General features: G+C 38.4%; 4 protein-coding genes across 5 annotated transcripts; 2 read left to right on the top strand and 2 right to left on the bottom strand.

Moving 5' to 3' along the window:
• The first annotated feature begins 370 nt into the window (after positions 1 to 370).
• Positions 371 to 25,081, top strand: OVCH2 (ovochymase 2). Its single transcript, XM_086472014.1, has 22 exons — positions 371 to 461; positions 2,963 to 3,045; positions 3,751 to 3,842; positions 5,006 to 5,178; positions 6,153 to 6,248; positions 6,640 to 6,791; positions 7,464 to 7,659; positions 9,172 to 9,195; positions 11,681 to 11,771; positions 11,875 to 12,008; positions 12,425 to 12,565; positions 13,545 to 13,675; positions 14,159 to 14,252; positions 15,089 to 15,220; positions 15,624 to 15,701; positions 16,343 to 16,529; positions 18,098 to 18,167; positions 18,740 to 18,935; positions 19,222 to 19,373; positions 19,704 to 19,872; positions 23,772 to 23,942; positions 24,999 to 25,081. Exons 1-22 carry the CDS (start codon positions 371 to 373, stop codon positions 25,079 to 25,081), a joined length of 2,736 nt encoding a protein of 911 aa, XP_086328140.1.
• Positions 25,082 to 25,523: 442 nt separating this feature from the next.
• On the top strand, positions 25,524 to 34,476 carry CYB5R2 (cytochrome b5 reductase 2). Its single transcript, XM_086472215.1, has 9 exons — positions 25,524 to 25,538; positions 25,639 to 25,788; positions 26,555 to 26,627; positions 28,383 to 28,489; positions 29,542 to 29,671; positions 31,119 to 31,202; positions 31,745 to 31,830; positions 32,677 to 32,776; positions 34,304 to 34,476. Exons 1-9 carry the CDS (start codon positions 25,524 to 25,526, stop codon positions 34,474 to 34,476), a joined length of 918 nt encoding a protein of 305 aa, XP_086328341.1.
• A 3,570-nt stretch (positions 34,477 to 38,046) lies between these two features.
• Positions 38,047 to 122,104, bottom strand: PPFIBP2 (PPFIB scaffold protein 2). 2 transcript variants are annotated; one of them, XM_086471929.1, is made up of 30 exons: positions 122,038 to 122,101; positions 107,607 to 107,821; positions 96,072 to 96,077; positions 86,856 to 86,939; positions 83,025 to 83,138; positions 73,386 to 73,517; positions 67,789 to 67,971; positions 65,735 to 65,827; positions 63,161 to 63,269; positions 61,597 to 61,629; positions 59,819 to 59,880; positions 57,421 to 57,496; positions 53,701 to 53,798; positions 53,442 to 53,506; positions 53,117 to 53,185; positions 52,626 to 52,686; positions 50,742 to 50,783; positions 48,631 to 48,772; positions 47,010 to 47,042; positions 46,307 to 46,445; positions 45,500 to 45,628; positions 44,777 to 44,927; positions 44,495 to 44,606; positions 43,904 to 43,992; positions 42,829 to 42,951; positions 42,024 to 42,149; positions 41,010 to 41,198; positions 40,436 to 40,606; positions 38,789 to 38,854; positions 38,047 to 38,118 (listed from the first exon to the last, which is right to left on the bottom strand). In XM_086471929.1, exons 1-30 carry the CDS (start codon positions 122,099 to 122,101, stop codon positions 38,047 to 38,049), a joined length of 3,048 nt encoding a protein of 1,015 aa, XP_086328055.1. The 2 variants fall into 2 exon arrangements, with proteins under 2 accessions (XP_086328055.1, XP_086328056.1); XM_086471930.1 differs by lacking the exons at positions 38,047 to 38,118; positions 38,789 to 38,854; positions 47,010 to 47,042; positions 67,789 to 67,971 and having other exon boundaries at positions 40,418 to 40,606; positions 122,038 to 122,104.
• A 32,726-nt stretch (positions 122,105 to 154,830) lies between these two features.
• OLFML1 (olfactomedin like 1) lies at positions 154,831 to 160,949 on the bottom strand. Its single transcript, XM_009959885.1, has 3 exons — positions 160,824 to 160,949; positions 158,514 to 158,802; positions 154,831 to 155,609 (listed from the first exon to the last, which is right to left on the bottom strand). Exons 1-3 carry the CDS (start codon positions 160,947 to 160,949, stop codon positions 154,831 to 154,833), a joined length of 1,194 nt encoding a protein of 397 aa, XP_009958187.1.
• Positions 160,950 to 236,736: the final 75,787 nt, after the last annotated feature.

Genomic DNA, 236,736 nt, shown 5'->3' with positions numbered 1-236,736 from the left:
CTGTAGAAATCGTAGGGGCAGCCAGCAATTGACATTGTTCGTGTGTGTTCTACTTCGATGTGTAGATCAGCTGGGTAAGTGTTGCTGGCAAAGCATGTGATGATAACTTTGTTTTGTCGTTTTGCCTGACAAAGCTACTTTTAGGAAGGATTTTAGCTAGAATTTTACAGCAAAGACTTCATGATGGTGTATAAAAGAATCATGGTCTGTTAAATTTGGAAAACTTATTTGAGCAGGTAAGTGCTTTATGGCTGGATTAATGAGTAACTTCTACTTCAATTAGTTACTGTTCTCCTACAGTGTAGTATTTGGGTTTCTTTTTCCCTATAAAAACTCTCCTTGTTTTTACTCAGTCATTTGGCACCCCAAGATGCGTGTTGCCCCCAGTGAGCTGCAGTTACTCCTGATGGGAATGGTTTGTATTACAGAGTTTCATGCGGTACCATCTACTCTTCAGAAAGGTAGGGTGAAAATTTCACGTCTACCTTTAACAGTTTTTTAAGTACTAACACTTTTGTTCTTAGGCAGTGACAAGCATGGGTATCAGTGCTGAAATAAAGAAGCTGCACTAATTTCACGCTCTTAAGTGTTTGACCCTAAGAGCTCATAGACCTAGGCACAAGGTGTCATTAGACTAACTGGTGTAATTCTCATTCTTCGCTTTGTTCCAACCCACGTCTGTAACTGAGAGTTATCTTTTAATGAGTAATTCTTATGAAACTTTTTGTATGGTTCCTTGATGATTCAGAATGAATAACATCAACTAAATATGATTTATAATTAAATAAATAAAATTAAGTACTCTCAGATTTGCAGCAAGTTAACGAAAGTCATGGTTTAGCATGTTGCCCATGGGCTGCAAATAAAATATTGAGTTGTCTCTTCCATTGTCTTACATCTTAAAATCCAGAGTATTCTTTTTTTTGGAACAATTAATGATTGCAATTGTTCCTGTTTCCTTCATGAAGATTTACTGAGTTATAGCGAACTGGAATGGAAAACAGATCTTGGCTGTTTGCATAACCTTTTTGCTTCCATTTTAAATTTGCAGTAGTAAAAAAAGGGAAATTTACAGTTTGATTTCTGAAATACTGCAAATCAATTGTTTTCACTGTAAAAAACTCTATTTTGGCTGTCCAAACACATGTGGTATATAAATCATCATAATAAGTTGCTCGCTTAAGCAATCCAAAGCACAGTTTTCTGTAGAATAGTATTCACTGTCTTCAGCATCCTGCCTTTCAGATGGATGTGATGGAGTTTACATAGAAATCTCTCATCTGACCAGTGAGCAGTGTTTGTCCTGAAGCAGCCTGTAAAGCAGTCTGTAGTCTCCTGGGCTTACAAATGCCACGCCACAGAAGACTTTAGACTTTGTCAAAATATAGATAATAGAAGTTTGGTATGATATTAATATAAATATTATCTTGTAACATTTAAACTAATCTTGCATATGTTAGGAGAATAGACTTATTCCATGACGAAAGAAAAAAGGGAAGTCTTAGTTTGTGAATCTTATTTTAAAATTTTATTTATTTATTTTTGCCCATTTCCCCAGTACCAAATTCCTTTTGGTAAAACTTAAATCCTATTTTTAAAAATTTTGTCTCTGTTTCCTCTTTCCTCACTGTACCTTTGCACATGGGAAAAGTGTATGCAGTGAGAATTAGGAAAGAATGAAAAAAGTTATATAAATGAACTGGATTATTTCTACACAAAGCCTTTTTTATTCAGAAGCTGAGATAAGTAGTGTTGTGTCAGCATTATTGTGACACTGTAATCACTTGCATCAGCCATGCTAATCCTGAGGATGATTGCAAAACCCTTTTCGTAGGTGTTGCAAGCTGCATTTTGTAGTTTGGAAGATTCCACGTTTTCCAGACAGTGTATACAAGTATTGGTCCTCCATCCTTTGAATACAACCACCCATCTGCCAAAACAACAAAATGTTCCAAGTTTGTGAATGCTAAATTTTTCCCAATGTAGTGCTTAACAGAATTTGTAGTCAAATGTCTTAGAGATGTGTTTGGCTTCAATGAGTTTTCATACAGCTTTAAGGAAAAAAAATTGTAGCCACTGTGGGGTTTGGGAAGTGCACTACAAAGATTCCTCTGTTCCAATGCGCTGCTTGGCAGAATTGGCTGCTTTGCTTCTGTCTTTCTTAAAATACTACCAAATCTGTAGTTATCATGACAGATGGGTTTTTTTCTATAAATATACTCCTTTACAGACACACAAATATTGTCAGCTTCACTTAGCCATAGTAGATAATAACAGTAGTGAGTTAAGAAGAAATAAAGTATGCACAGTAATAGATGTTCTGGAGAAATGCAGCCACTGTTGTTGGTCGTCAGGGTCTGTGTGTTGTGTATTTTGACCCTGTTTGTCCAAAATATTTTAAGTACAAATGCTGGGTGTAAAGAGACTTCTGAAAGCAATAATGAAGCAGGGATTGAGCCCCAAAATCATTCCAAAACTTACTGAAAAAGAATGTCGATATTCAAAAAGTTCCAGTAAGCATGGTCCTAATGAGAATATTAAAAAAAATATGTATGTGACCTCTTCTTTACAGACTGGATCCAGCCACACTCTGGGAGGGAGTTTAGAAAGCAAGGGGATCCAGTCTGAACCTCGCGACTCAGCGGAGGGTCTTCCCAGACTCTTCTGTAACAATATACATGTACACATTTTCTTATGGAAGGCAAAATGTAATATTTGTAATACAACTGAACCTAAAAGTGCTAATTTGGAGAACTTCTGCAAAATAAAGTACGTTGCCTTTGTTCTGAGCCAAATTTAGCCTCAGTCTGGGCATTAAGAATTTTAAGATTTGGTTCCTGTCATGGCAGAGACTGCACTGACCTCTATGCCAGCCATGCCTTCCAATTCTGTGTTACCAAAAAAGTAGAAAAACTTAAGTCCAAACTGAATCCTTCCTTCTTTTCCCCCTTTTACTCCTCAGATCCGAAGTGTGGGCAGAAAGTTCAAGAGGCAAAACCATGGAGTTACCTTAACCTTTTCACTCGGATTGTTGGGGGAAACCAGGTGAAACAAGGCTCACACCCATGGCAGGTTTGCACAAGCAAATGTGGTTTTATTTTAAGAACAAATCCTGACTTTTCATAGAAATGATAAAAGAAGAAAACAGGTATACTTTGTGCTTACTGACACTTATGGTGTATTGTTGAGCTCCACCCTGCATTTACAAAAAGCAGTGAAGCAGGTAGAGAGGACATGGAACCTGTCCTGCTCCCTGATAAACCTTTACTCATAATTTTTTATTTTGTTTATCATAATTTCTGAAAGAGCATCTGTAGATTAGTCTCTTGTAAAGAGGCATGGGTGGGGTGAAACTGCTCAAAAATAAGGCACCGAAGGACCCCAGGCCCCGGCTATTGTCAGGCATCATGGATTTACAGTGCTCCCAGTGACCTGCAAAGGAAAAATTCTCAACCAACTAATGACCTTTATAGTGTGCCAGGTACCTTAGTGACTTGGCATTTATTATATGTGTGTTGCTTTTATCCAAGCACCAAGTCACAGCTGAGGGGAGAACAGTGAGGTTTAGGATCTCTTAGATTCAAGGACTGTAAGAATGCCATGGAAGTGTGTTTGCTTGAAATGCAGTGTGTACTTTAGCGATGTGAATCTTCAGGGACTACCTGCATGTAGTGTCTCTTCCTCAAATGCAACCAAGAGACCAGATATAGAGATTTTCTTTATTTGGCATGCCTTCTTTATATGATGCAGGTTTCCTTGAAACGAAGGCAGAAGCATTTCTGTGGAGGCACCATTGTTTCTGCTCAGTGGGTGGTCACGGCAGCTCACTGCATCTTAGACAGGTATGTATGTGATATTTCAGAAGAAGGCTGCAGGTGCAGAAAAACTTTGATTGTAAAAGTGTGTGTGTGTGCTGTAGCATCTTTTTGTGGTGATTACTTACAGGTGCTACCCTTTTATTTGTAACCAATATTTTCCATGTTTTAACAGAAGGGGAGAAACAAACCTTTGAACATTTCAAGAATAATCAAAATAAACTTACAGGGACTGGCAGGGACTGATTTATTTTGGAAGTGTAGCTAAAAATCTGTACCTAACTAAAATTATCATGTGACCGCAATGGTTTTTTTAGCGGTAGCAACTGGCAGAGTATATGCAATTGAATGGTGAAAGGATATAGTACTGACCTCTTGCATTATGATGATTTTCAGCCTTAGTCCTGAAAAAGAAAAAAACAAACCAAAAAAAACAAACAAAAAAACACCACCGAAAAACAAAGCCAAAATGTTGTATGGAAGGCTTCAGTTCTGATTCTGTGGTGGCTTCACTGAGGTTCTCATTCCTTTATAATTAATACTGAATCTTACTGCTAATGGATCACCTGGAATTATAACTTTATTCTGTATCTGGCATTGTATGTGATTGATCACATCTTGAACAAATTAGCCAGTAACTGCAGAGTTTATATTAACTACAGAAGGACAGGCAATATCTAAATCAGCATAAAGCCTAATTCTTCAAGTCTAATGAATAAATCTGAAGTGGAACAAAAAGTTTGATGGTTGCTTCTGTGTTTCCTTGCTGCACATTTGATCTGGTACTAGGAGCCCTAAAGCAGGATTCCCTATGTTTTCAAGGTATAAACAGAATGCTAGAGAAGTGGTCTGATTTTTTTCTGTGCTTTCCTATGTCCAAAACTTCCCTACTTCAAAAAGCAGTGTGACTGAACATTTTTAAACACGGTAAGAGGACCTGGTTCCTTAGTGGACCACAAAACCACAGTCAGGAATGTAGCTAAATGATTTTTCTTAGTCCTTTTCATCTCCCAGTTTCTGCTGTGGGGCATACTCAGCTCTTGATGACTGTACATATTAAGTGCTCTAAAATCTGAAGATGAAAGTTATTAGATATCAGTAGTAATAACTTCTGTGTTTAAAAGCAACTATATTTTTTCCTGTAATTTTGAAGATTTCTGTAGCTGAATTTTTATTTTTGTGTTCTACAGGAACCTACTCCAGTACTTGAATGTCACTGCAGGAGAGCATGATTTGAGGATCAGGGAGAATGGCGAGCAGACCCTCCCTGTTAAATATGTCATTAAGCATCCAAAATTTGACCCCAGAAGGCCGATGAACTATGACATTGCCCTTCTGAAGCTGGATGGAGCCTTCAGCTTCAGTAAGGCCATAGTTATCTGTGATCTTTTTCAGCGGGGAAAGTAAGGTCTTTGATTCTCCCAGATGTTGTGAAAAGTCTTGAAACTCAGTTTAAACCCATTTCGTAGCTGTCAGATTATACTACTAAATTCTCCAGAGTCTTTTGCAACTGCAGTATTTAAAATACCAGAGGTAAGTCAGAAAAAATGTATCAGTTCAATCAAATGGTCTTCTTGAGACTTAATATTCCCTTGACAAAAAAGGTATTGTTCTTAGTATGCAGATTAAAATTTGACCAAATAGAGGTGTGTACGTTTTTTTATCTAAGGTGTAGGTGTAGATTTCTGCCTCTGGTGAACAGTAAAGGCAGACCAGAGCTCAGAGTATACTGCAGGACTGTCTGTACCTTACTCACATCCCCTCTGCTCTTTGCCCTCTTTTCCCTTCCTGCAGACCGCCGCAAGGAGCATGGGATTATCTTCAGGACTGGCAGGGGGCTGGAAGGGGAAGGGGAGGGGAGGACAACTGTTGCTTCCCTGTCACTCAGCCTGTGAGCCAGCCATTTCTCAGCTCTACGCTAGCTTTGCCTTATGGTCAGGTTTTCTGGAAGGCTACTTTACATCAGTTTTACATAATACTGAGGTGTATAGGAGAGTCCACCCGACACTTTGCTCTTCTAAAGACTCTGTCTCACATCATTAGGTTGCTCTTTCTTTATGACAAAGGTGCGCGACTACTTTTTCTAATGGAAGTTTGGATCATGGATAGCAGCTAATTTTAAGGCCTGAGCTGGAGCTTGTGGTGCTCCTGGCTTTCTTTTTCTATTCCAAAACACTATGAAATAGAGGCACAGGTAAATTGTCAAATGACAGGTTAGTTTTTCAGATGCCACAAAAATAACAGTACTTTTTAGTTTTAAAAACACTAACTGAGAAAGGAAGCTTTTTGTTGTTCTTTCAAATTCTTATTAATAAAATTCATGTCCATCTTTGGCAGGTTCATCAGTTTTGCCAGCATGTCTTCCTGATCCAGATGAAAAGTTTGAAGCAGGATATATCTGCACTGCTTGTGGTTGGGGCCGTTTAAATGAGAGTAAGCCACTCAAATTATTCTTTGACATTCAGGTTTCTCAGGTGATTATTTCTGAAGCGAAGAGCTTGATTGCATAGATCGCAGACGGACCAGAAAAAAAACATCAACTGACCATAAGAACTGTAATCTCAAAATGGGATCTTTGCTAGCTTCTGTGCCTACCTGTGAATTGTCTCAAAATGGATCACGTATATTACAATATATAGACTTGTATTTCAATTTTGAAGCATTTTGAAGTTTATTCTAATAAAACTGCTTATGTACACAAACCTGGATGTTTATGTAACCATAAAATGGCTTGGAACAGGTTTAGAATTCCTTTTTGTGTATTAGCAGTGACATTAAGTTCACCTTTTAGCATTTCTTATGAACATGGTTTTTTGTATTTCAGATGGACTACTCCCTCAGGTCTTGTATGAAGTCAATCTACCAATCCTAAGCAGTAAGGAGTGTTCAAGAGCATTATCAACTTTAAAGAAACCCATCCAAGGTGACACTATAATGTGTGCTGGATTTCCAGATGGAGGAAAAGATGCCTGCCAGGTCAGCTGAACAGGGGGCCTTGTGTACTTACAAGTGTTTCTCAGGAGCTCAAGGCTCTGTGTGCCTAAGTGAATAAATACACTGTAAACTGCGGTATTTGGAGTGTATTGATTTTGATATATGAATTCTTTCCAAGATTCGGCATGGGGCAATGCACTCAATTCAATTACATGATTCCATTTTAATTACTGTATGAGTTGTATGACAGGTTCCTGAAAGCAATTTTCCTATGTGTCTTGGTGAAATAATGCTTAGGGCTTTCTAACTTCAGAACTCTTGATAAATTAATTAGTTAATGTTGCTGAGATCCTAAGGAGGAAATTAGAAAGTATTGCTGTGGATTACAGGAAGGAGAGGCAGTGAGATAAAGGTTCAGTGATTGTTCCTTGTCATGGGGTTAAAAAAAAAAAAGCCTCTCACTCCTTTTTACATGCTAAAACACAACAGATGTGCACCCGTGAGGGAATTAGTTTGTCTCTCGCCCTCTTGACAATCCTGACTAAACACAAGAAGTCTGTGTCTTCACATTTTTTTTTAAATTACTGTTCCCTGCGTTGCAGGTCTGTTAGTATGGCACAAAAGAGAACTCAATAAACTCTTTAAGGCTTGCTCAGTGGTATGCACGTACTTTTGTAAGCTGTGCGTTGTGGGCTTTTACTTTTTTTTTTACAGGGAGACTCGGGAGGCCCTCTTTTGTGTCGAAGTAAGCATGGTGCCTGGACTCTCGCTGGTGTGATCTCCTGGGGGATGGGATGTGCTCGTGGCTGGATAAGTAATGAGAAGAAGAAACATTACAACAGAGGATCTCCGGGAATATTCACAGACCTCAGCGTGGTGCTTTCCTGGATGCAAGAGAACATGAGTGCTGGTATTAAGTCTCCACAGTAATGTGTTCCTCACTTGTGACAACTCTTCTGTCTTATAATCATATTTAATTTAATTTTGTCTTTTTCGACACATAGGACTTATATTTTTCCCATTTTTCCTGGCAAATCACTATAATATTTCATGATGCCTTTAAGATTACGGTACTGATTGGTAGCTGCCGAAACCAAATTGAGACAGTTGTAAATGTTTGTTTCTCTTCCACTTTGCCTCGTACTTGGACTGTATGTGTGTGTGTATATATATAATTTTATTTTTTAATTTGAAGAATGGTCCTTTTCTCCAGCTAGCCAGTTAGCCTGGTATTTTTGTTTTTAAGTAGAAATTCACCAGTTGAAATTGAAGATATATGTATGGAATTTCAGACAAAGTCACTTGTCATTTTTCTCAGGTGAAACATGTTGGATCAGAGATTTGACTACATGGGGAAAAGTCACCCTCTCAGAATGGCTTTTGCTTGCTCTGCCCAAAAGGCTACATATGCCCTCTGTGCAGGGGAACAGCATGAAAATTATCTGTCACTTGCAAAATGGTGGAGCTGGAGATGAAAGTGACGGTCTGTCTAGGGATGATCTTCACTCACAACATTAAGAAACTGAACTAAAATTTTCTTCCCGTTTGGGGTGTTTTCATTAAAAGGTATTGGAGAATGCGTTAAAAAATTATGCAGAGAACAGAAAAACTGAGGAGGGGTGTTTAAGAGGATTTGCTAGTTACTGAAGAAAAAAAATTGTAAAGGAAAAAACCCCCAGCTTTCCCATTAGAAACCAGCTTCAACTGGTGACTGAAAAAAGAAATCCTCATAATGTTGGAGAAAAATGAAAGGGGTTTCGCTTCTGCAAAATATTTTGGTTTTCAACATAAAAAAATGAAGAGGGAGACACAGGGTCTTTTTATTAAACGTATATTCTTTGGCCCAATAAATTATCAGGAAAAAATAATATGATTAGCTATTGTGGTAATTAAAGTGTGTTGGATCCAGTGAACAGAAAAAGCAATTTGGTAGGTAAAGTGAAAACACAACTTTCAATTGCATGGCACTAGGTTTTGTTTTCTCACTCTTTTATACTGTCACTGGTGCAGAAGATCTTAACTGTAATTGCTATCAGGCTTAATGTCCCTGATGTGATGCTAGCAGTTGGATTCTGCTACCCTTACTTGAAATGTATAGTATTTACTCAACAAGTACATAGAAAGAGCGTACTGTGCTGCTCAGATTGAGCAGTGGCCTGTCAATGTATGGTTAATTCTAGAAGTGGCTACTCCAGAATTGTTTATTCCAAAGTCAGCATTGCCTGAACCTGCAGTTTTGTTCTAATTCTAAGCCTAGTTTATTGTAGGCACTATGTCCCTAAGAAGCATTTGAATTTGCCTCAGTGCTAGCTGTGTGAAACTACCATTTCACACAGATGAAAATAAAGCCTACATTATGAATATGAAACTACAGTAATTTCTTCTTCTTTTTCCACCGCCTTCCCCATCCCTCCCTTATTAGATCTGAAAATGAAAAGCTCCACAGGTGAGTACAGTATTTTTTTCACACTATCTGTGTTAAAGCATAAAAAGACCCCAAAAATAGCCTTAAATATAATTATGAAGGAAGAAATGTGAAGAAACTTGACTCATCAAAGCACTTTTAAATGTATGCTTTAAATATATCCTTTTTTCCTCCTGGTCTGTAAAAAAAAAAAAAAAATAAAAAAAAAAATTATGTAGGGTTGTACTTATGTACTGGAGACTTCAAAAAGGAATTTTCCTGAAGACAGCTACATATATAAAGCCATATTTTTATTGATATGTAAATAAAATTAATGGGGAAAATGTAGAACAGAGCCTCAAGCAATGCACGAAATCTAGTTAGTGAAGTTGATTTTGTATAAAAATACAGATTCTAAATAGAAAGTGTGAGGTAAATTAATACTTTCGTGCAGTCTGTGCTGAATCTATCTGCTTGTCTGGTGTCTATTTATATGAATAAAATGCAAAAAAAAAAACCCCACAAAACCCAACCCTAAATGTAACATGTTTTAAAATTTAAGTCTGTCTTTGATGCTGCCATGTTTATGTTCTTGTGGGACCATCTGTTCATCTAGGTGCAAGTTCCCAGAAAGACATTGGAAACAACTCTTGTGTGGACTAGATCTTAATTTTAATTTTAGTAATCTGGAGTGAGATTTCTCAGAAGAGAAACAAGCTTGGACACACAGTCAGTTTGTATAGACTTGCTGTGGCCAGTGAGAATTGGGTATTTAAGTGCTATTTGTGTCATTTTGAAATTTTTTATTTGCCTTCCTAGGACACTGCAGGTAAGATAATCTTATAAGAATGTGACTCAAACATTATTGGCTGGAAGGTTGCACTCAAAGAATTGCAATCAATGGCTCAATGTCCGAGTGGAGACCAGTGACAAGCAGTGTTCCTCCGGGATCGGTACTGGGACCGGTGATGTTTAACATCTTTGTTGGCAACGTGAACGGTGTCATTGAGTGCACCCTCAGCAAGTTTGCCAACACCACCAAGTTGTGTGGTGAGGTCGACACGCTGGAGGGAAGGGATGCCCTCCAGAGGGACCTTGACAGGCTGGAGAGGTGGGCCCAGGCCAACTTCATGAAGTTTAACAAGGCCAAGTGTAAGGTCCTGCACCTGGGCCGAGACAATCCCAAGCACAGATACAGGCTGGGCAATGAGTGGGTTGAGGTCACCCCTGGGGAGGAGGACTTGGGAGTCCTGGTGGATGATAGGATGAACCTGAGCCAACAGTGTGTGCCTGCAGCCCAAAAAGCCAACCGTATCCCGGGCTGCGTGAAAAGAAGAGCGGCCAGCAGGTCGGGGGAGGTGATTCTGCCCCTCTACTCTGCCCTTGTGAGACCCCACCTGGAACACTGCGTCCAGCTCCGGAGCCCCCCACACAAGAAAGACATGGAGCTGCTGGAGCGAGTCCAGAGGAGGGCTACCAAGATGGTCAGAGGGTTGGAACACCTTTCCTATGAGGACAGGCTGAGAAAGTTGGGCTTGTTCAGCCTGGAGAAGAGAAGGCTCCAGGGAGACCTTATAGAGGCCTTCCAGTACCTGAAGAGGGCCTGCAAGAAGGCTGGGGAGGGACTTTTTTTACAAGGGCCTGCAGTGATAGGAGGAGGGGTAATGGTTGGAAGCTGGGAGAGGGCAGGTATAGCCTAGATAAAAGGAAGAAGTTCTTCACCCTGAGGGTGGTGAGGCACTGCAACAGGTTGCCTAAGGAAGTTGTGGATGCTCCATCCCTGGAAGTGTTCAAGGCCAGGTTGGATGGAGCCTTGAGCAATGTGATCTAGTGGAAGGTGTCCCTGCCATGGCAGGGGGGGGTTGGAACTAGATGATCTTTGAGGTCCCTTCCAACCCAAGCCACTTTATGATTTTATGATTCTGTGAGTCCTTAAATTTGTTTTCATATATGTAGTTGTTGATAAATGTCTTACCGGTTTACCTTGCAAGGAGAAGGAAAGGCAAGAGGAGGTAATTTTTGCGAGTATTTGTGTTTCTGGTGACACTGCAGAGGAAAGCTTCTAGTTCTACTACTTCTCTTAAAGTGTCTTTGATACTATATTTTTCTGTTGCAAAAGTCTCCTGCTGTAATATCGCTAAGCACATTATTACAAATGGGCTGCAATGAATGCTTTTCTTATGTCCCAAGGTATGCATTTTTCCTCTCCGTAAAGTATTTATACTGTAATCCTCATTTAACAGGTAGTTTCTTTAAGGTAAAAAGCAAGCACTGCCATTTTTACAATAAAATATGATATTGTGTTGGCAGTGCTTCATTTTGCTCCCAAATTATGTTTTTTAAAACTGACTTACCATATTTCCAAATAAAAGAGAGAAGATCCAGCATCAGTCTGCTAGCAGATTCAAGGTGCAGCCGAGCAATGTTGTCTCACAGTATTCTCTAGACGTTTGAGCTTTTGGTGGAGCAGGTGATTGTATCTGTGTCAAACCCGATTCCTTTATTTTGTTTTAACTCTACAATACAGCATTCTGTAGCATTCAGGATGGCAAACTCCCTGACAGTGAAGGAGAATTACATTTTCCTGGAAGTCCCAAACAGTTCTATCAAAACCACCAGTAAGTAGACAAAACAGTCTTTCCCCATAAACTATTCCCTGTACCAGTGTAGTTGGGGTTTTTTGTTGCAGTTTTGTGAATGGGAACTAATTTCTTGTTCCAGATTGTGTGTATGGACCCTGTTTGTACCAGAAGGGAAGTACATATTGCTTCGTTTTTCCCACTTTGATATAGAGCCAGAAACGTTTTGTGACTATGATTCTTTATCAATCTATTCAAAAGATGACAGACTTGTTGGTGAGTTGCTGGCCCCTTATTCTTTGAAATAATCTGCCAGTGTACTCTTTCATTCTAACAGCAAGTGCGCCCAATGAGGACATTGCAGCTGATTATGTTTTACTTGTATTTTCATGATGACTACGTTGTAACATACGGTCTAAAATAAAAGACCAGGAGTGTGGGAGGAGAAAAGAATGGAAAATGCCTGGTAGGGAACTGTGTCAGCATACGACTTTCTGGCGTCAAGGATTTTCAATTTTTAATAGTGTGTATCTATTCGCGCTAATGGATTAATAGGCAATGTAGAGGAATGAATAGGCAATTTCCTTTTCATCCTAAAATTTTTATAGCTAAATACTAAAATTGGTACATGCAAGTTTTCTCAAGTGATTAAAGACTTTAAACATTGATTATTCTCTAATATTATATTTCAGGGAAATTCTGTGGAGGAGATACTCCATTACCTATTTTGATTGGCTCTAATAGTATAAGGCTGAAATTTGTTTCTGATAATAAGGATTATGGAACTGGTTTTTCCATGAGCTACAAAGCCCTTACACCAGATATTCTTCCTGGTAAGTCTTAAGTCTGTTAATATACCTGTCTGCACTCTTGGGTGGTGACCTGAAAAAAATTTCCAGGAGAAAATAAATCAAAGGAACCTCCCATGATATTTCTATGTGGATGATGTTATGAACAAGGTAAGTGTGGTTAGGCTGCCCTGTGCCATTGTGGAGAAACTGGGATGCCAGAAAGAGGTAGGATAGGTGCTATTGAGAGACGCCCTCCTTTAAGTTTGCCTCTTCTCCATCCACTTTATACAAGATCTCATTTCCTTCCCTACTTCCAGAATGTTTAAAACGCAGTTAATAAGATTAGTTAAATGAGCAGAATTTCCAGATGAAAGCTGCTCTGCTAGTCCCAGGCATGCTTTCATGGAGGGGCCCTGAGGGAAGCATCTAAGGCTAAGACATATGTCATGAAGAACTGCTTTCGGTTTTGCAGTGCAGAGCGGTTCACCATCACTAGGGAGCAGGCCCCAGGGCCATCTGCTGAGACTGGACAATCCAGTTAGACAGACACCCGTTGTTCCTGTTTCTGCGGCCTTTCCAACTAGTTTCTTTCTTTTCAGAGTGTAAGGGCAGAGTGTAGGGAGGAATCCCCTCTGAGGGGCCTTGCCACTGCATAGCCTATCAGGAAGACACGTCCTCTCGTTGTGTTTTATGTCTCTGCTTTCTAAAGAAAGTTGGCAATGTTCCTCTGACATGCCTGTGTACTGCTCTTCTATCACCCTGCACCGGCACCTGTGCCTGCAGTGCACTGCCTGTAGCTACAGGGGAATGCTATAGTCATGGGTTGAATTGCTCTTCTGCCTGGGAACAGATTGAAAATTTCCTTTGCGTCTTTTTCAGACAGAAGGATTTGGCTTGCTGCTCTTGCCCTGTTCACTTTCTCAGCTGTGTGAAAGCACCAGAAGAGTTTTTCTGGATTCTTTTTGTTATTGATTTAATAGTAAATCACAATGCCTTAATTTTTGTTTTCCTGGATTTCCAGATTCTGGCTGTGAGTCCTTAGCTGTCCTTTTTGAAGAAGGAGTGTTACAAAGTATGCACTATCCAGAGCACTACAGCAACACAGCAGACTGTCAATGGATTATTTGTGCGCCAGAGGACCATGTAATCAAGGTATAATATGAGCCCTTGTGTCTACAGAATGGAAATGGGCACCATTGAGTTAACAAGAAATTGTGCAGCTAAGGACAAGCAAGATCAAGCAATGTAATCTTGAATAATGCTGCTGGATGCAGTTAAAAGAAGTCACTTTCCATCCTAAAAGCCAGATAGGTTTTGATTTCTCCTTTAGGGTATAGTAAAATAGGATTTCCTGGTTTAAATTTTACCATGACAGATTTGGGTGATCTACTGTAGGTGGTCCTGCTCTGGCAGGGGGGTTGGACTAGATGATCTTTCGAAGTCCCTTCCAACCTCTAACATTCTGTGATTCTAGCAAATGTAATATGCTATGTTACCACCTGTGAGAGGTCTGAATGTCATAGAAATCAAACCCCAAAGGAACCACTGAGAATACTAAAGACCTACTCTAGATCTTTGATTTTTTTTTTTCTGTATGAATTCAACAAAGTTCACTTTATCATTTTTTATTTAAAGCTTACATACCAGTCTTTTGAAGTAGAAGAGAGTGAAGATTGCTCTTATGATGCCGTGACTGTGTATGAAGATATGGGAAAAGAGGAGGAAATTGGTTCGACTTTTAATTTTTGACATATTTTGGGGATGACCTATTTCTTTATGCCTTTCACTAGCTCTGTTCTACAGTCTAAAATCAAGTTCGCCTCTGGAGAGTCTCAGGTGATGTTATAGGTACTAGTTTCAGTACTGTGAAAAATACTTGCAGGTATTGCTGCTTCTGTTCCACTTAGAGGCAAAACCACATTGAACAGAACAGTTTTCTGTATTTAAATTCTGTATGAAATGCAGTTCTGAATCCATTTAAATGAAGAAAAGGGCATAACACAATAGTTTGTTTTTTTAGTAAGGATCAGACACAGAAATCACCCAAGAGTTCATTTTCAGAGTCCAGTTGTTGTTCACTCCAGGTGAGCATTCATATAATTCTTGCCACCTTGCTGGAGAGTCCCCTGGCTTACATTGAATGAGAGGAAGACCTGTCCCAGTAAACTGATTTCAGCACTTGCTTGATGCTGGTGCATAGATTAGCACTAGTGCTTAAATTAGCTCTAGCAGATGCTAGTGCTGAAACACTAACAAGGGGAAATCCAGTTTCCAGTGTGTTTTATATGTAATGGCGACATATGAGCATGAGTACTGTAATAGACTCTTGTGAAATAATGCAAAAGTCTCCGTGTTCTTATAATTACTGAACAAGGGCAGACTGTCGGAAATAATAGAACAGTCCTTCAGCCTCACTCCACTTCTCTACTCTCTTGTGCATAGTTATTTTTTACCCTCCTGTGTGAGAGCTGGAATACACAGAATATTTGGTACCCACTGTTAAGAGAGATAAGGATGAAAAAGTACATGTTAATCTGCAGTGAACATTTGCTTTCTCATGTTTAGCTAAGTCTTGTGGATTTGCTCTACCTGCACCTGTTCTAAGCTCCTCTGCTATGATGCTGGTTGTCTTTCACTCTGATGAAACAGAGACCTTTGGAGGATTCAGAGCTACAATCTCTTTTGTTCATGTACAAGGTAATAGAAGTAACTTGGGAAACTGCCTCTATGGGGCAGCACGAAGGGCTTTTCAGCAATTCTGGCTATTCAGAATTATTTTGCTCTAGGAGATTGTCATCTAACAAATTGTTTCAGTGAAAAAACTGTATTGTGAACCCAATGAGGCATTAAACAAAGGGCCTATTAAGTGGGTGAAAAGAAACACCGAATCTACCCAATACACCACTTTTATTTTGTGTAAAAGTATTTTGGTGCATTTTAAATAGCACTTTATTACCATCTGGAGATGTAATAGCATGGATCCCTACTGTAGAAATCTATTCCTTTTACAAAAATTATAATAAAGGAAATAAAAGTGATTTTGTAATAAAAATGTCACTCAAGACAGCCTGCTAACACATTTGCTGTTTTCATTTGCTAGATTTAGATACTTTGGATTCAACTAGTGAAGAATTTGAAGATACAGATATGACTGAAGAAGAAACACAAGTGACAACAGGTAAGCCAACTCAAGTTACATTTTCTTCATGGGAATAGGGAGTACCTTTTTGACTATAATTTAAATGATGTTTTCTCCAAATATTTAGTGGATGCAGTTGTCCCAGATTTTTTCATTACGATATTTCGAGGAAAGAAAAAGATGAATAATAACACTTCTGTGCTTTGGCTTTAGAATAGCAGAAACTGATTTTTCTTGTTTCCTTCATCTTGTTAAGTGAGAGCAATGCAATGACATTATTTCAGCTTGTATGTAAGTTTACACCTACTTGCTTTGGTGAAAATAATTGCAAAGAGTACAGGGTAGTTGAAAATAGTAACCAGTGTTTTAGAACTTCCCTTTTTCCCTCCAGTACTTTATAGAGAACAGGATGAGTTCATATTCATTGTAGGTTTGAGGCTAAAACTTTTGAAGGTAATCAGCTGCCTTGATCTTGGTGAAGCTCTGTTTTTGCTAAGATCATCTCCTTATGCTCTCTTAAAATTTTGGACCCTTTGTAATGAGGAAGGTTGAAAGATTCAGCAAAAAGGGGAGGGGGGAAGCTTGAGAAGCTGCGGGGTAGCTCTTAAATGGACTGTTCTTCAGTTCTTCAAATCTTGACCTCTAAAGACTTCTTGAAACATCAGTGCTTTCTGTTTCAGGTGATATTTGTGGACTGCCTTCAAATCAGCCCAGGTTCATCTTCAGTAGGATAATTGGAGGTGAAGAAGCTGTACCATACTCATGGCCTTGGCAGGTCAGTGTACAAATTTCAGATGAGCATATCTGTGGAGGAGCAGTTCTTGCCAAAGAATGGGTTGTCACAGCTGCTCACTGCTTTAATTCTAAGTAAGTACACTGGGATGAACCCTTCCCTGGGAACGTCTGTAATTGCAGCATGGTGGTTCTGCCCAGGTTGGCTGGCACAGTTTTGGTTACCACATACTTACAGGTCACATTGGCACTGGATCCTTTTGCTCCACGCCTATGTACTAGGATCATAATGGCTACTGTAGCCTAATTCAGTAGGCTTGGTTTTCTCTCAGATCAGTTTTCAGAAGAGGTGACAAGATACGAAGTCCCTTGTCATCCATCACTTACTTCTGGGTAACCTTTTTGTGTTTGGGTCATTTACAGACCATGTTTTCATCTGGGTAGAATCAACCTATCCAAAAATTTAAAAATTGCTGAATTTGTGTAGATTTTGGAAGACATACAGAAGGCTTTTGTGCACAGGATTGATGCCATTCCATTATTAAGAACCTATCAGTCTGTTAAATCAGATTATGTGGAAATTTTTCTGTCTTTATTGAGAGGAGAAAAAAGGATAGTCTGTGTGACTTTCAGACTCTTTAAAATACTTTCTAAACTGCAATTTGTTTATTCATCTCTTAGGCTGAACACTACCTGTTTTGAAGTTCAAATTAATCACAAGTATATTAATTTAAAATTCACATACATTGGGTCATTAAAATATTTTTTTAAATCCTCCCAGGATTGATGATAATTAGGTATTCTGGCCTTTTTTCAAATAAAGTTGCAATTACTTGAAAATGAGGGTAAGCTTTCAAAAGCCCTGAATGCCAAAGATGCCTCAGCATCTATATTCTCCATTTCTTTGATTCTCTTCCCCACCCCTACAAAACTGGGCATCTGAAATGCAAGTGCTGGTTTGCATTTTGGACTTTGGCTTCTAAGTTTATAAATACTAGTTTGCAAAATTTTGTCAGGAGCATTGTTGCGCTGTGGTGAAGGTACTGCTTTAAGAGCTGTTTTGAGGAGGGATTCTTTGTTGCACGTTGCCATCACATCAGAATTTGTATATTTGGCTTAATGATTCTACACAACTGATTTCATGAGGGAGTTAAGACACGTTTTCAGGCAGTGAGAGGGTTTGGTTAAGAAACTGAAGGGTGAAATGAAATGTTTCTCTTGCATTTCTTTATATCATTTGATAGGTAGTAATGTTTTAGAGGTCACCCATTTTTACATCGAGAAGGTAGGGACCAGCCCTGTCACTGAGTGGTGTGGACCATGCAGGCTTTGTATTCTGCATCAGGCACCCTCAGTCCTTATAAAAGGGACCTTTCTCTCCATTCGCTATGTGTTTGAGTGATCCTACTGCCTCATCACGGGAATATGTCATGCTCCCTAGAAGTCAGTGGGAAGATTTCCATAGATTGTATGGGAGTATGGGCCTCAGGAGTTGTTGTAGTACGTTGGAATTTGTAGTAGGGCCCTGGTATCTGTTTTAGGTGGGGGAGATTTTAAGATTCACAGGTTTCAGGAATGTTGTTATACCAGCCTGACAATGTACTTATATTTCGTTTTGTTGTTGTTGTTTGGGTTTTTTTGTAGTTGTGTTGTTGTTATTGGTTGTTTGGTTTTTTTTTGTTTTGGTTTGGTTTTTTTTTTAGGGAACAATACAGAGACTTATGGATGGTGGTGACAGGACTTCATGATCTTACAGAGCAAGAATACAGACAGGTATGATTAAGTTCTGCTTAATAATAAAATAGAAATCAGTCTTGCAAAATAGTTTTTAATCTATGTGCACCTCCCAAGTTGTTCATGATGTAGCAATCCAACAGCCTGCATGCTGACCTTGATCTGCATTTACACGAAAACATTTGTGTGACTGTCAGAGGAATTGTATCCACACAGATCTGTGCCTTTGTCAGTAATGAACTCCAAAGCTCAGTATCCTGGAAGATGTGAGAGTGAGGAGTGTATTGTCTGTAAATTCCCTGGTGACTGTTACCAAGACAGAAGTAATTGGGGCACGACTTTCCACTTTGCTCAGACTGGACAGATGTTTTTCTGTGACCCTCTTCCTGCAGTTCCTGGGTGGGAGTTTCCTGCATGTTCCCTGATCCATGTCCAAGAGGCATAATCTTTTCTGCTTAATATAAGAAAGCTGGTGGCTTCAGCAGCTGTTTTTACATGTGCCTTCCTCTTAAGGCATCTTGCTTATGGCCTGAAAATTTATAAAACCAAAGTTACTTAAAGACTCAAATTCCCAAGTAATTCAGAAAATGTCAATGTCCTTGCTTTCCTAGAAAAGGTCAGTAAAGCAGTATATCATACATCCGAGTTTTAACAAGACCACTATGGACTCTGATATTGCCTTGCTGCAACTGGCCGAGCCCTTAAAATTCAACCACTATGTGCGCCCAGTGTGCCTCCCTGCCAAGGAGGAGGAGGTTCAGCCCTCGAGGGTGTGTGTTGTCACAGGATGGGGTGCACATGAAGAAGGTATGCAGCCTTGGCTATTTCGGAGGTTTAGCATCCTGCGCTGTGTTTTAAATATGATGTTCTGTGTTGTAACGATCATTTTCTGTCTGTGCGTTAGTTTCTGGAGAACAGATGTGTTAAAAGGTTTTCACTTGTGTAAGCTCAGCTAAACATGCTGGGGAGTGGGTGGGAGGAAAGAAATCGGATCGTTTAGATTGACACCATTTGAAAAGGGGAAGAGTAAATCTTCTTTCTGGAATCGCTAATTCATGCCTTTACTGGTTTCTGAGATGTCTTTTACTTCAAGACAGAGAAAAGGGGAAAAAACTTTATCAACTGGAAGTCCCCATCCTGGTGCTTGACACATGTCAGAGCTACTACATAAATCTTCCCAGTAAAGTGACCCAGAGTATGATCTGTGCTGGATTCCCTCTGGAGGAAGGCAAGGACTCATGCACAGTAAGTTGTGCACATCACCTTTACCTTCCGACACTTGGGGTATGGCCAGATGGGTTCTGAAAAGGGGAGTGTTAAAACCTCACTAACAGCTGTTTTCCTGCAAACAGGCTGTAGGTGATTTACAGGGAAAGACTCCTTAATAGTAGGATTGTAATTACTCATGTTGCCAAAAAAGGTACTTCCCTTGAACAAAGGTTATTTCTTTCTCTGCCTTTTAGAATAGAGACCCCCAAACACATGAGCAGCTGGGACCTGTTGTAGCTGAACTGATATTTTGAAAAGATAAGGAGTGATCTTAGCTCATAACAAGATTCTTTTGTCCTTCTGCAGGGTGATTCTGGTGGCCCATTAGTTTGTGCTTCAGAAGATGACTCGGGATTTTACACCCTTCATGGAATCACTAGCTGGGGCTTGGGATGTGGAAGGAAGAACTACCCAGGAGTATACACAAATGTTGGTGTTTTTGTTGACTGGATCAAGCAGAGTGTTAATAGTAGTGGTACGTATGGAAAAAAAAAAACAATTAAATTCATCCTTTTGCTATTGCTAGATGCTTAATTCAAGGTCTTTTTGGTGCCATTTTTATAGTTGAGTGTCCAGCACTTTCTGAAATTTTGGCCATTTAAAATACCCCTAGCTGAATGCCAAGGAACAGGTCAATCTAAATCAGTAGTCACTTCTGAAAATTGTTTTTCTTCTGGATGTGTTATTATTCCCCCTCTATTGTATTTTTCGTGTTGATGAATTTGTTTTCCTTACTGCTGCTTTGCTGCTCAGGGTTGGGAGGAGGTAGGGAGGCATGAACTGGCACATGTTGACAGCTGAGTCCGCTTCAACAAGTTTACAGCCTGCCTTTGTTGGTGGCCTTTGTGAAGTTTACCCTGTTTCATTTTTCTCCTTTTTCTAGATCTTCCCATTTTCACGGTGTGACCATCAAAAGAGCAGTTCTGATGGACCACATTGTAAAACACTTCCAAAGCACAAATGTCACTGAAAGCAAAATTTGGTGAGAGTGTGTTAGTTCATGATTGGTGAACAGATTCCAAAGTAGGTGATCCTACCCTGATGAATTTACTGCTGATTTACCTGAATTGAGACTTTGGCTTTACATGCATGTGCTTCGGGCAGATATGAGTTACTTGCAGGCTTCTGACACTGTTAATCTATTTTAGAAGGAAATAGAGGGAAAATAAGCCACTGTATACCATGTACCAAGCATGTCCTTGAATGTAGTACTGGAGAGCATAAAAATACTGAAGAAATGAGATGAAGTATGTGCCTGTGTAAAACAACTGAAGGGCTCTGAGAGGACCTAGGCAGTGGCAGCAGTGGTGCACCACCGAGGAGCAGAGCAGCATTGTCTAGTCATTAGTGATGTGACTCCATCAAATAGGTGGGAAAAGGATATTTTTAATCCAGTTCCCGTTTTAACAAATTGCGTGTTGTTTAAACAGGTAGAAGTGTTTGAAAAGACAGATGTTACAGGCCAAGGGCCTTTGGCACTGTGCAAGAACTGACAGCTCTGCTAATTAATCTATACATGTAATTAAAAAGGTACTGTGTAATCCACATGCTGCAAACTGAACACATTGACTTGTAAATAGTAGTTTACTGCCCAAATGGCTGCTTACACAAGAAATTGTGATGACAGGCTCCGCTTAGCTTTGCAGACTGTTCTGTGCACAGTCTTAGTGTTCAGAAACGAGATCAGTATGACAGTAAAATAGGTAACACAAATATAACCCTTCTTTGACTCAGTGGTCCAGAAAATAACTAGAAAGTAAGAAAGATATTTTGTTTCTGTTTTATTAATGGAAAAAATCTTTAGAGATGCATTTCCCATGCATGCATTTGATGCCTGTAACCCTGCTTTTTTGATGATGTTAGTGTAGAACTTTGATTTTTTTAAAGAAAATAATTTTATTCTGTAGCTGGGGAAAAAAAAAAATCTCTCTACCTTTAATCCCAAATGAATACAGTAAACATTTTTAAACAGTTTCTTCACTGTAAAGTTTAGGCAAAAGCCCACAAAATAATCTGGAGCATGAGCTTCCTGTGAAGCTATGGAACTACATGGTGGAAGGACTTCTGGACAAATTCAGGTTAAGTGGAAGGCACAGCTGTATTACATTATTGGTGGAATATGCTCGTTCTATCTTTGATAAGCTCTCTGAGGAGGTCCACAGAGAGCAATGAAGGGAAAATATCCTTTGTAATTTTTCGTTACAGCAGTCTGTTGATGTTCAGTTATGGTGGAAGCTGCTATTAGCTGACTATATCAGTTTAACTATGCTGGGAGCAGATGTGGCTAGTCACCTGATGGCTATTCCATCTTGCTTAACAGGATGACTTAAAATACCTGTAAAGTTTTTATCTGCTTATTAATTTAATACAAGGATATCAAGTGGGTGTGTTCAGAAAAATAAAAAGATGGAGGGAGAACTACAGGTGGTATCAGCTGTGCGAGCCCTATTGAATGCAGTAGTTATGCTGATAAACTGACATCCTTTAGAAATATTCCTTTCATATGTTTGGAATGCTATCATAAATTATTTATATTTGATTTGTTTGTTAGGGTATTTAACGTTTTGCTTTACTGCATGATGTTGGCCCTTTGTGTTTCCCCTAGTGTGATTTTTACGAGAACTCTAGTTTTACCTTTGTTTGCTGTATGTTTTTAGTCTATTGTAAGCTGCCAGTATCTTTTAACAATGATGTGAACTGCTTTGTGATGCAAATAAATCTGATTTTAAAAAATAAAAAAATACTTTCAATGGACTTAATGTAATGGAGTTATATTTTAGTTTTTACAAAATTTATATAAATCCCACTTTAATTCTTGACAGTTATATGAGGCTTTCTTGAACCCTAAAGGTGGGATAGTAGTAGCCTACCTGACTCCTGAGGTAGGCTCAGGTTCCCTGTGTGCTTGCAATCTGGATATAAACTTTCTTCTGTTGGCATGTAAGTAAAAACATCTTCTTTATAGCATTATATGGAAGCAAATGAATGCTCATTGCATTATTTATTGGCACTGTGCTAAATATTTAGAATAAAAGTTGATGTCCAAAAATACCTTGCTCTGACCTTTGGTTAACATGAGCATCTGTGACCATAAGTCTTCCTGCTGGGCTCTGAAATGGTGGTCCTGCTCTGCCTGTGTGCTTGGGCGTGCACGCTGGGAGTCCAGCTGTGTTGCCAGTGATACACCTAGATAGCCTTTGCAGGGGCGGTAATAATGTTTTTGTAACTTTTGTTGGAAAGGGAAGATCTTCATCAGGAAATAGAAGGTGCGTGTCCATTGTTCAAGCCTGTCTGGCAGTAGTACAGAAGAGGAAGCCGTTGTCTGAAACCTGGGTTCCGGCTATATGGGTACAAAAGATGTTAAACACGTTGCTGTTCTCTGACTCTGTGGCATTACCTCTATGAATTCTTGGTTCATAATTCTTCTACCTTGCCATCTCCTCCTTTTCCAGGCTAGGGCAGCATAGCGGCTTACTGCGGCTTACTGTTCTCGGTTGCTCTCGCTCCTGTGACCTCCCCAGTGAAGCACAGCAGCATCGTACCCTTCCTGAGATGTGTTCTGCCTGGAGGTATGCATGCCACGGGTTTCCTGGCTCTGTTCTTCCCCAATGGGTCTGCCCGGAAGGATCTGACAATCACAGTATTTAGGTGTAGCATAGAACTATATTCTCATGTGCTCTTCCCAGTTTTCTTCTCTTGTCCCCTAGCCTTTTTTCCTTTGTACTTTTTGAGGGCAAGTGGCACAAGGGCAGTTTTTTTCTCATTTAGGAATCCATTTACTGTCATGTATTGGACGCACAGACTGGTATTTCTTCATCTGAAGTGACTAGACTTGGTTCTTTGCATGCTTTCAAAAGAGTGAATTTAACAGTGACACCAGAGGAACTGCGGATGTTATGTCTATGTGAGATGGGTTAACAAGAAGAAAGAATTAGGTTTGGTACTTTGAAGAAAAAAAACCCCAAGTTTTATATAGACCAAGACCTTGCCTTTGGCACAAAACAAAAGAAAATAATTAGCAAAAATTGAAGGAGCATTAGGAATAGTTAATACAGAAAACAAGAAATACCTTTAGATTTTTCTCAAGCTCTACAAACCCCCTTAATTGCCTTTCTCGTACTGAAGACAAGAGTCCTGTTCTTGAGGGAAGGTTAATGCTTCCTATCAGTAGTGCAATTCAGAGAACCACTGGTAATTGCATAGCTGTGCAATTATTAGTCATTGTAAAGCAGACACAAAGTCCTGTCTTGAAAATCAAAAAAAAAAAAAAAAAAGATGAATTCCTATTATATTTGTTCCTATTTATCCTTCAGGATAAATTCTGACTGAGAAATCTGAATGTTTCTTGTCTCTGTTATTTTTGTTTTGCTTTAGTCTGCTTGAGTTTTGAGCCTTTTGCCACATGGATATATGGTAGATCATTGATGAAAGCAAAATACGTGCAAGCCATGCTGTTACCATATTGTCAGAAGACAAGAAGTCAGAGTGCCTCGGTGGGAGAATCTAGCTGCTTTAATCGTGGAGAATGGGTCACTCAGCCTGGAGGTGCTGAGCTCAGTTATAATACTCAGGGGACAATGTCTGTGTGGGACACTGATACAAGGAGTTAATTTACTTGGGGAACAGAGCAGCACTGTGTAGCATTTTGATACTCCTTCCCTTGCTTTTGAACTCAGGTGAGAAAAGCTGGTATTAACAAAAACATTGAAAAAGAGTGTGGTGAGGTATTAATACTCTGGTCTTCTACTTCAGTAGCCCAGGAGACTGAATGCCTTTTTCTTTCTGTCTTTTTCTCATAAAATACAAGCATTTCAGAATAAATCAGATTTATTGTCTTGTCCTTGTATCACCATCTACAGCTTGGCATACCGTGGCATTGCTCCTGGCATTCCTTCCTTCCCCACAGGTTTGATCAATTTGTTTTCTTCCCTCTGAGAAAGATGTGTCTGTGTGATATGGGCATGCTTGTATTTTAGATAAACTATTTTGAACCTTGTGGCATGGGCTTGGACTTCAAAGACTTCTGTTTTGTTTTAATTGACTTTTGTGGCTGTCCCAAACTGTGCGCTCATGTCCTACCCTCTGTAGAAGGAATAACAATACTTGATGTCTTTTGTGTGGTTGGTTCATTTGTTTGTTTAAAGCAACTTGAAGTCCATAGGTCCCAAACACTTTGTTAGTGCTGCTTGTCACAATGTAAAATGTTGTCCCAGGGAATAGGGAAGAAATTAGGAAATAATTTCTGTTCCCCCAGTCGCACTAGCTGAAGTTCAACTCTCTTGCCCTCTCTTAGTTAATTGGTTATTTCCCAGTAGTTTGCCACACAGGCTGTGGACCGCACATGCTGTCTGCAGAGAAAGTCACAAATGCCAAGCCAAGCGATCAGCCGTGTCTCCTGCTGGGTGCTCTGCGCTGTAATGCAGTCTTTACCTGTGATGTTGGTGCAGCTTTAGTGGCCTTTTCATTAGGATTGTACCTACTGCAAACTTGAGGGAGGATGTTTGTGTATGGAAATGAAAGAAGCCTGTGAACCTTGTATCATTAGGTTATAGGGTTGCATGCTGTTTCTGCCCGGAGGACTTGAACTTTGCTGTTTTACAGGACAGACTGGGGCGAACCGGGACTGGGCCAGAACTCCTGCATCGCTGGTTTCTGTTGCTGAACATGAGGGCGATGAGAATTGAGGTAGGAAAATGCAGGGGAGGAAAACGGGTTGTAGCTCGTGGGTGTCCAGCCCGGGTAACTGGATTTTGTGGCGTTTTCTGTTGCACCGTGCTGTGCAAGGTGGCTCCGGCTGCTTGCGGGTGTACGCGGTGTGCCCCATCCCGGGGAGTGGGGCCTGTTGTCCAAAACGGCGCCGCGACATGTGGACGGACCACCGGGCGTTCCGAAGCAGGCCTTGGATAACCCGTGTCAGCCCGGGTTGCCAGAGGAGCGGGGTTCCGAGCAGGCCGCCGCCCTGGCCGCCTGGGCACCGGGCGGGGAACCCCGGGGAGCCGCTGCCCTCGGCGGGGCCGGGCGGGGCCGCCCGCCGGCGGGGGCGGCGCGGGGCGGGCTGTGGCGGGCGGGCGGGCGGAGGGCGCAGGTGGCGCGGTGCTGCTCGCCGGGGAGCTGCGGGCGGCCGCCATGGAGGCGTTTGCGGTGAGGGGCCGGGAGGGGGGCGGCCCGGGGCAGCCCCGGCGTGGGGCCGGGCGCGGGGGTGGCGGGCCGTTGCGCTGACCGCCCGCTCCTCTCCTCGCAGGCTGCGCCCGTGGCGGTCGCCGTGGCCGCGGCGGTTGCGTCTGCCCTGGTGCTGCTGCTGCTGCTCAGAGGGACGGGGCGGAGGGCGAGCGGCCGCGTCACCTTGCAGGACCCCCTCGCCAAATACCCGCTGCGGCTGGTGGACAAAGAGGTGACCGAGCGCCCGGGGCGGCCTCCCGCGCGTCTGAACCCCCGCCCTCGTCCCGGCTCTGCGGGGCGTCGTGTCGGCCCCTTTGCTGCCCGTCGGCCGGCGGCGGGGGGATGTGAGGGGGCGGGAGGGTCCGTCGGCCGGGGGGCTGTGAGGGGCGGTGAGTCTGAGCCGCCCCAGGCTTCGGGGCCAGGGGAGTGCGCCGAGCCCTCGATCAAGGGGCGGCGGTGCCTCCCGCGGCCGCGGTGCCACGCTTCCCTCGGGTAGAGCAGGGTTCTTAAAAGCTTCTATGCCCGCGCTGCGGTGTGACGGTTGTTCCAAGGGGAAGGTAGACTCATGTCTCTGTGTGTTCAAGCCCTAGTTCAGAGTGGTGTTTCTGCCTTGATCTCTGCCGGTGCGCGTCGGGGCAAGCCGCCCCAGCAGGCTCTGCTTCTGCACGTTGTGTCTTGCCTGATCTTTGGCCGCAGATGTTGAAATGTGCGCACTGGCCTTGGGCAATAGAGGGTTTCCAGATTTTCTTTATTTAAAGGGATTGTGCAGGCAGGCAAAAGTCACTCCTTGTGGAATTAAGGAGGAAAAGGCTGCTTCTAAAACTTCTCATCTACTTAAACTTTATTTTTCAATGCCATTTCTGCTTCCCTTCCTAGCATTTGGCTTGCATGCTAACAAAGAACAGGCTTACTAAAGCACAGCATGTAGAGTAGAGTTTGGAATTCAAAGCAGTGGTGATGTTGACCTCATTCTGGTTTTGTTTGTATGTTTTTTTTAGGAAATCAGTCATGATACTAAGAAATTCCGATTTGGGTTGCCTTCACCAGATCATATATTAGGATTACCCGTAGGTAAGTATTGAAAACACTTCATTACATACACTTCTGTTTTCAGGATTTACAACTGTACTTAACAGCTCTTGGACTTCTGACTATTTGGGAATTTAAGGCTTGGCAAAGCAATGATTTAAAAGCTGCACCTGGATGCTGCTGTGTCAGAAATGTCCTGTTTCCCAAAGGGCTGTATTTCTGATCTTTTGTGTGTGCTTTATTCTCCTTGTGTTAAATTGTGTGCTGTGGTTTATAACAAGAACACTGAAACTGAACTGAGTCTGATGGAATTCATCACCAGTCAGGATATAAGCAAGAATGGTATCTGTCAAAGCTTTGTCACTTCTGTTTGCATTCTACTTCTGTCTGGTGCCCTTGGTTTCTTGTCAACTGCCCTCCTGCTTTTGGCAATACAGTCGCACTTGTGAAAGAAAGAGAACAACTCTTCTGCCTGGGAAGCTTGTAATTGTTCTGTGCAGAACAAAGGGGAAAATACAACTGAATATAGAAGATGCTGAAATATTCAGTCTTGTCTGTTCAGGCACTTACCATTGATTTACATACATATGCGTGCAACTTTGTCTTGCTTTCTGTAGCATGAAGTTCGTTTCGGACTAGGATTGGCACATTCCTTCCTGTACCCTGCAAGACTGATGGCATTGAACCTTGGACCTTGAATTAGTGGCAATCTATGCAGGGGAAAGTCTCCCTTTCTGATCTGCAGACGTGGCAGATGTAGCCCTGTTTGTTTGCACTGTGCTTCGCAGTTTGCTGTGCTGTATGGCAAGTGTCAGGGTCTTTCCCATTCCCTGCTGTAAGCATGTCCTTGCATCCTGCCTGTCAAGGGCAGCAGTCTTTCTCCAAATTCTCTTTCTGGCTTTTATGGGGAAGTGTCATTGAATTGTCCACATTAACTAGACAAATGATAAACAAGTTGAGATGTGCTTGTGTTTATCCAGACTTTATTCTTAAGAATTTAGGAGTAAGATCCTGAAACTGTACGGGCCAGATTACGTCCTGGGAGATTCCTGCCCTCTGTTTTTTACCAGGATCATTTTGTCAAAAATAAAAACGTTTTCTACCAGTGCTGTTCCTGCTTTCCCCTTTTCCATACAAACCTCTGGATTAGTGCTGTTTGGCTGAGGAGACTACTCTTGGCAAGGAGTTTCAGTTCTTTTAATCGGCAGAAAGAAAAAGATGCCTTTTAGAGTCTGCTCTTTGGAGCATTAGGTCAGGCAAAGGGCAATCTGTGGACAGCAGTGTCCAGCGCCGTGGAAGCTGCAACGTTACAGAGGCAGGAGTTACGGAGAAGTAGTATGGCCCAAGGCTTTGTTCTTGATGCAGAATCTCTGGGAAGTTTGCTCTGAGAGATAGCTATTAAACCTTAATACTTCCTTCTTTCTTTGTCTGGGTGAACTGTTGTATCCTTGCTTTCCCTTCATTAATGAATATGAGAACGGTAGAACTCAAAATACAGAGAGCACTTGAAAATGAGCAATACTCTTTCTGTATCGCTATTTTACTATGCATTTCCTACTTTTCTAGCATCTTATCCTTGATTCTGTATTGTACTGGCTCTCCTCAGTTACCCCGTGCTCCAGAAAAAAGAGACTTGATATTTTATACAGCATTTGTCTGGTAAAGGTTTTCTCCATCATTGCTTGCATTTAACGGGTTACAATAACAACTTTTCCTCTCTTGTCCTCCAGGCCTGAGAAAAGCTTGAACCTGGGGATGAAAAAAAAAAATAATCATATTGTAATTCTTTCTCCTCAGGCCAACATGTTTACCTTTCTGCAAAAATCGACGGTAATCTGGTGATTCGAGCCTATACCCCAGTTTCCAGTGATGAGACAAAAGGTTATGTTGATTTAATTATAAAGGTAAATTTTTGTTTCCTTTAATATAGATAAATTGGTAACTGGAAGGAAGGAAAGTACTTTGTTTTAGTGAAACATAGAGCTTATTTTGACTGATGTTCTTTTGAATAGGATGACTGTGTGGCAAACAACTCGTTTCACATTATCATTGAGTAGTGAGTTGTGTCCTGAGTATCTGCTGTGTGTCACGAAGAGAGAGCAGCGGTGGGGTAGAGGGAGAAGGCAATCACTTCCTTGGCAGTCCTGCAGGAACTTCCCTGGTATTTTTTTGTTGTTGGCAATGCGCAAATAGCGATCACTCTCCCTCAAGCTGCTTATGCTGCTGCTAGTACTTAACTGCTAATAGCTGTGAGTAGAAAACAAGTCAATAGGAACTGCTATCTTTGGTGACCCTACAGAGACTGCAGTTATACATCTGTAGGCATCAGAAGTTGTGCTAATGGGTTTATTGATGAAGAAAATGGGGAAATGGAAACAAGGGAAATCCTTTAAGCTGGGGAATGTAGGACAGTTTGATCCCAGGACTTCCGTATCTTCTAATCCTTTTCTACAATAGAATTTGTCCTTAGACAAAAATCTGGGCTTTTTTTTGCGTGCTATGTTCTTCATGTTACAAGTATGGTGAATTGCTATGAACTCCTTACTAGGTGCTTTGAAAGGTGAAAAAGCGATCATGGGGCTGAAGTCTCTGGGAAAGTCTTAAAAAGAAAAGATGCAGCAATGCCATTTTCAGAAGGAGTGATTACAAAACTGGGGTACATAAGGTTCTTGCTGGAGCGATAGTGAAATGAGGGCGCCAGTATGTAATCTGCCCACCACCTATTCCTGTTAGCCCGGCTGTCTGCAGAGAGCATAGGAACATGTGCATGATGGAGCATTTTACTTATTTTGGCTGCTTCCTCTTGCAAGGCACAACAGATAACTGAGAGCAAAGAATTGTCTTAATTTCTTTCTTAGATGCCAAATTTCAGACCCGCAGTGTTGTGTTGTACAGTTTGTAGTACTGTCTGCAGGACAGCTAGTGGCTGATGGCGTACAAATTATTGTTTTGACAGGTCTACCACAAAAATGTGAATCCCAAGTTTCCAGAAGGTGGGAAGATGTCCCAGTACCTAGATGACATGAAGGTTGGAGATATTATTGACTTCAGAGGGCCAAATGGGCTCCTTGTCTACAAGGGGGCAGGTACTGTGACACGAAGGTGGGACAGCAAAATGGAGCAACTTGCATTGGTTATTTTCAGAGGTGTTTTACAAAACTTCACAGAAGTGGAAAAGAGAAAATCCACCTTTCCTGGTCTTGACCAAGGCCCCATCAGAGTTGATATGATGGGGAAGAGTACTTGGTGTTTACTTGATGCGAGGAATAGCTGGTTGTCTCACTCCTGGGACCATATAATTAAACATGAAAAAAAATCACTATCACATTGTATTACTGAGAAGGGTGCACTGGAAATAGTACCTTAGCTATACATATGGAGAGAGATGTTCCAGGTGCTTCTTCAGCAAGGGAGGTTGTGGCCTAAAATGCCCTCTGAGAATCTCAGCGTTGTTGCTGAACAAGCCTCTGACAGAGAGCCAGCTCCATTTCATGGTTATACCAGGTCTGAGTTGACTGGGGGGAAATAAAAGTTCAGAGAAGTAATCCTCTCTCAAGATGCAAGTGAAAGATTTTGCTTTGGTCTTGACTGAGAGGGGCTGTGCACTTAACTCCTATTTCAGGTAGTAAGAGCTCAGTGTTGCTCTGGATCGTGATCTTTTATGATGAGTAACATCCTGATGAATACATTGTATCTCAGAGGAAACAAGTGATGCCTGTTTTACAAACGCTCCTTTCTGCTCTGCTTTGGTTGCTATAGAGAGTAGTAGCTAGGAAAGCCTGTTACTAGTTCCAGATCTCTCAAAAGATGGTTGGAATATGTCAAGTGCTTTTCATATAAGGTGCTTTTCGTGGGGTTTTCACTTGGCTTGGTGCTTGTAGATAAATTCAGTTACAAACTGTCTGGTTTTGTGACCATTCTGAAGCAATGGCAGCAATCAGCAAGGTCTTCTCATCACAGGATGCGAGAAGGTGGTCACCTAGCTGACTGCGAGTGTCAGGGGATCTCATTGACTGGCAATGAGTTATGGTAATAAAGTACTTGATAGCAGTGTGCAAGGCTCAACGTGCCCAATTCTAGTCTTTGCAGGGGTTCTTGCTTGGCGCTGGTTTAATTACAGCTCCATTGAATGTGGACACACAAACAGCTAGATCCGTGGTGCAAGCGAGGATGAGGGACATGGCCTAAGGAACCTGTTTCTCTGTAGCAGGGGCTATGGTTACCCTCAGCTAAGGCTCACATTCACAGCTGCAGAGTTGTGTTCTAGGCAGTGATGTGGGAATCCTTGAGTCCATTATAAATGATGTTGGGTGGCCGGGAAGGAGTAAATCAGTTGTTCAAAACTGAGATTGGAGTTAACGGAGACAAAGAGGTTTCTGCTCTTTGTGCTCAATGCTGTGTTCAGTCCATTTATCATTTCCAGAAGATCTGTCCTAATTAATCGGTAGGCTGGAGTAGCTTATTCCCATGGAATTTGTAGCCGTGTTTGTCTGGGAGTTGACGTACCTATAGGTTTTTGAATATTTCTTCTAGGTACCTTTCTTATCAAGCCTCATAAGAGGTCCGAAGCAGAGAAAAAGTTTGCAAAGCATCTTGGGATGATAGCTGGAGGAACAGGTAAAACTATTTTCATCATAGGGAATGTCTAGAGAACAAAGACGTTTTTATGGAAGTGTGTGGGGAGTATCAAACACTGTACTTCAGTAGCCGAGCACTTACACCTGTGTTTCTTTTCGTGAGTGTTTGGCAACACTGAGGCTTTCCAGTGGCTTCAGCGCAGTCCTGGGAGTGAGCAGCTTCACAGTTTTGATCTTGATGTACCGTGTGACCTCAGAGAAGTCACTTCATCTATCTGAGCTTCATTGTCAATGACAAAAAATATTTTGGGCCAATGTCTTGAGGGTAAAATTTCTATATGTGATAGAGCGCGCTGACAAGGAAAGCCTCAGATACAAGTATTGTGGTTTTGGTTTTGTTTTGAAAGGATTTGTAGTAAGAGAAACCCCCAACCTCTGCTTTTGGCATGGATTAGGAATTCAGAGATATGTAGCCCTGTGCAAAGTAAGCTCCCAGTGAAGAAAAGCAGCATTAATATTGAAACTGCAGCTGTAGAAAGAAATACCCATTATTTTTTTCTTAACCACTTTGTTTTTTAACAGGAATAACTCCTATGTTGCAGCTGATTCGTTGTATCACAAATGATCCTAAGGACTCCACAAAATGTTATCTTCTTTTTGCTAATCAGGTGAGCATATGAACTCGTCTGTTTGTCCTTCTTTAATAGCCTACATTTTTTGGTGGATTCTGAGCTTTTTAAACTGATGGGACGTTGACCTCTGGAGAGGAGAAAATACTGCTCTGCATGCTTCATACTCTTCCAGTGTCTTTGGGTTTGGATTTTTTCACCCAACCATTTATGAGAAAGTAATATCTGAGATGATAGCACATTTAAAAATGATCAGTATGGGGAGAAGCAGGAAATGGTTATTGTGTAAGCTCTTAATATATTGTCTTGGGTCGAAACAATTTAAGAAGGAGAAACTGAATTAAAAAAATTGCCCATAAGGCCCTTTATAAATACTTGCATGGTGCTGTCATAGTTCCCATGATCTGTTTTGTGTATGGCTCCTCAGAGGTTCACTTCTACTCCCTAATTCCTGTATTAGGGAATAAATAGTGTGAACAGATCCTGATCCCTCCTTTCACTCCATCGCTGATTTCAAGGAAACAGGATTTTTTTCCTTCAGTCTGTTTCTGCAGTGAACCTTCACCGTGCTGGTACAGGGCTGTATTTGCCAGGGTCAGAGACAAATCCAGCTAGTTGTGATTTTAGCCTGGATTAAAAAGTTGTTCAAATTGTTGTCTTTAAGACAGTGTTTAGGTGTCTATGAAGTCTTATGGTTTGTTGTTCTTAATCTGAATTTACAGAAGCCTGTAATGATAATAGCTATCATGGAAGGGGTGGGGTGGAGGAATCACTTTCTTGGTTTGAATGAGTTATCGTCGCATTTGTCTTGTTGAATGCCAGATGAGCTCACATTAGAGGGCATTTTGAGATGGTTTGGAGCTAAACAGTGGTCTCATTTTGCAGACAGAAAAAGATATATTACTGAGGGCTGAGCTGGAAGACATTGCTAAGAGGCATCCTGATCAGTTCAAGCTTTGGTATACACTGGACAGACCTCCACAAGGTAGGCTACGTGTATACAGTGGAAATGCCTTTGCTCATCGCTGTACAACAGCCAGAGTTTCTCTTGGTCAAGGGGCTGTTAGTATAATACCGAGTCTTCTTGTGTTACATGTTTAAACAACAAAAAGACACCCCCAACCCCTCAGGAGCAAGCCTTACCACAGCACCTGTTTTGAAAAGTGATCTAAACCAGGTGGGCCTTAGAAAGTGTGGACTAATAATTAATCCCTGTTGGGTCAGACATGTTACGCAGTGGATCTTCTGATGTGTTTCAGGATGTGCCAGTTTTGGGGACTCTTCATCAAAAGTTAGAGCTCTGTTTTGGGCTATATCTCCCACCTCAGGTTATGTTAGCATTTTGTTGGCTAAATCTCTTGATGCCTGTCAGCAGCACATGCACATCTTTGGTTTGTAGCAGCCCCAGGTTTGATTCGGGTAGAACGGAGCTGCCATGCATATAGATGAAGGCATTAACTGTAGGCTGGTGTAGCACCGAATGAGACATGGAGGGAGAGGCTGAATGTTACTGAATCTCGTGTGAAACTTGGGTATGCATGTTTGCTGATGTTGTAAGGGACCTCAGCTTTTGTTTAACAGCCACAGTGGGACAGATCAAAGTTCTGTACCTGTTGGCAGCAATAGCCAGGAGTAGGTGGCCCGAGTAATTAGCAGGCCTTGATAGTCTTCCAACCTTTAGTAGTTCTCAGTTCTGAGCCAAATGTGCCTCTACCGATACAGTAACCCTCGGTGGACCACTTCTGTAAGAGCTGAGTGTGTCTCCTTTGGAGCCCCTGTGAGCTTTTTGGCAGTCTGTTAGTGGTTCCATCAGATTAGCACTTTCGTGTGAAGAGTGCCTTCCTCTGGTTTACATTTGCCTTTTAATTCTTGTGTTGCAAAAGAGTGGGAATAGGTGCCTCCTGTCTTCATGTTACTAATTTTTCCAGACATCTATCACGTACCCCTGCTGCCCATGAAGATTGCTGGTCTTCCCCAGCTAGCAGTGATTATTTACCTTTACTCATCCTTGTTCTCTCAACCTTTCCAGCTCTGCTGTGACCCTTCCTGAGCTGAGCAGATCAGAACTGAACAGTAGTTAAGATGGAGGCAAACTGTATTTGTACTTCGATGTGGTGTTCCCTTTTCCTTTCCTGATACTTTTTAACATTCCATATGCTTTTTGACTGCTGCTGTTTTCATAACCCCGATATCTTGCTCCTGATACATGAGCTTAAAACATATTTTTATATCTGAAGGCAGGATTATTTTTCCTACTTGGCTCACTTTGAATGGCAGATGCATTCAATAGTATTACTGCTTGAAATAATTCAGCATTTCCTTCCTCTTTTTTAAATTTTTTCTCTTATCCCTTAACTACATGGCAGAACTTTTGTCATCATCAAACTTTGTCACCTCACCACTCTGCCAATTCTTCAGCTACTTTGTGAGCATAAACTGCATAAACATGCAGTTTAAAGAGGCTCCAAACTGTACAGAGATTCAAATTAATAGTTTAATTTCTTTGTTTCAGATTGGAAGTACAGTTCTGGCTTCGTCACTGCAGACATGATTAAAACCCACCTCCCTTCCCCCGGCAGTGAGACACTCATTCTCATGTGTGGGCCGCCACCTATGATTCAGTTTGCCTGTCAGCCCAACCTGGACACACTTGGCTATCCCAAGAGCAGTACATTTTCGTATTAACCCTGATGCCATCCGATACCTTTTCGTAAGTAATTATCGCCTATTTTCCTACAGGAACAACTGGTAGTAACTCTGCAGTATTTTTGTGTGTTTTTTAACGACTTAATGTAATTTCTGTGGTTTATAGCTTCCTACTTGCCTTTTTGTGTTTTAATACTAAGAAACTGAGAGGTCATCTTGAATTGTGTGGAAGTGACTTAGTGTAACCTCTGAAGTTACTATGAAATGTTAATTCTGAGGAAAAAAAAAAAAAAGTACAATCAGAGAGGTAGGACAGAGATAAAACCCCTTGTTGGTTAACATGGGTATGGAATTTGGGAGAGGGCTATAAAACTAGACTAGGATTATTTGACTGTGCTCTATAGGTAATTAATTTAGTGAATCCTGGGGGAAGGAGAGTACAAAGGACAGGTTTTGTTCTTTTTTTTTTGTAAGTGCTCTTTTACAGCCCTTTACCAGGGAATAAGAAAGAAGTCACAGTATGCTTTTGAAAAAGTGAACAGAATTTGGGTAATGTGCAAATTGCTTATTATTGTAACAGAAATTCTCATTGATGTGAACTTTATTTGGGAGGATTATGTAACTCACGCTGTCTTCTAACAAACAGCCTTAGCTAAACGATCACTGCCAACTCGATATGGAAGTTTTGGGCTGCATATACAGACGCAATTATCCAGCGACGTTACATCATTTGAATGCATACTGCTCGCTCTCTTGGCAGTTTCAGAAATTTCCTTTGCTTATGAGAAAACGTGGCGACTTACTTCCTATTGTAAGCTATGCTGAGTCAATCTTACACTCAGCTAATGCCTCATCTCGGTGTCTTTATCACAAACTCTGTCTTCAGTGCCGGAAGTACTGCATGTTCCCTTCCAGGAATTGGTTTATACTACATTTGTTTTAGGGTCTGACAAATCCCGGAGCCAGAAGGCTTGTTTCTTCAGAGCTAATGAATACATTTACTAAATACTTTTATTCATCTAAAGCAAAAGAAAAGGAATCTACTAGTTAAAAATTGGCATAGGGGTTTGTATTCATCAGTTATTTGTAGCAATAATGCAAGGAGAGACATAGGGATTCTGTGACTCTGTCCCTAATGAGAGATGAGTCACAAGTATTTGTTGGAATCATTCCACAGTCAGCAAGAGATGGAGGACAAATCAGAATTTATTCATAACTAACAGTCAAAAAATACGCATTTATGCCAGTGTTATGCTAATTAGGATTTCTTACTATATATATTAAAAACAAATCCAATACTTTTGTAGATTGATCACAGCAAAGCTAGCACAACAACACACTGAGTTATAAATATATCATCAAAAGAAATCTGAAAATCTGCTTGGAATATCCCAGTGATATTAAGGTGGCCTCTGTTGGAGCAGCTTATCCTATTCGTAGTGCTGTAAAAGTCTGCTGGCTAATTAACCTGACAAAGTGTTTCAAGTGCTGGTAGTATGTGACCTGGTCACTCGTGTGGATTGTATTGCCGGATTGAAGATGTACTTGACTGGTACATTTAATACCTTTTATTAAGCGCTTTTAATTTGCTGATGTAGACTGACTTCTCATTCCTTTGGATTTTTCATTATCATTTAATTGTTCAGTGACTGAAAAAAAATTGCCTTGGGTTTTACCATTTTGGACAATAAAAATCGTGTTTAGCTTCTAAAATCTGACCATACAGTGCAGGGTCTGTCATGAGTCCTCGTGGAGTAAGGGCTAGAATTGGGTAACCTTTAAGAAGTGCCACTGATAGCTCTCCAAGGGCCCTGCCTGCATACTCTGGACTTTACCGGAGATTTCCCCCTTTATTTGGGAGGGGTGTGGCTAGGAGTGACCTGCCCTCAGGCTGTATTTGTATGTAAACCAACACCCTGCAGCCAGCAGGGAGAGAGTAATGCAAACCATCCGTGTACCAAGTCTTCTCGTCACAACTGAGCAGATTTCTTTTCTGGCATTTCCCTCTTTACTAAGGTATCTTGTTAATGCTTCATGAATACATGGGAGGCACATGTTAACAGATGCCACAAGTAATTGCTGCTGTAAAGGAGACGCTTCCACCCTGGAACAGCCCCTCGTCAGTAGCGAGAGGCTGTATTTCCCTCTGTAACAGCGCTGGACTCGTACCTAGTTCAGAAGAATAGCAACAGATCTATTCTGTCAGGTGTTTTAAAGAAACAAATATTTGTTTTATTATGGTACTTGCCTGATGTTCCTTAGCCACATTTTACACATCACAGAGCAGTAATGTTTGTCTCCTACTGCTAAATAAAGCATTCTATGGAAATGTATCTATAGCTGGAATGAAAAGAGAATGGCCAGTGAAGGGCAATATTGTTTACAACATCACCTGTTCTCATGCAAACGTTACAAAAGGGTTCCTCCTGTAATGTCCAGTCCTCTGGGCTGTTTGCAGCCATGTGTTTAATTAGGTGTAACTAGGGAAAGAAAATAGGCTTATTACCACCCCTTTCTTCCTGAGAGCCAGTACTGTGCTTCAGACCAACCAGGTTTGGGGCTCAGAAAACTTTGCCTGAACCATTTTGACTGTTCAGAAGGCTTATGAGCATCCTGATGCTTGCACGTGGGTGTCAGTACTAGCCCTTTTAGACAAAATACCAGTGTACAGAAAGAGCCCATTCAGTAGTTCTAGTTAAAGAACTGTCATTAAAAACCAAACAATGGATCATGCTGGAAATTCTGTTGCGCTTACCCTACAGAGCAGTGAACACCATCCTTAGTTACATTTTACGTTAATTAAATCTTGCGATTTCTCCTTGATAGTGAACATCCTAGTGCACATGTAAAAAATAACACAATTAAAAAAAATCATTTCAAATGAAGCACCAGCTTTTGAGTCCATCAGTTTTTCTGATAGTCTCAAAGTTACATTTCCTGCTGTAGTTGTTCAGCATCTTTCCAAGTTAGGTGAAGATTTCTGAACATGCCCTCTTCTGGTAAAACCAAGGGCTTGACAGGCAGTATTATGTTCCGTTCTTCCCATTCTACACTGCACTTAAGAGAAAAAGAGGGCAGGACACATGCTAATGAAAGGGATGAGAGATTAAAATTATTTTATGGGAAACAGTCTCTGGCAAGACTGCAGCAGTAGTTAGTGAGCCATTACCGCTGCACCCACCAGCATCCATCTGAATTTCTAGGTGGCTCCGATGAGTCTGCATGGTACCACAGAGAATTAACGATTCCTGCATTACAAGTTAATTATACAAAAAAACTACAAAAGATCTTTCACATAACAGTACATAAACATACCATGTAAAAGACAACTGAAGAAAAGGGTAAAACACGTTGCCAGTCTTGGCTTTCCAGACTCTGGATGCAGGTGCCGCGTCTCTCGCAACACCCGTGTCCCAGGACGCGATGCAGACAACAGGGCGGAGGAGCGTTCCCTGTAACGTGTTGCTGCACTGACAAGGGTAAATGCTATGTGGCAGGTCTTGCTGGCAGAAAGGAGGTAAAGCTTTTCTGCACTGCAGCATCGGGCTGCTTCTGGCCCCCCCCGGACAGGCATGAGGTACTACTAGTGTTCTTGGTCACGTTGAAACATCATCTCCAGTCTTCAAAGGTAGGAGTTAAAAATCTGCTGTCATTCAGCATTTCATCTCGGCTTAACATCGTCTGAAAAAACAAGATGTGAACGAGTAAGTGTGTCCCGTTAGAGGCCTGAAGTTAAAGAAATCCAGCTGTAATGAGACCAGATTCACAACAGAGGGGGTTAGAGCCACATAGACTTCAAAGGAATTTCTTGAATGCAGCTTTAAACGAACTATTATTTGCTTGAGGAAGTTCTCACAGAGGTTTGTGTGGGACATGCGACTCAACTACGTTATGTAATTCTTCGTTATACCTTTCAGTCAACTTTTTTTTTTTTAAAAAAAAATCATTTGCTATGGAGTCAGGAATTAATAGTGAGTTATTGTTTTTGTTTTCCGTGGAGTTTTAGCTCATGTCAATTTTCAAGCCTGTACCTCTTTGCTAGACTTTGCTATGACTGAGGCATTTGATGGTGCTGAGTTGCAAAATCTTTGAAGAATGGTTTTCATTTAAGGAGATGAATATCTGTCATTGGGTCACAGAGATACAGTTTGTGAAAACTTAAAATAGGCCTAAACGAAACCATTTCTGGTGCGATTTAAAAGCAGGGTTTTTTGGACTGCAAAAGTGCAATGAGGATATTTAACAAGAATAGTGACCCTCTTACTCTTAACTACCACCAGCAATGACTGACTTTCACTGAATTCTAGCAGAATACATTTGTGATTAAAACAAGAGTGAAATCAGTACCTACCGTAAGATGGCTTATGCCTTGGGAAAGAGCCCCTATTTGCATTACTGTTCCTTCTGAATGTTCCATCTGTAAAAGTATTCAGGAACTAATTCAAATCAGACAGTAGGTGCAGTTTTATTCACTCTACATGCATCTTTGGGAGGTGTCTGTGCCTGGACAAACAAGGTTGTGACAAGTTTAAAAGCTCCGATTTCTGCACAGTAACAAAAATGCCTCCATGCTGTAAGGTACGTGAAAAGGCATTTAACGATAGGAAGAGTGAATCCTGATGAAGATTGATTGAGTCCATGAAACCTGAGCTGTAATTCACACAAGAAAAGAAAAAGCTTAACTGGAAGTATCAATGAAGAGTAGTATTTTCCAGATGCTGTAACACTTACTATACTTCTGGTAGTTTTCTTTTGCAGGCAAGAGGTAGGAGTCCTTCATGACAGTCCTACCCATTTTTCTATAAAAAAGTTATCAGTTCTAGGGCATTGGGACTTCACTGCATGACCACATGCTCAGAAGTCATGCTTAACTGAAAGACTATGCTGCTAGAGAGAAATCAGTATTGTTGTAATGCTTGCAGAACTGCCTGGCGTAAGCTCTTGGCTCAACGTCAATGCATTCACTGGCAGCTCTTAACCGCGCAAGTGGACATCCTCACTGAATTACCATCGGGATTTGGTATGGTGCCTCCTTGGGAACAGTTCTGTGTTCCACTAAGGTGTACACTGAAAAAGACAATGGTTAGGTAACGAACACAAATGAGATGTTAGATGCAGTAAACCATGCAAATGAAAAAATTCCTTTCGGTTAGTCTTTTTGATTTTGCGACCCTTCTCTTATCAAGCTTAAAATATTTTCCTCTCACTTAAGGTCACTGGAGATAGGACAGTTCACCCCAGCTGCCTCCGCCTCGCTCTTGTGTGTTGCCAGAGTTCACACAAGTCTCCAGGAGCTCCATTTTTCAGGGTTTACATCCCTTTACACAACAGCAAAGTTGAAAAAATTTGATGGTTTTTAGTCTTCATCATTTGTCTGTATGATGTCTAGGCAGTTTCATTCACAAGTTCACTACTGCATAACACAAGTGAATTATTTAAGTACTGGTTTATTAGTAATCTTGTTCATTGCTGTCACATATACCATCTAAGTGTAACTACTCCCCACTGTACAGCATGAAAGAAAAATTCAGTTGGATTCTTTGATCAATGTCTGTTAAAAATATACGATCCAGTTGTACTTTGACCTATAACTTGACAGCTTTGTACAAATTAGTCCAAATAAATTTATTACATTAAAAACCACCCATAAAGATAACGAAAGAAGTAGTGTGCCATACTGAGATTATGAAAGTTAGAAGTAAAAAAGTTTTGTATTTACTGTAACCACCACCTTAATTGTCAAAATACATCGATCTTCATAGTGTAAAGGTGTTAGATTCCTGAAAAAGGGCTTGAAGATGGATGAATTTATTATGATGTTGATTAAAAACAACTGACATTCTTAGTACAGAACTCGTTCTAGAGTTCGTAGCCAATCCTTCTCCATGAGTTCATGCGGATGGAGCAAACCCGTTGTTACATGCTAACACGTGGTTATGTGCAAGCTGTGGAATGCATGGGGAGGATGACATGAGTGGCGTCAGGCTGTCTGTCCCACCTGATCCAGTTCCCGGTCAGTGAATGGACTCAGTCCTTTGTATCCGCCGTAGTTCTTCTGAGTACCGTTCGTAGCAGCTGGATTTGCATCCATGGGACAGATGTAGTCTGTCGATTCATCAAATTTCTTTTTCCTTAAGTTTCCAAAATGTGAAAATCCAAGTTTCTTTGGCTAAAATAAGAAGACAACAAAACAGGTTTATAAGTAAGAAAAGTAAGGTTGTCCTTTAAACACTCAAAATCCTCTCCTTTTTGATTTACTGCTCTACCCTCGTCCTTCAAGTACATAGATTCTGAACTAAATTAATTGTTCTCAAATTAGGAGCTACAGTTGATGTTAAATACGGTCAGAGGGTGTTCCTTCTGAGACAAGGCAGAAGGGATTGCATGCTTATTTCAGAAGCTGATTTAAACAGCTACAAATTAAGTATTTTGGCATCTGGAGTTAAGGAAAATATAACGCTCCTTCTAGAACTGACCTCCTCCTGCCCATGTTTGTCCCTTACTGCCTTTATAAAACAGGGGAGGGGAAGTGTGAAATTCTGAAATACCTCCTTTTTGAAAGCAGAACTTACCCGAACTTTGGCAGTGGTGGTCAGAGGTGTGTATGCTGCTGACTCCATTATTTCTCTCTTTTCTTGTTGTGCCTCTGGTCCAATTAATACGTTAAAATTGGTTGTTAGGTGGCGCCGCAGTAGGGTCTTTTGAGGCGGAATATTCAGCAGTATTGCCAGCGTGTCACCATTGAAGCGAGGTTCGAGAATCTATTAAAAAATGGCAGAATATTTAGTTTAATATGGTTAAATATTTGCAATAGTAAACCATTACAGTGCTTATCAAGAATTCCTCATTCTTACTAAGCTATCTATCTACATTAGACTTGTGGCTAACTTACTCATGATACGGTACTCGCTAGAGTTTGAATGGAAAATAGATGAAAACAGGCACTAAGTGCAGAGCGTGATCAGGCAAATACGTATTTATATTTAGCATCAAGCCTTCTGTTTGGATTGAACAAGTTTGTTTTCAGAATTTTCGGCTCTACTTGGAGTATAAACTTAATCTTAGCACAATTTTTTCTATTTTATTTTGCAAAAATTCTACAGCACTAGAATCAGGTATTTCAGAACTCTGACTTTACTAAGCTGCAAATAGTTCTGAATGTTTTGAATTAAAAAAAAATCTCCTTCCTGACTGCTGGCAAGACTGCCGGGAGTTCACGACAGTTATTTACTGTGGCTTAGAATTCTATTAAAACCACTCAAAGAAACACTTTATGCCTTATCAATTTTTCCTACTTTTCCCCAGTACAGTTTGGTTTTGGGGGTTTTTATGTACTGCTGTTAAACACTCATGCATGGCTCAGCTTTGGTTATAAAAAATGTTTTAGCAGTTCCTTTTTTGTTTTCCTTTGTAAAATTAAGATGCTTGGATCAGATGAAGAGGCTCTTCAGAAGGCCTGATCATGCTGTCATACTGCAGCGGTATTTGTTTCCTCCTGCTTGACAAACAGCAGATCAAAGATGCTTTATATTACAGTCTGTCAGTTTTCAGTAGATACGCAGTAAGATGTTAAAACAAATTCTTACAATCAGGCCACCGTGCACTCCGCTTCCTCGAAGGTTTGGTGCGTATTCTGCCAGGTCAACCGACCTGAGCCATTCCATCACTCTGTGGTTGGACCACTGCACTACTTCAGAAGGCGAAACGTTGTTCTGTTGAAGTAACCAGAAAAGATGATGACGCTATAGCCTGCACTGTCACTGCATGGTCACAACAGGTATCCTCAGTCCAGATAAACACTCGTTCCTCTAATAGAGCAGTGTTTTCTCCCTGATTCTAAGATACCGTTTCTGCTGAAGGCCTTTTCAAGCATCCTCTGATGAGATGGCGCAGTCTAGTACAGACAAAACCCCACACATCACATCAGCAGTCTAACAGCAGAGGTTACAGATGCTAGGTGTAAAAAAGGGCGCGTTTTGAGAACAGTATTATTGTCAGTCTTTAATACTAAGAGAATAAGCTGTGCTGACCAGGTAAGGCAAAAACCTTACAGCCTTTGAGAGTTAAAAAGTTAGGACAGGCAAAGAAAAAACATTCCAAATTCTTCTCTTGGAAGCTGAATTAACTTCTTTAAGCTAAGCAAATAATTTCTAAAGGGAAGTGCATGAGATTCAACTAATAAGTGGTTCAGGCACTTAAGGACTGAGTAGATTTTTGTTATCAGCGAGTACATGTTACATTCCAGGGCTGGAAAGCAGCGTAACTACTGCTTTGGACACACCGCCCTGGTAGCAGTGAGTCTATTGTATCACGGTGCACTGCTGGCTTTGTCCCCTTTGGCTGGAATCTGGTAACTGGTGCTTAAATTAATTTATTTAAACGTACTTTTACCTCCTCAACTGGTCTCCTGCGTAGACAGTGGGGGTTAAAACTGTTGACATGCAGCACATGAATGGCACATTTAATACTCAGATGATGCAGCTGACTGGTGACTTTCAGAAAGAGGAGGTCATTCTGTAAAGGAGAGCGCCTTGTAAGTGGCACAGAATACACACCAAAACAGGTACTTTCCCCAAGAAGAAAGATTTTAAGCTTGCTGTGTAGTTTTATACAAACCACAGTAACTGTGGTTTAGGTAAAGTAAGTTTCTATTTTAAGGTTTTTAGGGTGGGGGTTTTTGTTGTTCTTCTTGTTTGTTTTTTGTTGTGTGGTGGTGGTGGTGGTTTTTTTTTTTTTTAGACATTGCACCATAGCAAGACCTGGCTAAAGAATGAAGGAGAGCTTGTAGCCAATTAAGTGAAATCCAGGCTCATGGATAGTTTTAAAATATTTGTACTGTTTCTGATCTGGCTGAGATCCTGTTGTGGGTGGGGCCAGTGCAGCTAGCAACACACCTGACCATGGAACGGCAGCGACCATGCTCCTGTAACAAAGGCTCCTCAAGCAGCATAGATAAGGCTGTACTTTTGATAACAGCTAAATTGGCATTTTTTTCATAGCACAGTTAACAAAAACAAATACTTAATTATCTGAACCTAGGCAGGGAAACTGCAAGAAAACACCATGGCTCTGTGTAGTGCATGGTTTGCTGCTAATGTGGTCAGAGCTGTACAAATTACTGGATTTGCTGCTTATCTTTAGTTTACTGAATATTGTTGCTAACTTGGTGTGGAGAACCACACACTCCAGAAGCTGCACGTAAAACAGCTCATTTTACCTTTAATTGTGGTGTGCTCCATGGTATTGAAAGGAAAGTCTGCAGAAGTTAGCTCTAACATACCCTGCAACTTATTTGATCTACCTTAGGAATAGTATCATGGACTAGACAACACGAATGAGTTACTACAGGCAATATTTGTCTTGCAAAAAATTCTTTAACTGCTCACATTCAGAGGAAAACTGTAAAAGTCTTTGCTCATTCTGAAGTTAAATTTGGTTAAACTGAGGAAAAAGGGGTTTAGCTTACCACAGTTAAGTACTGCAACATTCTCCCATCAACTCTGGACTCATGAAACTGGTCTTTGTACTGAGGCAAACCAATATCATCAAGCCATCCTGCAGATGCAAGAACAAGGGAGTGCCCAAATCCAGATCAGTGACAATGAAGCCCTTCACCCCTTCTTGTCTAGGCTGGCTGCTTCTGAGGCATTCAGGTAGCTCGTTCTACCCAGTCACCTTTCAAAGGACAGCCTCTTACCAGAAGCCTAAAAGCAATTCCCACCAAACAGCTTTGTCAGTGATACCCCTGGGATATTTTACTAACAGTGTGTGACTGAGCACATACCTTCTGCAGCGTAACGTAGCTCTGGCTAGCCTGAGCCCCCCACCCTTCCTTCCCTGCAACCTGAATGACAGAGTTCCCCATGGGAGATCATACCGTACAGCTGTGTATTGGGGTGTCAGGAAGAACACAGAAGTCCTCATTCTACTATATTGAAACTTAGTGCTCTTACAAAGACGTTTAGTAACTGCTTAAACGAACATGTATCAGGCAGCCCATCCATAGGGGTGGGGGAAATTCCTTTCCAAACAGTTCCATGACAGTTCAAGCACTTACGTGTCACCCAGATGTGATCAAGTTGTGCAGACTTCTCATCCTGTTTTGCATTTATTGATTTAATGGCCAAAACTAATTTCTTCCTGTGCAGTGGATGCTTTATTCCCATTTCCTGCAACAGCAACCATTAACAAACAGTTTACCTTGTCTCTGGCTCTTTTCACCTCGTTAGGTATCTACAAAAATTGGTACTGCATGTTTCAGAAAGATAGTCCTGCCAATTCCGCTGTACAGAATCAGCATAGGTATGGCTGCTTGAGAGAAACAGTTCCAGGTTATTACCTTTTCCATGTCCTGAGGTGTCGCAGTTAACAGCGTATGGCCTGAAGTCACCCACTGCCGTGCAAAAATGACGTACTGGCCGAGACCAAAGTCCTCAAGCCAGTTACAAACTCTTTCAGTGCTCCACTGAGCAAATGGAGCATTGTAGTCACTGAAAAGTACAAAAAATGTTTGAAAAATCTTAAAGGAAAGAATGATGGTTATTAGCAGAAAGCTCACTGTGTGCCAGAGGCAGTAACACAGTGTATGTGCTAGCGTGCTGTGTGCTGTGCGCAGTAAGAGCTGAGCGCCCTTCTCGCAGCGAGTGCTGTGGTACCAGGGGCCTGTCCAGTTGGCTGCCCAGCCTCAATGTGTGAGCAGCTGGGGGCAGGGGGGTGCCTAAGAATTTCCCATTTTCTATTTGAAAAGACGAAAACGGGACTTGCTTATCACTTTGCAGATATTCCTATAGGCGATGACGCTAAGTTTGCTTGTTCTTTACAAGGTGACATTTTTGACACTCCAGCGAGCAGCCAGTGCTGCAACCTGCAGCTGAAGGAGCGCAGGCAGGGGAGCTACTCGGGATGCATTTTCTACCAGAGAAATTCTTTCCACGTGTTGTAGAATTCCATGTGCAATGAAGCACATTGGGAAAAAAAGTATTTACAAGAGGAGGGTTTGGCTGTTCAGCACATTTAACAACACTGCACAATACGCTGTGCCACGTAAAGAAGGAACCGTTACCTTTTCTGGCCTTTGGTTTCCTTTGATCTGGATAACCGAGGGCCAGCTGTTGCACGGAGACCACCTCTTCGAAACTCTGCCAGACCCAGATCGTCTGCAGGGAAGTTACCTGACTGAGTTCTTCTTATTCTTTCAAGACAAGAGTGCCACGACAGTACTATTAGCTTGCAACAGAGAACATTTGTTTCGTATGGAAACTAGAGTGACAACTAGAAGCTGTATCAATCTTCCTGTAAACCACAAACATCTAATTCAAGGGGTAGCTGAAGAAGTTCCAGGCAAACGCTGTCTAGACCTAACTTCTGAGCAATGCAAAAAGCTCTGCCGAGTAGCCATAACCCTTCAATCCAAATAATAATCCGCACTGGAGACCAGACTTGTAAATACCTGCTGTCCTGAAGCAGATAAAGTGAACATGGTAAAACTCAGCCCCCTGTTTTTTGTTTCTTCTGTTTTCAGTCTTTTTTTTTTTTACCTGATCCCTTCTGTAATGAACAACTTACCATAATTTTTCATAGCTAATGAAACTGTTGGCATCCTAAATTATTAGCACTACGATGACAGGAGAGTGTCTTTATTTCTTCCAACAGCCTGATGCTGGGAACACTGCCACCCATTTCGCTACACCCCTGTGCAGAGAGACCCACCCATACAATCACAGAGCTGCTTTCTCTACTTTTCCTGGATTTTACTTTATTCTTGCTGTAGATAGTGTAGCTTTTGTGGAGAAGTGGATTAATTCTCAGCTGAAACGCTTTGACAGGGAAATAAAAAAAAAAAAATAAAAAAAATTAAAAAAGACCTTACTTTCCCCAGATTTTCTTGATCCCTTTTGGACTCTTTCTATTTTCTGGAGACAATGGAGATTGTGGACTTGAATCCGTTCCCGAGGAAAGAGGGGAAAGGTCATCTGAGATTGCTGTACCATCCATGTTCTCTGTTTCTCCTGGGTTAAGAACAGTAATACAGCCACATTTCACACTAGTGAGTAACAAAGTTGTTACCTGGGAGACTAATATTTAAATGCAGAACATAGTAAAAAAGTAAAGATACCTATAAAATTGTTCTTTTATAAAAAAACCCCACATGCCCAGAGGGTAAAAAAAAAATAATGTAGCTGTACATTTGATACAAAAAAGAAAATAGTAAAACATTGGGTAAAATAGTATTATTTCAGTCATTTGTATTGATTTTAATTAATTTAAGGACTTCAGACTCTTGCCTTGCCTATTCTTAACACCATAACTCCTCCATCAAATTCAGTGGGAATTTTTCTGTTGATTTCACTGCAAACAGAATGAAACCCGGAACAGGTATCTTAAAAAGAAATCCCGTCTGAATGCCATACAGCAAAGCTGTTGCTTCATTTCAGCATTGCACTTAAGGAATTCAGTCTGGATGGCCCACTTGGTATTAGTATTTCATAGAGAAAAAAGGGAGGGAAAAAGGAAAGGAAAAAAGTAAGCAGCAAAATTCATGTTAAAAGTTGCATCTTGATCGGATACAGTACCTAGCACGGGTGCACTGACACTCCTGATGCGATCTTCAGTCATCCCAAGAAGCAGAAAGCCAGATGAAAAAGCAAAGAAGATATAAAACACCAGCAACATAAAGTTACAGGAGAGCAAAGAAGTAAGCTAAGCAGTAAAAGCAGAAACCAAAAGAAAAGAAGCAGTTACGCTGGTCATGGGAGTGAATATGCATCGGTGTGCACAAGCCCCAAGAATTCTGTGCAGGTCATCTTAAAATAGACAGGGATGATCGTTTATTTTTTGTTTGGGGTTTTCTGTAAACTGTTCTTAGACAGTTTTAAACACATTAAGCGTATACTACAGAGCTCCACAAAGCCTGCAGAGTATGTGAAATGAAGCAATGTCTAAGATTACATCAAATACCTCTGAAATACAGAATTGGAGGTGTAGTGAGTTTACTGCACGTGCAAGGAACAACCCAACCTGCATAAAAATTTCTGCTAATTCAGTGTATTTAAGGAATCATTGCTTGTTTCTAGAAAAAGAACATTTTCCTTTACAAGATCACCCAACCTTGGATAATCCTCCAGTTAAAGATGTAACAGCATGGCTCATGCATTGCCTACAATGTCACAATCACACAAAAACTTTAAAAAACCCTGAATGACCCACAACCTATTGAAATCTTGAGACCCTACAGCAGCTTTTCTGACCACAAGGCCTTAAAACAAATAAAAGCCCGTCAAACAAAACCACCCCACCATAACTTTTAAAGGCCAGGAGCACGTCAAAATCACAAGGGTATCCCGTGCCTGAGCTCCCATGGTCTTCAGGCAGATACCTGGTTCTGTGCCTCACCATAATACTTTTTGTCATTAAATCCGTGCTTAAGGCGTCACTGAAAAGAAATTAATATGAGCTTCCACACATGGCTCTGGTTGTGGAATAACAATATACTTGTATTTTCAGAATCCACTGATGTTTTTCTCCACCTGGCAAGTCAATTTTTCACTTGTGGGTCCCCACAAGCTACAGCAACCAACAGTGCTGATACTAGGATTTTTGCCTGAAACGTGCGCATTAGTGCTAGTTATGCTGTGAAGTTTCACACACTGAAAGGCAGTGGGATGGCCAGGGAGGGGTGGTTTGTGTCATTTAATGCGCTAATCTGGTGTACGTTTTTTAAAAGCATTGGCGATGTATTTGGCTGTGCGTTTTTTAAGAAAAGAGATCAGCAAGCTCAGGGGAGGAATGGAAGTGTGTCTGGAAAAAATACTGCCTATTCACATTGTCAGTATGTTTGCATGTCTGACAGTTCCAGTTTTCAGTTACGGATTTGTTGACTTTCAGAATGCTTTCCCCACAATCTCCAAAACAGTGCCTCTTCATTACTTACACTATCAATGATGTCAGCAAATTGCACCATCAAATGCAAGAGAAAAGAACGCTCGAACTTAAAGCCATCCTTTACTCTCCAGTGAGCGAATGTGGAATATTTTCTGTACATTGTTTAAAGAAAGGAACCTTCCCTAACTGAATCATGTGAACGTCACAGTCCCTTGTTCTGGCAGAGCAGCTGACATACCATGCTATGTCCCAGTCCCTCAGTTTGCCTTTTCCCCTCCTACGCAACCCTCTCAAAGAGGCGTGGATACGCACTTAGGCCCAGGACGCCGCTGTCCTCGTCGTTCATGCCACCCCCGTCTGGCGAATTGTGTGTTCCCTGCTCTCCGTTCTGTACGGGCCGAGGCAGCTTCCCCGGCAAGGTTTGATACTTGCTGCCTTTCACAAGTGGCTTACTCTGGTTATTTTAAAGAGGGAAAAAGAAAAGAAGTAAATGCAAAATCAAATCACCCATAGCATTTGCAATCCAGCACACAGTATTTTAAAAGTTGAGAAAAAGTATTTGAAGATTGTGGTCCAAGAGGACACCACCACCTCCATGTTCCTTCTTACAGATAATTCCATTTAAATCCAACAGTCACTGACAAAAGTTTTCTAGCTAAGACACAGCCTTCTCTTCCCTCATCTTCCCCACCCACTTCAGCCAGGCTGTGTATTACATTAAAATATATGTTGAGTATTATCTGGTTTGTCATAAGAATTTTTCTAGCTGTCTCCCTTTTCTCTAGGACCCTGGCACTAAGTAATAATTTGGTCCTTCCAAGGTCAGTTGTGACAGTGCCAGAAATGCATTTACTTACTCCTCAGCCCATTCTTTGCTCTGTCAATGTTTTCCCCTATTTTTCACCAGACTGTCTATGTTTCTGCCTCACAATTGTATCTTGCTGGAATTTAAGCCAAAAGTATTTGTATAACTCAAATTTTGTCAAGCATATCTGCCAACCACCATTAATAACAGTAAAAGAATCAACAACCAAGTTAGGGCACAGAAATTTAGCTTTTGTAAGAATTAAGATCCCTTTGTATAGGTAACATTACAAATGCGAGATTTTAGAAAAATAACTATAGCTAAACAGATAGATGCCAAATACACAGCTAACTATGGAATTGCCAATTCTATAATGGAACCTAAGACCCAGGTATGCTTCTGATATATGCTGGGGAAAAAAAAGCAGACACTGAGCTGTGTTTTAGGGCGAGTCTGAAGGGCTGCTGACTCTACAATTGTTGTCCCCATCAAGCTAAAATCAGAGCCTAACGTACGTTTGCCTGCAGCTATGGCAGACGTAGCATCAGTGAGGTTACTCACGCTGGAAGGACCTTCCTCCAGCAGCAAAGCCCACAGGCGGTGCTCCTCAGAGTCTCAGTGTGTTGTATTGAAAGGGAACAGGGGCGTAGGCTTTGCTAAAAATAGCATATCGCTTAATTTTCCTTGCATTTGGTTTTTCAGTGATCAGCTACTTGGGGATCTTGCCCCTTGTACAAGGGCAGATTAGAACTTGCATATAAATTTGACAGACTTGAGCCTGACAAGATACTTTTCCAGCCAAAGGATGTGTTTCAGAGAGGTACTTGTTACTGTTTTGGAAACGGCATGTTGAGACTTCTTCAATATCGAATCCAAATGCAAAGGTGCAGGAGCCATTGCTCTGGGCAAACACGTATATCCCACAGCTGTCAGAACTAGGGGTATAGAGGCTTTTCCAGAGAAGCAATGAACCTGCAACTCCAGTTGACATTAGTGGGAGTGGTGTACATGCAATGTGTGTTGGGAATAAGCTCATATTGGTAAACATTTCCGTATCAGAAAGGAGGTTGTGTAGGACAAGTCTGTACTGAAAATACAGGAAGCATGTCTAGTGCACAGAAACACACCCTACGCTCCTGTTTAGCAACCCCCTTCTAACAAAATCCTTTTAAAACATTGAAAACATTGTCTGTGACAGGATGATACATGACATACTTAATGAGATAACCACTGCTTTATCTAGTCTTATTTCAAGGCCTAGAGGGATCTTTGTTACACTATTACCGCAGTTCAGGTTCCTCAGTTCTCAACCCCTGCTCCTGTTTTGCCAACTGCAGGAGTCCATCCGGACTTGTACCAACAATTACATGAGTAGAGAAATTGCTTATTCCATTAGCACTGTATTTGCTAAAATTGACTGACTTCAGCTTCTAACCTCACGTAAAACCTTTCGGATAAAAAAACCCCAAGGATTTCCCTCTCAAATCCCTGTTCTCAGAGTTTGTCAGTACTGGAACTACGCAAACATTTTAAAAAGAAAATGAAGACAAAATGAAAACACGGGCACATCACAGCACATCACACAGATAGATGTTAAGAGAGTTTACAGTTAATATACCTCTTGTTCTACAACAGGCTGTACTGGTTTTCCATCTACATACTATGGAGTTGCAGGGAGGGTAATTTCAAAGTTTTATGGAAAAAAGCAACAGACAAATGTTAGTATTAACATACATACACAGAACATCAATTGTAGTCTTATTACTATAGTAATGCTACTTAATGCATTGACAATATATTACAAGGTCTGTTTACCTCTTCATTTCATTTCAATAAAATATTTAATACTAAATGTGTTTGTTCAAACCACTGTACAGAATTCAGGCCCTGTTTAGATTCTATTGTGATCAAAGGAATTTTTCTATTTTCAGGCTTCTGGGTGGTCCCTTTAGACTTACTTTAAGCCAGGAACAGAACAGTTGTTTAACAGTTAACACAATATGACAACAACTGACAAAATAAGAACATACACAGTACTGTATGTGTCCAGCTGAAACCACAGAGCTGTGATAGAAGTGAAGTGATAAAAATACCAGCAGGGCTAGGTCAGAGACACCAATGTGTTTTGGTTTATTACTATTGTTATTGCTGCACATAATTGGAATTTGAGTTCTGTGCAAAGCAGATAGCTCCAGTAAACAGCGCCGCTAGCACAGGTTCTCTCGGACTTAATGCAAGAAGCAAGGTCTTGTCATGCTGAGTCAGCAGAATGAGTTTTCTTGGCCTTCGTTTGGTGGTAACGAATTCACGTTTAGCCACACACTCATACGCAGGGGGAGGTCTCGGTTGGTGCACTAAGAGGCCTCATGCCTAAATCAGGGCGTACAATTTAAATGCCATGCTGAACATGGGGCTGGCCTGCCACAGCTCTCATATCCTCAGCAGTGTCTTCTTCCTCTGCGGACTCTGCTTTAACAGACGGAGCAGATTTACAGCCTGCCTCGTCATCGTATCACACAGACAAATTAAGTTTTTGAATTTAAGACAGGAAAACAATTTAAAGGTTATGAAAAGAAAACAGACCTTCATAAATTCCAAGTAGAATGAAATGTTAGTTCTGAACTGATTTGTCACATGTACAACAACGATCAAATGAGTCAACACATATTTCAAACATTCTATTTGGTCACGGTCATCTTCAGAAAATTTGAAGAACTGGAACAATCATATTACTAGCATCCATTTTAAATGGCATTACTGGGTGCGGGTAATTAGTATTAAGCCTAATTTGAGTATAGAAATGTCACTAAGAGTCTCACGAAGCACAATTACAACTGCAGAAAAATGTCAGTGTACATAATGACTAAACAAGCCTCTGTAATGTACTGAGACTTTGTGAATTGGAAAGTCTTTATTCTGGAATGAAATTGAGCCTTTGAATTAGTAACAGTGCTCCTGCTGTTTTAACTAAGGCAGCACCACTACATCTTCAGGAATGCCATTTATGCCAGAAGTCTGAGTTTGGGAGCGACACTCCTATTTCCATGCAAGCACTCAAAAAGGAATCCTATGGGGAAACACCCAGCCCCAATACTTAATTACTTTCAGGATTTGCTGCCTTAACATTTTTAGTGATTTGGAAGTTAAAATTATTTAAAACCCACTTACCTATAAACAAAATAATACTGCATTTCAACAAAATGACTCCTCATTAACATTATTTGTTGTATTTCTCTTAAATGTTTTTCTTTTCTTTCAGGTGAAAAGCTGAATTTGAGGATGTGGAGATATGGGTGTGTCAACTAGTTTGTTTATTCTAAGCTTGGCAATGGAGTAAAAAAAAAAGAACCTGAACTGTTTTATCATTGGGGCTTTTTTCCCCACATGCAATGTCAGCGGTGGTTAGGGTTACTGTATGTGAAAGAAAAAGAATATTTATATTTGTCCTTTATCTTGTATCATGATATAAAACGCCAGACATTGTGATTGCAAACAAACCAACCTTTTCCAGGGATTCACTCTGCAAGTCTTCTAAACTACTTGACTTTTTTTTCTGTGGAACCCTTAAAGTAATGACAGGCAAAACGGCAACAGTTAACACAGTATGGTTGCATATGCCACAACCGTATCATATGACAGCTATATATATCACATAATGTCTGCACATAACAGATAATTAAGAATTAGGAGATTCTTTTCTTTCAGTATATTTTTAGCCTAAAACTCATAGTATTGGGAACTGCAATAGAGGAAGTCACAAAGAGCAACAAGCCATCCTTTGATCAACAATGAAAGGCAGCACGGCGCAATGTGGTTTTAAACCTTCTATCTATTGAGGACTTTTTAGAAGCTCTTAACAAGCAAAAGGAGGCAGTAATAACTCTGTGACCAGCGTGCAACATTAAGGAATTTTAAAAACGGAAAAAGGCAGAATTACGTAAATAAGATACTGTCTGTTTGTTATACATTTCAATTAAAGTTACTCATTCTTACCTATTTATGATTTCCAAAGTTTCTTCTTGTGGAGAAGTTAAATTAGTTGAAGATACTGGAATGCTTCCACTTTAAATCAGAATAAAATATACTGTTTTAAGTACTAATAATACATATATCTTCTGATATATAAAAGTGCTAATTTTTTCCTTTGAAACCCTACACAATTAAGTATTGCAGACTCCCATGGCAAACACTGCTTTCACAACTACCCGAAAGTTCTGGCAAAGCCAAGAACAGGCAAGACAAGATGCCAACAGTTAAACAGATTAAACAATACAGACTTAGGACAATCCACATGAAAAACAAGAAACAAAGGTCTTGCCTGATTTCCATAGCTTTGTGTGGCACTGGAGAGAGCACAGCTGGGGACAGTTCTCCTGAAGAGGCCTATGTAAAACACAAGAGATTCAAGCCTGTAGCTCTAGTGCCTGATTCTGAATCTATTGTGCCCATACCGAGAGGTACAGAAATTCAGCCAGGGCCAAACCCTCATCTACATCACTTTAGCTAGTACAGAGAAACCAATACAAACAAATCATATAGACAGCAGAACTTGCTTCTAGAACGTCTTTACTAAGTACCTCCGTTTTAAATAATTCTCCTTGAGGATTATTCAAAAGATTCCACTTCCTTAAAGTTGTCTCAAGTTCCTCTTCACTGCCACCAGAGACAGAAGAGCCTGCAAGCATTAAAGATTAGTAGAAAGGGAGAGAAACAGGCCAGAAAAATAACATTTAGGACCACATCAGGCAGTCTAAATACTTCGGTTTCTAAATTCCCCTTCATCTGATGCATGTCGTTTACCAGCCTCTCCACTCCCCACCCCTCTCCTTTGGGCTCTGACTTACAAGCAAGCTGAAGTATACCAGAGCAACAAATTTACCACTTTAGTTACATGCTGTGCTCTGCTGTGAGCAGCTGAGCTGCTTATGAGGCACCTTCTGAACCACCCTAGTTCCTATTTTGATGTTCTGAGGCAAGTTCAAGCTGGTACCGTATCGCTTCACCGGTAGCGTGTGTGCTTGGCACCTCCCGCACCACACTGCAGTGCCCCAGGCTCAGCTCAAGGATCAACATGGTAAACACGCCCCAGGTTTTTTCTGGATGTCCCAGGTCTACACAAAAACCGAAATACTCCGAATTCATTATTTAGTAGGACTTTTATTCCAAAATTGCCAAGCTGCACTACTAAATCAGGGTCTGAATATTTAGTACTCTGCAAACTTTTGGAGTATTTTGGGTGAGAATTTTTTTTCTGGAGATCTCGTAAGCACAGGGTTGCAAACAGGGTGTGGAACGACTGCTATGCCATGATGGAGAAATTTAGATTGACCTTTAAGCACACTAATAATTCCTAATTTATTTGATAGAGGTGCAGCAGCTCTAGGCAGTTACCAAAAAAACCACCCAATCTTATGGTTAAGCCTTGGCACTATTAGGACAGAGATCACTTGAAAACTCATTAGACACGATCTTGGTTATCGTGCTGTTCAGCTACAAAGACTGCCGACAGACTGGATACGGACCGTTGCCCCTTTGGGCTATGAAGGGACGCTTAGGCTATGGCTGCTGGCACGCAGCCCTTCAGTTAGCACGGAGAGCTGCCTGCAGTCAGCTCCTTGACATTTTAGTCAACTGTCAGCGGCTTTTTCAAGCAGCTGCCCTACTTTAATCCAAAATAGATTTTGGTTTCTTAAGCGTATGTGCTACCTATGGCGAAGAGTCAGTCGTCTTTTGTCAACATGGTTTGTAGCTTGCCTTCAGCAGAAGTAAGAAACACTTACAATATATTGTGTTCCTGTCAAGTAATTATTTGAAACAGTTATCAGAGACAAAAGATTTCAACCCATTGATTCTACCAAAAGTTTTAAAGCAGAGATTACACTTCAAAGGGAACCTTTAAAACAAACCTCAAAAAAAAAAAACCAAAAAACAATCAATGGAGATCTTTCTGGGCAACCTAAACATGAGACTCCCACGAGTGCACGTAAGGCAACAAGCTCGTTTGGGCTGTGATAATATTGTACCCATCGCAGTATGCATCTCAGGGTGGATGATCTCAGTATGTGCCCTAGTTCCTACGCAGGGTTTGGGGTTTGCTTTTGTTTTGCTATGCTGAACATCACTGGTTTGTTACTTACACCGTGCTGAACGTCTGTACTGGCTTACGTTAACAGCATCATACTCCCTGCAGTACCAGCTCAGCAGTCCAAAGCATCATGGCTTGCTCCTTGCTCATGAGCACACGCGTCCCCCAAAAACCGTATCCCACAGGGGGACGGTGCACTCAGATCTGCACAGCCAGGATGTGGCCAAGGAGAGTGGAACTGCGGGGGTTGCTGTTGAGAGCATCTGCTCTCAGGGTAACAGTGCTGTGGCTGTCTTGGGAGTTAACATCAGAAGGTCTCCAAAAGCTACACTCACACCTTTGGATTGCCTTTCAGAACACTTTCAAGAGAGAGATTTTTTTTTTTTTTTTTTAAAAAAGAACATTCAGAGAGACATCTACCTGACTTTTATTCCCTAGTCTTGTGTGTTAAATACAAGTTTCCATTCTGCCATAGAAGGCCTGAAAATAGTGTGTGTGGTAATGTGACGATGTAGATTGAACAAAACTGTCCTTTCAGAAGGTCAAGTTTCCCAGACTAAACTTGGTACTGAAGCCTAAAGTGGCAACTTAAAATGAGATTGTCCTAAAATCCACTCCACTTCCTGCCGCATAACTGAGAAATGGGACAAAGATTTTTCCCCAGATTTTGATGTTAAATATATAATATTGTGTGCACCAAAGCAACCATGGGTTTTCTGTTGTTCCCTTCAAACCAGACCTTGCCTAGTCATCTGTCAGGATTTTTCTTAGAGGAATGGGAAGGGCAGCAGAACTTATTATATTCATTGCAACTCTTTTTAGCAAAAAAAGAAAAAAATGTCCTCCTAGCAGTATAAAATTGCACTTGAGATCAGCTTCCCTTGTATGAATGCCATAGAAGAAACATGATATGGAAGAAAATGTTGTGTCACTAACGCTAGCTGGCTGGCAGCTGATTGTTATGATCAGCCATTCCTGAATTCAACCGTGGTGTAGGAAATCTAAATACAGGATGCATTTAATTAGTGTTCATAGTCCACTCAGATCTCCTGATGGCATTTTACACAGTAAAAAAGGGACAGAATGGTCACAGGAAACACCATACAAACTTAATACCTATTTGTATACTTTATTCATCTCCTACAGGTGAATTCCTTTAAATCAAACTGAATGTCATTTTGATTTTGAATAACAGATTCTTGAGAGAGGTATCATGCAATTTAATAAGAATAATGGAAACCCACGCCTTTAGCTAATTTGGATGAACGCTCCCAATTGCCCCTATGTTGACAAATTCTAGGTCTGCACAAGTGTCCTGCTGTTTGCTCCCTCCTTTTCACCCTTTTTGCTGTAGTTCCTCTTGGTCTGGCCTCTATGACCCACACACAGCTGAGGGGATGGCCACCAGCAGCAGTGCAAAGGAAGTATGAAGCTTTGGCCATGAAGGACATGTGTCATCAGCCTGCCCTGTGGAAGCGACTTACAGGAGTCCCATCAGCGAGGAGGGACGTGACTGCATGAAGCAGCCAACCGAACCACCGCCCTGGCTGTCCACCCAGCCATCGCTACATGGATGTAGGCCTTCTGCAACCAAAGCTCCTGCCCCACGGCAGTACAGCAAAGTGTTTTAGGAAGAGCAGTTGCTGCCTTCAGATTGCCTTGGCACATAAGGAGGTAAACTGCAGTGCTTCAGAGCCAGCTGATGAGCAGTTCACACAGCTGTACCACCAGAGCAGTAATCTCACCAGTTATCAATCACAATCCTTAGTGACACCATCTAAAACATCATATAGCACCACCATCAGGCTCCAAGGAGGGATTTACTATTAAGTGAAGTAGAACAAATGTTAGGTTATGACTTATGGAGTCAAGCACAAGATTCAGTCACAGAAGTCTCGCTGAACAGTAATGTTGTACCTAAATCGCCAGACAGATTTGACCCTATTTTTACTGCCTACAGCACAGGAAACAAAAAGGACATCTCCACAAACTGCAGGCAATAACACACAAGCCTAGTCAAGATATGCTGTCGTTCTCTCTGTATCTGAGAGTGTATACTTAATTCTGACAGCACTCCAGAATGATACAAATACATCCATAATAAAATATATGTTACTACACACACACATCAAAAAGCACAACAAATAGCAGTTGTAGGGCATGCGGTTTTTAACAGATCTGCTATGAGGAAATTAGTCACAAGACATTTTACCATGAGCTGCAATCATTATCTCTTTGACCCTCCTGAATTGGCTCAGCAGCAGCGTTAACTCCTCTATTCGACGGTCCTGTGACAAGCATTAAATAAAATCACATTTAAAATCCTATATTTTTAACCTGCACAAACACTGGATTACACGTTCATTTCTGTGATTTTGGCCTGCTTTTCCAGAAAGCAGGATCAAGTCTCTCACACATAAGGAACATTTCTTGGCTTTTATTTGCCATTGTACATAATATATGCCAGACAGTGTGAAATTAATGGATATAAGGAAACCAGAGGAGTTTGACATTACTAGTAAATTAGTTATCTACAGCAGCATAATTTGGAAATCTGCTTTCACTTCTGAGAGTCAAGGGAATATTCTGGGGTTGAACCTCAATTGCCTGAAGTGGGTGGTGTTTGGTTTTTGCTAGCATGGCACCCATAATCATAAAGTAAATCATGTTTATGTTTTGTGTAGTTTAACAGTCTAGTCATGTTCTTTAATCCTCTCTTCTAAGATGTGTTCTGCATCCCAACCCCTATGCTTACTGCAGTTTTGAACACACCTTTTTGAACTTAGGCAGCCAAACCTGCACAGAACCAAAGAAATGAGGTCTCATGAATGTCTCATGCATTACCCAACTCCACTCTTTCTCCAACACCTAACGCTTTCCTATTACATCTTGATTCACGTATTCAGGGAGGGCACTTGCCTTTTGCACAAATGTAACATAGTGATGGGTAGTAACAATTATTTGATTGGATCTGTCATTTCTATATATGATATTGTGTCCCTGATGATCACAAATTCTTGCTATTGGTCACTAAGTGTGCGATCTTGCAATCTGCACTCTTACAGTTTGTCCTGTTTCTTTGACCCCTGGTCTAAACCATTCCTGTGTGATAATCTTGCCCAGTGCTGTGACTATAGAGCACCGAATACAAACCCAAGCAAGTAATGAAGAACTATTTCTGGTTTAGTGCTTTAACTTTTCAGTTAAGTCTCTTCTAACTAACCGTACAAACTATAAACATCAGGCTTTATCACCGCTAGAAGCAGTCACTGTCTGGAAAAACACGCTGCTGTTTCAGAAAGTGCCATTAGTTAGAAGAAACTTAACTGAAAAGTTAAAGCACTACAACAGAATTAGTTCTGGTTTAGCCCAAACCAGGACAATCCCCTAATTAGAGGTATTTTCCCCCTCAGGAAGAGTATTTTATTTTGAAGGTTAAGGAAAAAGGAGGAAGGAAAGCCCCAGAAGCAGAGAAGCGGGCACTGTAAAAAAAAAACTTCCAGGGAAGTTGGCAAGTATTTAAGTGATTAGCTGGTATAAGCTGCTGCACTGCCATCCCTAGGTCAGTGTCAGATATTTCAATTAAAATCTGCTCCAGCACATGTATGCTACATCACAGTCACAACATTTTGTGCTCCCTTCAAATGCAAAAATCTTGTGCAAACTTGGAATAATTCTGGCAACAGATAAAGCCATATCTTTTATTTTCCAGATGTAAATTTTGGCTTTCTGACTTTTTGAGAAGTAAATGTTGTTATGAGTCATGCTAATGTTCTCCAGAATTAACATTGCCCTGTCCAGATTCCCCACTTACTAAAGGAAGTTCTTAGGGATGTGTATTATTGTCTATTTGATCATGTATGAGTGTGTCACCATAAAGGAAAATCCTATGGCCTGCTTTATTATCATAAAAAAAGATTGACAGTTTCCTCAAGAATTAATCCCCCTCTGCCCCCTCCAAAAACAAGGAACAATTTATGTGGCAAGCCAATGGCACCAGAAGGTGGAGATCCAATGTCCTCCAAGACTGAGCGCTAAACCCTGCACTTGAATTGTCCGACTGACAGGCAAACAGCATACAGGTGATAAGAGATAAAAACCATATTTACCATTTAAACGGGTTTAATTTCACTGCTCCTCTCCTTTAGTACTCCTTCTCCTTCCCCCACCCCCCTCCTCCCTTGTCTCTTCAAATCCTGGTCCCTTTCTCCTCACATTTGGGCCTGATTCAAAGGCCACTTTGACTTTCTTTTAATATCACAATCTAAACTGGGGATATCAGCGCCCTTCAGGTTTGGCTGGAAGATGAAGAGCTGCCAGAGATTACCAAACCTTACTGATTTTTTCAACAGCAGAAACCAGGAGATTCTGCTTGTGACAGCCCTGGCATTCTACTCCCCTCTGGAATCTAATGAGCCTCCCCAGTTGTGCAGCCAGGTTAGCAAGGTCAGCCACACCTTCAATTTAAAAATCAACCTTCTGTCACAATCTCATGGGATAATCCAAAAACCAGGGCAACACCATGCTTACAGAAGGCAGGTTATTCAGAACATTTCCAACATTCAAAACCATGATTTCATTCTTACATACAACGAGGATTGTTTTCTCACCTTTTCTTCATTTGCAGCCAATAATGATTCCATACCTATCTTCAACCGTTGAACTTCTTGATCTAAAAATGTTTTTAAAAGTTATAAGGAAAATACACTTGCTATATTTAGTGTAAACAATATATGTTTTGTGATACTCTCCTTATGTTCTTATCAGTAACCACGTCAGTGACATGGCAAATGCACTATTTAAGTACATTTAACTTGGAGATTTTCAAAAGCTGAACTATTAAAAGCATTGCACAACACAACTACGCTGGTTTTGCTTATAAAAGGCTACATGATACTATTTTATACTCTAGAAGTCAAGTCTTTCATGAAAAGAAAAGAAGGAAACATTGAAGCTTATTTTGCAAAAAACAAGAGTGTGTTTGCTATTATATATTTAAGGAAATAATTTTAAGTATGATTGAAAATTAATTCTATTCCATCTGAGAAAAATATTCACCAGCTTATTAGAAGTAGTTCAAGGACATTGGACTTGGAAATGAAAAAGTAACAAAAACTAGTTTGACAAGAAAAAAAATTACAAGTTTTCCTTACAACATTTCAGCATGAATAACTAAGTTAAAAAATCTACATCAAGAGGTAATACTGAATTGCCTCACTCACAATTTAGCATTACAAGATAGAGGTTATTCGGGAACGTTATGGTCAAATCAATAACAACAACCTCATAAATTTTCAGAGTGTGTGTTTATCACGTCATCCTAAGTTTGCTGAACCAAAACTTTCATTTCTTCTCTACACACTATTCCTAGCAAGTCCTCCAGCACCAACCTATACTAAATCAAGCACAGATGATGGAGACAGAACCTGAAATAGTTTATCTGTTGTAACTGCCACTCCAGGAATTAAATCATGCTTTGACATTGAAACAAGACCCACTTGTTTCACAAAAGACTATGAAAAACAGATGTGAAATCATTAAATGAGAGACAAGAAAGAAAATCAATACTGCTATAAAGCGTCTTTAAAACAAAAGTTTTGCAACTAAATGTCGAACATATAATGTCATATCTAAACTATTTGCAAAAAATGTAATTAGCTTTTCTTGTAGTGATTCTGAAAAATACACACCTTGTAATGATTAATTTTTAAAACATGTAAATGAACCTTGCAAAAGAGAACACTTAGTAACACAAGACATGCACAGACACAGCCAAATCAAAAACTAAAGACAGCAGGCAGTAGGCAAGCAATTGGAAGATTTTAAAAAAGCCATTAAAAATCACAGTCCCACTAATTTCTCTTTATAAATATTAGACTTCAAAAAGAACTGGTGTCAAGGTATTTTTAATCACATTAAAGCAAGCTTTACTTAAAATATTTATAACAACATCAACTATAGAAACATTTATATTTAGACTGCCTTTTTTTTTTTTTTTAATTTACTGCATTGATTAAAAAAAAGCCCAAATCCTTCCCCTCCAAGGAAGGAGGCTTTCAGTTAAAGCCATCTTTCCAGACATTATATGGGCTTTACATATGTACAAATAAAAACAGGTAAGGTTAAGTTTTGGCTCTGTTAACCTTGACAAGTCCCTTTGAAGTCCAGCTATCTGATTTGTAAACCTCTTTTTTTCTGAAGTGAAATCTTATTAAACAGGGCAAGTAGCTGTCTGCTTGCTGCAAGCAAGAAAGCAATGTCTCATTTATATTGCAATTAGACAGCGAAATCTAAACAAACATTGAATTATTGCTGCAGAGTGCATCTGAGTTATAATTTGTGTGAAAGGAACAGTGAGATAAAGCCAAAAGTGAATTGCAAGGCTTACGTTTTTCTTTTAGCCTTCTCCTATAAACTTCCTCTACGATGGTAAATGGTGGGAGTCAAATAAAGTATGTAGAAAAAGCACATATTAGATAAATTTTGCAATTTAATTAAAATATGCATTCTAGCATACTACAAATACATTGACATTATTTTTCAACTTTGAGAAGACCACCTAAAAATCTGATAAATCAGTAATTTTTTTGCAGAAAAATTATTACTGATGCATACTGTTTCCATTCAAATATAGTCTATGTGGTTTCCTTAAATGTAGCCTAAAGAAACTCTACAGGGTTTGATTCTTCTCCCACAGGGATCAAGGACAGTTTGACCCATCTTTAGCATGAACAGGAACAGACACACTACTAGAAGTTGAAAGTTGCTGAGCTCTTGATTTATTGTCATACCATTATCGTTCCTTTGAAATACATAAATTATTTGGGCATCTCATAGAAAATACAAAGTTCTATTAGTAGAAGAGTTCCTCTACAAAACACTGCTGTTAGACAAACTAATTTGCTAGTTAGACATGCAGTTTTCTACATGCACAAGCTCTGCAGCTGAGTGAAATCAGCACCACATATGTAAGTCACTTCTTTGGAATAAACAACAGCTGAAATATAGAGTCTTCTAGAAAAGACTCATCTGCATTAATTCCTGTAAGGAGATTCTTGGTAAGCCCTGAGAAAGAGGTAGCACAGCACCTGAAAAGTCACAAGCCTCAACACGGGCACTCTTTGGAAGCGTTAGTTAACACCCACAAAAGAAGTTAGTGCAGCTAAGCTGATGCACTGTGGTGAACTACACATAAATATTCCTGCATGGATAAGTGTCAGTATTATAGAAGAAAAAGGTCACTAATATCATATTGCTCACAGCCCAGCCATCAACAGAAGCTCCAGGGAGTCAATATTTCAGAGAACTGTGACATGACTGGTTGAGAACAACGGCTAAACAAACAGGTTTATTTGCCATTGACCTGCATCAACAGTGCAGATTTAAAACAGAAACCTGCCATATCATAGATTCATTGCACAGCCCAGGCTGGAAGGGACCTTGAAAGACCATCTGGTCCAACCTGTCATGGGAGAGCGAGCCTAAATGACATACAGGCCTAAAGACAGGAAAGACATGAATCAATGACTATGTTTTAGGATGTTTGGACATTTAAACATTATGCTTAGCTACTACTGTAACATTATTTTTTTCTTAAAAAATGTAAACTGTAAAGATTTTTCAAAGAAATTATGAAAGTATACACAAAAAACATATTCCCACTGAACTACAATGTCTCTTCCAAATTATAAATAAAATACCAGTAGAAAAAGTTTCAGTGCCCTTAGGATACCAATTGCAATTTCTGCTGCCTCTAGATTGAGATAGAATCGCACACGTTAAAGGGCTCTACCAGAAGAGAAAATAAATTTGCACCATTCTTCCTCCCAAAATATATTCTGTAAGTCCATTCTTGTATCTCCTTGTATTCCTTTGAAACACTGAGCCCAGCTGCTACCAAAGCAAAGTTAAAGTAGGGTTCTGGATTTTAATTTTATTTCTCCTCCTCTTACCTCTTTCTGCCACTTCACTATGTGATGAGGTCCTAGATAGCTGACTTTGTAAGCGTTCTATTTCTGAATCTTTGAGAGCTAACTGCTCTTGAAGCTGGGCTATCTCAGCCTGAAAGAGAGTACAACAAATTCAGAATAACATTGTCACCGATTCTCTGTGATTTCTTCCCCATGAACTACAAGACTCCTAACACTTTTACTTTGATTGATGTCCTGTTCTCAGTTGAGGACATTTCATAAACACTATAACAACCGTACATATTTCATGGTGTTCCTTTTACAGAAACTCACTTTTTCCAATGCAATTAACTCTTGGAGAAGAGAATCTTACAGAAAGGTACAGTTTTCAAGGAATCATGTAGGTGAAGAAACTCTGGAAAGCTCTCAATGCTCTAATGCTGGTCATATAACAATGACTATTACAGAGCAACTCCAGAGTTTTGCATGAAGACCACTAAAAGATAACACAGCACTTTTTAAAAAAGATACTGTTTTTTTATCCTAGTTACTACTTATTAATATAACTGAGAATCTATTAATGCTGGATAACAGAACTGTTCTACCTCATCAGATATTACAGCAAACAGGCTAGAAACAAAGCATGGCTTGGAAAACCACCACATATGCGCCACAAAATATCAGTGGTTCATTTACACTTACTGCAATTTGTGCTGCCACTAGATAGGGATAGAATATCACACATTAAAGACCTCAACAATATAGAGAAGAATTCTGTGACTGTCCAGTTTGAAATACAGTGACTCTCAGCTCTTTCCTGTTCATGAGAAAGCTGTCACCAGCACACTTTACTAAGATAGTCGCTTCATTAAGATTTTCTTCAGCAGCCTTAAAGCCTCTGTGTATCAGCAGTCTGCATTTTCCCCAGGAAAAGCAGACCAAACCTCCTTGCAGTTGAAGAAAAAAAAAAAAAAAAAAGGAAACAAAACAAAACAAAGTCACTAGTGGGATCAGTTTCTCAAAATGCTAAAATAAAGCAAGAAAAAAAATGCAAAACACCAAACAGTGTTATCTAAACAGGGAAAAATATGGACTAATTTACTTTAATACACAAACTTATTTTCACCAGGAAGCAAGCAGCTGGATGGCAGCAAAAGATCACCGCTCTGCCTGCAGTTCCATATGGAATAGCAGAATCTGCCCTGTTGCATCTCTGACGGGCTCCTACACTTGCTTCCCAGTGACTAATATGCTTTTTATATCCAGCCATGGAAATATTCCAATTTCTCATCTAAGAAGCTGGAGCAACAGGCAGACAAAAGCTGCAGACCTCTTAACACCAGACTTGGATTTGCCTCCACTGGTCTATTTGATCTCACGGCTCTTTTAAATGCCCTCTTTTCCTTTAATGTCTCATTCCTGTCATCTCTACAATTATTCTTCTGCTTCCTCTCTCTTTCCCTGTACTTTTCTTCCTTTCTAGTCCTGCATCTTCTCTCACTCGTTGAGTTTTACAATTCTTCTTTCTTATTTTCATTTTGCTCCTACACTTTCCATAATGTTTATCTGTCTTGGCAGCTGGCCACACACTGCTTGAGAAAATATTTTCCCAAAAACCGTTCACATCCACCACGTCAGAGAAAACATTTTCATGGATACAAGAGCTATTATTTTAATAGGGAAAGAGACACAATAGCAGCATTTCAATATTCATCCAAGAATTCTCAAAAGAAAGAAATGCTAATACAAATAATGGCTGCCTGTCATTTGGGGTTGAAGCTATCAAGTATTAAAAAGAAAACTCAGTTTAATAATTTTGAATGTTTTTCCAAGATCCAACTGCAACTCAAAAAAGTCAATCATTTGTACGAACACAGGTTATAGTACACAAATGAAAGGATGTGATTACAGCACAAAAGCGTACCTCAACGGGGAAAAGTAATAAGGTGCTTTTTACTTCAGTGGAAAAGGGCTAAAAATTCAAACTAGAAATAAAGTGCAACTGCTTAACAAAATTTAACTGTTCAACTAAAAAAATTAATTACTGGGGAAATGCTGAAATGTTTCAAATGTCGACTTTCTCCAAATTATGATCCAACAGCTTTCCAGGATTTAAGGTCAACCGAAGGGGAAGGCAGCTATGCGCTTTGATATGCACAAAGTCAAAGCAGATGATCTAATGGTGTATTTTGGGCTTAATGTCTATTAAAATAAATTGCACAGCAAGTGAACACCCAACCAACTTTGCACGTCTCCCCTCTTCAGTCTGGAAAGCATATTGCACAAAGGCTTGTCACCACCACACAAATAAAAGAAGCAAAAGACACAAAACCTTCAAAGAGGCCTTTCCTGAGAACAGGTCTTTTGTAGGTCAGAATCCAATTACAAAAAGGTGAAAGACTGGAAACTGCAAAGAGAGAGCAAAAGGCACAAAAAGAAGCTACAAAAACTTTCAACCAAAATACTTATTCCAAAGATGGCTGAAGAAAACTTGACTTCATAGTAGGCCCTGACACAAAGCAATTGTAAGAAAAGTAAATATTGATGAGAAGTGAAGCATATCCCTTTCCAGCTGAAATAAGTCTGTCGTTAGTAAATGCCAAGTATTTTGCTTACTTTAGTTGCTTTTAATTTCCATTCGTATTGATTTCTTTCATTTTCCAGTTCTTCCACTTTAATTTTGAGGTGTCTAAGTTCCTGTAGCAAACCCTGCAAAGGAAGAACAGCAGCTAAAAGTAAGATTTCTTTCGTAGATATTAATTTTTCATAGTTCTGCATTAAAGACCATGCACGAACCACACAGTAATGAACACTGAACCACCACATTAAAAACTGTGACCTAGTCTAAGACAACAAAAACTATTCTGAATTGAGAGATAAGGAATACTTTCCCCACTTGAAATTATGAACAAATTTCTTAGTCATATTAAGGAAGACAGCCGAGCCTGGTGAAGGTGTCTCTCTGAAAATGAGCCAAAAAATCCACTACTGCAGTCTCATATAGCGTTAACTACTGGGGCTTTGGGGGAGGGGGGGAGATTAGGTTCTTTTTTTTTTAGGTTTTTTGTTTTGTTTTGATTTTCAGCCACCTCAGAAAGTAAGCAGAAACACACAGTGCTAAAAGATCACTAACTTTCATTAAAGCAACAATCTTCCCCCCAAACAGGTGTTTAAGCTACTTAGCAAGAAAAATAACACTCAGACTAAATAGTATCTACCAAGGTACAGGCATTTAATACCATACTTACACCATCAAATATGGCTACACTACGCTACTTCAGTGTTGATGTTTGCCACTTTGCACACTGAGTTGATGCAGCCTAGAGCTACATTCTCTGTCTGTTGTTCCTCTGACAAACTTGTCTCCTAAATGTCCCTTCTCCCTTTCCTTGATAGAATCGTTACCTTATTGTTCATTCAGAAGGGCAATATTATTAAATCCTTGACTGAGCTCTTATGAGACCAAAGATTTGGAAGTATAACCCAATTTTGGAATCCTATATAGTATATATAACATTAAACAGCCATACCAAGATCTTGGATTAAATTAGTGTTTATTTTTAATGACTCCCAGATTTGACTCTCAGATTATTTCTCCAGTATGCAGTTTGTACTGTAGTCTAATAGTTCACTCATCAGTTCTGGACAGAGGCAAGCTCAGAGACAATAACACTATTGTCAAAATAGGCATCATACCCAAGTGAGTTATTTTTGTTAAATAAACCTATGAGAAAAATTACTGAAAAACAATATAACCAGATTACTTATAAAATGCGTTCTGGGGATCCAAATTTTAACCAGAGAGATGTGTCATCTAAAGCAAACTGATTTAAAAGCAAATATTAAGACAGACTTTTTCAGGCATACCAGTATCATTCCACCTTCAGTAAATTTAAGCAGTTTGTGCAAAGTAGCTTTTGTTTTGACATGTGACAGTTTCGATCAAATAGAACTAGGATCTGTAATGTAAATTCAAAAATGCTTTTCTGGTAACTGCTAATGTCAGAGAATAAACAAAAATGTGTTGGACTTGCTATTTTAAAGGTACAAGCAGATTATTTTTATTATGGCTCTTTCCATTCCCATTATCACTGGAAAAAACCCCAATACATTTCAGATAGTCTTACTTGAAACTGTATTTTATACCTGTGTTAAGCTTTTAAGATATTCAGGAATTAATAATCTGTGTTCAGAGGACTAGTTAGGGTCCACCACCATGCACAGCTAGGGTGACATTATTGTGAGGAAAATCAGCAAACTACCAAACCATGCCAGCATGCTGCATAACAAACAGACAAATCTCAACTAAGAAATAAAACCAAACCCCAAATAAAAAAAAGCCCACAGCACACCAGCACTACAGACTGACTGCAAAATGAAAATCATAAAAAAACCTGAAAGAGGTGATTGGGTCTTACAGATATCTGTGCTTTAGCAGACAGACATCAAAGGTCACCAAATTTGTCCCAATAAATGGGGGTTGGGAGTCTGGGGTGGGGTGGGGTTTTTTTTTGTAATTTTTATGACCATCTCACAGTCTTTGCTAATGAAAGCCACAAAGATTAATGCCAGTAGTTCACAACATAGCTCTGGTTAGAATTTAGTTCCTGCAAGAGTAGAGAAGAGAAGAGGCAATACACAGGCTTCTGCTTAAGGTGTACTTCTCGTACATCACACCGAGAACAATTCTTCTGGCTGAGAGTCTCTACCACTGATCTTGGACTAGATGGAGGACCATTAGGTGTCAAGTCTTGTTTCCTATCTTGAGACTTTCTTTCTTGGATTCTACTATTAATCTCCAGCTGCAGTCTACACATCTGCTCCTGTAGCTCACTGATCAGGTTCACTACCGACTGAAAACATGGGAAGAAAGGAAAAAAAAAGACACACAAAAAAGATATATGAGAAAGAAAATGATGCAAAGAAGGTATTTCTATAGTTTCAGCACAAACAAATAGATGAAGCGTATCAAAGGCAAAGTAAAAAAAAGACATGACAGTGAATGGGTATAAATCTGGAATATTGCACAAAGCTACAGTTTAAACAGAACAGAATCTATGTTCTAGACTATTCATGACAGCAATTCTAATGTGAAGATGAGAATTTGGGCCCTCATTTTTGGACACTTACACAGCCACACGAAGTCAGATATCAGGAAAAAATTGAACATATTTTAATATGCTGGATCAGAGGCACACTTTTGCTGAAATGGGACTTGATTACATTAATTTACACAGCCAAATCATCCACTAGGAAGAAATTCATGAGTGCTTAGTTGGGGCCATAACCTATTCTTTCACAATTTATATACAGAATTTACTAGTAAATTTTGTTTCCAGGTCTAGCCTGGATCAGAAAAATAACTCCATTACCTGTCTTGCTAGCTAGGCAGTATCTTGACATGGAGAAAGAGTGAAGCAACACACATAGGAGAAATAAAAGGATACCACAGAAGGAAAAGTAATGAATTTTAAGTGCACCGATTTGCTGGCCAGTTTGGATCAGTGATACGCACAAAAAAAATCCAGCTACAGAAAGGAAACCAAAGACAAATACTGGAATCTATATAACAATGCACTTAAATTCCCTAACTCAGTAGTGAATAGCGCTGGGTATTTTCTCAGCTATGACAAGTTTGGAGTGCCTTTCTCTCAATTTTCATGTACACTAACAACACGTTTTATGATGTCTAAATCTCAAATGGAATAAATTTGATGAGATTAATCCATCTCCCCAAGGAGTGAAAAAGATTTTAGTGGACAGAACAACAGATGACATAGCACAATTTTATTTTCTTCAGTACAACGCACAACAGTCCTCCTGTAATCTCAACTCTCTGGTGAACCAATACTCTCAAAGCTAGGGAACAGCTACTGCAAGGACAGGACACTGTTCCATCGAGCTAAGTATTTAACACAACTAATCTCAAACTACATCAACATCCACAGTTAACTTTAAACATTCACAAAGATTTCCTTTCAAAAGTGTATGTATCGGGTAAAAGAGTTTCACATCAATTAAGTATTTTTCTAGGGCACTGTGCTTAAGATGAAATTCAGAAAAGCGGTTGCATATGCTTCACTTTATATATGTTATTCTCAATCAGGATCATAATGTCTGATGCTCATCGTCCATCCAACAAACCTTTAATGCACATAAATGAGGATGAGTTCCATAAACAATCAAAAAATTTAGAACACTGGCCCCTAGCATAGCAGCTCCACAATAGCCAGTCTTTTATAGGCTGACATGTTTTGCCAGGGCTGCACAGGTTAAGAAAAGCTCCCCTAGGTGAAACCATATCCTTCATATGTTCAGTGGCTATATTAGCCACTCTGCAGCAACACAGTAGGACACTAGCGAGAAGAACATCCCGCTAGCTAACTCATCCTCTTACTGGAGCACTGCAAAGCAGAACACCCGTCCTACTCTCCACAACCCCTCTGTCTTCCATGCTTTGATTGTTTCTTTTTTTTATCACCATCTCCACAATGAGATACCTCACTGAGCAGTACCAGCTGGAGACTGGAATCGTTAAGACACGCATCCATCTCCCTTGCTTTGTTTTAAGCACCAAGGCTTTAGTCTGTGCTCGTCTTTGTCAGAGAACACTGTTAACTCCTACGAGGTTCAGAAGAACCACTGCTGAAACAAGATGCACAGACCTTCGAGCTCCAGTTGTGGCAACACGGGAGAGTTCAGAAACACTTCTGCTGCTGCCTTGTAATGCTCTTCTCTTTTGTCTCATGTTAAAAATGGAAATGGGAAACACACTGTGTCCCCACAGACTTCCCTCAGGGCAAACTTGAGAGTACAGAAATAGCAGAAAACCTTATCTCAGTGAAGGGTAAGAGGTCTACAGAGGAGAAACAGATGAACTCCAGCTGCAATATATGCCTTTACAGTTGTTTCTTGTTTCAAGGTAGAAAAGGCTTCTCATTTTTGAGATTCTTTCACAGCATCAAAATTTATTAACGCTAACATACTGTATCTTGAATTTATTCAGGTGAGACAACACACTAAACTCCCCAGTGGGAATCAGTGGCTCACTGACTCAAGTTTCTTTGAAACTGCAAGTAACTATGCACTTAACGTCCGATATCTAATTCGGAAGTGTCCACACAAGAGCCATAAAACACTTCCCAACAGCTTACAGCAAACTTCAGGTCCTCAGTATGAGAAAGTAAAAAACCACAAAACTTATCCCATGTTAAAAAAGAAAAAGTAGGAGAGAAGGGCTGTTAAGCAAGTTGAAAAGGACAATTACTTCTGCAGTCTCCTGATAGTGATAGAAAGTCTATGTTCAGGTAGAGCAAGAATCTGGGCTGTCATTAATCACTTGGTAAGAAAACACATTTCCAAAATTTCTAAGGCTTCTCAGGTAAGAGAAAAGCTACACAAACTCCCTCAGGTGAGATTTCAGAAACCTTCACAGCATCACTGTGGCAAAAGCAGAACATTATTCCACAAAAAAGGAATTAAAATTACAAAGCCAAGAGTGAGACAGTTATTCTCCTGCCCCTGTGTTACATACATAAATAAATGGCACTTTAAATTTAGCACGTGCTTTTGAAAAGCCAGAGACAAGTGGTATTCAATGTGAAATTAATACCTTTGGGAGGAGATCAGAGATGCCTGATAAACTCTTTGCTGCTAACTAAAACCAAAACTGGACCACAGCTGCACAAGATAAAGTGAAATGAATCTGACACATCAAAACTTGCTCATATTTAGAAGGATATCTTAATTTGCTTTGTTTCCCTCCAATTCAAGATGAGAAATAATTCTACAGACAAATTCTACGTGGCTGGAATGAGCTACTGTGAAATAAGCCAATGTAAAACTAAGAGTAGAGAGCAAACATGTAGCTGAATTATTCTGCAATGTCACATTTAATTTTAAACTTTTTAAAACCTGATGTTATGTTTTGAAACGGCAAGGTCAACCATGAAGTGTAATTAACAAGCTGTTTAAAATGGTTTAACTACTGGATGCCTTGTTAACACATGCAGTAGGGTGAAAAACGAGAACTATTACTTCAGAGAGCAACAAATCCATCAAATCGCTGTTCTGCTCACCTCTGTCCATCCTAAACTCTGCCTCAAAAGCAGCAATTGGCCAGCTGCAGTCTATAAGAAAGGCTTTAGCTCTGTCCCCCATAGCTTTGTTCCACTTATGTAAAAATACTAATTGCAATTTCATTTCAGGCATTATACACTGTAAGAGCATGTTGTAGTAGCTACGGCATTCAGAGATACAGTTACAGGAAGATTAATTTCAGTTGGTCACTGTCAGTTTGGAGACCTGTCTCACACTGAAGCAGTGAGGTTACCACAACACAACTGCGGATGCATAAACAAGAGCAAACTAAAGGTAGACTGTTTGCGTACGTAAGAGTGGTTTATTCACTAGAAAGATATAGATGGGCAGTGGAGGCAAGGAGTTCAGGAAGACACCCAGACTATTACCAAATTTAAGCAGCAGTTGTAGTCTAGCAGTATAAAGAAAATACATTACTAAATTTCATTCTGATGTTTGAAATTGTGCTTGTATTGAAAAATTACTAAAATTTACATTAAAAGGAGCTGAGATAGGGTTAAAGCATTAGAATTCAAGTAAGCATCCAATCTGATTGAAAGCAACCCCTGTTTATCTTGACAAACTCGATTAATGATTACTCAGGACAACCTGAAATAATTTAAAAAAATAGCTTAACAAGCAAACAAAAAACGCTGTTTATTTCCCACAGCTTTACTAACAACATTCATTTTCCTTGCTTTGTAAACACAAGTTTGTGACTTTCAACAAGCCAGAAATCTAATCACATCCTGGGGTAGTTAATAATTCAGGGCACGCTTAACACAACGATTCTCAACTTTTCCATCAGATTAGAATCCCTTTCCATCTCAGCAGGCACGTTTCCTATCAGTTAGCAATAGAACAAAGGCTTTCAGGCCAATAAAGCTCAACTTTTCCATCCAAGGGGGCCAGACACCTTGTTGCAGTGGCAGAATTTCACAGGTCATAGCCTCACCCTCATCACAGACCCAGAACTTCCGGGTACTTAAAGGTCCTGTCAATGCAAATGCATTCAAAAGTTCTGCTGCTTTCCAGGAGTCAGGCTGACTGTGCACGCCCTGCAATAATTTAGGCAGGCTCGTCCTGGTTTTCAACGTGTAATGGGAAGTGCTGAGGCCTCTCAGGAAGGCGGCTGCTGGGAGCAGGCTGCCATCTGTAGCAATCAGGCGCTGCACAGACCTGTTTAGATTTTCAGGTAGTATGAGGCTGCTTAGGCCTTCTGTACACAAGGCACTGACAATTATGGGTGAAAGAGCACGAGAAAGCCACAGATGATAAAAACAGCAGCTGGTACCTCTCAGGCTTGCAACTTCTGCCAGAAATTGCTTTCTTTAAGCTATCTTTTAATCTCTAAAGAAAACTTCAGAGGATAAATAAGTCAAAAACCAAACACACCCCAAATGTATTACATCACTGCAGGTAAACTACTTATGCGTAGTTATCAAATATTCCACTAGCAACATTATGGAGAGCAAACACTGCCTAGATTTCAAATTCTGCTTATTCTAACATGAAATGGATGTTGTTCATACAAGTCTCTGTTTCACATTCTCTTTCTTAACCAATATGGTAAAAAGCGATACTTCTTTGATATCCAGAACTCTCCACATCTGAAGGGGAGTAAGGATTAGAATTGCCTCCAAGGCATGTCATTTTTTTTTGCACTATTTATTATACAACCACAAGGGGAAAGGCTCATTTGAGAAAAATGCCCTGCCCCTTGTCTTTCCCTCCCAAGTGCCATGAATGCGTTAAAATCACCAAGGGTGACCATTTAAGTGTTTGTAGCATCCCTGATAATACCGAGCTGACAGTCTTCTCTGCCACATAAACGAGGAAACAGAAGAGCTCTGTCAGGCCTCACATGGCCATGCCAGTCCAGCTCCTGTGGAAAGGAAAGGGTTAAGTGAACACCAATTGTAATATATGCTTCTGGAAGGGACTTTGTGCCTTGATTAAAGCCAAACAGCAACCTCTGAAGTATAATGAGAGAGCATGAAAGAAGCCACATCCCAAAAATGCATAATCATATTCCTCACTGAATTCACAGGCTCAATGATGCAGACTGTGCTGTGAGCGTGGAAAATCCTATTGCATGCTGATTTCAGCTCAAACACTCAGGTGTATGACAGCATACCATAGACACGCAACAGCAAAAAAAGAAAACAAGCTAATGAAAGAAACTTACCTCAGCTTTATTCTGTTTCTCTTCGTATTCGCTCTGTTCCTTTTCCATACCAACCAGCTTAATCTTCAGGTCTGAAACTTCAGCCATTAGATCCAATTTCTGAGTCTCTAGTGATGTTCGACTTAGCAACTCCTGAAAGCAAAGCGAACATTTTCTCCAGTTATTTATTTGAATATTGACAGAATGCTACATGATTTATTGTCAGACCCATAGAAAAGCCTCTATCCCAGTGCTGAATGCTTTCAATATGGAAGCAAAATGATTCTCTTCTTCACACCTGCTACTGCTTTACAATGCAAAAAAACAAAGCAAGATAGAGTTGATGTAAGCATTTACTACAGGCAGAAAAAGTAACTAAAAAGAGAAAAATGGCGTGATTGGCAAATTCATATGAAAGCAAATTTCTCTACCTCTCTTCATGGTGTGTATACTTAGAGCTGTTCAAACCGTGTTTCTCAAGTTCTGCAGCTATTTTCACCTAAATGTTCTCCCGTGTTAATCGCTAAATCACTGTGTCCTCCTCTCTGTTTCGAGAAAATGTGTGGCAGAGTTAATCCTCAGGCAAGATATGACATCAGAAAACAATACTAACAAACAAAAATCTACATAATGCCACATGACACACTGCAAAACAGTTGGCTGCTTCCTAAAACACTCATCAGACAAAGCTACATTTTAATATTACAGTGAAATGTTTTAGAACTTCTTATTGTGCGCTACTCAATAAAGCAAGTATTACAGAATGTGCACCCTAACCAAAATACAGTACCAAAGACAAGCAACATTTCTGCAGTCATGCCAGTAGTACTTCAAAGTTTACAACATGCAGTTACCGGTTAACTTTTGAAAGCTACACACTGTGGAGGGAACAGCGGTGAATGAAAAGTGGTATGCCCTAACTGGAAACAAAAAGGCAATGTCTAAACTGAGTAACAGTGTAAAGGAGAAACAATTGTCCATGACTGTTGCTTGTGTGCCCGGAATTTGGTTTTCTGATTGCAGAAAAAGGCATACTTTGGACAGAGCGGTATCACTGTGTTTGGAAAACATTCAATATTCACACCTTCATTGCATCTTTCAGTTTTCAAGAAAGGCAATGGAAAAAATCTTCCAAAATTTAAGAGAGTGTATTATATACAAAATGCTTCTGTTGGCCTCCATTTTCAAAGAGAAAAAAAGATCCATTCAGGAGTTCAAGCCTTACTGAAAAAGCAATACCTAACTTTCCAAGTGCTTACTTGATTTTTGCAAAAGAATGTAGGTTTCTAAACAGATTAAAAAAATTATGCTAATTCATAACTCATATTAGTGTTTTTATCATGTGAAACACTGAGGAATCACAGCAGATTCTGTTTTGAATTACATTGAAGTAACTTAACTGAATTTGCCATAGTTATTCTGGATCTATGCTGATGTTACCGAGCAATCAGAAACTGGCCCATCCCTCACCTCTCATCTCTTCCGCTTCCACAAACTGTACAGTACATTGTAGACCATGGCTTGGAGCCAAGGAAGCCACAAAGGTTATTTAAAAAATTATACAGCTAAAGTTTATGTGGAACCCAAATGTGCTCTACATGTAAATTTTTTTAGTCTGGTGGGGAATACTGCCCAAATTAAAAATAGTACTAAACTTGGATGTGCCTTGCAACAGCAATTATCTAAGCCACCCACTATTGCCAGTGCCATGCCCATTCCTGCTGACACTGACAATGATATTTGTATATGGATGGGAAAATAAACAGAAATTTAGCCTCATGGTTGTTTTTTTTCTCTGCATGAAATAAATCATGCACTAATCAGGAAAAGATTGTGCACTGGCTTTTTATTGAGACGCTCTAAGAGGCACCTAATGAAATTCCAGTATTATCTGCTTTCTACAGAAGTGATTACAAATTACAGTTATAATTACAAATAACTCCTCTATCTTCCAGAAAAACACTAATTTACACAAGTTGCAGAGGCACATTCCAGTCCAGACTGGAACAGGCTCTCTACAGCTGTTAACATAGCAGACTTCTGCAGACTAAGACATAGCTATAAATAAGAACTTTGATATGAAATAAGGCCACTGAATGTCAAAAAGGCTAGCAGGAGGAGGGGACTTTGGCCCCATGGACAGACTCTATTCACTGTCAAACTGAAACAACATTTAGAATTTTTTTTTTGATGCTGACATGGTATTCCTTGATACGACAGGAAGATTTCTTAATAAGGCCAGGAGACACAGCATCCCTCTAGAATTTTTAACAAAAGATCTATCCTTTGAGTGCACCATCTGGCATTACTCCTTACTTTTTCTGTAGACTCCCAAATTACACTTAGTTATGCAATGGAGAGTAATACCTCACTCCTCTCATTCTGAGTTCAGTAGCTCCACGTGAACACTAAGGTGCTACCTGGTATATATGAGCATGAAGGCAGCTGCTTTTTTTTTTTTTTAATCAGCTCAAATAAAATTTTATAGTTTCCTGTGAAGCGGGAGAATCAGATTCTCAGCTAGTGTAAACTGGCATAAAACTCCTCCCTTAAAACAGACAAAATAGCTAACTATCCCTAGGTTGTTTTCAATGGAACTACACTGATTTAAAACAGCTGACAACTTTTCTTGCATCTAGAGTCTAACTTTTGCTTTGAAAGAAAGTGCCATTTAAAGTAAATGTCCCCTCCTGAAATGGTAACATCTGGAAGCAATTATTTTCATCTTCAAGCAGATGCTCACAGTGAACAGCTCATTAAGAATGTGACCCATTTTGTTACAGAGAAATTATAGTGTATTTCAGTGGTATTATGCAACTTGAATTCAGCCAGAATAAATATGCAATTGTAAGAAAAGAAAATACAAATTTATGTTATTGGTTTTAAAGCAAAAAAAGATAATATAAGACAGGCAAAATGGTAATTTGGGCTGTGGCAGCTTTAGGAGGATCTTAAAGAGCTGAAACACAGAACAGAAATAGAACATATCCTAGGGAATCTTATTTATAAACAAGATACTTGTTTTAATTTTAAATGTACTGTAAGTATAATTTATTTTCTCAAAGTTATTTTTTTCAAACTCAACTTCTAACTTTAGAAATTAAGGAAAAAAGCTATTTTAGAGTAGAATAATTACAAAGATGAGTCATGGAGAAGCAACATATGCACGTACCAGACAGATCAATGAACAGCAAACTTTCCAAACACAACTGTATTTTTAAAATTCACGATGTATACTCTTAAAACATTTAATCATGTTTTTCCATATTCCCAATGAAACTGAAGCACACGCGGTATATCTCACTGTCATAGTTTGTTGTCTCAGAAATAAGTAATTCTTATAAAGCAGCTCATAAAATTTAACATGAGAGAAAACAGCTTAGAAAGAGGACTACACTTTCCTAGGCTGTCAGCTGCAAGCACAGAAAATTTCAGGGCATTTAGCACTCCACAAAATGGAAGAAACAATCATGCCATACGCTGATTGGGAAACTGTAAGAAAGATTTTAGTCAAGTGGGGGGAAAAAACCCCAAAGATTCCATTTTGCACTTGTGCACTGTACAAAATACAACAATCAAAAAATTTCATACTTTTCACTCTTATTAAAATAGTTCAGAGAGACAGCCAGCCAGCCCAAGCTACCTACCTGGTAAGCAAAATTCAGCAAGAACCACTGCTAATGAGGACTGCACTTTTCAAGTACGGTGTGTCAGCTGTGGTAGAAATAAGATATTTGCTTAACTGAAAACACAGCTGAGAGCCATGTGCATGTGTAATCCCCATGAAATGGTGTGAGTTAGTAGCAGAGAGTGAATTACAGCTCTCCGATTCATCATTTGCCCATTATATAGTTAAGCAACGGAAAGGATGGGAAAAATGGGAACATCCCATTGCACTGCCAATTTGAACAGCCCTTTGCATATGCCTGATGAGAAGATTTATGCCTACGTTAACTGTAAAATAGCAAAGCAGTGTAATGCTCACCTGTGTAGATAAGCTGCACAACTTGAGAGCACACTCGGAAAACCTTACGCCTCACAACCAAAGCAGCAGAAAGCACACTTCAAAACCTGAAATACTAAGCTAGCTGCTGGCAAGAAGTTACTGCATGCTATAAACAAGTGCTGAAATTCATCTAAGATCAGATAGCTCAGGCAATTGAAAATTGAAGGAATGATCCTTGCCAGCCAGCGAAGTTCCTGAGAAGCAAACAGATACACACCAGATTTATACCCTGCAACCAAGACAGAATTCTGGCTCCCCTAAGACAACTGCAAAACCAGAACAGGCACCCACTAAACTGTATTGGATTCAAGTTCCTACTCTCATACAGCTGCTCCATGCATTCTTTTAATCCACTGGTTTTCAAAAGATCCTCCATTGTGCCTCACAAAGGGCACTGTCTGGCACACTCTCCCCTGCTCCTTGTAGTCAGGCAGAAGCTGGCCATAAAGTGACATGAGAAATAGAAAGTCACTCCTGTTTTCATTCAAGCATTTCAGCTTCTATGTGTATTTTTAAGACAGAAAGAATCCTAAAGCAAAGTACAAAGCACTTTACTTGATAGAAGATGCAGTTATGTTTACACAATGCAACCATCTGACAAGAGTCCACTGGATTGCTTCTCACAATTATATGTCAGAAGTAATTTGGAAGGTGGAAACACACGGTCAAACCACATCTATGATTTAGTGCAGGTCAGGTATGGGAGAGACACTGCCACACAGACCAGCATTTTGATTGGCAAAGCAAACTGTATGCTGTTATACTTTATGCCAGAGAGCTTCAATGGGAAGCAGTATCTCCTAAATAAATCAAATGCAGCCCTGGAACAGCAAAGAGGTAACTAACTATTCTTACTCATGATAATTGCCATAACAAATGCACTTAAAAGAACTGTGGAGGTGAAATCTGTATGCGCAGAAAATTCACTTTTCAAAATGACTGAATACAGCTGTCAAGATTGACAGCATAGATTCCATAGCACCAGCATGTTCACATTGTGCGTGGCTGGTACATTCTGTTACAGGACAATTTAGGCTACTTTATAGAACAAAAATTACTTTTGCTTTTCAATTCTGTTTTCATTTGTACACAGTACAAATGAAAGAAAAATTGATAGCAAGTTGATAGGGGGTTCCCCCAAGGCTAATGTAGCAGATGTTTAAGACTCTTCTCTTAAAAAATATTTCTTTCTTAAGATTGACTGGAAGAAAGTACTTAGAAATGCCACAAACTAACTTAGAACAAGACACATACACATCATTGTTCTCTAAAGTTGGCTGTAATTTTACGTTTTAAAGCAGCTGATACACTGGAAATCAACTGTCATGGCATAAATTGTTTTCACAGAATAATTCTAGGAGGGTTTTACTTTTTAATTTCAAAACAAAGTCATTACAATGTGCTAAGGGGCAAGGCTGGTGTTTCCATATTCTTTACACATTTGATGGCAAGACAGAGATACCACTGGAAGGCAATTCAGTAAGACCAAACTAGTGTCTTGCAGTCATGCTCCAGAAAATCTTCTCTTAACATTTACTATGAAGAATGACGAGGGATATGTGTTTCTTGCCCCAAACCATAATCATACTTAAGGACTGATTTAAAGTTTTGCCATTGACTTTCACAAGTTTTTGAAAGACCTACTTTGTTTTAAAGAAAATTTAAAGAAAATGCAAACACCTTCAAGGTGAAAAATGCTTTATCTTGATTAGGGTCTAGTGGAACACGTATCCTTATAAAAGCAAAATGGGTTTGACACCGTGTCACATCTTATGAAAACGTACATGCATTACCTGTAGATGTGCACGCCAGTCTACCTCTGCACCTGTTACACAGGATTTTCTTGTTTCTCAAACGCTGCTGAGCTGTATTTTCTTTGGCTGTGACTTCATAAACAGCTAGGTCAAATGCACATCTTACCATTGCCCTTACGCCATGCCTTGACCTCCTCTGTGAGCTGTTTCAACTCACTAAGCCAGTAGAAAAACATCCCCTTCTTTTTAAACCCCAAGTTAGTTTTCTCCCAGTCACTGAGGAAAAAGTCTGATAAGCATGAGAGCCAGTATAAAGTAAGTTGCAGAAACGCATGGTCAGGAACAGGGAGAAGGATGAAAGGAGAATGAGGCATCTCCTTTTTGTAGCAGCAACCTTTAGATTGGCTCAAGTCATTTCTTGAAAGTTCACATTTCGACTAAGGGATATTGCACTATCATCTTAAAACGACGAAGAACCACGATTTTCTGCAAAGCAGCAGCAGTATCTGTTGCTACTATTTCACATTCATGATGTCCATACTGAATGCTGAACAGCCATTTCATGTAATTAGTATAAAGTTTATTTTAGCTGCTGTTTCAGAAGTGTTTCCATGATCACTTTGTAGCAGGGTTCAAACCAACTCTGTACAAATCATAAGCCCGAGGGATTTTAGCCAGTAACCCCACTCTGACAAAGTGGACAAGTCTCTGCTAGCATAAATTCAGCAAAAAGTATTTACATCCCCTTTCTGTTATGGAATACTATCTTCACTAAATTATCTTAAAGAGTAAGATTTCTGGTTTTATTGCAGTATTTTAGGCACGGAATTAAGAGTCACTTTTCTTATAGATCCCAAAATTAAAAAGACAGGGCTTATCCTGGACTCAGGCATATGGTTTCCCAGACAAGTAAAGAATGTCCTTATCCATACTGCAGTTAGTTTAATTCTACTAATATACATTAAAGATTTTTCAAGCTAGGGCAATCTTTAATTTTCCATTTTCCATTTAGAAGTAGTCGTCAACTTAAGTTCACAAAGGTAAAAAAAATCAGTGGAGTTCAATATATTGTAAATAAGCAAGCAGAACCATGAAATACAATTGGATTTACGTGCACCTCAGGAAGATAATAGAATTCTTTCTGAAAAGCAAGAACATTTATATAGGTACATAGAGCTAGATGACTTTTTTTTTTTAATTAAAAATAAGTTAGTTTACTGTAAAAATAAATAAATACTGTCTTGAAAGACACACTAAATAGTTTTGACTGGAAAAACTCAATGACAACACTAATATCTTTCATCTCTCTGCTAAGCATCATAAGCACTTGTACAGGACACTGGCAACTGCTGGCTGAGAAGATCTGAATCTAACTCTCCCCAAAACCTGATTGATCCATCAATCTATTGAAGTCCCTGAGGCCAGATACTCACTCTACTTTTGACAAGTTAACTGCAAGAAGGCCTGTTGGCCGTATATCTTATGTGAACGTCCTCATCACATTACCAGGTCATTCTCTTATCTACAAATCTCAACTCATTCCCTGCAGAGGGTAATCTTTTCAACAAGATGAACTGAGGAAAGAATTATAAAATATAGACAAATAGGGCCCTCTGCTGAGCCATTAAAAAAAATGTGTAATTTCTCTGACTGCTGAGATTTTGAGGTCTAACTTTGGTTTCCCATACCCTGCTGTCTGTAATCCATGTGAGAAAGACACCACAACTACCATTCCCTCACCATCCTCTAGTATTTCACTTAATTTGCTCTTCTTATTCTTCACAAAACTAAAATGTTAACACGATTTTTTCTCATTCCAGTGAGAAAATACATTTTAAATATGTCAGTTCCACACTGAATTTATTTTTTTTTATTTTGGTTCAGCTATTGAAAGCACATCACTCACACTAAAACTAAAATTCTAAGTGTATGTGTTTGTGTATGTGTCTGTCTGTGCAAAGTTCAAAGGGACAAACTGATAGGATTAAAATGAAACACAAATCTTTACCAAGTTGTGGCCTACGTAATTGTCTTGAAAAACAAAACAAAACAAAACAAACTCAAATCTATCACACATGCTGCAAGCATGAGAGATCAGTCACTTAGAAAAACAGCAACCAACAAGTAGGCTTGTCAGTATTTCTGTAAATTATGTTCAAATGCAAGATCTCAAAACTACGATACAAAACAACTGACAAATTTGAGCTTGTTGCTAACTATGTAATATGTGTACAAGAAGGAAAATAAATTTGAAATTACTCCCATTTGGCAACAATTACAGCCACTCAAAGTAATCTCAAAATTTAGATTTAAGGTTTATGTTAAACATTTCTGGAGATTCTCTGACTTCTTTGGCTTTTAGTACAGACTTATAACTTTAGGATCAGCTTTGTAAGCAATTTGTGCACGTGCTAATGCCAGATGGGTAGATTCAAATGTTTTCAATAAAATAGCAATATACATGCATTATTATATTCTATTTTCAGATGCCTCAGTGTTCTGTTAAATCAGGCTTTAAACTCACCATTTCCTCAGAGGACTATCAGAGCAGACAATTTTAAATCAAAGAAACAATAAACAGTTTTAGCAGAAGTCACAGAACAACTATCCAGTTTTAGACTGAAACAGGAAACTTCTACACACTATTGTGAATGCCTTCCTGAAGTTTGAAAACGGATTTTTGTAGCTTAAACAGTTACTGTTCTTTGAATTTAACTTCAGATCTCACTGAAAAACTAAATGAACTCGCTATTTGCATGTTTAAAAACATCCCCTCTTTTAAGTATAAGAATAAAACTTTTCCCATCTGGAAGCATTTTAGGCTGCAGAAGTTGCGTGAAACCAAGTTTTTTTTACAGAAGCTTGGAAAATTATAACTTTAGAGGTTCAGGATACAAGTTTGTCTTATAGAAACTGCTACTGTTTACATACATATGTACAGGGAACCTTCTAATAGTAAAATAAGTTTCTATAGATTAGCACAGCTATAATTTAAAGCTATGAATGGTTCATAGAAAGACTTGTATATTTCACATAGATTAAAATAGTAATTTTATAACACAACATTTTGGGGCAGGAGAGGAAGTAAGTTCATCAACAGCAGTATCCACCCTGCCAACTTCTGGCGTAGAGTTTGAGCCTTATTTACAGTTTGAAATCTATTTTTGATATCTATGTACTGTATTACCAGTGGATAATCTGCATCTGTAATAACAGAAAACTGCACCAGGAAAGTTCTTTTGCATCAGCTGACCTGCCAGCTCTACAGTAACACATAAAATGTAAGGTATTTAATTTATCATTTGTTCTGCTTCCTCAACATGTAACATGAAAGAACAAAAATTAATTCACATAGCTGGAAACTGTCACTGAAATAAAGAAAAATACATCTTTATATACTAATTTTCTTTCAAAAATAAGGGAAAAGCTCCTATATTAAGCAAAAATGGTGACAGAACCAAACGATACATTAATGCATTTCAACTTACTATCTGTTCAGCTTCAAAGCCATAAGAAGCTATTTAAATAAAAATTCTTAATTCTATAACTCCAATGTATATTAAATACATTCGACCTGTCTAACCAGTTACTCAACCGTGTCAAAATTCAGTTCATCAGCACAGTACAAATAAAACATAATAGTTTCATTTTACATGCTGCCACGTACAGTATTATGCAACCAGCCAGAAAAATGTTTCTGCAACAGGAAAACAAAGAAACATTTATTGGGGGGAGAAAATAAAAAAGTGCAAAGCAGCAAGAGCACAATAAAAGAGGGTTTTTTTCCCTCCATTTTATCTTGTTGCCAAAGGCACTCACACACGCATACAAGCTGACCGTATACGTTCACCCCTCTGTTGGAGAAGATTATGCAAGAAGCTTTCCAATCCACATTTTTACCTGTTGAAGCATTTCTTCTGTAGCATTCAGTTTCAGCTGATGCCCCTCAAGACAGATTTCTAAGTCCCGGATCTTCTCTCCTTGAGCTTCCACCTGGTCTGTAAGAACACTCACCTGTAATTTGAGAACAGACGCACAATACTACTGAACTGACTGCAAATAATTACCTTATACAATTAACATCCAAACGCACACTTTATCAGCAAGTTCTCTTTTAAAGTCCTCAATGGTTTCATATGCCTGTGCACTGCAGCAACTTGCTCTATTAAGATAGACAGTTTTTCAGTCTTACCTATATTTTGCTTCAACCCCGCCCTCTGACCCTCCCCTCCCCCCCTTATTTTGTTTTAATATGAAAAAGCAAGAGCATTTCTAGAAGAGATGGAAGACTACCTACAGGCAGCCTGAACAGTTCATGCAAAAGTCTTATTAGAATTAGAAAGCAAAATTAGAAAGCACTGAACAAGAACATAAAACACTGAAAATATTTTATGTGGTTTCGGAGCATGCGTTGCCATTTCAGGTTCTGTTGGCATTTCACTCCCAAAAACGGATAAACAATAAAACTGTTCATTTGGAAACCAACCAATTACTTCACTTCTTACAAGAACAGCTTACCTATCAATAAAGCGTTCTGACGTTATAAAGAATGCAATGAGTAAAAGGCATGTTTTAGCAGCAGCAAAGTTCTATTCCAAGAAAAATTCCCAGGCTTTGCAAGCCAAAACATGAAAGGAAAAGAAGTGAGATACAGACAATGAATCCCAGGAAAAGAAACAATAAGCAATACTGGTAAAGAACTGTGGGAATGGTGGTACAGACCAGTGAGTGTGCAATAAGAAAAGCCCAGCAGCCTAACTCAAAGCTTGCAAAGCTGAAAAAACTATGCTCAGGATAACATTAGAAAGATGTGGAAAAAACCCCCAGTGTTAATTGCTACATTAAGCAGCACATACACTCAATACATTCATTTTTACTATTTATTTATATAAAAACCTTGATTATAGTAGAAAACGTTATATTAAACTAAAAAGCAACCTTAGGTGCTTAAATTCCAGTTTGAATGAAATGCATTAACAAAAACTTATCTATGCTCTCTCACATCCAACCCTGCAACACTTTTATTTAAAAAAAAAAAAAAAAAAGGTACAGTACATGGAAGCAAAACCTTTCAGATGTACCCTACGCAGAATTTCTAAAACCAAATCAACAAACAGTTGAGTTCACTTCAGGGAAGCTACAGAGGAAGTGACTGAGTGATGTGCCTGGGAATTTTATTTTTTTGCCTTTAAAGCAGTTGGCTGTAGGGCAGAGTACAGATGAATGCAAGATCAGAGATGATAGGAAGAAGTGGGTGGAGGCAGATGGCAGGGGGACACATTCAAGCTGAGGCAGGGGGAAAACTCCTGCAAGGAAGCCTGTTGCTTGTCTACTTTTTTGTTTTGCTCCCACTAAATGAGTGATGGCACACAAAAAAAGCCTCTGTGAGGTCAGAAAGCAAGAAGAAACAAACTGAATCCTTTCCTTCAGTCTGACACAGGTTCCAGAGAAAGAAAACAATCTCTCCTTAAAGGGCTGGGTTAGGTTCCAACTAACATTGTAACCTGCAAGGAAAACTCCGTATGTTGAACGTGACCTGCAAAGGAATTTTGTAAAACTTTAGCAGCTTTAGAAGCATGTGTTGAATGTTCCAGCAGTGAGGCTGAGAGGCACATTAGCCACTTCGAGCTCATATTTTCCCCTCTGTTCAGGATCACATCTGCCAGACTCTTCAGAGAATCTGCAGGCTGTACACAGAACATAACCCCAGCGTATGCTATGCTGGCAAGTCCATCTTGCCTTAGCAGTGCAACACCCACACGAGTCAGCCCACAGACAATATATTTTCTGCAAGTATCTGTAAAAGTGAGGCATATTGAACAATTAGCTAAAAATCAAGGGGTTTAAAACATCTTTGTGAAAAAATGAACAAACACCTAAAGTAGTACATTAGCTCCTATACACAGGCACTGAGCTATCAGAAGATATCCCAGATGCTGTAGCATTTCCAGCCTCCACACAGACTGAACACTGGAAGCCGGTTTCAAGGTGCTCTGACTCAGCCTTAGCGGGCACCACCTATGCCCACTACAAGGCGCCTTGTACTGCTTCTTCCACAGCAAGTCTGATGCAAGACTGGAGTGCTCCCAGCCTCATATTCCCTGCAGATTACAGCTATGGACCACAGTCACTGGCACAATTCAACATGAGCTACAGAACAGAGGTGCTCTGTTTCCCATCACTTTCTCATCCTTCATGCCAACAGTCACACCCAGGAGTCAGGTCTGTACCAGCAGACTCCCTCAAGGCCAGTGTAACCTCAGCATGGGACGTGCCTGTGTTCCTCATATTCTACTGCCTAGATAAAATATGCAGCTTCATATAAATATAAACCAGCAGCTTCATCTTGGCACCTTTTTTTTTTGGTTGTTGTTATTGATGTTCATCTACCAGACTGATGTTTTCATCTATCTTATTTGTCTGGGGTTTTTGGAGTTCTGCTGCAATACTGTGCAGTGGGACAGGAAAATGCATAGATTTGATGGGGGTGCAATGGGAGTAAAAGGCAAGAGAGAGAAATTTCTACATCTGATTTTACTACATTCCTTCTGAGAAAAACTCTAGGCAGGTCTAGCAATTTTTGTTTAACAGTAACAAAGAAAAAAAATCCCATCGAGCCTTATGTCTCCCAAACTCCTTATTGTTTATTTAACAACAGCAGTGAGAATTCTACCCAGTAAATTAACACGTGTGAACAGAACATACAGGATAAAACATGCTTACAGAAACTAGTAACTTAAAGGAGGGAGAACACCTACCCAGTATAGTTAAGTTTTGTTTGTTATAAATATATATGCTTAGAATGTGCTTTTGTAACTGTAAAGAGAAAGGATGTGCAATGACTATTTAAAGAATCTCCAGCTTCAGATTTAAAAAGCATGTAATGTACAGTTTAGTAATAATGAAAATATCCAGAAAAAAAAAAAAAAAATTTTTAAGGTGTACAACGTGTGTTTTCTCTAGGAGGAAAACCTACAGGGGACAGAGGATCTTTTTGAAAAAGACTTGGTAAACTGAGAAACAGGAAACGTTGAAGAGCTTAGGCATGCATTTCACTGTCAAATTTACTCCCCTGCCCCTTTACCTCCCCCTTAAGCTTTTTGATGATGTAAAGCAACTTTGGTACATTATACAAGCAGGAAAAGTATCGGGTCTATCTCCCTGCCAGCCTTCCAGTTCACCAAAAATGGCAGCACACAGAAAGAACCTAGAAATACTCAACTAGTACAACCTAGAAAACCGAGAACGAGAGCCACTACCACAGCATTGTCTTGTGACTCCACAGCATTATTTTTAAGTTGTTTTTTCCCCTTTGTCATTCTTCTTCCTCTTACTGCTGTTACTCCCCTTTCCTTTACCAAGTTACCCCACCATGAAATCAATCAGATGGATTACCCTGAGGGTGGTGAGACACTGGGACAGGTTGCCTAAGGAAGCTGTGGATGCTGGCAGTGTTCAAGATCAGGTTGGATGGAGCCTTGAGCAAACTGGTCTAGTGGGGGGTGTCCTTGCCATGGCAGGGGGGGGTTGGAACTAGATGGTCTTTGAGCTCCCTTCCAACCCAAACTATTCTACGATTCTATGATGACACAAATTATAAATTAAATCCTGATTAAATATCAGTTACATCTGGTGACCTGCTAACATTTGTTTAAGAGAAAATATTGTCACTTCAGCTTTTATTCACTGAATATCAACTAAATCAACAGTGTCGTTCTCTTTAAGACATACCTGCAGTATGAGTGACTCCTTATCACCTTCTAATCGTGCCAATCTTTCTTGGTAAGTTTCATTATTAGATGAATGATGATTCACCTGTGATTGGGGGAAAAAAGTTCTATGAGAATTTTTACATTTTTTAATTAAAATTTCAAGCAATGGTTAGTAAAAATGATATATACCGAGTGGTTGTTATAATACAAAAAACATGCAAAATGTGTCTACAGCCCCAAAATGTTTATTTCATATGCATGAAACTTTTTGAATATTTTTTTTTTAGCTGGGTTTTGAATACTTTCTCATTTTCAGCAATCAAGATTGTTATAGGAATAGATCTGATATTTTCTAGCAAATTACAATTTCACTGGGAAATACCATCTTATCCAGATAAAAGCCATTTATTTTGAAATATCTGATCCCAACAGTCTTTTGCCAAAGTCAAGGAATCTTGGTGTTTATTTTTAAATGGTAAACATTGCCACATATATCAAACCATTCCTAGAAGTTACTGAAAGAAAAGTATAAAATTTTTGTTAGCAATTAACAAGTTATTTAAATTGCCAAATTCTTATCAGAAACCACTCTAGCTACATAATCACTTATGGATCAAGACCTTATCAAACACGGCCTGTTCCTAACTATTATGTCCCATATTTCCTGTGACTCTTAATGCTCCAGAGAGAGACACCACAATTAAAAAAAAATAAATCTGCAGATTTAGTTAAAAACGTTTAGAAGAGCCCCATAGCTTCATGCTGCACACTAAAACATCGTGTGACTGTGGGAATGGAGCTGTTTGCTTAGAGCATCGAAAGTAACCTGAGCCCTTAGCGGTTCATTTCCCAGCTCCATTGCAGGCAATGCATTTCTGCTGGGGAATAAAACACTCTGGCTGGCTTTCCAGCTAACACAAGAATCCAACTTCACTGAGTTCCATTCAACTACACTAGTCTGCAGCTGACTACTCACTTACGGTTACTTGTACAGTGGCACCACTATAATTATAATCCTCCTCTCCAACTGACCTTTCTTTTTCAACTGAACATTTGTGAATAGTTATTTTTATCTTTTTAATATTTTTTTTTTTTTTTTTAGTATTAAATATATTCATGGTTGCTTGCTCTCCACTGAGGTCTACTGGCCAAAATGTAAAACAGATGATGAAAATAAACACGTGCTAATTAATGCAAATCAAGAAATCAAATATTTATCCAGTCAAAAGATACTTTTCAAGCCATAAAGTGCTGAACTAGATGTGTGTCATCTTTACAAGCTAAGTGGAACTGAGCACCCTTGTCTCTAATAATTTTGGAAGGAATTGAATCACAAAGACACCACAAACAGGTGGTGTCACCACTGAAAGGTGCCTGAAGACATCATCTGGTTCATTATTCTGTCCTAGGATTGATGATTATTTGCAATATTCTTATCTCGTCTACTCCCAAAGACCTCCAGAAATGGATTACACAGCCTCCCCAGATAAGCTACTTCTTAGCTACCAATCATTAGAACATTTTTCTTAATGTCTAACCTGAATCATCATCTCTTCAACCCACTGGTTCTTATCACACCACCATGGATAAAAGAACGTTCTTCCCTTCGCTTCAGAAATTTTTTATGTATTTGAAGACTATCTGCAGATGTCTAATTAGCAGGTCTCTCCTTGGATTAAAAAACCACAGGTTTTTCTGTCTTTTCCTAACAGGTTAATTTTTGAAGATCTGTTTTGTTGCTTTCTTTTGCTTCCTCTTCACCGCTTATTCCTTGACCTCTTTTGAAATTAAGTACCTAAGAGGAGACCCAGGACTCCAGCTGAAAATGGCTAGAGTGGAAAAAACCCTTTCACAGACCCTTGGGCCATATTTCTTTTCATATTAGCCATAAAGTAACACTGATATATTTTCAGCCTAGGACCTATAACTTTCAGATCCTTTTAAAATGCTCTTATTTAACCTGTTCTTCATCCTGTGTTTAGTCATTGTTTCTGCTTAAATATATAACCTTGCACTAGTCTACACTGATTTGCATCCTATTTTTGTAGTTTTCCTACGCATCAGGTTGTTCTTATGTTTTAATCATGTCTTTAACATGGCTGCAAGGTCCCTAACTAGAATCGCTTATAAATTCACACTAAGCTTGGTCTTTATTCCCTGTTTTTGAGGTGTACAAGAGCACTGAAGAACAGAAAGCACAGAACCTCACTCCACGCCTCATTTTTCAGCATTCATTGTCAAAAGAATGTTAACTCTACTCAGAATATACTTTTCTCACTAGCTTTTGACCAGTTCAGAGTACGTACCACTATGATTCAAGAACTCAGAGAAAGGCCTCTAAATATGCACACGTGAGTGCATAACATACACAAACAGAAGTCTCAGACAAATTAGTAAGTTTTACAGTGGCACCTGCAGGGAGCTGGCCCACTGTCTAAGTACATAAAGCCCCTAAAGGAATGATGACTTCACTCCCTCTTCTTCTTCTAAATAGTTTTAATTTTTTAGAATGTCCGTGTCCTAACATCTCTATCCATCTTTCCTAACATCTCAAGCATTCTCCTTTTATTAAGAAATACCACCCCCCCCAAAAAAAAAAAAACAACCCCATTGTGTTTATAAAACATGCATCTTCAGTTTAACTTGGGCCCTTTGTAGTAAAAGTTGGTCAGCCAGTCAGTCCGTAGGGTATTAAAGTTCATTCCTTATTAACTTTTGTAGTACTATAATGAAAATAAGGAATCCTCCTAAGTAAATAACACTAATTTCTGTATGTCTGCTTAGATAATCCTTTTACCTCAGCTACATCCTTAATCATACTGCCAATCATTCCGCCTAGGGTGTTACTCCACTTAGAGAGCAAAGACTTATACTGTACTTTAGAACCAAAAATCTTTAGCCTTGGCAGCTATACTTCCATTAAATGAATTTTCTCAACAGAAAGTCCACAGGCCTTCCCCAGTCTGTCTCTGGCTCACACACAAAGGTAGGGGAAACTTTCCTGTACTTAGAACATCAAGTATTCAGGGAAGAACAGCACACTGCTAGGCAAGAAAAGATTCTCTTAATGGCAAAACCTAGTGATGAAGACTGCATAGTCAGTTAGATTTCGCACCCTGTCTTCTGTCATCATTTGCTATCTTCCTAGGCTAGATTTAAGAAATATACCTGTAACCACTTGTGTAACCACTCCCCACCCAGCCTTACAGGCACAGTGACTGAAATTACTGCCAGTACGTTTTCACGAAACCAGTCTGTCATGAATGCAAAACAGAGTTCAACATTTTATATAATTGGTAATTAAGAATTCAACATCAAATCACACGTAAGATATTTCACTACACTCATATTTACCAAATGTATAGCCTCTAATGCTGTCTGCTGCACCGAGTGACTGTGAAATATCCTCTGCTGGAAGTCCAATACTAAATACCCATGTAAAACCTAGTGAATCATACCCATGTGAACAGAAAAGGTGGAAGAAAAAAACCAAACAACCTTGCCAATAGGTCAGCCAGAGAGTGCTCAGATAAGTACAGGGAAGTACAGTAGACAGAAAATGACCTGCTAAATAAAAGTGGCTGATTGACACACAGCAGTTGTTTAAGACTTGGGAAATCTTTGTGGCATGCATAGAGACAAGATAAAACAATGTAATATGAACCAAGGCCATCTGTGGATGGTTGGAGCGCATTCTGCAGTTGTGAAAGTCAGTACTAAGAGGAAGCTGAGCAAGTATAGTTAGCTATCACGTGTACCAGCAGCAACTGAATATAGGACCTATAACACTAAAGTTGTAAGACTACAGATGATTTCAGTAGGTGTAAGAGCTCACAAACAATAAACACTAGACTTGTGTAACCACATGACCAAAAGGCTGAATCACCACGATTTTCCACAAAGATGTTATTTCAGAAGATGTAGACTTAAAGACCAAAAATCATTACCCGGACTCCACAAATTATAAGCTAAATATGTTAACCATATGTCTTGCAATGAAAGAATGAGAGAAAATGCATAGAACATGTAAAAAATTCATGATAACACATGACAACAAAGTAGAAGGAAAGATATGCTAAGGCAAAGTGGTTGAAACTACATTGATGGTAGTACCATTGCACATGAACAGTCAAGTGCACACCACAAATACTTTGCCTAAGGGAGCTGTAAAGCAACTTCTTTAAGCACCTGTATTATAGTTTCCATAGAACTGTTTCTTCCAATTCCTGAAAAAAGGAGAAAAAGAAAAAAGAAAAGGCTTTTGCCTTCCATCACCTGCTTCAGCTTCTTCTTCTTAGTTTCCAAATCTCTCTCTGGAATATGCTCCTTACTCTAACTTGGACATAAAAGTGGTAGCTGCTGGAAACTTCATTAAGTATCACTTACGTGATCCAGCCATTAGAAAATTAGAGAGTTCTTTTCCAAGAAAAAGGCTTAGATATTCCTTTAGAATATATGACACAAAAAAAATTTCAGACTTTAAGGTATGATTCAACAGCTTTAATTTAAAATGGAGATCATCAGCAAAAATATAAAAGGGAATAAAAGTTTGATCAACTCAGCTATCTTAATTTTCAACACCCATCTCAGAGCCCAGTAAGCATGGAACGTTAACGTTTTCTTGCATGTTGTTTTAATAGGAAACAATTCAGAATGCAGCTTACTGTCAGAACAGAACGACAACCATTGTATAGCACTTCTGTACAGATGTTCCGTTCAGAAGCTTCTCTAACAACACTTCTAGCTGAATCTTGATAGGCTGTGAAAGTAAGCCCTTTAAAGCAAGCACATATGCAAGACAATAAAATTGAATACAGGCCAGTTTATGTTCTCATGTGTGCTGTTTCAGTTTCAGCTCAGAGAATCTCTAACACAGCTAATTTTAAAAACAAAAAATACCAACTTCTGAAGACTATCAGCAAGCTGTTACACAGAAATCTGTCACTAATACCACGGAACTTATTTTGGGCTGTGGAGGGGGACGGAGCTGGGAAAAGAATCAGTCACAGTGGTGATTTGTAAGCTTTTTCAACAAGTCACCCGCCTCTTTTAGAAGACAGATTATGTCATAACCCTCCTCTCTTCTTATTCAGTCACATGAATCACCTCCAGTTCCACTGATAATTGAATAAGATGCCTGTGGCAACTATAATACTTGCATTAATGGGGAAGATTAGGGACATGCTTGACTTATTGTCTTTTGTTGCAGTTTAGAAGCTGAAAACAAGGAGTATAGCCAGCACAGTTCAACCAGTCAGTTTCCCTGCAAACTACTAGCAGCACACAGACCACAGTGTCATATTTCAATACAAGACAATGTACACTATAGACTTTTTTCAGCCTATTTGGAGTTGATAATATTTAGAACAGTATGGACTTTCCATCTCCTTAGTAGTCTTTTGGGCCAGCAGAACTGATGTTATGAGTCACAGTAGTTGCTACTGTGTAGTGATGAGTGAGTAGCCTACACAGTAAACATTTTTATTTTGGCATCTGACTATGAATGTAATACAAATTCAATCTCTTGGCACGTTAGCACTACCTCAGATACACACCCATCTGAATATATGTACATTCCCTCAGCGTACTTGAGGAGGACCAGAAGGCTGGAACATGATTTCTGGATCTGTAATTCTTGCCTTTCATCTGAAGGCAATTAGTAACAACACAATTTTCTATTTGCTGTTGTTCCTTGTTGGCTAAATAAAAATGGCAGTCATTCTGAAAAAGCTAACAGCATATAGTCTGAAATTAAGAAAAGACAGAGCTAGGTAAATTTCTGCAGTCCTTTTTGACCAAATATTTATATTTTATCTGGATATTTTTTCCTAATACTAATACCTATTTTCTCCTCCAGACAGTTGCATTACTTGAAGGAAGATATCCTTACAGAAGTCGTAAGATTCACCCTCAGTATCATGAGCTTAATGGCTATAGCACAGGTTAGATCGCTCCACTTCTTGCTAGTACAGGTTACAAACAGCATCCAGAAGAAAGACAAGAAAGCATAAGAATAATGTATACCTATTTCAGGTCAGACCTCAGCTCTGTGCTGCGTGCACTTCAAAAGGTAAGTCTAAAGCGAGCTATGAGAGTCATTGGACGCCTCCACTTCATACGAAGGCACCTATCTTTCAAAATAAGACATCTCACCACTGTACAAAGTTTTCCAGAGGCAAGAGACCTTCCATTGTGCTACGCTCCATTCACTGCTGTTCAAATAGCTGTTAATTTACAATGTACTTAGACAGCCCATAATACTGTTTGTAGTGAATATTAGCATTTAAGTTTGTGATGGTTCTTAATAATTTGTGGTTATACCTACATCCCAAATGGAGGTTGTGCCACATGGAATGGTGTGTTCCAATTAAGGCCAGATGGAAAGATAAGAATAAAGCAACAGGACAAAAGATGAGATTGTATGTGAACCCTTTAACCCAAATCCTTTGGAAGAACCAAAGAAAGTTTGCTAAAGATGAGACTCTTCCAGCTTCAGGTAGCGGGGTCTGTCTCTGGTTCCTTACCTTGCAGATCTACGCCTTGACCCTGTCAGAGAACCCATACATGCACCTCACATACAACTGAGACAAGGCTAAATTGTTTTTGGCTCTGTCCATCTGCTCTTACATCTTGCTGCCCACTCTGTCCATATCTATGGCCGTTCTTGGCACAGCATTTTCACAGGTCATTTTAACATCAAAGTAGTCCAATGGAAAGAGCTGAAGTGTGGTGATACCTTATCTCAATTTGATCTAAATATTGCTTTGTCCCTGCTGCTGTTGCATAATGCTACTATACATATCATGTTATAAGACTACTGCTTAAAACCAGATCCTCTGTTCCAAGCACCTGAAAACAGCAGTTGTATCTGTCCTTTTGCCTGCCTGGATCTCATGATTTTTGTATTTGTTTGCTGCTCTAACCCAGTCCAAGGCTCAGATACCATGCAAATCCAGCTTAGCCAACTACTGCAACATCAAAACTGATCCTGGTCTCTGAAGTGATTTCTAATGATGAAATCTGAGCCAGCTTTGGCATACTTCACCAAGGTTTTATGGAAGTCTGTCGCAGTTACTCTCTGTTAAGTGCTATTTGTTACTCTGGAGGGTACTCATACTTTCATTGTCAGCCAAAAAGCAACAGTTTATGATTGCAGGGCCTGAAATTTTTATATGCTTTCACAGTCAGTGCCAGGCATGTGACATTAGGATTCTTGAACATGAGAACTACATAAGCAACTTCAATTTTTTTTTTTTCCAAATCACTTATCAAAGGAATTTGGAAGCAGACTGCTTAAGTTCTCCTGGGAACAATGCAAGACCACTTTCAGTTCTCTTCCCTTCCCCCACGTGTGCTCACCTCCTTAAAAAGCTTGCAAGGAAAAGCAGCAGTATTGATATTCTCCTTTACGTACCCTACATAAAAGGAATTACATGCAACAACAGTAATAGCATTAGCTTCTGTAAAAGCCTGTGCTACCTTTGAACACAGTCTCCTTTCTGAATACAGTGCTTGAAAATCATCCTAAAGACACCCTATGTTAGCCCCTCCAAATCTGTGGACATTTCAGTGTGAGACTGTCTTCACTGAAGCTATTTCTTGAGTCCTTTCTCATTATGTTATTGTTCTCAGTGTACCCTGAATGCCACATAACCTGGTAACAGTGGACCTTAGCCTTTTGTTAGCAAACCTATCCTTTTAGAAATGAAATTTTAACCAGGAATCAGTGGTAGCAGACATACCAAATTCAAAACGTCATTTAAAAAACAAATTAATATGTAATCTCAAAGACCATTAAGGAGTTATTTAGCTTTAACTGCACAGAGCACAGGTTAAATTAATAGTATAATGTTACCAACTGCTACTTCCTCTTGTCTCCTCTTCACTATCCCACTCACTCCCCATTTATTCCTCTCCCCATCCACACTCCAGAAATGTAAAAGTTTTCAGAACCTGATGTAAATAGTTTGTAAATTAACTTCAAGATTCTCAAGCTTTTATTAAAGAATGACATTATATCCTGAACATTTTATATTCATTCAAGAAACTACCCAAATTAAAGTTCCTAATCACATTTGATGTATTTACCTACATTTTATGTTTACGCAGCCATAAAAGAAAAGTACACACAGGTTAAAAAAAAAAAAAATTAAAAAGTATAATGACACTATAGGTTAACTTACATGACACACAATTAAACTAATATTGTAATTAAAAACCAGTCTACTATGAAGGATGTATTCACATCCCATTAACCGATTTTTCAAACACTGGGAAATAAATTCTTAGAACCTTAAAAATCTAAAAGCTGACAAAAACAAAGTGATTTTTCCAAGGTGACAAGACAACTGCACAAACCTACCGTTTCTCTTTTATAGGAAGACAAAAACAATCTCATGCAGTCAATTAATGTTCAGACAGTTCATCGCAAAACTACGATTTAATAGCACTGTCTTTTTAAAACCACATAATTTTATCAGAGAAACACGCACAGGGAAAAAAATACCACCATTTTTATTCAAAACAAAGGCATCCTAAAAGGTCTCATACAGTTACCCCGATGAAGAATTAAGTGAAGAAATAGGGCAAATAATTTTTAATTTTAAAGCACAACACGGTAAACGACATTTTTTGCCATACATTCTCATTCAGGAATTGCTGTGTTGTATTACAACCACAGCAAAGCACGAGCACTTGCTAGAATCTATTGCCATTTGTTCCAAGTTTGATCCTAGCATTTAATTTTTAAAGACAAAGACAGATGATTCTCTCCCCCCTCTCTAAGCCTCCTCCTCCTACATGAAGAAACATCTTTAATTCATTTCTCATGAAGAAACTTCCAATATTTTAAGTCTGAGGCACTCAATACGTTCCCTTTCACAAAGCTGAGAACTCTGTCTAAGCTTTGCTATGTGCATTTATTTACAAAGAGAAAACAAAGCCCAGAAAATCACTTACCCTCTTTAGCCATGTGAAGTGCTTGTAAATATCAATCTCACCATCCATGCTTTGGGCCCATCTCAGCAGTCACATTCCCAGGGTTAAAAGAAACTTTTGGAAGCGAACGCACTGCTTTGTTCTACAGGCTACAGCTGTGACTTCTTCCCCTTTCAACCCTCAAGTTCTAAAATCTTGTATGCGTGTTCACATTTTAAGCTAAATCTTCAGCCTCTGCCCCACAGTCTTAGCCCAAATGCTTCTCACAGATGTATATATAACACACAACTGTATAAACTTCAGACTCTCCCCCAAACATCTGGTCTTTTTAAACAGCAGATTGGTTTGCAACAAGAACAATGCAACTCTAAAAATGTCAAAAATATAACTTGCTAAATGATCTTTAAAAAAAAGATCTTTCAAGAATAGTCTAAATCTGCAGAAACTGTTCCCTTTTGATGCTGAACAACAAGCTAAAAATTGTTAAGCTGTCACTGAGAAACTATTTTCAAGTAATGCTTTCTCTGGCTTTCTGTTTCAAGGGTGGCTGGAACTCATTACCAAAGACCCCCTATTTCCTGTCTCTGTTTTACTCCCTGTTTATCGTAACACTGCTCAGCCTTCTCAGTTTATTTCAGGCTCAGACTAAAACTAAAAATAAATTCTGCTCTTTGAATTACTTGCCTGTCCTCTCAAAAGACATTATAAAAGAGGAGGAATTCAAAGACAATCCTGTGGATAAGTAAATTATCCCATAAATACTGCTATTGCCAAAGAGGCAATTTTCCATCTTAACAGAAGATGATGATACCCTTCTAAGATTTTTGTCTGTTCCTGCTGGAGCTGAAGTTTCATAGCATGGCAACTTTTCAAACTTGCAACACCACGATAAATGCATATGCAAAGCTATGCTCTGGCAAGAAGCTAAGTTTAAAAGCGTTGCCTTTTACTGCGGTGTCCTCTAGTGCCTCCACACAGTACTTACGATTAGGTTCTAATTTTTCCCCAATAAACTCCAGTTTCCAGTGTTGTTATCTCCCACTCCACTTAACTCCACCAGTTAAAAGTGGCTTTGGCCTTAAAATGGGCAATACACACACAAGGACAACTGCTTGGGCAATGTCTATTAAGACCAAAATGCAGCTGTCTCCATAGAGTTTTGTAATGATCTCAAAACATTTACTTATCTCCCCACTTCCTACAGTTTTTACAGCCGAACTCACTCCTGCATTTAACGCAAAGTAAAAAAGCAATCTGGAAAAGTCAAAGTTGCCCATCATACTAACGCTATATACAAAGAACTCAAAAGTCTGAAGCTGTACAATGCCCTGAAAAACAGTTCTTACAGGGACCTGCCTCACTTAGGCATCTTCCCACATTCCAAACTGTGGAAGCCATAGATACATGAAGGAGTTTCTGCAAAGGATGTGGGATTTTATTATTTCAGCCATTCTTGATCCTATTGACCTTATGGACCTCTTTTTAAAATCTTCCATAACACAAAGTAAGAGAGAAGGCTATAAACTTAGACTTCCAGCTCTCTTCATATTTATTACCTGCTGTTACTTAGAGTCACATGACAAAAAAAATATGAATGTTTTTTAGAAAGTTAGTGCTACAAGTCTTCTAAAGGTGCTAGGGTACCTCAAATCACCAGTAAATGTGACAAGATAAAAGAACTGTCTGTTTCCACAAGTAAACCATTCTACAAGACAGATCTGAAGAGGATTTGGGTCGCTCTGTACATAGAACATACTTATTCTATGGTAGTCATAGAAGTTTTCACACTATCTTAAAGTTGATGAGAGCAGATACTTCTTGAACAGCTCACACCATCTGGCAAAAGCCTTAGTACACTGTCAGTGGCCCATTTTTTTAAAGAAAATTATAAAAATTAAGATACATTTAATACAGTACACTTCTCTATGCATGACAGCCTCTGTCATGGCCGACAAACTGAAGACTGAATAGGGGTTCTTTTGACATTAAACATGAACTCCCTAAAGCTTAAGGCATTTTTTTCCCCAGAAAACTAGTTATCTAATTATGGAGAACACCAAATACATCAAACTTTATCTCAAAGTACTGGGTATCCCCTACCACAACCACTAAAAAGCCTCAAGTTCCACATTTCATCCATTTCAAAACATAGGCTCCAAGACTCTCATTTCAGGCTTATTTAGGGAAGGGGGATACATATCTCTCTTAAAACATTCCACCACACATCATCTATTAATGATTTTGTTTTTAATTTACAAACACTACAGGAAAACTGTATTACTCCACTTATTAGTGCCTCATTGTAGCAACTGCAGCTAGGCAAGTATCCATTTCCCTTCTTAAAAGTATTTAAAATTACAAACGTACCTTATTTCTGCCTTGTCATTTGTCCTGGATTTCATGCAAAGGCCTCTTTATTCTGCTACAGTCATTCTTCCTGATTAAAATGTAAACGTGTCTGAATATTCTGCATCTTATCAGCCATGAATGTTGACAACATACATTCCAGACAGTCACATGTTCACTTTTAGCCTGTCACCTGCATGCTGAACTTTACGTCCTGCTTGAGCTTTGGCCTGAAAAAGTTTCAGACACCAGCTGAATGCCAATAAATTGCCCCAGATTTGTTTAGAATACTTTTCTGTTTCACTGGAAAAGCAGGTTAGCTTCTCTGGGCAGTGTGAAAATAAGGAAAATATGTTGCAATCTGAGGATTGCTTCATCAGGTTACCAGTGTAATTTTTTTCTTATTTTCAGGAAATCCATGTCTGTGAGTAGTTCCCTGAGCACTAACTTATAGTTCAATGGAGAATTAAAACCAAAGAAGTAAAAATTCCCCACTATCACTGCAGTACCACCACCCTCAAGTGTTACTCCATGGAGAGAGAATGATCTAGTTATTACTCCTTTCCCCCCACCAAATTGTTTATTTTCTCCAGTGTTGTCTCCAAAAATAAATGAAAACACATATTATGGCAATATAAATGCAATGTAGGGCCCTAAAATATTTAAAATTAACAAAGTTTATATACTCCACAAGCTGTATGAAAACCCAATAGGATTACTTTGCCAATTCTGTGCTTCCTTAGAGAACTGCTGACTACTGCCACTGTCAATAGAACTAAAAACTCCATTTGCAGAACACCAAAGGTGCTAGCCACGGGAACATCTGATACATAACCCATCAAAAACATCCAGCAAAGCAATCCATTACTTTATTAGTCAGAATGTCAAATATTTCAAACAAGATTTTAAATTTTTTCAAATAGTAAATAGACATGCTGTAACAGCTTTGAAACCGGAAGTAACAGAACGCTTTAAACAATCAGCTATACATCTCACGTCTCTCCATTCCAGACCTATGAAGAGGCAAGAAAACATCCACAAATCATCTCAGATCTGTGGAGGAAAGGGCAATCTGACTGTCTGGTCCTCTTCTCCTACCAACACTGGAGCTGAGGACACACAGAGTTGTTTGCTTTTCCACTACTGTCCTTTCTCCCACCCAGCTGAGGCCCTATGAACATTATAAAATTTTATTACTATTATTTTAGAAATTTTACTTTTTATGCAGTTACATTTGTGCTAAAACACAGGTTTTTATGATTCTTTCGGAGCAGCACAAATGCAAACTGTCAATAGTGTTCCTGCATTGGAACTGCATTGCCTGGGAGGTTAGAGGGCAAGGGAATAGGAAGCAGAGCAGAAGTTCTTCAGCCTCCATCTGGTCCAGGTCCTTGGAGCACACCACCTCTCTTCTTTTTCAGCAATAACTTTTAGATCATTTTGGTTTCAAAACCCATCAGCCTCTGAAAACACTAGAAGAACGGAAATGACCAACTACAGGCCAAGAACTGAAATGACCAACTACATGTCTTCCCAGCCTCATCAGGGGAGTCCAGCTGAGTATGGACATGCAACAAAAATTTACACATTCCCAAGAATTAGTAACAACTTCTCCTACATCCATTACTCTGTGCTCTTCCCAATGCTAGTGTTTGGGCTGCTTCAGAAATAAAGGGATTAGGACCAGATTTTAAAAGGGAAAAATTTCCTCAGCATGCCAATTCATGCACCTGGCATTCTTATGCTGCAGAAAAACACAACAGCTTCAGAGTGAAGAAAGAGAGACAGAATATGAGAATAGACCTGCACAGGAATACTTGTGTAAAAAGAAATTCAGGTCATTCGTGCAAAAGAAGAGGCATGGAGGAAGAAATCCATTTTACATGGTAAGGAATGGCTTCAGAAATCCAGATGAAGCATTTCCAGCCAGATAATTTGTGTTGTGAGTCTTAATCATGACTAACTGATAATGCCTATGTGACAGAGGAAGATGAAATTCATGGAACAAAGGAAAAAAACCTGCATTCTGCATATGAGAACATTTGCTTTACTTTTGATAATTAAAAAAAAAAAAAAAGAAGTATACTGGGAAACAGACTAGAAATAATGTTATGTAGATACACGAACAAATAATCCTTTCCCAGCATAAAATGCATTCAATCCTAATGGCTTCTTTGATTAAAATCTGTATTTCAGAAATAATCAGACTTCGATGGCCATTAGTTTCAAGCCAGAATGGTTAACCCTCACACTTATTGCATATTTGGGGCCAGGGGGAGGTAATACTTCAAACAGGTGCGGACATCTTTGGAGTCATTCCCATCTGCAGGCTGTATGATATCACATATCTCTGTGACCAATATGTCCTTACTGGTTATTGCTCAAGTAACAACTAGCTGTCTTCCCTTGGCTTGCATAAAGAATGTAGTATCAATACTTAGATGAAGTTACTGTTTATTAATTCATCCACAGACATTTGCACATTCTTGGCAGTTTCAAACATTCCTTGCCATATGCCGAAATACTTTTTCCAGCCCAAGTTCTATAAAAGCTATAACTTTTTGCATGAAACTTATTTAGAAGAAAATGTAGATTGTAAGAAACTCGAGTACTATGTTTTTGCATGAAAACTAAAAAATGTTTTCTACTAATAGAACAAAATCACTGTGAACACTCCTCCCAGTTGCTATGGACCAGAAAAGAGTACACTGATATGTAAAGAAAATATTTAAAGAAATATACTTACATTCTACCACACAACATATTACAGTAATTCAGGTTTAGCTTTCAGTCTGAAAGGTTTCAAAGCACTACTGAAATTACTAAATATGTAGTAAAACAGTATATGAAACATTTGAAACAGGCTATTTACCAAATATTTGCACATATATTGATATTACCAGGTAACATTTTGCCTCTCCTCAGTATGACACAGACCAGTGTCTCTTTTAAATTTCAGAAGTGAAAAAATCGTAAAAAAAACCCAAACCAGAATAAATTGCAGATAAACCTTTCTAAGTCCTTATTTCTGATAATGAATATACAAATATTCATTATTTTCTTCTTAAGCATTTCATTATTTCAGGAACATAAAGCAGGTTTATCTGCTTATGAAGAAGAGTAGAACGCAAACATGTTGTGTCTAATAAGTATAATTTGTGTCCATTTTTGAAAGACTGCAAACCCTGAAAATATTTTAAATTGTATTTTAACTAAATACAGGTCTGTTTACCACAATTATTAGCATACTACTCCAAAAGAGAATTACATAATTTTGTTCTGAATTATATTATTGCTATGTTTGTCATAACCGATAACATTTAGCAAATGAGATAGGTCAACCTACCCAAATTCTGTGAAATCTGAATAAAGGTTGTATACAGAAATGCTTCAAACTTATGCTCTTCCTCTAACATTCAAGTAATACCTCCAAATCAATACGAGACCCTTAAAAAGAAAATTTTGCCCCCAGCTTCTTTACATGACCATTACATTTGTACCTTATCTGTTAGCACCACCGTTTAATGAAATAATTATCTCCTACCAATCTCTCTGTTAATTACTTTATGGCAAACATTATCCAGTGTTTCTCTAGCTACACTTAAAAAAGCAGATACTTCATAGCACTTACATTTATACATCAATGTTTGTTAAATTAATACTGAGTATCATATTTTAATCAGTGAAAAGCAATGCAGCTGGAAATTCTAGTGACAGGTCATAATGTGAAATGAAAAAGGGACACCATACAGCACACTAGGCACAAAAGGAAAGATGAACCAATGTGATACTCAGCCAGTTAGTGCAAAGGAAGGCACTGAAGCCAACAGCTGAGAGAGTCTTAGACAAACGGAACTGAATAGATCGCAGTCATGCTTTTGAAGGCCAACGTGCCATTTCTGTATACAAGCATGGCTTCCTATAGAGTAGTCCTCTTATTTCCTCTGACAGTATCAAGGTGTGGATAGCCCACATAGGTGAGGATTGCCCCCAAGGGCTAAACCTCACAGTATGTCAGTAGACTATCTTGAAATCTTGGAAAACTTAACATATAAAAATACGGGCCCTGCTAGTGTAACAGGAATACCACCTTTCTTCCATGACTACTCTAAACCTGAGGCCATAACACAATTCTGTTTAATCACTTCTGGTCATTGCAGTTTAAAGGTGGCTCCGTTAAGCATTACTGACCATCACAAGGGTGAAAGAAAATGCCAAAAACTCATCTCACCATGTCATTTTAAGAAACAAATCTAAATCAGCCCTACTCGCTGCAAAGCTATTTTAAGCTTCTATTAGTTCTTTGTGCAGAGAAGACTTTCCTGCCTCTGCTGACAGCTGCTGCAGTGAGGAGTCACAGTCAGAGATGACAGGGCTGACTCCCAGACAAAGCAATCACAGAACATTAAAAAAATTAGGCCTGGTTTAGAAAAATTCCATGCAAGCTGTGTACACCCCTTTTCCACTAGCTCCAAGGCGCACTCTAGTATTCATAAATAGTTGCACATATGATGGACACTTATCTGCTGTTTCTTGTGCGCTGTGAATTGCTCTAACATGCTTAGGGAACTCTGAGAGGACCAGATATTCCAGTTCAGAGCTTCCTTGCATCAACTCATTGAAAAGGAGCTGCAGCACAGCGGAGGACTGGGTCATACAACTTTCGACTCTTGACTATTGCTCAGAAAACGTATCAATCTGATGATTCAAGTTGGCAAAAATAAACATGAATGCTTACAGAATGACGGCTTTTCTACACTGTCCCAAGCAGGCTCTACTGGTCCATTTTCAACCGTTAGGTTAAATGTGTTAATACCACTTGGCAATGAGAAGGTTCAGCTATATATAGCTCCACTGTGACTCTCAACAGTTGGGTCCCACAGTCAAACCTACCAGCAGATAAATACACCGGCTTTAACTGGTATTGCTCAAAAGATATTCTTCCCACTCAGCTGTTTCTGAAAAATGCTATTGGTATTTTTAAAAAAGCATGTTTCCAAGTACATTGAAGTGTCCAGTATTGCAGTCATTTTCTGCATTTGTTCTGGACAGCTAACTCTGTAAAATGAATCTTAGACAAAAGTGAAATAAAAAGACCAGCGATTATGTTTCAGCAGAGCACTTTAACATATGCTTAAAATAAAACTTTGAAGTAATTTCAAAACTTCACAAACTCCACCAAGTCAGAATTCTAAACTGGGGTTTACTGTTTTAATCAAAGTCCCTGTGAAGACTGGAGAAAAAAAAATTCCTTGATTTTAACAGTGGAAACAATCTCTTCTGAACATTAATAATGACCTAATGGCAATCAAGACTCTAAGAAATTTATCCTGTTTCTGCTAAAAAGTGTGGTTTTACCACTACAAAAACATAGAGCATGAATGAGACAAAGCACAGCATCTATCATAAGGCAAATCACATAATTTTAGCAAATTGCCTCTACCACACATTCCTGTACTACTTCTGCTCTTCTCCCCTTCCTGTTTCCTCAAGTTTAGAACATTTAGAAAGATTTTTAGAATTAGGCTTCCAAGAAAAAAGTAATCAGGAAAATACTAATGAATTTTCAAGAATCAGCATTTTAAGGGTCAGTATATAAAGCTACTTTGTGAAGTGGCTTGCTTTAAACGTAAATGTTCCACTGGAAGGAAGATCATGTTTTGCGATCCTGGAAATGAGGCTTTCACTCATGCTTGAAATCGTTCCGTTATCAAACCCCATTAAAAGGGTTCCATAAATGTGTATAGAATAAAAAAAACCCAAAACAATTAACAGTATAGAAGTTCATTTAGAGTTACAAAAAGCAACTGTAACTAAATACATTCTCTCACAGCTCACCGAGTGACGAAGTCAGTTGTCACTGCAGCAATTAATTTTTAATGGTGAAATTACAACCTGCTTTGTGATACGTCATGTGGTCACTAGCAATACTAAAACATTTAAGAAGAAGCATTGAAACTACACAAGCTCTCCATGATAATCCTCAGGTCTTTTTGTTCTGTTTTTAAGGCCAAAGAATTTGCAATCATACAGCACATAAAACACTCCAGACATTGACTTTGAGAGAAAAATTTTTAACACAGTTCTTCAGTAGTTACTACAGTTCTTGAGTAGTTAGAAGTCTATCATTAATGATGCTTTATTCCATTTTAGCTTTATCAAAAGATCTGTGCAGTTACAGCAATTATTAAATCCTCGTTCTGTGACACATAGTAATAATCTTTCTAAATTCAGTACTGACTGACTCCCCTTTCTGTGGTTTCCCATAAAAGCCAATACAGGGCAGTAGCAAAACACAAATTCAAATTATTTCCATAAGGCACCTTGTATTCTTGATTAAGGATGGCAGCTGCAATGATTTTAATACAATTTTCAAGCACATATGTAAGTGAAGAAGAATCATAAAATAACACCATTTTCTTGAAAAGGGCATGTTTATCTGCCTTTAAAATAAATGTCAGATTGCTTTTTGTATCTTTAGTTTCTAAGGTATTCCTAGTCAGGATAAGCCGGGAATATTTTTGACCTCACCTATTCATGTATAATGTTAGAAACAAAGCAGTTGCTGTATTCTCTAAAACCAGTGGCTTATTCAGTACATGCTAGAGCAGCCCTCCAGCTTCAAAGGAAGGTGCATGAACCCCAAAAATAAACAGATGTGGAATTAATCATTCACAAAAGAAAATCCCCCTCCAATCCGACCTGTAATAGCTCTGAAAAAAAAAAAAAGCTCGAAGTCATCAGTTCACCATCCGCTCCAAGGTTTTTATAATTCAACTATTGCTACTGATACCAAACACTGTTTTATGTAACACTCAGTTGAATACAGCAATTGAAATATATTTCAAATCTCTGTACTGAATTATTAGCCTACACTTTAAAGAGAATGCTTAGAAGAGACACTGTAGCAAAGCCCACTAGAGAGCGTCTGGCATTTTCTGTGTAATGATGTTTTACCTGATCATTACCAGCTGAAGCGGAGAGCCACACCTCAGGGTGCCTGTGTGAACTCACGGGGTGCCTGCTCACCAGCACATGGGTTTGCAGACTGTAGGGAGCTCCATGGGTACACACCAAAGCTAAAGCTTTGTCCATTAGAGATGTGTGTAAATAGGGGAACCCACATCCACAGAAGAGGCTGTTCACGCTTGTAACCAACACCAGCTGTGAGAGAGGAAATGTGTGCCTGGACTTGTGAATCCGTATATGTGCATGTCTGTGTGATTTTAATGGTTTGAATTATAGAACTGCATTTAGAAATTTGTAGGTGTTCCTTAACATTTAAGCATCTACTATTCTAGTTTATCTGTTGTATTGCTGATGTTGATCCTAAATATATAGTTCACTGATTTCTCATTAATTATGTCTTTAATAAATCAGCAAACCACTTCAATCTTGATGTGGTTCCATAGGAAGCGAGCAGAGGTTTTTTTATGACACTCCCAACATTTCATAGCATAATGATTAAAAAACTTTGTTTGAGGTTTCCAATATGAATGGATACATTGAGCTACAGAATTCTCATTTTCTATAGCTTAATACTGTGACTATTCTTTTTCACATATCAAGCATCACATTTCACAGCTCTGGGCTGGAATTAAGGAATTTTCAGTATGGGACATAACTATGAAAAATTCATATTCAATTTCACTGAACTGAGCTAAGTATTATCAGTTTTCTTCTCAATTTCCAAGTGAAACTTCTGCTTGTTACTAGAGAAAGCTCTTCCAAATTTGAAGGCCGTGGAAAGTGTGTGCATGTTTACAAAGTATTTGAATTTTTTAAAAAAATATAAAAAAAGTCTACAAATATACAGATTACTACCCATTTTCAAGTAACAGTCACGGCTACTATGCACTAACCTCCCTGTGCACGTCTTCAAAACAGGAGAAGAACTTGTCAATATAGAACAGTGCAAAATACTTTCAAAGCAGTGATCTCAACATACTGCACTAGAGATACGCTACACCACCAACTTCCCTGTTCTGCTGGTTCTGAATCCCGACTCTCCAATTGCTTTATCAAACAAATACTGCTCTTGATGCACTAGACAAGGCTTTTAGGATATCAGTAAACTGCAACTCTAAGAGGCAGCTGTGGCTTCTGTTTCGGCTGGTTTCCCATGGAAAGTAAGAGATGCACACATATAGATTAATATGAGGAGTAAAAATGTTACCTACCTTGCAGAGCTGAAAGGCTAGCTTAATTACTGTTTCTGCAACAGAGGGGCCAAAAGCCAGACCATCAGATTCAAACTCTTCAACTTGGTGGTTCAGGGACAACTTTACTTTGAACAACTCTGAAAATTTATGTCTCTTATGCATTAAAAATATCTTTTAGCTATTGCAGAGCTTTGAAAAAGCATTAAAGTTTTTGCTAAAGCAGAAATTCAGTAAGAGCTGGCCTGAGGATATGGACTCAAAATCTAGTACCGTAAATCCAAATCAAACATTGCCTCCACATTTTGCTTTCAAAACAGGTACCAAATTCTCATTCCTTTCTTGCAAACAGTCCCAAACAGGGCTTTCCAGCCATAGACCTGTGCTCTGTGGAGAATGCCAACAAACCAGCAGTTGACAAGTTCAAACAAAAGCAGCTACATTTCCAACGTTAGGTTACAATAGGCACAAGGCAGCTATAGCAGATGATAAACACCGAACCAGAAGCTACAGACACAATTCCATAACATGCACTGACAAAGCCAGAAGAAAATCCATTCATCTAGAAAACTTTTCTTAAGTTGAGAAAGTGATAGGTAGCTTTTAATCATTAGGAAATTATCATTCACTTGCAGTGACAGACTTGGTGAAGAGGAGTGTTCTGACAGGACCTGCTGTTTCTCTTCTTTTACATCCAATGGGTCTCCTTTTTTAAGGTCTGTCTGAAGATGCGCTTCTCACCTGGTAAGCCCCAATCTTTTCCAATATAGTCAAATGCTCATTCCCCACCTGTCCCAATATGAATGTGTCTCGTTCAGAAGCTAGAGCTTTCCTGAGTTTACCACCACTGGCTGCTGTACAAGATACTTGAGAGATTCACAATACCAATAGTCAAGATAAAGGAAATGTAGCAAGGAAAAGGGTTGGAGAATCATCCAATTTGAATTTGTCCCTTCAACAGACAATGTCACCATATTCCAAATTGGTGGTTTAAAAATGAAAAGTTTCATAACTAGTTATAAACTTGTTATTGCCAGTAAAGGACCAACCAAACCAAACCCACAGAAAAGGTAACTTTTTTGGTAGTTCATTTTTACTATCTTTTCTCTCACCAAGAACAAAACAAGGTTTTTTACCAACTTCTTATATTCTGTATCTGCATTTCCTTTAGTAATCAGCACATAAAGTAGCAATATACTCAGCCTTCTATGACTGCTTACCATCCTTTGCAGTTCTCCAAGTATGCAGATTTCAGTTACTATAAAAATAACTGAAGTATCAAAACACTGTTTGCAAACAAAATGGAAAAGCTATAACGAACTACTCACCAGATTCTCTTCAAACCATTCCCGTATACACACTGCTGTGGCCCCTGGAATTTGATTTCGCAGTGCTTCCTTCTCTTGAGGATCCTCTAGCATTTCCAATGCCATCTTTAGATCTTCCAGGAGATGCAAGATTTGAAATGTGCCCAAGTATACTGATGGAGCAGGTGACACAATATCATAACCACCATTAGCATACTCTGTAGCTGACTTTGTACCTAAAACAAGTAAAACCAGGAAAGACAATAATGTTCTATAATTGTTTTGTAAGTGACAAATATGTAGGTACCACACACTACAACATTTGGACTTCAGATGCTAACTGACAAGTATCAGTATTTCAGGCTTAGAAATACTTGAGTTAGTCCCTAGATAAGTAACAAACACTGGAAAATTAAATGTGAGGTATGTACATGCATATTAAAAAAGAATTTTGACATACAAAACATCTGCAATGTTGGTTAAATTTCGAATGCCAAAACCTTATCACAAATCACCTGTAATTCTCCATGGTTACCATGAGATGTCACTAACTTCTCAGCTACATAGAAGTCACCACACGGAGCAGTGTTAAGCAACATAAGAAAGATTGATGCAGTCTTTGACAAGAAACTTAGATGAAAATAGATCATGTTACTAGAAGCAGAAAAATATGTGACCTTGATCAGCTTTAAAACCCTCCCACAGGGAACAAACCCCAACAAGTTAGCAATAAAAATGACCAATGAAACTTTGCTAGCTCTCTACATTACAAAAAGCTCTCTAAATTAAATCTCCCTCCTGCCAGCCCTCCAGCACCAGTATTATTTTCCTCAAGAACAATAAGCACAGCAACAAACATATCTCACTTGATGGAAGAATTATAAATAATACAAATTCCAACATCTCTGTATCTTTTTGTCTTAATACCCTGTGTTTCAATGAGATGCACACTAAAATAAGCGATCTTTCTCAGTCCTGATTTTCAGACCTTGATTTCATGTAATATCCCTTTGTTTCTTTAAGAACTAGTCAGATGGAAAACTTCTATTTGCTTTACTTTTTACAGTTCTTATTTGCAATTCATTGCCTCTTGTACACGACAGATTGTATTCATGTTATGTCTTCATTCCTGTCTCTCTGGCATAAGCTACGACATTTTCCCCCTTTATTTGACTTCATGGGAGATGATTTTTTAGGCTTTTGATCATTTGTATTGTACTCCTCTCAGTTCTTCCATTTTGTAACATACTTTACACGTGTATGTTGGATCCACATAGCACATAATATTCCTTAGAAGACCGTATCATTGATCTGCACAAGCGGATTATAACAATCTCCTATACTACTCTTCATTTTACTCCTGTGCTTAACATCATTTACATCTTAGTTACAAAAGGAATAGAAATCTTCACTGGGCCTTTGAAAATTATTTTCTAAAGTTTTTTTTTTCCAAAGCAGATGTATCTAATTTGAAATCCAGATGTATAATCAATTTAAATTTTCTTCTTGAATGCGCACTACTTTGCGCATTGATCAATGAAGTTTGCCTGCTATAGTTATTTGTCTACCATGATTTGGACATTACAAACAATGTTTGAACCGAATGTTTCATTTTACATATAGCCTGATATACAACTAATACCTAAATACAACTCATGAATACACTGACACTCTAGGTCCTAGTACACTGAAGTGCCTTCTGCACCTAGATTAGCTTTTAACCAAAATGCTAACTATCATTTAATCCCAACATTGTTTCCCAACTCAATCAGTTTTTGATCTAAGACAATATTTTGTCTCTCATTTTGTGAATGCTTAACTTTACTCAAAGCTTTCGGTAAAATTCTAAATAATATTAACAAGGTTTTCTTCAATCACTGCTTTAATGACACAAAGAACTCTACCAGATCAATTATCTTTGCAAAACATTGTGTGGTTTGAATTCTACTGTATGAGGTACACATTTTTTTGTTTGACCATTTTAAACAATGCAAACCATCCCTAGAAATTTCTGAAGTTTTTCAAGGCTCAGTAGTAGGGATTTTTTTTTTTTTTTTTTTTAAAGCAACACTCTTATTTTCACTACTGGAATATTTCATATAGTCTTAACCTCTTTTCAAACTCAGAATATTCCCTGTTTGGTCCTGTTGACTTCCACTGTTTATGAGTTTATTTTTATACCTCAAGTGTGAGATCTCATCTTAATTTCTGGCTAAGACCATGCCCAAGATAAAGTTTCTTCAATATCCGGTGCTACAAAGACTGCTACACAAGACAACTTCACCTCATAAATCAACCCTGTCTTCCTGAATTATTTCCTTTTGAGGAGAGGATCAACTAACTGTTTTGCTGGATTTGAGTGTTCTAACCACTGAAAGATATTTTCTTGTGTATTTCTATACACTTAGCTACTTACGCCAGCTTAGTTGTTTCTGTTTATTTGCTTCCTAATGCAGATTAATATTAAACGGCAGCAACTAAAAATAGCAAATTCCAAATTGTGTAAGAGCCATTTGGATCACATAGCCTCTTAAATCTCTTCATTCAGCCAAAGCGGCTCACTACTTACTTTCTAAAAGAGATATACACACAAACTGAAATCTGGCACTGTCGTCTTAAGCAGCATTGATGACACTTTTAAAGATGTGGCTTCCTTGATTATTGCGATATTAGGACTTTTAAACTAGTTTTCTCACTCTTTCTTTTGGAAAACTCCATGCTAAATTTTTCTGTATTTTTGCTTAGCAAGTACTTTTCACACCACAAAAGCAGAGCGGATACAAAGTTATTTCATAACCAGCTTTGGTATCTACCCCTTCAATGAACTGACAATTTAAATAGATATGGAACGGGAAAAACATAATGGAGCATTCTGCTACAGCATTCTTCATGTTATTTGTATGAATATTTTTATATACAGACAAGAGAGAAACAAACAAAAATCCACACAATCCAAAACAAAACCACACAGACTTTCACGCCCACAACCACATACTTCACATGTGAAATAAAAGCCATAATCCTTAAGCTAAATCAAGATTTAAAACCACCATTCAGAAGTTCACTTAATTATACTAGGTAGTTAGTTTATACAGCCAAATATACAGCCATACCATACATACCACTGTAACTTTAAGACAGTATTGGTGACTTCTTCCCTCACCAGTCTAAATGCCTCACTCTGTATCACATCTTGCCTTGATCCTTAGATTATCGGGGCTACAACATTACTGGTAACATCTGCCTTCTATAGAAAATAATTTTAAACTCTGTAGGAAAATTCAGTGACAGTGAAATTCACACATTTTGGCATGCCTTTATTTGATTTGCCTCTATCAAAACACTAGGAAAAAAACATATACACACGCTCTCTTATCGTGGCAAGTGAAAGAACTGTCACCCTGAAGAAACTCAGTTCTATAAAGGTAAAAATTCTCACATGCTGGAGCACAGGCAAGGCCAGCCAAGAATTCTAGGTTATGTGATTTCCTGAGACTGGGCACACTCCATATGCATGCTGCAGTTATCCCAAGCTCTTCAACTGACTGTTCACTGAGCATCCTCAAAGTCTCACATTTTACACAGCAGAAGGTCATAATTTCTCAGAACTCTCAAGAACTGGGTCCATGCGTAAGGCACACATGCTGAGCTTCTATCGTTGTAATCTATCTAAGGTGGCTCTTGAGGACAGTCCTGTCCTGTGTAGGGAAATTTGGAAGGTGGTAATGCGTTTTTACTGGGAAAGAATAACAGCTTGACATCTACTGATTGAGACCAAGTCAATTTAAGAATTTGCAGGTTTTTTTCTTATCGTTCTCTTTCCTGCCTCCAGTTTTCCTCCATTTAAGTTTGCATGAAATAACAAATAAGGAAGAAGCCGGAAGGAAATATTTTTCTATTTATTGCTAATAAAAGAGATGCAACAAATGAAAATCATCAGAGACATCCTAATGGCGAACTCATGTTCCCTGAACTACGTAACAACACTCAAAAACTGGTGTTATGACTTACCGCATACTCATGACCAGGAATTCACTTTGAGCATAAATAGTACAGGATTTTAAACTGCAGAAGACAATAAAGATACTTCAAAGTTTTCTTAGCTAGTAAACAGACAGCACAGTATTGTTTGCTTTCATGAACAAAGATGTAATGATCTTACAAGTGAACTGTCTGTAAATTCTTATATGCAGTAGTTCCACTAAATCTTCAAAGGAAAAACATCTCTTTAATTAATACCAACTGAAGTTAAATGAAGGAAGTAGAGACTGAAAGGCTTGATTTCATTTATAATTTTAAATCTTTTGACTGAGATTATTATCCATGAAAGAAATGATTAACAAAAAAATAATTCAAGATTTGTATTTAGATTTCAAAAAGCAGGCACTAGCGAAAGAAGAATGTACCCGTATCTGATACCATCAGAAAGACAAACAAAACCCCAAACCATATCTGTACCCTTATCATGTCGAGAATACAGGACATAATTCTGATATTCTAAGATGTGCTGAAGATTCTAGCTTTCAGCAATCAAAATTCCACTAGTTTGAAGTCACTGGGATCACAAATATTAAGCAAGGACTCAAAAGTGTTTTACTTTGCTGGATAGGGGCCAGAGCACTTCACTAAAGTCACAAAGCCTTCCCATGAGTAAATCCCCTTGCCTGGAAAAGCAACTACCCACAGATCTCTGTGGGTCACTAAGAGAACATGACCCTTCACACCTCCCCATCAACTACACACAAACAGTCCTTCTTTGTGAAACTATTTTTAAACTGGTTTGCTATGAGTTGCTACTGCAGTACCTTTTATTCTCCTGGCTAAAATGGAAAATGAAGAATTCTGCTGAATGCAACAACTAATGCACTTTATACTTGGTAAAGAAATGCAGAAATGCAGAGTTCAACTCAGCATTTTAATTCAGAAAGCTTCCTGTTTTACTGCTTAAATTTGAATGAATCACAGGCTTGCTTCTCTTAATATGAAACTACATGGAAAGCAAATAAGAGGTTATATATTGTTCACCAGAAGGACAAGAACACACCCTGAAAAACAGAAGTAAAAGTGCATAGGAGTAAATAATTGTATTTCTCTGCATTAGTTTAAACCTTTACATCATTATGCTGCAAAGCACATTAATTTTTAGCACTAGACAGGAAGAATTTAGATCTCCTTGCGGATAAACGCAAAAAAGGAGATGTCACAGTGCAAACACAACTCTACATGTTACCACTATACGCTACCATTAACGGCAACTAATTTGTGTGTAGCTTTATTATAGATAGCTGAAGTGGGGAAGAATGTGGTTCAAGCATGAGAATTTTATAGATACTCAGGAAAAATGAGTGTAGTTTTGAACTCGCAAAACGACTCATTTTGTATAGCCTTGAGCAAGTCACAGCGTTCCTGTGCCTCATTTTTTCCAGGGGTAAACAGGACACAGGGGAATCTTTTGTCATAATGTTTGTATAATACTCAACACCATGGTTTCCTAGCATACTACTGGAACACAATTAATCATCATAAATGTCCACCTTAGAGGAGCAGGAAAGAAAGAAAGGGGGAAAAAAAATATTGGAACCAAGACATTCCAAGCAGCTCAATTCTGGCTTCTACATAGAGACAGTGGATGAAGCAGGTTAAATGTTGCTGCACACTACATGTATGGTAGAAAGAATCACAAAAGTAATAAAAGAGGAAAACAACTTAAGTTACACATTTCCTACACTCTGACCATGAAAGCACATTTTTAGTTCAAAGTTCCTTGCAATTAGTTGAATGGCTTTAAAGAAACGTACCTTTTGGGCAAATACATAACCTATTCAGAAAACAGCACTACTGGTGGCTTGCAAAAATAAGTTACTAAGCAGAAGTAAAGAAAAAAGCAGAAAGCCTTGCACTCTGAAAATCCACTCTCCTTAGCTTATATTGTATACATTCATCCATCACCCAACTTTTATCACTCTTAGCAGTAGAGACTGTTTCTGATCTCTCACTTTTCCTTGCATCTTAACTTCTGATCCCCTGCATTCATCCTCATTATCTCAGTCTTATAGCTCCAAAACTGGCTGAGTTTTAGAAGAAAATTCATGGTAATACACAACTCAACCATCAGTGGTTAAAAAGAGATTTTCCTAAAACTGCTGACTCCTTCAGTCCAGAAAACAGAAAAAAAAACAACAAAGACCCCACAAAAAAACCCAAAAGCTACTTCTACACTGGGGTAAGGATGACTTTCTACGAAACTGAAATACTCAAGGGCGACAGTTTTGCTATCTGACCAAGAGTGGTTAGAACAGAATTATAAACATACATTTCCTCTGGCCTTTCACTCAATCATTACACTGCTAGAGAACGTTTTTTTACCTGAGTTTTTACTCAATGAGCAAATAGGTCGTCCAAGTTCTTCCTCTCTCCTTCAAGACTACAAAGTGTAATTTTCTTTGATGCACAAGTCTCTTTTTCTTGTAGAAGACAGCCTTGAAAAATGTGAATTTACGTAAACTAGTAGTAGAGTCCGGATAGGACATAATTCAGCCTCCTCCTTCCTAAGCCTTCTGTCAAAGGAGTGAAGAGGTAACTCATACAATCCTTTTTTCTAACACTGTAATGCAAAATACATCACTAATGGTGTGTTTAAAATCATAGCTCATATTAGCATCTCCTCACATCTCTGGTTTTAGATATTTAACTACAGGGAACAGTAACTGTTAAGCTGGATTAGCAGGAAGCCCTAGGAAAAAAATGTCCAAGCCTAGAAACATTAACGACCACATTCAGATGCAAGTTTCATGCAGCTCAGATAATCTTCAACTGAGCTTTATTTACAGCCACATATGAAAACCTTGAGACAATTTTCAAGAACTGTCTATAATTTCTTATGCAAATTACCTATGCAATTACTCAATGTTTTTACTTTTACATGCTTATAGACTCTAAGCTGTGATGTGCAGCACATTAGGTACCATATACACAACTACAACAAAAAGATCTCTCCTATCCAGAAACACAAGCTAAGCAGCTTTACAGCTGGTGAATAAAAGAAGATGAATTATGCAGCTATGATGGAGATCTGAGGCCGAGTCTCCATCTCAGAGGAAAAACAGGATCAACACATTTTATTAAAGACAAAGAAGATCAAATACTTGCACCAATTTTATCTTTTTTAATTATTATTATTTACACAGAAAACAATGTATATTTAGGGCCATAGAAACAAGTAGTCTAATTAAAACAGAGTTGTGAGACAACAAATACATTTTTTTAGTAGAAAATCCGTAATTGTTTGTAGTAAGCAGTAGTAAGCTACTGGTAACATGAATACTGTTTCATGAAAAAAAATGAATCTCTGAAAGCATAGGGAAAATAAGAGCATTCAGTTTGTGAGGAAATAAAGGCACCTTGTTTTATAATAATTACACTATTTTGATTCTTAAAGATTCTTTCAGATCAATTTCATTGCCTTAAAGTAAGAACTTGAGAAGCTATGACTTTGAATTTAAAGAAATTCCATATTTGATAAAACTTGTTTAAATTTAAATCTTAGAAATCTGTTCACTAGCCTGTTAAACAACTGAATGACTCATGTACTGAAAAACAGATCACATCATATAAACCACAAAAGAACCTTTGTGTTGCAGATTTTCAATCCTTTGGGGTTATGGCCACCATGGTTTAACTGCCCTTCTTTGCTACATACTGCAGCTATTTACATTTCTGTTTGTTTTCCATCCTTTTTCAAAACTTAATACAAATACCTATGATGTATGGATTTTGTTTTGCATAAACATGACGCAGTACTGCATTTCTGCTAAGCTGATGTAGGTGTCTAGTTCATGACTGTATTTTTGTTCTTTTATACTGACAGAACTGTTTATCTACAGTCAGAGATAAAGAACTTAAAGTAGCGTATTTCAATTGCAAAGATTTCTCCATTTTGAATTAGTTTTAACTCTTATTTTCAAGAAAACTTCTCATTCTGTGTTTTGCTGGAAAGGCAGGAACACGTGCAAGGGAGGTCAAAGACCGACTTGATCTGTAAATCACTGTTTGACTTTGACCTTCAAGGGACAATTTTGTCTTATACAAAACAATTTTAAACATCTATTTTTGTAAAACATCATTTAGTGTTTACAGGAAACAAGTTCTCAGTGCTTTCAGCTCCGTAAGATTCTGTAGTACTGTTTTGTTTACAGAGGGAATCCATCAGTACTACAAACAAGATTCAGAGAGCCTTCACTCTATCTTGTGCTCAGACCCCCCCTATCTGTGAGAAAACATGCTTAGGATAGTAAGAGTATGGGAAGCATGTTTTGGGACAGTCGCCCAAATAGCTATAATGACCTCTTGCAGGGTTAAGCACTCAAAATTGAGGAAATTCCAAACTTCAGGTTGCTCTGGCAACCCTGGGTAAGGAATGAGTAAATGCTGCCCATGGACAATCAACATGCAAGTTGCCATGATTTTCACATGCTTTTAAAACAGAGATCAAAACCACCTGAACAGTTATGCAAGGTCTTAACTTGAAGGCTAGAGCATGTGTAAAGCTTCGACAAAATACAGTATCAAATGGCTGTAATGGTTATTCAAGTGTGTGCAGTTTCTGAGGCCATGCCTTAGCCGTTGCTAACAAACCTGAAAGACCACAGATAGCTGTCGTGAAAAAAACAAAACGATTAAATAAGTAGAAAGACAGTGAACTGCTGTATTTTTAAATATTTAAAAGATTTTAAATTGTTATAAATCAGTTATTATTGACAACGTCTAAGGAATTAACCAATTAGCTTTTCCGAAGTCAAGTATCTGCAGCTAAATGTCAGCACCTAACAAGCTATAAGTGTTATAAAATAAAGATAAATGCTGAATTACAAATTATAAACCCGAAATATTTGTGTTAAGTTTTTATATTTTCCCCTTTAATATCCAGGACAGTTAAAGCTCACCACTTTTAGCTTTTTATCGCTTACAATATTCTTGACACATAATTTTCTGGAACTGTTATGACAGGAAGTTATATATATGTATCAAAGACCTGATTTCAAGTAATTTATTATTTAATTTCCTTTTTCTTATCTCTATTGCTATAAGATCTATGCATAAATATGCTCTAGCTAGTGGTTTCAAAAAGCCACTATAGTATCTTGTATGTATATCTTCACAAATACTCACCTGAATTAATACGTAGCAGTAACAAGATAAACGAATGCTGTAGATAACATTATTTCTCTTTTTCAGAAAAAAGCCTAAATTATTCATTGAAAAAGAACAGAAAATAAAAAAGAAATACACTAATCATAACTGAAGCACAGCCTATTAACACAATTACAATTTATTTAGAAATACAAGTAAACCACTGCAGCTGTTCTTGTCCAATTACTCTGTTCTATAACAAAAGCAATTGCTCATTATTTAAATTATTCTGTTTCTCCCATCATTATTTCAACTACAGTCTGTGTCAGCACAGTGGTCTAAAATGAAACTCTATAAAGATCTCTGTATTAAAATTATAAAAACCTTTATGACAGAAACTAGGTTTTGAATTTGAAAATACTGTGAACCTTGAATAGGACATAAGTGATAAAAACATAAAGCTCTCTGGAAGTATACAAATTGAAATGAAAAGTAGAAGCTACTCTCTAGTCATTCTACACAATCACAAGAGGCTAACACTGCCCATCAGCTGCATGTCACTCAAATGTATCTCAAATAAGACCCACCCACCAGCCCCACCACACATCACAAAAAAACAGGATTAAGTGCTCTCTGTCTGGTCTGGACAATTTCAATCCCTTACGAAGCAGAACAGAGTTGTCTATCGTCTGCACTTAAAGTGCTGTGAGACTAGTTCTTACATTCTGAATGAATCCTGTGATGACATATATGACTATTCATGGGTAAAGGATAAGGTCACCAGGAAATACTTTCATTTCCTATTATTTACGTTGGAACTCAGTGAAAACCTTATTCCAGAAAATCTAAAATTCATCCAAAGGGGTTCAAATGACAGTGTTAGCATTTTTTGTCAATTCCTTAATTTTTAATCCAAGTTCTAATCAGTTAACTGGGGTGATGTAGTAATCTAACACATCCAGGAACATAGCATAGCTCTGGAACTTGAACTCCATTGTTTTTGTACTAAAATTATGATGGGGCAGAACAATAAAAGAAAAAAAAGAAGAAAAAACCTCACAAAAGCCCCTGCAAACAGGTCCTCCTTCAAATTCCGGCAGATAGATCTCATGAGGAAAACACATTAAACTGGAATTAAAATCTTGTTCAGCTCGTAAGTATTATTTCCTTTAAAGGTCCCTTTTTCATCAGGGGTGCGGGAAGTAGTCGGGTTTGTAGCCAAGGCAATGAACTGAGCACAAGCATTCTGCCACCTCAAGAGATGGAGATTTAAACATGCGTCCTTCTTGGACAACTTACTGAAAAACTTTTTAATTATTTATATTTTTTAATCTTTCAGTACTAATACTGACATATCAGTACGCACCCATGTGATAACACATTTAACTTTCTCATTATTTTTTCAGTAAGCAGTAATTGCAGGAGCTCTGGTTAATAGGAAAGTCAATGATTACACTGATTATTTGGTGATTTTGAAGAGACTTTGAAGCTGCAGCAGACTATAATGTTATGACAGGAGTTTTTAGATCTTACAACTATTGTCATTATTCACAAAAGGAAATAATGGATTTCCAGATTGTTGACAGAGAAGTAGTTTGATAGAAAATAATTAAGTAAAATAAAAATTATTTTAATTAATTAGGATATATTGCAAAGAAAAAATAATCAAAAACTCTAGTCCTGTAAAGAAACACATTTTAATAAATGGGTACAAGATGAATAAAAGGGAAAGTAATGACCTGGTCAAATCTCAGAGAGAAACACTGCCAAAGCCAAGCACCTCAAATAAAGAATGCATAGACAGATCTGACATACGGGTGCTTTCTTTAGAGAAAGCCTCTGTTTGGAGTGCAGGTCATTCTAGCTAATGGATAAGTCATGTTCATTGACAATCACATTAGCCCTTTTTGCTATTTTAGTCAAATAAGGCTAATCATTTAGCATGCCTAATTTATATAGCTATGAGGGTGGGTTATCAGTACAGATGTACTGAAGCATAAAAGACTTGGGGACCCTGACCTATCTGTCAAATTTGATCAAGCCCAATGAAATTCAATTTGTTAATCTTGCTTCACAATCCTACCATCATGCACTCTAAACACTAATACATTTTGTATTGCACCAAGATGCACAGTCTACAGTGAGACTTTTTAGTTAGATTAATCAGAATCATGTATGAGCTATATTAACATCTGGAGTAAGGGACACGACTTTCAAAGTTAGAAGCCTAAAAGTAGGACTGCAGATCTGTAAATATTTATAATATGTATTTGCATGCCCAGTTCTTACCTTAAAGGACAAGACCACAATCTAATGTTTTAGTAATAACTACAGCTAATAAAAGCAATCAGGACCGTTTTCTCATTAAACAGAGAGAATGATGGTTTTGCACATGTATATAAACACATCTACTCAAGCTTCAAAAATTAACCAATGCAAGTTATACCTCTCTGGATTTCTCACTTCTCTAAAATAGTGATTAATGCTATTTTGTGCCTAAAGCAAGTGTTTCTAAGGCCAAGAGAAAAGCGTAGCTCTCCTACTACCCACTCAGGCATCACTGTAAAAGAAATAGGTTTTTCATCAGCTACATAAGCTTCCAACAGTCATGAAGTTTAATCTTCATCTTTGAACCCAGCGCTGCCTAGAGATATCCACCGAATCTGGATACAGTGAACTGAAATAGCATATGCTCTGAACAGTCGATTTTTTGCTGCTTCCAGTCCACTCTAAGCTACATTTGCACAGATGATTTGTCCAATATTTGCATAATATGGTATATATAAATCTGCAGTTAGAAGACTCTCAGTCCTGGTTTGTTTCATGACAGTCCTTCAGTCTTCCTTCTGAAGGAGTTTCCTACCTTATTTGCTCTCTTGCCATACAGGACAAGTGAACATTCCTGTTTTCCAGTCCCTGCCCAAATTGCATACAGAAGCTTACTGGATTGAATTAGAGAGAACCAAGCTTGAATAATTACTGTGCTCCTCAATTTGAGGTTAATTGGGATAATAAGCATATCCAAGTATAGGCTCCAGCAGATATATTTGGTCCTTCAATCATACCAGAATATTTAAGAACATTAGCTGTAACACACAGAACATTAGCTAGAGGACAACCAGAACAGACTTAATCTGTCTTAAAATGTCTTACTATTTCCAGTAATGGAAAATAATAAATAAATAAGGTAAACAACCTTCCCAACCAATTGAACTTTTACTTTCTGTAACAACTAAAAATAAGTAAAAGAATAAAGCAATACGATTTTTTTATTGGTACAGGTAGATAAAATTCTGAAATCATATGGGAAACACTCAGTTAACATTGATGAGACTTGACAGATGCATCGTCTTGGAAATATCTTGCTTCTTTTCCCATTAGATATCTTTATAAAAGCCTGTTTTTCATATTATACTGAGTATCAGTGGACATTAGACTACAAATATAAGTAATGTGACGTCAAAAGTCAGTTCTCTTGAAGAGGTTGCCAATTTGCTCATGACCTATCCATGCACTGTGGAAAAAACCTCTACATAACAATAGCATGTCTGATTCTTTTTGGTTTAAAGCTTGGGCACCGACACCACTACAAAACAGATGTGAATGGGATATGCAATCTGCTGATTCATACAGAACATTACTTCCATCATTTGCTTTGCTTCTCTCTATCACTTTCTCCACCACCATGGCAACTAAGTGAGTGGGGGTGGGCGGTAAAAGCAATGTTGTTTGGAAGCCTGAAACAATTTAATTGTATTTGTTATTTATCAAGATTAAACCCTAAAACATTATGGGCACAAATAATCTGAAAAAGAAGTGGGGAAAAAGGAAAGGAATATTAAGGTTCCATAGCATAATTAAAGGAACATGGACTTCTGTGTTACTTTGGCTCTTTTATAGCACTAGCAAGGATCAAAACCCAAGGTTTGCAATGGCTAAGAAATTATTTCAGTTCCCTAGTCTATGAATTATGGTTTGGGACTTGCTTTTTATGTTCTCTCTTTAAATATCTGAGGGAAGTGCAATGCTTCCCTGACTATCTGTGTACACATTTTGTAAGATGTGAAAAAATAAAATGCCAATTAACTTCTGTTGGTTAAAATCTTGTTTGAATAAGGATTTGCATTCAGAAAAAAGAAGGGATGAGGAAATACATATCTAAATTTTCCTATTTGCCTGGAACTTGTTTCATTGGTGAGAAAAGTTATTTGTGGAGTCACGTCTATCACATATTCACATTTACACTTCTGTATATCTTATCAGTCTGTTAAAGCTTGCACATTTAAAGTGAAGACTCATATGTGGATGAGAAAATAAATATCTAGAGATTCTTTAAACTAAAAATCCTGGATAATGACTTCCTGCCTAATCATGGCTAGTCTGATAGTAATATTTGAAGCTCCATATTAGTGTCTGGATAGAAAGCTTTACTAGAAGAGCAGGAAGAAGCACAACTGCAGCAAGAGGCTGATGTAATCTTCTTCATCATTTCAGGGGGGGGGAAAAAAAAAAAAAAAAAAGGACGCACAGCATAGGTGTCACTATTTAAATTTATAAAGCTTTAGTGAATGTCTTCCCATTGTGCACAAGTGAGATCATGGCCCTACACAGATACTGCTTTTAAGAGCTCATACTGAATGGTGCATGAGCCCAAACCCCAAGGCTACCAGGTCCTAACCACAGAAATCAACTTCTCTTCTTGGATGCTGTAATGTTGAGGAAATCTTTTAAAGTGCCATACCATGAGAGCACCAAAAGACAGCAAATTCTGTCTTGCATCATATGCCTTTCCAGTGGACCAGCTGTGTAAAAAGAAACTCATAGCACTACTCCTGGATATAAATGTCAACAAAAAGATATGCATTCTAAGTCATTAGGCCGTGAAGGTAATTAATTGCTAAGCTATTTTAAATATATACATCATAAATACAGAAAATTCTGTGTATTTTTATACATAGTGTGTGTGTGTGTGTGTGAGAAACTTTTTTCAAAAACACACTGAAAGAAAAACCCAACACATACAATATGGAATGTTACCACATGAATTAGGATGTGTTCACGTTACCATATAGCATTAGAGCAAAGTAAATCTCTCTTCCTTCAATATTCACATGTCTGAGGTGGAATTGTGGGTTTTCTTCCTTTATTTTACTTTAAACTTTCTTCACATAACTGTTGAACCACAGGAATCTGTGTCACAGAGTACTTGACAAATTGAGAATCATTAAAAAGTAAAAAAACAAACAGGAAAATTTCAGAAGGGAAAGACACAAACATAGTTAAATCTCAAAATGGATTGGTGTAAAATAAAGCATTATTATACCTGCAATGATGTCATCCATCTGCTCCAAAGCTGCTTCCAGCATATGACTAGCGTCAGACGCCATCATCTGTGATTTCTTCAGACCTTTACTCTTTCTACTGAAAAGACAGACGAAACCATGTTTATTACACTAAACCAGACCTGACAGAAAAGTGTCACTCTTAGATTACAAATTACGCCACACAAGCAAAAGTCCACACTAGGAAAAATACAGCCTAGTAATATGAAAACTAACAAAATTGTTCCTATTCTTGATAGATGACTTGGGATTTCTAAGGTTTTCATTCACTGTTAATTAATCTTTTTCTTTTTAAGAAATTTTACTAGAACAAGGAAACGCAGATGGAAACAAACACAAACAATCTCAAATACTGAAACCTTGAGATTCCCCTATGCCTCATCCTTAACAATGCTTTCCTAGATTCAATATTCAGCACTTTTGCACTGTGGGGAAAAAGAGGATTGAGTAGGTTTCAGTGAAGGAATGCACACATGGTGAAAAACATGCTTAACCTGTAAGCAGAACTCTGTAGGAGCTCTGCTTTCTGATTGTTGCCTTAAGAGTAAAGACAATTCCGAAATAATTTTTACTCCTCCTTTCTATACCCCCATTCAATTTTTCTACCACTTCTTTCATGACACTGAAAATACAGTTCCTTCTGTTCCAATAATGCCCCAAGTATGAAGTTACTGCTGCCTCTTTAAAACAGGATTAAAGACATTCATGTTACCGTCTGACATTAAGGATAACACACAAAATGTTCCAAAATTAGTCTCTATTTGTGAGTTGGTGTTGCTGGACTCTAAGTCAAGTACCAGTCACTATCGTCAACAGATGACATTTCAAAGAGGAAAAGAACTTACGCTGTCCGTTTCACTGCTAGTGAGAAAATTCTCTCTGAAATAAGGCCCTTTTGCACAACACTTCATCATTGAAGTATGAAACCAGTGCCCACACAGCGATGAACAGGGATTGTATTTATGCATAATTTTTGCAGCACTCTAACTCACAACTCAAAATACTCACAAAGCCTTTAAACGGTCATAGAATTTTGGTTTCTTTCATGAAGGTGCAATTCAGTCTCTTGATATTCAGTCCTCTGATACAGGAAGTTTTTAAATCCGTGATTCAAAACTGCTCAATTTGACAGCTTGCTGAACACCACAACAGATGCCTGCCTGACAACGGCCAGAGATATCCTTCAAATGATGCAGATAGATAAGTGTATAGGCAATGGTCATATGTTTGTGGGGCCGATTATTCCAATGCCACTGAAATTTCACCAATCTGTTATTTATCATGCAGCAATTTATCATGCATAGCAATTACCTATGCTAAGAATTCAATTATTTTGAATTTAAATATTACAATAATCTCTAATGGCAATTCACACAGATGAAAATATTTTTGTACTGTGTTCATCCAGTGACAGTGCAGACCCTGGCCACCATGACCAATTTGCACGACTGGTAGCTAAACCACCCACATCTACTCTCTCAGTTGCAGCCTGCTCAAACACTAGAATGTGGAATCAGCAGCCAGAGGATAAAGTCAGCTTTAAAATAAAAGCCTACCCACTTTTGTTTCAGAGGGACAGTCAGGAAAAAAAAAAATAATAAAAAAATCCCTAAAAGTACACTTAAGGCTGGGTCCAAATCACTGCATCATAAGAAATGTCCAGTCCCAGTAACAAACCCAGTGCAACAGAAAATTTTTACTAACAAGTCAAAGTTATCTGCTTCTTACAAACTAAGAAGCCCAAGACGCAGGCTCTTCTCCACGGTGCTGGTGAAATACACACCAAGCAAACTGATTTATTACTAACCTCCGTGTTACCAGTAAGGTGTGTGGCCTATGTCCATTCTAGTCAATGTACACAACACCACTACCTAGAGGGGCAGATGCAGGAATGAGTCTGAAACTACTATGCTCTAATTTGAGCTCTCCCATTTATAGCTTGTCATAATGGGTAAGCCGTTATTTAACTTCAGATCAAAATGACCCGAAGAGCAATATGAGCATGCCTTATCAGAAAAGCCGAAAAATCTTTAGTGTCACCCAAGGCAAAGATTAATGTAAATGAATGGTTGGCTTGGTCTCTCCATTTTTGTCAAAATAATAATTTGAGTATGAACAATGCTAAATTTAAATGAATTTCACCAAAACGCATCTGACAGATGTTTCATTTAATGGTATTGGAACTAATACAAATTATGCTTAGAATAATCTGGAAAGTCATTAAGTCAGTTGATATAAACTTAAATTTCAGAATGCTTACACATGTGAACTTTACAGACACTCCCTCTGGTTCTGTTGCTTCAATTTGTTGGTTTTGGTAGATTTCCATCTTCTGTTGTCACATTTACCTGCCAGTAGCTTAGTGGATTCACTAAATACTTTAGACATTCCTGATTCTCAACTGCAGTAAGCCTCTTTCCTTTTAACATTTCCCCTAGTTCAAAGCAACCATAACATTAGTAATAATCACCTCAGTGAAAGGAAATCCACCTACAGGAAGCAGCTGCCAGGGAGGCACCCGGACTACCCTGCTCCTTTGGTGGATGTGGCCACCAGCCACTCCTCCAAATATCTATGGCCATCAGCTGTGTTGGTAAACCAGGACAGTAGACTGGCTCAAAATTAGAAGGGATAAAAAGCGTGAAAAATACTAAAAATAGCATAGAGTTTCTATTGCTAGATTGCACTGCATGCTCTTATTTGTGCTGTAAGCTACTGCTCCATGTGCTTAAAGCAGCTAAAGCAATACCTAGTTGTTACTAACAAGAAATGCAGGACTAACTAACATTTCTTCTGAACTTCAAATATAGTATTTGACTGTCTGTAGCGAAAAAGGTACAGAAAATGCTGATACATTACATTATGAACTTGAATTTTTAGGTATAGAAAAACCTTCCATCAAGACTTTGGCACAAACCAGAAAGTTTTGCTGAAAAACACCACCAGAACTAAGCCTACTATCTCGTCCCAGCCTCCACACTCTGCCTGTTTTCTCACCTGTATCCACAGTGTATTTGCTGCTTAACTGCACTAAGCTAGAGAAAAACCTGCTGATCAAACAATAATTTATTAAGAAAAGCAATGTTCTTTGCTCCAGAGCAATAATGTAATATTACTTGCTTGACATCTTTTTCTGGACAGACCTGTTGCTTGTGCTTCAGGCAGGTCTCACTTTCCCAGACACTCCCTTCTTACAGTTTGTCTGTTCTGAGCAATATTATGAAAATTGCTTGTTAGATCTCATACGCTTTCAGTTACCATTTCTGATCTAGTTCTATAGAAATATCTGCAATTTGGGATACTTCTTTTATTATTATTAAATAACAAGACACCTGTATCAATCCCAAGGCATGCTGAATGCTTCTGCTGAATGCTTCAAACAGGATCCATCTATTTGATGGTATTCTAATTGCAATTCTTTTTACAGTTTTCATTCCTGAACAACATCAACAGATGTAGAACACCATGACTTACCTCCCTATATAAAAATATACATATATTTTGAAAAACAAGTTTTTTCAGCTTTGGTTAAGACTGAACAAAAACTATCTCTAACATTAGAGTACAAGCTTTAATATTAGCAAATTCTAACCTTCAGGATTTATTAGATTAATTTATATACCAGTAAAATACAAGAACCAATCTACTCACCTTTTCAGGTCCCTAAGAAGAAAAGAATTTACTTTTTTGCCTGATCAGTAAAAATTCCTCACTTAGTAGTGAGGGATCACTTAATTAATCAAAGTTTTACTGTTAAGCAGACGTAAATCTAAATTATTATCATCCCTTCTAATCCACACGCTCATACTAATTTAGAGCCCAGCCCACAGATAAAGATATCGCAACCCTGTTTGTTATAATTGCCTAAGTAATAAGATCTTCCAGGAAGTGCAGACAAACTGGTCTGAACGCCCTGAATTTATTTTGCTCAGCTAGCTTTACACTATAAATACCAATCTGACATTTGCATTTCAAATAAAATGAAAAATCTCTGGTAGAACTGTTGTGCTTAGAGCCAATCTTCCTTGCAAATTTCTTAACCTACTTTCTGTATGTAAAACTATAGCTTACTGTGTCCAAAAAGAACATAATATTTAACAGACATATTCACTATGAGCAAGATGTTCTTCACAATTATGAAAAGCCTTAATTAAATTTGAATCTTTCATGGCTGCCTTGAACCAGCAGCTGTCCAGAGATAAGAACGTGAACATTTAGGCAACTCATAAGTCAGATAGATCTTTTTCCAAGATTGCTCTTCAATAATGAGGTTGCCAACTTCCCCAGTTATAGAGAGGGGTGTGGTCTTTGACAAAAACTCTTCAAATCCAGATCTTGCCTTAATATCAGTGCTTTGGGTGGCCTACAAATTTGTCTTACATTTAGAACTCACAGCTAATACTTAACTAACACCATTTTTTCAGGGATGAATAAATACACGTTTGTAAACTGTTTAAAGATTCAAATTTAAGTATCACCTTGCTTTGTACTTAATGGTATAAAGAAATATCAAGCTTCGGAAGTAAGGTAAGCTTCAGAAGTCCCCCGTGCTTTTTTCAGCTGCAAGACGACTCTCGAGCTGGAATGAACAAATGTGCACGACTGCCACCCCTGCCATTTCCCACCTTGCTTCTCCCCCAGCCACATGCTGTATCGTACTCAGCCACCCCGCAGGAACACAGCTGCTGATCCATCTCTCCAACCTGGCTCAGTAGTTCTCCTGACACCATCAAATAGAAAAGTTACAAATACATAGTTGGATCCTGGCCTTTCAGAACCCGGCACACCTCTCAAATGAAGTTAATCCTTAGTCCTAAATAACCATCCACAGCTGCAGGGAACAGAAGAATTTCTGATGATCACTAGAAGGACTGCCTAAGGAACACTACTTATACAGCACCCTCCAGAACTATCAAGCCAGAAATCCTATTCATCTTATTATAGCTTAAATTTAGTTTATTTGTTCATACAGAGACGACGTGCTCTATTTCCCCTTCATATGCTTCACTGGAACAGGCAGAAGGGTAAATAGAACCCTTCCTTCATTGATTACCCTTTGTGTAATAAATAAACCCAAGACTATAGAGGGGTTTTTTAAGAATAACTAGAATGGGAATTAAACAAAAAATATTTTCAGCTAGAAGGTGTAAAGGGTCCACACAAAGGGGGAGGGGGAAGTTCTAGAGAGAAATACAGATTAGCCAAAGTTGAACGAAGACCAGGTATTAAGCTATCTGGTCGGTAGAAGAACTGGTAAAGTCTCTAGTTAACATATTGTTGGGAGTTCTTATGTGAAGGGACAACCTTAGGTGAAGCAGAGTACTGGTACAATACATCCATGATGAAAATGAGCTAACCAAGCTCATTAACTAAATAAGCTAAACTAACTTATGTGGGCAGCTGGGTATTACCCTGGCACTGTAAAACCACCATGTTTGTGTGCTGCTGATAAAAGTTAAGAGTGACAAGCAGTAAGAACTATGCTGCTTTTAAACATATTACACTAAATAATTTGATTTAAAATACGAAGGGAACTGAATGTAGTTAAATTTACTTTATTATGAAGTAGCAAAGCCGAAGCCAAACATCTGTGTTCAAAAATAAACCCATTAAGTTTGCTAATATGAGTCTGAATTTCAATTCTGGAGAAGGGAGAGGGAAGGAAAAAAGAAAGCACCCTTAAAAATATGTTAAATGATAGTTTATGATGCTTCAAGAACACAAATCACCTCACAGTAACTCCTCCACAGGACTCATGGATATTAAGTTACAGTTCTTATTGGTACTATAACCGAATTTCCTGACTCATGTTTGTGCAAAGTCTCATCCTTACACATAAAAGCTGATGCTGACAGAATGGCATGTGCAAAGTGAGGTTTCCTCAGCTCCTCTCTACAGTTCTATCAGCTGTAGAAAGCCCTTCATTCCTTCAGTGTTGTTTTAAATACTGTTCATAAAAGCTTAAAAAGCACCTCATAATTTAATTTTAAATTATCAGATATTTTAAGTTTTCTCTCTCATACACAGTATAAAGGGAAACGTTGTAGCTTCTCACATGAATAAAGGCTTTGGATTTAAACTTCAACTGAATAAAGCATTACCTGGTAAAATACATGAGAGGAAAGTTTCTGAACCAAAATGTGAACATTTCTGGTCTTAAAATAAATGCAAAGATGAATGGCATACAGAAGTCACATTTGGTACTACAGTTCACATGTAGTTATAAAAGTTTTACAATTAAGAACAGTTAGACTCCCAAAATTCTGACATTTAAAATAAACTACGGGGGGTGGGGTGGGGTGGGGTGGGGTGTTTCCCCTTCTATTCTCAGCTGTTCACTGGCCTCAAGGTCATAGGCTTCAGATTTTCTGGCATAAAGGTCAACATTTCAGCTAGGTCTTCTAAGTTACTTAACTCTAGATCCAATGCCTGGGAAACCGCATTCTGCCCCCTGCCAAAAACAAACCCCAAACCAACCCCAACAAAAACATTCAAGAGTTGAAAGGTTAAGACGAGAAGTTATATAATGAATGATTCTGTGATATTAAATTCATGCTCTAGTAAATTGAAAGGTGAGAAATGGTAATAAAAGTAAACACAGAATTCATGCATGAATGAACTCTTTGCCCTAGAGTAAAACAGAGGACAAGACCTTGAGAGAGACTAGGTATATATGATTAACAAAAGTATTCAAAGCTATCCTCTATAAAAGTCCTAAAAATTTATACAAACTATGCTGCTGGAAAAAAACATTCTTTAAAACTTGATAATTAGGAATAACATTTCTTATGGTTCATAAATAGTTCTCAGGCTTTTTCAAGTCTCTCAGAAACAAAGGCTTCTCAGCCTGGCCACGACAACCTACTGGATCAGGCCAGTCCCTTATGGAAAAATCCTAGTGTTCAATTTTGGTTTGCCTTTCTGTAAGTTTTGTAAAAGAAAATCACTCTTGCCCATTAAGCTGTTACAGAACCAACTCAGCAGAACAAGCACTACTAATAACTTACTTTATTAATCTCTTAAGGACATGTGTATAAATCCCCCGAGGGATATAGAAGTGCACATGAGCACTGTGAAACAGATTTTGCATTTAACTTATGCAGGTACCATTTGGAATATTGGCCTGAAAACACAGATGTTTCACTGAAGGATGCCAGTGCTAAATAGAGCTAGAAGATCTTATATCTCAAAGAAATGTAAGGAGGTCCAATTTTCAAATCCGCTCACAGTGTCCATTTTCTTCACTTCTTTGATGTACACAGAGGATCATTGTAAAAATCAGCTGCTTTGCCAACAAAGAGCAAACACTCCTCAGCCAACTGGCTTAGATTTTAGAACCCATACAGTCCTTGGTCCTAGTGCCTCAACTTCTGTTTATTATTGTCTTTAGTGTAACCAAGACAGGTATCCATCAAACCCTTATGACTCAGAGGCAGCAAACAGCTAGGTATTTTTGGAACTCTTACAACACCATAAGAACAGCCACCTGTCTGGCCCAGTGCTGTGTCTCTAATGATGTCCAGTGCAACACGGGCATAGTGATCAGTCTCGTGTTCTGTCTTTCCCAATAATCAGCAAGCATGAGGCTTTATGAAATACAGACTGGATAGGACCCATCGTGTTTCACAGATGTTGAAAGACTTATCCTCTGTAGATTTATCTCGCTTCTTTTCAAATTAATTTTGTATAATTTTTCAGTGAATGCTCTGACATTACAGAAAAAAACCCAAACCAGTGGTTAATCACTGCTCACTTTTTCATGCCACTATCTTACAGCCTCTTTCCACTCCTGTTCATTTTCCTCACCTACAACATCCCTGTGTAACCGAAGAGACATTATCCTGCAAGTCTCTCCTCAGAGTAAACCAAATCCATAGTTTCCAACACACTTGCTGCTTCTTTATATGGTTTTTCTTGGTTTATTTTACCATTGTTGAGATGATATGACCAAGGCTACACGTAGCATTCAAGTTGCAGGGTATTTCTGACCTTTAAAAAAATGCCACAAAAGAAATATATGATGACACAGGTGAATATGTGAATGTTTCAATGCAGAGTAAAAGCAATGAATCTTTATGGGAACAACTCACTTCAGAGGATTAGAAAACTGGAGAGCACTAAGAGTTCCTTAAAATGGACTGACACTAGGCGATGATTTGTAAAGGAACTGGCACCAGTGGACACTGAGATATGCAAGATCTGTTTTTCTACAAGAGAAGCTCAGAACAAAGTGGAGGGTTAATAAGCTAAAAAACAGATTTCCTGCAATCAAAAGAGACATCATCCACAACATTTCTTACGTAAAAAGCTGAGGTTTGGGTTAGACTACACAGAGAAACAGTCCAACATGGTCACAATTAAGTGAGATTTCTTATGATTATTTCGCATTACAAAATGATCTACTTTTTTGTTATTCAGGTTATAAAGCTCTGTCCTGAAGCTGCCTCAGCTTTATTAACATGATATGACAACTTTTGTGGAGTCTAAGCTCAGCTTTAGACATCAGGCTTAAAAACAAACAGCTTTTTTTGACTTTGTAAAATTTAGTTTCATATTAGCATTATTCTCCTCTTTGAAACATTTTGTGCAGCAGTTTCTAAATAACTGGAAATATCACTGGGCTGGTTTAATATGACCCACCCTGCATCTGTGAACAGAAACATGCTGAATTCACACTAACAGGAACTGACAGTATCAAGTACTTCTGTATAAATGTAAGCTTCAGTAGCAATTTTGAGGAAAGTGTCTGTGAGAAAAAAAAAAAAAAAAAGGAGAAATATACTTCTGCTAGAAACAGCAAATTCAACAGAAGTGAGTCTGCTTGGCTTAGATCCAGGAACAACAAATGGATCACTATGAAAAGCACCATATCCCAAATTATTCATCACATCAGTGAAAATATAGATTTTAACAGCTGTGTCAGTTTAATGTTTATGCTTATAAACAAAACATTCTTAATTGATTGCTTCCTGAAGATTAATGAAAATATCTTTGGAAAAAGCTGTCTTCAAGTTTTTCTCTTTCTCTGCCTAAAGAAAACGTATAACCAAGAGGCAAAAATTCTCCATGAGAAGTTAAATCCTGATCTAAAATGACACAGTTTGTTGATTTTGCTTCTCCATTATTCAGAATATGAGATACTCACTCCTTGCAGAACTGGCCAACTTTTAACTACTTGAACAATGACCCAAAAGTATTTGCCAAAAAATAAAACTGTAGCCTAAAATTTTTGCTACTATGTGTTACTTCCAGTCCAAAGAAAACCTCTTTCATAGGACTGAAATAAATAAAAAATTGCAGTTGTTGCTGCACATGATAGAGTATAACAGTACCCGAAGCAATATATTATCAGAAAGTTAGTCAAATGTTACTGGCTCAGAAATAAATGGATTAGACATCTTCGTACTGATATAGAAGACAAATGAAACAGAATTCTTGTATTGATTTAAAGGGCCTGAGTGTCACTATAGCAAGGCCAGAAGTCCTAAAGTGCACCATCATAGTCCGAAGCAGCAATGACGCCTGTGCAGATACTCAGTGTCAGGCTTTTACACCTTCTTTCTTACTTCAGAATATTTCACGTTAAGACTCAGAGCAGCTTTTTAGAACTGTTTGAAAGGCTTACTACTCATATTTGGTCCGATTCTAGATAAACCTATGGAGTTTCCTGAGGTAATAACTTCATCACGTATTTTACTGTTTGATAACAATGCCTCTTTATTAAAACAACCACAAAATGAAATGGTTTCAGGCTAATGACTTGCAAAGTCTGTTAGTCCGTAACAGTTACGAGCTGATGTGTCTGCAAGTTTCTTGCATCTGGGGCCAAGTGACAGAGCATATATCAAAATAGAATTAAAAAAAAAATAGAAAAAAGATTCAAATGACCATCCATTAATTAAGTTTTCCTTCTATTTCAGGAGAGAAAAGGAAATCAGAGTTCATTGTCAGTTTCTTCAGTTTATTTAATTTTCAAAAAAATGGATCAAAGTCTGCTCCCATATCGGTGATAATGACATCTTTATACTTTCATCTAAATTTGTAAGTAAAATCCAATTTGCTATTATATATGAGAGAGATTCAGTCCCCTGTGTTTCAGTGGTCTTCAAAAACTCCAAGTGGAAATATACAGGACAGTTTTATTAATTCTGAAAAAATATATATCCAGTCTTTTCCTACTTGAAAAGAAAAATACGGTCATGTTAATCAACACTGAAATACTGCTCTGTCATGAGGAAATTGTTTCTTCTCTATTAGTCCTTATTGATAAGGGATAGTTTTGCTCCATGACAGAAATGGTACTGTTTACTTTGTTAGTTAAGGAAAGCAAATAAAATACATTCACTGTAAAACTACATTTACAGGCATACTGCCTGGCAAACTAGGCAAGCTAGCATTGCAGTTTTATCAGTCTCAACTAATTTGGAACCTCTGCTTCTAAGTACCCAAATCTGAGTTTCCAAAACAAGTGAGCAGCTGCTTAGTCCCCTTCTTTGCAATTAGTCCCTGGATAATCAGAAGCTTTGATTAAATGAAATACTACAAATGACTGGTGAATCCAAACTAAATTTATTCCAGAGCACGAATTCCCTTTGTACCAAATAATTTACTCTGAACACAAACTCCTCTCCCCATGATAAAAAAAAAAAAGCAGCCTTCTACAGTGCGTCCTTCTGCAAGTGGTTCATGTGAAATGAGAACGAGCTGTGCTTCACAATCTACAAACCAAACTGAAGATGCTACCAAATTTCCTAATTAAATGGAGAATACAATCAAAGCAAAACAGATTTGGACCACAATTGTTGCAAAAGTTTTCTAATCCTTAGCCTAATCTACAACTATTATGAAACGTTGCATACGCTGGACAAAGTATAGGTGAGTAACTACTGTGGACTATTAGCTGTTTGTCACAACACTACTGTGTGTTCTGCAAAGCAGGCCAGAAGAGATCTTTTGCTTGCACAAAAGCTTGTTACAACATCTCTCAGTTCTTCTTATAACAAAAGGTTCTAACATGATTTTCCTTTTGTACTTACGAAATTTGCCAGATCAAACCATAAATTGCTCTTTCCAGTTTCAGGTAAAGTTACTACTTCGGATACATTCAGCTTCCTACATTGAAGAGCATTATAAATGATTAGTCAAATATTTCTTGAATTATAATGTTTATGACTGAGATTTTCAGGTTTAATATCATCTGTACTAACACTAAAATATTTTGCATATGTACTTTTCATTACAGAACACTACTTTCAAGAAAAGAAAACTATTCTTTGACTCGTTTTGATTTTTGTCAGAGGCAATGAACACATTATTTAAGAGAATTACATATCCTACTTTCACTGATATTTTACAACCAGTCTGTGTTTCTCGTCCATATAAGTAGCTCCGAATTTTAAGATTTCTTGAAACAATTTTAAAGTACATCTTACAAAAGAGCTTGCAACAAATGCTCTACTTATATCTGTATATATGCTTACATAGCACTTGCATAAACATGCCTTAAGTTCAGCTAGAGGAGGGCTTTTTTGTTTGTTTGGGGGGCTGGTGGGTTTTTGTTTTGCTGTTTGGGTTTTTTGAGTTGTAAGTATTCTTATGCACAGTTAACGAGGGTAGCTGGGGTCCATGTCTGAGTATCTGGGTTGAAGCTATTACCACATTTCCTATAGTCTCACTGTTTTGGAAAATGCATGTCCTGAACACATCTCAAGATCCAGTGACTTGTTTTGCCATTTTTTCTCCTGGTCTGCTGGGTGACCATAAATCTGCCAGTGAAACTGTTTAGGGAGTGATGGTAAGGCCACTGGAATCACCCATGCTTATGTGATTTCTCACTTGTGCCCTCACTGCAAAGTATACAAGACAGTGAAGTCTTATGCAAGATGATCTCAATACATCCTGTGTAATACTGCACACAGCAAATACCATCCAGGTGAAATGCAAAAACTTTGCTTCCCAGGATGGCTTGTGCTGGTTTCCTATTTATTTAAAATACCGGATTTACCTCCCCAAGGTCTTTGCTAGAGAAATTTTTTTCTCTGGAGTGAAGCAACAAAATATTTCCATTTAGGAGCTGACTGGTTTACATGCATTAATTTATCATCAACACAGAAACACATTCATAAATCTTACTGCAATGTCATTAGAATAAGATGTTCTGATTATGCATTATTAAAGCAGTGCTACCATCTGCAATGTATTGTAGTGGAATAAAAATATGATTCACTATATTCAAGAGACACTCGGCAAATATTTTCCCCTGTCAAACTACAACTTCTGAAATAAACTTTCGGTTGAAAGTAGTGCAAATGGGAAACAAAGTGTCGTCTTTGTATGAGCAGTACAGACAGAAACAAGAAGGCATCCCCAGCTAAGTAACCTCTAAATGCGGAGACCACTCAGACTTGTTTTCAGAAGGGGATAAAGTAAAACAGCAGTTCCCATACTGTCAGTGCTTGAAATCCAGATTAGAATCCAGCATCTTAGATTTGTCTTTAATAATTACTTTAACTGGCATACAATCTGTTGATCTTAAAGAGTATGAAGACTCTTAGCCAACAAGTGAATCATTCTCTATGAATATTCATACACATCACATTGTTGCTCTAATGAAAACAAGACTCACAGTCAGCATTTGATAAGCCACACTTGTAATGGAGCCAGGCTTTGGACCTCTCTTTTTCTTCCATCCAGCATGTCTTGACTTCAAGTGTTGAGTCTTATTTCACCCTTCCAGCCTAATTCAAGATTTTCCTGATGGAGAATCAAGCCTGCTGATGTTTTCTCCATATTCACATCTGCTTCAGGAAACTGTCATCAACTTAGCACCATGTCCTTGTGTGATATGCAAAAAACCTCTCATACAATCAGCAGTTCACAGTCTGTCATTGCACCTATTTGGAAGCCAGATCCATCATTTATCATTCCAGGCATGGTGTCTGCCACATACAATCTGGTCACCATTGGATTTCTTATCTTTTCCCCTCTCTAAATCACAGAGCTCTATTTTTCCATGTATTCAAGTCTCAACTTTTATCTTCAGTTACTTCAGGTTTTACCGGGAAAATTCAGTTAAACAGATGAACACACATTTCCACGTGGATAGAAAAATAAATACAGGAATGTATTTTATATATCACATATACAAAGTTGAGAAAAACACTAATGGCTCCCCGTTAGTTTGTCAATCATGTGGCAGGGAAATAACATCCTGTCTCACGCCTGTGAAGATACCAAACTTTCCTCTTTGATCAGTATGAAAATACACAGCTCTCTCCCCTCAGCAGCTTTGGGTTACAGGTCTTCCAGAAATACTAGTAAGCTGCACAATATTCATAACAATCTTGCTTTACAGGTTATCAAATTAGAGTTTAAAATCCAAGTCATGCTTACAGTCCTTTCAACCACGACATTGTAACTTGGCAGAGGCACAGTATAAACATAAAATCCACAAATTGACCTCGGTTGGCAACAGTGCCATTAGAATTTACTTTTTATGTTTCTTTCAGAAAGGAATTATCTTTGTAATTTAACTTCTTTGTTCTCTGCATCAATGAACTGCCAAATAAGAGCAAAGTGCTACTGGGAAATGGTTTCATAGCAAATAAACACATGAAGACACAGGGAAACAAAAGAGGTAACCGTAATGCTACAAGGTCACAAGAGCCTTGAAATAAAGACATGGTGCTAAAACATATAGGCAGAGGCATCTAGCTACAAAAAAAAGTACCATTATTTTGTTGCTTAATGTGCATTTATTTAAAAGAAGAACAATTATAAAATACTGTAAAGGGGCTGTGGGAAGAAATTCAAGCTGTCACAGTTTATCAAAGACATGCTATCACCTCAGAGTTGGTGCTTAGACAAAGAATAGATTGTCCAAAGGTGGGAATCTCAGTTTCTTCAGCTCTTCAAAGTAACAGGTGAGTTGATAGCACAGAATAGACAAGAGCAAACTGGGGAAGATTTAGAGAACTCAAAAGAGTTCACTGTCTAAGCTTTCCAGTTTTTGATGGACCAAGTTACTGAGGTGAAATCACTTCATATGCACCTACTTAACTCTGGTAACTGATCAAGCATGCCTCCAAGGGCAGCCATTGCTGCCTAAACTTTATTCAGTAGCTTATGAGATTTTCAAGATTATACCTTAAGAAGTTGAATTGAACTCTGAGGATGAGGTGGCAAACTGAGATGATAAACATCTCCAAAGATTTGAATGATGCAACTTCACTAACAGAAAGTGACTTCTGAAGGTTCTCACCTGCTGCCCTAAACAATGTGGTCTTCTACTGCATTACTGTTTCTACACAATGAGGTATTTCAGGAAAATGCAGAAAAGCCTTGCATAGTACAGTAGGTTGAATGATAACACATTTACATCTATCCTGAGTCATCACTATCACAAAACACATTTCCTTATGCATCATTTCTCTGCTTTGATAAAGACAATTCTCTGAATTATACTATGGACATCTAAAGCAAGAAGATGGTTTCATCCTATTCTTGTAAATATCTTTTGCAGGGAGGGGTGAAGGGGGAAGGTGGATTTCTTGCTAACTAGCAAAGCCCCACCAAGGCCCTGCATTACCTGTATGAGCACAGTCCTTTGCTAATCTTACCAGGTCAAGGCCCTCATTTGTTTGAGCTGAAAGGCTCAAACAAATCCCTAGCTCTGGGGAGAGTGAACTAAATTTCTCGTGTGTCTCTGACGAGCCCAATAAGAATGAAAGCAGCGTCTAGGGATGCTTTACAGGTTTTTATGGGAGTTTGTTTGTTTTGAAGGGAGACACTGGAAGAAGCGAACAGGAGACAAGTTAGGTAAACAAGAGCTAGAAGCAGAGCTACGCATGGTGGGGAAAAAAAAAAAAAAAAAAAGAGTGGGTCACTATCTTTCGTTCTTTTTCATTTTCACCATGTTTTGCTCTCATAGCACATTCTCCCTCTGCCTTTCCCCCTTGTTTGCTGACCCTAACAAAGTGTTCAGGGAGAGTGATTCTTAAGGTCTTCACTTGCTTTTTTCCATCTGTTCTCTTCCCATCCTTCATTCAAACACACTCTACCACATTAAGTCACATTATGCTGAGTTAGAGCCTGCACAGTCTGGAGTAACAGAGAGTGAACAGAAGCGTGACAGAGGAAACAGGATTGGTTTAAGAACCCAGAAAGCACTTCTCTAGTTTATACTCACACCGATGTAGTCTCTCTTGTTTACACACCGCCCCCCGCAATCACTTTTCCACACTGCTGGTACCACGTCAACAAAGATACAGTAGGAGCGAGGGGAAGATAGTGCTTATTATCCCATCTCTAGTCACTCCTTCCCTACTTCCCGTCCTCCCTCCTTCTAGCATAGTCCTCATGTGGATGGGGTCGCTGGAGTGAAATCAAGATGGTAGCAGCAGTGCCCTCTGCCACCACTCCTCTAATTCCTCAGCTTCCTGGGACAGCAGATGAAAGCAGCAAGGAAACATGGAACCAGGGAACACAATGCTCCCAGCCCAGTTCCTACCATGCTTCAGCCACACAGATTAATTGGTTTCTGCCTCCTCCCTTTAATTTGGCATTTCCCACAGGGCAGAGTCCCAGATGTATGACAGATAAACTGCTATCTGTTTCGCCAAGGCACTTCATTATTACCTGGCTTAGGTAAATAAAGCATTTGAGTTTTCAAAAGCAATGCTAACATTAGTTGGAAACAGTTACAGGCATATAATGTGTGCCTACAACGGATACAAACATCAGCAGTCAGTGGCGGCAAGATTAGACTCGAGCTATCGCTCAGCTTAAGCCTTGTTCCTAGGGACTTGAAATTATTTTATATATTACAAATTACATTATAATTTTCAACATATTTTTTCCTCGTATTCCTCTACCAAGCTATACTTGTCCTTACACTGGGTTTCCTTTATGTTCAAGAGGCTCTTCCAACTGCTTCCAACTGGAACTATCAGTGAATGGAGGGTAAATCCGTATCACTTAAAAACAACCCATACTTGCTTAGGTTTGTCCCGCTTTGTCCTTTGACTTTCCTGGTATACTGAGTTCTACTCCAAGCATTTTTCCAGTAGGAAGGTACAAGGAAGTGTAAAGATTTGTTGGTTTTAGCGAAGTTCATACAGCAGATCCAAGTCAAAGTCAGGAACACAAGCAAAGTAAATCAATAAACCTGGAAAGCTGAAATTCAGCCTTTGCTCTCCCATCTGCTTTTTCCACATGTCCATACAAGTTTCAGAATGAAGTCCTTCATGCACCTGTTCACATATTCTAGTTTACAAAACCCCAGTCCCCCAAAACAACAGAAAAGTGCCCCTCACTGTTCCCCCTCCTGCCAAAACCTGCAATTAAAAATCTAAAATTATAAAAAAACTTTGCAAGTATGGAAATACGTGTTGTACACGCAAATCTTCAAAAGCACATGCCGCACTTCACCTATATACAGTCAAATCTGCAGTTGTTGACCTACCAAATCAATACTCAACATCTTTGCCCCGCGCAAAACTGAACAAATGATCACACATAAAGCAGTGCAATTCCTTATCTTTCTTGTAAATGTTAAGGGGGAGGTATTTTTATCATAGTAGCACGATAACGTGAGTGCTGAATGATGAAACCGGAGATCACTTGACGTCTCCTCATACTCCCTTATCTCTATACTGGTAAAACATCCCTTAACAGCCAGTTTCATCTTCCAGCTTTTCTTTTCTGAACATCATTGTAACTATCTTATTCTCCGCATATTTCTTTTCTGAATTAACTTTCAATTACCGACTGGGGGGGGGGGGGGGGGGGGCGAACACCTCACTCCCACTTCAGAGAGCCTGGCTACAGCAGGATGTCATTACCCGGAGCGGAGTTTCTGAACCGACTGTTCTATGTCAACAAAACGGTTTATTTACTGAACGGCCAGTGGAACTCCCGTTTCAAAGCTTCGCTCACTGTGAGAACAAACATTTAACTTACAGGAGCCGCGTCTATTTAAAAGTCTTCTCCACAGCGCGGAGTCCTCAACTCCCACAGCAGCGGCAAGGAGTCAGGGCAGCAGACGCCACAGACATCGCAGCCCCATCCGCAGCAGGATTCGTCAAGGATCCCCTCGTAAAAAGCGCCCGAAGAGCCCCCGAAGCCGGCCGGAGCCTGCGTGCCCCGCTGACCCGCCTCCTGCCCGACGGTGCCCTCGACCAACCCGCCGCGACGCCTCGGGACAGCTCGGCCCAGCGCTCCGCCGCCTCACCGCCGAGCCCGCGCCACGGGGACACCCGAAACGCCGGGGTAGCGGCGCAAAGCCCCCGCACCGCTGAGGCAGGACCCCTCCGCCGACCGCCCCCCCACGCAGCCCGCCCCGGCCCGCCCCGCCCGCGGGGACCGACCTGCGCGGCGGCGGCGCCGCCTCCCGCCCGCCGCTCGCGCCCGCTCGCGCCCCTGCGCCGCGCCAGGTGCGCCACACGGCGGCCGGCGCGCGCCTCCGGCTCCCCTCCCGCGCACGAGGCGCACTCGGCCCCCACGCCATTGGCTGCGGAGACGGGATGTGCGCCGGTGCCACCCCCACGTGACAGCGAGCTGCGGGGCGGGGGGAGAGAGCGCGCGGCGCTCGTGCCCCCCGCCCCGCGCGGGCAGGTGCGAAGAGGCGGCGGCTGGACCCGCTGCGCAGCCGCCTTGGCGCCGCCCGCCGGGCCCCACGGGAGCTCCCGCGGCCCTTCGCGGGGCACCGGCAGTAGGAGCGGCCCGCGCCGAGACGTGCCCCGCGGAGCCCAGGCAGGGAGCATTGCGGCCGGCCGGCGGGCGGACAGGTACTCTCCGTTGCTCCACGGCACAGTCAGGGCCCGCGCAGCAGCGCCTCAGCGCAGGTGCGCGCACCTGTAGCGGCATGAAAACGCCCGACACCCACCACCAACCCCTCCTGCCAGCGTCAAATCACGGCTGTGCCAAGGCTCCTGGGTGCGAGCACGGCCCGGTCCCTGACAGGGCAGACGGTGGAGGCAAATGCTGTTTGAGGGGTTCCGGTGGGTTCCTGGCTGGGCCCTTGCGACTCCCCTGCCCTGCAGCCCCTCAGTGCCTGCAGCTGCGGTGTGCCCCTAGAACTGGTGAGGTCTGTCTGGCCGGGCTGCAGCCTTCTAGACCTCGGCTCCGTGGAAACCTTTCCCATCGCCTCATGGCGGTGATGGAAAGTGGGTTTATCCTTCAGCTTGAAGGGAAGCGTTTGGGCAACTTGTCCCTCTCCCCACCCTCACCAGTTTCTGAGTTTTATCCTTTGTATCATTATTACTAGAAGTAGAACAACCGATTGAAACGATGTTGTTTTAAATAGTGCTACCAGGCATATTTTTGTTGCATATACCTATGTACCAGGGATTTTCTAGGTTAACAAAAATGTTTTGTTATGAACTGGGGAAAGCAATACTCTCTTTCTCCAAAGACTGAAAAATCAGGTATTTTTATACTTAACGCAGTAATTATCTATTCTAACTCTATTAGTAACATAGTAGCACAGGCAATTCATATTGGTATAAGTGGTTGATGTTATATTTCTGTTGACTCCTGTTTAAAAACATTTTCTAATGTTATGTTTATGGTTGCAAAAATCTCTAGTATGGGAAGTCTCCAAGGAAGCAAACACGTAAAGACTCACACACAATGTTCAGATTTTTCTTGTGTCTGTAGAGATTCCAGGATTACTTCTAGAAGTATGAAAAGTGCAGCAAGTTTTGGTCATTGGGAGTTTACTGGTCACCTTGGGTGCCTGGCTGATCCAAAATCTGATAAGGGTTTCTGTTGTCTTGTTTATGCCCAAACAGGTCATCCCACATGTGTGATACTGACGCAGCTCTTTCACAACATGCCTGTGCTGAGTAGTTCTGATTATGTCAGTTTTCTAGGGAGTTGGCTAAACAGCAGCAAGCATTTAGCAGAAAGTGACATAGAGTTTTGAGTACTCGTAACATTGACAATATAATTAAAACACATACTCTTCACTGCTTGTGGAGTGGTTGTATTTCAGCCACCACAGTCTGCTGTCTTCCTTCTGTAATGATGTTGACTTCCATCTAAATAGTCTAAGCATGTTTAATATGCATGAAGTTTTAATGTAATTCTATTACTTAGAATAATTGTCCTCAACTTTAGACTTTCATTTTGCTTAGCGTAAGTTTGTACTGTGTTTGGAATGTGGAAACATTTTCTTCCCTTATACCAACTGTTGCACTCTCTGACCTTGTGAAGAGTTAATGTATGATTTCAGTTTTCTTTTAAACTTATGCATGAGACCAAGACTATGAATCACATACCAGATATTCCAGATTAAGAATTGGGCCTTACTTACAGAGCAAACATGCCCAAGGTGGGAGAGGGAGAAAATGGGAAGTGAAGTAGAACGCCTTTGAAACGTCTCTCAACATGCTAAAGAATAATTAAAATTGGCAAGAATTCACAGGCTGTGGATTTTTCTTGTCTTTCCTTTCAGCTTTGAGGTAGCCATCTTAAACAGGTCATGTAGAGGAGTGGTCAAAAGTGATAACATTTGCGTCTTTCGTAATACTGATACCATTATATATTATATAGTATTACTGCTTGTTGCAGTATCATTAAACCATTTGGGAAAGGGTCACTGGAATTTAGAACAGTCTGGGAAAAGCTGGGAGTCTTTTTCAACACCAGCCTGATTGCTCCTCCTACTCCCCAGCTAAACTCACTGGTGGTCTAGGACAGGTGTCTGGGTGTCTTTCCACATGATGGAAGCAGTATCTGGGACCTCATTTACTCCTTTATGGCCATGTAGGGTTGTTACCTCCTTTCTTGTTTATTCCTGACCTGGAACAGTCAAGGCCCTGCTGGTACACGCTGTACTCCAGTGTTTTGTTGGGAAAAGCAGTGTCAGCCAGTGCATGGGGAGGCGAGTATGGCCCTGCCCTAGTGCTGTGAAGGGAAAGGATCTGGAGCAGAGAGGCCGTGCAATTACTGCCACTCCCTTGGGAAGCACAGGCAGAAGCAGAGGGAGGTTGAGCAGCACAGGCTAAGCACTGCATACATACCACTGTCCTGCTGCTGCTACAGTGTTTGTGTGTAACCATTTTACTGTGCTGTTTTTGTGGTGTTCGATATCTGGAGTGCTGATACTACTATAATATTGTACTACCAGAAAGCATAGAGAATCCTAAATTTGGGCTGCCTTTAGCTTGTTGATCCTGTCTATCCTGTTTAATGTAATTTTAACTGAAGTGGATTAATTCTGCATCTCTTTCTCAGCATAGTGGGTTTCAGAGGCACTCCCTCAGCTGTCCTGGCCTCTTGGCTAATTACCATTCCAGAAGTCCCCCCCTTCAATAAGAGTGGTTTGTTTCTTTTCTGCAGTAGTGCAGACACATTACTGTCACAAAGCTGGCATTGTGTTAAGTCTTTGCCTCTCTTATATAACAATGAAGCTTATTCAGGGAGAGCAGAACCATCCTTCTCAGAAAAGACCTATGGAAAAAACAAGTTAGGAACCCCAAAAGAGAACACTGCTGGACACTGCTTTACTGACCATCTTCATTTCTTCCATCTCGAAAATCAGTGGATTTTCTGGAAAATCTGTGAGATCCCAGATGTTGCTCTCTATTTATCTGAACTAGATATAATGACCAGGGTATATTTTTATTTTGTTAAAATTATTAAGCAGAACTGTCCAAGTTTCTCTGCCTCAGTGTCACAGTCACATTTTGGGTCATGCTGACAATGCTGAGAGGCTCTGGATTTGAGTTCAGACCATGTTCTTGATCCTGCAAGCATGCCTGAATGGTGCTCAGGCTTATGCACGTTAGCAGTTCTTTCAAGTGCACTGCTTGGTCTGTTACTAGATTGTGCAGGAAAGTGACAAAATAGTTCATAGTCACTGAAGGGTAAGGACCGAAACAGACACTTAGCTGAAGGCTCCAAATGGCTACACTCTCTAGGTAGAAGCTCGTGGCTATAAGGCAGGAAAAAACATTTATGTTTTGATACATCAGTTTACAGTATGTTCCAAATTGCTGTTTTATTTGCTGAAAAGTTTTAATAAAGCTTTAATTTTGTTGTCTATAAAGGAGAATACATTAGCTGGAACTGATGCAGTCTGAATTCAGTCCCAACCATTCTGATTTTTTATTATCAATTTACTCAAAAATTCTCACAAGAGATACTTAAGACCTCATGTCCTTCTTTATCAAAAGCATTACTCCAAGAAGACTACACCAAAGATTGGTCACAATCTGATTTCACTATCTTCCCCAAATCGCAGTACTCGTATTCACAGGCTGTACAGGCTATGAAACACCCGCATTAAAACAACATATAAACGTTGTGATGCAGGACTGTGAAAGCTGCAAGTATTGTGTAACCTCTTGTTTGTGAAAAAAGCATTCATTTAAATGCTCAGAGATTTCCTTTCATGTAAATTTGGTTAAATAAGCTGTAGACAGGAAATAGTGTATGGGAGAGTCCTTCCCCATTGACTCCGTACAGCTAATCCATTATGTCTTATTAGAAAGTGTAGCCTGCCTTTAATTGAGGTTTGTGGTCAGTCATGTTACCAATTTCCTCTGGTAAGGTGCACAACCTTCTCTTATCCTTTGAAAACTTTTTTTTAACGTATGTGGGTATGCTTTTTTTTTAATGGGTAAGGTATGGTTGTGGGTTTTTTACCCTGTCATTATTTGATTGAGTTAATGCGAAATATTCAAGATAAGAGTTTAAATAAAGATATTTTGTCTCTACATAAAATTATGCTTGAAATTTTCTTGGAATCTTGCAGAACAGCTACAGCTACTTGATACTAAAACAGAACTTGCTGTTTTTTCTTCTCTGATAGTTTAGAGCATCAACTGTTCTGTAGCAGTATGCATGATATAAAAGTCTTATTTTCAGATATCTCTTACTAGGACAGATGAAATACACTTTTTAAAAAATTCCTTAATAAATAGGTAGGTTTTTCAACTATACTTGTTGAGCTTCCCCCCCCCCCGCCCCCCAACTTCTGTTTATATTCCAGAAGCTTTCATGGACTCATGCAGTTCTTAAAGAAAGCTTTCAGGAACGTGCTGTTACTTTTGTTCAGCGTTTTAAAAGACATTTAAACAAGTCATTGATGTGGCTGCTTGCATGTAACTAATTGGAATTATACCCGAGACGGCCGTAACTATCTAAATTTAGCTAGTGATGCTACAAGGACATCACTCCATCTAGTGTTCAGCTTTTGTATCAGGCACGAGTGATCTTGGGAGTTTTTTTGGAATGAACGTTCTTGGCTCCCAGGTAAATACTAGCTCCATATGTTGAGGCATTCTATAAATTTTTGGGTTGGCAAGGCTACCATAGTGAATTAAAAGCTAATGGAGGGAAGCTGCAGTCTTTTCAGGCAGACATAGCTGTTTAAAACATCTGCATCTGCATTTGCTCTAACCATGAGGCAAAGGCTCTGTTATTGCAACTTGGAAAATAAAGTTTATCCTCTAAGTTACTGCATGCTTATGTAGAGAGAATACAGTACCATATAAGCTCTTATTCCATCTCCTTTATGAGACAATTTTGAATCATGGGACTTGTTTCAGACTGAACTCATAACATTGGGGGATTTGGCAGTTGTCTAAATTTGTTGCATTAAGAAATGGTAGGAAAAAATACGTGCTAGAAAGTATCATGAATTTATTCCCATTATTAAGCTGTTTCTTGACTCAAAAGATATCCATTGTTCTATTATCTTTTCATGAAAGCTTCTAGCCAGCGTTTAGGTTTGATTCAAGTAAGATGTATCTTTTTGTAAGTTTTTTCTTATTTAAAAAATACACACAAAATCCTGTACCTTCAAACACAGGGGAGACCATAACAGCAGAAAAATTCCAAGTGCATCTTACCTGCAAGTTTTGAGCCGGGAGACAAGGGTCTCTCTCTGCTCTTTTTCGCAGATAATGCTCTTGATTGCTTCTGTCTTTGATTGTTGTGGTTGCTATCCCACAGTTCTTTTTCTCATAGTCATACATACAGACGCAATAAGTCATGCCTTCACTTTTGTTTTAGAGGCAGACCTTAGGCAGCTCCAGCCGATGCTGCTTGGTGTTACGATTCAGTTAGTCTGATATAACAAAATACTCTGTGCTTGCCTAGCTGCAGGAATGAGCCGTGATGTGTGACTTGTTGCAACTCTCAGGCAGTGAAGATTAGCTTAAGCTACTTCCATCTGACCTCTACATTAGCCAGAGCAGGCAAGGTCAGTTATTGCGACTCAGCTGATGGGCAGGAACTCAATCACATGCCTGAGCTCTTAATTTGTTTACTGATCAACTTTCTTTTCTTATTTTCCAATGTTAGCTCAAATGTGACTCCATAGAGGATGAATGGAACATTCTGTGGAGATTAAAGAAGAGTGTGCAGTGTATCAGTCAGGTATAACTGAGTCTTTGCAGATACACATCTTAAAATTATCTTAAGGGTCAGCCTGTGTGCAGTCACTAAGATCTAATGCAAAAAAAACCCTCCCAACAACCCAACTCCCAAAACCAAGCCAACCGCAGAAAAAAGCAGCAGGTCCCTATCTCTAATGATTGTCTTGGATCCAGTAGCTGATATGTGCCTACCATAGCATGCATAGCCTGGAACTGATGAGTAATTCACTGTGATTGACGCATGCAGCAGCAACTCCGATATACGGATTCCCTGGGGACACGTAGCCTGTTTCTACACAATACAAGTTTCCTGTTGAAGCGCCCTTCTTGACTCTCCGTAGTCTGACTTTTAGCTGTTTCCCTGTTGCCTGTTCCCTTTGTCCTCTCTCCACCTTCAGAGATAAACTTTATGATGTTCTGAAGCTTGATCTAGCACCTAAGACCTGTTTTGTCTATCTGCCAGACTGCAGGTTTTCAGCAATTCTTCAGTCTCAGGGTTTTTCTTTTGAGGCTAATGTGTCTTGTCTCTTTGCCCTGGCTTTGAGCTGCATAAGCCTAATTTGGAGATGGCTGTCCACATCCTGATTACTACACTTTCATTAGATTTTAGCAGTAACCAGAAAAATGTCTCCTGATGTGTTTTTACTTTAATTTAAATTAACTAGTAGGGATCTGAAGTCTCATATCATAAAACCTGACTACAGCCATGTTAATTAATTTGCCAATGTATTGCCTATAAATTTAAAGTTAATTATCAAGAAAGTTAATATAAAATTATGAATATTTGAATTAATGGCAGATTTTATGTAAATTACTGTGGGATGATAAATAGTATCAGCCACTTTAAAGTTCTCCTTTCTCTTGTATGGCCGAAACTAATCATCTTGCCCTCTTCACTCAAATAGAGATACATGTCTAGTGTACTTCATGGTCGCGGTATAGATGCATGGATCTTACTACACTGATCTTAAATGATCATCAGGATGTACCTCCATGCTCAGAGGTAAACAAATCAAAACCAAAGTCTTCACTGTGAGCTGCCTGAATATACATTTCCAGTTATGAAATCAGAGAGACATTCTTTATGAATCATGAATTTCCTGCCCCACCTTGTGCCATTCTGGAGAAGAACTGGACTACATCTTGAGGTAGAAGCTGTACAGCCTTCATGCACCTTTATACCACATTGGGACAGGAGCTGGTAGGGAACCAAGTTAAGTACCAGCAGGAGCCTCTCAGAAGGGTTGGTTTTAGCTTGATCACAGTGCCACAGCTGCAGGAGTTTTGGTTGATTCTGAGAAAACCTGTGTTTCACTTCAAATGGCCTCTAAATCTTCTTGTGATTTCACAATGATTGCAGCTATATAAGCCTCTAAATAAGCTTATCTCTGTTTAAAAACTAAAACCATTCTTCTGTGCTTTGCCATAATTTCCATTACTCCAAATAAAACCAGAAACTTACCATGGTAAAAGTTATTTATGAGCACTAGAATTTTGACACTTCGGCAGTTAGCAAGCCTTTTCAGGTAATTTGCAGTTTAATTTTATTATAAATGTTCAAACTTAGCTAAGATGATTATGTTACTCTGTGTTATCCTAACGTATTTTATTATTTGCGGCTTCTTAATGTGAACTCTCTTTGACTTGTTACATTAATAAACAGGAGTTTCTGTCTCCCAAAAAGTCCTCTCTGAACAGGAAATAACTATGGTCAGTCATCTCTATTGTGGCTCTGATATTTGCTTTACCAGAAGTGCTCTGCTCTTGTTATGGAACTAGATGTCTTTGCATATTTATGACTATCATGATCCGTAGTTTTTTCCTAAATAGAGATTCATGTCAAACCAAAAAAAAGTAACTCAGTATCAAAAACTTGCTGGTATGAAAATGACTGTATTCCTGTCACATCTGTAGCTTAAGGCAGTGGTTTTCTGCATCCAGACCTGAATTGTGACTCTCCGGTTCAGCCTGAGAAGTGTTTCAATTTTTGCTATAGTAAACACCTTTTTTCCTGCTGTTAAGATTTATTGTGTGCTTTTTAGCTGATATATTCAGGAAAAGGTTTATTTCTTTTAGGCTCCTTTAAAAAGCACAGCTGGGTTTTTTTGTTTGTTTTGTTTGTTTTAAAGCCTAGTTCACCATTCATAGAGAACCTAAAATCATAGAATCACAGAATGGTTTGGGTTGGAAGGGACCTTAAAGATCATCCAGTTCCAACCCCCTGCCATGGGCAGGGACACCTCCCACCAGACCAGGTCGCTCCCAGCCCCATCCAGCCTGGCCTTGAGCCCTGCCAGGGAGGGGGCAGCCACAGCTGCTCTGGGCAGCCTGTGCCAGTGTCTCACCACCCTCACAGGAAAGAACTTCTTCCTAATATCTCATCTAAACCTCCCCTCTTTCAGTTTGAAATCTTTACCCCTCATCCTATCACTACACTCCCTGACAAACAGTCCCTCCCCACCTTTCCTGCAGCCCCCTTTCAGCACTGAAGGCCGCTATAGGGTCTCCCCGGAGCCTCGTCTTCCCCAGGCTGAACACCCCCAACTCTCTCAGCCTGTCCTCACAGGGGAGCTGCTCCAGCCCCCTGAACATCTTCATGGCCCTTCTCTGGCCGCGCTCAAACAGGTCCATGTCTTTGTTACTGTGGGGGCTCCAGAGCTGGATGCAGCGCTGCAGGTGGGGTCTCCCCAGAGCAGAGGGGAGGAATCACTTCCCCTGACCTACTGGCCACACTGCTCTGGATGCAGCCCAGAGTGCAATTGGCTTTCTGGGCTGTGAGTGCCCATTGCGGGGTCACATTCAGTCTTTCATCCACCAGCATGGCCAAGTCCTTCCCAGGGCTGCTCTCAACCCCCTCATCGCCCAGCCTGTGTCTGTGCTTGGGATTGCCCTGACCCAGGCACAGGACCTTGCACTTGGCCTTGCTGAACTCCATGAGGTTTGCACAGGCCCACCTCTCCAGCCTGTCCGGGTCCCTCTGGAGGACATCCCTTCCCTTCAGCGTGGCAACTGTACCACACAGCTTGATGTCATCGTCAGACTTCAGAGGGTGCACTCAATCCCTCTATCTGTATTACCAACGAAGGTGTTAAATAGTTACAAAGGTGTAAAATGCTGAATTTATTCAGTACGATTGTACACAGATAAAATATTTGTTTCCCTGAACTAATGGAGTGAGTAAGGATATGAATTTAGCTTCTCCTTTGTCTTGCTTGTCAGTCATCAGGATTGTTTCTGTGAACGTACTGCATTCCTTTTTTAAAAGTATTCATATTTTGTTTATGAACATTCCTTATTGTTTTTCTTGGATAGTCAGCCATGAGATGTAGTTCCTCACTAAACGATCGAACAAATTCTTTTCGCATAGACACAAACGGGGGTGAAATTAAAATGTGATTTTTGTGAATACTAATACTTGTAATGTTGAAGTTAATTTGATGTTGTGAGTAATATCAGACAAATACCATGACAGCAAATGTTAATATCAATATTTCACAAAAAACTTTGCTGGAAGGATACAATAAGCAGCACTTTCCTTGCCTTATAGCTCCATTACAGGGACTCACTAAAATTATAGGTAGTAAAATCAACTGCAGCTTCTTTGTGTCGCCTGGATTTCAGTGCTGTGCTATGTCTTATAAACCTATGGAGGCTTATGCTGTGGGAGTACCTGGATGGTTGTGGCATATGTGAATTGTTTTATGTTTGTACAGCTGTGTGCCCTTATTTTTTTTTCCTGTTTATGTAGGTGCGCTTGTACATGTCAAAACATAAATATACAAGTAGATGACCAGTGCCAATGTATTTTAAATCGCTTAGGTAGAAAAAGTGCACTTCTTTCATGTCTATTGGTTAGTAAAACAGAACATTATTTTCAGTACAAATTTGATCAGAAAAAGGTTTATTCAAAGTATGAATTCATATGAATTATGGTATTAGTAAGTTGTGGAATGAATGATGTTTATTTGAAATTTTATAAGAAATTATTTGTTGACAAGACCGACTAGAAATGTAGTTGAATCAAATGTGCAAAGAGGATGGGAATGTGCTATTTTTGTTCTGGACTACCCTAAACAGTTTCAGTTTGTCTACATGTAAGTCCTGTAAACTTAGAGCAATACATTTTGACTTTACTGCCGTCTTTAATCCCGTAAGTTTATGTTTGCATTTTGTGGCCAAACAATTGTATAGGAAATGCATTTTTTCTTGATGTAGTCACTAGCTTCCAAAATGGAGAAAACAAGCAATTCCTAGCATTCAGCAAAATTGCTTCTGTTAAAAAGATTGGTGAAATAGAAATATTTTTTTCAGATCCTGATAGGAGATAACATTTTCCACAATGATATGAGTTCTGCACACTTCAGAGCTGATTTCCTCTGGGAGTGAAATATCTGATTTCAGATGATTCCCTCAGTTTTCTGGATCCATAGAGAAGAGCTAAGGCTTTAAATCAGGTTTTGCACCTATTCTAAAGAAAACCTTTTCTGTCAAAGTTGTTTTTACCAACTGCACGTGTTGCACTGGAAAGCTGACATTAAATCAGCATGCATCTTGCAGACACATTGAAATTGCTTTTGGAAAAACACAGTGTGAACATGAAGCCAAAGTGGATATTTGTAGCTCTTACAGGGAGAGGCATCAGTCAACATGGCACAGTATCGATTTCAAATTGAATATGTACACAGGAAATTACATCGACACTTTATCTTCTAATCCTCAGTTGAAGTAAATGGACAGTGTTAATGCAAGCAGTACAAGATGGCCTTTAAAAGAAAAAGCAATTGGGCATATGTGTTATTTAAACTAAATATTCTCATAAAACTATATTTAAAAACCTACAAAAGTGCTTAATTCTTCCTGGATATTTGTTAATGGTTACAGATAATTTCAGGCATTACAAGGGATCAGAAAAGAAGTACAAGGTGTAAGATCAGTGTTGGTCCCAAAAAATACTTAAAGAGGATTAGTTATCAAATAGTTTTTGGATAACAGATAAACATGTAAGAAGTTTATGATCTAACTCATTGCATTAGCAATTAGTGTTCATATGTTGGATTCTTTCCTTTTCCAGCTAATTAAGAATAAGAAAATTATTATTAACTTTGAGGTCACAGAACGATCTAGTGTAATAATCCTCTGAATGATTTTTACTTGCACATCCTAATAAAAATGTTCTTTATAACTTCATGTATCACAAACACTGGACAGGAGAACCCAGGTAAGAGTTATAAAATTATCTGGTTTTCAATATTTTTTGTACCAATCATGTATTTCAAAGCAAATGAATGCAACATCAGAGTGAGTATTCCATGTAGAAATGCAGAAAGGTTGGTCTAGGCAAGGATTTTTCTCAACTTTGGAGCTTCACTAGTTTTCAGGAGGGGCACAGATTCTTGGAGAGCAAACAGTCACCTGACAATATACTTATTTTTCTCAGTTAACTTCCCAGGGTGGCTTAGGTAGTACCCAGAGACCACTCCTCCTCTCTGCTGGTAACTACTGTTGTGATCAACCACCTGTCAAAATGCAAGATTACCCAAACCTGTATTGTCCCTGACAGAGGAAATTGTGAGTCTCCTGTCACTGAAAGTTTTCGAGATAAAAAGGTCTGTGTCAAGGTTCACTAGCGTTATAATCAGAGATTATTCTGATGTCTAACTGGACTGCAGTTTGAATTATTTCTGTGTGTCAGAGGTATGGAGGACAGATGCTTATCTTCTGCTTCTGGGTGAAAATGTCATCATGGAGAAATCTGCACATAAATCGAGCTGTTAGAGAGAAACAAATGGCATGGGCAGAGTTCTTACCAATATAACGCAACATAATCAGTGACCATCATAGTCTATCAATGAATACTGAGCCAGGCAATGTGCCAATTCTCCAGCAAGAAATCACCCTACCGTCATTCTCCAGCACATACGGCTGCCTTGCCTTCATGCTGGGGTTCCTCCACATCTGTAAATGGAGCTTATTTGCACTTTTGTTTGCTTCTCTGTAACTGCACTGCTTGGATTGCATAATCCTTTTTCTGGGCTTAGGGCTCAATATAGTGCAAGTATAATAATGTGGTATCTTCTTATATGCAATGCAAAACCATGAAAAGTTCAAATAACTTAAAAGAGCCACAGGTCCCAATTTTTGCCTTCAGGAGGAGCTATTTCTTCAGTATTAGGAGACCTGTGTCTTAATGGTTTCAGTTCTGCAGTTTCTTTTCTAAGCTTCCATGAATATCTTTGTAGCAGTGTCCTCTGACTGTTGGCAAGCACACAGGGTGGGAAGTAGCACATGGGGAAAACCAGGCACTGTTACATAGCAGGATGACAGTAAGCATGTACTAGTTGCATTGCTTAGTGATAAACCCATCCGTAATAAATGTTGTGTGTGTTTTTCTTATACGATGTTTGCTTGTATGAATGCTCTCATCCTCCAGATCCAGGCAGATATAAATGAAGAAGGAAAAGAGAAAGGAAGATTATTTTCTGAGGAACAAACATGTCTCTGATGGGCACTGTAAAAATAAACCTGGTTATACTGGCATAATTTACACCATGCTCCCAGCATCAAGCTCTGCTGTACTAGTAAAGCAGTTGCATTTAGCATACAGTCCACAGATCCTTGGTATCCACAAAATCCAAAGAAGAAAGCACACTCTTGTCAGAAAGCTTAAATTCATCATATGGGTGTTAATAAATCAGAGAGGGCTGAAAAATCTCGTTTATGGTAATTCAAATTGCTTCAAGTGCAAACAGGACATAATCCTAGTAGATTACCCTGACCTGAGCCAGCCCTCTGCAGAAGAGCTGTCAGGAAGAGTGGAGGGCATGGAGTATGAATAGCTGTGCACTGAAACCCTGCTGTCTGATTTCACCATGGGAAGGGGCGGTCACGATTTAACATGGAGAAATAATGAGGTAACTGGAATCAGTGAAGAGGAGAGGGACCCTTATCACAGCCAAAACATTGAAGAATGTTGCTGCTGTTAGGAGGATGGTGATCCTGCTGTCATAGCGGAGAACTCTGCATTCCACTCTAAGAGCTGCAGAGAAGCAGAAGAGCCAGCCCAAGTGGACCTGTCTGTAAAGTCTGAAAATGAAAATGCAGCACTGAAAAAGCAAAAAGCCAGTAATTCAGACGAAACAGGCACACGGAGAAAGTGCAGCACGAAAAGACTTGATCAGTAGGGACAATAGTGTGTGTTACCTAGATGGTGAAGGTAGAGGTCATAAACTGTCATTTGTGTGTTTTTTGTTCTCAGTGAAGACTTCTCTGTATTCATCTCCTTGTACCAATTTAATTCCCATGGTAATGATCAATCATATCATCTGTCTGAACTGGAAGCCAATGCCCTCTTTCATGCAGTCTTGTCATGGCTTACTACTGCCTTGCCAACAGTGCTTCGTCCTTGCTTGTTGGAGACTGGTATCTTGGAGCAGGTTGTTCAGTTCAGATATTTGTGATTCTTTCCTTTCTGATTCTGAACAAACCATCCTTATTTTTGCCCTTTGTCATCCCAGATGACAAACCAAGTGTCTCTTCTGACTTTCTCAAAAATATTTGTGTGCTAACAATTACGAAAATTAGTCATTTTTCGTACTATGGTATGAGAGAGAAGGTGTGGATGCCCCATCCCTGAAAGTGTCCAAGGCCAGGTTGGCTGGGGCTGTGAGCACCCTGATCTAGTGAAAGATACCTGTCAGCCTCACCTCTGTGCCTGGGAAGATCATGGAACAGATCCTCCTAGAAGCTGTGTTAAGGTGCATGGAAGACAGGGTGGTGATTAGAGACAGCCAGCATGGCTTCACCAAGGGCAAGCCTAACCAACCTAGAGGCCATGTGTGATGGAGTGACTACATTCATTATGAAGCTTGAATTTCCAGGGCAGCAAGGTTCAGAGGGAAACCTGCCTGAACTTTTGAGGATTGCTCATTGAAATCTCTCTATAGAACAGTAACATAGGCTTTCTCTGTTGTGTAATAGTGTGGCACATAGCATATTCCAAGAATGCCTCTTCTAAAGAGCAGACTCAATCCTTATTTACATCAAAAGCCTTTATTTGTCAAGTAAAGAAAATTGCACATCTTTTTGAAGTACAAGGTCTCAAAGCATTCCAAAGGCGGCTAATACCATTAGTATTTCTGTGTTTCTACTTTTACAGATGAGAATAAAAGGCCAAATAGTTGAATCTACCTTTGACCCATGGTCACAAAGGAAATCAGAGCCAGTCCACCTTACTTTCAGCCTGAGGATGTCTTTAACTGTGCTTCCTATGGCTTCTGCGACACAGAAGTAATGCTATAGTCATCAAGGCTGCTTAGAAGGATATAGTTTCTTTTGCTAAAAGCTGTTGCAACTCAGTAGTCCATACGCTCCTAGTTGTATTCTGGAACTCCTTTTTAAAATCATTTCCTGATATTTGCCTGTTCTGTTGAAGCTATTTTTAAGCAAAACAACAGCTCTTTCAGTGTAAAGAACAAAATGAGCTTTTTATAGAAACAGGTGTGAATTGCTTTTCAGGCATCATTTTTTTGTGAGTGTTGTTGTTGTTGTTCTTAAACAGAAATGCAGCTGTCACTAAAAACCAAAAACTACACCCAGTACTTGTGTTTCACAAGTAAAACTCTAGAGTTTGTTGGGGATTTTTAATATTATTTTTGAAACAAAAATGTGTTTGTATTTAGCTGAAGTTTATCTGTTACTCACAAAACAGTGATATGCTGTAAAAAATTGAAAGGTGGCAAATTGAAGCTGATAAAAGTGAATATTTAGCTGCAGCTAATGTATTATCAGGATCAAAAGTGCACTGTACAGCTATATGTATAATAAAAATGTGGAAATTTCATGGAAATAGTCTGGAAGTCCAATGAATAGGAATAGCCTTGATGTATGTACAAGAACTATATGTTAAACCATGTTTGTGAGGATGTATACTCTTATGCTTTGTGATGTAACAAACCTCTCCTGTTAAAACTTTATAGACCATTTCTTTGGAAGCATGTGATTTTATAGTGCTTTATAATGGACAGGAAGGACTTCTGATTTATTTCCATGGCACTGAAGCAGAATACATGGTTTTGATTGGAAGACAATACGTCGGAGATTATTTTTTTTTTTTTTTTAATCAACCTTAGTCTTTAAGACTAATTTGTGTGTGTGGTGGGGGGGTTGTACATGTGCAGTATTTAGTCATCATGTAATTCATGTTAAGGGGGACTTTACATATTCTTAATTGGACATTGGTTTAAGATATCTGGGGTATGTAAGCCTAAATTTATACAAAATAGGTGAAAGTTGTAACAGATGGGAATATTGTAATTTTAATACATTTTAGTGACTGTGTTGACATCGGACTGGTACCTTTTAAATGTATTTGAAAAATTACTAAAGAGTCTAAACTTTTTTCTTTGTGAGAAGCTTGTAAATGATCAGGGATCCATCACCCCAAGCAAAGAGTTGCTTTTCTTTAGGATTGTAATGTATGGTGCAATGGCTACCTTGACGTTTTGGAAAATGCAGTACTGGGATTTCGTAAGTATTTACAACTTCCAAAACATCATAAACACATTGTATGCGAGAGGTGCCTCCACTAGGGAAGTTGTAGACAACATAGAGTGTGTTGCAAGCCATGAAAGCTGCTTCGGCATCCTTGCTGTTGCATGATGTGTCCCAAGTGTGCTCTACTGCCATGGTTATGTGGTTGATTTTAGTAATCACAATGTTTCCTCCAGTCTCTGGTTCTGCATGGATTGCCCAGAGCCCTTGCTCATCAATGGCAAGATCTATTTTTGTAGATGGAGAAAGCTGATAGGCAGGAATCCTTCCAGCCCCTGGCAGTAGCATTTGGTCAGTTATATTTCTTTTCTGGATATTGAATTTAATTATCTCATTTAAGGAACCATATCTGTGATAGAACAGGAAACCCTGATATATGATGTGGCCAGTTCCTTCCCAGGCAAATGGCAAGGTGACTCTGCGAGCTTTTAGCGTATGATTGCTTTCCATGAATGTCATGATATTTGCAAATTCCAAAATAACATTATTTACAGGACCATTTAATAAATAAATCTTTGCATGCCTTTTGCCAGGATCTTTCATCCAAGAGCCATGCTTATCTCCGGTCTTCTTAACTACCTTTAGGGACTTAACACCTGCAAGCACATGGTCACAACCTGCAAGGAAACATGCAAAGATCAAAAAAAAAAAAAAAATAGAGTATCTAGTGAATTTTCTAATTTCCTTTCTTCAATTTACTGTTTCCTTTTAATCCAACTATAAGGCCAGGGTCAGTATACCAGTAAAGGTGTCAGCGCTGATATGGATGGTAAGTAGTGTTGTAGCTAATTTTATATGATATATCCAGCATCTCCTGCTAAGGAAACTGCGTATCTTTAGCTGCACATAGTGCATTGTTTTGTGCTCTATTATACCAGTGTTATACAAAAGGGATTCTACTTCTGTACCTGAGAGGAGACCAAGAGAACAGTTAGTGCTTCTGATTATTCTTGTCAGTTGTTTTACAGGACTGTAATTTTTACTTCAAAGAAGTGACTTAAGTTTTAGAGCAACACACTAGATTAATCAAATTTATTGCTTATTGAAGGTATACAAATTAAAATCCATTTTCCTGATATGCCATGTGTACTGTAATTTAGTTTCAGGAATTTTCTTATCATCTGTTAGCCTCTTTTTTTTTTTTTTTTCATTTATAATATAAAGGCAAATAAAAATAGATCATAACAGAAAACCAAAACAATGGATTATCTTCTCATTCCCCTTCCCAACACCTGCAGCACAAAGGAACTAAAACAAAAATATAGATCAAAAAATTGGGAATGCCCGTACATTAAGGTGGTCTTTAAATGTATGATGCCTGTGTTACCAGTTCTTATGCTTCTATGGCTGATGGAATTACATAGTTGTTTACCTGACTATAGGGATAAAATTAGCACTAGCAGAGAGCAAGTCATATTTTTGGCTACATTACGTTTTGTATGCACTTTGCACAGATGTTTAAGACCAAAAAGCAGAAATCTTGTAAAGACTCAGGGGAGACTGAGGAGTGACCTCATTAATGTTTATAAATACTTAAAGGGCGAGTGTCAGGAGGATGGAGCCGGGCTCTTCTTGGTGATGTCCAATGACAGGACAAGGGGCAACGGGTGCAAGCTGGAGCACAGGAGGTTCCACTTTAACATAAGGAAAAACTTTTTCCCTGTGAGGGTGACAGAGCCCTGGAACAGGCTGCCCAGAGAGGTGGTGGAGTCTCCTTCTCTGGAGACATTCAAAACCCGCCCGGACACGTTCCTGTGTGACCTGCTCTGGGTGGTCCTGCTCTGGCAGGGGGTTGGACTAGACGAACTTTCGAGGTCCCTTCCAACCCCTAACGTTCTGTGATTCTGTGTGATTCTTTGACGCGGATTTAGACACTAAGATCTTTATCAAGTACCATCCTTTCCAGGAAAAACTCTACTGCAAAGCGTATTAACAAGATTGTTTACCAAAGGCACTCATAAATTACAAGAGACTATTTGAAGTATAAAGAATTGCCTTTAGTGAAGTGCAGCCATTTTAGTAAACAGAACAAACAAAGCCCTAAGGCAGGAAGTTCTGGCAGTAGATGAAATGGAGAAAGCAAAACCAGCCTCCCTATTTGGCCTGATATGAACCTATTGAAGTCAGTGGCAAGATTCCAGTTCCCTGCAGAAAGCAACCTTATGTCATTTGTGTGTGCTGATACCCTCTAACCAAAGCATTTGGATATTGCTGCTACAGCGTGGATTTTTTTCTTGAAAGTCCTCACTCTGGATGCACCTTCCCTGAGCAAGCCACAACAGCTTTCCCAAAACTAATGTTTATTGATAGATTCTAAAAACTTAAAAACTGTTGAATCAAAATACCTAGCCAGCCTTAGCAACATCTTCCTCTGCAGGAGAAATTACTATCTGAAATCTATGAATAGTGTCTGTGTTCTTGAGACAAGAACTCTCAGAAAGATATAATTTTCAAAGTGTCCTTACAACAGGCAGTTTAAAAACCCCAGGTTTTTTCTGCCTCTCAAAGAAATGCCTAATGTTCAAAAAAATCTATATGGAAAAAAGAAATCTTGGTATTCAGAGCACTCAATTGGGGTGTAAGTTTAGAGCTTAGAAGCAGAATAGATGATTGCTTCTGTTAACATCTGCCTTAATACTCTTTTGCTGGAAAAGTTTAAGGAACAAATTGTAAACTTATTTGTAAAATTAAATCAGTCTAATTCTGTTGAAGTTAGTGGAATTGTGTAGTTGGTGATACTAAAGATCTTTTGCCTGGCTTTTTGAAATATGGTGGTTTATGTTTCTTACTGTTTTTTTTTTTAAATTTCTTACTACTTTTGAATGAAAAGGAAACAGACTACTTCAAATACGTCTACAATATGTAGTTTACATCTATAACTCAACTTTCTTGAGGTGAAGGTACTTATAAAACTTATTTTTTTTTAAAAAAAGTATAGATTGTGTATATATTCTTCATACTAGGTACCTTAACAATCAAATCGGAACTGAGCTTTGCTTGCTCCTCCCAGCACATGGAGAGAAGAGTGAGAGAAAGAATAAGAGGACAGTAGAACAGATGCAAACTGTAGAAGTTAATTAAGTGTTTTTATTAACTCATGAGTTCACTTTTTAGCTGAGGCTTTCACGCCTGCCTACTCCAAAAAACAAAGACCACCATTAATTCCTTGGTATAGATGCAATTCTTAGAAATGCAGTGACATTTTTTCTGGGGCTTTGCAAGAGCATGCTTTCAGAGGCTTTTTACATTACTTTATATAAAAAAAAGCAGCTTCTAAAGAATCAATTTGATATGCAGTAGAGTATCTGCAAAATACTTGTTTGAATTGCACTTTCTTCCCTTCTTCTCCCATAACTTTTTTTTTTTTTGTAAATCTAATATTTACAGAGCCAAAACCCCATGCAATTATCTGTGGTATTCACATAACTTGTGAAAATCTGTTATCCCTATATCAGCGTGCATGCATTGGCTAGGAGAACTAGCTCTTCACATCAAAGTTCTGAAAAGTAAGCTATTCTTACTTGCATTAAGCATGAGTTTAAGTTTCTCTTTTTCTTCTGCTTCTTCAAATAGCTGCTGTTTCACCAGGTCTTCATGTACTTCTATACATGTATTAGAATCTGTGACAGATCCAAAATAGTCAATGTCCCTTTGTGCTTGTTCAATTCTTGTTAGCAAATTCTCTACTTCACTTTTAACCTCGGCCTTATAATTGTTCAGTCCCGCCAGGCGTGACAGCACCATCTTTGAAAAGTCTCGGAATTCTTCCACGTAATCCAGTATGTCTTGGTTGCATTTTTCCAGTCTCTTCTTGAGTTAGAACACAGGAAGAAAATACATGGATATATGTGTATATTCCGTATAGATTACAACCTCATTCATGATTACTTTAAAAACCATGCTATTCCCCCCTTTCCACTCCCCCTGCCCCCATCTATTTCAAACTGATGATCTGTTCCTGTATATCTACGTAAAAAGGACATACTAGACTGGCACTAGCTTTCACAGTTCTGGGCAAAAATACACTTTTTTTTTTTTTCCTTGATGCGGTTACTGACAACCAGATGCTTTGTTTTGCTGCCTAAAGAGGGAAAAGTGCGGTGATAGAAACAGCCAGAGATACTTAAGGGCACATGATCTCTGATTACTTGCTTTCCAGAAACTTTTCAGAACTCCTCTTGTAGGACCACTGGTGAGGCAGTCTCAAAAAGTTTTCTGCAGGAAATCTACAAATTGAACATCTCACATTAATAACACCTCTTCTGACCAAGTCAGTATCAAATGTGGCTATTTTTCATCTATTTAAAGTGGAAAATGGAAATACTCACATCTCTATGTTTGAGAAGTTTTGGGTTTGATTTTATTTTTGTCAAATTGTTGGCTGTATTAAAAAAAAAAAACATGCAGATATTTCTCTGTACCTAGATTCAAATTATTAACATTTTTAAAGGTGAGGAAAGTGATTTCTCTGTTGTAATGCAGCTGCCTTTGTAAAGATCATAGGTGGCATGAAAGTAGAAGCCCGATTGCCACTTTGGGAAGATGAGGAATTTTAGCCAGTATTTAAGCCCAAACACACAATTTTAGTAGATCTAACTGCTAGGTTGGGTGTTCTGATTTCGTGCTTTATGCACAGATTTCAGGTTTTTTGTTTTAAGGTGGTGTTTGACCTGGGGATGTCCAAGTTTACTGAATGGTTAGTGCAGTATGCATTTGTTCCATGTAAACTCGGTGGTGGTGGTTTGTTTGCTTATTTTGGGAGGTGTGGTTTTAGTATTTGCCCTCCCTCCCATTAATATGTGACTGTAAGTCCCTAGGAAGCTGTTTAATTACTTTCCACAAAAACTGTATTTTTAGTGTTTTCAAGTGTTCTCTTCAATATCTGCCACACCCTGTTCCCTGTTCTTTCTTTGTACCAAATGCCGCAGGTGGAATTGCATCATTTTTAATTGGTGCCAGATGAATGGAAATTAGCATGTGAAGTTATTCCTGTAGTGGCTAAGAAAATTTAAATCTCAGTCTGCACAATGGGAACAGAATACCAGGCTGATCCTTGAGTTCTTTCTGTGTTGTGAAGTTGAGACCAATGAGAGCTTTGTCCAAAAAGGGAATGCGAGATCAGGCGCATTAGAACTTCTCTAAAAATCTGCCAATGCAAGTTGGGAGCCAAGGATATATTAATGATTTAAGATAAACTATTTATGATTAGAGCATGCCTGCTGAAAAGGTATTTTGCAGTACTGGCGTTTTTTTACTGCAGAAAAAGAAGCAGGTACTGGTACTTTTATATAATTAATTGAAAGCAAATACCTATTTCAGTCTCCCAGCTATAAGGGGATAATTTCAACTCCTAGTTGAAGTGCAGGTACACTGCTAGTTTACACAAATGTGTCTTAAACTACTCTTTCAGATAGGTTCATGTGTACATAGGAAAAATACGATAAATTTCTATCTCTTTGTTAATACTTGACAGCACTTCTACCGGTGACAATATATTTATACTGCTCCCTGGGATAGACTGTGACAGTACTATAAACATTGCGTATTTAGCTAAATTCACTGATGTTGTTAAAAAATACAGGTAATAACAGAATACAAATATATTATGAAATTATGTCCTGCAATAAATAATGATGTGGCAATTAGAAATCATTATAGTTAACAGTTTAGCTACAATTTTACTTATTTATTTGAAAAAGCTGGAAATTTATCTTCCTGATATTGTTTATGATACAAACTGTTCTGTGTTCACACACATAGAAAAACATTCATCCATTTTCAAACCTCTTTGTAGTTAAGCAGTATTGCAGAACGATACAGGTAGCACATACCTCTAAAGATAGGAAACGCCGGTCAATGTAGTTCATCAGTGCTGCATCTTGCATCATATATTGCGCCTCTCCCATGACGCTTGTGAGGAACGGAACTAATAAAAAATGGAGTTGCAAGATTACCATCGTTTCATAAAATTATGAAGCAAAATAGTAGTGAATAATTGTGTGTGTCTGCGTGTGGAGGGCAATCCCAAACACTACTGCCAGTCCAGGATTACATTAAATTTAACTTTTGTCTGCAGCTGCCATACGAAAAAAAAGTAATACTAAAAATTACTAAAAAGTTAAAAATACTGTGGCTGCAAGTATTAAAAAGACTTAAGATGGCTGTTGCAGTTCTCACTAAAAAAATAAAGTTGTGGAAGAGGAACTGAATGTGTTTATTTCTGGAAGCCAGATGACTGCTTTCCAGTTTGTGATCCTATGATCAATCCCAGATGTTCAGTACTGAGTCACATAAAGCCTGTAGGCCAAATTTTATTAAATGCAAATAAAAATAATTTATTTTCCCTCTTTTCTCCTCCCATCTGCTTTCCCTTGTGACCCAACAGTGACCAGTATGTACTTGGTGTAAGTCGGCGTAGATTCAAAGTCAGTGGAGCACTAGTCATTCTTTCACAGGAAGATCTGATGCATAATGTCTGTAGCTATTTCAACAACCACAGCTGTTACTGTAAAACAATGTAAAGGCATTACTTTCACTTCTAGTATTCAGACTATTTACAGCAGGACTGAAAACCATAGATAAAATTATTAAAAAAAAATTTTTTTTTCTTTCCTCTTCCCTTCTTGTCTTACCAGTACTTTTCCAGCTAAAATCAATATCCTTAACACAGTTCTGTGTCAGTTTAGTGGAGTCCTTGATAAGTTTCTTTCAGAATATAATTCTACTTAGGATGACTTAAACGTTAGTTATAATTAACTTACATGAGTCTATTGCATTTGAGGCAAATTTTATTTATTCTTTTTTGTAATTTCTGTGGCCGAATGCCTTGTCTGGCAATATACGTGGCTATGGTAATGTATTCACTAGGAAACCATGTGTTAGGATGTTAGAAAGCTCCCTTTGTATCTGAAGCCAAACTGGATGTCTCTGTTTCTCTTTGCCAGAATTTGCCACCGCTTCATTTTTTTTTTTCATTTTTCTTTCTCTACATTTTTTTTCTTACATTTGCACAGCTTTACTTTTCTTTCTGACTGCATTGTCACATATGCATTCCTTGTGTAAGCATGTGACTTGTGACAGAATTCATGAAAATGTGTCACAACAGGCATTTACCTCCATTTGCTAGATTCTTGTGAGGTATCATTATGCATGCTTTATAGGCAAATTTCACAGAAGTGCACAGATAAGTCTTTTTCTTTTAATATTGCTTTGTCCTAAGCGGGTAAACAATTTGCCTGCCAAAAATCCTATTTACAGGCAAAGTCAGTGATGCACAGAGAGGTTAATGCTTAGTTCCGCACTCCAGTGTCATTTCACTTTAATCCAGAACTCCTGGCTGGGAGGATGGAAAGCTTGCCTACTTGGATCCTTGAAGGATTATGCATTGAGAACAGACCTCCTAGGAAGTGTATTGTCTTCCTTGTTTATGTCCTATGGAACATCTTGACAAAGACTTTTCCACAAAATAATCAGCTTCACCACTGGGGAAGAACACAGAAAAACAATCCCTTTTCTAACCTCCTATGTGAACGTGGAATCTTTCAGAGTTTAGTATGTCTATGACAATAATCTAGATGGTTATTGTGAGATGAAAACTATGGGATTCAATATGTTATTTTCTTCATTTACTGGAGGGAGAAATCATATTTATGTAAAATAAAAGCTATCATTTTGATAGATGTTTGGATCATGCCTGCAGTTTGGATCATGCTTGACTTAAGTTATGACTGCAAGTCCTATCTTAAGGTAACACAAAGTAGCAACTTAACTTTATGACTTTTAATGTTCTTTTTCATTTCACTCTGTAGTCTACGTTGCCATCTAAAAGTCTTTTTGGAGAATTTTATTGGAATGTGTCAGAGCATCAGTCATAGCAGAATTCCTCACTGAAACGTTTTCCTTAGGAGAGGTTGTGTCTGAATTTTTGATAATTACACACAATTCTTCAGACTTCACTAAAGGAACAATACCATTTATCAGTTTCAGAGCAACCTTATTTCTGTTTGAATCCAGACCACATACGCAAATAAAATACCATAAGCAAAATACTACAAATTTACTGTCAAGAAAGCACACTTAAAAGCCAGGATATAGATATATAGTTTCTTTCTTTCATCTTAAAACAGGGACAAATTGTATACAAAGTGAAATAGCTTGAACTGCTAAACATCCTGTATAAGCTTAAGCATGAAGTATAAGAAACTGGATTTTGTAGTGTTGCTCCATCATTTCTTAGAATTACTAGCAGCTGAAAGTCCAGAAGCTTCCAAAGGTTTCTCTTAATGAGACACTCCTGTGCTTATTAAACGACAATGTCATGGTAAATGGCAATGCTGGTCCATGTCAGATACAGTATTCTGGGAGGGCATGCTCTAGCATATGGTTAAGAACTGAGCTTTGTTGGTTTGAGTTTTGTTTGTTTGTTTTTTCTTTAGTTGTTATATATTTTGCAGTTCTGTTCTGCCTAGATATATACATTTTTTTTCCAGGTACAACGATAGTGATTAGGGCAGGATTGCTTGACATGCCTGGGAAGACATTGTTCTCAGTGCACAGGATGTTACACACTAACAGAGCTGAAAGATTGTTCTTACCTCAAGGAACACTTTTTCTCTTGTGGACTGCTCCTGGAATAGGTTTCCTATTACTATTCTGCTTTGACACACAAACCTCTAAAAGGAAACAAGTATGTTGGTGTAAATGTATATATGCCTTTTCACTGTTCTTCTCCCTCTGGGTAAGGTGGTATTCTTTTCTTGTCAGTGCTGCTTCTTTATGGCACTTATTCCACCTTTTCACCATTTGGTGTCTCTGTTTTGGAAGCTGTTTGAGGTTTCCAGATGAAAAAAAGGCATTTTCAGCTGCTCATCTCTGTTTGTGATTTTGATTTTGGATGCTGGATGGAGTTTTCTGTGTTTTAAAAGTGATGTTGAAATCAGTTCAGAGTGGATACTAAATTTGGGGGAAAACTGACATTTCTTTAAGGTATTATTTCACTCTTACACCATTGCATGCTATGTTTTGTTGGGTTGGGTTTTTTTAAGTCAATTTCTTTCTGGCATTTGAGTTGGTAAAACTAGAGCAGTGCGACAATAAGCTAGGCTCTTTGCAGCAATTTGCGGCACCCATGGTACCTGCAAACTCTGTTACAGTCGAGGGAAATGTGTGTAAACTGTAAGTTTACTTCTTTGCAGAAACTCATTTCTCCATCACACTCATGATGGAGAAATCTTGTCATGAGGTAGGACCTCAGCCATGGAGACCTGAAGATTCTGTTCAAGGCACTTAATTGCCTTATCTGAGATGAGTCTCTGATTTGTCGCAGATCTCCAACTCTTCCACATCACTACCAGAACTTCCTGTTCCAGGTCTTCCTCAGTTCTTTCACTTGCCTCCAGTCCCACTGGGGCTTCTTGTAGGCATGTCTTAGTTCCTTACAGGAATCACGAGACATGTTTGTTGTCCCATCAGAGCCATGACACATAAACCACATAGTGTCATTGCTGGGTCTGTCCATGCCTGTGAATCCAATAGACTCCCAGTGTGCTCTGTAAACCCAGCCTGACATTTTTCTTTCTGAGCTTTGGAAACATCTGTGACTTCCAAGCTCTTGACTTTTACTGAGCAATGGATGTTCTCCTAACGCTGTGCCCTACATTATTAAAACCCTCAAGAAGGTGGGAAGCCAATGCTTCTGTTACTTAGATCTCATTAATACACATAAACATATACATCAGCTTTTCCTCCTGAAATCCAGACTGGCATAAACCAGGATTGATTATGTTTTTGATCTTTAGTTAACTTCTACATGTAAAGCAACAATAGACAGATGAAAATAAAACATAAGAGACACAGTCTGATTTACAGCTTTCTACATTACTGACTTTATACACATATGGATTAGAACAACTGCTACTTAGCCTGACGCATCAGTGATACGTCAGTGCATGTGTGCTATGTGGTTTTGCGTCTCATGATCATTAATTACATGTGTTATAGGCAAAACAAGAGGAAAAGTGATAACTATCTGAAATAATGGTTTTTTTTGTGATTGCCATTTTGTTTAGTTTATGGTTGCCTAATTTAGTAGGTTTTGGTGCTGATGAGTCATAATGATTTATATTAATATTATATAGTGTATAATTGTCTTTTATATTTTATGATTTTGTTCAGACTTGGGTCTATAGAATTAAGTTCCTTGTTATACTGGTGACTACCTGATGACATTGTCTAATGCTGAGATCTGTGAGGTTAGAACAGATTTTTGTCATAGTGGGAAATCAAGACTTAATTCCAATTCTGCCTTATTTTTTAAAAACCACTTTCAGTTTTGTATCTTAGAAAGCGATTAACATTTCTGTAGGAAAGATAAACGTATGAAATCCGAGTCCTTATGTGGTGTTCAGCTATAAGAACAGTGTCGGGACTGATAACAATGAGGAGGAATGTAATGAGAGTTCGCTGAATTTTGGGATTAGGACAGAGGCCTCCACTAGGCGGCTCCCAAATCCCTAGAATTGAGAGGCAATCGCTGAACGACAGAAGGAAGCATGATTCAGACGGTTCAAAGTGATAGAGAGAAACAGGAATGGAAAGCTATTGGTAAGCAGGAGCTAGAAGGCTTTAGCAATCTGCTGCTGCACTGACAGGCTCACAAGTGTTAGGGGTCTGCACCTTCCAAAATGGTGAAAGCCAGCCCTTCCTGCGATCAGCAAGAGCTCAGGATGTTCAGTACCTGCAGGAAAACAAATCATCTCATGACGTCTCGCTCTAAAAATGAAAACACAAAGGCAAAATGAATCCCCAATTTATTTATACTAGTTTACAGCTGGAGCTAGTTAAATCACAGAATTATAGAATTGTGGAATGGTTTGGGTTGGAAGGGACCTTTAAAGGTGATCTAATCCAACCTCCTGTGGTGAGAAGGGACATCTTGAGCGAGATCAGGTGGCTCACAGCCCCATCCAACCTGACCTTGGATGTTTCCAGGGATGGGGCTGCTACCACCTCTCTGGGCAGCCGGTGCCAGTGTTTCACTACCCTCATTGTACAAAATTTCTTCCCTATACCTAGTCTGAATCTGACCTCTTTTAGTTTAAAACCATTACTCCTTGTCCTTTTGCTACAGGTCCTGCTGAAAAGCCTGTCCCAATCTTTCTTATAAGCCCCTTTTAAGTATTGAAATAATCCTCAGTACTTCATCCGGACACAGATCATGAAATAGTCTGACATAAAAATCAACCATGTGAAATTATTTTGAATGGTCTGTTTGTTTGTTGTAGAACTCAGAATTACATGTTCTGTTGATCAAAGACAATTCCTTGTAGCTTGAAGGTTAAATTTGTATAACCCTGAAACTAAAAAAACTTCAAATTGTACAATTCAATATAAACTAATATTAAAATTTTTGCTGCTTTTGAATTGTTTTATAGTGTGAAATCTGTTCATGAATATTCTTACTAAAATTTATTTTGCTTGAATATTCATGTTCATTAAACCTATTCACTGGAGTATAGCAGTCAAAATTACATTGTTTTAAATTCAGAATATTAACAGGAAATGTTTATGACAATTATCCAACTCAGTTCAGTTGACAATGCCAGTTGTGGGTTTTTGGTTATATTTATTTTTGAAACAGATATTTTAGGTGTGATTAATGACTTCTCTTTATTAAATATCATATTAACGATTACCAGGGTGAAAACCTGAAAATATATTTTTTAAATTTTAAATGCCTAGGATGATATGTTTTACTTTTTTTATAGGGGGGGGGTGGTAGTAGCCACTGACTTTATAACATTTCATATTTCAGTGCTGTTTCATTTATTGTTGCACTGTGTACCTACAACACGTATACACGTTGCAGCACGTGTACCTACATTTTGCAAAGAGAGAAGGGATCTGTATATACCTGCGAAAGCTGTTAAAACTTATTAAGTAACTTTCCTTTGAGATGACTAGATGTTGCTAACTAGTGGAAAAAATATGTTTACTGATGATGAATAATGCATACTTCTGTAGTTCACTGGCAGATGTGAAGAGGGTTTGTAACAGGGTGACGTGCTCTGAGACTACAGCAGTGAGTGAATTCAGGCCTCTTCAGTTATATTGTTTAAAACTCCAAGCCTACATTAAATTTCCAAGTGATTGCTGATGACAAGTTCAGAGATTATGGCGATAGCTATGGTACCAGAGACTTGATCTGAATAGAACAGAGTTGTGCTAGCAAGTGTCTAGTTAAATCTGCCCAAACACTAAAAGATAGGAAAATGTCTGTGAACTGGGGGAACTAGAACAGAAAAGGCCCTGAAGGGGCCATGCAGAAGTTGATGAGGATGGTTGAAATTTGTTGTGTGTTTTTTTTCACATTACCAATAAAATTGAGACTTGTAAAGGTAGAGAGGTCAAGCCCAAACTCAAGAGTCATGCTTAAACATAAGGGGTATTTTTTAATAATTTTTTTTTAAAAAGATAAGAATATGATTAAAGAAAAGATCTGTGATTATCTTTCTTGCTATCTGCTGGCTATCAGCTGAATCCTAGTCTCAAGGTAAGATTAATGAGGCTTGCTGTGTGCTCAGATTTCTACATGGGAGTCTTGAGATTTCTACTTCTTGAAAAGTTGGTTAAATTTTTACACTGTTTAAGCAACTGCTCTGGATAAATTCAAAATTAAGAACTGCATTCAGGAATTGAGCCAAAAAGACATACTCTGACTTTAAATGGAAATCAACAGGTATTGATTTATATCTCTAATCTGATATGAAAAATAAATTTTGCCCCTTCAATCTTTCTTATTTCTAACTTTTATTTCTGCCAACCTATTTCTGATCTTGAAATTATGCCTGATGTGTGCCAGAGATTCTGAGCAAAATAAACTGTTGGTAATTATGGTGCAAAGCAGGGAGATTTGAGCTAATAAGTACAGAATAAGTACGTAATAGGACAGCATGGTTTTTGATGCACATTAATCTGAGCATTAGTTCAGCGACATCTCCTGACAGACAAGCTGCAGGTTAGGAGAGGGTATGTCAGTTGGACCTGCAAAGCAGTCAGCTGTACAACTTTTGCAATTGACATTTTTCAAGGCCCTATCATGCCAAGGCACTTCCACATTTTCATGTAATGTAGGCTTCATATCATGCTGCACCCAGTCTCTGAAAATGAATAAAAAATAAGACATTCACAAAAGTCTCCAGAATAGAAACAGTATCTTCCACACCACCAGAGAGTGAACTCTAAGCATGACCCATATGCAATAAATGGATTTCGTGGCCTTTAATCTCTCTGTAAGGTTAGAGCTATCACATTTGAAAGTCAGTGTATCAGATGAGGTAGCCCTAGTGCCAGTTCATGATGAATAATAAAGCACATGCACTGTGGTGACTGAAAAGGACACAAACATGTTAAGCCATCAGGAATAATAGATAACCATTTCTTTAATTCTTCTTTAGAAGTCAGCCTGTTGTTTAGCAGTGCTATTATTGTTATACTGAATCCAATCCTCAGGCTTTGTTGTATCACCAAAATTAATTGTCTCCATCAAGGAAAAAGGTCACATATGTCAGTGCACAGCATATAACATTCTGCAGTATTGTATCAAGTGGATTTGATCTGTTCCCTTTGACCTGTCAGGGCTCAGTGCACACTGAATTTGTATGGTTTGAAAAGTGAGTTTCTGCTGAAGACAATTCAGTGTTGTTGTAAAAATATACAACCCATAGAGTCTTGTCTTAGGAAAAATCCAGAACGCTTGTCTTAAGAGGAAAGCTGAAAAGGACTGAATCCATTCAGCAATACATACTACGTGGTAAAATTTTCCATCTCTCTAGCCCTCAGTTGACCAGACAATCAGAAACTGTTTCTATTAACTGATTAAAATAGAAATTCAGTGCCACCATCATGGCCTTTTATTGGGTTGTAGGGAAAAAAAAAAAAAAGCTGTTCTGCCCTGCAAGCTATCCAGCCTGGCTCTGTTTGTTTCTCTGAGTAGATAGGGCATGACTAACTCGCCCATATGTTCAAACATAAAATTCCTGCTGTGGTTCTCTGCAATAGAACACAAGCAGCATCTGTACATAGGGATATCTTTTCTGCACTTGAATCAGTGTAGTCCTCTAATGGGACATATTTATTCCTGACACTTGGGAGCTAGCACACTACTGCATCTTTTAGGCTTGCTGGTATAATAGCAAGATATTCCCTTTTCTGCACATGATATGTGAGTATTGCATCCAAATACTCTACCACAAACTCACTGCCTGCTCTGTGCACTTCTACCTCTGGCAGAAAGATTGTACAGTCTCTGTAGAATTGTCATTGTATTGGGTTCATTTTGAGAATAGTCTGGGGTAAGCAGTCACTGCAGTCATTGTCTCACTCTGTGCTGCCATGGCAGAGTTAGCCAGAGGATTTGTGTATCTTCCTATGGGCTGTGTTAGTGTTAATACATAAATGGGTGTTATGTATATTCTTTTAGATCCTTTGAGAAAATTATCTATGTACACTTGACATCACTGCCTGACATGATATAATTGAGTGACAAATTAGACTTGGCTACTAGCTTCTTTTTCGTAACTTTCTTCCTGGTCTTTGTTATAAGCTAGTTCCTGGTCCTTCGAACTCTAAGTACATCTGCCGTTTACTAATGTCACACTGAATGAAATGGCATACGATGTAGGAAAAATCCTATGGCATGTTTCAGCAGAGACTTTACAGAAAGAGACTTCAATCTTTAATTCTGGGCTTCGTGTTTTCTTTGATTGGAATGCCCTCTGAAGGAGACACTATAACTTTTGTCCATGTTTGACATGTGCTAGGAATTAGAAAGTATAGACAGTTTAGTGATCTGTCTCAAATGATATCCTTCTGTACTGCCGTTTGTTACATGTGTTGTTCTTAGCTTCTAAGGGCCAAAGTTGTTACACAGCTGAGGATGTGCCATGACCCGTTAATTGTAGATTAGGATCTCGGACTGCCTTTTCCTGCCTCCATCCAAGACCACATACTTCCTGCTGATGTATGTTTCACTCAGTGAACAGGAATCATCGTCTTTAGCTGGCTTTTCTCCCTAATTAGTTATTATTATTCTTTCTTAACTTTTTTTTTTTCTTTCATGTAATGACAGTTTTGCAAATAGCTTTCACTTTAAAAACAACAGAATCATGTTTGACCCCAGTTTTCTTTACTCCATGAGTTATCTATACCTGTCACACAGACAGGAGACAACTTGGACAAGCTAGAAAGTGATGTTAGTATGGGAATTGTTGCTTTACAAACCTCTTGGAAGCTAATGATCTCTTCTTTCTAGTGCTAAGCACTTCCTAAAACATCTCTATATAATACTTTTGTCTCAAGTATCAGGTGAATGAATGTGATATAGCACATATGGAGAAATATATAGGATAAGCTTCAGCTCCTTATTAAACCTTTACCAGATAAATATGCTTGTACATAGTCTTACAAACAAAGAAAACACTAGAGGGTTAAAGATGAATCGAAAGAAAGCAACACAAGAAGGTCTGGCAGCCTAGATAATGCATCTGTAGCACTACCATATAATAGGCCCAAAGCTGCAAACACACTGCATTTTGTAGAGAAACCAGATGCTGCCACTGGAAAATGTCTCAGTTTGACATCTATGGCCAGATGGTCAAACCTGTGCCCTCTGTATATTGTCATGCATGCAGATAATTCTGCCAAGTGTAGAAAAATAGGAATATGATCCAGTGATTGTCAGCAGTTAAACAGGATTACAGCAAATTCTTGCATACACAGCCAAGGGACATCAAGTTGTTGGTGACTGTTTATGCTGCGTGTGTGACCCAATTGTGAGATCTAGATTTTAGCCCGGCAATGGTCCTGACTGTCAGCAATTGTTTCAGTTTAGGATGGGCAGGTACTTGTCTCAGGAGGGAGGTAACAGACACTGGACCGCTTGTATCTTGGCTTCTCAGTTGCTGCTGGTCATGAATTTTGTTGTTTCTCTTTTGTTCTGCTCCAGTGTGCAGTCAAAGAGGCTGAAATCATCTGCAAATTAAGCTAAGTTGTTTGACTTTGGAATGGAAACAGGAACAGTTTATGATTGCATGTAGGGGCAGGAACTAAAAGCCCTGCCTCTTAAAACCTGTTCACTGCATAGGAACTTGAACTTCTGTTGCGTTTGTCATGCTGAGCAAACTGTTGCAAAGCCATCAGTGCTAAGCATAGCTGCTGAGATGGGCTGTGAGTTAGGGTACAAACCTGGACTCGAATCCAGAATAAATAAGACCATGGATAACCCCAGTTATTTTATGTGGAGATATGTACACCTGTAAACTGTCTAGGACAAGGGTTGGACTAGATGGTCTTGAAGGTCTCTTCCAGCTGAAACTGTTCTATGATTCTATGACAGCTATTGGGGGTAGTAGGACACCGAAAGAGAGAGGTCTTGGATAAAACTAGTTGACTAGTTACAGGTAATTACAGAGGCAGCTGTATGCTTTGTGACATGGAGAGTGGCTCCAGCTGGATGGTCAGGTAAAAGTGAACTCTTAGTAGTTTCTTTCGTCTCGAAATTGCCGTTGGCTAAAATGACTTGAAATTAATTTTCCTTTCTCCTTCTAAATTCTACTGCTTGCTTGGCATTATTAAGCGGTTATGTTTTTCACAGTTACTGCATTTCAGTCATAAACTTGATAGGTGAAATACACTTTGGATGAAAGATGCCACAGACCACTGAGTGCCATTACAGGACTTGTTTCCAAAGTAGTTATTGGGAATTCAGTTGTTCAATTGAGAGTCTTTTTACCCACCTAATTACCTAGTGTTTCTGTCTACAGCTGCACTAATAAACTTTAAAAGCGGTGCAAAGATTTTACAATGCTAGTGATACAAACAGAACATTTGCTTGTATTCTTACTGCTCAAAAGCTTCACAAGCTGTGCTATCCCAATTACCTTTTTTCAATAAACAACATCCCATGAGACATTTCAAATCCCCTACGAGCTAAATGAATGTAGGCAAAATGGAAAATGCACATGCAAAAATCAGTTTGCCTGGCAGGACTTCTGCACAGACTAATTCTTAGAGAAGAATTTTAATTTACTCCAAAATGCCTAGGGTGATTCCTTCAGGTAGCAATTGCCAATTATTCTCAATGAGAAACACAGTTTCCACAACTACCTGACTAATATGATACCCTTCTTTTCTCTACAGCAGTATCCTTCATGCTGTAGAATAGCTGTAAGCTACCCTTTTTTTGAGATCATGACATATGGGTGATGGTTTGTTGCTGTAATGCTTGTTTTGATAGTATAAGATGGGATTTACTTAGAAGACCATTGAGAGCAGGGGGAAGTTTTGCAACCGTGTTACAGTCAAGCATGAAATGAGAATGGAATTCTACTGTTTTAAACATAGCATAACAGATTGCAAGAGTTAATTCGTGATTAGTTTTTCAGAAAATACGGTTCTATATCAGAAATGTATGTACATAGTGATTGATCTCCGGTTTGAACAGTTCACATGCATGCGGAAAAAAGTCACGAAGTGGTTTAATACAGAACAGTGTGCAATTAGTTTGTGCTGGATTTAGATCCTTAGGGTAAACAATCCTTGCATGGTATTATATTTTTAAATAAGGAAGTGTCTAAAGTTGGGAAACATTCCTAATATGGTAAAATATTCCCCAGAAGTCTTTAGAAATAGTGAGTAAATTTCATTTTATTTACATAGATTCTATCCCATCACTACTTTTTCAGGACTAGTGTCCCATTAAGTTGAAATTTACTCCTCTCAATCTTCACTCCTGCTTCTGCTGTTGAACTAAGTGGTAATTATCCATGGATCTGGCGGTCTTTTCGATTTTTTTTTTTTCCTCTTGGCTTGAGTTCAATCTTTTTAGGTAGTACAATTTAGTCAGGATGCTTTGATGTCTGCAGTGCTCCCCTCCTGCAGCTTTCTCCAGTCCTTTAGTATCCTGAGGACCAAATTAAGCAACGTGTGCAAACTTGCTGAGGTTTCCATCATTCACTTACTTTTGTATTCACATAACTTCATGAGAATGATGCAGCTAGAAATGAAATGGGAAAGAGTGTTGATGCCTATGAACTATATCATTATGCTGATGTATTGGCATTGTAAAGGTATCTTTCTTTTTTTTTTTTTTTTTTAATCCAAAAGCAACACATTTTATTTTTCTGAATAGTGTCCAATACAGAATGATTTTCCAGTTGAATTTTAAAAGCCTCTTTTTGAAATTTATGCTTACTTATTTTGGAATGTCCTGATGCTTCACATGTTCGGACTTCCTTTTTCTTCCCTTTCATAGCTGCTTGTAATATTAACTATATCCTTATAAATAAAAAAACCCCACCTCTCTTGCCTGAAGGAAGTTTATTGTGTGTTTGTAAAAGATTGGTTCAGGGAGTTGAATTCCACTGGACCACACACACTTGCAGGAGCAGTCATAAATTTTGCAATCGCAAGCATGGTTAAATCTTTTATTTATAAGTTAACGTACTTTTTATTCTGTCAGAAAATAGTGAGCAGAACGTACTTCTAGTGCATCTGTCTTAATGTCAGGAATGTCTGCCAGTTTACAGTTTTCAAACAAATAGTTTGTTGTAATCTCAAACATCAGTCTTCAGTATGAACTCTTGGGTACTAAATTAAACAAACGAAAGCCCTGTCTTACTATAAATAGAAGGCAAACATGTTTTGATAAATTAATTTTAAAAGAACCATAACTGTATGCAAAATATTGTGGAGAAAATATAAATTGTGAAGGACTATTTAATAACAACTGGCAAACAGAAGGAGTTGGGCAGATTGTGGCTTTTAATTCTCAGCACTGCCTAGGGGGGCTAAAGAATCTCCGTTCTCCCAGAAATGATTATAATGCATCCGGTGTAGCACTGCTGTCCCAGAGATTTCTGAAAGATGTGAATTTGCAGTAAAATTGGAACAAAAAAGGCTAAATTTGGGCATAGGTCTGTGTTCCGGGTTTTTTTAACTCACCTGCTTGGTTTGTGTCTATATATGTATATGCACACTAATTAACTTAGAAGTAAGCTTTGTGTGTTTGAAAGCTTGCTTGTTTTTTTTTCCAGCTGCATCACTTGATCTGATAACACGTATTGTGTCTCCCAATAGATCTTGCCTGGCTTGTATCCTTAGGCTATTGTAGCTACAACAATGTTAGTTAATTTGCCAGCTTTTGCACTTATATTGCAGCTAGATTGTGGAGAAGTGTAAAATAAGGTAGGCAGAATTTGATACATTAGGCAACCAACTACACGTTAGTATTTAGATTATTTTTAGTCTGGCTCCTGTAAAGATTTGGCAGCCGGGACAGAGCAGGAATAGCTGGGGAAGCTGCACAGCAGAAGTGATGAGTAGGAAGGCTACTTGTTTATTTCTTAGCAAATAAATGTGCAATTTTGCAATTTAATTCTGCATTCTGCACATGAAACAATTGAATTCTAAAAAACTGCCTCTTCACAGCTTTCTGCGTTGAGTGGTTTTCAAATTATTAATTAATAGACTAGGAAATGTTTCTGAAATGCTTAATCTGAATAATAAATAAACAGAATAATTTACTACTCACCCTTTGCTAAACAGTCTCAACAATTTCAGTTAAAAGCTACCTTCTGCTGCTGTTCAGTGAAGGCTGTATTATATGATGTTTTGACAATAAGAATTACCAGCAGGAAATTCAAAAGCCATTAATTAGCTCCATTTTTATATTACATACAATATACAATTTATATAATATTGTAAATTATTATTATTCTAATTTAAGTAGAAGTTCACACAGGTGTTTGGCATGATGTCCTTGAAGACAAAGACAGAACATAACTTCTTTGCTTTCCTATAGAACAATATTTATAATATTAATTCATTGCTGCCTGAAGTGAGGGATACCAAATCTTGTCCAAGATTTTTATATCACATGAATTTAAATATAGTTAACAGCACAGTATGGAATCAGTGATACAATAACCAAACAGTGATAGGCTTTGCCAGGGATGTTTTTCAGATTTATAGGAATGCAACAATTTTTTGCACTCTTTTTCAACCATTTTTTTTAAATGTATGTATACCATAGGAATCAGACAGCAGACACAGCTCTGAATCAACTGAACAATAGAGAAAAGATTGTGTTTGCTTTCTCAGGGCTGCGTGCCTAAATGCTTTTCTTTATTATGGTTTTGTTTTGGCTTTGCTGCACAGTTGATTATAGCAGCAATCTTTATGCCATCCACCAGCATGGCCTGTCCTTTCTAATTGTGGAACTGGACTTTGTTCTGGGCTCTAGGCATGGGTTGCACCATGACCTTCTGGGTGTGAGTGCTTGTTCATGGACTGCCACTACATGTTCTTCTTTTCAGCCTCATCTGCTGCCTTACCTCCTTTGAGACAGAGTTGATGAGCCAAGCTGGGCTGCCCTGTGGGCTCTTTTAGCTGCCAGTTGGACCAGCCTGCTCTATCAAAGAGGCTCTACATACGAGTTTAGATTACTAAACTAATATTTTCCTGCTGTTGAGCCAGGAAGAATAGCCACTATCTTCTCTTGCTTTTTAAAGTTTTTCCACAAATCTCCAATCTATTTTCTGTTTTCTTTCATTATTCAGGCACTACCGTAAACAAATCAGAGTAGAATATGCATCATGGGATAGCCCTTGATGATCTTTTACCTCTCAGATGCCCTTCAAACTAAATTGGACAAAAATAAAGATGGGACTTTTTTTTTCCTGAGTGCTTCAGACATGATTGGTCACTGACTACCTCAAATGGGTATTTTGTCATTTGGCTTCTTCAAGTCAAGAGGATAAAAAATAGGTCCTCTCAGATGAAATCACTCTAAATAGCTTAACAGCCATTACCTTAGGCAGTACCTTTTACTTTCATTTTGTCTTGATTCCAAAATATGACATCATTTGTTGACTACTTTTTCAGATTTGCAGTCTCAGAAGATGACGGTGCCTTCCTGTACCAGGAATACCTCCCACAAATCTGTCTGAAAAAGTATTTTATAATGCATCACTATAAAACATTAAAGATTTGTACCAGGGGGGCAGACATAACCACCCATTAAGTGAATGATACTTCTTTTCAGTGCCTGGCCTGGAAAAGATAGGAGTATGTTGATGCAGTTTAGTGGAGTACTGATCTTTGGTTTCTATTCTTTTCACTGTGATATATGCAAATATAACCCATTCCTTCAGAAAGTGAATGCATAATGATGTGGTTAAAAGTAGTCAGTATCAGAACATGTTATTTTCTCAGTGTCTCTCATAGTATTTAGTAACTAGAATAGATGGCATATCAGTGTACCATGTGTCTGTTTGTTTATAGCCAGCAATCTCAAAATATTTTATGAACATTAGCTGTGAACAATATGCAATAACAGATAGAGGGGAAGAAATTTTATTTTAGTTTTAATTAATCTTTCTCTGAGTTTGAAATTCCTTTTATTTTTTCACAAACATCTGGAGGTATTAGGAGCAAGTTCTAGTGACAGATATTTATTAAAATCTCTGAGGACACAAATAACCTTGAAAGTTAGTGCCTAAGTCTTGGCTCTCAAATCCCATTTTGAAAACTAGAATATAAAAATGGAATTCCTAATTTAAGGCATTTTGTTAAAGATGCCAAAGTTCAAATAATAAAAGAAAAATTATAATTTTAGATTCTTAGATTTCTAGTAGTATACTTCCTTGGCAAAAACACTGAGCACTTCAGTGGCCTTCTTGAAGTGCTTCAAAATTACAGGAATTAGAGCTGCAGTTCAGTGATAGAAACTGCTTTTGAGAGTGTCACGGTTTGAGGCTGGGCCGGCCACTAATGAATGACAGATGCTCTCTGTCAACCCCTCTCCGCTCCCGAAAGGGAAAATGAGAGAGAACAAGGGAGAGAGACTTCACGGTTTGGAAAAGAAAACTAAAACATCTTTAATGGAACAATAACAGTAAAAGAAAAGATTATAATAAGAATAATGAAATAATGAAATATATACAGTATGTACAAATAGACACAAAACCAATACCAAACCCAACTCCCCCCACCCTGATGACGACACGTCCCCACCACGCTGCAGGGCTGGCACTGGGGCAGTCCCAAGCTGGACTCGGCAGCAGGCAGGGATGGGATGCAGGAGCTGGACTCGGGCACTGCATTCAGGGATGCACGGATCGGGATCGACGACAGAACAGAGAGAGTCCTCCTCAGATGTCGCCATCGAAGAAGAGAGAGAGACCCTTGTGATCCCTCAGCTTTATACTGAATATGACGTATACGGAATGGAACACTCTGTGGGTCAGGTTTGGGTCACCTGTCCGGTTCGCTCCTCCCTGCAGGTCCGACCCTTTTTGTGCTTGTGACACTTTTCACTGCCAGCACCCCAACATGGAGTACAAGATTTAGCAGTGACCTTGGTCGCTACAAGAACAAGTATAAGCAAGGGCCTCTCTGCCCACCATTACATGGTACGAACTATAAACATCAGGCCTTATCACTGCTGGGAGCAGTCACTGTCTGGAAAAACGTGCTGCTGTTTCAGAAAGTGCCGTTAGTTAGAGGAGACTTAACTGAAAAGTTAAAGCCCTAAACCAGAATTAGTTCTGATTTAGCCCAAACCAGGACAGGGAGACTGAAAGTGTTCTGGAAGCTGTCCTGAGCAAGACTTTCCCATTGTAAGCTGTACTAACCCGTTCTGGACACTTACAATGCACAAACTCAGCACTGTTCTATCAGATCCTATGAAATATTGCAGAGGAATTTTCTGTGTGATTTTCATGCTGAGCTGAGTAACCTACTACTTACCTTGGACATGCACTGAATAGAAATGGCTTTTTTTTAGTTGAAACTATAAAATGGGCTGATTCACAGGTGCACCTCCGTGTGTAGGCATATGCATACGCTAATGGATAGTTGGGTAGAAGAATTCTGTGTGGGCACACAGGGTCGTTCACATCATCCTATGCAGAAGTGCTAGGACCTCGTATAATGGTGCAGAGTGACTTTTACTGGCTTGTTCTGACAACTCAGTATTTTTTCGCTATACAAAAATAATACAGCTGGCATGGCTTGCTGAAGAAAAAGAAATCAGAATGGTAGACAGAAAATCCTCGAGAGAAGGCTAGGATCAGTCAAGCTTGAAGAATATGATTTTTTGTTTGTTTCCTGTGATTCAGCAAGTAGTTTACAGGCTCTGAAAAGGCAGTCTGTACAAAATTGAATGTACGAATATTTTGTCCAATGCGATTTGGGAGCTGCACTAATTTACATCTGAAACCAAGAACAGCATTGAGTGCCTGTGCATCAAGCGCAGAAAGATATCTGGCAGAATATCACCGAAAATGGATACTATGTGCTGGAACAACAGACACAGCAGCAGCAGAGTGTGTTACATGTACAACAATCTGCACCAATCCTAGTGCCTTTATGATCTCTATACTCCATTAAAGGAGCGAGTGATTGCTCCTGTGTAGGACCACAAGTTTTATTTGAAGACCATTAATCAAATTTCCCAAGGCAAAAGAAACATTAGGCAATTAATTGATATATGATACTAGCCATGTAAGATGGTTCTGACTACACTAATTAGTCAAACCAAGTTGGAAGATTTTGTTCAAGAAGCTCTGAAACACTTTCTGATATACTTCAGAGAAAGCAGCTGTGAGTATTGCAGAGATGATCTGAACTATTCAAGTTCATTTTGCACTCATGTCTGCAGCTGATACCATCGTATGTGTCAGAAAGTAATGTGAAATCAAGGGTTTTTTTTTATACTCGCAAAGGCCTTTGTAATGAGCTGCAGTTGAGTGAGACAAGGAAGCCTGACTTTCTCTCTGCTGAAACTGAAGAAAAATTCTTTGAATTTTGAAGGTGAAGCCAGGCTACTGTTTTGATTATTCATTTTGGGGGAGTCTGGAAAGACTATATGGTTAGGAAGAACTATATCCATGATTGTGATGATTATTTTTAATGTTTAGTGCAACAGCATTTAGGATCCATATGTTGAAGACCCTTTCTTGTAGACATTGTGTACTTTCTGATGAAGGAAATATTCCCATGTCACTAACAGAATTTTAAAACTCCAGAAGATTTTGAAAAAGGTAAAAATCAGACACTGGTAGAGCAGTAACTAGCAAAGATTACTTTCTTGAAGGACGAGCCTTTCTTGGATTCCTCTGCTGCATGACAATAGGAACAGAGGCTTTGTATGGTGAAAATCTGTTCCCACCTTGCAATATTATAAGGACATTAATTGCAAGAGAAGGGAGGGGTGTATCCACTGCTGCATCTTCTTGGCAGTCCTGCAAAGGGGAAGAGCACTCATGGCTGCTACTACTGTGTCAGTAGTTACTTGAAAATTTCAGCCTCAGTGTTGCAGGAGGGTTCTGCATGTTTTCTCATGATGGGCACAGGCAGACTCTTTGAAGGCCAAAGTGAGAGGTTCTTCAGGTTGATAGGAGCGTGATAGCAACCTTCATCTGGTGCTGAAGGTAACAAGGACAGTTCTGTTCATTATTTTCTATTTGAAAGCTTTCAAACCAGCTCTAAATAGAACTCCTATTCCTCAATAAGTTCTCTGAAGGGCCTGGACAGGTGTTTATAAGAAGCCTTCTATTGTTAGTCATGTGGGAAATAAAGTAATTGGAAATAGAAGATCAGATGATTTGAAGACTGTATTTAAGAAAAGTAACTATTAGGCATGAAAATAAGTAAGACAACATCTCTTTTGACACATTATCTACTGTAGCAGTCAGGAAAAATAGTGAAATATTGTTGTAAATTGTCAGACTAACAGTTAATACACAAATGGGTGTTTCCTTGGTTACTGGGGCCAATTTTGGTTGATATGTCAAGTGACTTCTAGAAAGTGGCCTGACTGTTCGGATAGGCATTGTCTGGAGTTCTTTCAAGAGAATGTGCTGATGTAGGAAGTAGAGAAAAAGTTCACTAATCAAAAAGGTCTAGAGCACTTAAAAATTGGAAACGAGGAGCCTGCAGTTATTAAAAATGAAGTTTTAATGTCATAGAAAATCTTTGACAACTACCGTAGCAAAATGGGTGAGGTTTTGACAGACTGAGTCAGATAAGAGGTGAGGAACTGTGTTGTGTGGGTTTTATGTGATGAACTGTGGCTGTCAACCAAAAAGGTATCTACTAACTCAATCAAGATTAAACAAATACCAATCAGAACTAAAGGGCAAACAGTGGCTGCAGCATAGACGAGCATGAGAGTAAAATATCTTATGATGGTTAAGGGAAAGATACCAAAATAAAAAAGTATGACTGAGAGGCTACCTTGACTGTTAGCTTGGGAAAGCTGCAAGATGTATGTTTCCATAGAAACAAAAATGACAGATTTATTTAAATGGTTGCTCCATGGGCCAGAGTCTTTACTACCTAGAGAGGGTTCATTGGCAATGGATAGAACAGGCAGGTGCCAAACTGATGACATCGTCATTGGTAATGAAACTATTAGTTAAGATGGAGATCTTGGAAGGGGCGCTATTACAGTAGCTAATACATAACGGAAAAATAAACAAGCTGTCACACAGTGCTCACCCATCTTTGGCAGTCTGTCTTTTTTCTAATTGGCGTCTTCCTCCAAACTTTTTCTTCCATTGCTAGATTATCGTGGAACAAACATTACCATTCGAAAAATATAGATGCTACTTAGTTGTAGCTGTTATCATTATTTATATATAGCACCTCTTTTTTTTCCCTGAGATCTTTCAGGAAAAAAAAGACACCGATTTTTCTTCAGAAAAAAATAAGAAAGGGCAAAAAAATAGATACACATGTAGACAGATACCTGTTAGGAAAAATCTTGTATAGGTTACTGAAAAACTTTTAACTATTTGCTCTGATTTTTCAGTACACAATAAGCTGGCAGAAGGACATTTCTAGGACTTACCTGTGTAGCATAGGATTAAATGATTGGGCAAAATATTAAATGAAATTTGGCAGATTTTTTTTAGGAATAACGTAGTGCCAACAACATTATATCATCTACATTGCCATCTGATGAAAATGTGAAATGTTCTTAGCATTTTCAAGCTTAGGGTTGTGAATATTCTAAGTTTTTCTTGAGTGTGTCTCTTCCACATTTGATCTTCTAGGTGTTGCTAGATGTGGACTTCCAGAAAATAGCCTGAAAGCAAAATTGTGTCGTCTGGGCCTCAGTGGCAATACAACTATTATAAGAAGAAATTGTTTTGATTTTTCTTAATTATTTTTCTTCTCAGGATGGATGTCTGGATAAGATTATGCTAAAAGGAGATTTTGGAGTAGTTTATTAAGCTAGCTTACTAGTTAACAGCAAGCTTCGCTGGAAAAAAAAAAGTAAATCCTATCTGTCTAATTAATTTCTGTGCAGGTGAAATTACTTAGACAAGTGAGAAGTTTAAAATAAATAGGTGATTGTTTTGTGTCCATTCAGGTTGTTCATTTACACAGAGAATACGAGAAATTCCCGAGATCCCATTTTGAGCCAGACAGCAATGGGCAGACAAGGGAGCTGGTTCTACAGTTACTAAGCACTTATATATATACTGCACCCCTGTTAAGGCTTAGTACCCGTATCCTCTTTTGGAATAAAGAAATGTAGTTCACTGGAATAGTGACACCATTGTACCTCTTCTAGACAGCCCATGTCTAAGGACTGCTGTGGCAGTATTAAAGGGGTTATAAAGTAGGTATGAATTTTTGTGCCTAACTGCAGTGCAACAGCAAATCACAGAGAAAACCAGAAAAATGAAAAATAATATCCTAAATCTAAAAGAGGGGAAACTATGCTGAATGAAGTACCAGATGAAATTAGAGGTACAAGTATTTGGCCGGAGTTTCACATTATATCTATTTAAAGCTAATGTAACCAGAAAAACATCTAATATAGTAGTGTGTTTTGATGACATGCCATCACCATTTCCCTCCAGATTCCCACACTCTAGTGTGAAATCTTTTTTCATCTCTTTTTTTCAGTATCTTTCTAAAAGCTTAGCAAACTGTGTGTCATGGCTGCTTGTTTCTATTACTGAATAACTTGCTAATAGTGGAATGATGATCAAAAAGAAAAAGATAATCTGTTGTTGGGTTTTGTTTTTTTCACAATCAGGACTTAAATCCTATAATCTTGCAACTAAACAGAAATAGAAATTATGTGAAGTCAGTTTTGATATGTGACTAATACTTTGGACACTAATATTCATGAACCAACTGAAACTGTGACCTGACTATAGTGGGGTTGTTAGAGTTTATATTGTTAGGATATGATAAAAAAATAAACCAAACATACTTTTTACGCAGAAAGAACTAATGCTACCCTTAGTCTGGTTAATAACGAGTGGCTACAGGTTTTCTAGTCTCAAGCAATCTTTTCTCACATAAATCATGTCACCTCTTTGACAAATTCTGTATAAGACTGATAGTTGATAGGGCGAATCATTTTGTGTTCATTGTTCTGACTCAGTAATGTTGTTTTTTTATCATCTAGGTCTCCACTATTCCAAACTTAGAAACATGCTACTGCTGCCTTTGAGGAAGCATGAGAGCATATCACCCAATATATGCAAGTCTGAAATAAGAGAAGATTGCATCAGGATATTGTTGACAAGGTAATTTTTATCGTAGCCTGACGTACCTGTCTATACATCTTACTCCAATTAGTATTTATAAGCTGATTTGTTAAAAGGTCATGCATGTTGCGCTCTTGTTACAAATTTAAACCCTAGATAAAACATATTGCATGAAGCTACAGTGTTTATTTCACAGTAAGGCATTTAGGTTTTTTTTTTTTTTCATTTTTAATTAATCTGTATGTCACTGTAATACATCATCTCTACTCTGAACTGAAATATTTTTCAGGCTAAAACGGCAATATTGTCATATGCTTAAATAGATTTATTTTTACGCTTTGGAAATGTACACATTATTATTTGATAAAACCGACAATCCTGTAATTCTAACTGAAGCAAAAGTTAAATAGATGTAGTTATTTCTTTGAAGTCCATGGGGTCAAGATATTATCATGGATATTTATCTTTATCTTTCTGGGGAACTGGTGAGGCTGGAGAGGAGGAAAAAGAAAACAGGGAAAGCCAAATCTGGACTCATCAGAGTTTGCAGGAAAACTTCCATTCACATGATTGGGACCAAAGTTTCATGAACGGTTCCAGCAACATTATTAATAACTGAATATTATGCCTTTCATACTGTTTTTAAGCTAAAACTACTGTACCATCTTGATCCTGTGAATTTCTGCTTTCTCTTGTCTTTAATACTGTAATGATTTGTGGAACTCACTTGACTTTAAATTTGTGTACAGTCACATGGAATTAATCTATTTTAATATAAGAATAGTAAGCTTGTCCCACATAGCATTGCAATATCAGACAGTTGTGTGTTTTAAATATATACAAGTAATATATACAAGTAATACAAAAAACCCCAAAATTCTGAAACAAGAAAACATTCCTATCCAGAAAAACGTGCAAGTATATACCTAGGACTCATTGAATTTATAAAATTGGATCACGTGTTTAAATATATACTTAATTCCGTGTTTGAATAGGTATACAGTTACACACATCCATAAGTACTTTCTTTAGCCAAGTCCCAACAGAGTGTTAATTAAGTTGTGTAGGTCATAGACTTTCTAATGCTATGTCTAAATTGTGGCTCTAGGTGTTTTCATGACTGCCTGTTAAGACAAGACTCAAGTGCAAGCCAGATTTCCCTTTCCTCCTTTTCTTGCTTTCCGTGGTAAATAAACGCATATAAAGACCAGAGGACAGCTAAGGCACATGTCAGCCTAGGTGCCAGAGCGTGTCAAGGAGCACATCTATCTATCTTGTGGCTGTTTGGAGTAAGATTGTTCAGGTGTTCATCTACAAAAGTATATGATCAATCTACTAACCCAGAAATATCTGCGTTGTTACTTTTGAGGAAATGTGAAGGAACTTGTGACTTCAGAAAAACCTAAAGAAATATATCATTGGTTAATGAGCAATTCTGGTGGTGAAATTGTTCAAAATAAATTTTTTTTGTGAATTCCAGCATGAACATAAAAAATTCTGGTTTATGATTGAAGACTGAGAAAACCAAAGCAAAATGACTCTACTGCTATTTATTAATTCTCATTCAGTAAGCCTCTTCCATCATTCCCTAGATATTTTTGGGTGAGTCTTTTCAGAGCCCTTACTTCAGTATAATTGGAGATGAAATTTATTTAGGTGAAGTTGCTTTTCTTTCATTTTCTGTGATGGCACCATTTACATGATTTATTCTTTGTCTCTTGTTAATTCGCATCCCTTCTCAGCTTTGCTGTGTTGCCCCTTGCTCAGCTGAAGTAATTTAGTGCAGTAACTGACACAGAAGTTGGTCTTTACAGGGAGTATTCTGCACGCAAAGACAAGCATGCTAGTTCAGAGAGTGTTAGGAGATCCAGATGTGAATAGCCCAAAGTCGCATTTTCTCTAAAATTCCATTCTCTCGGGCACGACCACATTAGTCAGATCGCTACCAGTATATTGACATATCTAACCAGCTAATAGATCTTAAATGTCTTCCTTTGTCATTAGACATAAGCTTTGTACCCTATGTAGCATGCACATCCTTTCCAGTAGGAAGAAGCATGCTGCAAGAGACATGGGTCAGTATAAAATCAAAGAATTTGCATTATAATCTCAGTTTGGACACTGGCTTTCTTATGATTTTGGCATACTATTTTTTTTGACCTCTCATCACCTTTGACTCTCTGCTTTTTTTCAGCCTTTATATAACTCAGAATGAAGCAACTGAGATTCCATGGGCCCTTTCACCAGGGCAAGCAGAGGTCCCACTTGTTCCCTGCTGCTCTGCTGAAGCAGAGCACCGTGCCTCTGCCTTGTAAGGACACATTTTAGTGCTTACAAGAAACTTCCCAAGACGAGGAAACTTTGAAGTCACTCTTGATATTCTGTCACTGGAGGAAAAGCAAGTAGTGACAGCCTATGATTTGTCACAAGACAAGAAATAACCTTTGAATAATTGGTCTCATTAGATAGAGGCTTGTTGTTATGGTAATATTATCATCCCAGTTGATGCAGAAAAATGAACAGGGTCATAAAACAGCAATTAAGAGACATGTCAGAGTGAAGGAATTGGGTAAGAAATAGTCTTTCAGCAAGCGATTGTTGGCAGGTTTCCCAGGAAGCTTCTAACCCAGAGATGCCTAGTTCCTTGATGCAGTCCACCTGGCACAATAATTGCCTGCTTACTGAATGAGGATCTTGAGATCAAGACCATTGACTGAATCCCGAATGCACCATACTGAGCTAGGAAATTCTTTTCTCTACCTGTCCCATCCTACACATCCTTATGGCTCAGATTATGATATGGAAACCTTTACAAATGTTCAGAAGTTTCTGAATAATGTGATCATACTGTATTTATGCAGTGCATAGTATATGCAGAAAGATGGTTGCAGAAGGGAAGATGTTGAAGTTGTTGCTTTTGAAAAGCTCAAGAGAAACAGTGAAAAGCAAGAATGGTTTTTAAAAACAGATTGAAGATTAGGGCTGTTGTTAGTATGGCAAAATCCTTCGCTGTGCTAATATGTACTTTGTTAAATTAGACATTGGGTTTTTTTAACCTCATTTAATGAGCAATGAGAAATCTCAATTAAAACAAACAGCAAGATTTAACTCTGGAGAGTAAAATATGACGGTAAGATAAATAACATCAATGGATTACTTGGGTATTTATGAAGGCAAAATTGTCTCTATCCTCTTACTTGTTATTTAGCCCATGAACTTTCTCATGTTTTATCTCCAGTTTCAAGTCATAGAAAAATTAGGAGTTGTTATATATTATAGGTTGCAGGTACATCACCAGCTGTTTTGCTGAAGTGCTTCACATTAGGCACCCCAGTTTCTATGCTGATACTGTGCAGAACCATTCATTCACATGGAAAGAGAAAGAATAGTCCAGTGACTGGAGTTCTGGACAAAGACTGGAGAATGCTGCCACTGACCTCCTGTGAGAATTAGACAAATCTAGGAGACTTCTGATTAGCTATATATACAGGACCGTAATAATTCAACACTTCACATTGTCTTTCAGCCCTGAAGAGCTTGTCCTGAAAATAATTTCTGCCTTTTTTTTTTTTTTTCTCCTGATAGAGAATGCTGTGTTTAAACTTTACCTCGGTATGATGTTTAATGTGTTCATCCTTGTAGCACTACTGTGAAACACAGAAGTACTGTTTACCCGTTTCAGAGGCAAAAGCATACTTGAGACCTATTCAGAAAGATTAATTTTGGCTAGAGAAGTTTAACTTTAGCTATACAGTCTCTGACGGCCTGCCTTTTTGGAAAGAGAGAGGCTTCTCTATTGGTTGCTTCATAGGAAAAGACTAGCTTAGCCACTCTAATTCATCTTCTAGGAGGACCCTTCTTTCATTCTCCATTGACTACAGTTATTTTTGGATTCTGTGAGGTGAGGATAAGAGGACTTTTACATTTACCGTGTTGGGAAAAATTATTAAGATTGCATGATGCTCAAATATTTTGTTTCAAAAGTCTTAGATGTTTAATAGAGCTACAGGATCTCTAAAGCATTTGTATGAGGAACCTCGTCACTTATTCATCACTGTACAGCACGCCAGTCCATGGGAGTGGAAAATCTAAGTGTCTAAGCCGAAGTTTGTTGAAGGGTCTTGCTTCAGCCCTTTTGAGCTGTTTTATCTACTGTTGCGACTCTAAAACAAACAGACATAATTATGTGTTATAACTTACTTATAAGTAAGTTTGGAGATCTCATAGGCACTTTTTGAAAAGGTAGATGTGAACTAGCATTTCATCGATAGTTGTGATACCTCATAAAGCTCAGTACATCAGTGTTAATTATGAAACACCTAAAAATGTACAGCTGGATCCCACCCTCATGGTCAGGTTTATAGGTAGCCAAAATTAAGAAGCAGCAGTCAGTCTTCCTTATGGCAGGTACGAGCAGCATTCTCAGGTTTCGTGGAGGGATAAATGCTATCATCTTAAATGTTTTTCTCCCCTTTAGTGAACAAGAAAATATTTTTACAGTTTGAAACCAGATTTAGCTCAACGTTAGAGTATTCGTTCTTAGGCTAACAGACGTAAGGCTCAAGATCACTAGCACAGCCATCATGCCCAGCTTCATGCCCTGTGTTTGATCTCGTTGAAAAGATACAACGATTTGCACTAACAGAATCAGTACAATGTTTCTGATGCTCTTAGCTGACTACTTTTTCCTCATTTTGGTAAAAAGTGCTGTAATGAAACTGTTAGGAGTAGTACGTGGGGAAGTGAAATAAGAGAACTGCTGTGTTGCCATTCTTCCTTGTCTGAACCTTCATCATGAGATAGGATGTTTAAAATGAAATGATTGGGCTGCTTGATCCCAAAACTGAATAGAGCTGTTGGTTCCTGTGCAACTGCTATTCCGTGTTAGAAAATATATTCAGATTCCATCATCTTAAATGTGTATAGAATACCTTGTCTTGTTGTGCAAGGTACAGGTTGTTTTTCTACAAAGAACTAATTTTTCAGTTCAAGAACATTCAAGGTATGTTGATTCTAGTAAACTGAATAGTGCCAGGGAACATTGGCGTGTATTGGAGCTTCATTGTCTGTGTTGTCACACTTTTAAAAAGGTCTCCTGCTCAATTTTGGCCTGAGCTCACTGCCAATTTCACAAACGATAGCTAGGTGTGATTCAGGAGTCAGCATTGGTCAGGGAGCCTTCCCAATACACAATTTGAATGCAGCCTGTTTTGGCAGGGAGGACTGTTTAATAGTGTGGACACGAGCCAATCCCTGCCAGCTGGCCTGAGGGCTAACCAACAGGCTTGTGCATATTAATTTACTAGCATCGCCAAGACTTACTTTTAGAAAAAAAGTTTTTTTCTTTTTTGTAAAATTAATTGTAATGGAATTCAGTTTCAAATTTTCATATCCAAATGAAAAGTCAAGGCCCTGGGTTTAAAAATGCCAAAATGAAAAGTTTCAGCATTAACACACAAACACTATTTGTTCTTTGCTGAAATGACTCAGGAATTCGTGTGCAAAAAAAAATTCTTTTTCTTTGAAATTGGAAAATTTCTTTTCCAGTTTTGGTGCTTAATGTTCTTTCAAAGTCTTGGGTACCATCAGCTCCCACAGTTAGATAGGATTTTTGTGCCCAGCACCTAACTGGAGGGCTCTATTTTGCGATCTGTGGCAATAACATATGTATGAAAGAATCGACCTAGACAAGCACAGATAATCAGGCAGGAAGTACATTATCTACCAGTACTGAACATACAGTATTTTTCTGTTGATTTCTCTGTTGTTTTAAATGGCGGCTAGTTAGGTAGTTAGATGCATCTCTGATCTTTTTCAATATTCTGAATGTGTTAAACCCCTTTTTTTTCCCCTTTTCTTTTTCTTTTTACAACTTTGACTTTATCATTCAGTGTAACAACAGATGTGGAAAAAATTCTAGGTTTTCAAATAAAACAGATGCAATGTTAGTTGCAATTTAAATAATGTATTCATATTTTGGATTAGGCTTTTTGAAACAAAATTTACCAATTTTTCCTCTTTCTAATTAAAAAATTCTTGAAAAAATACATAAAGTCGAGAAGGAAAACCAGTTTTAGTTAATGGATTTACACAATAAGTTTTATTACATTTATTTTAAAACTTTCTTGTACAAACCAATGATAGTTTCTCTATTTCACCAGAGTATTATGATGATAAACGTGATAAAACAGAATTGCTCAAATCTTCTAAGACATATGTGTTCCTCTTTAACTCTCTCTTTTGTTGCTAATAAAAATTGCACATTATCCAGAACTCACAGTGAAGACATTTGGGGTTACAGGTATTAATTACAATCTCTGCAAATTAAGGTAATTAGGTGTTTGTATATAGCTACAATATGTGAGTGTCTGTACCTAGACATATAAGAAACAAACAATTCTGTTCACAATTTGCTGTATGGAGTGACAAAAAAAAATCAAATTTTTCTATGATTTTCTGTAACACTGATCATTAGTAATATGACAAATTCATAAAGGTATTAATGGTCTGATGAAATAATAGACACATTATGAGGAGGCAGCAGAAGCTGAACTACTGAAAAAAATGAAGGACATGATGGAAATAGAGGCTGCATCTGGTTAACCTGATGACTGGGAGGGGGAGTGGCATTAAAATTAATGGAATCATGCCAATACTGCCAAGGTAAGCCACAAGGATACAGTCACTGGAATTGGTATTTGTTTGTAAATGAGGATAACTCATGACTTGAAACACAGCATCAGGATGTATACAAGTATGTGCAGACATCCAGTTTCTGAAATGTGACCCTGCTTTTGTGAAGTCAGAATAAAAAGTCTGACTCTGCCCAAAAAATGTTTCTTTCTGCCTGGCAAGAGTTGACAGAAGGGTGCAGATGGACAAGGTAAGCTGAAACACCATTAATTTAAATTTTAAAACAAAGAACAGTGAATCCCTTTGCTCTTAGAATTTTAGGCTTTTTAGTGCGCCAGACCCTAGAGTGTGGCAGAATCTCCATCTCCAGGGAGTGGAGCACAGTGCTAAATATAGCTTAGGCTGGAAAGTGTTTGGATGGCACTGGAGTAGGGAATGTTTTATGAGGTTTCCGTATATAAATAAAAGATGAATGCAATTAGTGCTCACCATAGGATAGTTCCTTCTGTGTGACCCAAATTAATGTTTTCTATGGTTTTCAGCAGGAGATGTGTCATCAAATGGCTTTTGAATATCAAAGAGTTTGAATGATCTGCCATAATCAGCTCCATAACCTTTTGTAACCATCTTTGTGGATAAAAATTTTCCCTTTGAAATCCATATTGGCTATTCTCTTTTGGGCTATTACTTCAAATATGCTCTGCAACTCTCTTCTAATTAGTGATGCCATCGGTTTTGTAACCTGCAGATGAACAGTGTTATTTCAATTTCTCCAGGTCAGGACTGCATATGCTTTATAAACACTGAGGCCTCATCTTTGTACTTTTGGATTCTTCACGCTTTATTTGTGCTAGTGATTTTTTTTCATGGTGATTGCCACAACCTCTGAACTCACCCTGGTCTGAATCTTGAACATCAGAATATCTTAGAGCCTGAGGCTTTCATGAAGCTCTTGGCAGTTAGGTCTGCTCAATACCTCCAGTGGTCACACTTTTTTTTCTTCAAAACTCTAGAATAAGATTAGCAGAGTTTTCAACATTATTAAACTACTTATGTAATTTAATATTTTTGTTCCTCTTGATCATAAAAGCACTGGCATCAATATTTGCTTAGAATTGAAACCGTATTCAAGCCCAATGACATCTCTAGGAGGTAACAATTTGAATGAACACTAAGGGATAATGAGGGTAGTTTGGGGAGATGTTCTTAAGACTGTGCTACTCTACAATTAGTTTTTATAACATTGCTTACTACTGCCCTTCCAGAAGTTTCAAACGCCCCATTAATGGGCACACAGTAAAGGACATTTGTTTGCACCAGAAGGGACACTGACTTGAAAAGAGCTTGTCTTCCCATTCAATTGTAGAACGAGTGTCTTTGTTCATTCAGAATTTACCTCTTCTTGATGCTAATTCCCTACTTGAAACAATAATTACTTGTTTCTGGTATTGCTGCCTCAAAAATCTAAAGTTATGATGAGGAAGAAATATAGAGGTAAGGGAACTTCATATTAGGGAATAAAAAAAATTTATAGTTCTATATTACCAAATAACATATTGAAGGCAGAAACAGCAAGTCAAAACTCAAGCTATCACACACACAATAAAGCAAGATATGAATGCTCAAGATACGAAAATTTTGAGATTACTTTTCCGGTATATTTATTTCCATGTGCCTTGCATTTCCAGGGGCAATTTGAATTTGGAAACAGAATTTATGAAGTCCCTTGAGAGTGTCTATTCGATGCAGTATTTCCAGCCTGACCAGAAGTACATTTTCTCAAAGATCTGGCGAGAAAAGCTGTTCTTTTTTTTTTATCTCAAAAGATACTCTAATCAGACAAAACCCTCTGTTTTGTAGTAAGGTTGTCCAGTCAACCAAAGTCTGCTAACGTATGATAGGATTTTGTCCTTTTCTGGTACCAGGCAAATTTTTAATGGTTCTCAGCCCTATCCATTCTAGCAGTTGATGATAAACTTCTGAACTTTTACAGTTCTGTAAATGAAACTGAAGTTTTTGAGTATTTCCCATTGTGTTAGAATCTTCACTATCGTTCCTCTCATGTTCTTCACTATCATTCCTCTTAATGCTTAGTACCTTGGTACTCTATTCAGTAGTTTAAATGACTGAGTGTCTCCTGTCTCTGTAAAGGTGACCAAGAGAACGTGTTTTCTAGCGGGGACAGGCTATACTCTGTGCTAATCCAACAGACATATGCCTCCTGGCTGAACAATGTGCTCCTGGTCCAATCTATAATATACAGCCAGAGTGGATGGCAAAAAAAAAAAAAAAGGAAGAATGTGTCATGGAAGATATACATGTCCCCTCCATTTTCCCTCTATATTCTTAATATTTTTTGTGTAACATCAAAATTAAGAACAAAGATACTTGATTAAGTCACAACATGAGCAATTGTAGAAGATAATGTACATGCTTTCAGCCCGTAGCAGTGAAAGAAATGCAAAATGATCTATTTTTCTTCACAGTCCATTACTGCAATTAACTGAGAACCTGCAGTAAATCAGTCTTGTGTCCAAGCTCTAGCCCAGCTTGGTGTCCTTAGTTACAAACTGAATGCTTACAGAAAATGCAGATAAATCTCTAGTGCCCATAAATAAGCACTAAATTCACCACACTGTTATGGCTAAATTCTGGCAAATTGAAAGCCAGCTAGTTGTGAAGTTACTTCTTTTTAATTTTTTTTTTTCATCCATCAGTGTTTTGCAATTGCAGTCATGAAGTGATGTATATGGTAGTCTATAAATGGCACAATATTATAGCCCTTGCTTTTGAGGAACTTCTGGGATAAATTAGTCAAAAACTCAGTGAAGTAAACAGGCAAGAGGCACGAAGTCATGATAGAGTGGCTCTGAATAGTTTCATAAGCACTGGTCAAAACACAACAAAGCTTAGCCTTGCTGTTCTAGACATTGCCGTAAAAGAAAATTTGAATGAGAGTTTTGAAAGAAAACGATAGGATTAGTTTTGCATAAACCAGAAAGTACGGAGGAACACTTTTTCTTGAGAGAGAACAGGTAGCAGACAAGATTACACAGATACTATCTTATTTTCTGTGATACAACCTAAGCTTCCATGTGCATGTCGCTGTATTCTTTGGAATGCAGTTATTTAGTTTTACAGAGAGAAAACACAGTTTTACAGGGTTCTTTCTCTAAGAGACATCTTTCATAGAAGCATTACTTAGCAAGGCTATGAAGCGCAATAGAAATCTGTCGTACTGCTTCAGATTTCCACTAATTGTGCTACAGCAGTGGAACAGTTCGGTCTTCATGTCTGTGAATAGTATTGTCCGATTAATAATCTCAACAGCTATGATCTTCAAAAATCCCTCAGGCTGACTGAAAACCAAGCAGAAAATAATTCTTTCTGTAGTGCTGAATAAAAGGGACTTGAACAGAGGAAATTAAAAAGAAGTTATATAAGGTAGAATCATCAAGTGCAGAAAGAGCATTTGTCACAAAGGAAAAATTTGTAACTGCTGAAATTTCCAGTATGTTTCACTCATTGTGTCTTACCAGTACTGCAATCCCTTGTATACTGGTGAGTAAATGATGACTTTTTATTTGATTTTCGATTTGATTACCATGCATTACATTGTATATCTCAGTCACATACAAAAACGTTTCTGAGCATCCACTGTGTCTTTGGTTTTTTAAGAAAAGGCAAGAGAATCGTAGGTTGACACTATTGAACCCAGCTGAAAAATCCCAAGTATTTAAACAGAGTAGAAACCAGATCAGGACATGTCTTGAGCTTCTTGTGGAAACAGACAAGAAACAGGATATTCAGACTGTGACTTGCTGAGACAAACTAGAGGTGTGCATGTTGCAGAAATAAGGAGTGAATAAGCATAAAATGTGTAGGTCACTGTTGTGGTTTAAACCTGGCTGGCAGCCAAACAGCAAACAGCTGCTCGCTCACCTTCTGCTGCCTCAGGGAACAGGGGATAGAATAGGAGGAGTAGAGGTAAGGACACTTGTAGTTTGAGATAAAAACAATTTAATAATTGAAATAAAATACGAAGAAAATAATGATGATAGTAATAATAGAATACACAATCAAGTGATGCACAATGCAATTGCTCACCACCCACCAACCGAGGTCCAGCCTGTTCTCACCTAGCAATTCCTGAGGAGAAAATCCTGAAACTGCAGTCCCAGAAGAGAGAGTGAGCCAGGCCCCTGGCTAACCCTCATCTATATACTGAGCATGGCATTGTATGATATGAAATATTCCATTGGCCAGTTTGGGTCTGTTGCTCTGGCTATGCTCTCTCCCAGCTTCTGGGGTAGCTTTACACACTAGCAGGACATAGAAAGTTGAAAACTCCTTCATTTCCTAGCAACAACAAAAAACATTCAGTATATTATTAGCATTCTTCTCATACCAAATCCCAAGCTGAATCCAAAACACAGCACCATTCTAGCTACTAAGAAGCGAGCTAGTAAGAAGGGAAAAGAAAATTAGCTTTGTCCTAGCCTAAACCAGGACAGTTGTAAAGTTTCTTTGGAGGTAAAATAAATGGACCTGCAAGGTGTCCTTCCCTAGTACCAGTTCTACCTGGAAGCACTTGTACCTGACTCTGAATTTTAATTTTCTGATTGAGTAGCACAATAATTTTATCTTGATTTTTCAAAAGTAAAACTCCATTTTATATTTAGATAGAAATTCTCAGTTGAGTGAGATTTTAGCTCGGCTTTGGAGCATCAAGTGTTAACAGTTCCATAATCAGTTGTGGTTGTCTTCATGGAGTGCCACATAATGAAATTCATATGGTTTATCTAATTTGTCTGTAACATGTTGAGTTATGGTCCTGTCCTAAAAACGCTTGCAATTCTATTTCATTTCATTAGAACATGTTGACAACTTTTGAGAAAAGGTTCATTTTGGGTGAAGGAAAGCTCTTTTTAAAAAAAAATACTTTATTGGAATATTGACAAGTCTTTTACGTCACACTATTGTGGCTCAAGCTGTAAATTTATGCAGGGGATTCCCACTGTCTTTTTTTTTTATTCGTGGAAAGCATTAAATACTGGTAAGCTTATGGATTTTTAAAATGGCTGCTGTTTCAAAACTTAATTCTGGTACCTGCTCTAGGTTCAGGTTCCCTATTGGCTCTAATACAGAGATTGCTGTTTCGTTTGACAGCTGTGTACAGTGCTGGTGCTTTCAACCTTGTTAGAGATGTCCATAACTTTTTTATGTCTTTGGTATCCTCATAAAATAACCCACCAGACCGACCAAAAACTGCTTTCAAAGTCCTTTCCCAAACCTAAGTTTTTACTCAGGTCTTTATGAAATAATCAAACCCAGCTATATCTAGAACTGCTGACGGAAAGAAATTCTAATTAGTTTGCCGGTCTTATAAGAGACATTGTGTATAATGTGTATAAATAACGATGATAATTCAGTACTATGATACTGTGATGTTAAAGCAACTCAAAATACTTTTAGATGAAAAATACATAGATTCTGCTTTTGGATTTTGAACAGAGTGAATATAATAATGTGTATTTTGCAGTGATGAAATTAGTGTCATCTTTCCAGTCATTAAATATGGTATTCTAACTAGAAGGATTCTGATGCTTTTTCAGGGCAGAACCTCTAACTTCTTTAGTGCCATTTAATAAGCAGAGATCCAAGCAGACTAAAAGGTATCATGCCACGAACTCTTTTACAGTTTTCAGTACTTCCTCTAGAAATACATAGAGAATTTCACAGCTCTGGGCACGTGTGTTCTTATGTACTTCCAGCATCCCACTGAGATTTCTAGTGTAAGTTAGAATCATGAATCTGAATGGTGTAGCTGAAATGGCATTTGATATGTTTATTTTAAAGTGCAGTAACTTGGTGCACTTCTGCAAGTTTCTGCAAGTTTCTGCAAGTTTCCTTTCCTAATTTAATTCCTCTCCCACATAAACTCCACAATCTCTTAAACTCCACAATCTCTTTAGAGAATAATTTTTCTGTGAGCTTTTAAGAGAACTACTACAGAACAACATTAAATTGTAGTCCTCCTTTTATTTTAATGAATCTCAAGAAATTAAGCTATAATTCCTTCCTGCATCAGCTTTTTTTCATGCAATTTATGGCAATTGCAAATTTATATTATTATCTATATTTCTGTCACTTAAGACAGGATTCATGTTAGTGCTATGTTGTAGTCAACTAATCTTGTACTTTTTTAGTAAAAAAAACAAGTGAGCTTACAATGTCTCATTTTTGAAGCTCAGCAAGGACTGAGCATCCTTGTTTTCACTTCTTTTTTAAAAGGGGAGGTTTTTCTATTAATTTTGCCTTCTCGTTCGCTCTCTCTGTACCTTGGAAAGGTTCATTACTAACATTGTGAGGTTCAGCAGTGGCTTGATTTTTTTCCAGTAGCAAGTTCCAGACTAATTGGGTAGTTGCTGAGAAAGTTCTGTATGGTACATTCATTAATTTTTCTGAGAAATACTATGATCATTCTCATTCTGGAAGGTAACATGCTGCGCAGTTGTATGGAAGCATCATGTGTTAACTGTGCCATTCACAGTCTGGAATGGCTCCAGCGGGGTACAGTTTAGCAGGTTCTCTGTCAAAGAAGAGAATATCTTTATTTCTTCCCAAGTCAGGATGTTGATTCATTGGAAGTCTTTGTGCCAGAGCCTTTATACATCTGCCTGTTTTCTGTAGCAAATGCCAGAGTTCTCTTCCTTCCTTCCTTTCTTCCTTCCTTCTGTCAAAGGACATCAGAGAACCATAAGTCTCATTGAGGACCATGGAGAAAGAAATGCATGCATGAGTGCCAGTTCTGATGAATGCATGCAATTTGAATATATCTAGATTTATGTGACTCAGGATAGTGTGTTTCAGTGGGACTGAGTTACAGGAAAGGACAGAATGGCACTAAGGTTCCTGAGATGCACGATCAGAAAATAATGTTCTTTTTTTGGGTCTGAAAAGTCACTGATATCATTTTGTGATTGAGAGACATGAGTAGAGTAATTTTGGTGAGTTAGTATACATTAAGAATTCCTATAGTGGAATATGTGAAATGGTTTGCCAGTATGGTATGATCTGACACATCTAGTAGGTGCAGAGAAGCTTTCTAACAATCTGGAAGAATCTTTTTTCTCCCAGTTACCAATACAGAATTTCTACCACCTGATACATACTACTGAACTTGAACTGGTAGATTAAATGTTTTAAACGTTAAAATTAAAACATAGTGACATAAATAAACTATCATATCTATAGCATATATCTTGACATATATTACTAATGCACTGTCTTGTCTCATCTGGCATAAATCTGTCCTTAAATTTGCTTTCTTGTACTATTTCTAGTATCAACTGCGTTTAATATGCCTTCCATCACCACTAGATTCCTCCACAAAATAAATGTCTTAAGTTCTCTTCACTAGTGAGTACAGAAATGTAGTCAATAAATTCCTGTTCTAGCTTTTCTTAACACTATCATAAATGATGGAGGTTTTTTGGGTCTTAAATATATGTAATATAAAACAAGACAGAAGAGGTTATGCAAGTCAAGTAGCAGAAATGTTGGCTGTGAAAATCTTGGAATAGAAACTCCCAAGGATTTCAGAGTTGACAACATGACAACAGAGTCTGAACAAATATTTGTCTAGAAATTCACAGATTTAGGGGGATTAATAAATAGGTTGAAGGCTAAGGCGTTCTCATACCAGCTGTATAAAAACTACAGATGGGCAGCTCATCTTTCAAATCCTTGATGACTGTCTGTGTGAGTTAGTCTCTGCCTGTGTACATCCTTTGAGACAACCTGCCTCTGGGCACAAGAAAATAGCTGCATTTGTGGCAGGGATGTGAGAAAATATTTTCCGTTTAAAAAATCATCAGCAGAAACTAACAAAACATTATATAGTCAGATAATATCTAGAAACTATTGATAACTTAGTGATTATTTACTTTTTTATGCTGACTGAATTTTGTTCACTGAAGATCTATCAGATTAGTAGTTCCTGCTAATTTACTTCTTTAGTCGTCACAACTGTTTTCCCCATTCTTTATATTGTATGTCAATGATGATGAGTAATTCACTTGTAAATATATTCTCACTAATGAGTTTTTCTGAAGATCGAGATATCACAGAATAATATTCTGGATGATGATCTCAGCATTTTCAGAACTGTTAATTATTTGTCTTTCCCTGCACAAATGCTGAAATAAGGACAAAACTAAAGAACAGGGAGATTAAGAGAAAAAATTGAGAAACGAGCTTCTTCCTGTGGACTCTGCCTCAAAACCATCTTTCCAGCTGACTTAGCATTCACCTGCATCTCTAACTGCAGGGCTTTGTGATGCTCCATGTGTCGCTGTATTTGTTTTCACACAATCTCACAAGAAAATGATGTACATTGGCAAATTTTATGTCAATCACTGTAAACTTCACGGTGGCTAGGCAGGAACCTGTGCAAAACATGACCAGTGAGGAGGCTGGCATTGCTGACAAACTGTTATGGCCATATGGAGGCTTCTGGGTAAATGAATGCTAGAGCAGGTGTGCTGTTGCAAACACTTAGAAACTGATAAGGCTAGTGGGTGACTGGAGGAAAGCGTACAGTGGTTTTGTCTCTGCATGTGTTTGGCTGAGTGTTGCAGAAAATGGGGTAATTAAATTACAGTACTGTTCAGGCAATATGGGTTTCTTAGATGCCCTAGAAGAGATTAGTGGCAGATTGCTATTAGAAGAGCTGCTCCTAAAATCAATTAGATTAATGTGGAAAGCTGATAGTAAGGGAATGTAAGCCTTTTCTCCCAAAGGCTGCTGGAGAAAAAGCTTAGGGACGGCTATGCTTCTGCAGGTGTCCCTCTGGGCAAAGCTAAGGGAAATTGAGTTTGGAATCGAGTGCAGAAAACAAGGGCTGGGGTTCAATGTGGTTTCTGAGTATTTTGCAGAAAAGCTAACAACTAGTGGCTTTTAGAGGACTTCTTGAGATCAAATGGGAGGTGACAGCCTTGATTAGGGAGGGCAAGACAGGAGGTCTCTTGGGAGTTTGAGCCTGTGCACCTTCAGAGAATATCGAGATTCTTGTTCAAGACATGCCAGAGAGCCCGAGGCAGCTGTAGCTGTGATTGCAGACCTCTCCGAGAGCTGGTCTGAACTCCACTGGGGTTGCAGGAGTAGCCAAAGTGAACCTGAATTATGTGACAAGTGACAGTTTGTGGATCTGGGTAAAGAAACATTGTTTGAAAGCTGAAATAATAAAGCTGGTTCCAACAGTGTTTGAACTGTTAGATTATGAAGCCAACATAGCCAATTCCCCCGCCTTGCCTGAAATACTCCTTCTACTCAATGTGAATTTGTATTAGTTGAGATTTCAGACGTAATTGCCCAGATGATTTTGATTCCAAATTTAAAGACTGTTTTCTGTAATTGCTGGAATTCTTATGGCCTCTGACTATTTTGGAGGCTATAAAGATGCTGGGATATTCAACTTTATAACTACTATTGAGCCTGTTGAAATCAACCGCAATGGTTTTTTGCTTGGTGTTTATTACACCTGTCTAAATGTGCTAGAAGAGAAAGTTATATTAGAATTCCAAAAACTCTGGAAGTAATATTCGTCTGAAAGTTTAACTTGCATTTGTTGCTGTCTTGTCTCTGTCTATATATAATCTGCTGCAGATTCCTTTAAAAATAAATTCCTTTTATGTCAGAAAGATCTTGGAGAAAAAAATTCTCATAACACGATTGAGAGTTAGTTCTACACAAAACTCTTTCAGAAACTTTCTATTTTGGAAATCGGTATCTGAGACTGGAACTCTAAAAGCAATTTTGCGGCATTTAAAAATAAATCTAGTAAATAGCAGTGGCTGTCAGACAGAGACACCATGCAAGGCCTGGAAGGATAGTTTGCACAGGCACTGTGTGCCAGGAATGTTCAGGTTGGTGTCTGTCTAAGTTAGTTCCTTCTTCTTATCAGACAGAGGTTTCTGCATCACAAATGACTACCCATGCAGAAATTTTAAATATAGGTGCTGAATCTTGTAAGATGCTAAACATTTTTGTGCAAAATACTTCGTAACACAAGTGTTACGTATAGCAGACTGTATGAAGTTCTGCCTGCACTTTTGTGATGGGTGGGATCAGCACCTCGTGGGATCAGTCCTTGTATTTGCGTAGAGCATTCCTGAGCAATTGAAACAACAAAAACATTGGTGACAGCCCGCAGAAAGTAAATTAAAAATACCTGAAAAACAATAATCATCCACATCTGTTCATGTATCCTGCCTTCTAAAGGCTTCTGGTACTATTAATGAAATGTGATTAGGACAGGAAGATGAGATCCAAGCTCAAATGTATGCTGCGCCCTTGGTATGCTGCAGATTTTTAATGCTTCAGGTCTGAATTACTGTGGGAAAACCACTTTTAAGAACATAGTTATGTAATTAGTCTTTTTAAGTTTCTGGACCTTCAAGTCTTTTCCCCTCTGTGAAGGTACTTCCTTAGAAAATGACAACCATAGAGTGTTGTGAAGAGATCAGAAACTACTATTATAAGGATTATCTAAGTCTACCCTCAGATATGTTTTGAGACAAAATGGTATGTAATATGGGGGTGACTTAGATACACATCAAAAAGCTTCATCTTAATGCAATGCATACTGAAGTGTCTAAGTTGTGGCTGACCTAAAACTGCTGGCTGCTCTGAAGTGTTCTCTAGTAATTTGTGTTTTATTTACTTAAAGGCTCATAGGATTTTTCTGTCCTCTGGACAATGAGGGCTTCAGGCTTGTTTGTACATACCTCTGCTTTTTGTTGTTGAACATACAGAGCAAAATTTACTTTTCAAAATCTGCTTATGAGGAAGCGTGCTGTTGAAAGTAATGAGAAATTAATTAAATGGAAAGCTTATTTTAAAGATAAGAGAATGGGCACCTGACTAAGTGTACTGTAAATAATTAATCCTATATCTGTTGCATAAATAATAATGCATATCGGACTGAGCTAGCCTGAGGGTTCTGTAAGTGTTGCACTGAGTGTGCGTATCCCATGGGGCAGGAGAAACCAGCAAAGGTTTCACATTTCATTAAACCTCTAGACAATTTTGTAGATTTCAGGCCTGCTGGGATAAGGGATTGGCCTTACGTGACTTTCTGAGATGAGATGTAGTGTAAACACTTTTCTTTGGCTACAGTTTTCAAAATGTTTTACATGATACTGGGTATTCATGTTCGGATGAGCAGGCAGCTGGCAACTGTATATGCTTTGAGCGATGAAATACAAGGCATCATCAACTCTGCTGTATAGGGATATAGGTCAAATGTAATAATGGCAATATTCTGAGGAAAGCAGATAAGAGGTTTTTGGTTTGTTTGTTTCTATCCATTCGAGGTGCTATAGATACTATGTCCTGTATTTAGGCAGTTGATAAAATAATTCGTTTAATACATGTGCTGAAAATCTGTCAAGCACTGTAAGATCTAGAATCTAGTGTTCTGATTTCACTTTTACTGAATTGTACATGTGATCAGTAGAACTTTATAAATTTTTCTGCCATGTGGACAGCAGAACAAGATCAGCAACTCAGGATTTGTTTAGGTAATTTCTCTGATTATTTCATAAAGAAGATAGTAGTCAAAGATCTCTTTTTTCCAGGAGCAATAAAAATACAGTAACAACTTGTATCAACATTTTATTTTTGTAGCAGACAAATTTAAAGGCAGCTTTACTACAGCTGCTTAATATGCTCGAGCTAAAATTTTTAGTTACCTATTTTCTTGAGTTTTTCACTCACTTAAAGCCATGATTCAGCAGTTTTCATGTCTGAGGATGTCCACAGTGCTAATGGTATTCAGCACTGAATAAAGCTAAGATCCTCTTAATGTCTTTCTTCGTACATCATTGTAACTGTTTTGTTCATTCTAAAGAAATGGTTCTGTAATTAAGAAATGAATTTTGAATTTTGCTCGTACACTTTCTTTGGGTCCTGTACGCTGCAAAATTATGGAATTGTTCAATTGTATTTTTAAGTGATTACAAGTGTCTCCCTCTGTGTTTTAAAAGAAAAGCTAATAAAGGAATAATAGAAAATACATCCTTATATATAAGTAACACTATAGTAGATATTACAATAGTCCTTTAAAATTTCTGTCAGTGACGTACACTTTGCTTTTATTGCTGTGCTCCTTCTTGTATCCGTTCCCTAAGCTTTCAAGATTCAGAGCGTAGAATTATGCACTAACAGTGCTCAAGAGGCCCCTGCTAGTCTTTGATTACGATCTTTTCTGGGTCAGATTAATAATTCATACAGTATTTTTCTGTGAAAAGAGATATGTTGCCTGTCATCTCCTGTCATCTTTTTAAGGTTTCTTTCAGCCCTCTAACAGGACTGAGGCCAGATAAATTCATTTGAGGATTAAATTTTAGAAAAAGGATAATTACTAGGTTATATGAACAGTAAAGAGCATTCTGAACATGGATGTGTTTTGTGGAGCTTCAGCTATTAGACTGTGGAGCACCTTCTCATGGAAGATGATGGAAGATCCATTACATGAGGCACTTGATAACGCCTAATGGGCAAAAAAAAAAAAAATCACTGGGGAATAATTTTGCTCTCTGAAAGAACTGTAGATACAAATAAATTTTGCAACATTTTTGAGGGAAGTTATAGATCTTTTGGCTGGTTCCTTTAGGCCATTTCATTACTCTTAACAACGTGTTCCTGTTCTCTGGGATACAAAAAGTATTTGATGAAGATGTTGTACATTTTAGATTTTAAAAATCATCTTAGATTTAAGGAAAAATTAAAAAAAACCCCCAACTTTACCTCAAATTTTAGCTGAGTAAGGAAATCTATTTTCAGGAGAGAGACTCAGGTATTTCATAAACATGGGTTTGAAGTGAACAATTCAGAACAGAAGGCGATGCCCAGAGATTTTGATTACCTTTACATTATCTCACAGATTCCGTTGTCTGTTAGTTTGAGTTGGGCTTTTTTTCTTGTTGGTTTTTCGCTTTTTTTTTTTTTTTTTTTTTTTTCCCCAGTTACACTCAGCTTGCCTGTAGCGTTTGGGACAGAGATAGTATAGTTTGCTATCTCTTTGCCTGTTGCCTACTTTCAGAAGAAAAAGAGGCAAAGCGTAACTTGACAGTCTGATTAGAGTCCTTACTCTTTGAAATGAGGTTGAAAGAGGACTCTGGAAAGGGATGAGGAGAACCTCCCTGTGTGGACATCCATGGCTTGAGTATTCCTTCCTACAGAGCTAGGAAACAGATGAAGAGAAAGGGTTGTCCAGCCCAAGACATGGAAAAGCTGGCTGAAATCCTTGTCATATAATGAACTTACTGTGTGATTGTGGGAAAGTTCTCTGGCTCCCCTGCCCACTTGTAAAATGGCCTAATGTGAGGAGAAATCTGTTAATCTGACATAAACTGTACTAGAAAAATGGGGCTATATATGTTCTTGTTCTCCTAGAACCATGATGTAAGACGACCCTGGCAGGGAAGAAGGCGACTTCTGCTTCAAAAGCAGTCATGATTAATTCTTTTACTAAAGAATATGGGAATTTCTCTTCATGTTAAATCTCAGTATCCAGCTCTAAAATGATCTGGAACACTTTACGTTAAATTGAATTGAATAACTGAAGTATGATTAATATTGCAGTTCCAAGATAGGGTCTTTGTGATCTGTTGTTTGAAAGATAAACGAATATACAGAAGAGTAAAAAAGTAAATATTTCTGCACAGATAGTTGATGGTAACAGTGTTTTTTCTTTCACATTCCATCAGCCTGGGAAAGGTTAATTTATAAAATATCAGGGATTACAGCATAAAATAGACCAGTATAGGACAGGCATAGTATTCCTGGTTTTTAAAATGGTATGGATATGATTAAATTGCAGGTGAGAGACTAAACCTTTTAGTTATAGCAATGTAAAAAGGCAGATGGGGCTGAATTACTCTTTTGAGGCACACATTTCAAGAACATTGCACAGTCACACTGAAAGAATAGCAATATAACTTGCAAGGGAAGTATTAACGACAAAGAAATTTGTGTAGAGATTTAAAGGTCTAATCACGTATGTAAGTACTTAATCTCTGGCAAAGCTTGGGACAGCTTAAAATGCATATGGAAGAAAAGGAAGTAGGCTTTGAGATTATCTGTGTTATACTTTCTAAGTAGAACCCAGGACTTCTTTTGAACACTAAAACTATCTTGACTTAACCAGCAGCACCTGATTAACATGAGCTGGAATTAAAGGTATGCTTTACCACAACCTCCAAAGTATTGGCTTAGGGAGAACTGTCAGTGTTTGCTGTGTTCCTGACTCTGATTACTTTACCCTGCTCTTAAATTCTTACTGTACTAGAAGGGGAGAAGTGACTGAAATTACTTGAAATTTGCCCTGCCAGTTTTGCGTTCTCTGAGGATTTCTTTAAGCTGAGAGAATCCTGTTGTTCTCAGACAGGTTTGAAAGCTTTCTGAAGGTGTTTAACTCAGACACGTTTGCCTCACACAGCAAAACTTGTGATGTACTGTGGTTGCTTGCTCTCTGAACTAGCTGCAAAAGGAAGGTTCACGTTTATAACAGTAAAGAGGCTGTAGATCAAATCCCTAATGATTCATCAGAGTGCATATTTCTGTCTGTCTGTGGACTGAAAAAAACTATAATTTTATGGCTACAACCCACTGTGTCCTTGTTACTTCCTCTGAACTTGTGTATAACTACAATTACCATCAGTGTAAAGTCAACATACACACTGGAAAAGCCCTCTCTTTCCTTTTCTTGGTCCTCTCTGGTACAAATATTTTTACAGTATTTTGTGTTTTATACCATATATTATAATATTGTTTAGAATATAGCAAAGTAATTACAACCGTGTAGTTTTATCTAGGTCACTAGAGCTTCTGAATACTTATTACAATACTTTACATTAAAATGCAAACAGGAATGAAATAAAGCCAAGCCTTTTTACTTTAACAGAAGAAAATGCCAGTATATTATTGAAATAAAGTATCTTGACATCACATAAAAGAAATGAGGACTGCAACTTTCTCCAATACATCTTATTCAAAGCAGAATATTTCAGGAAAAATATGTAAAAATAAGAACTAGAACTGTAATTCTTGTATGTAAAGCATACAAGAAACCATGTTAGAAAGATTTGAGATAACTAATCAATCTTAGATGTAATGGCCAAGATTACTCTACCTGCTCTTTAGACTATTGGATCCACTTTCAGAAGACTTCTAATGATTACCTGTACACTACCATTACAGATTTCAGGAAAAAAACCCAACACAGGATTTCTATCCTGTTCTGAATTTTTCTGACTTTTTATTTATAAATTTGGTATGCTTCAAGAGGATTTTACCATGTGGCTAGTCATATAATCTCTGAGTTTCACAGTCAAATCCATAAGGCTGAAACAGTAAATTCAGCCCTTGTGTTATTGTAATGTAGTTTCCCAGGAGGAAGCTGCCCTGCTGTCATATTTAACAAAACCCAAACAAGACAAACAAGCAAGCCAAAGCCAACTGGTCACAGCTATTTCACAGGAGACCTATCAATTTTTTTAGTGTAGAGTCACAATAATTTCCAAACTTTTCTACGAATTTATTCATTGAGCAGCTCTTTAGTTTTCACGGAAGTTAAGTCATTTGTGCATGGCAAAGCACTAGAGTGTCTGGCAAACACTGATGGGTTCTTTTGAAGGTAGCTAGCTACGTGGTGGTGTATGTTTTCTTCAGAAAATACCCTGGGACGGAGTTGGAACCTGGGGTCAACTAAATCTCTTACAAATAAATGCATTGTTCTATGAAGAGACAGCGAGTATGTGAAGAAGCATTCAGAAGAGGGATATGCAAGCCTTTCTCAGCTGGCAGTCTGTTATGACAAACGTAAAGAGAAGTGTGAATACCAGTAAGCTATTTTCTAGATGATAGCTTAGAAGTACGATTGTCATTCAAGGAGAAAGATTAAAGCTTTCAGAACAGGATTTTCTCACTGATGTGATAAGTTCCCACATAGCATGCAAATTCCCATGTTTCTTCCAGGGAGCATTGTCATGCATCATCAGGAAACTTGAGTTCAGCAGAAATACGGAGGGATAATTTTTTGAGAAGTCTACTGATGGAGAATTAATTTACAGAGCTCCACATCTACATGTTATGGAACAATTTCTTGAGCAAGCGTCTCATCTTTTACATTAACTGTCACCAAGTTTAGCAATCAGCTTTGTATGATTTAAGATCAGGCCTGTTGGTAAGTAAGCAGGCTATATAATTTTTTTTAATGTTTTTTAGCTACTACTTACATTGTCATCTGATTAATAATCTTATTTTAAAGATTTAGTTTGGTGCATTTTTTGTTTGTACACATCCGATAGTTATTGTTAGCCAAATTAGGATAGTGGCATAGCTGGTGCCATAGTTCAGGAGGTTTCTTTGATTTTGAATTTTTGTTGGTGGCAGTTAAACAACTGCTGTCCTTTCTGAGAGAACACATTTTGATTTCTAATTCTAAAGGCTGTCACTGAAAACCATGGCTTATTGTGTTCTAAAATCTTTTCTCAGGTTTCATTTGTCTGAAAATGTAAAAATAAATGAAACTGAAAAAAAGTTAGTACATATCCATCGTTTGTGTTTTCATGTGCCATTTTCAGGTTTCTGATAAGCAGATGCACAACCTGGTGAATATGAAAGAGCTGGAGATACCATCTGACTCCCTGACTCACAATAATTCATCTTATGTGCTTGTTTCAATAAATGCACCAGCTTTTGTTTCTCACCTATGTCATTTTTCCATCAAATTTTTACTTGCAAATTTTTGTAGCTCATATATACACAATTTCTTGGTTTTAAGTCTATATTCAGGCTTTAACTTTCATTTGTTCCGTTAGCATTTCCTGCTAATAGAACAGAATTTTTGAAAGAATATTGCTTTGTAGAATCATAGAATACCTGGTTGGAAGGGAACTCAAAGATCATCTGATCCGACCTTTCTTGGCAAAAGCACGGTCTAGACAAGGTGGCCCAATGCCCTGTCCAGCTGAAACTTAAAAGTGTCCAAAGTTGGGGACTCCACCATTTCCCTGGGGAGATTATTCGAATCACTGATTGTTCTCAAGGTGAGAAATTTTCCTCTCGTGTCCAGTTGGAATCTCCCCAGGAATAACTTGTACCCATCACCCCTCATCTTTTCCACATGACCTCTTGTAAAAAGGGATTCTCCAACTTTGTAGCCACCCATTAAATACTAGAACCTGGTGATAAGTTTTCCCCTAAGCCTTGTCTTCTCAAGCCTGAACAAACCCGGTGCTCTCACCCTTTCCTCATATGGCAGCTTTCCAGTTCTTTGATCATTTTTCTGACCCTTCTCTGGACCCTCTCCAGCCTGTCCATGTCTTTTTTTTGTATAGCAGGGACCAAAACTGAACACAGGATTACAGCTGCAGCCTGACAAGCACTGAGCAGAGTGGGATAATGACTTCTTCAAGCTCTGCTGGTGATGCCCTTGTTGATGCAACCCAGCATCTTGTTGGCTTGCTTTGCCGCTACAGCTCACTGTTCACTCATGTTGAGCTTGTTGTCCCCCAGGACCCCCAGGTCCCTTTCCACAGAGCTGCTCTCCAGCCAGGTAGGACTGTGCTGCACTCCTTCATTATGTTTTCTGAGGTGCAAGACCTTACACTTGTCCTTGTTGAACTTCAAAAGGTTCTTGTTAACTCACTCTTACAGCCTGTTCAGGTCTTCCTGCAGGGTGGCTCTCCCTTCCAAAATTGAACCACAATTTTCAAAACAAGCTGAAGCTGATGATAATGCTGCCATAAGACAAATACTTATAGTAGCATATGATGCCAGCTTGTTGCTGTCCACATAGTCCTGACGTGTTAAAATCATAGCAGACCTGTTTTGTCATGGTCAGGGCATGCTACATAATTTTTTGCCGATGCATTACTGTTATCCACTAGACATATTATGCTGGAAGTAGCACAGTCTTGCAAGACCCTCATTCATCTCAGCACATTTTTAATGATCCCCCTAGTATGCCATTGGAACTTCTAGTTCAATTTCAGAAATAAGGTAAGAAAATTACATCTGGTAGTTCCTAAGCAATCATCTTAGAGGAAATTTGTGGTAGTTCTTTTGCACTGTAGTTTTCTTCAGTAAGGATTAGTGAACTGAACAAAACACATCTATTACATGTTTTTGTTTCAGATCTTTTATAGACTCAGGAAAATTCTCCTGCATTGTTTTGCATTTTGTTCACACCATTATTAATGCTTTTATTTTAGCCTGAGATTCTGCAGTGAAATTTTGTAGTAATAAAAGAATAGAGTAATATTGCAGTATTACTGCAGTAGTATTGCAGTGGTATTGTAGAAGAGCAAGAGGCCTGGTGGATGGCAGAATTTGTTACACGTATACGTTCTGTGCTCAGTAAAGACAAGTTGCTCAAGATTAGCAGTTATTAATCAGACTATAGAAGAGGAAAAACCTGAATTCTTGCCTCCCAATTCTGTTTATTCTTTGATAAAATTGTTGGTTACACATATATACACTTATACGTAGAGCAGGTTTTTCTACATCCTGTGATTCAACGTCATCCTTGAAATTTAGGTTCTATTTACAATTGTTGATATGATCCTACCAACAGAGTAGGTTAGGAGAATCATAGAATCATAGAAAAATCAAGAGGTACTGTGCAGCATCACAAGGAATAAATTTGGTAAGTAATACGCAGTCATAGATGAAAAAAAAGACTACTATTTATTTGGTAATTATTACTATAGTGTAAGAACTGGGATGTTCCTAAAAATTAAATACTGCTAGAATTTACAGGTTTTGGTTTTTATTTCACTTCAATCAGAATATAATTTTGTGAAATTAATTTTATTTAAAGCTTGCTTTCTGTGTTCTCTTTAGATATTATTTTCTCTTTGGACTCACAAATTGGCTTTTCAAAATCTCACAGATGTAAATTTGGGATCAGCGCTTTAGTAGAGAAAGAAAGATGAAAATAAGATGTGAATAATATTAATGTACTTTTCAATTATCTGACAGTCTTCATCACTGCTGGTATCATTGATGACCAAGTGTAATAACTTATTAGATACCTCCTACAAAGGATTTGAAATTACCTTATAATTCACGTCCCAAGACTATCAGATACACAGTTTTCTGTTTTATGAAAAACATGTTCAAATGGTGGTAAATTGTAAATGTGTAAAAGAATTTTAATTATACCCTTTAAAAATTGCATAAACCAATAAAGTAGAACTTGTGGGTTGTCATATTTCAGAATTTAAGTGGTCTGTGGTTTAAGTATAGCAAATAATTTGTCTCAGAAAGAGTGATGTCATCATGCATATATGAAATTTCAGTAGAGTCACAGAATATCTCTTAAGCTGGGAAGCACACTCTGAAGAAAAATGTTGATAGAAAAGAAGAAAACCCGTGTCTTAAATCACACAATATGACTGGATAACCCATTAAAATTACAACTCTGACCCTATCTGACATTAACAAAATTTTTAGTGCTTTCTCTCAGTCAGTACTCTCTCCCTTTGTTATGCTTTTCTTCGTTGATTTTTCTAAAGACTATAATATAAATTGAATATAAATTCAATATAAATAACATACTTTCATATATTACAGGAGTGTGCTAGCTTATGAAGAAAACTAACTATCCCATCTAAAACCAGATTTAGAATGGTTGAATCATTGTAGGTGTAGGAGGGAAAACAATAAATATACAAAAGGCCTAATCTTTCTAGGTTCAGCCTCATGAAATCTTACTATAGAACCATTGCAGTATTTTCAGGAAGTCTTTCTTTTTTAAAGCTGCACTTGAACTTCTATTGTAGAGAAAAAAACATCTAATGAGTTTGATAGACTAAAGAGGAAGACACCTCTCCTGTCCAACTGCTAAGAGATGAAAAAGTCTGTTTTAAAATGTTCGATATAATTTATCTCGGAACATATGTCTGTTTAGAAAAGATGACACTTCCGTTAAAGAGGATATCCAAATTGCTGCTTGCAATATTAAAGTCACGGTTCTGGCATGTCTGTTTAATATCTTTTGTGAATAATATTTCAAGAAATATTTTTCCTTTATTGATGGGAAATGTACTGGTTTGTAGCTTTGGTGTCTAGTTACTTGGCTTTCATTGATAAAATTTGTTTTGATCTGCTCTTTCCTCTCAAAGAGTAAAATATTTGGTAGGTTCACACTATGTATTTTACTAGAAGAATAAAAATAAAGGAGATGCATCTAAGGCAAGCATAGCTCAGTCGGCAAACCCAGCACTTCTGCAGAGCAGTCATTCCTTTTACAGGCTCGGCCCATCTTACCTGAATGTACTTTACATCAGCAGGGGGTTAGACAGAAACAGGGCTAAAACCTCCTCTGCAGTGGGAGCGACTGTTAGTTACTACTGTTGTCGTCTCTGACGTTCTGCATAAGTGCAATACGGATAGGGAAGAAGCTAGTAGCCATCAAGGTACCATGTGGCATATTTTTACTCTGTACTGAATTTTTCACAAACCTCTATTCTTCTGGATTCTTGAGCTGTTCATTCCCTATTTGCTAACTCACTGAAATTTTTTCCAGCTTCTGCTAATAGGTAGAATAATGTTTAAATTGCAGATTTTGGAATGATTATGACTGTCAACATTGAATGCTGCAATTCAGTGTAAATATAAGAAGCTATTTGGGGTACCAGGTATGGGTTAGTCATGGCAGCACAGAGTGAAGGCAGACTGTTTGATCCTTAAGTCACACACACTCTAATGTGTGTGGTTAATGGTTTGTTATTTTTAAAATAATTTTTACTTTTAAACAAACATTTGTGTAGTGCCTTGCTAATGATCTTCTGAGATTATATTTGCACTTCAAAAGTAGTAATTGTAAAATTAGTACTGTCTTCATGCATAAGATCTCGAAACATTTTGTAACGTGTCCTTATTCCAATGCACAAATGGAAAGTATATCCATATTTCTCCTAATCGGAATTATTTCTGGACACCTGTTCTTTGCACATTCAGATCAGAGCGTTAGTCTCCAATGTGACCTACCAACTTGCTAGAAAGAAGGGGGGAAAATGAGATGAAGTTGTCATTATGTCGAAAACCTACCAAGAAATATGTGTTTCTTTTATTTATATTAAATGATATGCAAAGATGTATTGAAACTAATTGGCTTCCTTTGAGAAACGTGTTCAGGTGATTAAAGGAAGGTGTAAATTATTAGAAATACAAAGATTTTAGGTAGATCTAACAGTCAGGAATACCTCGTTTCATCTGAAAAGCACATAACAGCTTTTAGCCTGCGTGATTAATCTCTTCAGGTTTCTTTTTGGAAGCTTATATTCTTTCCAAAAGACCTTGCTAATAATAATGTGTCATTAGATTTGCACCGCATCACAGAGATGTAGGTTAAAAAGTTATTAGAATTACTTCCATGCACCCTTAATGAAGGAAAGATGCATAGATATCCTGAAGGCTACGGAATTCAGCTTCAGTCTGTATAATCATGAAGATATTACTGTCAAATCAGAAACAGAGTGTTTATCTGCTGGAAATATACTCTTCTCCACAAACCGTTGATTACTCTTTTCTAATGATAACTGAATTGGGATAGTAGCCAAGAAAAAAGACTGTTTCCTTCACTGAAAGTTTAAGTAAAGGCAGTAAAAGTCTTAATTCAAATCCATTTATGGTGATCCTTTCTGATGCCTTGCTTTTTACTACCAAGAACATTTGTGGGAGTATGAGGTCTTGCCATGATCTCAATGTGGATATGAACATCTGCTATTTGATGCTGGACATTAAGCAAGTACTAAGTTCATATACATCATCTGTGGAAGGCTAAAACCAGCATGCAGAGAGCCCCTGTAAGTTAACATTGGAGGCAGAGATGCCATATTAAAAAATTTAATTTAAAATTTTGTGAGATTCACCTGAGATATTAGTGCTTGTTCTGCACGTGCTTGCTTTCCTATAATGAAAATACAGAGGCAAATTAGTCTGAGATAATTATCGTATTTAAATGAATACCATTGTTCAGTCATTTTAAATGTGTGTTTTTCTAATGGCTTTCTGTAAAAATGGGAAAAATCTATCCTAAAGAAGGTTATTTATGAGGTGCTCTAAATGGACATAGTGCTTAATAAAATAAAAGAGCGGGATATTTGTCTATTGGTCTTTCTACACAGAAGCATCACTGCTGTTTATATTTGTCCATTTTCACTTTTGATAATGCATACTATCAGTGTCTTTCACTTATATTCAGTGTAGTGCTGCTTTCACAATTCCTATTAATGCTTTGCCAAATGTACATTTCTCTTGTACCTAACATGTTTTACAGATAGTTTCACTGATCATTTAAAATTAATTGCTGGTTTGTTTTGGGCTTTTTTTTAGGTTGCCATCTAAATCAGCTAGTGTTCTCCTCTATCTGCGAAAATGGAAAATATGTAGGAATACATTTTAACATAATTCTACACTTTATAGCACTTTGACAACAATGTGATATGTTACTTTTTATGTGCTGATATTATATAGGTGCAAAGGGAATCTAAACTGTGCATGTGTGTATAAAACATGTTATGAAGAACAAAACTCAAGTGACTGTCAAAGAGTGTGGGTGTCAGCTCCTCAGCAGCAGCTTTTGCTCTATAAATTTGCTCCTGTTGAGCCTTACTAATGCTATACAGAATGAAGGTCCTGTGTGTACAAAATCCCTTTCTTCTAAAGGATAAATAATCAGTGACATCGGTCTTGGCAGAGCTGTGAGGCAATGTGACTAGGGACAGCTTGTCATCACCAGTCCACAGCCAAAACAACCTTGATGAACCCAATCATACCCTCCAAAGCCTCAGAAACTAGAAATCATCTCTCCCCTACTCACTCAGTTTCAAATAATGAGATGTCTGAGAGTTTGGTCCATTGGTCTCCATGTACAATGTCCTGGTGAGCTTAGGATATTGGCTCAGTTTGTGATACAAGTTAAGGCAACTCTCCTCAGCAGTGCTAGAACTAGTACTATTATCTCTATAACATCTTCATCTTGCTATTATTCTACAGTACTTTCGTGGGTGAAGGCCCTGCAAGGTGACAGTCCTCTAGTGCACCCTCAGAAATATTCTCAGCTCTTGTGCTGAAATAGTCCTCTCCAGCCAGATTCTGGGCTTTGAGAATGATAGTCCTTTTACACACCGTACAGTGGCCAGAGTAAGGGACAGGAATTTAACAGAAGATGTTGCATAAACAAGATGGTGGATGGGAGAATTATGTTTGAATGTTAAAAGTTGCACAGAATTTTAGGTGAGGAAATGTGTTCACAGATTTGCAGGTGTGAACATCTGAGAAAAGCTCTTCCCTGACTTTCAAGGTCAGTCTGATAATGCGGCTTGTAGTGAGTACTGGTTTAAACTTACCTTCTATTATTTGCTTCCTCTTACAGGTACATGTGCTTGTGTACTTACTGAATTTGGGTGCAGGTGACACAGTGTCAGAAATTCCAACTAGATTATTTACATTGCACATCTTTCTTACAGTCGCAGTCACTGAGGTTGGAAAGGACATCTTGAGACCATCTAGTCCAATCTCTATTTTTAAAAAAGCAGTTACTGAGTTTTATGTGTGTGAAAGTTGCAAACATTTCCAAAGAATAAAGTCTTTAGCACATGAATTTACAGAACTCAGGTTTTTCTGTTGACCTTTGTTGCATCCTCTTAAATAAGGATTGTGATTCACAGACTGAAACAATTCTTCAGGTAGTATTTGAGTCAATGTGGATACTTTTTTTTTTTTTTTTCCTAGGAGCAGTCTACGTAAAAGAAAACTTACTTTGCGTGGTTGCAAAATCAGAAAGGTTTGAAGAGGAAAAAAGGAGAATTCTGTGCTAACTATTTGTATTTTTTAATCTAGTGTTAAAAAGTCAAAGCTGAAGATTTCCTTTCTATAAATTCAATTTAAAATACGAGAATGAAAGCTATTCCTCCATAATCATTACTTTTGAACACACAGTAATATATTTCGGCTGAAAAAATACAGAGAGCACAAATAATTATTTCAGCAGATCATTGCATTGCTGACACTCCAAAAAGTTAAAATTAAAGTGTTTGAAAGCCATCCTGTAGGCTAATTGTGTTTTCCTCAAGCCCCAAGGCAACTCTTGATGTCTCCATGGCAACTGTTCTTTACTTTTTTATTTAGACAAGTGTTTATGCTTCATACTTCACATGTTATCTGGTATAAGGAAAACCTAGTACTGGAGAAGTTTAATAGTCAGCAGCTTCTTCTTTTGCAGTATTTCCCTTAATGCAGATATTACTGTTGTGATTTCTGATCTTAGCTAGATTTTTATAATCAAGTGATCACCATGTTTTGTTTTTGCACTGTGAAATACTTATTTGATAACAAAGAAAATGATGTCATATTTTCCTGTATTATTGTAGTGGCAATTCAGCAGATTCTAACTGCCCTACTTTTGTGTGCAATTTTCGTGTTAATTTAGCAGAGGTATCATAGCTGTTACAGTGATTGACAAATCTGAGCATGACAAACCAGATTCTTTTTAGTTTTTCAATCCATAATCATTTGATTGGTACCTGGCTATTTCACTAACTATAAACTGGTGCAGAATTAGGACTAATGTACTGAAATTGAAAAGGGAACCCAAGTTACTGAGAGTGAACAGGAACCTGCAAAGCTCTCTCCTATGTTCAGGCTGAGATTTTCAGGACGCCATAGAATAATAGAATCATTAAGGTTGGAAAAGACCTCTAAGATCATCAAGTCCAACCATCAACCCAGCACCACCGTGCCCACTAAACCATGTCCTGAAGTGCCATATCTACATGTTTTTTGAACATCGTCAGGAATGGCGACTCCACCACTTCCCTGGGCAGCCTCTTCCAATGTTTAACTGCTCTTTCAGTAAAACAGTTTTTCCTAATGTCCAATCTAAACCTCCCCTGGTGCAATTTGAGGCCATTTCCTCTTGTCCTATTGCTAGTTACTTGGGAGAAGACACCAACACCCTCCTCACTACAGCCTCCTTTCTGGTAGCTGTAGCGAGGGATAAGGTCTCACCTCAGCTGCCTCTTCTCCAGACTAAAGAATCCCTGTTCCCTCAGCTGCTCCTCATAAGACCTGTTCTCCAGACCCTTCACCAACTTTGTTGCCCTTCTCTGGACACGCTCCAGCACCTCAATGTCCTTCTTGTAGTGAGGAGCCCAAAACTACACACAGTATTCGAGGTGCGGCCTCACCAGTGCCGAGTACAGGGTGATCACTTCCCTGCTCCTGCTGGCCACACAGTTTCTGACACAGGCCAGGATGCTGTTGGCCTTCTTGGCCACCTGGGCACACTGCTCAACAACTAGGGCATATTTTCCTTCCAAACAAAGTTGATAAATGACAGCAGACAATTAATGTCACCTCTGTAACTCTGTTCCTGCATCTACAGGTGGTATTAATAATTCATTTTTGCAAAACATTGCAACATCTGCATTTTTGAAAAGGGATAAATCATAACTCAAAGTTTCTCACTCTTAGTGAATACTAACCAACTTGCTTTCTGTGAATATTTTGGCATTGTCAGTTCTTGCCCATTCGTGTTTACTTATGCTAATGATACCAAGACTCTGTGGCCACTTCAGTCACCTGCACAACTTTTATAGTTGCAGTCATTCCAGAGAGCTACTCAGCAATTTGAGTTCTGGCTTCCTGCTCATTTTTGTCAACACGGTATTTTTGGTAAGGCTACCTGATTGTGTTTCTTCGTATTTGACAAAGACATTGTTGGAAAGCTTTTGGCCAGCTGTTACTAACTGTACTTTTACCTCACAGCTAAAAATTGTGCCAGCATAGCTCATATCATGTGAGCTTAAAGTGATTGGGAAGGTTTATATCTCCTGTGTATGGTCTTCTGGAAGGGACTGTGGACTGAACAAAGAGGGATAACTGAGAATGACTCATAGTCTTGTAATGGTTCTGGAGCTCATAGCAGGATTCAACTGAATTCAGTAATCAGTTTGGGGAAGCAGTGGCAGGGAGACTGGTGAGCAGTTCTGGCCAAACATCAGTCAAGGATTTTTTAGATATGGTTGATTCTCTTGTATAAATGAGGATGGGCAGTCTTTGGCCTGGTGGGATCCCCTTCCCACCTAATTCTACAGGTTTATGGTACATTTCTATGAGATATAATATTTTTTCAAGGTTTTTTTTTTTTAATTTTTAAAATTCTTGCTTTAGTATTTACTGAGGGATTTTTTTTCCTTCAAAGATTTGAGTTTAAAGTTGGTGTGAGCAAAACTCCACTTTATGAGAGGCTTAAATGTAAGCACGTATTTAGACTTTTTGTCAAATTGAAGTCTGTCCTCTTGGTGTCCCATTCTGCCTTTTTCACCCTCTCCCTGAGAAATATGAGACCAGCATAGTGATGACTAATCCTGCTGCTATTGTTGTGATAGTGTTTAGATGCATCAGTGAGGAATATTTTTAAGAACATTTCCTATTGTTTGAATTAATCTTTAATAAATCAGGGAACAGCAAAACTGCTGTGTGACCTTGACCAAAAATAACACACTTCAGATACCTAATACAGAGGAAGCTGTTCCCAAGCAGCTTAGAGAGTATAAATTGTTGGCCCACAGCAATCGTGCAGTGATCACATCTATAAAGAATTTGTAATTTGTTTCCATGCAAAATATACAAACAACACCCTTCCCCCAACTGTGTAATAATAATTCGTTTTTCAGTAGTGCTGGATAATAACAAGCTGCCAGTCTATATTCTAGCTTGTACTAATAAGAAATGTCAGTCTCCTGTGCTAGTCCTAGAGAAGTATAGCGGAAAGCAGAATTTGACATGCATTGTGTATGCCTGAAAGCCAGGTGGTTACAATACTGCCATTAAAGGAGCTAAACAACTTGCTTTTGGTTTTTATTTGCATGTATAGCACAGTTATAAATGTGTACGTTTCCATGAAACTGAACATAAACTAGTTAAACAGTTGGCAGGAGAGAAAAGTATTGGCTTAAAAAATATTTATTGTAGTCTTTTTTGATTTGTTTTTCTGATAGCAGTAATAAGGAAGAACACGCTATAGAGTGAATGTGTACCATTTATAATGGCACTGCTTTTTCTAAAACCTAGTAGCAAAAGCGTTGGTGGTATTTGCTTAATGTTTACATTTAATATCACCAAAAAGATGAGCTCTAATATTCTAGGAGTGTTACAAATACATAATAAACAACAGTCCCTGCTTGAGACTCTTGGATGATCTATTTAATCTAATCGCGATTTGTTCATATGCCTTATCTATGACAAATGACATTTCTTGTAAATGACATTTCCATCTCTAAAGTCTTCTGTTAGATCCGGAGCATTCTGTGCTAAGGCTTCAGCTTTTGTTTTTATCAAAGAAATAAAGTGTGATCTGCTTTAGAAGCTTTTGGACCTTCTAAAGAAGCTCAAAGAGAGCAGGGGAATAGCACACTATTTGTTGGATGGGTAATTGTAGAAATCATAATACTAACTGTAAACCTCCTAAAGACTCATCTCTGCAGACAGAAAACCTGGTAGAAAAAATCTGGCCACTTTCTGGTGCAGTCTCAGTGCTTCTATGGCACAAGATAATGATAGAGAATCTGCCTTCAGAATTAATAGTAATACCCATTTTAGACACTTTTAGCAATCCTGATGAATTCTACATCTGTAGAAATGCTGGGTTTGTCCCTTATATTATACAGGATATTTCCAAAAAGAAAGAAAAAATGAAAGTGTATAAAACAGAAATGAAAATGAAAAGCATTCAAGAATGCATAATCCTCTCCTAGTATCAATTTAAACTCCTTTGGTGAAAGTCTGGTCTCAGAAACACAATTGTTGACTTCAGTAAGCATTTTGAGTATGGTTCTTAAATTGTGTTGAACCCTCTAAGGTTAATTTGAAATGAATAGAAGTTGAATAGTAAGTGAAAATCTCTCTTAAGTAATATTTGTATCAGGTAGGATGTTTCAAATTAAGAATTTAGATACCAGTTAAAAAATAAATATTTATGGCACAAGGAGCAATGATCATTCACCAATAATCAAAATATAAAATGACAAGAATAGGGTTAGAGATACTGAATAAGTTAAGATGATCTTAAATAAGAATATAACCTCATTTTTTCCTAAGCAATGTGGAATAGAAACAAAAAACCTCAAATAAAAAGTTAATTAGCACTCATTTGGTAATATTCATGGTCTGGAGGTTTTTGTGTAACTTGCCTACAGCCCAAGTTAAGGTGCCCTTAACTGTTGACAGTCTCAAGGTCAGTTCAAAAAAACCAAAACAAACCACAAAACCGTGGTGTCGTTAATATCTGACACAGGTTGGTGTTCTTTCATTTTTTTTACAGACCTTGAATACAAGCAAAAATCAGGAAGTTTTTCTGGCACAAACATGAAAATAGTAGATCTTATGCAGTATGTACCTCATTTTATTGACTAGTGCTATATTGACTCCATTTCTCAGTACAGCACTGAACTTTGGGGCAGCAATTGTGGGAGGGCTGTGAAAGATGGAAACAGAGGAAAATGCAGAAAATGAGGAACAAAGGGGTACAATTTCTTTTCTTCATAATTTTATTAGTTTTCCATTCCTTTTGTCAATATACTAAAATGATGACACAATTTGTATGGTTGTCATTAATTGACTAGTAACCTTAAAATAAGAGACTTGTTAATGTTAGGTATAAGAGGAAGTTTATGGAAGAAGTGTAGTTATGTGGTAACATCTGGGTGTTGGCTTGGAAACAGAACCCGTGCTGGACCTTCAGTTTTATTGCCGCTACCCCATACAATTCATGGGTGCAGAAATACCACGTAACATAGGGATTGCAACCAAAGATAGGGAAGGAGCAGTAGGAATAGATTAATTCATAAGAATAAAATATCTAGTTTCCATAAAAAGACCTTAATTAAAAAAAGGGGAGGGAAGGGGGAGGAAGGAAACAGAACTCACAGAAACAGATTGCTTTTTATGGCTGTATTTTAGCACTTTTCGAGCGTGACGATTACTGTGGAAAAAGAGCTTCTCTAATACAATTTTTTCTAATATTGAGTGTGGTACAGTGTGTGTGTGAGTACAAATATATGTAGATACAGGGCTAATATTGAAAGATTTTTAGCATGGCTTCAGTCATTTAGTACATGTATTAATTCACATTTAAACTTTATCTGATCTTCTCTTTTAAAGCTAAATTTCTCTAGAAAGTCAATGGAAAATAACCTGTGTTGTTTTTTCATTAGTTACAAACATCATTAAATCTGCCTGGGGTTGGTTATTCTGTACCATAGAGGCACATAAAAGCAGATGTGATTATCAGAGAAATAAGCATTCTCCTTCAAGGTAAAGAAACAAGTGTATTCCTTCTGATATGCCTGAGGATGTGATGAAGTAACAGAAGACCCAGCCAATCCCGCATTCCTTTGATGGTGCCACATCATCCTGATGTAGGTCAGGGTTTAAGGACTACAGCAGAGTCCTCAACATATGATTTGCACTTTTCACTTCTGAATTCTTCTTTGGTATTGTTGATATGATTACAACTGATAATATTAAGAAAAAGTATTCCTCCTGCTCACCAGCACGGGAAGAACCCACGCATGCATGCACATTCACTGTATGTAGTGCAGGTAAATGGAGTAATTAATTAACTTGATTGTATCCAAGAAAGACGGAAAGCGTAACACTATTATGGTTTCTTAGCATCAGAGACCATGGAAGCTAAGAAAATTTTCCAGGAGAAACCGACTGGAGAGGTTTTGATGCAGGTTCATCTTTAGAACCAATGCAGGCTGCAGATGTGATAAACTAAAGCAGCATTTCATAAACACCATTTTTAGTTTATTAGGCAGAGTAGTTTGATTTTGGCATCCTGAAATAACAAATGAGGTATTTTGTTCCGTTTTCATTTCTATATATATTTATATAGCTCTGCTTTTTTGTTTTATTTATTTTGGAGCCTTTGGAGGTCTTTGAAAACGCATTAAATTTGTCAGGATTTTTTCTACATCATTGCCTTTAATTCTAGTCCTGTCTCATTTTTTCCATCGTATTTTCCTCTTCTCTCTGTCTCTCCTGCTGTTGTCTTTTTTTTTTTTTTCTTTCCACCAATCTTGCTGTTTTGCAGTAAAGTGAAGTTTGAAGTAAAATTTTTCTCCATATGAAGAAGAATCACAGGCATGATTTACATATTTGCTTTCTTTGAATACAGACATTTATTCCAAATTGTTGGCAGGAGCCTCAGATTAATGTGGTTTAAGCGTACCTGTTGAATCCCTGGAGTCTCAGTAGAGCGCTGGTTACTACTCTGTTAATGTTGTTCAAAGTTAAAAAGACTGTTAGTAACATAGAAAAGATAAGCGGGAAGACAATTCTGAATTTGATGTGAGGAGAAAGCACACTGGATCAAAATAAAATCCCTTAATAGCATAGCCTTGTAAAAATAAACAAGGCTTAAATCTGGGGGCGTATTTATTATGGCATGTATTGCAGAAGCTCAACACTTAGATATTTTTACTCATGATCTCTTGAATAACTGTAAAATATATAAAATAAATACTGTTTATGTATAATATAGACAGGCAGATAAATGTAAAATGTCTTGAGCAACAGTAGTTTAAAATCATGCCCCTGAATTTGTTGCACTTAAATGGGATAAGATTTTCAGAAGTGATGAGTAATCTTGAGTGACTACATTCTCATGTCACAAAGGGACTTGTGCGTGGTCCTTGCTGCAAATTGTATTTCTGTCTTCCCCTAAGCATATTCCCAGCTGGGCACCTGAAATGGAAGCACACCAAATCAGTAAAACCTGTTCATTTTGCTTTAAAAGGAATTTTGATAAAGAAAATTCTCAGCCTCCTCACCTGGGGGCTTCTGATGCAGAAAGGTCAAGAAGAGAAGGGGTTTTGCAAAAAGAAGAAGAATCGTTAGCAGCATTAATTACTGCTCCTTCTGTGGTTTCCTTGGACTAGCTTGGCAGGATATGGGCAAAATGTTTCCATTTAATAATATGTTATCGATGGGATAAATGGACAAGATGGTTCTGCAGTATAATCTTCATATGATTGCAGTGTAACTTGTCTGAAAACGTAGAAAGACTGCTTAATAATGACAGAGCTATTTTCATTAGATTTCATGGTAAAGTCACATTTGCTAACCCATGAATGATAAGCCCTTGGGAGAGTTATTAATTTGTTGTTGAACACTGTCATTCCAGTCTTTGATGGGCTAGGGCAACAGAATATAGATGTTGAATGGTTAAAAAATGTTGAATGGTTAAAAATGTGAGGTGGCAGGAATTGGCTGTGGTTCATGATCGATCTGACAGAGACTACTAATACTTTCCTTTGCTACCATCCAGTCATTTGACTTCTATTCTGACATCTGTGCGTGCAACATATCCTTCCAAAAAGGATGGCTTGCATAGACCAAGTTAATAATACTGAGTTAATATCCTTAAACAAGGATTTAGGTTTTTTCATACTGAACAAAAAGCAGCACTGCAATCTTTTGTTAATGTCCTAGCTCTGTCTGCCCTATGTGTCCAGGTCCTTGTATTTTATGTATAAAAATTAATTAACAGATGTTAAGCAACTTGTTGACTTAGTGTTTTATAAACCGAAGCATATATTAAACCAGGTATACTTTTTCCTCACTGTTGTCAATGGTAATATTCCCAGTAGTGTTAGCAAGTGCAAGAATAGGCTAGAAAGCTGGTTTTGTTTGAATTAAATGAGGGTACAATAGATTATTCTTTCAAGAATTTGGTGCCTGTTTTAAACATTTGTAGGTTTTGTGTTCTTTTTTGATGAGTGCCACGTGCAGTCATTGTTTGCATGAAAAGTGCACTAAAACTTGACTAAAATGTTTTAATGAGTCACTGAGGGACTGTACTGATGCCTTCATCTGTTAGTTTATATGCAGAATGAAGGACTGTATCATTCAGGCTCAGTGCTCTGAAACAATGTAGGTCTCTGACAGGGATTGTTCACTGCAATTAGGGAGCAAGAGTTGTTTGAAAGACAGTGACTCCATCTTAGTCTAGACTAAAGGCCTTCTAGCAAAGGTAATGGAAAGCTTCCTTCAGAAACTAGATGGAGTCAGTAGCACTTTGTGGTTTTTCAGCTTCTCAGCAAATGGCTGGAGGATTTCCAAAAACTAAATATGAAAGAAGAGCTCTAATTCTGCTGTTTCGAAGGACTTGCCATTTGAAAGTTACTACTGCAACAAGGTTACCGCACAGCCAGAGAGCACCACGGAATCTGCCGTGAGAGCTCCACACCCACGAGATACTTAAAACTACGCAAACAGAAAAGCCAAATTTTATTGGACAGTCACAAATTCAAAAATCATAGATCATGTGAAGATCACATGAAAATAACTTGAAGTTTAGAACTAACTAATATGGATAGGTTAATTTACTCTGATTTCTGAACACTCAGATTTCTTTAGATGCCTCCTTAGAAACTAAGTGAAAGCTGAGATAACTTTTTCAGAAAAGTTTTGGTTCTACCTTGGTTTTAAGGAAAAGTGCTGAACATGTAACACTGCTGAAAAAACTGTGATCATTAATGATCAGAATGGATTTAAAGGCATGATACAGGCATTTGGATGGAATTTAGGTGCCTATATCCAAAGCTGCAGTTTTAAATATTTTTGCTCTATTAAGATATTTACTTGAGATTTGTGAAAACATTAGATTTGTGAGATAACAAGGTTTTAAGTGACTTGCTGAAACAGTATGTAGGGAATCAGCAGCTGAAGAAGACCTGGATATCCTGTTACACTTTATATGACGAAGACAATGAACAAAATACAGAAACAGCCTCGGACCAGATCATGGACCAGAACATGGGTTTGACTCTTCCAGTTAACACACAGAACCTTTACTGTGATTTTTTTTTTCTTCTTTCACTTATTCAGCCACTCCATTACACTCCGTTTCTTCCCTGCAAACTTTAGAAAAATGGATGGTATCACCACACTTTCCTCACATAACCTGCTATTATATTATAGTCTAACTTTTTACCACATTAATTAGTGGCTTTGTATTCTTTTGGGAGGTGGCAGCTGGTAGGTTTGAAATGATTTGAAACCCCCAGCTAACAAAGGACTTGTAGACCCTATATACATATTTTATTTCTTTATCTACTCCAACTGTAAAAGAGTATGGTCATTGATTCAGATCGGAAGTTCACATTTTCATCATAGCATATGGCTATAGATAGTTAATATCTGCCATTATTACAGAATCTACTTTATGCCTGGCTGCTTTGACTCACCGCCAGTTACCATCCCATTGTGAAATGTGCATCATCCTAACTCCAAAGAGGTTGGTTTCACTAAACATCAAAAGTGATCATTCATTACAACACCCTTCATCACTGTCAAATATTGTATTTGTCGTTTGATGCCAAATAACTGCATAATGCTGAAAAGAGGCAAATACCTATGAAATGCTGTGTTAAAAGATCTGGAGCAGAAGAAATTGTTGTTACCTCAGAAAAATTACAAGCTATGGTACATTTTACTATTTCATTTCAACTGTAACCCAGATTAAATATTTTCACATTAATTACTGAAGTCATATTTAATTGACTGTACACTGACAGACCTTGTTCAATACTTAAGAGCTAATTTTAGAAATATTAAATGAAAATAATTCTGTTTTATAAGTTTACAAGTATTTTTATGACTTCTATCATTATTGCCCTTTGACATTGCCAGTAATTTTGATGATCAGACTTGTAAAAAATTTTGAGGTTTATAATTTCTTAAATGAAGCTTATTATGTTTTGTAAATGTTTTCTTTTCAAATGTTTCTTGAAATTTGATGGTGGCTTATTTACAGTTGGGAACATGTAATGGTGGGTTGTTAAAAATCTATCTCCATTTTCTCTTGATTAGTTTCAGGAGTAATTTAGATTAATAAAGCAAAGATAACACTTTCTTGATTAATTAGAGAATAAACTGTCACTCAACTACTGTAGCCCTTGCCATCTACACAGCTTGATATATTTCACAGGTGAAAGTATTTATCCCTGATTTACAAAGAGGGAAATTGAGGCATGGGTTGATGACTTAGGCTTGCAGAAACCAATGTCATAAACGAAGGAATTAAAATCTGAGTTCTTGTTCCATTACTGGCACCCTGTCCCCTTCGTCATCCTGAAGCAAAACCATCTAATGTGATTCTAGTTGAAGTTGTGGACAGCAGCTTATACCCATGAGGCAGCACTGGGTCCGATCTCAGTAGAAATGCTTAAGACCTTTTACGGAGAGGCTTGGATCTGGAGCTAAACTTAGAGTCCTACATCTGATGTCCAGTTTCAGTGACAGGAAATACTAGAGACAGACTTGCAGCTGTGCCTCTTGGAAATGATCTCACATTGATCTGCATTTCCATGGTTATGTTTAAGGCTTAGAGCTTCAAACACATTCAAATGAATTTATATGAATATTCACATTTGTATGAATGAGCCATGCAAATTCATCTTATAAAGGTGTTATTCTGGGGATCCTTTTCTGATGCAGTAGGTGGGAACATTCCTTCTTGCTGAGAAGATAAATGGCTGATCCTTTGAAATACATTTTGCTAGAGAAGACGTGATTACTAAGACAGATTTTGAACAAATTCTACGTCTCTGTAGGAGAAATACTCTTCTAATGGAAAATACGCATACCGAGGGAAAAACTTCTGAGTATGTGCAGTCAAAGGAGTTACGGGGAAGCAGAGGAAGGAGGAAACTACTTGTAAACAGATGAATGAAGTAAGATTATTTTGGAGATGAGAAATAGACCTATACAGAACTTTTCTTAGTATTTCCCAGATTATGTCCTATGTTTTTCATTTTATTGCCTTAAGGGAAATGAATTTAGCTTTTATTTCCAGAATAGAAATCATGATACAGAAGAGGAATGCCCAGAATAGCTAGTGCAAAAGAAATATCAGCGACCGAAGGCATAGTACTTATATCGGATTGCATTCATTTGTCTAAAGTGGTGCTGGAATTTATCCAGTTCAGCAAACCCCAAATCTTTGTCTTTCAGAGATGTAGTACAAGGCTTTTTTCAGAGATGTGGTGAATGATGTGAGGATGTATGATGGAAGAAAGTCACCTTCATTGGCTTGATTTGTTCAGTATCCTCTACACAATCAGTAGTGATGTCCATTGCTCATGACATCAAGGTGAAAATGGATTTATGACTGATGTTATTAAAAAAGATAACATTAAAGATAATTAATTATAGGATTACCTAGCACATAAAGGTTGTGATTAATAGTTAAAGACAGACCAAAGGAAGTACTGCAAAGCCCTGAGGTCTCTGTATTGCTGGTACTTACTGGAAATGGAACATTGCTTTGTGTCCCTGCTGTTGTTGTGCATAGCGCATTCCGCCAGAACGCTAGTTCCCTTCAGTGATGCCACATATATATATATATAGTCGGAGCACTCAGATGCTTCTCATTTGAAAGCTCAAAAATGTTACTGCTATTACTGCTTTTATCATTGATAGCCAATTCTAGAGGGATTGATCACTTTGGAAAAAAATGAGTGGAGAGGAAATCTGCTGACGTTCTGAGTGCCCAGCTTTGGACTCTTTGCAGTGGGTTCCTATTCAATGATCTTTGTGAGTGTACGGAAAATGCTGAAGTAAATGGAACTGTAACAAGGTGAAGCTCTCTATTTGTAGCCCTAGAGGAAAAATAAGACAAAAAGAAAACTAACCACCCATGCACCGTACAAGTGCTGGCTGTACTTTTCTTTAAAAATAAACAATCAACCATAACCCTGTCCGCCTTACCGGGTTTTGGATGAGTATCTCAGAGTGACTCAGATTAAAAGGACTAGGCATCTCAGATCTTTGGTTTGTGAGTATTAATGGCCACTGATGGTGCAGGCCAATACACACACAATCTTGCCCCCTGAAAAATGATCCAGAGTTAGATGGTTCTTGCCCATACTGTAGAAGTTAAAATTACAGTCTAAGTCCTTTCTCCATGTGCATGTAAGTAGCCAATGTCTCTTCATATCTGTGTTATGCAAACCTCACTCTTTCACAACTTTCCAGTTGTATGGTGCATTGCTTCTTCAGCTAGCACTCTGAAAAGAAGTCAAGTATTTTTGTAATGCCTAACATGGTAGGCCTCTCAGAATTACCAGAACATAAGCACTGAATAATAATAATGATCATGTGAAGTTAGAAATAGTCCTGAAGCTTTCTCATCTCTTACTAAATGGGAACACAACTGTAAATGTAATTGTCAGTTCTTTTTAGCACGGGCCAAGCTATACATAGTAAGTGAGCATTACTTAACTGCTGCTTTCAGAAGTAAATCTGTGACTGATTTCTGTTCACAGTTCTGTTGTTGAGAAGTGTGTTTTTTAAGTATCTATGCAGATCGCTGGAGAACATTTGATGTAAGTAGTAAAATGTATCAGAATATCATTTCTTCAGACACAGATATGTAGTCCCTGGTTTCTGTTGAAGCAGCTTTGTGTCAGTTTTGCCAGCTGACAGACAACAGAAATTTAGTGATTTCAACAATGCTATAATTTATTCTTCTCCCTTAGCTGTACAACATGGGTCAGGTAGCTGAAAACCCAGACCAGCTGGCCAGCTGACTTCTGAGGCTCTCTTTTTCATGCTATTGAAAAGTAAAGAAAGTTGCTAGGTTTATCTTAAATGAATTAATGAAATGTCTGCATGGTTGAAATTTTTTAACAGGTTTCTTACCACAATCTAATTGCAGCAAAAATTTGAGTCAGTAGAATGACAAAAGGAAGTTGGATAATAGTTCCCTTTCTAGATACCTTCCTTTTGGCATCAGTAAAGGGATGAAGAATTCTTTACATTGGAGAAAAAGAAGTCTGTATCAGAGACAATCTGTGTTTAAGACATTGCAGCATAAGGGAAAAAATTGGAAAAAAAAGGTCTTACACAGCAGCTTCAAGGCACTGAGAGTGGTGTGAAGGCTTTAAAGGCTCATCAGAGAAGAATAAATGCCTCCTCCACCTACTCTAGTCTGGTGGTTCTTTCCACAAGTTCCCCAAAAGGGAACATTAAGTTCTCTGCTGACTCCCTGCAGACCATCCCTGGTATTATGCTGGTTTTGAGCTGTTACATTTGGCATAGAAATTGTGTCAGTAGGTGGAAGGAGATCAAGAAGAGATCAAGCATGTTTTTTAGGCTCTTCAAATACATACCAGTCCTTTGAGTTTGCTGATACACAGCCCAGGGCAGCACAAAGATGATGTGTGTTTCTGCTACTGTTCTGTCGTATTCCTTTGGTACACGTATCAGAACGAAGAATCGGGCTGAAAAGTTTATTGGTGTCTGATGTGTGTGGCTAGTTGCAGGAAAAAAGATAGACATTAGTGAAGGTAGAAACTGGGAAGTCTGGGCAAAATTCTGGAATAAAAAAAGCTATGCTGCAGGACTGAAGTTGTGATGGCAGATGCAGCTGATGTGGTACCCTACAAGACTCAGCATTCGACATAGGTTTGAGTTGAACTGGCCTTTATCCCATTTACCTGCAGTGGGTAAACAATGCTTGATTTTACCCTTCAATTAGCAACTTGGCAATTGTATGTCCTTTCCTTGAGAAAAGAGATAAAAGGCTCTGCTTGCAGCCCTGATCTCCGCAGAAGTATGCTTTTCTTAAGTCATTCAATATATGTGGTAATTTTTCACTTGGAAACAAATTTTAATAGGTTCAGGAATTTGGGAATCTGTGAAATTCTATTTATGAGCAGGATTAGATAGTAATGATTTAGTTGATGGTTGAGCATGGACAAACTATACATACAAGATCTTTTCAATAATCAGGTCTTTTCATGGAGTGACAGGTTTTTGTAATTTAGGTCTCAGACAGTAATTAAAAAAACAGATGCTATTTTAGGCACAGTCTGCAGCACACCCATGGTACTTATTCTGAAATACAAAACAAACACAGAAACACCATTGGAGCACTTAAGATGGAAAGATGAATTCAAGTCACTTAAGGTAATGTGGCATCATGCATAGATACATGAATTGCTATAAATATATAGAAATACTATATATATTATTATAATAATCTTTATCTGGGTTCACTCTCATGGAGCATGACAATGGTTTTGGTGGAATTATTTTTTTAAGTTTTGTGTTGAATCTCTGAGTCAAAAATCTCAGGTTTCATTTGCAGACTGTTGCATAAAAATCACTGTGCGTCAGTATTTGGGGGTTTGGAAGACTCAGGGTGAATTGTTTCCTGATAAAAATTGAGACTTGTTAACACTGTGAAAGCCATTCCTGTAATAGTATGTTAGGTGAGTCTGGATAAGGTGCAGTTTAGGAACAAGATAATGTCATACTCCACCTCTGCTCCCCACGCTCCTGCCATATTCAAGGGAGAAGGCATTCTCTGGGATAACGAGGGATGTGTGGTAATCAGTTGTCTATTAGACTGCTGCCTCATTTGTGGAGGCAACAGGAAGGCTATGGTATACCAGGCTGGGAATTCTCCAAAGAGAAGGAAGGGTCTCCTGGACTGAGGCAGTAACTTGAGTGCCCTGCCTTTCCCAAAGTGTTCCTATACAATGCTAAGTAACTCATTTGTGTTGCAGATTTCATGATTCATCACACCTTGTATTGTGTCTGTGTCCAGAGTGCTTTCCTTAGAGGGAGGACACTGAACCCTTAGCATAGCATCTGGGCTTGTTGAGATCTCTGTTTTGAGGAGGAAATAACCTGCTCTGAGATGCTTATTATTGCAAACCCACACCCTTAGTTTTTGGATTGACACCTGAATGAATATGTTAATATTATTTTCTTTGTGCTCCCGCACTCCATATATAAAATGGAGATAATATACCAAGGTACTTTCATTGTTCCTTTACAGCAGCTCATTTTATACCTATTCCTTTGAGTACAGGACAAGTAAAGTGAAATCTGTGCTCTGTAGAGCCATGTAGGAGAATTCTCTCAGAGTGTGCTATAGAAATTCATTACGAACTTAAAAGGCAGAATATGCTGTTGGGGCTGATCATAGAGTTAGCTTGTGTGGGATTGGCTTTAAATTTCTTTCCTTCTGTTGGCTTGCTCCACATGGGAAAGAATTGAGGGGAAGCTAATGCAACATGCCAGCTGCTAAGGAGATAGGAAGACTTTCTTCCACTCATATATTGCTTGATTGTCACCTACTGCTTTGAATGATGTAGAAAGAAACTACCAAGATGCATTTTGCTTTATAGTGATATGTTTCTGTCTGTAAAACAAGGGAGTAAATTACAGGAGATGTGCGCAAAGATCTGATACTATATTTATATTCCTACAGGAAACCTATTTGGGAAAGAAGGACAGTAGTGGCTGTAAGCTGTTTTGATGTTTCTTACATTATACAGGAGCTATAGTTTTGTCTGGAGCAAAATAGAAAGGAAATTAACATACAGCAGTAAATCCAAATCTGCTTTCTCTTAAGGACAGTAACCTTAGAAGTTTGCTCTGCCTTTGGTTTAAATAAAACTTCCAGAAGGTATTTCTCAATTAATTGTTGTTGTTTGAGTATTTGGATAGTGTAAGTTTATGTCAGTTCATCTGAATCCTATGGTAACACATTTTCTAAACACCGCTTTCTTGCCTGTCCACTTGCTTTCTGTGTTCCTGAACACTACTTTGGACAAGTGTCAGAATGCTCTGACATTTCAGGCTGTGTTATGAACTGAAATATTTTATTAACGTACTTTTTCAAACTTCACATGTATTGACAAATGTTTGATATCTTTAGGAACAGACATGAGTAGCTATTGATTTTGTGATTTGCTGTCACCTTGGATTTTGCAGCATTCATCAAAAGTGTTTCAGGCCTGGCTATTACTGTTAACTCATTAAATTGCAATCTGGCAATTTATTCTACCATGTGCCGACATTCTGAGGCAGCCCTTATGTCCCTACACTTTTAGTCTGTTACCTGAAGACAAAATACGCACCTTTCTAATGAAAATGTTATTGCTTTGAGGTAGTAGCAGGTGAAATGTGAGTAAATGTTGAAGCAGCTCATTTCCAGCCTTGTCTGTTGGACCTGGTCTCACTGGTAAAACTGCAGGAGAAATCAACATATTTGGGAAGGTTTTCTTATATATGAAGAATGAGAACGATTGAAGCCATCTGTCTAATAAAAATCACTGAGGGAAAGATGATGAGGGAAAGATTTTCAGGAAAGAATAGGCGGAGAAGAAAAGGTAGACATCAGAAGCAAAAAAAAGTAAAAGCAGTAGGCAATTAAAATGAAAATCTCTTAGGTCTATATCTAGGTGCAACTTAGATGTTATTTCTACTTGCAATGGAATTTCCAAGGCAAAGCATCTTAGACCTTGTCTGAAAAGCTCCAGAACTTTTGATGGTTTAGCTGAAATGTGCTGTTCTGCCTCAGCAGGGTGATAGCAGAAAAGGGAGGGGGAAAGGATGGCACTTCAGTTCTCAGACAGGTTGGACTAAACAAAAAAAAAATTCAGCAGAGCCCCATATCAAACCTAAAGGTACTCCTGATGAAAGGAAGGAATTTGGTTTTTGAGTGAGCTCAACCTATTATTTGGCAGCATTTGGAACAATGAATTTTAATTTAAAGTGGATTTAAAATAACAGTAGGAGGAAATAGCTTCCTGTCCTTTCTCACAGAGAAGAGATTCAGGTCCAGTGTCAGGCTGAGAATTCCTCTTTCCATTTCATTCCACTTTAACTTTTCAAGTAGTTCAAGTAGTGTAGAAAGGGAAGGAGTCTTGGGACATTTACAAACAACTCAATAAAGATGCAAGAAATTAATTAATTTGGGAAAATATGACAAAAAACCTTAGCTTTTGCTACCAACAGGAAGAAAAACATCCATAGTAGTAAAGTGTTTGTTCACAATTACTGTTGATGGAACTGTGTGGTACTGAATAGAGTATGATCATCATCCCAGGTGTACTGTAGGTTTCTGATGCCTTTGGTGCGTAGTACCACTTTAGAGACTCTTTTACCGTTTATGATGGCCTAAGCTTACTTTATTTATTGACCAAAAATGTACCTATGTTTCTAATTGGTGCAGCCATAAGACTTAGAGGTGTTTGCAGTTCCTGTAGCTCCCAAATTATTTTTCTATTAGATTTAAAAGATTTATTTATTTGTAAGATTTTAATAATGAATTCTTAAGAATGGTTTCCCTGACAAAGATATTTTTATTGACAGTTTTTCCTTTGGGTAAGGATCTAACACTAGCTGGCTTATTGACATTTCTCACACTTCTAAATGATTCTTTAATATTAAAGCTGCTTTAGTTAGGCTTTTTGAACCAGACTGTTCAAGCACATCTTATATTATGGAATATTTACAGATTTTCCTACTTGTGCTTGTATTGGAACATAAATTCACTGAATGTTATTTGCAAGTTATTAAGTGGTTTAAGGACAGACCTTTTGGATAGTGTGGTGGACCAGACTGAAGTATGTGGTTAATTAATTTGGAAATGATAAATGTGTAAGTATAGCCACTGAATTATTTGATGCTCTTTAAATGGCAATATTAGAATACTGATCAGGGTGATAAAAACATTGGCTTGAAATAGAGACTTTGTTCTTGTCACTACCAAGGGATACTTTCGGCTCTCAGTTCTGCGTGTTGGAACTTCCTAGTTGCACAACTCATGCAGGGGAAGAATTCAACCCTGATCAATCTACTGATTTCTGTTTCAAGGCAGAGAGGTGTTTTTTTTTTATTTTACTTAGAATTTACACCACAAGGCTTATAAAAATTTGCATGTTGTTTATATTAGAAACCTGAATTAGGGCCCACCATGACAAATTCCAGTGACAATATTGTCAGACATGAATGGAATTAGCTTGCAGTATAAAACAGTGATTTTCTTCGCTGGAAAGGTTACTCTTGGAGTCACAAAGTTTGCCAACCTGTTCGTGTCTTTAGATGCAGATGTTCAGCCCTGTTGTGCATCTCTGCTCCTTTCTGAGTTACCAGTTTCTTCCTCTAACAGCCCTTGTCTTCGGCTCTTCAGGGACATTGCTCTGCACTCGCATTCCTGTCACTTCAGGTGGTTTTTAGACTGTTGCATGCCCTTACTAGGCATTTCCCCTGTGCAAAGTCATAGCTGCTAGTAAAGCTTGTTATTAACAAGGTATCTCCCTTAATTTTCATCTCACTGGATATTAGCTGTGCATGATCTCTAGGCTTCTCAGGTTTAACATTATGTGGGATGTCTTATTTGCTATTGATTAGGCTTTTTCAGTGAGGATTCTCAACCTTTGGCTTCTCACTTTTAGTTCGCTAACAGGCTGTTGCAATCAGCCTTTCAGCTGTCCCAGTCTTAATGGAGTTTTGTTTGAAGGCTGTGGGCTACGTATAAAGACTTAAAGGATGATTCTGCTGAAAAAGTGCCTTGAAAGGAGAGATGCGTAGGCCTGTTTTGACAGAGGAAAAGGCTTTTGCTTGCTTTTTAACAAAGAAGTAGAAACATTCAAAACAGTATTTTTGAACGACATTGAAAACAATTTGAAGTTCATACACCTCCTCTGCTGTAGTAGTTTATAGAGGCTTATGGGACAGAGAGGGATAATTAGCACTACATTCATTACCAGCGACAAACTGCCAGTACACATTTCCTTCGTTAATCTTTCATCTCTGTTGTATCCTAGCACACTAGCTGCCTGAAGCACCATTTACAGGTACCTGTACGTAATGCAGAAAAACAGGAGTCTACATAGGGCCTAAAGGTGTTACCATTATTAAGGATAAAATCAACTTCAGAACTACAGGCCTGTTCTCAATTCTTTTCCATGTATCTGTGATATCAAATAGTCCCAAGAAGAGAACAGATCTATATGAAATTCATGCTTAGTTGCATGAAATTATTGTTTTGTGCCACATTTTGTATGTCAGTGGCCCTTTATTAATGCAATGTGTACAAGTAGGCTAGATCTTCCAAATGAGAGGAGACTGAGCTTTTCACTATACAGACAGAGAACCTCTTAATTAGATGTCACGCACATGCAGAACACTTGCTGACAGATACGTAATTTCAGGTGGTGTGAAAAAAAAACACGAAAAAAGGACAAGAGTATTGCCTTTTTATGTGCAGTTTGTGGGGTCATACCAGACACATCTGTGCTCTCTTTTCCATTTGTTTCTGGGCTCTGCCAGGGGACCTCTGGGAATTTCCTTGAGCTGCATGTCAGGTGTTGACAGGAGGATTGCTGGCCTGCCATGCTAAATACTAATTTTGGTAATTTAACACACTGTCATTTGGTAGAAGCACTTCTGTAGCTTCTTGATTTTCTTCTTAATATTAAGTATATATGAGATTCATGTTTGATATCTCTAAAAATCTTTCTGTAATGATGACTATGGCCATGGGATAAAACAAGAGAAGGTTTCAGTTCCAAACCCCTGAATTATGCTTGAGTGCTGTAAAGTATCTGTCATGTTAACAGCTTTGTCTCTCTGGTCTCATTTATTTTGTCAAAACACAGAATCTATGGAGAAAAATTAAGTTAAAACATTTCCAAAGTGTTCACTGACTTTCTGAATAATGAATTGAACTTTAATATATTAAATACAAAATAGTAATAAATTACAATGGCACAATTTCTTACAGAGTTTTTATTAAGATCAAAACTTATTTGTTCAGACTAGATTTATATAAATAAATCACAGTACATTTTTACTTGTGTTTAGAAGATTGTAATACATATTATAAAATTAAGAATTTTTTTGTCCCTCAAACCATCACTGCGAAAGGAATCATGCATTATTTCTACTAAACGAACAAAATGCCCACCTAATTGAGAGAGCCTTGATATAGGTATGGCTCTACTCTCCAAAATTAGACATGAAACATAGAGATACCAGGACTATTTATTGAACAATAAATAATAAAGTATAGTACAATGTTCATGTGTTATTAAAAACAAAAGTATACGAAAACAACACACCTCTCTTCACGCACCTTTGCAATGGGTGTTAAAAATGACAACTGGCCAGCATGCAACTGAGTAAAACATTCCAGTTTTACAATGTCTACGTTTGAGCAAAAGAAGGAGGAACTAAAAAACCCAGACAAAACAAACAAACAAACAAACAGCCTAGATGCTTACAAGTCCTCAAGTCACCTGCCCCTCTGTGCCATATCTGCTGTGTTCAGTCAGCAGTTGAGTATGTCCTGATGATACCTTTCCTGAATAATGTCCATCACTGCCATCTGCATTAGTGCACTTTATAGACTTCAGGGAGATGGAGGTTCTTTCAGAGAACTGCAGCACCCTGGAAAACTTCCAGCTGTAGTTCCTTGCCCAACCCACTGCATTAGAAATGAACTGTAAATGCAGCTCTTGAAAATACTCAGCCTTGAATGTGCAGTGCCCTTACAAGACAATTCACACCTTGCACAGCTTGGTTCACATATTCTAAGGCTGTCACTTCAGAACGGAATCGCAGTTGCAAGCAAGGCCTTGCACTAATTACAGCAAGATTCAAGGTGATGCTGTTATGAAGTCTGTCCTGCTGCCATTTTTCCCAGCACAGAGGGCCTCTATTAAATTCTACAGTATTGTGGATTACTTTCTCTATGTGCTTTTTTCCTTCTAGATAAGAAAGCCATTGTTTTCTCATTTGATATTGAGGTGTAATCATTTGACAATGCACTAAAGGGAAGAAAGCATTTAATTGACACTTCAGAATGAGTCACCCAGGCTATGTTTTTTCCACTTCTTTCTATTAAAACAAAAGGCATTAACAGTAATTTCAAGTAGATTTCTAACTGGGTCAAACAGATTTTTCAACTGAATTTCAGTCCTCTTTCTCCCTTCCCATTTATTGTTTGTTACTATTAAACTAAGAGTTTGCAGCTATTTTTTTTCAATGGCAAATAGGTCCCCTCAGTGCTTGAATGTTGCCGAGTAATAAACATGTAAATATGTCTCTGGTAACTTGTACCACCCTTTTGGGTGCTCATGTTAGTATAGCTACAGATCATGTTTGGTGTTTAAAAACACACAAATGAAACCAAACCAAACAAAAAAAAAACAAAGAACAAAACCAACCAACCACCCCCTCAAGCAAAGAAGGGTGGACTAAAATAACCTCTTATTTTTCACTCCTTTGCATTGCTCTTTGCTGTTGTCTCACTTTGGATTGAACCAGCAGTTCCCCTACTGGTACTTAAATTTGACCTTTCTGTAACAAGTTTCTCATATGTGTTTTACAAATCCGCTGGCATAGAAAGCTGAAGTGTGCATTGACGGGTAGGAACAAAATCCAGCTTGAGCACTGGGTGTTTTATATGTGTTTTACCTTTCTGTTCTGGTAGTCCCTGCTTCCCCAGATTGAGATGCGTGTGTGTTTGTCCACTGCCAGGATTATTTACAGGGAAAAATGAAACAAAAGAGAACAGAAATGCTTTTAATGTTTTGAGATTTCAGTGGAAACAGATAAAGAAATATTTGAGCACTCAACTGCAGTAGGGTTGTGCTGTGAATATTTTGGCATGGGAATATCACACAACTGCCCATTATACTCTGCCTCAGTGTCAGTAGCTTGGAAGCTCTCCCATTGACACTCACTGTTTTTTTCATAAAACAACACCTGAAATGGTGGCTTGTTATGGAAAGCTAAAAGTAACAGTTTAATAGCACGTTGTTAATGAGTGAAGGGGGATTAAAATCTTGCTGAGATGCATTTCTAGGGGATTTCCTTTTCTATTTTAGAGTTATGATACTTGTCATACAGTGTAATTATGCATTCTCAGGAAATAAGAAAACAAATGAGGGTTGCAGCTTTTAAATTATTCTTGTGAGCCTTCTACTAATTTACCTCTGAGGATCATAGTCCAGAAAAGAAAGACTGAACAGTATTGGGATCACAGTTTTCTCTGGGTTTCCCGAGATTTTGTAGCAGAATATCCTCTGTTCCTTCCAATGTGCTGTTGTGTTACTGTACTACAGTCCAAACACAGCAGCAGTCTACTGGCCCACCAGAACCATAACATGAAAATATTTCAGGTCTAGGGAATAGCATTGGTTAAGTGGAGTGTAAAGGTGAAGACTGAAGCATCCAAATATAAAAAATAGCTATCATTCCATATATGCACTGCTACGATAAGGCAGATATTTGTAAAAAGCACATAGTAATGCCACAGCATGAGTAACAATTTGCAAGTCATGACTCAGCAAGAATTAGGAGAATTTGATAAAAAATCAGGTTTTCTTCCTCATCCCTAAGCCTTTGAGGTCTGCTGGATTCCACTTTAAATGCTCACTGAACAGAGATTTCTTTTTCTTTTTTTTTTTTTTTTTTTAAATAGAACTCTATTCAAAATCATTCTCTTGATGCTAGACCCTTGAGCATTAAATAAACTGAGTATGGTAATAAAATAAAAAAAAAAGTGACAATTATAATGATATTACTTTTTAGTTGGTGCCCCTTTGAGTGGTTACAGAAGTTGCTGTTGCCAACATTGCAGTGGGAAAGTGTGCAGCTGCCTGCACACTTCCAGGCAGGGATGCATGTATAATGATTTGTTCAGGAAAGAATTCTGCTCCAAAGGAAGAGGTCCTTTTTCTTTGCTCATGCCCATCTCCCCATGTTGACTCCTGGGAGATAAGCCTGGGTAAAGATTGCAAGATTTTGCCTGAAGTGAGGATCATGCATGAACAGATATGAATGTTATCATATCGCAGGCTGGCTGATAAAGATTCAGTTAAAAGTGTAGTGAAATAGTTTTGCCAGGGTAACTTTATATCTGCATTTTTCATTCTTCTGGAAATGCACATCCATCTGAAATTTTGCTTGGGCAGGTTTTGAAGAATTGTTTAGTTTGCCAGGGGTATCCTTGTAGGTGGTAGCTGTATTCTCCATAGCATGGCATGAGATTTTTGAAAACCACTGTACTTCTGCTTTATAGCTGCAGCACACATTTACAACAGATACAAGATTTCCTGCAAGTGCCAAGCTGTGCTTTACCCACTAGTAATTCTAAGTTTCTGGAAGATCCTCATTGATACGTTACAAAACTAATTTTTCAGATTTTGGATCAAAATTTAAATCTTTTGTTCAATCTGTGCATGCATATTTGTGTCGGCAAAATTGCAAATCCAAAATGCTTGGTGAGCATTCAACACATATAAGACGTGAAGCAATGTATGTGCACATAGACTTATCTGAACTATATATAAAGACCATGACTCCCTATCTGTAAGTATGTAGCAGGCAACTTGTTCCAGGGCATAGTTTTTATCACGTGAAACAGTTCAGTGCTTTGATGATATTTTTTTTTTAAATGGTCACAATTTGACAGCATTTACGGCGTACTATAATGTAAAATAGCCCTGTTAATTCTACTACAAATAATAAAGTCTTCACAGACACTATATATGTGGAACAGCATTTTAAAATGACGTGTGTGTGTGTGCATGCACACACATGTGTGTGCTTGTTTGTATGATAGAGCATAGCCGCC

Source organism: Leptosomus discolor, chromosome 12 (assembly GCF_034619465.1).
Source record: "Leptosomus discolor isolate bLepDis1 chromosome 12, bLepDis1.hap2, whole genome shotgun sequence".
In the NCBI taxonomy this organism is placed as follows: Eukaryota; Metazoa; Chordata; class Aves; order Leptosomiformes; family Leptosomidae; genus Leptosomus; species Leptosomus discolor.
The sequence above is the reverse complement of the archived record's forward strand: the minus strand, read 5'-3'. Positions and strand labels throughout refer to the sequence as shown.

What these genes read in the sequence shown, in the direction of transcription:
- OLFML1 (XM_009959885.1), bottom strand. Translation starts at nt 160,949, where the DNA reads ATGGTAATCTTGCAACTCCATTTTTTATTAGTTCCGTTCCTCACAAGC. An exon ending in GGCGTTTCCTATCTTTAGAG is followed by an intron (nt 158,803 to 160,823) that starts GTATGTGCTACC and finishes TTCTAACTCAAG; the next exon opens with AAGAGACTGGAAAAATGCAA. An exon ending in TAAACTCATGCTTAATGCAA is followed by an intron (nt 155,610 to 158,513) that starts GTAAGAATAGCT and finishes GTTTCCTTGCAG; the next exon opens with GTTGTGACCATGTGCTTGCA.
- OVCH2 (XM_086472014.1), top strand. Translation starts at nt 371, where the DNA reads ATGCGTGTTGCCCCCAGTGAGCTGCAGTTACTCCTGATGGGAATGGTT. An exon ending in GGATGGAGCCTTCAGCTTCA is followed by an intron (nt 5,179 to 6,152) that starts GTAAGGCCATAG and finishes CATCTTTGGCAG; the next exon opens with GTTCATCAGTTTTGCCAGCA. An exon ending in GAGGAAAAGATGCCTGCCAG is followed by an intron (nt 6,792 to 7,463) that starts GTCAGCTGAACA and finishes TTTTTTTTACAG; the next exon opens with GGAGACTCGGGAGGCCCTCT.
- CYB5R2 (XM_086472215.1), top strand. An exon ending in TGCGGCTGGTGGACAAAGAG is followed by an intron (nt 25,789 to 26,554) that starts GTGACCGAGCGC and finishes TGTTTTTTTTAG; the next exon opens with GAAATCAGTCATGATACTAA. An exon ending in GATGATAGCTGGAGGAACAG is followed by an intron (nt 31,203 to 31,744) that starts GTAAAACTATTT and finishes GTTTTTTAACAG; the next exon opens with GAATAACTCCTATGTTGCAG.
- PPFIBP2 (XM_086471929.1), bottom strand. Translation starts at nt 122,101, where the DNA reads ATGGCGTCTGACGCTAGTCATATGCTGGAAGCAGCTTTGGAGCAGATG. An exon ending in GAGAATTATTTAAAACGGAG is followed by an intron (nt 53,507 to 53,700) that starts GTACTTAGTAAA and finishes TGTTTTACATAG; the next exon opens with GCCTCTTCAGGAGAACTGTC. An exon ending in AGAGTGAATCCCTGGAAAAG is followed by an intron (nt 50,784 to 52,625) that starts GTTGGTTTGTTT and finishes GCAACTCCATAG; the next exon opens with TATGTAGATGGAAAACCAGT.